We start from the raw sequence: 239,435 nt of genomic DNA, 5'->3' as shown, positions 1-239,435 counted from the left end.
GAATAGAAAGGAGAAGGAGACACTGGGGAAATTCTAAATTCTGTGTATATATATTTATCACATAGCAAAAAAGCTGTTAAAAGAAGAGAGACAAGATGGGTGAGGTGATCTCTTATTGGACCAACTTCTTTTGATGAGAGAGACCAGCTTTGGAATTTGCAAAGAGCAAGGCTAAACACTGGAGAGTTAGGAATACCATTTTTACAGTTGCCTGTGCAGTCTTAATTCCATCCCTTTGTGCATCTATTCTGTGCACGTAATGAGGCAGGAGTACCTTGAAAAAACCATGATCATCTAATTAAAGACTAGCATTGCATATGCACAAGTGACAGAGTTAGGCTAGATCTACACTAGGGGACGGGATTGATTTAAGATACGCAAATTCAGCTATGCAAACAGCGTAGCTGAATTCGACGTATCCGAGCCGACTTGCCCCGCTGTGAGGACGGCGGCAAATCGACCGCCGCAGCTCCCCCGTCAACTGCGCTTACTCCTACCTGCGCTGGTTGAGTACACGCGTCGATTCGGGGATCGATTGTCGCGTTCCGATGAGACGCAATAATTCAATTCCCGAGAGATTGATTTCTACCCGCCGATCCAGGCGGGTAGTGAAGACAAGCCCATAAAGTAACAGTCATACATTTAAAGTTTATTAATTTTCCAGTGCTTGAATTTGAAATCTAAATAACATTTCTAACAGGATTGTGTTTTTGTAATTTCCTAGGGTTTTTTGGAGGGAAAAGGGTAAAACCAAATTCTATTATGTAACTGTAACTCTACTTCCGAGGATTCATGCATCAACAGTAGTATTTGAACTTTGAGCCCCGTAGCACAGACTGCTATTATTTGAGCTACAGGACAAACAACAGTAGCTAGAAGCATGAGATGTCGTTTTTTGTTTGTTTGTTTTTTCTTAACCCTAGAGAGAATAGACCACTGGGTCCAGGAATGGTTGACAGGGACCCAGCTTGGGTCTCTTTCTCCTTCACCTCCCTGGGAATTGAGAGTGCTCATGCTTCATGTGGTTCCTCCAAAGGTGTGGATGGGCCATGCGGACACTGTGTTGCCACTGCATTGGCACTTTAGAGTGTCTATGCTTAATTATTTTTTGGCCATGCTGCCAAAAACTACTAGAGGCATGTGAGTAAGAAAAAGCAAATGGTGACTTTATATCTCAGCAAAACCTGAACAGAATTTCAAGGAACAAAGAAAAGGCGCTTCTCTAGCCTGAGTGCTTTCCTCCTACCTCGTTTCTATGGCCTGCTATAAATAATGGAAGTGGTAGAGCAATTTGAAAAAAGTCTTAAGTCAAATACCAGCTCCCCATATAACATATCATAGCAACTACTCAGTGCTAGATGGAAAACATATTCCCAGCTATACGTACCAAATAATGGGGTCTCAATTAGCTGTTACCACTCAAGAAAGAGATCTTGGCGTCATCATGGACCTGATCCACCTGACCCGAAAATGGCTGCGCCCTGAGGCCCTCAGCTCTGAGAAGATGATGGAGCTCCTGGTACTGGACTGGTATATGAGGGGGCTACCACCACTCCACCAGGCCTCCGGGCTTGGGTTGGCCAGAATGACCCTGCCACCTATGATGAGTTGGTCTCCCTCGTGGGAAGACAGCTGGCAGCCCATGAACTGTTCCAGACCCCAGGCGGGGAGACAAGGCAATCCAGGAAGCCAACCCCAAACCCAAGGCCCCGGACTGTCGAGAACTACAGGAGAACCGTAACGGGGAGGAAAGACACCGAGGAATGGCCTGAGGCCAAGAAGGGACCTGGGGGTTTGGGAAGAGAGGGCTGGGGGGCCGGCCAAATAGCCCCGGTCAGAGGGTGACAACCGGAATAAGGGGGCAGTGTTAGGTGTATGGGGAATTGGGGCACATAGCAGCCCAATGCCCCAACAGGGAAGAGCCTATGCAGTGTAATCTGGGGGATCACGGGGAGCAATGTGGCCTAATCGGCCTGGTAGGGGTCACAATGACCTCACATGGGTATACAAGATCAGTAAAAATGAATGGTATTAAGACCATAGCATTAATAGATTCCGGGAGTGCTGTCACGCTGGTCTCGGGGAAGTTGGTGGGGCAAGACCAACTAACCCGGGCCAAAAACACAGGGGTAACGTGCGTTCATGGCACCGTGAATTTCTACCCCACAATCCCGGTATGGATTGAGATCCAGGGGAATACTACCAGGGTGACTGCAGGGGTGGTCCCCAAGCTCCCTACCCTGTCTTAATTGGTAGGGACTTCCCTGGGTTTGAGAGCTTACTCCCCCCAACAGAGCCAGGGAAGGGTAGCAACTCCCAGGCTGAGACGGAGGCACCTACAGATAGCCTCACCCCAATGTTTGCCGAATTTGCCCCAGAGTTATTGTTATCTCCCAGGAAACCCCAAAAGTCTAGGCAGGAAAGGAGGGCAGATAAAAGATTAGGGACCAGCATTCTAGCAGAGAACCAAAAAACCTCCCTTGTGGGTAGGCGAACCCGTTCAGGAGGCCAGGAGATAATTTAGGCCAGTGAGGACTCGGAGGTGGTTCCTAGCCCAAGTAGGAGCAACCCAGGGAGCGGAGTAGAAATAGGCCCCCTAGAATTATGTCAGATCGGTACCGCATGTGAGAATTTCGGGCAGGACCAAGCCAATGACCCACTATATGCGAATGTGAGGGAGGAGATAGTGGAAGTAAATGGCGTACCCGTGGAAGGAAAGATCAAAGGCCCAAGGCCATATTATGTGCTCAAACGCAATCTGTTGTACAGGATAGAGCAAATATGAGGGGAAGAAGTAGAGCAACTCTTAGTCCCATGGAAACACACAAGGGCAGTACTAGAGTTAGCTCACAGTCATCTATTTGGGGGACATCTAGGAGTAGACAAGACACTGGATAGAGTCCTAAGAAGGTTTTATTGGCCAGGAATAAGCACAGAAGTCCAGCCTCCTGCCCTGAATGCCAGTTGCATAGCCCCCGACCTTACTTGCAGGCCCCATTAGTACCTTTGCCTATTATTGAAGTCCCTTTTGAGAGGATAGCTATGGACATAGTGGGCCCACTGGAAAGATCGGCACGGGCCACCGAAGTGTACTAGTCATCCTTAACTATGCCACGCGGTATCCAGAAGCCATTCCTTTAAGAAACCCCACATCCAAGGCAATAGCAAAAGAACTACTCCAGGTTTTTGCCAGAGTGGGCATCCCTAAGGAGATCCTGACAGACCAAGGAACCCCTTTCATGTCAAAATTAATGAAGGACTTATGTGCCCTACTCTGCATCCAGGCCATACGGACCTCAGTCTACCATCCACAAACAGATGGACTGGTTGAGCGGTTTAACCGTATCCTTAAAAGTATGATCCGGAAGGTGGTAGCACAGGACGGAAAAGACTGGGATGCCCTTCTACCGTATCTAATGTTTGCTATACGGGAAGTCCCCCAGGTGTCCACTGGCTTCTCTCCCTTTGAACTACTATACGGACGCCACCCACGCGGAATATTAGATATCACCAAGGAAGATTGGGAAGAACAACCCAACCCAGGAAAGAATGTCATTGAGCACGTGACACAGATGAGAAAGCGAATAACTCGAGTAACCCCTATAGTACGAAAACATCTGGAAAAAGCACAAGAGGCCTAGCGGACATATTACAACCGTCGAGCGAAAGTACGGAGATTTCAGCCGGGGGAATGGGTGATGGTGCTAGTGCCAACAGCAGAAAGCAAACTCCTAGCCAGCTGGCATGGACCATATGAGATAGTGGAAGCCATTGGGGAGGTGGACTTTAAGGTCAGACAACCAGACCGCCGAAAGCCAGAGCAAATCTACCACATCAACTTACTGAAGCCCTGGCGTGACCGAGAGATGTGCCTGGTCATTTGGGGAGCTCCACCTCAGACAGACGACCCACAGGGGCAGGTAAAGATATCTCCTGAGTTAACCCCAGAACAACGAACAGAGGTCATTGATATGATCCAACAGAACCAGGATGTGTTCTGTACACAGCCAGGCTGTAAGACACTGGTCCAACATCATATTGTCACCAGCCCCGGAGTAAGGGTGACGATAATACCGTACCGAATACTGGAAGCTAAAAGGGAAGAAATTAGGATGGAAGTGAAGAAGATGCTGGAACTCGGGGTTATTGAAAAGTTTCAGAGTAACAGCCGTGTTAGTCTGTATCCGCAAAAAGAAGTACTTGTGGCACCTTAGAGACTAACAAATTTATTAGAGCATCCGAAGAAGTGGGCTGTAGTCCACGAAAGCTTATGCTCTAATAAATTTGTTAGTCTCTAAGGTGCCACAAGTACTCCTGTTCTTCTTTTTGGGGTTATTGAAGAATCCCACAGTCAGTGGTCCAGCCCTATCGTCCTAGTCCCCAAGCCTGACGGCACCCTGAGGTTTTGCAACGACTTCCGGAAATTGAATGAAGTATCCCAATTCGATGCCTATCCGATACCATGCATTGACGAGCTAGTTGATCAGTTAGGCAAGGCCTGATACCTGACCACTCTGGATCTGACCAAAGGATATTGGCAAATTCCCCTGGCCGAGAATGCCAAGGAAAAGACTGCCTTCTCTACACCCGATGGCCTGTTCCAATACATAGTCATGCATAGCCCTGACTGGGAAACGCACCTAGGAAAAGTAGAAGCAGTGCTAGATGCCCTGCGGAAGGCCGGCCTCACTTCTAACCCTCTCAAGTGCGTGATAGGACTAGCTGAGGCCAGATACCTCGGATATGTAGTAGGGAGAGGTTTGGTGAAACCCCAATGGAACAAAGTGGAGGCGATACAAGGTTGGCCTCGACCAGTCCGCAAAAAGCAGGTCAGAGCATTTCTAGGGATAGTAGGATACTATCGGAGATTCATCCCTCATTTCTCCACGAGCAGGGCCATTGACGGATCTGATAAAGGCTTGGGGCCCCGAGATAGTAAAGTGGACTGATACGACAGAAGAAGCATTTGCACATTTAAGGATAGCTCTATGCTGCCATCCAGTACTCATAGCCCCAGACTTCGAGAAGGAATTCATCCTACAAACAGATACCTCGGAGGTAGGGCTAGGAGCCGTCCTTTTGCAGATGGTAGGGGAGGAGGAACACCCAATATTGTACCTCAGCTGGAAACTCCTCCCCAGGGAACAAAAGTATGCTGTCATTGAAAAGGAATGTCTGGTGGTAAAATGGGCTATGGAGACTCTCTGCTACTACCTACTGGAGCGGCGGTTTACCCTCGTGACAGACCACCCCCCCACTCCAGTGGATGCATAGAAACAAGGAGAGGAATGCAAGAGTGACTAGATGGTTCCTATCCCTTCAGCCCTTCCATTTCCGGGTACAGCATAGGGCCGGAAGCCAACACGGCAATGCTGATGGCCTATCACGACAACACTGCCTCTCGTCCCAAGTAACCCAACCCCATGGTGTTGAGCGGGGGGGGGAGGGGAGGAGATATGTGATACACCATGGCCAGAGGGCAGCAGGAGAGGGTTAGAAGGGAGCCTTATTCCCTGAAGAAAGTTTGCTATAGATTAATTAGAGCACCTGAAGTCAGTCACCTGATAAAAAAAACCCTGCTTCAATCAGACAGGGGAAGGAGTTGGAGCAGAGTGGATTGGTGTTGGAGCAGAGAGCAGTTTGGAGGGAAGCAGAGGAAAGTTTGGAGAAGTGCTGCGGTGGGCTAAGAAGACCAAGACCCTAGGTAAAGGGGCACCTGGCTTGTGTAGAGGGAGGGCAGGAAGCCCCCCCCCCCCCTCCACCACAAGTTGAAGGGCAGGAGAGGGAAGTAGCCCAGGGGAAGGAACCACTAGTTCAAGTGGTTTACCACTATCCCTAGGGCCCCTGGGCTGGGATCCGGAGTAGAGGGCGGGCCCGGGTCCCTCCCTCTCCATTCCCCTCCTCTAGGACACTAGTGGAGCAGTTAATATTCCAGTTCAGGGGCAAGAAATGGCGCTCTGAACCTCGCCCCCTCCCCCCAAGAAGAGAAAGTGTAAGACCCATCATAGTAGTGCCAGCAATTTGCCACACTACTGAAGTAGTATCTATGGGCCCCAGTAAAGAATCAGAGCTCCATTGTGCTAAGCACTGTGTACAGGTAATAAAAAGTATCAGGGAGTAGCCGTGTTAGTCTGTATCTACAAAAACAACAAGGAGTCTGGTGGCACCTTAAAGACTAACAGATTTATTTGGGCATAAGCTTTCGTGGGCAGAAACAGACTTCAAAGAGAAACAGCAGAACTAAAATTCATTTGCAAATTCAACACCATTAATCTGGGCTTGAATAGGGACTGGGAGTGTCTGGCTCATTACAGAAGCAGCTTTTCCTCTCCTGGAATTGACATCTCCTCATCCATTATTGGGAGTGGACTACATCCACCCTGATTGAATTGGCCCTGTCAACACTGGTTCTCCACTTGCGAAGTAACTCCCTGCTCTCCATGTGTCAGTATATAATGCCTGCATCTGTAACGTTCAGTCTATGCATCTGAAGAAGTGAGGTTTTTACCCACGAAAGCTTATGCCCAAATAAATCTGTTAGTCTTTAAGGTGCCACCAGACTCCTTGTTGTTTTAGGTAATAAAAAAGATAGTTCATATCCCAAAGAGCTTACAAATTAAGTACAAAACAAGAATCAATATGTAGATACAACAAACAATTGGGGAGAAGCATTATTAGATAACAGTGAGAAGATTAAGTGTAATAAATAGTGTTCACAATACACCAAGTGTAATATTTTGTAATAATCACAGCAGAGATGAGATTTGAAGGAGCTTTATGGACATATATGGGGAGCACCTCCTAGGCATAAGAGTAGCCTGGGAGAAAGTGTGAAGGAGCTCGTGGAGAAAATGACTAACAGGCAAATCAGAATTAAGATCCTGAATATCAGGTCAATAAATATTCTTAATTGACAAATGGGGAAACTTGAGTTGAGGTGAATTGCCCAAAGATATTCAAAACAATGTGGCAATATTGGGAATACAATCTTGATTTAACCACATGATCATCCTTTCATTCAAAACCACACTTTCAAATAGGTGTATTACTCAAGATTTTACATATTCTATACCTTGTGCACCATCTAAAGAATGTTTTCCTATGAAAGGCAACACTGTCAGAACAAAAGCCCTTCTCAGTTACCCCCACTGCTTAATGCTTTACATTGTCAAAGTGCTGTACAGTTGGTAATTAGACCACCAAAACCAACAAGTTTCCTTGGTTTCTATCTGCTTTATTAAAGAAAAATACAGAGAAGGGCTGTGCATTTTTTGTGTGAGTAACCTAGTTCAATATTCAGTATATTGGGTTTTGTCATGCTTTGTTCACTGTCAATTTTATGATTTTGTGCCATTTGTGTTGCTATTTGTTAATATAATATGTTCTGCAGTAATTTTCTTTCATGACTGGCCACAGACTATAAGCTAACTTTTTATATTAAAAAGCCAGCTCTACAGGTTTCAAGTGGCTCTGTATTCGAAGGGCTCCCTTTATACATCAATGGCTCCCCACCTAATATGACTCTTCCCCATCTTAAAGGATGAACTAAGAGAATCAACTTTCATAAAACATGCCACATGAGTGCAAACTGTCATCACCAATAGAGTCTGCTGTTCTGATAACATTCAGTGCCAATTCACTGTGGTCTTGGACCATCGGACCAAAAGACCCCAGGAAAGAAAAGTATGGACAGTCTGCTCAGGGCCGAACAGATGTGCACCACACTGCCCCCAAAAAAGGATAGCTTGATACCCTACAAGCATGCTTCTCTACAATGGAAATCAGATTTTTTTTCTTTTGGCTGATCTTCCATCATCACATCTTGGGTATCTAAAAACAAATTGTCATAAAATGACTGTCTTCAAAAAACCATGAGCCCAGACAAGACCCCTCTATTCATTTCCTCTTTAATGTCACTTTCACGGTTGGGGCATTGGTGACCATGAAAGTCGTGACAGCCACAGTGCCACTGAAAGTTCAGAGAACATAAAGATGGAATGAAGGACATGAGAAATCCAGGGGCAGGAGGTATACCCTAGAGATCACAAAATAAATTCTTAGGTATAGCTGTTGTTTCTGGTGTCTGAGTTATTAAAGCCGCCCAACAATATATGTAGCCAAAAATGTAGAGACTATCAGACAGCAGGCCAGAGGCATGATCACATTAACAAAAATACCACAGAAACTGACAACTTCATTGGGTTTCAAATGAAATCACAGGAAAGGTAACACATGCTTTCCAAAAGTCATGAGACAGGTACAGTTATTGCATGTGTTCCCAATGTAAAATGACATAATCATGAAAATATCAGAGACCCTGTAACATATTCCAATAACCTCACTAAAGTCCAAATGATAAAGTCATGGATCGCCAATAGCAATGTTTTACACATATATACACACCCCCATGACACAAGCATCAGCGCATATAAAGGCAATAGAATAGAATAGAAACATACACCACCGCTTATTCCACTGTAATAGAAGGGAACAAAAAGACTACTGTTGAGGAAAAGTAAGTAGAGGTAGGAAAAAGGTGTGACAGATGCTGTGGAATCAGGAATATTATATTGTCTTTATAAATGTCATATGTAGCTGTATGGCCTTGCTAGTGATTTAATTCCTGGCTAGATGGGTAAAACAAAGAAGGGTTCCTGCAGGAATTAAAGACAAAAGGAGATGATTAAGGCAAATCTGCAATATTGAAACAAGGTAACAAGTATTCTGAAGTATCATGGGGTAGCCGTGTTAGTCTGTATCTACAAAAACAACAAGGAGTCTGGTGGCACCTTAAAGTCTAACAGATTTATTTGGGCATAAGCTTTCTGAAGAAGTGAGGTTTTTACTCACGAAAGCTTATGCCCAAGTATTCTGAAGTTTCACACACACACACACACCCCGCCCCGCCCCTTAGGAAAAAGCATACAGATTAGTTTGACCTGATTCAAAAACCAGAGCAGACAAATAACTTGAAACTGCATGAAAATAACAGCCCTGACCTGGGAAGAAATGGATGCAGATATCATGCAAGAACTGACAAGCATGAAACTGTGACCATCAGAAACAAGCTTTCTGAGAGGACCTCAAATATTTTAGATCTAGCAGAGTCTCCAGGTGGAAGATAGGTGACCATCTGGTAAGTTAGGCATGTATATAAGCTGTTCATTTTTAAGATATGTTTTCTCTTAAATGCTTTTGTCCTGAATAAATTAGTAGTTTGTTGTAGGAAAGCTGGCTGATCGCTGGTTAACCATGTCAGTGTCCTTGAGAGAACCAAACTTCAGGTGCAGAACTGAAGTCAAATCTACTGAGGCGATAATAGTGAATTGCTAGGGTCTGCAACCTAAGGGCCTGGTCTGGAGGGAGACAACTGTGGGATTCCAGCCTCAGAAACATCTTAGGCCTCCAGTTGTCATCTAAGTAGGGTGCCTTTGAGGAGACTGAGAGATCAGAGGTGCAGTTAACTCAGAAACTGAGACTAACTGTTCAAATACTTGCATGCCAGAATGAACAAAAAGGGAAACAGTAGTGTAAGTGGCTGGGTAAAATCTCTTGCAATACATATTGGAGGGAAATCCCATTAGCACTCAGAAGCAAAGATGCATTCTGTTCCAAGCACAGATACATAGCATAAAGAGCATGATATGTCAGAACTTCAAAGTATGCTCTGGTATAGGTCAAAGGCTAGTTATATGCAACATTAGAGAAAGAATGGCCAACCACAAGCTGCCTCTGCAGAGCAGATGCTGAACCATTAGATGTGTAGCATGTGGGCCAGAAAGGCTGATGGAATGCAAGATGGGAATCAATTAATTAGGTGTCTGTGTACATAGAAGTAAATGACTCTTACGTTATCCTCATGGAAAATCCCTAATTTGCTTCTTATAGATCGAGCACCATCCCAACTGATCTCCTTAGGACAGTCTGGGTGCATGTTTAGTCTATATCTGTCACTGGCAATCTTATGATCACTGACAGTGTAGCAGTATTCCTCGGTAAACATGCTTTATAGTTCATTGGGCTTCCATCTTAATATATCAATATCAAAAAAGCCACCAAATATGAACCAGTGTTGCTGAAGGCACTTGCTGATCTTGTCCTGCCACGTAATATGGAACAGTTGGTTCAATAAGAGATGGTATAACCATAGGTCTGTAGATCCACAACTTCGTAGTAAACTTGATGTCCTAATGGCTCCACAGAGATTGCTGAAAAGCCTGGAATATGACTGTGGCTGCTATTTGAGCATCCACATCTTTCAAATATTCTCCAGCATTATCTATGGGGCTTCACAAATATTTGAGTGTTGCCACTTGCTCAATATTCCATCCAGACCAGGGACTTCTTTTTGTCCAGATTAACGACCAGACCAATAAGAGCTGCCTCTTGCCCAACCAGACCAGCCATCAGCTGCAGCGATTCACCAAACTGTGCCAAAAAGACAATGGCATCTTATTCAAGACACATAGAAGATCTTGAAGCAAAATGGTGTTCAGCTCGGTGCCACTGAGAGCCGCCATCTAAATGACTCTTATAATAGCTTACACTTTAAGTTGTCACGTGATACCAAATGTATTGTTCAGTAATTTTTGCTACCTTCTGTTTACATCTTTGATTTAAGGTTGTATTTTCAGTCATCACAAATTTTAAGGAAGACGTTAAAGGAACCATTTGCGTGAAAAACAAAATCTCAGGAGGGAAGGGAGTCTCAGACAGGGTGATATGTTTGATCTTAGTGAGATGGGCCTGAGAATGCAGGGAGGCAAGTGGGAGCTAGCTGGTCTGCTGTTGAAGTATGTTTTACTTTTTACTGCTAAAAAGTTGTGTTTTTACCTCCATGATAACTAACTGGTGTGAGCCCTATCCCCCCCCTTGTCCCCTGAATTTGCTGTGTTCTTTATCTCCTTTCAGTTGTGCTCTGTAGTTCTCAGCATAGGCTCCTTCTTTAAACTTCTTTGAAGGGGGAGGAAAAAAGAAAGTAACGCATTCAGAGATGGGAGAGAAAGAAACAGTCCAAGATTTATAGCACTGTTTTCCCAGGGACATGCTTATGCTCCTAATTTCTAGTTTTTTCCTTTCCTCTGCAGACTTGTTTGATTCCCCACAGATCACGCAGGCTTTGATGATCCTAGCGCAGCTGTGTCTGTAGACAGGACAAAATGGGGCCCGCTGAAAAGCATAATAGGCAACCTGTTGCAAAGTAGTGCAGTGTTTTTAGTGTAGTTTTCTGTTTTGGCTTTAATGTGAAAGTTACTATACATGGACGATAAATGTCAAGGTAGGCAAAAGCTGATTCTGAAGTAAAATATTTTGGTAGCAAAAAGGCAAGCGGAGTGTTTTGTATGTCTAGCTGTATGTTTTGCACTAAATGCAGTTTTCCAGATGAGCAAAAAAGAAAAGATACACATGATCACCATCTAGGAACTCAAGCACATATTTAGAAGCAGAAAAAGAGTTGCCACAACCTGCTTTTGGGAGGGGAGGGGGAAACAGATTATTGTGAAGAGTTTAGCAGAAAAATAATCCAACAAGAAACTTGGCCCTTTTTTATATGGAAAAAGTATGTTCCCTACGCAAACATAGGCCTTTGTTGCTCTGGAAGCAATATTACTAAAATCTACTTTTCTATGGCAAGCATTCCTAAATATTTCTTACACACACATTTCCCTTGGATTCTTTCGAATTAGAATTCTAATAATCTTGTTCATGGACTACTGTAACTTTTCTAGCAATGTATAAAGAATTTAATTGATGATCACTATCTTATTCTTACATAAATAAATACATATTCTTTTGAAATTTACGGTTGCCTTGAAACATTTGCAGTTTTTTCTAGAACAAATTATGCCTTTTCTGGGATGGAATACAGCCTCAATTATTATTTGAAGGATTTTATAGCCACAAAATAAAATTAATCCATATTATAAGTTTTCTGTATAAATAATGGAATATGTCTGCTCTCCACACCACTTACTTTGCCCTTCTGGAAGGAAAATCATAGTAATTGTCTATTGTTACTGCAAATCAGAAGGTCTTACTATAATGCTTTTAAATATGGCAGCTATCCAGCATCAGATGGTTATTTGCTTAAAGTTAGGCATGTGTTTAGATTGTTTGCTGGATGGTGGCCTGTATGTGGATCCTTGTTATAACAAAACAACTATAATTGCTGTAAACTTACATGGTGTTTAACATGCATGGAAATAAGTATATTCCTTGCACAAACAGTTACACCCTGTCCTATGGGGGAACTCTCAGTTATTAAATGAAAATACAGGTGAAGCCTACAATCAAAGAATTTCATTGCATTCTTGCCAGGGATAATTCAAAGAAGTGATTAATTAGATAGGCCTTGACAAATGCAGATACCTAGCTACTTGGCATGTAAGATGCATTTAGTGCTGCTCCTGAAAAACTTAAGTATTTTATTTAAGATGTATTACTATGGTAACCTTGGTATTTGAAGTATTGGACTTTACTTTCTTAAACTTACACTAGGAAATACCTTTCATAGTGAATAAACCCTAGTTACCTAAATTAACTGGTGGCTTGCTAAGGGGCATTGCTATAATTAAATATATGTGTACATAATTTATTACTTCATTAACCTGCTGCCATTTGTTTCTGAAGTGGCCTGTACTTTTCATTTTCATACCACACAGGTGATTGTAGTTACAAGTAATTAACAAATAAATACCAGATGTGTTTATAGTAGCAAACAGTGCCATAAAATAATAGCTGACACTGCATAAGTGACATCCTATGAAACTTATTGGGCTGCAGAAAGTAAGATAAAACTAGAGCATTATCAGAAAGATGCCACAGTAACATGGCAGCAGATGGCCTGTAATGATACATTGTCCATACCAATCAATACTGTGATGCCTTTCTCAATAATACTTAATACTTTTTACATTTTCAAAGGTATGGACAATGCATGTTTGAACTACAGCAGATCTTTTAGAAAAATATACAATCTTGATTTTAAAATTACCAGTGATGGAGAATCCTCAACCACCTTTGGTAAATTGTTCCAATGGCTAATTACCCTTTCTGTCAAAAATGTACATCTTGTTTCTAGTCTGAATATGGACTCCAGGGAGATTACTGATGAACCCGGCAAGCTGAGTAACACACACTGCCTCCTCAGCCGCTCCAGAACATGCATGGGGCATATCAAAATCTCAGGTTCTTCTTCCAGAAGAGAGGCGCTTTTGACTTTCCCCTGGGGCGGCTTGGGGTCTGTGGAGGGGCTCCTCCAAGCAGGTTGGGCAGGGGGGGTTCAGAGCTCTGGCTGGCCTGGGACTCCTGTGGCTGCAGAGGGGGGATAGGAGGTCTCGGGGATCCAGCCACGGAGGGGGGGCATCAGGGCAGGGGGCATCTCAGGGCTCTGGTCGTGGGGGGGGGAGGGGTCTTGGGGCTCTGGCCGCAGGGGGCACAGGGGATCTCAGGGCTCTGGCCGTGGGGGGGGCAGGGGTTTCGGGGCTCCAGCCATGGGGAGGGGCCGGGCAGAAGGGGTGGAGCTGGGGACTAGCCTTCCACTGCCCTCACCAGTTCCAAATAAAGTTGTAAAATAACCTCTCTACTTCTACTTGAGATTCCCCTATTTATGTATCCAAGAATAGCATTGGCCCATTTGGCCACAGCATTACACTGGGAGCTCATGTTCAGCTGATTATCCCACACAACCTCCAAATCTTTCTTAGAGTCACAGCTTCCCAGGATAGAGTCCCCCAGGATAGGTAAGTATGGTGCATTTTTTGTTCCTTGATATATACATTTAATCATATTAAAACATGTTGTTTGTTTTTTGCCATCTTACCGAGCAATCTGGTTTGCTCTGTATCAGCGACCTGTCCTCTGCTCAATTTCTGGCTGTACTGAAGGTTTCCTATGGAACTTAGGTTAAATGACTTGCCTATCAGTGCCTCATTTCCACATTCCTTTCTCCCACTCTTGTATGTCTTGTCAGTTTGGACTGTAAGTTGTGCGGAGGCCATTTTACTATGTGAATGTACAGTGCCTGGCTTTGGGACCCTGGTCTCAGGTGGGGCTTGTAGGCATTACTGAGTTACAAAGAATTCAGTTCCTAAGTGCATATTTAGATACCTAATATAAATAAATAAATAAAATAAGTGGCCTTATTTTTCCAAGATTACCTGAACACTCAGCAATTCTTTGTCAGTGGTAGCTGTTGGTGGGATTTAAGAACCTGATATTAGGCACCCAATTTTGAAAATCATGTCAATACATGTGTAGCTAGGTGTATCAACACTTGTCCATGGACCAAGATGTGGTATTGCGAGAATATTCACACAGATTATTGTTAAACACCCAATTAGCCTACCAATAATAATTACCGTACGTTGAAGCTGATAGTCATGTATATATGAAGATCACATGTATGCAGTTGTATATTGCTCAGAGACCATGGTGAGGATGAGGGCCACATAAACACCTAGACAGACATAAAACCTAACCATGCTCAGTTACCACGATGCCCTGTTCTGTAGTATTAATTGCATGAATGTGTTTGCACCCTATGTACTATTGCAGGTAACTAATGATTCTTGAGCATTTTTCTAAGGTTGGGCACATCTCTTCAGAAGCTGGCAGCAAGAAGCAACACACAAGCAGTAGAGTGTATGACAACATTTTTGACAGATACGGCAGTATTGGTGAGATACTGATAATTGCTACAACACAAGCATGTTTGTCTAGTTTTATCTTGAATATAAGATGGTTGTAATTTTGTGCTGGAAGTGGGAAGCCATGTCTGATGAAAGCTTTAGTACAGGCCAGTAGAATGCAAGGAGAGGAAAATGGTTTTCAAAAATAGCCGATAATACTGAACCTTGGTGTGTGGACTAAGCACTCACGTGAAAGAAATAATGGTGTTAGTTTGTTGTGTGGTACTTGTAATAGGCATCCTATAAGATTATTAATAAATGAGAGGCTGGTTAAAACTGCATGCAAGGCCCTGCCTATACTATTACTTTGAATTGAATTTGTAACTGGTTTCTGGGGTGGCTGACTCTAACTATGGTAGTTGTCGTCTTATACAACTGTTAATACTTGGTTAGTAACTATGGCAGCTAATCGTGTGTTGCCCTTGCCAGCAGGCTACACTCGCACTTAGTTGTCTTCTGTAAGCAGATTCTAATGCTATTTTGCAGGATAGATTGCACCATAGCAATGCCTGTCTGAGCTGGCTGGCTGATCTTCCTTCCAGCTCTCTCTGTGGTAGCACTGGTGTTCTGTGTGCCTGTCCTTTGGCCGCTCTATAACTTGCTGAGGCAGTATGAATAGGTTTCCAGATTTTCCCAGAATGTATTGATACAATTAAGATTGGGAAGTGTGGACACACACACACACACACAGTTCATACATAGTGTTATGAAAAAATCTGTTGAGAAGTCATGAATCAACCATTTTTGCTGTAATCCAATCACCAATTGCCAGAGAGGGGGACACATAATGTATATAGGATCTAAGAGAAGTGGCAGTGTCCACTGGTGAGAGCAATGGACAAGTAGCCTGGAACTTTTCCACATGTGGCCTTAAGATCTCAAAATTTTCAAACCCGGTTTCTTAAAGTTGGGCACCTACATCCATATGTAGGCACCTAAACAAAAATGGCTTGATTTTCAAAGACACTAAACACCCACTAATTCTATCTGAATCAATAATCAGTAGCAGCAAGTTCTCAGCACCTTTGAAAGTCAGACCCTTTTTATTTAGGGGTTTATAGCTTTAGGAGCTTTGCTTTGCACACAGGTATGTATATTTTAGCCATATAGAGATTCATTGATTTTTATCACTAAACCAACTGCTGCTGTCAATATATTTTACATTATAACTGTAGGCACCCAAGGATACAAAACTAGACAAGAGTCCATAGACAATCTGCCTACCTACCTTAATTTTAATAGTAAGAAAGAAATATAAAAAATGCATAACTGTTGTTATCAAGGGTGTTTATTATATTCAAGTAAAGGGACTCAGTCATGGTAGAATATAGAGATATTAGTACCATATTAGCTGAATCTAAAGCAATTCTACCTGACCTAAAATAATTGTTCATCACAGTACTTGCTGTACAGCCATCAACTTGAAAATATCTGGTGCTCACAGCTGTCATGTGTAGTGGCAGCATGTGACTTATTATTACAGACATCCTGATTAAAGAATCTTTTCAGACTGATTAGGGATCTGTCACTATATGTCTCAAAAATATTTATTATTTTGTCTAAAATGCTGGGACAACTTCTTATTTCTGTTAATGTTTAATTAAACTCTCTAGACAATCACCTGAACATTTTAACTGGTGCATAGAAAGTAAACATAAAACAATTCTCCTTACTCATTGTAGGTGTGGCTGTTCTTGTTTTTAGCCAAGGCCCTGTGTGTTCTTTAATAAACTTGGCCTAAATTCTGCAGCAAGGCTCCAATTTATTCTGGGACTCCAGGGCAGCAGACTGGAAAATCAGCAGCAGCGTCTGCTAAATTTTAAAAAAATGAGGGTTTTATTGAACTAAATATGAAAATCAATACTGTGATCACTATAGTATTCCCTGTATTAAATTTTATGTTCAGTTCAATTTTAGACTTCCCATACATTGTCAGTCTTCAGTGGATTAGGACAATTTGCATTGAAAATGTGTATCTGTTTTGTAGAAGTTATCTGAAGGGAAGCTAGATGTGTTGGTAGCCAGGTAGAGGACTTTGTTGTTGTTGTTTTTGTGTAGCTTTTGCACCTGGGAAGACTTGAAAGTGGTTCGGAATTGTCGCAAAGCACATTTCCTGTATGTTTCACTAAAATTACATAACATTAGTCAATTATGCTGATATTTAAAATTTGTAGTAATTTAGTCTTCAGAATTAACATCCCATTGAGATAAACGGGGCAGGCCATATCACTCACACCTATTGTTTCAGGCTGCCTACTGACCCAGGAAACTTTTAAACCAGGAGAAAAACAACTGACCAATAGTTCACACTCAAATAATTAGGAAGCTTTTCATTTGTAACCACAAGGGTTAAATGAAAGCTTAGATTGTGCCGCACAGTTCTGCAACAAAGGGTGAATTTCATGACAAATATCACAACCTCAGATCAGTTAAATATACTGCACCTGAGTTATAGGTAATACCACAAATAATGATGTGCAGAGACATACACAATGTCTGGCCACTGCTGATTGAATACCTATGCATTGTGTTCCCAATGGGATTATCATTGTAGCTAATCATTCACTACATGATGAAATAGTGTCAATCACAATCACTGTGTAGCTCATCAGTGTCCTAAATGATGATATACTAGACGTCATTTTCAGTATTAACCCCATCCCATGTTCACTGTGATTTTATATGGAATTACATCCCAAAAAAATATGTTAAAAGAAGTTTAAGTTTGCAAAGTCAAGCACTCCATTGTTATGAAATACTAGAATTCAAGTTGCCTGTGCAATCTTAATTCAGCCCCCTTGTGCATATGCATTGTGATAGTCTTTAACTGCATGATCACATACAATTTTTTCACAATTCCTATGATCTCCCGCATTCAGCTCCTGCCCCTATCTCTCCCTGCCTCACATTGAGAGCACAGGAAAGAGAGGTTCCCAGTTCTCGATTATGGATTTCCATAGATTCCAAAGCCAGAAGGGACAATTGTGATAATCTAATTTGACCATCAGCAAATTGGCTCCTGCACCACACTGACCCCCAGCAGGTGGGAAAAAGTTCTGCTCAGCCCCTGCAATCCTAGGATGCACCATGCTCACTGCAGACAGATTCTCTGGAGAGTTTAGTTGCCAAACCCTAATGTGCTTCTACTGAGCATGTGTGAACTGCTGTTTTTTCAGAGACTCATAACTTAGGCATTCTTTCACGGAGACAACAAAAAGCCATATTTCTGGCACCAAGGCAACATCCTTGCCTAATTTCAAGTTCTTGCTTGAAACAACTGAAAACAGGTGCTTATAATGGGAAATTTAAGTCAACCTTAACTATAGGCATTGCTATCTCTCCATGTATCCGAACATCAGCTGAGTGTCCCTGGAGCTGGTAGAATACTACAATGGCAGTTCAATCCAACTGTGTTTGTGTCCCTTTTTATTCACTATTCCTGAGCATTTGTGAGAATGGGGTTTTGTAGGCATGAACATTCCATAGACTGAATATTTTTCACATAAACTGTTCAAATGATTATTGTGAACAAAGTAATAAAAAAATCAAATTTGGTTTGTGAATGATTCACAGACAGAAATAAGAACTAAATTTCATCAGATAGTTAATAATTCACTAGCTCTACTTATCTTCTGAGTTGTCTGTTTTTTACTGTGTCAAATTGACATTTTGTGTTTGGATATATGTACTATTGTTATCCTCCATCCCCCATGTACTTGTTGGTGAAAAATGTCTTGACTTCCTCACTGTATGCCAACTTCTGGAGCCTTTTTACCATATTCTCCCTAGACTTTTGTTCATGCTGCTGCTGCTCGTCATCATTGTAGCCAACAAATGTTCACCAAGGGGCACATATTGCTTGAATATAATTGCCATATATACTAGAATAGGTACTAACTAGAGATAGGCACAAAATTCAAATCTGGATTTCAACCCATTCTATAACATCCATCAGCTGTTCATCTTTGAGTGCCTTTCTCACTCAGTTTCATCATCTTGTCAGTGTCTGCTGGCCCCAGACCTCATGATCCTGGCACAAGTCCACGCAAGCCTCTTCTGTCTGAATCATGTGGCTTATCTTTATATGTTTTTTGTAGGATTCATTGGCTGTTTGGAAACAGGGAAAGAAAGAAAGGGTTTAAGTGCAGCCATTTAAGTGTCAGAGACAGAGCAACTGTTCTGTCAAGTCTTAGCCTAATATCGTGAGACCTGTAGAAACAGGGCTCACGTCAGAAGGGAGTGGAAAAGAGCAGAATAGTCAGTGTGACCTAGCCTTGAGATAATGATGTTTGAGAAGAGAAATTGAGAAAATACTGGAATAGATAGCCTAAATAAAATGCAGATGTTTTTAATTAATGCATGTCACAAAGAGGTATAAATGCTTGTGTGATTTTGCTTGTACTTTGGAGAAACTGAGGCAGAGATGCTCTCTGTCAGCTGTGTTCTTCCCTTGCAATTGCATGTCCTGAATAAAGCTGTCTCTGATTTTGTTGCTTCCAACCTGAGAGTGGAGTTTGTTTCTTCCACAGCTGGCACCTGCCACAGACTGGAAAGTCTTTCTTCACATTAACCTGCTCTGTGATACATCCATTACTTCCAATGTGTCACTAGTTATGCCTGCTGCCTCGTCAACAATGTGGGTGACAGGAAAGGGATTGTGTAATTCTCTACCCATCACTTGTCCACAGTGCTTTATTCTCAGTGGCAGTTGCATCTTGGCCTGTATCAATGGTTTACTTATTGAAAGAAATATCAGTGGATAGCATATCAAGAAGCTTAATATCATGACCAGAAATCAGAACATTCAAAGGATAGGCATGGCTAGTAATGCTGCATTGACCAGATGCATTGACCTGACCTCATAATATCAATCAACATCCCATTTAGGTGTGGATATGTTTATATAAGCTGACCTATCACAATGAGATCAGCATTGGAAACTGGAGAAGTCATGGGTGTAGCTTATTGTGTCCTTTATCCAGGCTGGGCATTTCAGGGGATAGTGCTAGTTGTCTTGGAAGAATTTATGTTGTTATCATACAGTGGCAGAGTATATAGAGGAGCGCACATTAACCATTTAACTTTGAACAGCAGAAATGGAGATACCAGAACCTTGCTAATTTGGATTAATGACTGGGAACAAACATAAAATAAAAAGTAAAGCTAATGCATCACAAAATGTACTTTGTTCATTTATTTTGCCACTTCATTACTAAGGATGATACTTCATAGTATACTAGCTAATGTGCTGTAGTATATTAAGAAAGCAAGAAATCCCAATAATAAAGACCTTACTACAGCACCAGCTGTTAAACCTTTGTTGAGAGGTAGAGAAACACAAATTTTCATGTGTATTATATAAGTGCAGATAAGTAAGGGTTGACACCATACAAAAATGTTGTGGAAAAACAATAATTAAATTAATTCCTGTGATGTTAATCAAAGCCCTTGTGAAAGTAATAGCAGGATCATTGTATACTAGATTTTTATATTTCTTTTTCCCACCTGTATGACTGTAAACCAGTTATTGGTATTCTTGTTTGACATTATACTCAGAGCAGTTTTTCTATATGTTGCCGTGGCCATCTGACCAACATCTAATTTAGTGATTCCTAAGAATATTATCACCAACTATAGCATGATGCTTCATTACCACATTAAGTAGCCTATCATTCTTATCATGTGCTTTGGTCTGCATGGTCTCAGGCCTATACACCTATACATTCTCCATGAATACTTTAAGCTCCCTAATTGAAAAACTGTATACATACACCAATTATCAGATAGAAAGAATGTGAAAACATGTTTATAATATACAATCTATTTGAACCCTTGTAACCTATTACAGTTACAAACTTGTAATTCCCAATAGCCTACCATTTATTCTATTTAAGCCAATGTAAATTTTGGGTGTGTATCCCGTGACACAATCTGGCTCTAGATGAATTGAAACAAGTTCTATTACTCATATTTCCAAACCAAAAAAAAAGTCTGTCTGTTTTTAAATTGTTTGATACTGACACCCATCCACTATTAATTAAGTGAGGAATGAGAATATTTGCTTCGTAAAGAACTGGCTGATCCTGTTTCCTGTACATCCAAACTCCCACATAGGTCAGGTGAATTTTAATGTAAACGAGGAATGCTGGATTTAGCTCAGTGTGCTGTTAAACTTATGTATTATGGCCACTGTTTCACATTTTTCGTCTTATTTATTTTAACTTCATTGGTAATTGTGGGCGTATGTCCCCTGTAGCAGAATTGGGCCCTTCACATTTATGTGAAAATGTTAAATTTCAAATTTAGATTAGTGTTTATAATCTGAGATCCAATTACTATATGGCTGTGGCATATAGTATATAGTGAATTTTAGACTGTTAAATTTTTGTTTATTGATTGATTGCTCTGATAGTGCTATAGCAGTGCTGCTAACTCTTGTGATTTTATTGCAAGTCCTCAATATTTGGTATTTTCTTAAAGCCTCAGTTCCTTCTCAGCTTTCAAATAAAAGTTTCTAGCCCTCATGACTCAAAAACCTAAAAGGCAAACAAAAACAGCGCAATATTTAGTACTTTGAAGAAACTAATAATTTTAAGCTAAACATGATTTTTGTGGGCCTGATTCCTGATTTTTGAATGCATGGGGTTGGCAAAACTATATTAGCCAGGACACAAATTATGTTCTTTGTTGGGCCTGTCCTGTAGTAGGTGACTTCTGGGTACCCTTCTGGCTCTGTCAATCTGTTTCTTCACTTCACCAGGTGGGTATTGTAGTTTTAAGAACTCTTGATAGAGATCCTGTAGGTGTTTGTCTTTGTCTGAGGGACTGGAGGAAATGCGGTTGTATCTTAGAGCTTGGCTGTAGACAACGGATCATGTGATGTGGTCTGGATGAAAGCTGGAGGCATGTAGATAAGTATAGCAGTAAGTAGGTTTCCGGTATAGGGTGGTGTTTATTTGACCATTGCTTATTTGCACTGTAGTGTCCAGGAAGTGGATCTCTTGTGTGGACTGATCTCATGATCCAGGCTGAGGTTGATGGTGGGGTGGAAATTGTTGAAATCCTGGTGGAATTCCTCAAGGGCCTCTTTCCCATGGGCCCAGATTATGAAGATGTCATCAGTGTAGCGCAAGTAGAGTAGGGGCATTAGGGGATGAGAGCTGAGGAAGCGTTGTTCTAAGTCAGCCATAAAAATGTTGGCATACTGTGGGGCCATGCGGGTACCCATAGCAATGCCGCTGACTTAAAGGTATAAATTGTCCCCAAATCTGAAATAGTTGTGGGTGAGGACAAAGTCACAAAGTTCAGACACCAGGTTTGCGATGACATTATCGGGGATACTGTTCCTGACAGCTTGTAGTCCATCTTTGTGTGGAATGTTGGTGTAGAGGGCTTCTACATCCATAGTGGCTAGGATGGTGTTTTCTGGAAGACCACCAATGGATTGTAGTTTCCTCAGGAAGTCAGTGGTGTCTCAAAGATAGCTGGGAGTGCTGGTAGCGTAGGCCTTGAGGAGAGAGTCTACATAGCCAGACAATCCTGCTGTCAGGGTGCCAATGCCTGAGATGATGGGGTGTTCAGGATTCCCAGGTTTATGGATCTTGGGTAGCAGATAGAATACCCCTGGTCGGGGTTCCAGGGGTGTGTCTGTGTAGATTTGTTCCTGTGCTTCTTCAGCAGATGGTGTAGTTTCTTTTGGTAACCCTCAGTGGGATCAGAGGGTAATGGCTTGTAGAATGTGGTGTCAGAGAGTTGCCTAGCAGCCTCTTGTTCATATTCTGACCTATTCATGATGACTACAGCATCTCCTTTGTCAGCCTTTTGATTATGATGTCAGAATTGCTTCTGAGGCTGTGGATGGCGTTGTGTTCTGTATGGCTGAGGTTATGGGGCAAGTGATGCTGCTTTTCCACAATTTCAGCCCGTGCACCTTGGTGGAAGCACTCTATGTAGAAGTCCAATCTGTTGTTTCAACCTTCAGGAGGAGTCTACACAGAATCCTTCTTTTTGTAGAGTTGATAGGAAGGTTTCTGTTGGTTAGTATGCTGTTCAGTGGTGTGTTGGAAATATTCCTTGAGTCGGAGACATCAAAAGTAGGATTTTAGGTCACTGCAGAACTGTATCATGTTTGTGGTAGTGGTGGGGCAGAAGGAGAGGTCCCGAGATAGGACAGACTCGTCTGCTGGGTTAAGAGTATAGCTGGATAGATTAACAATATTGTTGGGTAAGTTAAGGGAACCACTTTTGTGGCCCCTTGTGGCATGTAGGAGTTTAGATAGTTTAGTGTCCTTTTTCCTCTGAGACAAGCAAAGTGTGTGTTGTAAATGGCTTGTCTAGTTTTTGTAAAGTCCAGCCACGGGGAAGTTTGTATGGAAGGTTGTTTTTTTATGAGAGTCTCCAGTTTTGAGAGCTCATTCTTGATCTTCACCTGTTTGCTGTATAGGATTGTTACCTCAAGGGGAATAAGGCAACGCTTCAGAAAGGAAAGCTTTAGAAATGGTAGAGGGGAGATAAAAGGAAAGCCCCTTTTACCAGAAGGACAGACTTGACTCCCTTCTGTATCTGTTACCGGTGGATTTAGCTTACAATAAGAGTGTCCCTCCCTCCCTGTGTGATGTAATAAAATGAAGAAAAGACAAGGTACTATGGTGCAAACAAAGGTAAGTGTATAAAGGGTAAAGGTACAAAAAACTGGGAAAAATGGGGGGAAGAAACACAGACAAACATACAGTGATTAGGTGACTGGCTTTAGGAGCTTGAAGCTCAGACCCACAAAATCTCCCTTGGTATTCAGAAAAACAAGAAAGAAACCCCAATACAGAAACCTTTCCTACGATTTAGGAGCAGTGGACACAGTGTACAGATGCGAAGCCCAGGACCTTCTACTCTCCGGCTGATTTAGAGCCTTCGAGGAGGACTACTGGGGAGTCCCGATGACAGTTGGACTTTGTCGCAGACTGGGAGACCCTCTGGGATGATGGACACCAGGAAAGCAGGACCCTCCACAGGTAAGATGGATTCGGTTTGCTGTGACGGGGATAGTGATGACAGGCCCTCTCCTTCCTCAGCCTCGCTGCGGGATAGATAGTACTCTACTCTCTCGCTCTGGAGCATTAGGAAGACCTGACCATGCACGCGCTGCTGCTGGAATTGATAGCTCTGCACAGGTGCTGAACAAGATCTTATATAATCTCTAAGGTGGGAAAAGTTTTGGGGGAATAGAATGTTGGGGGTTAGCTTTGGCAGGAAAAGCTGGTTCAGTCTGGTTTGAGCCAGAGGACTCCAGTGTCCAAGTTGTCAACAAGTCCGCTTACAAAGATAGAGTCCAAGGGTCATAGTTCATATACTCCATATTAGATTCTATTAAAGCCAGTGATTTACTTAACCTTACTTCATTACATTTAATTAACAATACATTATTAAAACAACTAATCAAACATATTAAATATTACCAACATTTCTTACTTTTTCATACCTAACAGGATGTTGATCAGGTGGTTCCGCAGTTTCTTTGAGAGTGTGTGGCACAATCTCGCAGCATAGTCTGCGTGGCATGTTGATTGTAATGGATTTTTTACCTTCAGTCCTTTTGGTATGATGTCCATATGTTTGCATTTGGAAAGAAAGATGATGTCTGTCTGTATCTGCACGAGTTTTTTCATTAAGTTGATGGATTTCCACTTCATATGGTTAAATTCAGGGCCTTGAATGGTGACAGGTTTCAAAGTGGTAGCCGTGTTAGTCTGTATCAGCAAAAACAACGAGGAGTCCTTGTGGCACCTTACACTGGCCTGGTCTACACTGGGGACTCTGCCTGAGCCTCTCGTGGCGGTGGAGTACAGGAGTCGACAGTAGAGCGCTTGGGTGTTGATTTATCGTGTCTACACTAGACGCAATAAATCAACCGCCCCTGGATCGATCACTGCCCACTGATCCAGCAGGTAGTGTAGACATACCCACAGAGACTAACAAATTTATTTGGGCATAAGTTTCGTGGGCTAAAACCCACTTCTTGTGAACTGGTTGAAATGGGCTACCCTGATTATATGGGCCTTATTACCATTATAAAAGTGATTTTTCCTCCCTTGGTATTCTACTGTTGAGAATAGCCCACTTCCACCTTAATTGAATTGTCTCATTAGCATTGACCCCCCACTTGGTAAGGCAACTCCCATCTTTTCATGTACTGTGTATTTATACGTGCCCACTGTATTTTCCACTCCATGCATCTGATGAAGTGGGTTTTAGCCCACAAAAGCTTATGTCCAAATAAATTTGTTAGTCTCTAAGGTGCCACAAGTACTCCTCATTGTTTGTTTGTTTGTTTTTAAATGAATTGTAAGTTGCCGGAAGGGTGATGCACAGTATTATTAAACATGTTTATTGATTGTCTAAAGCATCAACAAGCATGCTGCAATTCCAGATTATGTACATAGTGATTGCATATGGGCAAGATAAGCCAGGCAAGGTTTGGAGGTGTGAGGAAACAATTTAATGGACTTGAGCCAGTGAATGTCCTATGAGTCAGCAGTGGTTAGCCAGGGAAGACCTCCAGGGAGCCCAACACAAAAAGAACAACCATCCAGCATGTGTGCAGCATCCTCTATGGCCCCAAAGCTGCACCCTGAGCTGTTCTGGATGCCCCAGGCATAATCAGTCTTGGCACAGCGAACCGCTCCACACCTGAACATGTTAAACTGGCTCCAGTGGCAGAGTGGGAGCCTAAAGCCAGATAGCCATTATTCCAGCCTTGTGATGATGTAGGCATTCCCTGGTAGTGGCAAAAGTTCTCTCCTGTTCTGTCCACCACAATGAGCTGATAATGTTATCAGCTGGATGGAGACAGTGCAGCACTATCCAGTCGGATTTCTGCTACTCAGTTGGTGGTGAGGTGCATCCCATATACTCCTGAACAGTGGCAAATGTGCTAGTTGCTGTCCTTGATGATCTGTTTGTTGTCTGCATTCTGATGCTGGATGTTAGGAGGAGGAATATTGGCTAGGACTGGTAACCAAACAAGTTTTGTTGGTTTCAGTGTGCCTGGGATAACTCTCACGGAATGATTAAGCTGTGTGTCTGCTAGTCTAGTGTGGGGAGATGTAGCGGGGTGAGCACCCGCTACTGTCCTGATGTGGTTGGAAAAGCCCTGCAGAGCGCTGTGGCAGGGGAAAAGCTGGGCTGATTGGGGGAAAACAGCCTCAGCTGTGGCCATGCCCCAAACAGACCCAGCTGGCCCTATAAAGGCCAGGGAAGCCAGGAGTAAATACTCTCTCTTTACTTTTAGAGGGAGAAGGGCTTGGCTGCTAGGGAGCGTACCTGGGTACCTAAGGTGGAGCAGGGCTGGGGGAAGGCAAGAGGAGCTGGGGAGCTCTGGCCTGGAAACCCCCCAGGCTGCAGGCCTAGGGTAAGGCCAACTGGGTACTGGTATTGCGAAGGGGCAGCCCACGGGTAGGCAGAGGCAGCAGGTCCAAACCCCTTTGCCTGTGATGAGTGGCTGATACACTGCAGTCTGCCCCAGTGAATGGGGGCTAAGTGATGACTGGCAGTAGCCAAGACTGAGGTGAAATGGGGATAGTGGGTGGGGGTTCCCCTGGGAGGGGGAGACCCAGAACTGGGGGGGGTACTGCCAGGGGGCAGCACCCAGGGAAAGGGGCACCGGGTCCTGGGAGGGACACGGGGCCAGAGTGAGGTAAGGTGGATCACCGGCCTGCAGAGGGCACTCCAAGGTTGGAAACGAGCTAATTCCCATGGACGACCAGCAGGAAGCGCCTCAGGGGTGAGTCTGTGCTGTGTTACAGAAGAGTTTGATCAAACTAGAGCACAGTATTCATCAAATAAGTAACAGAGTGAGCTCTGAACTAAGTAGTGTTTGTGCATTGGCTCCCAAGGTGGACCTTACTAGTTTGTTCAGAAGACAATTTCTGCTCTTGATCTTTTGAGCTACTTTAGTGAGATGGTATTTGTATGTGTGTGAGCACAATCTAGGGTGACCTTGGTTTTGAATCATGTACCAACTACTGGCCATTGCCCAAGATGTTAAGCTCAAGTTGGCTCTGAGCAACTATAAGTGGAAGCATGTTGACACAGTCTTTGATGTACTTGTTTTCAGTCTCCATTTCTTGCAATAGTCACCTATGGCAGCCATATCGCTTTTCGGGTCCTCTTCAATGTTTTGGAAGCCACAGTTCATTGAGGCCAAGCAAATATCATTGGCATACATGAACCTCCTGGAGATGGTGTTTGGTAGGTCACTGATGAATACAGTAAATAGAGTTGGTTGCTAGCACTGAGCCTAGTGGGAGTGTGGTGTTCTGGAATCTCCATGTGCTGGTTTTGTGGCCCAGCACCACTTGGAAGCATCTACCTTGGAGCATCAGCTCAGTTGCCCTGACAAGCCATCTAAGGAGAACTTTTGACACCTTGTACAGTAGACTAGAATGCCAGATGCTGTAATATGATCCTGTAAGGTAAAATAAAGACTGCTCCAGTTTCCTTCTTCTCTTGAAATGCATTCTCAATGTACATAAGTGCTAGGGCTTGGTCATAGGTGCTTTGATTTGGTTGGAAACATGCCTGATCATTACTCAAAAGTTGTCCTGTCATAGGTATAATTCTCTGTATGATCATCTGCTCCAGGAGGTCATAGCTACAACTCAGGAGCGATATTGGGTGATAGTTGGCTATTGAGTGGTCTTTACCTGGTTTTGGTAAAGCTACCCCCTTAGCTTTTTGCCATGTTTTGGGTATTATGTTCTCCTGTATGACACAGGACATAGAATCATAAAAGCATAGGACTGGAAGGAACCTGAATGGGTCATCTGGTCAAATCCCCTGCAGTCCAGGCAGAACGAAGCAATAACGAGACCATTCCTGATATGTGTTTGTGACATGAAGATGGACAACTAGTATTGTTTTTTCTTCCCAAGATGATGTAGTTCTGGTGATATATAAACAGGAAGAAATTATGAACACTAGCTAGCACAAAAAATCATGTAGGTAGGTTAGACATAGGGTCTAGGAATGATAAGAGATTCATGTCAAAAAAGCATTTTACTACATATGAGGTGTCAATTCTTTTCAAATGTTAACCATTGAGAAGTTAGATTGTGATGAACTCTCTCCTCTTCAACTGGTTGAAGTGCACCTATAAAGAGCACTGTTTACAGCAGGGGTTGGCAACATTTGGCACGCGGCTCACCAGGGTAAGCACCCTAGTGGGCCGGGCCAGTTTTATTTACCTGCTGACGTGGCAGGTTCGGCTGATCGCGGCCCCCACTGGTCGCGGTTCGCTGTCACGGGCCAATGAGGGCGGCGAGAAGCGGTGTGGGCGAGCGATGTGCTGGCCGTGGCTTCTCGCCGCCCCCATTGGCCTGGGACAGTGAACCGCGGCCAGTGGGGGCCACGATCGGCCAAACCTGCCACGTCAGCAGGTAAATAAAACTGGCCCGGCCTGCCAGGGTGCTTACCCTGGCGAGCCGCGTGCCGAACGTTGCCGACCCCTGGCTTACAGGTAAAAGCCACTGACCACTGTGAGGGAGAAGAATGTAATACACGATATTGAGGCTAATATTTTCAGATGTGGATGCCTAAAGTAATGCACCTACTTCCACACTGAGGCACCCTAATTAAAGTGGCCTGACTTTCATTGGTGCTGAGCACCCCAATTACTCCTGAAGTATTGTATTAAAAAGAAATACAAGATATAAGTCCATCAGACTAGGGTATTATCCACCAAGAAATCTATTGCATCCCCAGCCGGGCTCTCTCATAGACAGTAACCCTGAATGGAGTCACCCAGCATGAGAAGCAGCTCCGTACTGCTCCCTCAGTTCCCTGCTTGCACCTGGCTGCTGGGGGGAAGGGGCTGAGTGAGCTGGAAATGCTGGGGGGGTGGGGGGGGGAGTGCAGCAGGAGAAAGGCAGAGCCTAGGGTTGCCACCTTTCTAATTGCTGGTAATCAGACCCCAAGGTCCCACCTCTTCCCTTGAGACCCCACCCTTTCTCCACCTCTTCCCCCTAAAGCCCCGCCTCCATTACGCACTTCTCTTTCCTTCTCCCACCATCACTGACTGGATCACCTCCCTCCCCTCCCCAGCTGAGCTCCCTCTGCTCCATGGCTGGGACGGGAGCTGCTGTAGCCTGACAAGGAGCCTATCTGCAGGTAGGAGGTGGTCCTGGCTGATCAGGGGCTGGTGCAGGTTAATGACCAGTGCCTTCCTCTGCCCCGCAGTAACTGAATTTTGGGTGTCTGGTCATTACATCTGACCAGACATGCCAGATCCCCTTTTCAACTGGAAAGTCTAGTAAAAAACTGGGCACCTAGCAACCGTAAATAGCACCTAGACATAGAAGTTTAAAAAACTGACTGTCTGCATAAAACCTAGATGGGTGGCAAACCTAGCAGAGCCTCCCTCCCGCACCAGCAGGCTGAGCAGAGCAAGCCCTGCAAGACAACTCAGCACTCACAGAAACTGGGGGGGGGGAATTTAACCCCACATTCCCCCACCAATGCCAGGGACACCATTTCAGATTTTGGTGGGGGGAGGGGCAATTTTAACTGTGATTCCAGGGGCTACTTAGGTACCTGAAAACTCTAGAGGGTTCTCTTCCCCCTCCCCCCCAGATAATAACTTACAAATTAGCTGACAGCCCTGTATCTAATTCCTATATAAATATTAGAGCTGAGTTGGTCTAGTACTAACATGTTCTGACATCTTGTGTCAAGTCACTTAAGTGACACTGGTTACGTTTAAAATTTTAATGTATATTCTTACTTTACTACTAACTCTTGAAGACAACAATTTAAACAATTGTAGAAAAGACTAGATTACTTTCTATCACTTTTTTGCAGTTCACCAAGCTTGGAATAGATAATTTACCTTTTGGAAACATCCTATTAGGGCAAGGCCCCATGAGTTTATACTGCACCTGCCTGGGGCTCTAGGGGTGTTACCCTACTACAAATAATAGACTAGAAACTGACTTTAAACAGGAATGAAACTGACACTTTCAAGTTACTTTAACAGTATTGCCAATCCTAAATGTTCAAAAATCATGAATCAGACTCACCAAAAATCATGAGATTGGCTTTAAAAGTGTGAGAGTATGTAAAAATAATAGATTTGGAGTTCTTTTTAATTGCCTTTTGCTTTTTTAGCCATTAGGGTCACATTTTGAAGCTTTCTCTACAAGCCATGAGGGCTAGAAACTTACTTTTTCTTTAACAACAAAGGCTGAAATCCTCACATATCCACTTGACTCCAGGAGCTGGGCTTTAAGGAAAACAATAATTTATCATGAGACTCATGACAAAATCATTAGAGTTGGCAACACTGCTTACACTTCTGTTTAAAGGCTAGTTACTTTCCAGAAGGCTCTTAAACACAACACTACAGTGACTGAGTTGCAGTTCTCAAAGGAAAATATTTAAAACCAAACACCAAGAAAATTCAACATTTTAAAGTTGAGAAAAAAATTGAGACTTCTGTAGTATATCCGGGCTAGTGCAGGCAAGAAAGGAAAACAAACAGGCACAGGAGCTGGGCAGCTTTTCTTCTTGAAAGGAAGTTGTAGGTTCAAATCTTCCAGTCTTTAAACAGGTAAAACTTCTGTTGCCATCAGCACCAGATATTATTCACTCTCCGATATTAACATGTGCTCAATAACTATACACTTAAATATCTGAGCCATCTTATCCAAGGCTACACATTGGCTCAAATATTTTCTAGCATGTTCAGAACAGTGATGAGCACATAGATGGTGCCTAGGGCATAATACAAATCATGACAATAATTCACCAGACTCCTTGTCAACTTTATGAACTCTCTGGATGCAATTTCTGTTCTTTGTTCTGGAATTGGCCTGGATACAGCTGAAACCCTAAGAATTTGAATCATAAATACATCTGATGCTCATATGATACTTTCTCATTCCTTCCTTTTCTCAAACTCAAAACAAAATGGTTTTCAGTTAACATGTAAAATTGCACAGCAGCATGGGGCAGAATCTGCCACTCCTTGGGAGTTAAGTGATCTCCTCTAGCTGACTCTTATTCTCTATTTTTCTTCATCCTGCCTGACCTCGGCGCTGCTTTTTATGCTATCAACTATGACATCCTTCCCAACCACCTGGGACCATTTCCTGGAGTCTCAGAAAACTGGCTTTCTTGATTTTGCTCCCATCTATCAGAGTCCTCTTTTTTTTGAAAACAACAAAGAGTCTGGTGGCATAAGGTGCCACCAGACTCTTTGTTGTTTTTGTAGATACAGACTAACACGGCTACCCCCTGATACTCTTTTTTTTGCAGCAGAGAGATAGATTAGTTCAGTGGGTAGGGAGCTAGCCCTGAGAGACCTGGGTTCTACTCCCCACATGGACTTCTTGTATGACCTCAGACTAGTGCCTTAGGAACAGAGTTTCAAAGCCTTTTAGGCACCCAAAGATGCAACTAGGCATCTAGTGGTTTCAAAAAGCACCTAACCTTCTAGGCACTTCTGAAAATCCCATACCTTTGAATATCGGGCCTTCAGTCTGTGAGTGCCTCAGTGCCCCATCTCTACAATGGAGATAACAGCACTGTTCTACCTCAGCGAGGTGCTGTGAGGAGAAATAGGTTAGACATTGTGAGGCACTCAGATACTATGGTGACGGGGGCCACATAAGTACCACAAAAAGAAGAACAGGAGTACTTGTGGCACCTTAGAGACTAACAAATTTATTAGAGCATAAGCTTTCGTGGACTACAGCCCACTTCTTCGGATGCATATAGAATGGAACATATATTGAGGAGATATATATACACACATACAGAGAACATAAACAGGTGGGAGTTGTCTTACCAACTCTGAGAGGCCAATTAATTAAGAGAAAAAAAACTAGCCCAGTACAGACAGTTTGATAAGAAGTGTGAGCATACTTACAAGTACTCCTGTTCTTCTTTTTGCGGATACAGACTAACACGGCTGCTACTCTGAAATAAGTACCACAGGTGGAGTGGGAACCTCTCTATACCACTGCTATCCCTTCCCTCGGTTTTGGCTCCTTTTCACCTATGCCCCCAAATCTCCCTGTTTTCTGAATGTAACCTTGGCTAAGAGGGCTTGGCTGTATTTCTTCTGAGTCCCCTGTGTTCTCTCTTCAATAACCTCCACCTCCTGCAGAGGGATTCCTGTTTTACAGGCTCATCTAACTGGCCAGATCCTTAATTTATTTAAAAAGAACAGAAGTACTTGTGGCACCTTAGAGACTAACAAATTTATTAGAGCATAAGCTTCCGTGGACTACAGCCCACTTCTTCGGATGCATACAGAGTGGAATAAATATTGAAGAGATATATATACACACATACAGAGAGCATAAACAGGTGGGAGTTGTCTTACCAATTCTGAGAGACCAATTAAGTAAGAGGAAAAAAAACTTTTGAAGTGATAATCAAGATAGCCCAGTACAGACAGTTTGATAAGAAGTGTGAGAATACTTACAAGGGGAGATAGATTCAATGTTTGTAATGGCTCAGCCATTCCCAGTCCTTATTCAATCCTTTGGTGATTGTGTAATTTATTTACCAGCCCATTCTTATCCTAATCACCCTGCCTCTGTTTGTAAACAAAATACAGACTCCCTGCCCCAGGGGCACCTCTCCTCTGCAGAACTCACATTCCACACTAATGCTGTGCTGTAGTTAAAAGCTCCATCTGGGAGCATGTCAGCCTCAACAGGGGGAGGGGAGGAGAGCATGAGCTCTCCCTGCCCTGTATCACTTCTGAAAACAAGTGTGCTGAAATATGAAGAAAGGAAAGTTGCTACTTTAGCACTGTAAATAGACTCATAGATAGGGTGACCAGATCACCCAGTCACCCAGGTCAAATATCGGGACGCGGGTGGGGGGAGGGGAGGGCGGAGCAAAAAAAAAAAAAAAAAAAACGGCGGCAGAGTAGGGGGGCGGCACGCGGGGCCAGGCGGCAGCTGTTCTCCCCACCTGGGCAGTGGGACTCGGGAGCAGCCACTGCTGCAGCTCCTACTGCTGTGGCTGGAGGAAGCGGCCATGGCGCTCAGCGGCTGCGGCTCTGGTGCCCGGGCCCGAACCCCCCAGGCCTATTGCGGGGACCCAGCAGTGCGCATGCAGCGTGCGCCCAGCCCCTGGCCAGTTGTGTCTGGGTTGGCTGCCCAGCTGGTGCAATCCTGTGGGCGGCCCCAGAGTGGGGGCAGCAGGCTCCAGCCCCCCCGCCTTGCTCACATCCCACAGGAGGGAGGGATAGCTCAGTGGTTTGAGCATTGGCCTGCTAAACCCAGGGTTGTAAGTTCAATCCTTGAGAGGGCTACTTGGGGATCTGGGGCAAAAATCAGTACTTGGTCCTGCTAGTGAAAGCAGGGGGCTGGACTCGATGACCTTTCAAGGTCCCTTCCAGTTCTAGGAGATAGGATATATCCATTTATTTATTTATTTAGCGGCTGCTCCCGAGTCCCACTGCCCAGGGGGGAGAACAGCCGCTGCCTGGCCCCGCGGGCCGCCCCCCTACTCTCCCTCCAGGTACCGCCTGACTGAGTCCTGCGTGTGCTCGGGGCCAGGCCGGACTCTCACTCACCCCGGCCCTGCGCTCCCCCTGTTTCTTGGGGGCCTCCCTCCAGCGCTTGTGGAGGGAGGAGGAATGGCATGCTTGGGGAAGAGGCGGGGATTTGGGGAGGGAGCCAATGAGGGGGAAAGGGGGCAGAGTCGGGGCTGGGGTGGGGGCGCGAGCCCTTCCGGGCTCCGGAGCCTTTGTTTGTTTGTCCAGTGTCCCGACCTAACACTGGTCGGGACGCGGGACAAACAAGCAAATATCGGGACAGTCCCGATAAAATCGGGACATCTGGTCACCCTACTCATAGACTTTAAGGCCAGAAGGGACCATCATGATAATCTAGTCTGACCTCCTGCACATCAAAGGCCACAGAACCTCACCCACCGACTCCTGTAATAGACCCATAACCTCTGGCTGAATTACTGAAGTCCTCAAATCATGATTTAAAGACTTCAAGTTACAGAGAAGTCACCATTTGCAACAGTGACCCGTGCAAGTGACCCGTGCTCCATGTTGCTGATGCTGCCAACGGTGAAACCCTCCCCAGGCGAACCCCCACCTCTGCCAATTTGATCTGGGGGAAAATTCCTTCCTGACCCCAAATATAGTAATTAGACCCTGAGCATATCCGCATAACCCACCACCAAGACCACTGGGAAAGAATTCACTCAGAGCCCTCCCCATCTGGTGTCCCACCTCGGGGACATATTTGCTACTAGCAGTCACAGATGGGCCACATGCCATTGTAGGCAATCTCATCATACCATCCCCTCCATGAACTTATCATGCACAGTCTTGAAACCAACTAGGTTTTTGACCCCCACTGCTCCAAGTGGGAGGTTGTTCCAGAACTTCACTCCTCTGATGGTTAGAAACCTTCACCTAATTTCAAGCCTGAACTGGTCGATGAGCAGCTTATGTCCAGTTGTTCTTGTGCCAACATAGGCACTTAACTTAAATAACTCCTTCTGAATGATGTGTGATATTCAGAGAATGATAAAGGGTGCCATCTACTGAAGATATGCAGAACTGCTGGCTTGTTTGGACTGATTTTCATGCAGCAAAACACAGCTAATAGTTTAAACCAGGGGTAGGCAACTGCGGCCCGTGAGCTGATTTTCAGTGGCACTCACATTGCACAGGTCCTGGCCACCGGTCCAGGAGACTCTGCATTTAATTTAATTTTAAATGAAGCTTCTTAAACATTTTAAAAACCTTATTTACTTTTCACACAACAATAGTTTAGTTATATATTATAGACTTAGAGAAAGAGACCTTCTAAAAACGTTAAAATGTATTAGTGGCATACAAAACCTTAAATTAAAGTGAATAAATGAAGACTCGGCACACTACTTCTGAAAGGTTGCTGATCCCTGGTTTAAACTAAACTAATGACCAAAGTAACTGAAAATTAAAACCTGTGGCAAGAAGTTTTAAATACCAAATATAAATCTGGAGAGAAAGAAGTGGCCACAGAGGTCTTGTGAAATTTACAAATCTGAAGTAAAGAGTTGTGTATTTGAGAGAATAAGACCAATAGTAATGTTTCCATTAAACTAAACAAAAGTGAATTAGAAACAGCACTTTTAAAACAAATAAGCAATAACACAAACAAATTGTTGTAACTCTTGCTAGTGCATAAGGACTAACGACAAACTAATTGTCTACAGATATAAAACAGACTAGCTTATTTTCATTCACTCATCTCTGTTGTTTAGTGCTAATGTTATCAATGCTGTACGATATGCAAAAGATAGATGTTTTTCTTGAAGTTTTTTACAGTCTAGACATAGACATGTATTGTAGTTTTTGGCTGGTATAATGGTTTTGGTTTGTTTACTTTGCAAAAAGCCAGTATATATAATGAGAAATACATTAGAAAGTAAAACCGATGTATACGTCTTTCAGTTTTAAGAATGTGGCAGAGGCAAAGATATTTGTTTTTTAATATATTCTTTTCAACCGGATAGTACCATTTAAAAATTAAAGCCCTGAAAGCTCCTAAATAAGGAAGCTGGCCTGAATTGATTTTCTTACCGGAAGGCGGCGCTGTTGCATCAAGTAAATAGTAAGTGCAACAATTTTATTTTTATATATATATAACAAACTAGAGAGGGAAATAAGACCATTACTTTGGAGTGAGGGAAAGAAACAAACGAGAGATGGTTCAATGTCAGAACCGTGTAAACTACCATACAAAGCCCTCTTTCAGGAGCCGGCATATTGGCTACAGGGTACACGCTTACAATCTACCTATTCATTTTCTATGCCGGGGAGGAGGAGACAGGTAAATGAACCGCCTTTGTTAGTACAGCTGTGTGTATAAATTATGCGTCTGAATGAAATGAGTCTAATCACTGTTTTCAAGGACACGTGTTTGGTCTTTCACTGAGAAACTGGGATCTTTACTTTGGACAGTTTTCATTGTCCAGCAGCGGAGGAAAAAGAAATCTCCAGTGAAAATCAGAGTGAACCCCCTTGTTTCTGATGGTCTCCTGCAGGCAGAGAGTACTCGGGATGGCGTGGGGGGAGGGAGGGGAAAGATGTATTTTCATTGCCTACAGGTGACCGCGTTGTCCTACATCAACAACAAGGAGTCTGGTGGCACCTTAAAGACTAACAGATTTAAGGTGCCACACAGACTAACACGGCTACCCCCTGATACTTGTCCTACATCCACTCCCCCACCCGCTTCATTCCAAGCCTCCCGACTCGTTCATTCGTGCACGGGGCTGAGCGGGCGGAGAGCCCCAGGGCGGTGCACAAGTCCCTCCGTTCGCCTCCCCGGCGTGCAAAGGGAGGCGCCCAAAAGCGGCAACTCGGCGCGGAGTTTTGCAAATTGACACAAACGCGTTGAGTTTAGAAATCCACTGCCCCCCCCGGCTTTCTCCTCCCAGTGGACCCTCTTCCTGCGTCCGTTTTACATACGGGCCGCTCAGCTCGGATTTCACTGGCTGCCTCAGCCCCCCCCCGGAGCCGCTGATTGGTGTTTTTCCCAGGTTATTTGCATGCCGTCTGCACACGGGGTGCCCAACAGAGGAGTTTGCTCAAAGCTTCTGCAAGTGTCCGGAGCGCCGGTAGGAGCAGAGCCTGCAGCTGCTCTTGGGCTCTCCTGCTGCCGCGCTCCCTTGATGGGCTGGAGCTGTGCTCTGGGTAGCGATTTGGAGAAGGATTCTTTGGGCTAGTCTTCTGGATCCGTCCTCTCCCTGCCTGCTTAGCCCTTCGCTGTCTTCAGAACCACCCGGCTCGCCGGAGAGGTGCGGTTGGCCTTGTCTTGGGTCTCTGACGTGACCTGCCCTGCTAGGAGGAGACTCCTTTGGCACGTTGGGGAGTGTTTGATACTGACACTTTCCCCTCCCTCCCCGTACTTTCCATCCTTGCTCCAGACGGAAAATGAATGATCTCAGCCTGCCTGTGGAATGGAGTCAGCTGGCACCCAGCAGAGCCTGAAGGAGCCTCTGAAGCTGAAGTGTGAACTTGCTTCTCCTCTGCAATGTTATAAGCTGCCCAGCGGTTCTCTTTGTGGTGCCAGCCTCTCTGGTCCACTAACTGCTGCAGGGATCTAGTTTCATCTTCACCTTTCTGTGCCTCTAAGGGGCTGGATCACAAGTCTTTCCTATGGCTGGGATATACAGCTCTACTCTGAAGACCCTGGAGGATTTAACCTTGGACTCTGGTTATGGGGCAGGGGATTCCTGCAGATCCCTTAGTCTCTCTTCTTCTAAGTCCAACTCCCAAGCCTTCACATCATCTCAGCACAGGGGCAACTGGTGGTACTATTCAGGCTCCATGAATAGTAGGAATAACAGCTGGGATACAGTGAACACTGTTCTGCCAGAAGACCCTGAAGTTGCAGACATCTTTTCCAAGTGTCCTAAACTGCCAGATCTAGAGGAATTCCCTTGGACCGATGAAGACATTGGGAAAATACTCAGAAAAGGAAAGGGGGAAGGAAATACCAGAAACTTTTCTCAGGAAGCTGTCAGGAGACTCTCTCAGCTACTTAGGAGAGCCCTGATCAGGATCTCCAGGGAGGCCCAACGTCTGAGTGTGATGCATTCCAAATGCACGAGATTTGAGGTCCAAAGTGCCATGAAGCTCATCCAGAGCTGGTCACTGTCAGAAAGCTGTGTCCTGGCTACTGTCAAGGCTCTTTCCCTGTACAGTATGAGTGCAGGAGATGGATTGAGGAAAGGCAAGTCCTCCCGATGTGGCCTCACCTTCTCAGTGGGGAGGTTTTTCAGGTGGATGGTGGACACTAGGATCTCGGTAAGGATTCATGAGTATGCAGCTATCTCTTTGACGTCTTGTATGGAGAATCTGGTGGAAGAAATCAAAGGCAGGGTTCTAGCGAGTCAGAGCCCAGATGGAGGAGGAGTGGGGGAGATCTCCTCTGAAATCCTTGAGATGGTCATCAACAATGATGCTGAACTTTGGGGAGTACTGCAGCCTTACGAGCATCTCATCTGTGGGAAAAATGCTAATGGTAAGTCCAAGTTATGCAACTGTTACTATAAAGATTGTTGTTATGCAGATACTACTGTGATAGATGTAGGCCTGATTTTTGGCTGCTTTGCACCTGTAAAAAGTAGACGCAAAACACTACCAAATCAGAATGTGAGGATATTGCAATCACTGTGCACGGGTGTAAATTACTACACATGGTGCAACAGCAGTGGAAAAACAGGCCCTTTGTTATCAACAAAAATAAAGGCATTTGAGACTGCCATTAACTTCCTACTAGTTGCACTCTCAGCTTATTAGCATTACTAAGAAAGAATGAGTGTATGTGTACCTCAATATTGATAAGGGAAAGTTGCATTAACAAACTTTCTGAACTTTATTTTGATTTTAAAAAAGTACCCTCATACTTTTTTCTGAAGAGCTTGCCAGTATCCTATAAAGGATGATATTGAGAGCTTTGTGGGGCAAACTTTGTGATCTTAAGCATGTTTTTTTCCCAGATACAACCTATAGAAGGAAAACAACTATGAGGTTGTTTGTTTTTTTCAAAAATAACTGTACAACTTCTGAGCAAACAACAATTATTTAGGATCTGTTGGTGTAAAGCTTATAGTGCATGGTATTTATATGTAAATTATACCAATTTTCACTCAGCTCACCAAATTGAGGATTATAGGATAGTTTTTGATTAATTAGAATAACATAGTATTAAGATACTTACCCCTGTAATCTGATTAGGAGAGTTTTTAGGCAGTTAAGTGAATAAGCAGATAGTAGAATACTGGCATTTTCCTGTGATACTGAAAGATACAAGGTTTAAAATAAATTTTGACAGTTCTCTGGGGAAACTTGCAATATTCGTCTTTGAACTGTGTCACTGAATGTTAAAGAGCAACTGATGTCCCATGTAAATGTTTGAGAAGCATTTAGTCCCCGAAGAAAGGTTGTTTAGTTTGTGTTCATCTGTTCAGGTTGCTTAGTCCTCATCTGAAGTCATAAACAATTGTGACATCTATAACTTCATATTGAGGGACAAGCAAAAGGAGCAGATCTACCCTTAAGAAATAAAGATCCTGTTCGCATGTGAATGTTTGTTTAAATGCATGATATTTCATTACTAAGGACCAAATCCTGCTCTGTGCTGCACAGGTGTACTAAGGAAAAGAATTGAGACAGCTCCTCACCTCCTTAGCATTACCCCTTACATTAGCAATAAGGCAGTGTCTCAGAGCACTAGGAAGAAGCCTTAATTTCTGTGGGCACAGCTGAACACAATTTATTTTCTCCCTTCCTTAGCTAGGCTTGATCCAGCCTGTTCAGCACAGCCACCACATGCATGAACCACCATCACTCCATGCCTTCGCCCCGAACATGTGTGTCTATTAGATATGGGCTGGAGTTTTCCAATATGTGGTAGAGAAATGCAGCAAATATGTTATATGTGCAGAGTTGTCTCTAAACAGTGTGGCTTTTTGGAATGTTTCTTTGGCATGGTGGAATACATAACTGCAAATTAGGTCAAGTGAAATACACAAATGAATTCACCTCCTTTTTAAACCTCAGCTCTTTAGTGTCAGGACTGTATCCTCTGTGCTGGGAAAATGCCTAGTACATTTTTGGCTGACACCAAAACAATACTAGATAATCCTGTGCAGGCCATGAGAGCATCTGTAGTTGAGGATCTATGTGAAAGGACAGGAGGACCCTCTTCTCCTGTCCCTGTCATCTGGAGTAAAATATTTCATGTGGTTCTACTTGGAAAGGTTTGTCCTCTAGGTAAACCATATTCTCTGTTCAGTTTTTGCCACACAATTTCTGTCTTTGAGATAACTGAGTGTTAAGCCATAGTAGGGTGACCAGAGAGCAAAGGTGAAAAATCAGGACAGGGGGTGGAGGTGGGGTAATAGGAGCCTATATAAGAAAAAGACCCAAAAATCGGGATTGTCCCTATAAAATTGGGACTTCTGGTCACCCTAATCCCTAGTGTTGCTGACTTATAAAGACTCTTTGCCTGAACAGAAATCTCCTTTTGGAATAATAACAATGAATGAATGGAGGCTGGTGTTTGATGGAAACATAAACAGCTATGCAAGGAAACAGTTCTAAATATTCAAAACGCCAAGTGTTCAGCTCTTGCAATTGAATACTAAGCATTGACTGGCCATGGAAAAGACTGGTTTCTTTAGCCTTTTTTTGTGGTTTCTGTCTTGCTGAACATTTCTTTCAATAAATGAATTTCCTTTTTTATACCTGCAGAGTATAGGGTGTCTTCAGGTGTGTTTAATTCAATGTAATGTGACCATTTATCTAAACTGAAGCATAAGAATCCGTGACTCTTCTAATGTCCATTCTTGCAATTACAAGTCAAAGATGACATACTGCATTGTAGATTTGGCTAAAAATATGAAATGGGTCAAATGAATATGTAACCAACATAGTACAATAGATCCTGCAACAACAGGCTGTGGGTTGAGTCAATGCATTTAATTTCTGTATAAGAAGCTTAGCCACTGAGCCAAATTCTGCTCTTGGTTATATTAGTGGAAATGTGGAGCAACTCAGTGGAATTGCTATTTGATGTTTACACTAATACTGAGAGAAAAACTTGGCCTATTATGCTCAGTAATCTGGAAAACTTAACAAACAAGAGCTAGTATACAAAAGGAGTCACTCCTTCTAGGCATTGATTCCCAATAAGGAAATGTGGAGGGAGCTAATAAGTGCTAATTTAGTTATTTGCCCATTGCTCTATCAATACAAACACCTGTATGGCTCATCAGTAGAGATAGCTGCAGTTTATTATTGCAACTGGGCATCTTCAAAGACCAAACTAAATTAAGTATAGAAACTGGTTAAAGGGAAGCTAAAGCACAGATGAGGAAGATGAAATTAATTAAATTGTAAAAATCTTAAGAAATGCCATCAATAGAAGATTGGTTAAAGCCGTCAATCTTCAGTGTATATAGACCTTTTTTTTTCCAGTTTAGAACTGCTGATACATAGATTTGCTGTGGTCTGGTCCTGCAGTCCTTTCATACTCAAAGTTCTTATTGAAACAAATGTGCAAGAACTTTAGGATCATGTGCTAAAACTATAAACCAGGCTTTTAGGTGGGTGAGATTTTCAGCTATTTTCCAGAAACATTAGCCTGGGACACAGGAGCAAACACTTGATCTTTAGAAAAAGTGAGATGGGATTGTTAATGATGCATGCATAGACAGGATCTCCGTTTAAGTTGTCTTCAGCATAGCTGTACATATTAAGGACCTATTCTAGCATTTCTGGAGTTACTTTGTTTCAGGGTGAAAACCAATCTCTAATTTAGGGGGAAACTTTCCTTGGGGATAGATGACCCCATAGTTACCACCGGAAGGGTTTCTTGTACCTTTCTCTGAAGCAGCTGGTACTGGCCGCTCTTGGTGATAGTTTACTTGAGGAGAAGGACCATGGATTTGATCCAGTATGGCAGTTTTCATGCTGCTGTGTGTGTTCTCCTCTGTTGTAGATGAATTGACTCATTTATAATTCATTATGCTGAGCTGTAAGAACTCCAGAAATGCTTTTGGCATCATCACTCTGTTAAGCACAGCACTTACTGTACTTAACCACCTAATACTCCTGAACGTTCCTGGGATTTCCAAGTAGAATGCACACGCCGTGTCCTAGCATTCCATAGATGGTAATGCTGCAGAATTCAAAAGCAAAAGGGTCATTAACAGTTTGAGTGCTCCCAAACACACCTGGCAGGTGGGGCAGCTGAAGTGATGCTCAGCATAGGAACTTTGTTGCTAATATATTGGTACTTCAAAGCAAAGGGATTAAGGTTCCAGCACAAACTATACTGGTTTCTTTATTAATAATAATTAATAAAAAAAAAAACCCCACCAACCCAGAACTTTTCTTACAGGATATTTTAGAAAAATGTAGCCAAACTGATTGCTGATGTAACTTTAGTGGAGTTACACTAGGGATGAATTTGGTCTAGTATGATATTAAGAACTGAGGCACAAAGCAGCAAGTGTCTGGAAACTAAAAGCCCCATATTCAGTCAGTAACTTACCCCATCTTGCTTTATATTTCTCCACGCTCATAAATTAAGCATGGCCTAACAGCCCTGATTTTAACTTCCTGACTCTTGTAGTAGTGTAGCACTATTCATGTTTGTTAAAGTTTGTTTTTTGAGTTAGTATCAAATATTTAAGATCAGTTTTTGTACTTCAATATGTCATCATGGTGCTAACCCCCTGCCGAGATCCATCGATAGTGCCTAAGCATTGAATAAAGAAAACACCTTGTAATGTGTGCTGTTTATTCAAACTGCTTTCTGGTTATCTGAGCCAAAAAAAATTGGAGTGTTCATAGTGTCTCATTAATTTTAATAAACTAATTATCTCACTACTGCTCAGAAAAGCTGAATGTTATCAGGAAGTGTATATTTGAGAGATAATAGCTGCAAACATGATCAATATGATAAGTGGAGTCGAAAAGTTTTAGGACTGTTACTGCTACTGAACTTTTCTAGTTGTCACCTTTGATGGGCTGTGAATCAATTTAAAAATTGAACTCTTCCCTCTGTTCAACCACTTTGCTGCATGAGGGGCTGCTATCCTTAAACAAAATCTGTGCTGTGGTTTTGGACAGGTGGCTATATGTGTATACCCAGTGACTGCACCTCACCTCTATTCTGGCCTGCCCTAACTCCTTGGTTGTTTCTCAGGCAGGCCACCACCTGCAAGATGTGCAGATTCCTGCTGCCTACAAACCAAACAGCAGGACTTCGGTAGTTCCAGTGCACTGGGACCTTTCACAACCATATGATTATGGGTGAATTTCATCCAGAAGGGTACATTTTTATCCAGAAGGGTACCTAGCCTTCAGTTGTGGACGTGCAACACTTGCATAGTTCTAATACCTGTATACACCTATGTTAGAATTTGTATCCACAGAACCCAGTGGGACAATGTTCTAGGGCTGCAAATGCTAACTCTTACTTGCATGCACATAGGTGTCAATATTTTTAAAGTGTGCATCCACATGTTTGCACCTGCAAAGGGCATGTATACATGCTCACAATTTTGCATACATGCAGGTGGAGTTTGGGTAGAGGCCTAGCTGAAAATGTGGCCCTCAGTGATTGATTTTTCATTTCATTCCATGAAACTGATAGTATGACAATTCTGGGCCAAATTCATCCTTGAACTCATTGGAGTTACACTAAAGATTAGTCTGAACAATAAAATCCTTTGTAATAGAGCTTCTCTGTTTGGTCACCCTAAGATTTGGTGCTGGACCGTTGTAAACTAACAGATTAATTACTAGGGCCACATGCAGGTAGATAGTTTATCACCAACTTGGATGTAATAGGGTTTGGAGCATCCATCCGAAACAAAGGGAACTAGAAACTGAGACAGAGGAGGCCCTGCAGGGAAAACCCTAGGTACAGTCCTACTTAGGATAAAGTTTTTATTGCTTGTTAAATTACCAATAGTCCCAGTGAGTGTGTATATTTGAACTAACTATATGCTGTTCAGAGTGGGATGAGGATTTCATTGGATTACATCCAGCTAATCGTGTTGTAAGTGTGAAATACATGACAGGATTTTTGTATTTTCATAACTGTAGGAGCTCTATCACCTATCATTCCAGCGCACCAGGCATCATACCGGTGTGACACTCTGAAATACCAATCTGATCTCTTGGATGTCAACGCAAAAGAATGTATTTTTATTTTATTAATTTCAATTTTGTTTCAATTGTCAACTTTCTTAGTAGTTGTAATTACATGGAAGATTAGCACTCTACCCAGTGCATAGCTATTGTATTTATACTGTGAATGAATGAATGAATAATAAGATGTGGAGAGATGAGCAAGAGGCACGAAGATTCTAGAGCTCTAGACTGAGAGATAAAAAAGAGTGCTAGACGAGTTAAAAGAGAATATTGATAGAAAATGCCAAGAGGCTAGCCAAAGAGATTACTTTAGAACCTTGTATAAGACAATCAAACAGCTAACAGGAAACTTTAGCAGTAATTGAGGCCTTATTAAAGATGCAAATGGAAAGATTCTTCCTTTGTTCTTCTTCAGTACTAAAAGAGGGGCAGAACATTTTCAGGCTGTTTTAAATAGACCAAGCCCTAGCAAACTACTTGAAATACATGATCAAGACCTACTACTACTAGAGCTTCATACTGATTTGAGATATTACAATGGAAGTTAGAAAAGCCATTGGTAAATTTAAAAAATGGGAAAGCAGCTGGAGAGGATGACGTTACTGGAGAGATGCTTAAAGCAGACTGTGCTTGTTTTTTGGATAGAAAATGGAATGAAGGGGAAGAGAGGCCTTACAATAAAATTGCCACAGAAGGATGACCTTACCAATTGCAGTAACTGGAGAGGAATCACATTATTCTTCATTCCTGGGAAAATCATGTGTAACATCACCCTGTAACGTATCAAGAAACAAATAGACCTTCAATTTAGAAAGGAACAAGCAGGTTTTAAATCACCTAGATCATGTGCAGACTATATTGTTTTCAGCCAGCTTATAGAACTAAGTTTGGAGTGGAAAGCACCTTTTATGATAAATTGTGTAGATTTCCAGAAGGTTTTTGACTGTGTACACAGACACTGTCTTTGGAAAACTATGGCATACTACAGAATACCAGTAAAAATAATTAGAATAATTAAGCATCTATATGATAATGCCGAATGTGGCAGTCGGAGATGGTGACAACATCAGCCAATGGTTTGCATTGACAACTGGAGTAAGACAAGGGTATATTACCGGGGTAGTTAATATGTGGACCGCGAGCCAAATCCACACCACCAGACGCTTTTGAACAGACCTTGTAATCTTTTTATTATTTATTATTTATTTTATTTATTATCATTTTTCTTCTCTGGAGTCTGGACCTTGACTATACCTTAGACAAAAAATAATTGATTACCCATAGTATAGTATGTCTCCACTATTGTTTGCATTGATCATTGACTGTGTCATGAGGAAAATAACCACAGAAAGTAACCAAGGAGTGTTATGGACAAATGATAAAGCGCAATTGGATGACCTCATTTTTGCTGATGGTATTATCCTGCTTAGTTCAACACATCACTTAATGGGGGGGGGGGGGGAAAGACCCAGCTTTTGGCAGGTACATTAAATCAATTTGGTTTGTTTATCAGCAAGAGGAAGACAAAATTTATGGCTTTCAGTGTTCTGGAAGTAACCATTAGAATAGATGAAGAAACATGAGAAGTAAACAATCTATCTAGGGGATGAGATGTGCAATGACGGTGACACCATGCTAGATGTGAAGCAATGAATATCAGAAGCAGCAAACAACTTTCATAAACTTGAAAAGATTTGGCACGGGCACAAAAATATGAATTTTTAACACTGGCATGTCTGTCCTCCTTTGTGGAGCAGAGTCATGGAAATGCACAAGAGAAATGGATAAGAAGATCAAATCATTCCAAAATAAATGTCTGTGGAAGATCTTCGGAATCCATTGGAAGGAGTTTCTTGCATCGTCCGAAATCCTAAGTAGAGCAAACCAATCTAAAGCATCAGATATTGTAAGAAGAAGATGATGGACATATTTAGGACACTCTTTAAGGATGGGACCAGCATGACTTCCAGGGCAAGTAGTAATATGGACACCACCTAGAAAGAGAAAAAGAGGATGACCTAGAGGAACGTTATGTAGAACAATGGGGCGGGGGGGAAACAGATCCATCAACATGACACTCAGAAGCCTGAACACACCAGCGCAAGACTGAAATAAATGGTGGAAACTGTTGAATGCCCTATGCACCTGAAGCTGTGGCAAGATAAAGAAAGACTGTAAATACAGAGCAGCCCTAATCCACATCAGTTTTCTAACATTTCAGAATTAATTTCTACCCAAGCATATTTTGCAAGGCTGTGTGAAATTTGAATAGGTTGTCTTTTCTTTATGAAACACATGCTTTCAACATGGAATTCATATGTGTAAAGAATAAATCTTTGTGTGTATTAATATCACCTTTAATTAAGAGTGAACATTTTAAAAAGTTTAAATTAGTTTATGCATTTCGCTGGGTTTGGGCAATGAAAACAGATTAATCAGCTTCACTCTTGTTTTATAGTCAGTTTCATTTTCTGGTTCTCCTGTACTAGTACAGTGTTGCAGTGCTTAGGTACATAACACTGCTGGGAGAATGTTTCAATACATAAAAATAGTCTGGGTTCATTGAAATATAACAGTGTTACTGAAAATATTTACATTCATGCTAGCTTTTGTAAGATCCCTTTCCTTTCTCTTAGTAACAAAAGGTAACATTTTCAAAAGCATTTGCATCCCTTTTAAAAATAGAACTTTGAACATTTGACCCAAAATCTAAATGTTGGACCTAAAGCTAGTTATCGTTTTTCCTTTAATGTGGGCTCATCTCAGTGGTGTAGGAGAAAGAAAATGGAAAAATGAGATCAAGAATAATAGACATTGCTTAGTTGCTATTTAGTTCTCACTCAGGCTAAATTCCCACTGAAATCAATGGGAGTTTAGCTTGAGGAAGGAGTCAGGGTTTGTCTGACTTTGCATATGGAATTTAAAAGGGAAAAAGTACAGACAATAACTTGAAGTATCAGATACAACAAGAGTTTTCAAAATTGCTCAGCACCCAGCAGCTCCTAATGTTCTCCTGAGCAGCTTTCTAGGCATAGTCCTTTGCACGTGCAGTGTCTTTTTATCTGAAGTCATTGCTGCTTCTTGCAAACCTTAAGAGTATTTCTAGACTTAAACTGCTGCAGCTGCGTCACTGTAGCACTTCAGTGTAGACACTATCTGCGCCCACGGGAATTGGTAGCTAGGGCACTGGAGAATTTTTCTGTTGACCTAGTGCTGTCTACACCAGTTACATCAGAATAACTACGTCTCTCAGGAGTGTGGATTTTTCACACCTCGGAGAGACATAGCTATGCCAATGTAAGTTCCTAGTGTAGACCAGCCCTGAGTCTCACATCATTCCTTTGTGACAGATAAGTAATGTACAGATCTTTTTCAAAGATGGGTAAGGGAGGCACAGAGGACTTGTGGAAAATCTCATAACACATCAATGCTGATCAGGGAATAAAACTTGGGAGTCTGGATTTGCAGCCGTATGCCCTGGCCATTACCAGAAACTCTGACCTCAATATTCCTTCTGTTATAAGAAATAAATGTGAATATGTCCTCATGGCAGAGTTAGCCTAAGCTTGCCTAGGAAGGGCTGGGTTAGCCTAGTTTAGCCTGGGCTAGCTTAGCATGGGGGGAGTGTTTTCACTGCAAAGCACTACGCGTGCCAGACCTGTAGAACTGTGTCCACAATGGAACTGTGTGCTGGCATGGACTTCTGGTGGGATATCCCATGTTTTTTTAACAGTATGTTAAACTGGGCTGCTCTATGAATTCATTGGTAGGGTGCTCTTTGTCTCTACCCTAGCAGGGAGCTGTTGTCTGTGGCAGTGACATGAGAACAATACTTTAACCCCACTTGGAAGCTATGTACATACTATTATTGCAGATAGTTCCAAAGGCAAAAGCAAACTGCATATGGCAGCAAGAACTTTTTAATAAGAATGTCATTAAGAAATTCAGTCTGCAAACTATTGGCTCGACTGACTTTTCTGCCTCTTTGTTTCTCTCCTGTCCATTACAAATGAAAATGTCACTGTGGGTACATCTCCCCAGATTGAGTCTTATTTGTATCACACCATAGCTTTACCAGATGGCTGGGGTCAACTTAATGTTTCTTGGGTGCATCTCTATTCAAATGCAGCAGAAATGGAGCAGGGAAACACGAGGTTAAAATGCAGTGTGGAAGAAGAGAAGTAGACAAGAAAAGAGCCCAGGTGGAATTGTGAGATAGGATTGAAGGACTAACAGCACCAGATTTGATTGACCTGAATTCTCAATGAAAAGTAGGTGGGTTGCCAGCCTGGGCTGAAAAGTAACCCAAGCTCAAGCCTATACCCTTAGGTGTGCTGCTAGCATGATCCAAAGTCCCCTCCTCAAGCCTTGGTTAGAGGTTTTTTCTGTGCATATGGAAGGGGATGTTAGGGGCAACACCTGGACTATAGACTGTGCTAACACTGCAGTGAAGACACATCCCATAAGTTGTTAACATTGTACTATGCTGGATTCTGATGGAGAGAAAAAAGAGGAGCATTTCCCTGCTCTTTTATTTAATAGGATGAATCTGAATGTTTATTTTGAACATCTCAGTGTCTTAACACTTGACATCTGTCTCTAAATCAAAGCAGGCCTGAGGCAGTGGTTAAAACTAGTTCAGCAGTGACTGTTTCCTTACTTTAAAAGTCAGGACTGTAAAATTTCTTACCAGACTTCTGATACTTATAGTACAAGAGCTAGAAACATTATGAAACGTGCTACACCCTTCAAAAACATGTGATGGAGAGAAGCAATGTGAAAAATATTAAGTTGTGGTTATGTCCAAAGGAAAGTTTGTTGTTGCTGGCAGCTTAGGCTTTATAAAAGGGAAAAGAAGAAAATAGAAGGTGTTATAAGAGGGTGAGGCTTAAGGGTGCTCATTACTGGACCAAATTAATATCTGAATCTGTGCATTTTACCTCTAGAGGTCTGAATTCAGATCTTAGCGTAGATCATAAGTAAAAATGGAGTTTGTGATCTTATTCTAGTCGCTAGTGAACACTTGTCCATGTGTCACAACTTCCACATGGTTATGTACAATTAACAACCTCTGATCCGAAGAGGCCCAAGACTGGAATAGAAACTGTGTTGCAGGGCAGGACTAGGGTGTTTTTTGCACAGCTTATGTGGGTTGAGTGCTTGCCCTGCCCAATACCTGGCTGCAGATTTTACTTTCCTGAGTACTAAATTTAGAATAAGTATAAAAAAGTGACTTCTAATGAAGGTAGGATATACTGTAATTACTAACTTTTGTAGCAGTGGAAACTAAGAATCATCCCTTTTAAATCAAGGTACGTGGAATTTTGAACTATAAAATACCCACTTACGAAAGTCTATATGCTTGAGTGTTTTCTTGTATTTGAAATATGACCTTCTTTCAGCCCTTTAAAATTGTGATCTTACTGCACCGGGGATCATAACTGATTATTTAATTAATTACATGACTTAATTCCGTTACATTCCTGCTTGCAGTTTCTTTTGTGGTTCTTTTTCTATTAGGTAGGTGGGCTTAAATTCCACTTTTATATTCTTTACAGGATGATCTCCTCTAGCCTAGTCACGCAACAAATTGTAAAATCAGTCAGTTCCGTCAATCAGTTTAGGGTCTAGTTAGATCAGATTATGCTGATTATTGTGAATATATACAAGCTTTCCCTGGTGGCTAAATGCAAGTGTCTGGGGTGAATACAGGCACACATCAGAAAATCCACAGCCAAAATTGAATGCGTGGGCAGAAGTTGTCCATCTCTGTTCTGGTCTTTCTAAAATGATTGAGAGTCAAGAGTTCAGGGTCTGTTGTTTACTCTGCCGTAGACCTATTGTTTGACCTTCAGCAGGTCCCATTGTCTCTCCTTGCCTCAGTTTCCCCATCTATACAGTGATGATCTTATGGTACCAACTTCTGGGGAAAGATGTAAGACTTAATTTATTCATGTTTGTAAAATGTTTTGAGCCCGTCCCCTATAGAGGACAAAGTATTTTCCTTTATCATTCATGACAGACGTGATGCTTTCTCTCCAAGCTAATTACTGAAGCTATTTTATATAGATGGTACATGGTTCCTAGTTTATTTGGTAACTTCATGAAGCAGATAACCAGCATGGTAGCACAAATGGCAGAAAGCGCTTTAGTTAGAGGATCTGTTCAGTTAATTATTTAGCTAATATATGAAGTTGAAGACTTTGAGTGCTGGGTTTATTGATGTTGGGGAATGCTAGGGGAAGGATTGTGATGTGTCACTTATGAATAACCCAAGGTAATAAAGATTTATCCTTTTTAATTCATGTTTTAGACCCCAAAACTATACAAACACTTACATGAGGGGAGCTGCATTGAGCTCTCTTTGGCCAACAGATGAATTAGTTTCAGAGTAAGCAGGAATAAAAAGAGACCTCCTCACCTCACATTGTTGAATGTTCTGTTAAATACATAGTTGCTTTAGCTATACAATTGTGATACCAGAATAGGCTAGACAAGGAAGGCGAAATGTGGAGTGATTGTGCGATACAACCCCAAGTCTGGACCCAGCCAAATTCTTTACGCCACATCCTCAGTCTATGTAAATTGACTTCCATGGAGACGTATGGATTTACATCCGCTCAGGATCTGGCCCTGCATTTATATTTCAGGGCATGGGTTAAATAAGCTCACAGGAAATGTACAAAGGTTCCTTGTAATATTTTAGAGGAGAAACAGATGGAAAACGTTAGCCATTTGTGACCCCCCCCCCCACCACTTTCGCTGTGTTTACAATATTACAGTCTGCACTGGACGTTTTAATTGTGTAACTTACTTACCCTTTGCATTCTTTGACCTCTTTGCAGTTTCTGTGCTGACTTGAGCCTGAAGATCTTGCAGCCAGAATAAAGCAAGACATTTATTGTGTGTTTAATGTGGGACTTCTTGTGCATTCAAACATCAACAAAAAGTAAAACAAGCAGATAGTTGTCTCTTAAAGTATTTTCCTGGACCTTTACAGCTTTCTCTGGCTTTTGATGAATTCCACGATGATAGTGGTAGGTTTCTGCTTAATCTCTAGATTTATGTAGCTCAGGAATAAGACGTTTCACTCTCTTTCGGCTGAAGGGGCAGAGCTTCGTGGTTAGAGCAGAGAAGCAGGCCAGCTGTTTGTTGTTTTTTTTTTTTTACAAGCTTTTCTCAGATTTGGGAATCTTGATATTTTTTTTATTAGGATTTCAAGTCATTTCCTTTAAAATAGTGACTATCCACTACTCCATGCAGTCCAGGCTGCTGGGAAACCTTATGCTGAGACAGCCTGAAGTAAAAAAGGAACAGTTGCCAGACTAATCCAGGGACTTGAAAAAAGTGTGGCTACAAGTAGTTTAGACACTTTTTTTTTTTTTTAAACTATAGAATAAAAGTCTCTGTGCTGCTCTGGGCCAAATCCTGCAAGATGTTGAGTAACCAGAACACCTACTGAAGTCAACCAGGACACTGCTCAGGATTTGGCTTTGTAACCTAGTTCACTCCAATTGGTAATGATGCAACCTTTCCAAAGCGTTAAACTCCGTTCAAAAGGTTTTCCATATTGCCATGTCAGTTGGCTTAGGTTTTTCCAGTGCAGGTTTGCGCATGTGTACTTGATGCCCTCTGTATTTCAACCCAACCATGTCAGTGCAGAAATTTCTTTTCCCTCAACGTGCGATTGTAATTCTGAATATTAATGGAAGCTGTGCAGTGAGGGGATCTTTATGAGGTTTGGAGACAAAGAACATGTACACAGTGCTTAAAAAAGGTCTTGAGTGATAGTCCTGCAGACGGAAATTTTCTATCCACAGAACAGGTGCAGGCAATGGCAATACAGTCTTCTCCATCCCTAACCTGTGGCTGAGAGGCTATCGATCAGTAGCTTGACACTTCTTCTGAGAGGGCTAAGGAGGATGATAATTAATTCCATCACCGATTGTGATGGTGGTTTTTCTGCTATTCTCCTCACTTCTCTCCTCTCTCCCCTCCCACAGAACTGGACTAAGAACATTACTGTCATACAGTGGTTATGACTTTGGTCATTATTGTCCTGGGGTAAAATTTTCAAAAGTGATTTAGATGCTTCAGCAGCCCTTTTCTAAAGTGATTTAGATGCTTCAGCAGCCCTTTTCTAAAGTGATTTAGGCATTTGTGGAGCCAAAGTCTCATTGAAAGTCCATGGGACTTAGGCTACTAAGTACCCCAGTCAATTTTGAAAAATGTACCTCCATCTGAATGTGATCACTTATCCTGGACATTATCAGTAACCTGTGCCATTCAGTCTCTCCTACAATGTATTACCCCTGTGTAGTCCCTTTTGGAAATCCCCACACTCCTACGTTTACCATTAAGTTTTCCAGCTGTTAGCTGTTTATAAGTACAAACAAAAATAATTGAAATCTAGAAAAGGATAACTCATAATATGCGTTGAAGAAAAGTTTTTCTAAATGTCACTCGACAATTACATCATGCAGGTTTTTAACGGTGATGCTGATATATATATGGTGGGGAAAACCCTATGTATTCCAGATTTCCAAGAAAAGAGAAGGCTGTTTGCCTTCCTGCAAACACTAGCACCAGCAGCATATCCATCTTCATCCTACAGAACCTTTACCCTCTCCTGTACTCTCTTAGGCACCATCCTATTAAACATGGCAAGTACTATCAGGTAATTTCTGCTATTTTATATGTAAGACAAAGTTTATATTAGCGCTGTCACGTGGTTAAAAAAATTAATCGGGCTGTTAAACAATAATAGAAATCCAAAAATATTTAAATAAATGGTAGTTTTTTACATTTTCAATAATATTGATTTCAATTACAACACATCTGAAGAAGTGAGGTTCTTACCCACGAAAGCTTATGCTCCCAATACTTCTGTTAGTCTCAAAGGTGCCACAAGACCCTCTGTTGCTAATTGCAACACAGAATACAAAGTGTACAGTGCTCACTTTATATTTTTTTATTACAAATATTTGCATTGTAAAAAACAAGAGTAGTATTTTTCAATTCATCTCATACAAATACTGTAATGCAATCTCTTTATCATGAAAGTTGAACTTACAAATATAGAATTATGTACAAAAAATAACTGCATTCAAAAATAAAACAATGGAGGCTCTAAAGTTTTACAAGTCTACTCAGTCCTACTTCAACCAATAGCTCAGACAAACAAGTTTGGTAACAATTTGCAGGAGAAAATGCTGCCTGTTTCTTGTTTACAACGTCACATGAAAGTGAGAACTGGCGTTTACATGGCACTGTTGTAGTCGGCATTGCAACATATATTTATGTGCCAGATGCGCTAAAGATTCATATGTCCCTTCATGCTTCAACCACCATTCCCGGGGACATGTGTCCATGCTGATGATCCATAACGATCTGAAGCAGAGTGGACCAATGCATGTTCATTTTCATCATCTGAGTCAGATGCCAGCAGCAGAAAGTTGATTTTCTTTTTCGGTGGCTTGTGTTCTATAGTTTCCGCATCAAAGTGTTGCTCTTTTAAGACTTCTGAAAGCGTGCTCCACACCTCATCCCTCTCAGACTTTGGACAGCACTTCAGATTCTTAAATCTTGGTCGAGTGGTGTACCTATCTTTAGAAATCTCACATTGGTACCTTCTTTGCGTTTTGTCAAATCTGCTGTAAAAGTGTTCTTAAAACGAACATGTGCTGGATCATCATCCGAGACTGCCATAACATGAAATATATGGCAGAATGCGGGTAAAATAGAACTGGAGTCATAAAATCCTCCCCCAAGGAGTTCAGTCACAAATTTAATTAATGTTTTTTTTTTTTTTTTTTTTTTAAATGAATGTCATCAGCATGGAAGCATGTCCTCTGGAATGGTGGCCAAAGCATGAATATTTAGCGTATCTGGCATGTAAATACTTTGCAACACCAGCTACAAAGGTGCCATGCGAATGCCTGTTCTTATTTACAAGGTCCCCTGAAAGTGAGAAGCGGGCAATATTATAATTCTATAAATGTAAACAAACTTGTTTGTTTTAGTGATTGGCTGAATAAGAAGTGGGACTGAGTGAACTTGTAGGCTCTATAAAGCTTTATATTGTTTTGTTTTTTGAGTGCAGTTATGTAACCAAAAAAGTCCACATTTGTAAGTGGAACTTTCATGATAAAGAGATTGCACTTCAGTGCTTGTATGAGGTGAATTGAAAAATATGATTTTTTTTACAGTGCAAATATTTGTAATAAATAATATAAAGTGAGTACTGTACACTTTGTATTCTATGTTTTAATTGAAATCAGTATATTTGAAAATATAGAAAAACATCCATAAATATTTATAATAAATTTCAATTGGTATTCTATTGTTTGAGTTTGATTAAAACTGATTAATCGAGATTAATTTTTTTTAATTGTTTGACAGCCCTCATTTCAAAGACTGCTTTGAGTTTGACTGCCCAGTGAACAAGCTGTGGTTCCTCACAAATCATTCTTCCATAGCACTTTGTTCAACTCACCAGACATGACGTTCAAATTTTCATGTAAATTTCTTTGAGACTGAAGCATGCAAAATTGCACCTGCAAAAGTGAGGTCAAGTAAACGTAAAGTCCAGTATTTTACCAGAAACATATTTCATCACTTTTCTCTAGGTATCTTGGTAACACTACCCCTACTCTTAAGGACCACAGTTTCCTTAGAATACTGTCATTTCAGTGAACCTTTAAGAAATGTTTCTTTACACTAAGTGAAATTTCAATTGGTAGTCTATTGTTTAACAGTGCGATTAATTGCGATTAATTTTTTTGAGTTAATCACGTGAGTTAACTGTGATTAATCGACAACCCTAGTTTATATATACTTATATATACTGGTGATGTTCATTTGCATTTGAAGCACCATGCAGAGTTGGCCCATTATAATATAATCAAAACTGTGTGGAACTATGTTATGTCACATTGTAGTATGATCCTGCAGTCCAATAATTGCAGTCTTGATTGTTGGTGTTAGGGGACTTATTCCTTCACCCTCTCACTTCCCTGATCCTTCTCACATGAACAGAGAGGAACAATACCCGAAGTCCAAAGGTGCAAACAATTCAATGTTTATTGGGGTGAACTTCCAGCAAGCATGATTCCAGTTTCCTTCCTCGGTGTCCCCCTTCCCAGCTTTGACACCACAGAGCCATCCTTGGTCCCATTCCCTGTTCCTATTCCCCGCCCTTAGCAAAACATGATTCCAATTCCCCCACCTCCATTCCCTGTTCCCATTCCCCCCCTCCCGTACTTCCTGATTGACTGCAGACTATATAGTAAAACTTGAGTTCTGCTTAGCTATATCTTAACCAATTATTTTACTGAAATTTAACTAACCAATCCTGACACACTGTAACATGTTTATTTAACCAATTATATCCCACCACCTTAATTGGTTTACACCCAACAAAATTAATTATACAGCAGACAGAAACAATCCCAGAACTAGACAGAGATTATACAGACAAACAATAGGGAAGTGGAGACTACAGTGATAGAACAATACAGAAATGAGGATTTCACATCCCAGCTATTGATAAGAGTTTTTGCCAGACAGGATGCTATCAAACTAAGTTTCCTTTTACATATTCTAGGCTCTTCCGTTTCTCTGGAGGTGATAGGAATATAATCCTGTCCTGATATTCCTAACAGCCCAATAGCACCTTCTTTCAATGTGACTAGTTTGGAATGTGAGGATGTGATCTTTCACTTCGCAGTTTATGGCTGCCTCTGCTGCTTAGCCAAAGGCCTTACTTAGCCTAAGAACAGGGCCTAAGACTGTCACAGTAAGAGAAGGCCCTTACACCGGCAGACAGTGATTTTGATTCTTTCTTTTTATACCTCTATGACTAGCTAAGTGATAAGAATACACCTAAATTCTTAAAATATAGGCCTTTAGAGAGAGGCCTGAATATCTATATCCTAACGGTTGGCATGGCTTAAAGTCATGAAATACTATATTTAAATGTGAAATATGACAATGCCTTCATTTTCCTTGGGCTGATTGTTTACAAAACATAAGTGGTGGTATTGGTGGAGTACTACCCCGGCTCAGATGGAGAGAGATGTAGCTCATTAAGGAGAGAACATAGAAGCTCAGGAAGGGATTGATAGATTAAGGGAGCATCCATGTATGTGTAGATCTGAGCCCTGGGCTGGGAAGAGTCCCTTGGACCCATAGAGTTTGTATGCAGAGACACATGGGAAGTGCTGTGGTGACTCAGGAACAGGCGGCAGTATGGTAGGGCAGGGAGCCAGGAATGCCACAGCACTCTGGTAGGATGGGAGTAGAGAGGTGCTTTGATTTGTGTGGGGTGGGGGAACCCTTTGGATGGATTGAATGCTGAGTTTTCATATAGTATTGGTGCAGCAAAGGGGGATCAGCATGATCCTACAGAAGTATATTGGCCTTTGCATGATTCTTAACTCAGCTTTTGGTTTTCTATAGGTGCTTCCTACAGCACTGGACAATGTTACATATCCTGTATGTGGTTCTTTAAAAACAGTGTACAACAGTATAGTGCTGTTAGTGTTTCCTCAAAATTGCTTGTCTAGTCCCATATTTATCCAAAGTGATTAAAGAGAGATTTCCCATTGCTCAGTCTTGTGGGACTTTCTGATAGACGACCATGTATATTTCAATGTCTAGGCAAAAGTTTAGCAAAGTAAGAGTACTATAGCATCTTAAACACCAAATTTATTTCTTCCTATGGGTGGATTTCATTTCTAGTTATTTATGTACTGAATTTCTTCTCTTTGGCTTGTTGTATAGCAACGTGCTTGGATAGTGATTTTTTTTTTTTTTTTTTTATTCTATTCATTTTGTCTTCTACTTGCACTGACAGGTTTGTTTAGTCTGGAGATTTTAACATCTCCATAGACTTGGACTGACATAATTTTACTATGAACTTAACTTGCATTATCATTGTTTCAAGTTGCTACACCAAATACATACTGATTTCCATGGATATTCTCATTTAGATGTCTGGCTGATTTAGAGCAAGCAAGAACGAGAACTGATGTTAATTGGTAGCCAATTTAAAGCTAAACAACTTGGTTGTTTCTGTTAATCCCTTCCCCTCAAAATACCGGAAGTCTTTTTAAGGACCATCTATGAAATGCCGTATTTTCAAGAGACACTCAGAAGAAGTTCTCTCAATACTGAAGCAATGGTGGTCACAAATGTTGTTACTGATAACTATTGTGGCCCAGAGTTCTGTTTGAACTACAAATAACTAAAGGTGGAGCTGGTAAAATCATAAATAACCAATTAAATTATTTTCTCTGATCCTTAGTAAAAGCAAGCTCAGTGTCTGAATGGAAGTCTCTGCTCACCACAGGCCTGATTCAAAGCCTACTGAAGCCAATGGAAGTTTTTTCATTGACTTCAGTGGGCTTCGGATCAGGCCCCAGAGTAAGAAGTACCGTAGTTCGTTCTTGTCCTCTTGGTACTGGGTTCTGTCTCTTGATACAGCTGTAATCAGGAAAAAATGGTAGGGTTTCATATTTATTTTTGCTTATTTGTTTAGATGTTAATACATGGTTGGTCAAATTCTTAGTTACATCAGTGAAGTCAATGGGGATACTCCAATTTGGCACAGGTGTAATTCAGATATTTGGCTGGACTTCTAGGACTGTCGGCCCCACAAGCTCAAAGCTGATTCTGAAATTAGCCTGATGTCAGTCTCTGCTTCCCACTGCAGCTCATGCACAGTGGTGAAGATTCTCCACAGTTTAAATTACACAACAAAGTGGAATATGGTCCATGCTGGCTCTGCAAGGCTATCAGCAATGAAAATGAATGTAAATAAATACGTGACTTTGAGTCACAGCAAATCTCACTGTTCAGTGACTAGGAGGAGCTGTTTTTGCATAATCATTCTTCTGATCATAACCTGTGGTCTAACCAACTCAATTGCCACATTTTCTGCTTTACTTTGTGAGGAAGAAGAGAAGCCCCGGAAGAAAGCTTTGATTGATTGATCAGTGATTCCTCATCATACCCTTTTAGAAAACACAATGAGAGTATTTGTCAAGTTAAAAATCCTATCTTTTCCTGTTCCAGAATCAAAAGACCTCTTCACTTTAGCTGAAGGAGAATCTGCAGTAGTGGTTAGCAGTATAGAGTCTGTGATACATACTTGAGCAAATCTGATTCAATCCATCAGAATGCAGTACTGGTCATTATAAAATACCAGAGCCTATGTTTTTCCTTCAACTTTTCTTAACTGTTTACACATCTCTTTGGAAAAAACGTTTTATTTTTGGTGATGAAAAGCATTATCCAGAGCTGTTCTGCAGACCCTGCACTTGTGCTCAGGGGTTTGGCTCCCTTTTTTTTTTTTTTTTTTTTTTTTTTTTTAAATAATGCTCCCCATCTTAGGCTATGTCTACACTACACAGCTGCACTGCTGTAGTGCTTCTGGTGAAGATGCTGTGCCAGTGGGAGAGAGCTCTCTCATCAGCTTAATAACTCCCATCTCCACAAGAGGTGCTCTCCACATGGGTCTGTCTAACTTAGGTCGGTCTAACTTACATCGCACCCCCAAGTGTTGTAAATTTCTCGGCTCTCTGTGAGCTGATGGATGAAAACATTGTCTACTAACTTGTAGTGTAGACATAGCCTTAGTTACCTTGGATTTTGAAGGCAGGACAGTGCAATTAATGATGTGTGAAAGCTGAGGCTCTAGAATGTTGTCTGTGTACTAGCACGTCTCATGCGGCACCTCATGGTCTCAGATGCCATCCGATGGTCCAGGGACATCTACATCGAGCACATCACCGGCCACCGACAGTACCAGGAGGCGTGAGCCAGAGTGACATCGTCCTCCTACTACGAGAAAGGGACCAAGTGACCTTCTCCGTTGGATCATATGAACTGGAACCATAAACTCCCTGAACGTTAAATCTCACCAAATGAGGGTCAATCCATCCTCATCATCATATCCACTCATTATAATCCACACCCGAACATAGCCACTTTATGAACTTCATACCCTCATATCTCAATGTCTGTACTTTGACCCATCAACCTTTTACCCCCAATCGGGGATATTGCAGATTATGTATTCCTCATGCCACCTTATCTTAAACCAAACTTTGCACCCTCTATAATCTGTGTTATTCCCTGATAACCAGAAACTTCTGTGCTCAAACTCTGTTCACTATTTTTTTTAACATAATCTTAATAAAATTTTTACATTTGCTCTGAAGGCAAAACCTCCATTTCTGCCTGCGTCAGCGAGAAATGCATTGGCCAAGTGTGTTTATGCTCTCTGGTTGGTCTGGAAAAGCTAATGCTCATCTGAAAATGGTGAGATTCTGTCTTATGATGGCTGCATAGGGCTCCCGTGGAAATCAATGGGACTGAAGCTCATGCATTATCGGAGGAGGCAGAATTAGGCCCAGTATTCGGTATCAAAGTTCTGTACAAGTCTATACTTCATAGTGAGAGAGTCACAGATAATAGGTTAAAATATCCAGGTCCTTTATGGAATGAATTCTGGGTGTGCATTTGTAATATGTACACAATTAGTGTTTTAGGCATCTATCAAAGTTGTTTTGGTGTTGTGAGAGGGAGGTTTGTGGATGCATCAGTGACTGTAGCTGTTATGAACACATGGTCCTTAATGTTAGTCACTGAAAAACACCTAAGGTTTTTCTGTTCTTGCAATGCCAGATGTTTAGTCTTTCATTAAAACGACTCTAGGAAGAGTCGTTTTAACACTACTCCAAAGTTTCTTTCCACTGGGAAATGTAGTTTCTGGCACCTTTTGCCTGCATATAAGCTTGGGTCTCATATTTTTGTTGCTGACACATGGAATTGTGGCTTTCGTCATAGGTTATTCTGCAGGGTGATGTATGTGCTGCACATCTATATCTATATCTAGATGGATAGATAGTTAAAATATATATAAATCAATCAATCTAATTCCCTCAGGTGACATACCGTTGGGACTACAAGTGATAAAACTGTTAAGTTTCCTGATTGCCTTGCAGCGACTCAGAATATCCCCTATCTTGTGTGTGCACACATTGTATTTTTTTAAACTACAAAAGGTCAGAGCTGCCCTAAGGCAAGTGCAGCTTATAAATTAAGATAGATTGAATTTATTAGCAGGACGGTAATTCTTGCCACAGAGCCAAGACATAGATAATGTGTTTGTTATGGAAGAAGATACTAAATTGGCATGAATCAGTTGGCCTAGCACCATCTGCAAAGCCTGTATTCCAATTTTCTGCTGTTGCCATGGGCTGCAGACTCAGACAGGAAATCATGGCAGGATGGGAAAGGATCCAAAATATACACAACTAGTATAAGGTTTGCAGTTAAAAGAGAGCAAGAGAACGGGCTATCTGTTCTACTGAATAAGCAGTGCAAAGTAAATCTAGCTGCTTTTTTTTTTTTTTCTTTTTAAGTCTCTTTATACTTTATGTGCCAGTTTTTAAAGCTTGAATTTTTCCACATTAAGCAATATTTGTGTAATTTCAAGTGATCCGTTTATATATCTGGGGCTTGATTCACAAATGTGTTACTCTAGTTCTGTGCTGGTGTGACTCCATTGAATCCGTAGAGTTACAATCCCCTAAAACCGGAGTAGTATAGATACAGGCCTTGACTCTGCAAGTCCCTACAGGGTCTGAGTGGAGAGCACAATGTTCCTGTGCTTTAGCATAATGTGACCCTAGGCTATGCCTGGGCACAGTGAAGAGTGAGAATTGGGAATAGATGTCCATTGTCTAAGATGGAATAAGTCTCAAGCGCTCTGTCTGGTTTTTTTGTTTTTTTGTTAACTCACCAGTGTGCAGGATAATACAGGGCAGAGAATGGACGTATCTGAGGAGACAAGGGCTTAAATGCAGACTTCATCCTGCTTTTGTGACTCTCTCCTTTAAACTTTGCCCCACACAGCAACACTCCAAAATGGGATTGGGTGCCCCTGCACTCCTAGTTCTGCTTATCACTTCTCATCTTGCATGCTCAGCACCTGCACTGGGCAGCATGAAGCCCAGGATGTTGGTTTACTTTATTACAGAAGAAAGCTCCTCTGTATGCACAGTACTCCCTATTCATAGCGCCTCAGCCTCCAGAAAAAAACACTGAGTTTCCTGAATGCACAGCAGCCATCAATGCAAGTTCATTGAAACTTGCCAGCCAGGTAACCAAAATTTCCCATTCATAAAGAGATACTTTTTTTTAATCTGTCTTGAGAAGTTACTACACACAAATGGAATCCCTGGGGGGAGGGAAAAGGGATGCTGCATGTGCTTTGCAGATGTAGCTTTGGAAATGTCAAAAGACTTCCATACTTTGGTAAAGTTTCCAGTCTGAGACTTCAGCATGGTCCCATTAATCTTTTAACTTGCTGTTCATAAATCCCTCAGTATGCTTGCTAATTATTGAAGATGATGCTATTTTAAGTCACGGTTTTCTGATCTCAGTCATTCTGTTTCTGAAGGGATGTTGCATTACTGAACTTGTGATCTCTCATGACTGTGGGCTTGAGCTGTCACACTGAGGGCCCACAGCCTCAATCTTGAGCAAGTTTGGTATGAATCTAAACTATAAACCAAACCTCCTGATGAGACAGGGTTTCCTGCTGGCTGTATAGTGCAGGCTTCACTATATTAACACCTTCTTTGACCTCAGCACCAGATTTAGGGAGACTTTTATTAAGTTCTCTGATACGACAGGGATGGTTTTAGGAATTTGGGGACCCTGGGTAACATCTGGGATGACCGCTTTTAGAGCACATTTAAGGATCCCAAAATTCCATTTGACAGTTTTTTACTGAGCTCTGGGGGGATCATGTAAGGTCTGTTGCACTGTCTGAAATATTTTGCTTTCATTATGGACCACCAGGGCAGGAAAAAAGAGATTTTCATCTGGACCTTTTTTTTTTTTTTTTTTTTTCCCCCCCCCCCCCCTCAATTGCAGCTTCATTTCTCAACTGGGAAAAACAGACACAGATTTTGTGTGATATCCATTAGTAAACCAAATGCATTACTTCTTATATATGAAATTATTTCTGATTATATGAAGTGATTTGAAGCAAGTCTCAAAGGACAACTAATAACAGAAGAGGATGGGAAGCTGTCTGTGTACTTTTAGATCTCAATGAATTATTAGCTCAGACTTTTTTTGCTGGATACCATGTATTCTTTTTTTTTTTTTTTTTTTTACAAAAGAAAAGCACCCAGTCCAGATTTACGGTCAATATTCTGATGGCATGTTGGTAAAACTGCCTTTTAGAGTCTGAATGGGTCCTGAAGAGGGAATATTGCTATCTTAAGTATAAACTCAAGTAAAGAAGAGAGACTAAAATGCCATTTCCCTTGCGTCTTCCTCTAAATTCCCCTACAAACTACTCGTTTGGTAAATTTAAATCACTAGCATGAGAGTTAGGGCTTGGCTACACTTGTGAGTTAGAGAGCATTAAAGCAGCCCCAGGCGCCTTAACTCACTACTCGTCCACACTGACAAAGCACGTAGAGAGCTCTGACTCCAGGGCTAGAGCGCTCCTGGTACTCCACCTCGGTGAGAAGATTAATGCTTGGTGCGCATTGGCTGAAACGCCCGGGCGTCAGTGTGAAAGAGGTGTTGCATTACTACGCTCTGATCAGCCTCCGGAAACGTCCCATAGTCCCCTTAAATCAAGTGGTCACTCTTGTCATTGTTTTGTAATCACCGCAGGAATACGGATATACCCTTCAAAAGCTCCGTTTCTGACAGCCGGTATGCTTATCGGCTCCGAGAATGCTGTGAGAGAGAGAGAGAGAGAGAGAGAGAGGTGGGAGGAAAGGGGGGGGCTGCTGCTGCCTGAACTTACAAGACAGCATGTTGACATGCTCTTAGCCTCCCAAAAACCCACTCTCTCTCCCTCCCCACATACACACAACACACTCCCTGTCACACTCCTCCCCCCCCATTTGAAAAGCACGTTGCAGCCACTTGCATGCTGGGATACCTACCACAATGCACTGCTCTCTGTGGCCGTTGCAAGAGCTGCTAAAGTGGCAATGCCAGTGCGCTTGCAGCTGTCAGTGTGGACAGATTGCAGCGCTTTCCCTGCTGCACTCTACGAAAGCTGGTTTAACTCAAAGCACTCTACCTCTGCAAGTGTAGCCATGCCCTTAGTTTCGGGGGCCACACTGCACTGACATTTACTCTGTTGTGAATCTAGAGTAATTCCACAGTCATCTTCATTGGGGATTCTCTGGATTTAAAGTAGTGTAACTGAGAGCAGAATTAGACCAGGGTCTGTATCCAATACAATTGCTCATGATAAAATGTCTCTGTGTCGGCATTCAGTGCAAGTGAAAGGTATAGCTAAATGTCATTAGGAGCTGTCATTGATAGTGATGATTCACTTTTGTTGTTCCATACATAGTTTACTTTGTTTTCAAACTGAAACCGAATAGGATCAATGACAGTAGCTATGAGTTAGGCTTGGTCTACACTACCCCCCCTAATTCGAACTAAGGTACGCAACTTCAGCTACGTGAATAACGTAGCTGAAGTCGAAGTACCTTAGTTCGAACTTACCTTGGTCCACACGCGGCAGGCAGGCTCCCCCGTCGACTCCGCGGTACTCCTCTCGCCGAGCTGGAGTACCGCAGTCGACGGCAAGCACTTCCGGGTTCGACTTATCGCGTCCAGACTAGACGCGATAAGTCGAACCCAGAACTTCGATTTCCAGCCGTCGAACTAGCTGGTAAGTGTAGCCAAGGCCTTAGTATTGCTAAAATCCAAAGAAAGGCAGCCAGCGGCTTCCTATGGCCAGAGTTATGAAAGTATGTTCTTGGGAGTCAGAGCCTGGAACCTCAAATGTATGGGTGATTTGCTTCCGAGAGTTCACAGTATCTCTTAACCACTGGTGAGACATGAAGCACAGTCATAGTCAGATAACAAATTATATCATTTGCAAAGTTTCCAGGATGTATAAAAAGTACAACTGTTGAGCTGGATGCTTCCTTTAAAGCTATCCCATGAAGCAGTCTTTGACAGTTCCCTGGAGATAGAATAGAGATTTTTATGTTTATTTTTTGTTCTCTACACAGAAAAAGTGAAATAATAATAAAAGTGGTTTTAGTACAGATGAAGGGCTCTGGATTGATGGCTGTGATTGACGGATAGATGGTCTCCTTCCACAGTACAGATGCAGCATGGTTAGTAGCAAAAAATCCCAAAACCCACAACAATTTTGCCCAGTGTGCTTCAACTCTGCTTGATAGGGACTTCCAGTAAGAATTTGAGGGTTGTTTATTCTCCATGCCCATTACATCCTTGGCCTCTTTGATTGGTAAGGCCCAATTCTTACTTGCCTCATGCAGGCAAATAATCTTTGAAGTCAGTGCAACTACTCACAGCCTCACCAAAATCAGGTATCTTAAGGTGCCAAATATTACCAATTGTGATGGCAGCTTTTGTGATGGGAACTTGACTGCTAGGAACTGGATTGAAACAACTGAGTCATATCAGTTAGGCAGTCATACAGCCTGAGCAGGATTTGACATTGAAGTAGGGGTTAAATGCACCAGATCACATTTGTTCATTGAGCTGGTATTTTTTCCAGGCAGATGCCTCTTTGTCCTGCAAAATCTTGGCTTTTATTTAAAAAAATATATATATCCAGGCTTTATCATTGTAAAAAAATAACCTTTAAAATGTGAACCGTGTGTAAACTTGCACAGCAACATCTGCTGAGTCAGCAGGCAGCCTACCACAATAAATCTGAGAGGTGTGAACTGATCCTATTCATATCAAGAGTGTTGACCAGGAGCTTAATGATGATAGTTTCAGTCTTGGCATTAATTATTTCATTGTTGATGAAAGCTCATAATTATAAGAGCTAAACAATCTGCTGTGAATTGAATCTGATTCTGTCATCATGAGGGTGGGAGTGTATTGTCACTTATATATTTCCAATTTGAGCCCTGCCTAGAGGTGGCAGGTTCTGTAAATTTGCTAGTTTTTTTGAGCCATCCAGTCTTTCTGAGATTTTGTTTTCTGATTTCTTTACTTTTTGGCTCAATCAGCTTGGTCACCTAAAGATCCAATTAAAAATGAACTTGAAATATGAACGATAGTGGGAACTTCAGCATCCCAAAGGCAATCTTTTTAGATAATTGTCAATGTCCGCTAATCAGCAAAAATTAGATTGGACATGAAAATGTTCATGTTAGTAATCATGGGTCAAATGCACCCCAGCGCAACTCCAATGAATTCATTGAGTTTACAGGTGGCATTAATTTGGTCACCTGTCTACAGTTGGAAATGTCGGGGCAAGTTCTCATCTCAGTTACATGGCTGTAAATCTGGAGTAACTGTAACTCATTTAATTTGTTTTGTTGTTTTCTCTATTTTCTTTTCTTTTTCCTAAGATGATTCACTTGATGAACTGATATAAGCATCATTAAAATATGGTACACATTACACAACGCTAGCTTATATGCGGATGATACTTCTCTGTTGATCGGGAATAATGGGATTTTTTTTCTGCTTTTTAATCTGACAAAGGAATAGCAGGAGCATTAGAGGATTTTAAGTGGGAGTGTCTTGTTTTTCTTTTGGGGCTGCTATCAAATAGAAATGTACAAGTTTACATAAAGTAGCTGCCTATTGTGCACCAAAGTCAATATAAAAGAACCCAATAATCATTCAATTTGACCTTCAATTGATAAAGATTTTAAGTAGGATTTACTATTTGAAAGCTTTCCTGCATTTGTTCTGCAGAGCATGATGCTAAATCTTTCATCTAAATATTCAGTCATTGTCTTCTTTCTTACTACACCAATATAACGCTGTCCTCTGGAGCCAAAAAATCTTACTGCATTTTAGGTGAAACCGTGTTGTATCGAACTTGCTTTGATCCACTGGAGCGTGCAGTCCCGCCCCCCTGGAGCGCTGCTTTACCACGTTATATCCGAATTCGTGTTCTATCGGGTCGCGTTATATCGGGGTGGAGGGGTACTTCTCTCTTCAGGGTTGGCAATTTTTATAGCCTTCTTCCAAACTCATGATTGTATTCCAGGTGGTGGTGAGAATTGATCTCTCTAAGGTTCGCCGATATCTGGCCCATATACCTGTTCTTTGGTCTCCCTCTTGGTCATCGTCCGTCTGCAGTCATTGCAGGAGCCATCCTACCGATATAACTCTCCAGTCTCCGCTGGATATGTCCATACCAGCGTAGCCTAGCCTAGCCTCCCTCAACTTGTCTTCAATTGGATAAACCTGCATTAGGTCCCTTGCAACCTCATTTCATTTCCTATTACGAAATATCCAAGCATTCGACCATTTAAACATTTTCACTTTGTGTTGGAGAGAATAGTGATTTCCTTTCCTATGGCTGGTCAAGAGTCCGTTCTGTACATTTAAGGTCAGCCAAATTACAGTTTATATAAACTCAACCTTTTAACTTTACTGGCATCTCTGTGTCACAGAAAACTGGGGTCAGCTCCCACCCTTTGCACCAAGCAGCTTTAGTACAATGCCAGGCATCACTCAGGAGGGCACCATTGTCAGCAACCATTGATCCTAGATATTTAAATTTTTTCACTCTCTGCATGTGATATCCTTTATGGTGAGTCGTCCTCTCTCAATTATCATAGCTTTGGTCTTACAACCTTCATGCTAAATCCAGCCTGCTCAAAACTGTGGTGTTGCCACTGTTCAAAGTTGGCTTTGGTTTCTCAGTCTTCCGTGTGTATCATTAAGTCATCAGCGAACAGCATGTTCCAAGGTGGCTCCATTTGTATTTTCTCACTTATCACATTTGTGATAACCGCAAACAAAAAGTTCCACAAAGACTATGCCCAGTTGCCATCTTTTTTTCCTTTGAACTTCTGCACGAGGACTTGTAGTGCAAATATGACCCTTCCAAATCTCAACAATTCCATGCAGACATTTTGCAATAATCTTCTCCCATACTTACATAGCGTGCAACATCAGTGTAAGTGGGTGATCGTATAGAGTGAAATATCTCCTTTGTGTTTAAACGTGAGCACCCCAAATTTTTTATTCCATTCTTCTGGTATTTTCCCTTTCTTAAGAAGTGTTACAGGTTAAAAGAAAGTTGAATTAAAGCTTCAGTAAAAAGAACCAAAGTGGAATCATGCTGAAAAATTTAGAAGTCCATTCATTCATATTATGAAAAGAATGAGACCTGTCCAAGTGAAAGATTGCTATGAAATTTTGTGCCAAGCTATTCAAATGCTGACATGTTAAATTTTTGTCTTACCCATGCTGATTTGCATCTCCCTACCTCATTGTCTCCCCTACTTCCCCTGCTCCTGATCTCCCCTTAAGACTCATTTATTTCACATTGCCTGCAAGGAATGAATGAATGAATGAGAAATTGTATAAGAAGAAAACATCCCATCTCTAAGTTTCCCAGAGCATCTTGTCTGTCTTTTCAGATCGTAAGTTTCTTGGGGCAGAGACGTTTGTGTTCCTTGTACAGCTCCAGGCATATCATAAGCACTTAATACATAATAATCATGTTATTGCCTCGTGGAGATTTCTGGACCACTTAGAACTATTACTATTTACACTAACATTGAGTTGGGGGAAGCGGATTACAGGTGAGTCTGATGAAGAGACTGTGCTTTCTTTAGGGTCTATTCTGTGCTCCTGCTGGGGCCCATTGCAATCAGCTGTTCCTGCAAATGCAGTTATTGCTTTACCCACTGTCCACCATGTTAGAGCCTTTTGTTCCATTCTAGGGAAAGCCTGGATCAGCATCTTCATTTCTGTTAGGGTACAATCAGATTTGTGGTCTCCAATACACAGTAGTCCACAAACCCAGCAGTCCCAGTTAGACATAGTTGTCAGTAAAAGCATACGAGGTAAACCAAAATGAGATCTCTTGGGGATTGAATCATCTCTTTTCCCTTAGAGAGAGGGTACATGGCTTATACAGCGAATAGCTGAGGTCAATAGAGATATAGTAAGTCTTGAATTGTGGTTTTTCTGTACCTACACTAAGGGTGAATTCTGTTTTGCTACTGTTCCAAGGATTGTGAGCCAGACTCTAATCTTGTTTACACACAAAGTTTTCTGTGTCTTCAGTGGAATGGACTCTGGATTTACACTGGAGTAACAGAGGTCCATTGCTTTTCCACAAAGCCTCATGTACAGCAATAACACAGCTGTTCAGAATTTCCAGTTGGCTGCTTTGGGAACCATTAGTCCTTGGCATCAACTTGCTTTAATGCTGGTAATCAGCCACTAGTTGGAACAACGTTCAGATAGAGCAAGCTTTAGTGTTTGAAGACGTTAAGCATCACTCCAGTATCTGACTGCTCCAAATATTCAGGCTCTTAATATATAAAAGTACATTTTTATGAGCAGTGAGTTTTGTGCTTTGTTTTTCACAGCTTGTAACAAGTAAAGAGACAAAAGGGGCCCTGCAGCGCTTGGGAACACAGGGTTCCCTGCAATTAAACACCCACAGCTGGCTCAGCTGTCCAGCTGCCTTGGACTTGCGGGGCTTGAGCTGGATTCCCAGAGCTTGGCCTACAGTCCAAGTCCAAACAGTTGTACAGCCCCGTAGCCCAAGTCCTGCGAGCCCAAATCAGCTGACATAGACCAGCCACGAGTGTTTAATTGTAGTGTAGACATACCCACCGAGTCTGGAAAGTATGTTTCAGATTTTCTAATGTCCTGGGCACATGGGCCAAGTTCTGCTGTCAGTTAACCCCATGCGATGCCACTGACATCAGTGAGGTTGCACAGGTGTAACCAAAAGCAGAAGTTGGCCCATAGTTCCATGTTTATTTGTTGATTTATTATAAGAGCACAGTAGAGTTGGTAGGAGAGGGGGTTAATTTGAAATAGACCTAAAAGCTTTTGTGAAATGGATATAGAGAGAATGTCTTGTGGCGAGGTGGACTGAGGGCTTGTCTTCACTACCCGCTCGGATCGGCGGGTAGAAATCAATCTCTCGGGGATCAATTTATCGCGTCTCGTCGGGATGCGATAATTGATCCCTGAATCGACGCGCGTGCTCCACTAGCCCAAGTAGGAGTAAGCGCCATCGACGGGGGAGCCGCGGCGATCTAAGTCGGATCAGATACGTCAAATTCAGTTATGCTACTCCTGTAGCTGAATTTGCGTATCTGAAATCGATTCTCCCCCCCCCCCCCCCGTAGTGTAGACGTAGCCTGAGTGTGATAGCTAATCTGTCGCATTTCTTTGCTGAGCATGATTAGTTTCTGTATAGCTATTCTCAATATAGCAGCTATGGTGGAGTTTGTACCTCTCACCCCTCCTCCAACAATGAAAAGATTAATGTGGGTATGAGAGGCCAATTATGCTACCTGGCTGCGCCTGGAGGGTGGGCCAGGCTTCATTAGAGATGAAGCTCAGCTGGAGGACTAGTGGTGAGACTGGGAGGGTCAAGGAGGAAATCCAGGGAGGGAGTTGGTTCTGGGATCCTCTTCTAAGTAGAGAAGTCTGGCAGGAGGCCAGGAGAGAGACAGAGCAGCCACTTGGGGTTGGAGCAACTGCCAGTGGTGAACCCTGGTAACCAGGCAGGATCTGGGCTTCCAGGGAGGGAGGCCTGGGCAATGTTCAGACAAGGGATGAAAGGTCAAGCCTGAGGAGGGCAGAAGGGGGGTTAAGTGGCAAACACTAAAAGCTCCCTGGCAGGCGAAGAATTGTATAAAGTTATGACAGTTTAATTCTAAGAAATTCGAAATAAAAATACAATATAAACGTTTTCTTTTCCGAACACCATCTTCAGTGACGTTAATTTGAGGACTGGCACTGGCCCTAAGGTAAATTGAGTTTGAGACCCCTGGTCTACAGGGACCTACAGGACTTAAGGCCCAGTAATCTGTGAAAGGCAAGAAAGTAGGATTTTTGGGTGTTTTGGTTAGTGATGGGATGAACTAGCTTAAATAAAATAAATAAGAATGATCTTGAATCTCAGACTAGATCAAACCTGTACAACCATCAACAGGCTTCCTACTTTGCTGAGCTCCATCTTGGGTGTCAACAAATCCTGCAGGCTCATTTGGGGGGAGGTATTGCAAGCACCAAGAAGTTTGCTCTCTGCCTTAATTTCTCTAACTAGAGTCAATTTTGGAGGCAGAGTTGTGTCTTGGAAAGCAGGATTTGGTGTTGGCTGAGCTTTCTGAAAGAGGACATTGCCTGCTGTTTGACCACCTCCATTCAGGAACAGGTGTATACAGTATAAATAAAATGAGTTACGCTACCACTTGACAGAGGGGTGACAATAGTATAATTAATCTAAAGTAATATCTAATAGACATTTTGTAATAGTTTGGGTTAATTTAGACAAAAGTACACTTCATAAAACTTTTTAAAAAATCTTTAATGTTTTAAACAGAATATTTAAAATAACTTAAGTGAAATAATTATCTGCAGAGTGTGCGGGTGTTAAGAGATCACACGTCTCTGGGTGCCTTGCTGAAGCAATTGAATGAGATAATATAGTCCTGTTGATAGGAACTTAAACTAGAATCTGGAGTCCTGGTTCTGTTTTCAGATCTGCCAATGACCTGTTGAATGACCTTGGGCAAGTCACTTAACTACTCCTTGCTTTTGTTTTCCTTGTTTATAAAATGAGGCTAAGGATACTTTACCTTTGTAAAGCACTTATTGAGATCTATAGATTTCAAAGAAACTGCACAAGTGTTTATTATTATGTATAATTATCTTACATCCACACACTCTGTCGCATGTTGAATCCAGACTTAGTTTTCAACTTCCAGCCCATTTTATAGGACATCTTCCATTATGTTCTGGTGTCATACGTTCAGTAATTCAATATACTGTTGTTTGTACCACAGTTGTGCCTAGAGGTCCCCACTGGGATTTGAGCCCTTTGTGCATTGACCTCATCTAAAAGAACTTACAGTTTAAGTAGACGAGACAAAGCATGGGAGGAAAAGCAGAGGCACAGAGAGATCAAGTAACTTGTCAACGGACACACAGCAAGTCATTTGCAGATTCAGGAATAGAACCCTGGTCTCTTGCGTCCCAGTCTGGTGCCCTAGTCACTGCCTTTCTTATATAGTAACGTCCCAACACTTTCTAATGCTGCTCGATCTCTAGGTTTGAAAGAAGTATGTTCAGCATTGTGGAAGGAAGACACTTACTCCAATTTTATTAAGCTGAATGTTGTCATGAAAAACTCCAAAGTATCCGTGGTGTCAGCAATACCATAAAGGGAGGGGAGGGCTCTTTGGGTTCTCTCCAATAGTTGGGTGCATCTGTAGATGCTAATGAAATGTTGCTGGTAAACAGGGAATGAACTACATGTTTGTACTAGGCCAGATTGTGACTTTATTCATAGTAAACAAGTGCAGCAAAACATAGGACTTGAAAAGCCGCATTTCCTTTCCCGCCCCAGCATGAGACTGAGACTTCAGCTGCTCTAGAAAGTCTTCTGAGAAATGAAATCATTGCTCAAGAGAGGGTGTGCAGCTTCTACGAGCAGTATTTTGCACCCAGTAGCTTCCTGATACTCTTTTGTATGGTCAGCAGAATATCAATCATATTTAATAAATACATGCTGCATCTCCTTCTGAAATCTAAGCACAGCTGAGCTGGTACTAAACCCAACTGCATGTTTGTTCCTGCACACACTTTTTAACTCTCTCCGCTGAATTCCCCTTCAGGAATGTGGTGTCTTACAACATGGTATTTGTGCAGCTATATTTCATGCAGCATCAGTAGTTTCATTATACTTCTTACAGCATGCCAAGGTTTGTAAACTGCCTATTAAGACAACTCTTAGCTAAGGTCTGGTCTCAGTGTGTTTATTTTTACCAATTTTAAATAAAACCTGGTCACACTTTTAAGATACAGTAGTAGGGAAGTGTGGTCTGTTGGTTAGAGCTCTGGACTGGGAGCTTGGATTCCAGGGATCTATTTCCTTGGGTACATCGACGCAGGAGTCTGAGCTGTGGTTGCAGCTCAGGCAGACATACCCACACTAGCATGGCTAAAAGCATCACTTTAGATGTGGTGATGCGGGCTTCAGCAATGCAAATAGGTACTCAGGGTTCTGGGAGGGTCTCGTACAGCCCATGATGATGCCTGTGCCAACTCCTCGTAGTGATTCTAGCGTGGGTAAAGATGGTGTGGGTATATCTATCTGAGCTGCAGTCCAACCTTGGATTGCAGCATAGACTTACTCGCCTTGATTAAGCCACTAAGGTCTGGTCTATACTACCCGCCTGAATCGGCGGGTAGAAATCGACCTCTCGGGGATCGATTTATCGCGTCCCGTCGGGACGTGACAATCGATCCCCGAATCGGCGCTCTAACTCCACCAGCAGAGGTGGTAGTAAGTGCCGCCGACAAAAAGCCGCAGAAGTCGATTTTGCCGCCGTCCTCACAACGGGGTAAGTCGGCTGCAATACGTCGAATTCAGCTACGCTATTCACGTAGCTGAATTTGCGTATCATAAATCGACTCCCCGCTGTAGTGGAGATGTACCCTTAGGGCCCAATTCTTTCCTTACTTAGTTGGGTGAAACTCCAATTGGATTTGGATTTGCACCCTGATCAGTGAGGGCAGAACTAAATGCTTAATTTTTCTGCATCTCAGTTTCCCCATTTGTAAAAAGATAATTCTTTCCTACTTTACATGGGCTGTGGGGTTGATGCATTCATTAATTGTCTAAAAATCACGTTGAGAGCTTCGATCTCTGCATGTGCAAAAACTGAGATGTACAAAATTGTGCTAGTTTCCAGGGGCCTAGTTGAGATTTCTTTGAAAATGTGGTCCTAAACATCTGCTTTGCCTTCTTTCTCAGGCCTGTAGATGTTGATTGACCTGCTCTCACCTATCAGCCATTAAAAGAGGCACCAGCCTCCACTCCTGCCTTTATTCAAGTAACCCTTAAAACCCACTTGTGCAGCATTACCTACAGAAATTAAGGGACTAATAATGACTAGGTTGGGGAGCAGTCGAAGATAGTTCCAGCATTATTATTATCCTGCATAAACAAACAAGATGGACGGAGTGGAGATATGAGTAGCCACTTGGTATGCATGTTGCATCCCTTTCCCCATCTTTCATCTTGTTGTCCATTTTAGACCCCAAACTTTTGTCTGCAATTATCAGTATTCCCAATGAGTTGGTCCAATACCTCATACACTTTCAGCCCTACTGCAGTTTAAATGAATAAACAATAAGGATTCTAAGTTTATTTCTCTCTCTCTCTCGCAAATTTGGAGACTGGTCCTATAAAGTGCTGAGTGTGCTAAGTACCATCAACACCCAGTGACCTGCACTGGGAGTTGAAGGCACTCCAAACCTTAGAGGACTGGAGAAGAAAAGCGTAAAGTTTGCACTTTCAAGACACTTACTTACAAACTCTGCAAATGTCCATACATATTGTTCTGACTGATTCATTTTATTTAGTAGTGATTTACAGAATGCGAACAGTGATGTGCCCAGGAAAGTAACTGAATCTCTAGGGTGTCTTCCTCTTTCAGTAATAAGTTATAAATCTCATTAGTGTAATTGGATCAAGTGTGTGTTAGCATCAAGAGAAGACTCATTCCCTACATACCAATTTATGTCCATTTATCTCTAATTGGAATGAACTGCCGATGAAATTATTACTCAGAAATAACCTCACAATGGATATTCACAGAAAGTCTTATCAGTCACCTATGAATAACTTAGTCCTTGCCAGCAACCAGAGAGCAGTAATAAAACAATGGCCAAGAGAATAAATGTGGTATTAAAATATATTATCTATTATACCAAAATGCTCTCCAGTACATCCTTGCTTTGATTTAATAAAAATGGTTACTTTTAAAAATAATTCTGGAATTGCTTTTATTAATTACTCTCTGGAACTTAAAATTCAAAGGAACGATTCCACATAAAATGCTAAAAAGCCAAGGGGTTAATCGTGTTTCAGTATTTCATATTAACCCAAGCAACCCTACTGGGCTACTTAAATGCAAACATTTAAAAAAAGAGAAGAAAATCCTGCAGCATTCTGAGTCCATTGCCAATAGGTCTTTAAATTCAGGTAATTTCATGCACGTGGAGGTAGACTTTATTTTTCTTTCATCTGTTAAAATAACAATAAAGCTGAACTTGGTGTATTTATTTAGTGAAACACAGGAACTCTGCCCTGATGGTTTCAATCAGTGCTCCTGCAATGTGGTAATTAGGGGTTCTCTCTGATGGTTCTGTTTTTACTTAAGCTTCAGAATGTGCAGCAAGTTTAAGTTTCCAGAGACATTTGCCACTAATGTTGCCTCATTTACATGCAGATTATCCAGAGGGGACTCTTAAACACACAGACTCCCATTACAGAAACATAGGCACCACATATTAGGTTTTTTTTCAGCACTTTCTTCTTCAAGGAAAAGCATTCTTGAGTAAAATTCTCTCTTTTTGTATGTAACTGAAATCCATTCCCCTCCTAGGTTGTCAGCTCTCTCTCTCCTCTCTCACAAACAGACAAGGATGCTCAAGCTGAAAAGTCAGAGCCAGGACTGTGTGCCAGTTTTAAAATGTTGCACATCTGCATTTTTAACAGGATGAATCCAAGGTTCAAAATTCATGCCAAGACCTTGGTTTTAAATCCACATCCCCACCCAAAAGCCCCACTTATAGTACAACTGAGTCAGAGGCCACAGTTACAATGTGATTAAAAATGGTAGTGTGGACAGGGCTTTAAATGGGCAACTCTTAACTGGATCCATCCAAAGGCTTACTTAAGTCTCATAGACACTACATTTTAACTCTGTTGTAACCTTGTCATAGTTAAATAACTATTTGAGGATTTATCCTCAAAACAGCCGTATAGGGTGATCAGATGTCCCAATTTTATAGGGACAGTCCCGATTTTTCGGTCTTTTTCTTATATAGGTTTCTATTACCCCCCACCCCCGTCTCGATTTTTCACACTTGCTGTCTGGTCACCCTACAGCCGTATGAGGATTGGAAACTAGAATACAGAGAGAGAAGTGATGAGCCTGTGGTCATAAAGGGAGTCTGTGGCAGAGCTAAGAATGAATGCAGAATTCTAGAGTCCCAGACCAGTGCCTTAACCACAGACTTCTGCCTGGGCTACGGTAGGTGCATGGCTCCGTTCACTGGGATGAGGAGTGGGAATAATCAGGTTAGTTGGCTGGTGTCAAATCCATACAGTTGGGGGAGAGGGGAACTTGTTGAGGTAATCAGCTGGTGTGTGTGTGTGTGTGTGTGTGTGATGTGACAGGCTGTTTTGGCTGGGAAGGGGGCATCAGTGGGAGGAGAGATTGCAGGTAGGTTCCTCAACTCGTAGTTAGGTTTCGGAGATTTCAACTTTTATTTTAATTCTTTTTATAATTTCAACAGATTATTTTGTAAGTTTTAACTTTTTTATCAATTTAAATCTTCACAACTGCAAGAATGTATGGGATGGGAGTCAGACAATAATGTAAAGACATGTTGAGGTTCAACAAACTAAAGTTTTACAATCTTCAAAATACAAATGGTCAACATCACACATGTCAAAACATGCAACATAAATATCCTTAATTCAAATTCTCACGGAGCATTTTGCTTACTATCTGCCAATTTTAATTATCCTCCATGGACATATTTTTGTCATTGGTACGTGTATGGTGAAATTGACATTTATCAATAAAAATCTAATCCCTCCAACCCCACTCATATGTAATAGAAAGCTCTCCCTGAAAAGACTCAGCATTTATGCTTGGTACTATTTTTTTCTCTCTCTCTCTCTCTCTGTACAGTTGGTGACATTGGCTTCGGTCACTCATGGCACAGGTGGTGGCGTATGCAAATAGAACCAAAGCAATTCCTTTAAAATGCTCTAAAATAGCCTTTCTGTGTCATATGTGCCATAAAAAAATACTAACTAGTGGTGTGGTGTGATGTAAAGTTTTATTAGCATGAGACTAGGCTGGCCACATTACTCATGAGCAGCAAAGCCACCACACGGTGTGCAAGTCATCCCACTGGGTGCCTGTAAAAATCTCATATTGCACCACACCATCATACAGACTCTGTGGATTGTTGTTTGTTTGTCTCCTGCAGTTTCTCACAGAACTGTGACTTGAGAGGTTTGACTGCTTCTTTGCTCAGGTCTGGTATTTGCAAAATCATGCAGAAAGAGCTTTTTCTAGTCCTTCCTAAACTCTAAAGATGGGACTATGAAGGAACAACCTCCATGCTAATCAGAGCTGTGTATAAACCCCATCAATGTAGAATTGATTCTTAGCGCTGATCCCTTTCATTTCAGTGGAGTTAATACTGGGCATTAATTTGACCCTGTTTGTGATTACACTACCCATATGCACCCTCCACATGTTTGTGACTGTCCTGAGATCAGAAACATGTCACGGCTGTCGGTATTGGCTCAGAAGCTGCTGTTCTGCTGTTTCTTTTTCTTTCCCGTTTTTTTTTTTTTTTTGTACACACACACACAAAACTTTCCAAGAGAAACAGATGTTGAAATGAGAAAGAAGAGTAGTGGTGCTTCATCAGATAACCTATAATTGTGCAAATCTTTGGATTATAAACAAAAATCGATCCCTTGTAGTGTTTGTCCTGGGCACAGCTGTCCCCTTCCACTTCCCTTCCAGTCTTCAGTTCTAGGTTAAGTTACTAGTCTCTAAGGTGCCACAAGTACTCCTGTTCTTCTTTAAACAGTAAAAAATTTCCCAGTTGATGCCCTCTCATCTTTTAATTTTCAGATAGATGTTGGTTTGGAGTGGGAGGTTAGTAGTCTGGAAGATCAGAGTGAGAGCTTTGCCTCCCCAGACAAGGATGTATGCTAAGAAGACTTTAAAATCCCTGAATTAAGAGTGCAGCTGGCATTAGGATGCACTTGATGTTCTACTTGGCTTTCTATAGTTTGCTGCCTCAGTCCACTTTTCAAAAAATTGGGATGGCAGTAGCCATTCATTTTTTTTTTCTCTTTTGTAGAAACTCACATACATTAAGAGAAACGTTTCTTGCTGGCCTGAATCTGGTGCATTTTCTATGTATCCGAGAATCTATTTACCTTCCATACTGGACAGAGCTCTTCAGATTTTTCACCCACTTCCTCAATCAGAGCTGGCATTTTCCACTCTGATTTTCACATCTTTACTGCCTCCTTTCAAATCAGCTGTTCTTGAACAGAAAACACACCATCTGTTCCAATAATTGTTTGCTCCAGGCCTTTGAAAATGAGATGTTTCACCTTTACAGCTTTATTCTAAAAAACAAAATCAAGGCAGCAATAATAAAATATTTTAAGTAGTCTTAATAGGAAAAACATATTGTCCTCTATTTTAAGTGACCTCTTAACAGGTACCTGTGTACAATAGGCAGTTACTAAGAACCATGTGGTCTGATATGTACTAAGGCTTCAAGCAATAAGCATAGGAAGGAGCATATACTATATAACCAGCATAATTTTGTACCTTAAATAAAACATTGAGGGGTGTAATGTTCCTCAAAAATAAGTTTGGTCTTCCATGTTGTGTAAAAGCTGGTAATTGGCTACAAAGTGGGGTTTGGATATGAATAAAACAGCAGAGTGAAGTCAGTAGGGGTGCAGGAAATTGGACCATCTTGCTCAGAATTGCCCCTCAAAAATGAAGAGGACCACCTGCAAAAGAGGCACTGTCGGCAAGACATAAGGAAACTAAAGGGAACCAGGAATAAAGGATAAAGCTTGGATTTATTGACCCAATAGGGGGCAGGCATGAGCTCTTTAGTGGGGTCCGCACTGGAAAAAAGAGGACTAGCGCTAGCTCTGCCAAATCTGAGGTCTCCTAAAGTGAACGGTCACATTGTTCCAGATGTGATGTTTGCTGCTGAACACATGTTGAATAACTCTCAGCCCCTGTGTCAACTTCAGAGGCTTTGCAGACCACCCAATGTTTGCCCATGGTGTTTGGATCTGAAGAGAAGAGTTAGAGGTATACCCAGTTATAGGCACGGCAAACCATGGCCAAGACTTAGAAATTACATGGTGGTCAGGAACTTCTAGATCTGTTGTGCAAGAACAGGATGCTACATTTGGGAACAAATATATTCCCAGGGATATGTGGAAGAAGGAAAGGTAGCATAATAGATATCATCTTTCCCGCTAGCTGGATGGCAGGTGAGGATGTGGTTTGAGAGAGGCTGGGTGTGGGGAAATAAAAAGTGAATATAAAAGTGATTGGGGTGTGGTGCTGCCTGTAGAGGGGAGACGGGCCTTTTTGTGTGAGGGCTCTGGCTGCCGGTTAAAAGACTGCCGGCAGCCAGAGCCCTATCTATTTAATTTGGATAACCCTGATGTTACATTATAATCATACCCATTGTACAGATGTGGTGCAGGGAGTTTAGCTGGCCTGCCCAAGACCACAATTCACACCAGTGGCAGAACCAGGATTAAAATTTGGGAGTCCTGACTTCCAGAAGTTTTTGTTTTTATTATCCTTGTTTTGTGAAAAACAGAATAAGAGATAATAGTTTTACCCATGTTGCCACCTAACAGTAAGGATAGTTGTCCTGTCAAAGATCCTTCTCCTCCTAGATCTCCAGGTCTGGAATAAATACCCCTTTATGTCATATCAGATCTTCAGTATTGTCAAATATAAAAAGCTAATTCACTTAGGGGAGTTCCACTCCATTCACTTCAGGGGAATTCTATCAGAGATGAATTTAGCACAAAATGACTGGGAATATTTCTCACCACCCACTTACCCACATTTGAGCAACATTTCCATGGTAGTAGTATTACAAACCACCACACATACTCATTACACAAAACATGTTCATTCAGTTCACCACAGATCCCATCCAGCCACGACCTACGCATAATCCATCCTGTGACAAATGATTGCTCAGCCCAATGGCAAGCTGTCATCTCTGACTTCTGTTTTGATGGTAAACCAAGGTAACTTCCTTATTGTGAATTTTGGGAAAGTCTCTCTCTCTCTCTATCTCTGATGCAGGGGATATTCTTTATTTATTTTTGGACTTTGTGGTTGGTATCACATTGCGATTACTCTGAATATTGTGAATGCCAAGAAACCTTCCACCCTCTTCTCCTTCTGCTATACAGTAAAGTAGGATTAGGCCACACTACATTTGTAATGATCATTAAAGCTTTGTGGGTGCATAATAAGAGGTGGAGAACTTTCTGTGAATAAGTTGACACACATCCAAAGTTTTTTAGTGCATTGCTTTAATTTCACACCCTGCTTGCACAGTATTCCAGAAAGCACCCAAGCCAGGAATTATAAAGGTGGTTGTTATATAATAATTTGCAATTACAAGGCGTCTTCTGTCTAAGGATCTGAAAGTGCTTTACAAATATAATTAAGCCTCACTATTCCACTGCAAGGAATATAAATATAATTATATCTAGTATACAGATAGGTGAAGTGACTTGTTGAAAGTCACATAATACTTCAATGGCAGAGCTGGGGAAATAAAAAATATAGCTCCTTTGTGCTGCTGCTGAACGGGTAGCTGAGGATTCCCCTAATATCAGGGAATTTTTTCTGGTGTACAGCCACCGTAACTCTATGCCATTCCCCTCCAGTGCCAGCAATCTCTGGCAAGCATAATGGCCTGTAGGGAGCTGTTATAAGCCAGCAAACTATAAGCAGCCTCTAGGCTGCTATAAGTTATGTCAGGGACCAAAGCATCTCCAGCAGCCCTGGAAATTGGGGTAGTGCAATAAGTTAAAGTCATCTTTGACCCTCACTCCTTTCCTTGATTGCACTAAGTAGAGCTCTGACGCAGCTGAGGATCTGGCTGAGTCCTGGCTCAGGAGTCCAGAGTTCTAGTCTTCTGCTTTAACCACTAGACATGCTTCCTACCTTACTGAAGTCTAGTTCTTTTGCTGTGCATTTGAGATTCATGTTCACATTTCTTTTTAAGTTCCTGCCTGTTAGAACTTTCTAAACTTAGAATAAACAGCAAAGAAAAAAAAAGAGCTTTTCTTCAAATCCATTAAAGAAGCATGTTCATGAAATGCGGAAAGCTTTGAACTTTGTCTTCTCCAGGCAGAATTACCTGCTGCTAGATTGCACATTCTATATAAATATCTGACTATCCATAGTATCACCCAGCCACTTAAGAAGTTAATAATAATCTTTGGTGTATGTGGAGTTCTAATGAACAGTGTGTACTTCCCTCACAGTAGTTCTTCATTCCATTGGCTTACACTGGGCATCATATTAGGAGATTTCAGAGGAAATATTGCAGTTCTGAAGGAAAGATGTTCGGTACTGTTATACTCAGGGGCCCAATCAAACACTCATTAAAGACAATGAAAGGACCCCCCTAGGGTGTTGCACTAGGTCCGAAATAATTATGTGCTATTGAGGAGGAGCACCTGATAGTGCTATTGGATATGTATTTTTTTCCTCCCAGACACACGGTAGAGGAGAACAATTTTATGATATTTTTTCAAACTCTCTAGGGCAGGGACTGTGTTTAAACTGTTTGTACAGCCTGTAGCAAAATGGGGCCCTACTCCTCCTGATTGGGGCCTCTGAGTACTAGCCATCCAATCTCGGGAAGCAGAAACAATACCTTGTCAGTTACAGCAGTGGCTCTCAACCTTTCCAGACTACTGTACCTCTTTCAGGAGTCTGATTTGTCTTGCGTACCCCAAGTTTCACCTCACTTAAAAACTCCTTGCTTACAAAATCAGACATAAAAATACAAGTGTCACAGCACACTAGTACTGAAAAACTGCTTGCTTACTTTTCCATATTTACCATATAATTATAAAATAAATCAATTGGAATATAAATATTGTACTTGCATGTCAGTGTGTAGAAGAATATAGAGCAGTATAAACAAGTCGTTGTATGAAATTTTAGTTTGTACTGACTTTGCTAGTGCTTTTTATGTAGCCTGTTTTAAAACTAGCCAAATATCTAGATGAGCTGATGTACCCCCCCGGAAGACCTCTTCATACCCCTAGGGGAACGAGTACCCCTGGTTGAGAGCCACTGATTTACAGGACCACCCACACAATTGCAGATAGTCAAAGTGAGCCATTTACTGGTAGTCCAAAAATGATTAGTTCAAACTATTTGAGGAATACTTACAAATAATGATTATACACGAGGGAAGTCAGGATCATTATCTTTTTTAAGTTAGTAAATAGTTAACAGAGTTTGGCCCATTCTGTAAGGAGGCATCAGTTTTCCAGCTCAGATTGTCTTCCTGAAATCTCTTCAGTTGTGTTAGAAGGGATAGTCTCTGTTGTAAATGCAGTCCACAGATTGAGGTTTGTGCTTTGCTGAACATGTGGGGCATTAACCATGCAGTTCAAATGAATGTTTGTTTGCTGGAGCTACTCTGCTTAAAGCCCCTTGCAATGAACTGAGTAGAAAGGTTTTGGTCCTGCTAGGTGCTGAGCCGAGGAGTGCAGGAGATGCTCGGCACCTTCCAGCCAGGATCAAACCCTATGTTCCCCCCCAGTATTTATATGAATTGGTGGTAAAATTCCTTTCACAGATGAAAGTGGAATCTCAATGACTTTCCATTAAGATTTTCCCAAAATGAAAATTCTCCAAGTTTTACTGCCCCCGTAGTAAATTCTGTACCTTATATCAAGTGTGTAGGGCTGTATCTATTTCCTGTATTCTCTGTGCCGGGGCGGTGGGGGATGCATGTGTGGGGATAGCATAAAGACCTCACTGTTCTCTCACTCTGAAAGCTTTGCCAAAAAAAGAAAGTGTCAAGACATGGAACTGAGTCTTTGCAGCGTTTATGGATCCTTGTAGGGTTGAACACAATTTAGCATTTTGTTAAATTAGAACTGTTTTAGTTGCTGTATATTAAGGTGAAGAAAGACTCAGTCATTAATAGCTGGCTAAAACATGCATTTCACTATTATTTTTTAACCCAAAGAAATGTTTAAGCTTAGCTGATTCTAGCTTTCATATTCATGGTAGTGCTTCTATGTTTAAATCTGCCCAGCTACAGAGCATAGGTGTAAGACAAACAATTGCTTTTCCTCACATTCAGAGAAGAGACAGGCTCAGACTTAATAAAAATGGCCCAGATTTTTATTGGAGTTAACCAGAATCTGGACCAGCATACCTTATTTCCAGTGAAACCTGTTTAAGCAACCACCCCAGAAACCAGTTAAAAAACAGTTGCCTTGCAAAGTTGGCTATTTATCTAACGATCCAGCTAAATTGTATTGGAAACGTTAGGGAGAGGGAAACTGTAATGTGATATAAAAACTATTCCAACCACTGCATCTAATTACAAAGCAAACTTAGTTGTTAGAAGTGTCTGAAATATGATTTTAGAAAGGATAATTAAAAGCAAATGGGAAGCTGCCATCTCTATAGGCCCGTGAGGCGGATAAGGGTAAACAAGAGCAGTTCCTCTTAGGGCACATCTTCACTTAAAACTCTGCACTGGCACAGCTGAACCGATGCAGCTGTGCCACTGTAGCGCTTTATTGAAGATGCTCTACGCTGACAGGAGAGAGCTTCTCTCATTGGTGTAGTTAATCTGCCTTCCCAAGAGGCGGTTGCTATGTCAGTGGGGGAAAGCTCTCCGGTCAACATAACATTGTCTACATGGGGCGGGGGGTGTTTGGTTGATATAAGTATGTCTCTCAGGGATGTGGATTTTGCATATTCCCAGAGTGATGTAGTTATACTGATATATGTTTGTACCAAATCTTAGGAACTATTGGAAATCAGAGTTTACCTTGAAACACCATTTTCTTGCTTTTAAAAAGTTAATTTAGTAGTTGTTTTAGCCAACTTAAGCTAACAAAAACATTTTAAAATACAGAATTTACATTAAAAGTTTTGAAGCTCTCTGAATTCCACTGGTTTCTGATGGGGCCTGAATTTTCAGTCCTAATCTACTGCATGAGACTGCACCTCCTGTAGGGAAGTGTGATGTTGTATCGTGAAAATGGCTGCCTCCAGTAGGAGACCAAAATGAACCCTGTCATAGTGGAGTAGGTATTGTAGGAGGGGCACATAAAACATTTGTTGTCTCTGGATGGGCACAGGTGCAGATTCATGTTTTGGTTTTGGTCATCTGGTGGGTGTACTCAGTCAAACAAACTGTCACTAGCCCATAAGCAATAATAGAGGTTAACTAAAAAGATCAGCTTTATTTGAGTTTCATTTTCACCACTGGGGAGTTGGAAAGCCTGTGGATCAAATTCACACCTGGTATATGTGGCTGCTTGCATAAGTGCTGAATTTGGCCCTGTATCTTGCAAGTGTGGTCCTATTTTGAAAAGTGGCTCTGGGAAAATGACATTATGGGTCTCCCTGATTATGAAGTCCTAACAATGCACATATCCTATATGGTCAATTTATCAATAAAAATGTGTTTTTTGTGTTTTTTCTAACTGGTGTTCCTACAAATACAGTCTTGACTCTGAGAACCAAGCTGGGCTCATTCCTTCCCAAATGTCATCACCGGTAGTCAACGTCCTGCAGTGCAAAATTATGCCTTCAGAAACACCTTCAATGTGTAACCTCTTTGTTTTCCAGTTATACTTTCAATGAAACCTGTGCACTACCAATGCAGTCAGTACATTTGTTCACATGGAACTTGATAAACAGCAATACTATTGATGATGCACAAGGAGAAACAGAATCTAGCTCATTTTTTCTCTTAAGCCTGATATACACTTGAGAGTTTTATTATAACTATTTTGATTAGAGGTGAATCTTTTACTGATATAGTTATACTGGTAAAGCTCTACTTTGTATGCGAGTATATGGAAATAAAGATGATTTATACAAGCATAGCTATTCCTCTTCTCATATAGGAATAGCTATACTGGTATAAAGCGCCTTTTTACTGGTAAAACTGCATATACTGTCTATCAGTATCATTAAAGTAGTGCAACTTTCTAGTGTAAGACCTGCCCTTAACTATGTTGGCTCCTATAGCGTTAACAGGTATGAAAAGCAGGAAAAAGCAATTTTTTTGTCTCTGTGTTCAGCAAATCTGACTCTGAATACACCCAGGGCAGCAGGGAGCAGAGCTGTGGTGTAATAAGTTACCATATTTATCCAGTCAGTTTTCAAAGTAGAAACACACTGTTTAAAAATTGAAACCCAAGAGGTCAGAAACTACTTGAACCAAAACTGACTAAGATGTTTGCAAAATCCCTGGTGAACGGTAACCATTAACTTTCACCAGGGGTGAAAGTAGAAATAGGGACTTACTGGTATGGGGCTGGGTTGGGGCCGGCTCTGGTCCCCGGAAGGAGCGGGAATGGGTGGGGGTCAGAGCCAGCCCCAGCCACTACTGGGAGCCCCAGGCCCTTTAAATTGCTGCTGGGGGAAGCCGGGCTGCCCCAGTACAGGGCACCGGCGCGTACCAGCTTACTTTCACCTCTGACTTTCACACTAGTCCAGTTCTCATCAACTTTTAATTGCTCTTCTTTTGCGTGAAATGTTTATCAAGAGATAGTGGAGCAAATTCATTCCTGCCACAACTCCAAGGGAGTTAAGAGAAATTAATCTGGTCAGAATGTTCTTGATACAGCCACATTAAGAAAACTTTTAAAACAAACAATACAACTTCATTTTTGATTGATTTTTATTCAGTTGATTATTAAAGGCACCTGTTGCTATAGCAGCTCCAGGAGGTGCTTTAATTACAAAATTTGGACAAATATATCAGTTACATAGGCTGCTGACAAAAAGTGGGGCCATGAATGCTAAATCACCACTACCATAAGTACTGCTGGCAAAAATTAATAGACATAATATGAAATTCTTCAAAATCAACAGCAACAAACTCTTGAGGTTCAAGTTGTCAAAAAGCAGTCTCTAATAAATGGGCTCCTTGTGGCTAAAAACAATTGATTTCCCGCCCCCCACAAAGTAATAGTAAGATTGTGGTATTCCAGTTGTCCTTCTTCCCAGACCATACAGACAGCCTTTCCCTTGTAGATCTGAAATGTAATTCCAGTATATCAGAATGGAGCAATTGTGGTAGCACAATAATTAGCAACTTAAAGCACCACTTGCTCCTGGGATAGCTGAGTGCCAGTGTGTGTTGCAGGTACTGGTCCTATCAAAGATCACCTTTAGCAGTACTGAGCACTCCTCAAGTGGTAATTGCATCTAAAATAGATGCTGAATTTCCATTATCATCAGATATGTTTTCAAAATGGATATATACTCCAAACACACTTATTTTTACCAGGAGCATAGGAAGGGAAGGGAAGAGGTTTATCATTTGAGAGATCACTAAATTCTCTCTCTCGACTTTGGAATACACCCAGGGCGTATGTTTGACAGACCTTCTTTAAGAGTCTGGAAGGCATTTTGTTCTCTGACACCACAGGGGAATGTGGATTTGATGACATTTCTGTCGTGAACGCTCCCTTGTCTTGAAAAATGTGGGGGGTTTTCTGTTTTTGTTTTTTAAATAATCACTATTGAGAAAAAAGTTTATTTTTTTTCCCTTTGCTAAATAGTACATGTGGCATTATGCCTTCTTCTTCCTCCTATTCTTTCCTTAAGTACATTGCACATCTGCAGCATCTCCCATCTGAGGATCTTGAGAACTTTACAGACATTAAAGAATTAAGCTTCTCAGCAACCCCATGACATGTGGAAAATGAGGCACTAAGTCTGAGGTTAATTTGATTGTCCAAGGTAATACGGCAAATCCACGATAGACCTAGAAACAGAACCCAGGTCTCCCGTCTCCAAGACATGACATTTAATCACAAAACTATGCTTTCTGTCACGTTGTTTGTTACCCTCCTGGAACCATGGTGGCAGGAAGATAGCAGGTAGGTCTGGCAACTTCAGCTCATCATTTCTCTAGAGGGACTCTTTATTTTCATTTTTTATCTCTTCCTGTGCTGCACTTCTATCTTGGCTAAAAATTCTTAGATGACACCGAGGCATGCATTTTTACAAGGCTTTCTAGATGTTTTGGTATGTATTAATTTTTTAGGCTACAGATGATAACTCTCAATAATTCTCTGTTTGGCACAGAGAAAGCTTCTCTTGTTTTTAATTATATAGCTACAACCAGTTACAAAGGCCATTGGAAGAGCATGCATATGATGGTGATGCTTGACTCACATGAGAGATTACCAGGACTGGTGGCTTAACATGCCTCACTATTCACCAATTCCTAGTGATAAATTTTTTCTTCTTTATTCACTTGCACTGAATGTTGTTTATAGATTTGGGGCTGCTGATTTTTAAATTGATACATTATCCACAGCATTTCTGTGTCTAGAAGGAACCACAAATGGACCCTCTAGTCTATCCACGTGCATAATATCAATGTCATTAGTACATCAGTTTATCCAGGATGGTTTGTCCCAAGTGCAGATGTGTTGAGTCTTTCTTAATCAACACTTGTAAAATCCTTTGCAGTCTTCATCTGAAAAGCACTATGTAAATGCAAAATATTATTATACCACTCATAAATTAAATGTGGTGCATTTTATAATATTATAAACACATGGCCTGTTACCTATTATTCCCCACTGTTTCATTTTTCTTTTAAGATTCAAATATCCTCTGTGTATTGTCTGCTAAACTTCCTAGCAAGAGTTCTGCTTTTGCTGAATCCTATATTTCAAAGGATTAAAACAAGAAGAGAGTATAATGACAAAGTCACATAGTGACTTTCATCCAAAAAACACTTGTTCCTGAAATGTGGCCACCTCTGGGGTGGAACATGACAGTTGTTTCACAGCACAGGGTGACACAACACAACAGCTTAGGAAAGGAAGTAAAGAATAGTGCTATAGCCAATTGAAGTCAAAGGGTAGAGTTTGTAAGTACACTGAATGTAATTACAAAAATTAGCTAATCCTGCAAAAAATGCCATGGAACCTTTAGTGACCACAGATGGTCAAGGCCTGCGTTTGAAACCTCATTTAGAAATAGTTTTTTATTGAACAGGCCTTAGAGTTTCTATAGTAACTCTCATACCTATAAAGGGAAGAGTAACAGCCCTCCTGTGTACAATACTATAAAATCCCTCCTGGCCAGAAACACCAAAATCCTTTTACCTGTAAAGGGTTAAGAAGCTCAGGTAACCTGGCTGACACCTGACCCAAAGGACCAATAAGGGGACAAGATACTTTCAAATCTTGGGAGGGGGGAAGGCTTTTGTTTGTGCTCTTTGTTTTGGGGGGTTGTTCGCTCTTGGGACTAAGAGGGACAGGACATCAATCCATGCTCTCCAAATCTTTCTGAACAAGTCTCTCATATTTCAAACTTGTAAGTAACAGCCAGGCCAGGCATGTTAGGTTTATCTTTGTTTTCTCACCTTGTAAATGTTCCTTTTGCTAGAGGGTTTACCTCTGTTTGCTGTAACTTTGAACCTAAGGCTAGAGGGGGTTCCTCTGGGCTCTTTGAATCTGATTACCCTGTAAAGTTATTTTCATCCTGATTTTACAGAGATGATTTTTATCTTTCTTTCTTTAATTAAAAGCCTTCTTTTTAAGAACCTGATTGATTATTCCTTGTTTTAAGATCCAAGGGGGTTGGATCTGGACTCACCAGGAATTGGTGGGGGGAAAGGAGGGGGAATGGTTAATTTCTCCTTGGTTTAAGATCCAAGGGTTTGGATCAGTGTTCAGCAGGAAATTGGTGAAAAAGTCTCTCAAGGCTACCCAGGGAAGGGTTATAGTACCTGGGAGGGAGATATTCTGAGTTGGGAGGTAGACAGTGTTTCCCAAATGACTCATAAATAATTTGGGTGGTGGCAGCAAAACCAAATCTAAGCTGGTAGTTAAGCTTAGAGGTTCTCATGCAGGTCCCCACATCTGTCCCCTAGAGTTCAGAGTGGGGAAGGAACCTTGACAGTAACCATTGTAGTTCTAACACAGATGAAGGTCACATTTACTAGATAGAAAGTGAGTATGAAATAACAGAGAGGGGTAAATATTTAGGGGCATATTCTTATCTTGATGAGTAGAGATTTACATGCTGAACTCACACTACAAAGAGAGACCATACCGTTTCACAGTTAATCTTCAGCTTTATTTATTTTTTTTTCTATTGGGATCCAGGATGTGGGTGGGCAAAGCCCCCCCACTACTAAAGGATCCCCCCCCAGCCTAAGGGGGGGTCCAGAGGACCTGGAGACCAAAAAATTACGAGGGACAACTAATAAAAGAACAGGGACAGGAGTGCGGTCAAAGGGTCAAACGAAGTGAACCAGACGGGGACACTGAGCAGAGAACCCCGGACAGCACCCACTGCTCCTCAAAGGCGTCAAGGGAGTCAGTGGACGCCGCCCAGAGGAACTCTGCCTGGATACGTGAACGAACGGAGGACCGGAAGTAGGCCCCACAGTCATAGGAGACTCCATCGGCCAACCTCCTCTCCCTGGTTTTATAAATGGCCAGTTTCTCTAGGGCCAGGAGGAGTTTGAACAGGAGGTCCTGTGACTTTGTGGGGCGACAGATAGGGAGTGCATAAATAAAAAGGTGAGGAGAAAAGTGCAACCAAAATCTTAACAAAATATCCCTGAGGAGCGGGAATAGGGGCTGCAGCCTGGCGCACTCCAGGTAAACATGTGCCAGGGTCTCCCTCATGCCGCAGAAGGGGCAGGTGTCTGGGATGGGGTAAACGGGGTAAACCGCGCCAAGTACACATCCGTGCTCATGGCTCCATGAAGGAGCCGCCAACTGATGTCCCTGGTGGGCTTCGGGATCAGAGTAGAATAAAGGCTGGCCCACCGGGGCTCCTCACCCTCCAGAGGTGGCAGAAGGTCCCACCACTTCGTATTGGGGCGGGACACGAGGGTGAGAACATGAAGAACATGGAGCACGAGCGTGTATAGATGTTTCCTTGGCGCGGTCCGAAACAGAACGGGCTGCAGATTGTGCAGCTGGCTCATGGCGAAGGGATGGGGGGGGCGTGCGGTTGGGTCCACGGGGCAGGGGCCCGATGAAAAAAGTCTGGAGGGCTCGGAGTGGAGGGTGGGCAGGGCGTGCCCTCTCACAGGACCCGGTCGAGAGAGTCCCGAGCAGCTTTATTAAGGGGCAGATAGTTAAAACCTAGTGAGCCAAGAAGAAAATGGAAATAGGTTCTTGGTTTGGTGGCTGTGAAGGTCACATTTGAAAGGAAGGAAGAAGAGAGTACCATCCCCTAATGTTTTGAATTAGAATGCAGCTTTGGTGGGGCATTTTTTTTTATCAGTTTTTTCACCAAGGAACATTCCCAACCAAATTCCTGTCTATCAGGGTACAGTTTCCAAAGGACACTACATGTGTGAATATGCTAAGGTTCTTCTGTTTAATCTAATGAATATGTGGGAAGTAAGGCAGGCTTCAGAAGGCCCCCTAGAGTCAGACAATTATGTAAAAGCTTTATTGTTAATAGGTAGACACTTCTGCCAAACGGTCAGGTGGTAACGATTAGCCTGGCTTTACTACCACTTCATGGTTTTGCTATTGCGATGTTGTGAAAGGATTTGTCAGCACTAAGGATAGAATGTAATGTGTCCCCTTCCTCTCAAGCCCTTCCGTTTTCACCTCTTCTCATTTATCCCTAAAAATAACTGAACAAGCAAAACAGATCTTAACAAAACTGATGGAAGAGGTGGTATTAAATAAATTAATGGAGATATCCTATCTCCTTGAACTGGAAGGGACCTTGAAAGGTCATCGAGTCTAGCCCCCTGCCTTCACTAGAAGGACCAAGTACTGATTTTGCCCCAGATCCCTAAAAGTGGCCCCCTCAAGGATTGAGCTCACAACCCTGGGTTTAGCAGGCCAATGCTCAAACCACTGAGCTATCTGAAGTCATTTGAAGACACTGCAGGAAATATCCTCCTTCAATATCAAACTTTGGAATGGGAGGGGCTAAATTCTCTTCTGCATTTCACTGATGTAAATCCACAGTTACTCCTCTGAAAGCAGCGGAGTTACTCTGGATCAGTGGTTCTCAAACCTTTGTACTGGTGACCCCTTTCACATAGTAAGCCTCTGAGTGCGATTTCCCCCCCCCCCTATAAATTAAAAACACCTTTTTTGATATTTAACACCATTATAAATGCTGGAGGCAAAGCGGGGCTTGGGGTTGAGGCTGACAGCTCACGACCCCCCCATGTAATAACCTCGCAACCCCCTGAGGGTCCCGACCCCCAGTTTGAGAACCCCTGCTCTAGATTTATGCCATTGCAATAGGAAACAGAGTTTGGGAGAAATGGGTCCCTTTTTAGCAAAACACTTAAGTCTCATTGAAGTCAATGTGCTTACGTGTTTACTGTACCAGGCCCTTAATAAACACTGCAAGATAGATCAAGATATTCTGGTACAAATGACACCAGAATTCTGAACATGCCCCCAAATCCAGATTTCATCTAGAAATTGGTTTTGTTTCTCTCTAACTCTAATTCATATAACTCCATCTGATTCAATGTTTCATATGACTCCTGAGACATTCAGTTAATTGGGGTTTACCTGTATATTAATATTGAAACTGGACTTCCCCTTGAGAGAGAGAAGAAGGAATATCTTGTGGTATAGCAGCAGACTGGAAGTCAGGGAACCTACAGATTGTTCTCAGCTCAAGCACAGACTAGACTGTGTGACCTTGGCCAAGCACTAACCACCCTCCTCTCCCAAGCTCTCTCTGTACCTCAGTTTACACATCTGTAAAATGGGGATAATAGTACACTCGTAGGCAGGCTAGGAGGCTTACTTTATTAAAATTCGGTCAGTGTTCTGAGATCTTTGAACGGAAGAAGATAATTTGAAAGTGGAAAGCATTACATGGTAGTATGGTCTAGTCTGTGGATAGAGCACTGGGTGTAGGTCAGAAAACTTGTGTTCTAGTCTACACTGGTTTACTGGGTGACCTTGGGCAAATCACTTCCCCTTCCTGGGTCTGTTTTCCCATCTGTCAAATGGGGGTAATAATACTAACTTTCTTTGTGAAGCGCCATGAGATCTATGGATGAAAAGTGCTATATAAGATCTCGGTGTTTTTATTACCTCTGTCTTTGGAAGTTGTATTTTTTTTTTTCCATGAAAGATTTTGGGCCTGACAGCTCCATTTTGGTTTTGTTGGCATGTCCTTGAAAGTTACACTACTGTTGGCAATTACATACAAAAACAGGCAACCAAGGCCCCTGTGATAGCAGGGTAACACAAGTAGTGAGAGCAGCAGTATCAGCTCTTTAGATTCTAGACACTTTCACTGTTTAATGTAGTGGTTGGGAATGTGTCCATGCTGAGTAACTAATAAGTAGGGCTCCATGTCCATCATGGAGGTCATAGAAATCACAAATTCCATGACTTTCTGTGACCTCCGTGACTTCTGCAGCAGCCAGTGTGGCTGATCCCAGCACCGCTCAAGCAGCTGGCCCTGACCACCAGCCACACTGGCCACTGCTGGAGCAGCTTCGCAGCCAGCTGCTCAGGCGGTCCTGGGGCCAGCCACAATGGCCACTGCTCGGGTGACCCCAGATAGCCGGCCCTGGGGACTGCTCGAGCAGCCGCCAGTGCGGCTGTTCCTGGGGGCTGCGAAACCAGCGGTCCTAGGGCTGGTAGGAGCAGCGGCAGGTGAGTGGCCCTGGGGGTGGCGGGAGAAGCTGCTGCTCAGTGGCTCCCGGCAGTTGATGCTGCTGACCCCTGCCCTGCCCTGCCCTCCCCACCCCACCCCACCCCAAGCAGTGCCCCCCCCAGACCCCTCAAAGCAGGGCTTCCCCACCACCTAAGATTTAGTCAGGGGTGTATAGTACAAGTCATGGACAGTCTTGGACCGTGAATTTTTGTTTATTGCCTGTGACCTGTCCATGATTTTTACTAAAAATACCCATGACTAAATCGTAGCCTTACTAATAAGCATTTGTACTATCTGTTCAAAACTACTGTTAAGATGGAGTCTCCCCCAAAAGGATAATACACTCAAGATGCTGATGTGTCTAGTGAAAGAGCTGTATGGAAGGGCTTAAAGGAGCACTCATGTAATCCAAATTGAAAATAGTGCAGCATTAAGCAAGTCCTGCCTGAGTGATATTTTGCAGTCCTTTGAACTTTGCAGAATTTGATGATTGTTGGTTCACAGGTTTTCCTCTAAGAGTGGAGGGGGAAAGTTAATGTTACTTTTCTGTAAAGTGAAAAAATGTATTTTTTAAAAATAATGAACTTGTCTCTCCTTATCTGCACAGGTATAAATCAGGAATAATTCCACTGAATTTAATGGAGCCACACCAATGTAAATGAGAGGAGAATCAGGCCCAGTAGTCTTTAAATAGTAAAATATTTAACCTTTATGTATTGCTTTTAATTTGTAGCTCTCAACAAAGATAATTAAGTATTATTAGTTCCATTTTACACATGGGGAAACTGAGGCAGAGTGAGCAAGAAAAATGACCTCTAAGGGAGCAATTCAGTGGGAAGATAGGAAGTCTCCTGACTCCCATCCATATGCTCTAATCGCTAGACCACAGCTACCCAAAAAAGAGAACAAGAATATTGCTCTCCGACACTAGTGCATTAACCCATCAGTACTTCTCTTTGCTGGGGGTTATTTCTGGAGTATTTAGCCTTCAAACAGACTAAAGGAGCGTTAATGAAATACCCAACTGTTTGTACTTCTCTGTTATCTGGTAACATCCTAGTGAGGGGACACCAGGCACTTGGTATAAACTCTCTTACAGGGTGCTCTCATTGCATAAGACTTCTGCATTCTTCTGTTTGCCAAAAACAAGCACAAACGTGCCACGTGGAATGAAAGTTTGACAGTTGGGCAATCTTGCCCAGAAGTGTTGCACACAATTTAGTAGTCTGCCTTTTAGTAAATGATCAATGACAGTCAAATCCTTACCTGCTCGGTATTAAAAAAAAAAAAAAAAAAAATATGGGGAAAGTCCTTATTTATGAACTTTAAAGGGCAGAAAAGTAATACAATAATAGGAAATATTTGCAACTTGCTATACGTTGATGAGATGCAAATCTATTGAAAAGGAAAAGTAATTTAAAAAACATATCTCAGACTGAGCTGCCCTTTGCAACATTGCTGAAGGCCTATAGTTCTATCTGCTTGGAATTCCCAAAGCTTCCACCAACTTCAGTGGAAGTGGGAGCAGGTCCAGTTTGAGCAACTTTAGTTGAAAGGCTTCAAAATGGAATATCATGGCCTGTGGAAATAATCAAAAGAGAGAGAGAGATGTCAGTGGAAGTATTACCAAGCATTAGTGAATAGCCACCTTCCACTTTCTTAAAATGGAATCTGGATGTTTGCTGTGTTGGTTGATTCATCAAACACCAGATTCTGGATTGGGAAAAACAAACAAATTAAAGGGAATGTGGGGGGAAGCTACTAGAGCTAAGATTTGTGCATCCATCATTCTCTGTTACATTTGACAGTCAGCTGAGTAAAATTAATACACCTCTACCTCAATATAATGCGACTGGATATAACACGGTAAAGCAGTGCTCCGGGGGGGCTGGACTGCGCACTCCGGTGGATCAAAGCAAGTTCAATATAACGCGGTTTCACCTATAACGCGGTAAGATTTTTTGGCTTCCGAGGATAGTGTTATATTGAGGTAGAGGTGTAGTGCCAAATTATTCTTCCATGAACCGTGTGATATTGCCTAGCTAAAGTATTTTACTTTATGTAGCTATTTCAGTACTATAGATTATGAAACAAATTGATAGCATACTAATGTGATCCTTTCAGGGTTCTCATTTATATTTAATGAGTTTTAGTTGTTCAAGGCAAACTGATAACCAATGATTAATACCTCAGGAACCTTCATGCTACCATCAAAGGCTAGTTTCTGCCCTCTTTTTTTTTTTTTTTTTTTTTTTTTTTTAAACTCCTGATGGGTTAGGACAGTTAACAATTAAACTCTGGACTTTATAATTGAAATCTAGTTGTTAAATACTTGATGCACATTCATTTTATTCTGATCACGGCTTTGGCCTTTGGGGCTTCTCCCACTCCCCAAAGCTGAGTTCAGTCTTTTTTTTTTTTTTTTTTTTTAAAGTCACTTTGAACTCAAGAATAGGTTGTGACTTGTTTCTTAATTTTCTAGTATTCACAGTCAGTTGGAGGAGAGGGTTTGCAGAATTAATATTAAACAAAGATTAATTATCACAGGAACATGGATCGCTCCTAGCAAAAGCAATTAAAAAACCCCCGCATGCTTCACTAACTCTGAATAATCTGGAAAGACATCCTGCTTTTCCTAACTCAGCAACCTGTTTTTATTTGCTATATATTTGTATTAAGAGGAGATGCCAAGCTTTATATATTTTCTGCATGATTGCCCAGTGGTGGAGCCTAAGGTAAAAAGCTACAAGCAGTCAGCTCTGTGAAGTGGGGCAGTGGGAATCCCATTATTCTTTATAAAAAAGAAGAAAAGTAAATTTTTTTAAAAAGAGAGAAAATACAAAAAAGTACATTTTTTTCCATAGTGTGGCAAAAAACAAATGAACAACAATCCCCCCACCCTTATATGAACTACCTCAAACTTTCTGTGTCAAGTTTGGCCTGCAGATGAGTGAAATCATTGAGTGGGGATATAGGAATCTAGGGCTTGACCCTTCACAGTCCAAGTCAATGAGACCTTTGCTATTGACTTGAATTGATGGAGGATTAGGACCTAAATTACTAAAATGGGAGAGGTTATGCAAATTAGATAATGTTACTATGGGATGGACTGTGGTGGGGGAGGGATAGCTCAGTGGTTTGAGTGTTGGCCTGCTAAACCCAGGGTTGTGAGTTCAATCCTTGAGGGGGCCACTTAAGGATCTGGGGCAAAATCAGTACTTGGTCCTGCTAGTGAAGGCAGGGGGCTGGACTCGACCTTTCAAGGTCCCTTCCAGAGATAGGATATCTCCAAAACCTATGTTAAACTTCTGAACATGCCCAATGAGAGGTAGAGGCTACCAAAGGCTAAGCAAATGCCAAATCAACTGAGTACTCATGCAGTTGTTACTATAAATTCTGTGAGTTCTCTCCAGACTGCTTACTAAATGTTACAGTTAGCAGATGAAGTTCTGGCTCTGGCACTCAGATGAATCCAAGTCAGCTTCTGCTTTTTCAAACAACTGTCTTCCTGGTTTTCCAGCAGTGTTGCCACAGTTTTCTAAATAAGCAGTTCTTCCAAATAAGGAAACTTAATATGCTGAGAAATCTTGGCCCAGAGATCAGAGGGTCTGTTCACTAAATCTGTATAATTTCAGATTGTACAATAATGTCAAGCACTTCCTTGCTCATCTAGAATTTAAGCTTTAACAGTGTCCCACAAATGGCTCCCTGCATTGATGTGCGTAGTGTTTATAACTAAACCTGTGAAAATTTAAATCAAACACCCCTTTTTCTTCCTCTACTCAGATGATTTTAATTAATCATTTCTGGTCAGTAGATTTTATAATCGCTAGATATTCCAAACAACATCTGCTAGAAAGATATGTCCATTATAATGGGAATTAGATGCCTACTTTAAATTCAGGCAGCTTTACATGCTATTGTCTGTGGTAAAAGGAGAACAGATAAATGTGAAAGTCATTTAACACATTCAAGATTTACTTCTGCTTTTTAAAGGACATTAGAGAGACAAGGTGGGTGAGGTAATAGCTTTTACTGGACCAACTTCTGTTGGTGAAAGAGACTAGCTTTCGAGCTACACAGAGCTCTTCTTCAGGCTTGGCTAGGGCATTGTCAACTTGTTTAGGTCCCAAATCAAGATTGTTTGTTTTTAAATTAAAAAATGTTTCTGTTCAGAGAAGGTTTTGAAAACCCAATTGAAAAACAACATAGAAATGGGATACTTGAAGCATTTCAATATTCCACAACAGAGTTGTGAATCTTAACAAGCTTCTGCTATTGCTTGAGAGGAGGAACATGAAACTGACTAGAACCAGAAAGCAAAACTGACAAGTCAAGTCTAGGTTTGTTTTCCAAACCCAGTGAAGTGCAAAAAATAAAAAGTAATAAATACATAGCATAAGTGGTATAAAATAATTTTAAATGTTTAGAATTCTTTCCGTTTTATAAAAAGATTAGTACAGAGAAAAGGAGTTCTAATATGAGAGGTTTATGTTTTGAGTTGTTTTTTAATGATATAATAGATTTATCAATGAATATTCTCTGATCTGACTGATGTTAGAATGACTTTTATTAACAGAAAATATACAGTTGGTTGGCTTAACTGGAGTGCCTAGATCCTAATGGCAAATCCTAGTAGACTATTACAATTAGATTTACTTTAACTTTTTGGAGCAGATACTTCTATTTTTTCAGTACTGCCAAACGCAGGTATTTAAAAATTATACGTCAGGCCCCCAAAATCATGAGACTGGTTTAAAAGAATGAGATTTTTAAAGTAATAAATTTGGGGGAGGAGGTTGGCTTTATAATTTTTTTAAGTTTTAGGGTTTATATTTTCAAGCTTCTCCCCTCAACCATGAAGAGAAGAAGCCTTTATTTTATTTTTTAGTTAAAGCAGAGGTTCTCCCATAATTAAATGACTCCCAACAGCTGAGGTTTTTAGGAAAACACCAAGTATCCAACACCCACTATCTAATGGGGAGAATTGGCAACACTGCTTTTATTTTTTACAATACTGCTCAGAGCCCTCTGTGTGAAACAGCACGCTTTTGGATGAGTCCTGTTTTTATCCAGTTAGGGCATATGTTGGGGGGGGAGGTTCTCAAAATTTTTACATAGCATGGGCTACATCTTAATCAAGAGATTATTTCATGGACACCCTCCAGTCACAATCCTTTGGACCTCCTCCATGTCTCACCACATACATTTCTGTGTCAACTATGGTAATTGCTGATATGAGAAAAACTATATTAGAAAAGTTTTTTTTTTGTTTTGTTTTGCTTCTTTCTTTAAATGAGATTTAGTGGCTGGAAATAAGGAGGAGGAACTAGCACACTCTGATCAGACATTTTTTCTGTGGACCATGAGTAAGTGCTTTGCGGACCACAGCTAGGGGACCACTGTCATAGAAGCTAAAGAATCTTCCCACTTCTGCTGAAAACAAGCAACCAGAGTCTGTTACTTATAGAGCAATAAGCTATTTCTAAAAGGTGTCAGCTATGTAATAGGATCATCTCTAATAACATAGAACCTGCCCAGTAAATACTCTAGATGGGCATAGGAGCCTTTACGCACATTGTGCCACTGAAACAAATGACATGTGAATAGCTAAATAACATCATTAGCGTCTCTGAATCACTCACTGCCTATGCAATTACCCTGCAGCACAGAGCTGGTCCATCATGCTCCTCTCTTTTTATTCTCTAGCATGAAAACGAAACCTTTCCCACAGCACAGGACAGTTGGCCATAACTTTTTGTCAGTGTGTGTGGACCAAATCATTTAACACCTTCATTCAGCTCAGACCAGCAAGAGGCTGGTGCTGCCTACCCTAAATAGAGAGCTCTCTCTGGCTGAATGCTTCTCTTGTTAAGCTGGCTGCTTTGGTCCCCTGCTGATTATGCCAGTGTCCAGAATGGATACGAATGCTTTGTCTTCTTGACTTCTTCAAACTTTTCTAAATCTGTTGATTTACAAAAATGTGAAACATTTGAATGGACCCCGCATTTAGATTGTATCTCAGCTAGAAGCTTTTTGAGAGACCCAATCTTGTTTTTATTGAAGCCAATGGGCCTGATTCTGCTCTCATTCCAGTGTAGATCAGGAGTAACTCCACTGAAGTCAATGCAGTTATAGTGGCATAAAAACGGTGTGTATGGGATCAAAATCAGGCCACATGCAGTCATAACTAGGATGTTCTTTAACATTTGTTAAGAAATGTTAATAAAAATTGAGGGTGCTCTCTTTCCTCATTAGGCACTTGCTATTTCTGAGCACATAAGGGTGTGCATGCTTGTAACTTCAAGGTTGCTGCTCTGCAGAGATCTATTGGGGAATTTGGCAATGTAAGTACTGGATACATTACAGATTTATCCAGCTGATAAAGCTGTAGTATGTGTTCTTATTTCCCAGCCTAGGAATTTGTATAACTCTATTACATCCCCCACCGCAGTAACTATTAAATGTGCTACATACACAAGATTTAATCTGTCCAATGTGTGAGGTCAGCCAACAGTACTAAAGCTGATCAGTTTGGAGTAAGAACATCAAAGTGTCTTTTGAGCTGGTATGGAAACGATATTATTGTTACCTTAATATGCTGGGTTATATAGACGTTGTCAATGCTAAAACTATTTTCCACTGGGACCTGTGTGGGGGTTGTCTCAGATTAGAAGTTCATTAACATACAAGTTATAATGAGAAATCCTTCTGAGCACAGAAGGTACTGGAAATATTGGCAAAAGCTACATCTGATCTTCAGAATTGGTTTTCAAGGATCATGTTGATTGCTGCTTTCCTGTGTGGACCTTTTAAAAGGGATTTTGCTCTCTTCATCCTTTACATGGCACAAAATACTGTATTGGGAGAATTTTATTACTCTTTCCATTTATAGTTCTTCGGAGAATGAATATGAGAAACTTTAGGATGGTAATTTTAATCATTAGCATTGTTACTTTACATTATATTACATCAGCCCTTTACTTGTCTAGGCTTTAACTCTCCTACAATCAATCTGACTATAGCTATGTACCATCTCCTCCTCTCTCACTCACATCACCTTTTCTAGCTTCTTACATTATTCTTCCTTCCACACTGCTCCCCTCCTTTCATCCTGAGCTCTTCCCTCCCCCAAATCTTTTCCCCAGCTTTTACTATGACCACTCAAGTACTCATGGCTCACACCCGAAGCATTTGCTTGCCAGCACTACAGAATGGTCTTTGGTACAATATTCTTCTATATTTAAAGCCTTTCTAATCTGGGGGTCCACATTCATTCCTGGTGTAAAGTCACTGACATCAACTAAGTTATCCCAAGGATAGATTTGGGTCTGTCTTTCATGTGTCCTGCATCGCAATTTAAAATAGCTTATGCATTGTATCTCTTTTAACAGATTCCAAGAAAACGTTCTAGAAAACGAGGGAAATTCCCTTATTTTAGAGATACTAAATACAGTTTGTATTTTTAGTATTTTTTTGTAGGGTTTCTCACCCACATATTTCAATCAAAGTTCTTGACTCTCTCATTGTACTGATATTACCCATTGGAAAACTGAGGGGGTAGGGCAGCATTAGTGGCAGAGCCTGATACAGAAAACTAAGGTCTCCTGATGCCCTGCGTCACCTCCAAATACCCAAGCTCTCCTTTACCCCCAGTATCTACCATCTCTGAAATTCACAAGTGCCTCCAGTACATTCTTTGTGTTGATCTCTGCATATGCAGGATGTAAAGGATGAAATTTAAACTTCTTGTATTTATATTGATGGTAAAATGGGCACAGCTTTCTCTTTTAATTGCACAATGTCTATGGGGCCTGATTTTGCAGGCCTGGCTCCAGAAAAAAACTCCATAGGCTATGGTAAGGCGGTTTACTGAAGCAAGGGTTGCAGAGAGGTTAGAATTAGTAACAGTTTGTTGGCATAAATTGCATTCATTATTTTATGCTAGTGAGGGATACTGCAAGAAAAGTGCATGGGAACAAGTAAGTTAAACTACTTACGAGCAAGGCCCTGCTATAAATATTACCTGTATTAATCTCACCTTATCCCTTCCCATGAGGAAGCAGACCGGGATAATGCCCACTTAAAATCTAAAAAAGGCTGTCAGGATTTTTTCAAAAACTCCTGCTGTGCATTAGGGCATCATAGCACATTCCAACAATGATCTTGATTACAGAATCCAATAAATAGGACTTTCTTGCATTACCCTGCTTTGTGGCTAGTTCTGACATCTGCCTTTGTTAAACATTCACTCCTTGGCACTGAAGTCACTATCAAACAGGAGTGTGACTGAGTGCAGGGAGTTAACAGGTGACCCTGCACTCTGATCACTGTGACACCCATTAGATCCCCCAGAGATAGCAGATTGGGGTAATTAAAGGTGGTGGCCTGGGTGAGCTAATGAGACAATTAGCCCATCAGTTCAAGACTGATAAAGAGGCACAGGAAGACCGTACTAAGGAGAGAGAGGAATGGGATTAGCTGAGCCCAGTCTCACAGAGGCATCAGGGAAGGGAGACCCCCTACTCCTCTCAGGTCCTGAGGAGAGAGCCAAAAGTACAGGGCATATTGTAAATAGTGCTGTTAAGGTGTTGGTGGAGGGGACTCAAATGGCACAGTGGATACATAGCCAGTGGAGTCTGAGATGGTTTCTGTGGGGCTAGAAGGTAGGAGCGGACCGTGCCCTGCTATATGTGGAAGCTTGTCCTAGACTGTGATTTCCCCTATTCGTGGTGGCTGAGGACAAGACAGGGGAGCTGGTATGAGGATTTGGGCAATGGAGCAGGCTCTACAATGGCTGGTGGAGCAAGAAAAAGAGATGCAGAAGCCTGTGCATTTGTCATAGGAATCCCATCAGATGGAAAGATAGTCCCTCCTTGTGTGGCAGGCTGAGCAGCAGAAGAGCCTGCAAGAGTACGTAAAGGAACAGGCGCAGGGGCAGTAGCAACTGATATGAGGTATGGTGCGTCCTGCAACAGGGAACAGCAGTAGGACATGAGGTGAGCCCGCATAAGCGGGTCCAGCAGATGACCCCGACATATTTTAGTAACTTCTAATGTAGTAATGAGAGCCAAATGGGATAAGGGATTGTGGACCCTATGAGTGGTCCCTTTATTTGTCAGGGGAAGCCCAGGTGGCCTATATGGCCCTGAGTGAAGAGTAGGCCTGGAACTATGATGGAGAGGAGGGTGGGTGGCCTCTTATTTGAAAAATATGGACAGAAATTTCTGGCCGCTAGATGGATGGGAGATGTGCAGCCCAGGGCGTTCACACAAAAATTAACAGATTGGGTGACTTGCTAGCTAAAGCCAGATGCCCAAAATGTGTGGGAAATAACAGATATGATAAAGTGGAGCAATTTCTCCAGAGCTTCCCCAAAAGCACAGTGACCCCACAGGAAGCGGTAAAGCTTGCAGGAGAGTTTGTGGACGTGGACTTTCCCAAGAAAGCAGTCAGTCCATTTCAGGGACCGGACTTAGGGAAGGGGGTGACTTTTGCCACACCAAGGACAACCACAAAGAAAAAGGAGATGAGGGGAACTCCTTCAGGTAACCAGGGCAAGCCTTGCTACCAGTGTGGGCACCGGGTCACATGAAGTGGGACTGACCAATTATGGAATGTGGGTTCACAGAATTTTGTAGGTCGACTACGACTAGCAGAGACAGGTGGAAAAAGAAAATCCTTATCATCCCTGTAAAGGTGGGGAAGAGGTGACTGGTGGACACTGCTTCAGTTCATTGGTCTGAAGTGATTTGGTGAAGTGTGACACTCCATTGGATGTTACCAGGTGGGAGCTTAAAATTAGAATATATCCACAGCAAGGCGAGAGATCCCTAGAGATTAAGGGGAAGTTTAAGTGGAAGCAGGTCAGCATGGTAGATGGGCTGCCTCGTCCAGTTGTTATAGGGACAGATAGGAGCCCCTTCCCTTATAAGAGGAAAATGGGCTTTGGAATCCCCTGCGGCTGGAAGCGGGGTTAACAAGAAATTGGGTCAAAGGGCAAGATATAGGAAAAATCAGGAAACCCGAGACCTAAGGACACATGCCAGGAGGAAAATAGGACCTCCCAAGGTAAAGTGAAGAAGGAAGGAAACATTCAGCCCAGAGCAAGAGGTAGGAGAAAATAGTAACCCCAGCTTGCAGACAAAGATCAGAAAAACATCACCATCAGAACAGTGGGAGGAGGAATCTTGGGACCAGTCTGTGGGGCTGTGGGAGGCAGGGTCCCCAGTGGAGGAACAAAAGGAGGAATTGTAGTGGGCTCTACCCCAAACCAAAGGATGAGAGGGTAAAAGGAGTGGGGGAAAACAGGCTGCCCTTGGTGTGAGGACCTGTGGGCAGAAATGGAGTTAGGGGAGTGAACCCTACCCACAAAATGTGATTTCTTTGGGTGGGTGGAGAACGGACAATCATCCTGTGGGCAAGTGTGAGCAGAAATAGAGCCCCGCACCTCCTCTAAAGAAGGGAGGGCCTGGGGGAAAAATAGCCTCGTGGGTAGGCAAGTGTGGGGGAGGTGTGTGACAGAGTGCAGGGAGTGAACTGGTGAGCCTGCACCCTGACATCTGTTAGTTCACCCAGAGAAAGCTAATTGGGGTAACTAAAAAAAACTATCTAATCAGGCTGGGTGAGCTAACAAGCCAATTAGCCCATCAGCTGGAGACTGGTAAAGAGGCACAGGAAGGAAGTGCCAGGGAGAGAGGAACAGGGCTAGCTGAGCCCAGTGTCACAGTGGCCTTAGGGAAGGGAGACCTCTACCCTTCTTAGGGCTGAAAGCACAGGGGATGTTCTAAATAGTACTGTGGCATGGGACTGTGAAGGTGTTGGTGGAGGGAACTCAAATGAATGGCATAATGGATATACAGCTGGTGGAGTCTGCTCAGTCTGTTTCTGTGGGGCGTCAGGGCAAGACCAGATTGTACCCTGCTACAAGGAGATATAATGCACTAGAAATTAGTCTACAGTGCCTACCTCAGTGTATGCCTAGGGAACCAGAGTGACACTGCCATCTTTGTCAGCTTCGTTATGTGGCATTGGACATGTCAAATCACCTCTGTGCCTCAGTTTCCTCATTTATAAAATGGGGATAATTAACTGCCTCACATGGCTTCATTAATGTTTGCAAGTTGTTTTGGGATCCTGAGATTAAAGATGTCATAGAAAATGTTTTCAATATAGTATTACTGTCTGAAGAGCAGGAGGGAGAGAAGTTTGAGGGCCAGACTCTGCTCATTTACATGAATGTAAATCCGGAGTAACTCCACCTAAATGTGTGGTGTCACAACAATATGAGATCTGAATCTAACCTTGAACAATCTGGAGGGGAATATGAAATTCAGATCTTCCTTGGTCCTTCATTCAGGAGAAAATTGGGAGTGTTCACAAATATGTTGGATTTTTACCAGAACTTGAAAATCTTGCTACAGTATTTGCAAAACGTTGCTAATTATTGTGCCAAACTCTCATTTTCTATGAAAACCAGCTGTCTTTCTATGTTTGTTACTTACAAGCCAGATTTTCTAGTTTCACATTCTGACATCTGAGCAGTGTGGTAGTTAGAAGTTGAAAATGATCATTTTGATTTATCAAAATATAACCTATTGATACAAGTATCAGAGGGGTAGCCGTGTTAGTCTGGATCTTTGCTGCTATAGATACAAAAATATAATGGAGAAAAGCAGAAAAAACTTGGCGAGAAGTGTGAAAGTTGTTGCTGTCAGAAGGCGAGTTTGTGCTCCCCTAAGGATAGTTGTTTCATGTCTGTTTATTTAAGAATGGAGTATTACAGTGTACACTGCAGCAATCACTTTAGTGGGGAGGTGTTTCATTGCCATGCAGAGCCTTTGAGGCAATCGGAGAAAATTAGCCTTGAGCCAACACTGTACAACAATAAACGAGCAATGATACCTAAATAGCTGATGTCTAGGATAAATATAAAAAGAATAATGGAGTTGTACTTTCATTTCATTTCCGTGTACTATACTATAAACAATTGATTCAGGGAACACTATGAAATAATGTCTTTATTTTCTTTTAACACTGTTTCATTGTGTGGTGTTTTCCTGGTATGGTGTGAGGTCTTTTTGTTTTCACTACTGGTGGGCCCAGATTACAAAAACTGGCTGGATAAGAACTTTTCTAGCGTTCAAGATGTTTGGATCCATGGTTTATTAATTTTCCCTATATACTGTAAAGGTCAGTATTGGTGACACTTATGAGTAAATTTTGCCCCCTCCTCTGTAAATGTGTAGGATCCCATGTTAGCAGAACTGGCCTTGTTATATTGGGAGAGGACACAGAGAGGACACTATGTGGTGTGGCCCAGGCTTCTGGCTATTTATACGTCTGTCCTGCTTAGTCCATTCTTTATATTAGTTTTTTATTGATAAGTTAGGTATAATAGTGTTCTTACTTGTGTGGTGACTTCCTGCTTATTGCTCCCTGTTCCTGTTTGTCCTGGTTCCTGCTCCCTGAACTGTGTGTGTGTGTGTGTGTGTGTGTGCGCGCGCACGTGCAGTTACTCTGGGTCTGCTGCTATTTACCTGTGATTTGAACTGTTGTTAACTAGTTCATGGTTGTTACATGCATTGATTGACCTTCTAACTGCATGTGTGGCTTCTGTTTCCTTGTGTTTTGGGATTGTTCTGGGGTGGACCAGAGTATAACAAATAGCACTTAGGGCCAGCTTTTCTACTAGTCTTGGAGAGAGCTTTCTAAAATGTGCAACAGCAACTTACTGTTATGATGCCCTGCTTTTTTTTTTTTTTTTTTTTTTTTATCTACCACTGTATGTTTGTCTGGTGCTTTGTTTGATCTATCTGATGGGACCGCACAACAGAGCTTCCATCTCTTTCCCGTAACTTTTGGAAAAGGTTAATCTCTAGTCTGATTGATCTACAATAAAGTGGAGGTTCTTAATGGGAAATAAAATAACCCAAGAATAGTCCATGCAAAGATCTGTCACTAAATCTCCTCTTCTTAATAAGTCTGAAATACGTTTCCAGTTGTCATCTACTGAATATTTATTTGTATGCCAGGACTCCTAGAAGCCCCAACTGAGATTGGGTGCCCATGTGCTGGGCACTGTACAAGCATGTAATGAGAGACCATCTCTGCGCCAAAGAGATTACAATATAAATAGACAGGTGATCAGGATGGGCAAACGCCTGTTACCACTTCTGAAACCATTAAGTAGCAACATCAGCACAGGCCAGCACTGTAGGAGTAAGTTTTGATCGCACTTCAGCCAAGTGATCTATTACCCGCTGTCAAGTTTATCTCCTCCTTTCATGTGGTTAGTTATTTTTTGCACTGACGCTCTTTGTTTCTGTCCTAATTAGCCAAGTATAGAAGTGTTTTATAGGCCCAATAATGTTGTTGAGAAGGATTCCTTTAGACCAGTAAAATAAAACATTGATCAGTTTGTCCAACTCTCTGTGACATGCTTATTTGTACCACCTGCCTCTCTTAACATTACACTGAGTAGAAAGAGTTTTGAGAGCTTGTTCATGGAACTAATGCTCCAAATCCTGTTAAAGATCTGTGGGTATATTGTGCATATCTGACATTCCCCTCTGACAGACAAGGTGCATAAGGTAGTGTCTTTTATTGGACCAACTTCTGTTGCTTTTGAGCTGCACAGAGAACGTAATAACGACCATATTGGGTCAGACCAAAGATCCATCTAGCCCAGTATTCTTTCTTTCAACAGTGGCCATCAGAGGGAATGAACAGAACAGGTAATCATCAGGAGATCCATCCCCTGTTGCCCATTCCCAGCTTCTGGCAAACAGAGGCTAGGGACACGTCAGAGCATAGTTTTACATCCCTACCCAGCCTGGCTTATAGCCACTGATGGACCTATCCTCCATGAGCTTATCTAGTTCTTTTCTGAACCCTTAACAACATCCTCTGGCAAAGAGTTCCACAGGTTGAAAGGTACCCAGACCAGAAGAATAACTTTGTGTAGCTCAAAATCTCTCACACAACAGAAGTTGGTCCAGTAAAATATATTACTTCACCCACCTTGTCTCTCTGATATCCTGGGACCAACACGGCTACAACAACACTGCATACTCTCCTCATTCACATTTACCTTCTGCACTAATGCCTCTTTCCATTCTCACCTCACTCTATTGCCTGCTTTCTTTCCTTGTAGTGTCATCAGTTCAGTGTGATGCAGGATAGCAGCATGCACTGTGTGGGCTACTTTTTAATATTCTAGGTTACTTAACAGTACTAGTGGCTATGCCAAGGAAAGTTCACTAGATCTTTGAAGTTGCAAGAAGATAACAGTTGCATGTCTATCTGCTGTGTCGATAACCACAATAAACTCTTAATGATCAGGCCACATATATATATATATTTGTTCCTGAAGAGGCGGGTACAAAACAGCATAAAAGTGAACCACCTATTTGATTTGGTCCTTTTAGATTTGCACTTTGGCTTGTATTTTTTGTTGTTGTTGTTGTTGGGGGTGGGGGGAACCAGGGTACAGGGTAGTTTGTACAGTAAGACAAAACATTTGATGTTGGACCTTCATCTGCAAGTGTGGAGGTTCTGAAATCATGCCATTTTGTTTTGATGATCTAGAGAGTACCTGGAGTGGAACATCTTTAGGGTCATATCCTGCCTCCCCGACTACCTTCTTCCCTCTCCACCACACCCCAGTGTGACTCTCCCCAGATACAATGGAACTTCCACAGTTCCATTGCATGGGAAATAGCAGAATTGGAGAAAGATGTACATCCCAGTTCCACAAGTGCTCCTTGTGTGTTTATATAAAGGTGGTGTTGGGAAAGAAGTGGAGATCAGGCTGGTGGATTTACTGTTGGCCACCACTGGAGGCCTAGGACTTGAAGGCGCTTCTAGAGCATCAGAGCTGCAGTAGTGTCCGTGGAGCTGCTCTGTAGTCTGAGGACAAGATTTCTTCCTCTTAGTCCCCTGAAAAGATCTTCAGCACACCACTTGCTCACCTCGTGATCCAGGATTTGTTCCTTACAAATATGCTAAATAGCTGATTGCTTCATGTTAGTTGAGAGTTATCTATCTTGCCCACCTGTTTAGTCAGCATTTTGCTGGATTTGAGCAAATCTGATCAATGGAGCTGGTTTGCACAGATCAGCTGTCTGACTTCTGACTGGTTTGTGTTGTGCAGTGGGTCTGTTGGGGGGAAGAGAGGGATGACTAATCATTCCAGCCTGTAGTTACTGATGCATGACTTCAGCATAAAGACCATCAGGAAGGAATCTCAGTGATAAGATTAAAAAGATACAGTGTGGGCGACTGCATGGGAAGAATCTTCAAAGGGCTGATTTGAAGTGCATCATTGGAGAGTTTAAAATGCCTATGTCAGCTGAGCAAGCGTGAGATCAGTTAGTCTTTATGGCCTTCTGGTGAGCGCACAGTGTCTTTCAGAAGCTGCTGTTTGAATACAAGAGGCCCTTTAGGCTGGTGGTACAGAATCGTCCTGAATAAAACACATTTTATATTTTATTAACAAATCAACAACCGGCGGATAGTAGCGAAACAAACATTGCTGTCTTTAAAAAATGACTTCCTGTTGGAGGATGGCTTCTCTTTGTAGGAATCTGATGGCCCCTGAAAGGTCAGTTAATCTGGATGACTGCAAATGTTCAATCTTGGCCTTCTTGTGTGTTACTGGGAGACTGCCAGCTACCATATAGTGGCAGAATTGTCTCTGGGGCTCAGCGCCCTACCTTATAAGGGTTAATTTTGTCTTCCTTTCTGAACACAAAGGAATAAAATGAGCTTCAATCTCTTGATTCTTTATTTTCCCCCTCTGTTTCCCATGTTAATTCAATTTGACAGCCTGGTAAACAGGATTTGTCAAATACTGTAACCTTAAGCAACACTGATATTAAAAATTGTGCTTTAAATTTATGTAATCCAGATGTGAATGCCAATAAAACAGCACGATGAAATGAAATGTCAGACTTGGGGGGAGGGGAAAGAGTACCTTTTGCCACTTTTCCACGTGGCATAAACTACAGAGTAGGATTTCATAAATTACATTAGCCCCTGAGAATAGAAATATTTTTTTGTAGTATCAATGCAAGTGGGAAGTAGTGAGTTTTTTAGTATTTTGTCGTAACTGATCTTCAGGACATATTTTATTTAATGAGAGATTTAGTTGATATTGAAAAGGCTTCTATTTCTGGAGAGACGAGGTGACTCAAGGGACTGTAATAAGTTAAGGAGCCTTCCACTGCTGGGTTGCTGATTTGGGTACTGTGACGATCCCCTGGTGTTATCTGGACCGGTGATCTGATAGGTCACTCCAATCCTTGACTCTGAGAGCCAGCCTTACCCTGCTCTGCTGTGAGAACCCCCACTCCTAGGCTGTTCACGCACAGCGTCGGGTATGTAAGCTGCTCCTTGGATTGTGCAACTGAATGACACTAGCCAATATCTCCGGTCCAAGACACAACCCTAGGAACCTCCATTTTGCAATGTCCAGTTATGCCTGCTGGACACTGCAAGCTTATGAGTTTTGTCAATTTATTATCCCAAGGGGAGTCGCTGACACACTTCAAACCAAACGCACTGCTTCAGGTAGAATAAACAGAATTAACTACAAAGCTAGATTTTAAGCGTTGATAAGTCAAAGCATAACAAGTCGGGTTTGGCCAAATGAAATAAAAGCAAAACACATTCTAAGCTGATCTTAACACTTTCGGTGTCCTTACAAACTTAGATGCTTCTCACCATAGACTGGCTGCTCTTCAGCCAGGCTCTCCACTTTGATCAGCGCTTCAGTTGCTTGGTGGTGATGTCTGTAGAAGGAGGTGGAAGAGAAAGGAAGAGCATGGCAAACATCTCTCCCTTTTATCAGGTTCTTTCTTCCCTCTTGGTTTTGCCCCCCCAACCCTTTCAGAGTCAGGTGAGCATTACATCATTGCAGTCCCAAACTGACCAAAGGAAGAGGGGGGACTCCCTCAGTCCAACAGATCCTTTGTTTCTGCCTAGGCCAGTGTCCTTTGTTCCTGTGAGGCTGGGCTGGGTTTGTCCCATACATGCCCTGACAAGGTGTAAACTGCCTCTCTGCTCTTGGAAAGTTTTTACCTGGGCTTCTTTAAAGCCATGAGGACATGTTTTCAGCCTCATAACTATATACGTGAACGTACATCCTATAACATTACTGTAACTAACAATGATGCTCAGTGCATCATGAGCCTTCCGAAGACACCCAACATGACAAACTTTCCCTTGGATACTATACAATCATTTTAAAAGGATGAACATGGGGCTGCTGGGTGTTCCCCTGAGGCACAGAGTATCACAATTGAAAAGGCTTCTATTTCTGGAGAGACAAGGTGACTCAAGGGACTGTAATAAGTTAGGGAGCCTTCCGTTGCTGAGTTGGGTCTTCAGTACCGACCTGTGGAGAGTCCCTCTCACCAGTGTCCTGTGTGAAATGAGTTGAGTTGCTAATCCCATTTTTCTCAGCCATACGTTCACATCACACAGCCCGCCACCAAAATGGCCACTGTTTGGCCACCTTGTTGGTAGTCTCAACAGAGAGGCCAAGGACTGAATAAACTTGGTGCCTGAAAAGATTACCCTGCTGGAGTAGGGCTAAGGGACTCTAAAGGAGTAGCACGAGGAAGCTTGCGCTGCTGATGCTGCTATCTGTGCTGTATTTGTCCTGTGGGGGATGTGGATTTCAGTGTCCAGGCTGGGAATGTGACAAAAACGAGGAAGCTAGTTAAATGGAAATTAAAAGGAACAGTCACACGTGTGAAATGTCTGCAGACAGCATGGAAAATATTTTAAAAACACTGTAATGGACTCAGACTAAATGTATACCCCAAATAAAAATAACTATAAAAGGACCAAAAAATGCCATCATGGCTTAAAAACAAGAGAGTAAAAGAGGTGTTTACAGGCAAAAAGACTTCCTGAGAAAAATAGAAAGGGGAGAAACTCTGGCAAGTCAAGAGTAAAAGTATAATTAGGCGGCCAAAAAATGAATTTGAAAACACAAACTAATAACCAACACTTTTTAAGTAAAGCAGAAGCATAAAGCCTATCAAACAGTCAGTGGGGCCACTGGATGATTGAAGTGCAAAAAGCAGCACTGCCGGAAGACAAGGCTGTTACAGAGAAGCAGGAGCGGCCCTGGACAGCGCTGCAGTGGCCTGGTGGCTCCAGCAGGGCCTGAGCTCCTGCCGCTTGGCACGGAACTCGCAGCCCCGCCCCAGCCTTACCACGCGGCTCTCAGCGGGAGGAACTTAAGCCCCGCTGGAGCCACCATGCCGCTGCAGCACTGTCCAGGGCTGCTCCTGGACGTGGCGCGCTGAGGCTCCAGGAGAGGGGGGAGGCGGGGGTAAGCCGCATGGTATGAGGCCGGGTCCGGGGGGGGGTTGGATAAGGGGCAGGGAGTCCTGGGGACAGGGAGCAGGGGAGGGGGTGTTGGGTGGGGCAGAGGTTCTGGGGGGTGGTCAGGGGACAGGGAACGGGGGAGATTGGGTAGGGGGGGAAGGCGGAGGGAGCCTCAGATTCTCGTGGGGGGCCCCTTGAGGCCTGGGGAAAATTGCCCCACTTGCCTCCCCCGGGCGGCCCTGGAGCTCACAGCCCCCCCTACCTTGCCGGTGGCTGCTCAAGGCAGCAGGTCTGGGGAGCTGAGCTGCCGGCAGCTCGGCACGCTGTGGCTCTGGGGGATGGGGGGAAGTGGGGAAGGTCCCAGCTGGGACTTGTGGGGGACAGGACGGTCCCGCGGGCCGGATGTGGCCCATGGACCAGAGTTGTTTGCCCACCCGCCTGGCCCTTTAGCAGCTGGTTCTCCACCGGCATCTAAATTTAGCAACCAGTTCTTGTGAACCAGGGCGAACCGGCTCCAGCTCACCACTGCTCCTAGGCATAGGGGCAGCCAGGGGGCTCCACATGCTGCCCCCACCCCAGGCACTGGCTCTGCAGCTCCTGTTGCAGCTCCCTTTGCGCTCGGGGCAGCGTGCAGAGCTGCCTGGCTGTGCCACTGCTTCCGGGAGCCGCCTGAGGTAAGCGCCTCCCGTAGCTTGCACCGCCTCCCGTGCCCCTGCCCCTGCCCTGATTCCCCCCGCCCTCCAAATCCCTTGATCCCAGCCTGGAACACTCACCTGCACCCCAAGCCCCTCATCCCCATCCCAGAGCCCACACCCCCAACCAGAGCCCTCACCCAGGGCAAGGGTGTTAGGGTTGCCAACTTTCTACTCGCACAAAACCAAAGCAGATATCTGCAGGTTTGCAGGACTCTGCAGATGACTGAAGGGCAGCTAATGTGATGCCATTTAAAAAAAGAAAAAAAAGAGGCTCCAGAGGCAATCCTGGCAATTGCAGGCCAGTAAGCCTAACTTCCATACCAGCCACATTGGTTGAAATTGTAGCGAAAAACAGAATGATCAGACATATTGACTCTTCCCCAACAAATCATGTTCATCTATGTGGCTTTTTAAAAATAGAAATCCTGCCTCACCAATCTATTAGAATTCTCTGAGGGTGTCAACAAGCATGTGGACAAAGGTGGTCCAGTTGATATAGTGTATGTGGACTTTGACAAGGCCCCACACCACAGGCTTGTAAGCAATCAAGGGATAAGAGAAAAAGACAGAAAACAAAGGGTAGGAATAAATGATCAGTTTTCATAGGGGAGAGAGGTAAATAGCCGGTCCCCCAAGGATCTGTTCTGGGGCCAGTGCTATTCGAAATATTTGTAGATTATCTGGCAAAGTTTGCAGATAATACAAAACTAGCTAAGTCTAAAGCAGACTGCAAAGAGTTAAAAAGGGATCTCACAAAAGTGGGTGGCTGGGCAACAAAATGACAGATGAAATTCAATGTACAAAGTAATGCACATTGGAAAACATAATCCCAACTATACATATAAAATGATGGGGTCCAAATTAGGTGTTACCATTCAAAAAAGAGATCTTGGAGTCATTGTGGATAGTTTTCTGAAAACGTCCCCTCAATGTGCAGCAGCAGTCATAAAAAGCTAACAGAATGGTAGGAGCCATTAGTAAAGGGATAGATAATAAGATAGAAAATATCATAATCCCAGTACGTAAATCCATGGTACACCCACACCTTGAATACTGTGTGCAATTCAGGTCACCCCATCTCAAAAAAGGTCTATTAGAATTGGAAAAAGTGCAGAAAAGAGCAACAAAAGTGAGTGGTGATATGGAACAGATTCCATATGAGGAATGATTAAGAAGACTGGGACTGTTCATCGTGGAAAAGAGATAACTAAGGGGGGGTGCATATGATAGAGGTCTATTAAAATCATGAATGGTGTGGAGGAAGTGAATAAGGAAGTGTTATTTTCCTCTTCACATAACACAAGATCCTTGAGTCACTCAATGAAATTAATAGGCAGCAGGTTTAAAACAAACATGAGGAAGTACTTCTTCACCCAATGCACAATTTACCTGTGGAACTCCTTGCCAGGGGATGTTGTTAAGGCCAAAGTATAACTGCATTCAAAAAAGAATTAGATAAGTTCATGGAGGATAGGTCCATCACTGGCAATTAGCCAAGATCATAGAATTGTAGGACTGGAAGGAATCTTGAGAGGTCATTTAATCCAGTCCCCTGCACTCATGGCAGGACTAAGTATTATCTAGACCATCCCTGACAGGTGTTTGTCTAATCTGCTCTTAAAAATCTCCAATGACAGCGATTCCACAACCTCCCTAGGCAATTTATTCCAGTGCTAAACTACCCTGACAGGAATTTTTTCCTAATGTTCAACCTAAACTGCAATTGCTGCAATGTAAGCCTATTTCTTCTTGTCCTATACTCAGAGGTTAATGAGAGAAATTTATATCCCTCCTCCACGTAACAACCTTTTATGTATTTGAAAACTGTTCTCATGTACAGACTAAACAAGCCCTATTTTTTTCAGTCTTCCCTCCCAGGTCATGTTTTCTACACCTTCATTTTTGTTGCTTTTCTCTAGACTTTCTCCAATTTGTCCACATCTTTCCTGAAATGTGGTGCCCAGAACTGGACATAATACTCTAATTGAGGTCTAATAAGTGTGGAGTAGTGTGGAAGAATTACTTCTCATGTCTTGCTTACAACACTCCTGCTAATACATCCCAGAATGATGTTTGCTTTTTTTTTATTAAGCAACAGTGTGACACTGTTGACTTATATTTAGCTTGTGATCCACTATGACCCCCAGATCCCTTTCCACAGTACTCCTTCCTAGTCAGTCATTTCCCATTTTGAATGTGTGCAACTGATTGTTCTTTCCTTAGTGGAGTACTTTACATTTGTCCTTATTGAATTTCATTTTATTTGGTTCAGACCATTTCTCCAGTTTGTCTAGATCATTTTCAATGTTAATCCTATCCTCCAAAGCACTTGCACACACACCCCAGTTTGGTATTGTCCGCAAACTGTATAAGTGTACTCGCTATGCCATTATCTAAATCAATGATGAAGATATTGAACAGAACTGATCCCCATGGGACCCCACTTGATGTGCCCTTCCAGCTTGACTTGGAATCACTGATAACTACTCTCTGGGAACGTTCTGGATCCACTTTATAGTGGCGTCATCTAGTTTGTTTATGAGAAAATCATCTGAGACAATATCAAAAGTATTATTAAAGTCAAGATATACCACATCTACCACTTTCCACCCATCCACAAGTCTTGTTACCCTGTCAAAGAAATCTATTAGGTTGGTTTCACACAATTTGATCTTAACAAATACATGCTGACTGTTACTTATCACTGTATTCTCTTGTAAGTGTTGGCAAATTACCTTTTGGGGTACTGTAGGTAAGCTGACTGGTCTGTAATTCCCTATGTTGTCCTTATTTCCCTCTTCATAGATTGGTGCTATCTTTGCCCCTTTCCAGTTCTCTGGAATCTTTCCAGTCTTCCATGATTTAGATAATCGAAAGATGGTCAGGGACACAATCCCCGTCCTCTGGATGTCTCTAAACATCTGACTGCTGGAAGCTGGAATTGGATGACTGGATGGATCACTCAACAATTGCCCTGTTCTCTTTTTCCCTCTGAAGCTTGTGACACTGGCCATTGTTGTAAGACAGGATAATGGGCTAGATGGGCCATTGGTCTGACCTAACATGGCTGTTCTTATGTTTTACAAACAGAATTAACAAATAAGCAACAACCTCTCTATTTCTTCAACATTAATTCTCTTCAGTGTCAGAGCTTAGAAGATTATAATGGTAACTAAGATTCCAACTTGCAATTAATTCCCTCCACTCCCTTTGGTGTTGTATTAACCTTTCTTCTACAAAAAGGAGAGTATTGAGTAAACACTGGTTTTAGGAACACAAACTGAATAGATCTGGACCAGATGATAGTGATCGAATAAGATGAAGCAGGGCTTGGAATCTTCCTGGTTTTGTTTAAACTGTCCACCACCTTTTGCATTGTAAAAATGTGTCAGAATTGGAACTATTATCAAACCGCCACAGTTTCCAAAAAATTACCTTGGGCATTTGAATAAAATGAGAGCTGGATCTGAATCATCCCTGGGTTTGATTATAGAAAACCAAAACCTGAATCATGGCTCATGGAGCGGCCCGGCCCGGGCGGGGAGGGCAGCCGGGAAGCGAGCCAGGCTGCCCCGGGGATTTAGCGCAGCACATGGGCTTGGCAGCTCCAGGCCGGGACGCACTCAGCTGTTGTGGCCACCATAGAGTCGGGTGGAGACGGGGCTGTGCTGCCTGGCAGGGGCAGGGGGCTTAGGTGGCTTTTTTTCCCCCCTCCACCGGGGGCCCCTCTTCCCTCTCCCCCCCCCCTGATATTTCATCTTTGTCATCTGGTCACCCTAGGTGTTGTAAGGATAATACACAAGAGTCTGAGGTGCTCAGATACTACTATGATGTGGGGGCTTCCCCTTTTAAGTACTGAATAGACACTGGAGTCAAGTATTCATCATAGGTATCCAGGTGGGACTTGAAGACAGGATCCACTCTAGAGTTTCTGCTGCTGTAGGTCAGCTAGGAAATATTAAACCCTTGCCAGCCACAAAGAGCTAATGAACATTTTGCTGACCTAGGCAGCCAGATTGGAAGATCAAGTTACTAATTGAAAAGAGCAGCAGATAGAACCCCAGAATCCAAGAGAGGCTTCTAAATTAAAATGTTAGGTGCCTTAGGAATTTCTAAGATAAACAGAACATTCCCATGGCTCTTCTGTCCAAAGGAGTGTGTGAACCATCACCAAACAGTCACTATATTTTTCTAATTCACTCTGAGACAACTCACTGCTGAAAGATGTTACAGGATGCAGATCTAATTTGAAGTACACTCCTGGTATTAATGGTAATGCAATTTATGTCCAGCTTCAACCTCTTTGAAACTACAGTGTAAGCAACTGTAAAATACATGTAACAGAAGCTCCATTTAAATAACTCTGTCCCATTTAATCAATCATATGATCTGGCCTTTCTTGGTGTGTTTGATTCATTCATTAACTGTGTAATCCATTTGTTTTTGTGGATTCCATAAATCATGCTCTTGCCAGAAGTAGAGAGAGCCATTAGAACAAATGGAAGAGCCATTAAGTAGAAATGAGAGTACCTGTAAAATGGTTGCCCCATATAGCTGCGGGATGAGCACTGGCTTCCGCACTGTATTGAGTGGAAAGGTCAGCTAAACATCAACCATTTCCCCTGTTCCTGATTAAAGCAATAAACGTGGTACTAGAGTATTCCCAATGGGGAGATACTGCTGCTTCCAAAATCAGGGGCAGCTTCCTCCTGTCATGCTCAACTGTGGCTGTGGATGTTTTCCTCCAAATTACAACATGGTTTTAATCTAAACAGACGTCATTTCTGCAAGCCAAGCATATAAAACATGTATCACAAGGATAACAATGAAAGAAAGGACCACAGCTTGCAAAGTGACCATGTGATAGTTACAAGAGTGTGGTGTTGGGGTGGGAGTGAGGGCTGTGCAGAGAATGGATGCTCTAAAGCAAGGCGGCTAATGGCAAAAGCAATGAATGAATAGAGGTATTGTATTCAACTTAGTGAAGCAGATTCCCCAGAGAAAGGTTTGGTTCCAGCGTAAATGAAATCCCCTCAACTGGATTTCCAGCCCTCTCCAGCAACAGACATGATTGCCGCCTGTTGTTTTTTGTTTTTCAATAAAATAAAGCTTGGAGTATTTATTGCTCCTGTTCTAAATTGCACAACTTCAAAAATGTCTTGTTTTGTCTTGATTGCAAGGGGGGGGGCATTGTCAGGGTTCTGTCCATTTATTCCAGTCAGGGTGGCTAAACACTGGAATAAATTGCCTAGGGAGGTTGTGGAATCTCCATCTCTGGAGATATTTAAGAGTAGGTTAGATAAATGTCTATCAGGGATGGTCTAGACAGTATTTGGTCCTGCCATGCGTGCAGGGGACTGGACTCGATGACCTCTTGAGGTCCCTTCCAGACCTTGAATCTATGAATATAGGAGCAGTTGTGTTCTGGAGCCTCTCATCTGACGTAGCATCCCTTATGTATTTTTTATAACTCTTTATTTTTCATTGCATTTATTGTTGGTGCAAAGGGGCAGCTGGAAGCAGTTGCTGAAATTCTCTAGCCACAGAACAGGATCAGCACTGTACAAGGCTCCCCCAGCAATGTGCCTCCTACTGTTCTGGTGGGACTAGTTCTAGGCATAAGAGGATAGGTTGGCCTGTGTGCCCATTCAGTCTTTGGTTTCTCTGTGAGACTGCCAGCATGGGGATCAACTGCAGTCACGGTTCTTGTTACAATGGACACCTGTCCCCTAGGACACCACTTAATTTCACATAGGTCACTGCAGATGATGGTAACTTCTGGTCACTATCCCCCTGGATTCAAACTGGTGAGCTAACAGGATCCTTATCCTATTCACTTCCCTGGAAATCTCTCTCTTGCAGGATGTGCCAGAGTTGTTGGCTTAATGCTCATAGGCCACTTATTCAGCCAACTCCGATAGACTATGGTTTAATGATAACACTATCTTGTTAAAGGAGCAGCCCTGTTACTACTTATCACATCTCCTCACTTCAGAATAGTGCTACTTGTGAGATGCAGGGGTGTATTGTAATGTACAAATGGTAATGACTGGTTAAGGAAAGCTAAAATAGTCTGGGGAGAACAGCTGTTACCGCCTTGACTCCTTCACGGGTGTCCTGTGACACAGCACTGTCACACTGAATGTAGTTTGAATCAGGGCCAAACAGATTTTTTTCTGCCCACCATGGGTTGAACCTGAAGTCAGCAGTTTAGGCAACCCCCACAATTATTATCCTGGGCTGTTTAATGAGTTGATTTTAAGAGGAATAATGGTCAAGCTGTCCTGCAGTGGTTCAAGAGCATGAGTACCCACCTCTGAGCAGACTGTTAAAAAGCAGGGCACAAACTCCAAATTAGCTGTGAGTTCTATAATTAGATTTCAGCAACCAGTTATCAAGTATAAAATCCTCAGGCACTATAACAGCCATGGAGTCACAAACCGTTCCCTTGGGTACTTTGATCTATCTTGCCACCCATTTAAGCTTGCCTTTGTGAACGATGGTCCCTTACACCAAAATCACAGTAATATTCCGGTTACTCCCAGTCCCAAAAGACCAGTCACTTATACCATGTCAATTGTATTTTAGATCTCACACCAAAGACAGCACTTGTAGCCAATCCTATAATAATCTATTTCCTTTTCCTAACTAATAAATCTTTAGATAGGAGTTATTTACAAGGTTAAAGCAGGCAAACTTACATACACAAATGAGTTCCAGTCTTAAGTTTCAAAGGGAAATAGAAGCTGCTATAATAAGCAAGCTCTTTAGATCCCTTTAGGGCTAACCTAGGCTAAATACTGGTGATCTCTTGCTTATGCCTAGAAAACCTTGCCCTTGAGAGTCCAAGCAGCAGAGAGATTCCATTTCTCCTTGTTGGGGCTTTTTATTCTCTCTTCTCTTCTGCTTTGAGTTGCAAATTCAGGCCTGATCTCCACTAGGAAATTACTCCGGGTGTGGGAAAAATCCACATTCCTGAGCGACGCAGTTAAAATGTCCTAATCCCTGGTGCAGACAGCGCTAGTCAATGGGACAATTCTCCCATCAACCTAGCTACTATGTCTCGGGGAGGTGGATTACCTAAACTGATGGGAGAACCCTTCCTGTCAGCATAAGTGTCTACACTGAAACACTACAGATGTGCTGCTGTAGCAATTTGGTAGAGGAGCCCTTAGTTGATGGGAGGAATTCACTTGTACATCTTCTCTTCATGGGGGTTGAGGGAAGGGACAGCAATCAACAAAGCCTTTTGTTCTCTGATGTTCCACAATACCTGTAGTTTGTCTGGTGTTGATGGGACTTCTTTGCTGGGCAGGAGATGACTTTTGTTGTAAACCAGCATTTCACACTAATTCCTCGGTCTCCTCTGGTAATTTACAGTTACAGAGCAAACACTTTAATATTAACCTTGGGATACAGATATTGTAAATGAGACTAATGCATGCCCCAACTTACAAGCGTTTCATAAAGTCTAAACGCATTCTTAAAATTTTAATACCAGTTTTAACAATACTAACAGTGTTCAGTTGAGACCTAGGGTCTTTGGATGAGCTGGTAGTTGGTCTGCCAGCATTACAATAATGATTTCGGGAGCTTTTCGTGATGCATAATTTCAGAGGGACTCTGGTAGATGAATACCTAGCTCCAGATCACACATTTTTCTCTCACTCTATGCACCTGAAGAAGTGAGCTGTAGCCCACGAAAGCTTATGCTGAAATAAATTTGTTAGTCTCTAAGGTGCCACAAGTACTCCTGTTCTTTTTGCGGATACAGACTAACACGGCTGCTACTTTGTAACCTGTCACATGGACAGTGCTTATTGATATACATGGGTTATTTGAAGGTGCCCAGTGTTCGTTTACTGGGGTGACCCAGGACTAGAACAGCACGAGGTTGTAGTTTGGGACTGAGGGGTTCTGGCAGAGCAGCCGCAGCTCCAATTATTTTTATTGGGAGCTGTGGGTGTGCAGTACCTCAGCTGGTCAATTCTTGTTGTCTCAAGTTCAGTCCCCCAAAACTGAAATGTCTGTAGTTCATTTATTAAATACAGGCCTTACAGCTTGTCTACGCGGAGCAGCAATGCTCACTAAAGGGGGGTAATTTCTAAAGTGCACCAATGTGTTGCCCACTGATGGGCATATATAGTGCAAATTCAAAGTTCCTTAGTGCATATTAATGCAGTATTGTGTAGAAACCTCACCTTTCTGGTGTGCATTGCTGCTCCGCGTAGAGAAGCCTTAAATCTCTTTGTATCTCAGTTCTTCACCTGTAAAACTAAGATATTAACTTACCTGCTTTACAAAGGAGTTGTGAAGACTGTTTATAAAACATTTTTAAGATACAACTGTTATATAAACAAGGATTATTGATTCCAATATCATTTGGAAATATGGCCTACAGGAGGTGGTACTTCCAGGAGAGAGGCAGAAAGGTTGTTCAGACTGCTGCAGGCAGATAGCAAAATGCCTGCATTTGTTAGAATCCTTGTAGCTCTATTTGTAGCCTTTACACATGTGAAGAGTTGCATGAAAATCTGTTTTAGTTCACAAGATAAAATGAATTGTCTGGTCTTGTCTCTGCTTACTCTACCAAGTACAGTGTTCCACTAGAGAAGGAGTCGGCAACCTTTCAAAGAGCCAATTTTTTGTTTTTGTCTTTGACCAAAATATTTTGAGAGACACATCACATGCAAAGCTCCTTGCAGAGTTAGAATTCATCAACTAATAATAATTGAACATATGAAAGTTATTACTATTCACCAATATTTTTAATGCGACTTCTGCCGTTTGAATTTGAATATAAACAGGAGGGGGCTCCGGACAGGGGCAGGGGATTGGAGTGTAGGGGAGGTGTGGGGTCTGGAAGGGAGTTTGGGTGCAGGAGGGGATGTGAGGTGCAGGCTCTGGCTGGGAGGCACTTACCACAGGCGGCTCCTGGCCAGCAGCGAAGAAGGGCTCAGGCAGGCTGCCTGCCTGCCCTGGCCGCACGCCTGCCCTGGCCGCACGACACTCCCAGAAGTGGCTGGCTGCTGGCACGTCTCTGCGTGCCTTTGTGGGGGCGGGGAGAAAGGTCAGCAGCTCTGTGTGCTGCCGCGCCCCCAGCACCGTCCTCACAGCTCCCATTGGCCAGGAACCGGACAATGTGAGCTGTGGGGGCGGTGCTTGTGGGCACAGGCAACGCACAGAGACCCGCTGCCCTCCACCCCCCAAGAGGCATGCAGAGACGTGCCAGCAGCCAGCCGCTTCTGGGAGCAGTGTGGGGCCAGAGCCCTGCTGCACCACCAGCCAGGAGCCACCTGTGGTAAGCAGCTCCTGGCCAGAGCCCGCACTTCACACCCCCTCAAAAAATGGCTGCCCACAAGGGGGCAGCCAAAGAGCTGCATGTGGCTCCGGAGCTGCAGGTTGCTGACCCCGTACTAGACAAAATCACTGCACAGGCTGACAGAGTTGGCTGCTCAGCCTAGGAGTGGCTCAGCACTCAAATAGCAGAGCTGTAGGTTAGCGATGAGGTGCTGTTGCAAGTGATGGGGAAGGGAAATAGGGCAAGATCGGTAGTGGGGTGGATGCTGCAGGCTGGTACTGAAGTGCTGGGTTCCAAATGTGTGGGTAAATCTTGTACAGTCCCTGGGTTGCACTATCCTGTGCACAAATCTGCAAATGCCCAAATAATGGGCTGAATCACCCTCGGAGAGGCCATGTATTACCGTGTTCTGAGGAAAAATCCCTTGGGCCATAAATTCAAGTGCTTCTCCAGAAGGAGAGGAAATGACGTAAGCATGTGGCTACCCAGTATGCATAAGATCTTGGCAGGCTTCCTGTTTTTTGTGGGGGACAGATTTTCCCTAGCCGTGTTGAAAATGATAGTGAAAGATGTCCTTTGGTTTCTCAGATAAAGCAGCAGCTTGTCAACTTCCCGCTAAATGAGGCAGACATTAGATGGAGCAGATCCCTTCCCACATTAAACTTAAAACAGTTGACAAATAGTTTCTTCAGCCTCTTCTCCAAACAGATGAATGCTCCTAACCACAGGAATAAAGCAGGCACTTCCCATTCCATATGGTAATGGCTTTGTGAACATTCTCACTTCAAAAACAAGGAGGAGTCCTTGTGGCACCTTAGAGACTTACAAATCAGTCGAGTTTCTGAAGTTGTTTTGTTTCACAAGAGGAACTCAAAGCAGTCCTCAATTCAGACTCCGCCCTAACTTCGGTCATGGCCTTTAGCTTGTCTAAGGCCTTCTGCTTAATCCCAAAGTCCAGAGCTTGGACTTCACCTGCCAGAACTAAATGGAACTCACTTTTGTTTAGTCTGAGCTTCCATCAGGTGCCTAGGCTCGCCCTTACCTACTTGGCAAAATTGCCTTAGCCCAAATATTTCTGTAGTCTCTGCTGCAACTGTTTTCATGACAGGTATGTCAGCTAATATGGTCACTGAGAAACAAAACACTTAAGGAAGTGATGTGGATTTGCACAATGACCTTGAAAATTCCACTTTTTTTTCATGAACGAATGACTCAGAGACACAAGGTGGGTGAGGTAATATCTGTCGGAGAAAAACAGAGTTCTCACTTTTTTGGTTGGGTGCAGCAAATTAGATACTTTTTATTTTCTGTTTTTCTCCGACATATCTTTTATTGGACTAACTTCTGTCTGGTGAGAGAGACAAGCTTTTGAACGTACACAGGGCTCTTCTTCAGGTCACTTCTCTCACCAATTGAAGTTACTACAATAAAAGGTATTACCTCACCCCAACTTGTTTCTCTAATATTTGGGGACCAACACAGCTACACCACTTCCTGGTCTATTTCTCCATAGCTTTGGATCGCTCTGATAATTTTTGATGCAGTTCTATATCTCGAAGATCTGTGTCGAACCTGTGGCCCTCAAAGGCTACTGTGTTAAGAAGAAAACTTGCACTTGGTCGTGAATTGAAAATGTGTTCCCTGAGCTACACCCAAAATTGTTCTTGTGTGGAGGAGGCAGAAGGAGCTTCTCTTGCAGCCTTTGCAGTGGCAGAGCCACTCCTGACTTTTTGTTCTCCCCAGCAGGTTCCTTTCTTGCTATGTGAGTGGTTCCAAAAGAATGGAACAGGGCAGAGAATCCCCTCCTTGCGTCTGACGAAGTGGGCATTCACCCACGAAAGCTTATGCTCCAATACATCTGTTAGTCTTTAAGGTGCCACAGGACTCTTTGTTGCCTCCCTCCAAAGTAGTGACTGTGTCCCTTTGACTTTTTGAAGTAATACAACTTTTTGAAGTTGCATCCGAAGAAGTGAGGTTTTTACTCACGAAAGCTTATGCCCAAATAAATCTGTTAGTCTTTAAGGTGCCACCAGACTCTTTGTTGTTTTTGAAGTAATACAGTCAGCTACCAGGACAGACGGTTGGATGCCACTGATTTTATAATATAGTTAGAAAGATAGATATGAGAGCATTAGTGTGTTTGTACAGAACCTCGCACAATGGAAACCTGATCCCCTGTTTGGCACCCCTGGGTGCTACTTGCAAAACAAATATATATTTATAGCTTTCTGGAGGAATCAAAGAAATAGAGAGAGAAAATACCTATTAGGTCACATCTAGTCAATACTCCTGTCTGTTCAGGATAGTTCCCTACAATAAGTCCCCCCCACCCCCAAGGGGTTTTCTATGTCCCATATGTTGGGGATTTCACTGTTTTCCTGGCAAGTCTCATCCACAGTGTAGCAGATCTCACTGTCAGGATTTTCCCTCACCCACCCCTGAAATTTGGGCTCTTTTTTTGCTTCCTTTTATCTCTCTGCCAATTACCTGGTTACACCCCAGGGGATTACCCTAAGCAAATTCTTTCCTTCAATATTTATGCCTTTTGAATATTCAAACATACTTATCACATCCCCCATTGACTGGCCTTCAACCAAGCCATGCATATTAATTTCCTTTAATATTACTTTTATGAACAATCCCTCCAGCCTCTTACTCAGTTTTGTTGCTCTTCTCTGAACTCTTGCCATTCTGTTAGAATCTTTCTGAAGATTCAGGTTCCCCCAACTGAAGGCAACTTCTAGGTGTGGTCTCTCCTGAGCTATCGAGTAAAATAATCTGTACAATTAGATCCCGTTGTAAACACTTTAGAACAAGAGCACATCAAAGTGCTCCGAGAACATGAACTAATCCCCACAACATCACTGGGAGGGAGGGAAGTAAGTATTACTAGCTCCTATTTTATAGGTTGGGAAATTTAGTATCCTGCCTAAAGCCACAGGGGAGTCAGTGTGAGAGCAGAGATTAGAACTCAGAATTTTCATTGCTGTAAATGTTGTGGTCAGAGCACTAGGCCGTTTCCCTTGCTTATAAAAAGTCTGAAGCCCAAATGTTCAAATGAGAGTGATTTTAGCCCCAGGTGTATCCTAATTCTATCCCTAATCCTACATTCCATTTGACTACTTTGCAAACTGTGTTCCTTATACTGTTATGGAGAGGTAGGAGTGAGGTCTCTCGCAGGCAGGCAGTAGAATTTCATTATTTCCTCACTGGTGTGAGGGTTCAGATGGCTTGTTCAAATACATTTTACAGTGCAGCACCACCCCCTGAAATTTTGTCCAGACCTATGACCCCTCTGGAGCACAGATCACTTTAAGTCATGAAGCAACTATCAACACATGACATGTCCAAGAATGCAATTGAAGAACCTGGGATACCTCTCAGATGCTTAGAAATCCTGGGATGGAAGAAAAATGATTTTTAGAAACTAGTCTTCAGAGGTGCAGATTTGAAAAGAGGTTTGTATATCGATCAGACTTGGTGCAGGACCTTTCTTCACTTTCAATAGAATCTCTGTAGTACTGTAAAGCATCAACATTTGGTTCTAGCTCAATTCATGCTTTGTGTTTTGGAAACAGTGTTGTTTGACGGTCTGGTGATGCCGAATTCATAGGGTGTGTGGCAGTGAGCTTGCTGCATGCCTGACTGGAGGAGCAGCAGCTGTGGAAAGAGGCCAGATGCTGAATAGAACATGCCTGGGCTTGATTATTATATTTTTTTAAAGCCATTTCTTCCTTTTGCACGTTGCTTGCTCATTTCTTCCATGTTCTCACTCACACGCTAAAAAATGTTGCGTCAGCGTGTATGATTCTCACTCACTTATTTGGTCATTTTTCAAGAAGTAAACATTTTTCATGCTGTCCTAAAACCAATAAAAGTACACTGGCTCTTCAAGATCACCACATCAGTGATAGTTGGAGAGAGAGAGGTTTATAGTTTTCAAATCCTTGATCTGCAAAGTAGCTGGCTGACAGTTCAAGGTCATTGTACAACTTAAAGTGCTTTACAAATCCTGGGCAGAGTGTCTGGCCACTGCATGGATGTACAATGGAAAATGAGGGTGCAAGGAGCTAACCAGAGGCCAGGCACAATTGCAGCCAGACAACACAGCAGAAAATGCACATTGCACTCTCCTCAGTGATGGTGTAGTGGACACACTTCCAATACTGCCAACCACAAGCATTCAATATCATGAGTTTGGCTTAAATATAATGTGTGTATGGGCAGGAGAGTGGGGGTAAATAATTTTGGGTTTAAAGTATTTCAAGTTGGGCACCTAAAAACAAGGGTGTCCAAAATTTGGTCAAAGGAATTAATGGATTCCAAATCTGAAGCTTAATGACTTACCCACACCATCCAGCTTACTCAGAGGATGAGAACATATGTTTTGCCTGATGTTCATTAACTTCAGTGGAGTTACTCCCCATTTATGCTGGTGTAATTGAGATCAGACTCTGGTTCTATGTATTTGTGAGGAGGAGTTCAAGCAGAGCTCTCAAGAGTGGAGAATAATGTCCCTTATAGGAGCACAGGGAGCAGCTCCAACAACTTAAAGCCCCTTTTGTAAACTGGAATGTCTAGCAGGCTTTCAGAAAAATCTACTATTGTAACAATGTGACAGTTTTTGAGATAAAGCTATGACTGGTTATGGTTTCATATTGATTGAGTTTTTGTATCCCATCAGCCCTGCAACAAAATTTAGGCATTGGAGAGACCCTGAATAGGTCATAGTCACATCCTGTTGTCTTAGCAAATATGGACTATTTAAACATGACATTTGTTGCATTTAACCTTGCTAGAACCAGCTAATTATCTTTGAGACGGGAACTCCAAATTTACATTTAGTAGGGGAAGAGAAATCTGGGAAGCAGTAATGCTGAAAGTTCTACTGTAGAGGTGAGAGTGGAAAGCAAATTAGACCTGAGTTTTCAGTGTGAGATAGTTGCAAAAAACTCCAGTGCAATTGTCAGTTCTAAATGCAAAGGCATCCTTACATGAAGGAGGTAGTAATTGTGACATTGTGCAGTCTATATGGTTTTATAAAAACATGATAATAAATGAATATAATGTAACTGGAATATCCTTCATGCAAAAGGTCTCTTGTAAGGTATCATTACAAAGCTTATAATCTACTGAGTGTGATCATCCTATTTGTATAAATGTACCACTCTTGTATGTAAAACTAGAAAGATATAACTCCGAGGGCCTATTGTAATTATGCAAAGTGTGAGCCATTAATGGTGGTTTGGAATCTTGCTGACTCCCATTAACCAGGACCATTGTCTGCAGATGGCTGTGTTTTACCTGTGAGTCTTCCTGTATATAAAGCAATAGAGGGTCCTGTGGCACCTTTAAGACTAACAGAAGTATTGGGAGCCTAAGCTTTCGTGGGTAAGAACCTCACTTCTTCAGATATGAGAAGAACCTCACTTCTTCAGATGCATCTGAAGAAGTGAGGTTCTTACCCACGAAAGCTTAGGCTCCCAATACTTCTGTTAGTCTTAAAGGTGCCACAGGACCCTCTGTTGCTTTTTACAGATTCAGGCTAACACGGCTACCCCTCTGATTCCTATATATGTGTGTGCTGGCAAATGGGTAATGAAGTCTTGCAGTGACATGTGATCATGTCACCCAAACTGGAATCCATCTATAACCTGGTGTTTTTCCAGTGGGGGGGGGAGGGGTGGAAACCCAGAGGGACAAAGGGTTCCCGCCTTATGCAAAAGATATATAAAGGGGTGGGAACAGAACAAAGGGAGGAGAGGAGCCATCATGAAGAATCCCCAGCTACCACCTAAGCTGGAACAAGAGCTGTACCAGGGGAAAGAATTGTGCCCAGGCCTGGAAGGTGTCCAGTCTGAGAAAAAAACTTACTGAAGCATCTCTGAGGGTGAGATTATTTGTATTCAGTTTGATTAGACATAGATTTGCGCATTTTATTTTATTTTGCTTGGTAACTTACTTTGTGCTGTTACTACTTGGAACCACTTAAATCCTACTTTCTGTATTTAATAAAATCACTTTTTACTTAGTAATTAACTCAGAGTGTGTATTAATACCTGGGGGAGCAAACAACTGTGCATATTTCTCTATCAGTGTTATAGAGGGCGAACAATTTATGAGTTTACTCTGCATACGCTTTATACAGGGTAAAACGGATTTATTTAGGTTTAGACCCCATTAGGAGTAGGGCATCTGAGTGCTATAGACAAGCACACTTCTGTGAGCTGTTTTCAGGTAAACCTGCAGCTTTGGGGCAGGTAAATCAGACCCTGGGTCTGTGTTGGAGCAGACGGGAGCATCTGGCTCAGCAAGACAGGGTGCTGGAGTCCTGAGCTGGCAGGGAAAGCAGGAATAGAAGTAGTCCTGGTCCATTGCTTGGCAGCTCCAAGGGGGTTTCAGTGATCCAACCCGTCACAGTAATCTTGCTATATATGGCTCCTGGTGTTAGTGCATCTAGAATATTGCATTAATTTCTGGGCACCACATCAATACCAAAAAGATATAGAAAAAATGGAGAGAGTTCAAAGAAAAGCAGCAAAAATTATCAGGACACTGGAGGGGCTGAATGATAAAGAACGATTAAAGAAGCTAAATATTAAAGAAGCCTGGTTAAGAAAAGCCAAAGAAGGCAACGTAATAGCCTGCCAGTATAAATATTCGAAGGGTGTAACACCAATGAAGGGGACGAATTATTGCGGGAGTGGAGGGGGGAAGAGAAGGAAGGTATAACTGAAAAGTAAATAGGATGACGCGAAGAGAAATATGAACAATAGGTAAAACTTCCTGACACTGAGATGCATTAGGTTGGGGAATAGTCGTTTTAGGGATGTGTGGGAGTCTCCATCACTTGGGACTTTTAAGGCAAGACTAGACAAGTCACTCAAATATGCTAGAGGGAACAATCCTGCCTGGAAACTTAGCATTATCTTAAGTTTCTGTAGGTCTATATTTTATTTTCTGTATACCAGTCCCTGCTGGTACTCGAAATCAGGTACTTGGCAAACTTTAGCAAACAGACACAGAAGTCTTCCATTAAATATATAATCCTCTTGGACCAAACGAGGATAACATGGTTTGCACTTTAAAAGCCCCCAATGGCTTGGAACCTGCCTACTTGAGAGAGTATCTGTCTCCCCAGGCTGAAATGCCAATCTCGAGCTGGAGCCACTTCACTTTAAGAGAAAGAGAGGACCCTGCTGGAAAGGCATTCTCTATGAGGAGGCTCCACTTTGGACTGAAATGCCCCAACTTTGTCAAAGTTTAAGGGGCACAGCAAAGTTAATCAATTTTTCTAGGGATCAGGGAGGAAGGGATGCTTTAAAGACTGGTATCTATGGATTGTTTGGCCTTGATTTTAACTTTTTGTTGGCTATTTTCTGATTTGGGGGATGCAGAGAAGTTGCTGGTTTCATTGTTGGTTGTGGTTTTTTTCCATAGAGCTAAAAAGAAGTGGCCACAGCCTCTTCATCCTGTATCTACATTCCAATGGTACATGAATGATAACTGACATTCACTTGCCACCCAAAAGCTGGGATTCATCCTGCATCCTCAGTGTTATAGACATGCTTGTGTCATATTCCAGTACGTGCTCAGGGCAGGTGGAGCTGACAGTATTCTGCTTCAGCTCCTCCCATTGTCGCATAAGAGCAGGATATTGCTGTAGAATGATTATCAGTAAAATAGCTAACCATGCTGACATTTACATTATCATTTTGACAGCTCAGAGCTAACCCTATGAGGCCCTTCCAAATTTTCAGCTTGTGTTTCAAGTTCTTTGTCTGCTGATTCTGGAATTGCATTGCCTTGCATCAGGTCATATTCAAAAGTGTTTTGTTTGTTTAAATCCTGCACAAACCAAAGGACCCCCAGAGAAATGGGGGTACAGAGTGCCATGTCATACTGGCTCAGTCTCATTTCTGCTGCAGATTTATGTCTGTTATCAAGATCTAAGTTCTCTGTCATTGTTTCTGTTTCGCCAAGTACAAATGTACAAAGTATTTGTATGTCTCTCTCATCAGAATTGTTTTTTTTTTTACTAGTACTCTTGTGTTCTGACCATTGATCATAGTTCTCCCCCCACCCCTGCCAAACTTTGAGCTTCAGCAAACAGCTCCTAACTACTAACACATGTCTGAGGATGGGGGAGGAGGCACAGGAAGCAATACTTCAAGGAGTACAGTAGCATTTCTTTATTCAGTAAGTTAGTCATTAGCTATTTTAGTCTGAACCCCAAAAAACTTAGTGAATGGGCTGTGAAGGATTTGTGACTCTGAAACGAGTGTCTAGAAAGTCCACATAATAATAATACTTAGTTCTTTGTATCACTAAATCTCAAAGAGCTTTACAAATGAGGTCAGTATCATCTACATTTTACAGATGGGGCAACTGAGGCACAGAGAAGTGACATGCCCAAGGTCACCTAGCAGCCTAGTGGCAGAGCTGGGAATGGAACCCCACTGTCCTGAATCCCAGCTCCGTTCCCTGTCCACTAGGCCTCAATGCCTCATGAAAGCTTATGCTCAAATAAATTTGTTAGTCTCTAAGGTGCCACAAGTACTCCTGTTCTTTTTGCGGATACAGACTAACACGGCTGCTACTCTGAAAACAGTAATGATACTTTTTTCAGATATTGTATAAAAACTGATGCGGGGGAGGAGAAGAATGGGCTGGAGCAGATGTTCCAGTAGGAGTGACTTACACTTCCTAGCAGCCACAGCAGCAAAAACCCAGGTCATTGGCTGAGCCAAGGCACAAAGATGGAAACCCTAAAAGGTGGCTGGAACCAGAGTGCAGAGACTAGTCAGGACGGGGCTCAATGAAGAGGTCTCAGACACCACCTGACCAAAATACTCTCACAGCAGGGTCGTTATAGATTGTTCATGGACACTACTTTGATTTGGGTTGTTGAAGAGAAGGGGAAGATGATATTGGGGCTTAAATACCAGGCAGAGAGTCAGGAGATCTGGGTTCTATTGTTAGCTCTCCTACAGGCTTCCTGTGTGATCTTGGGCAAGTCACAATGGGTATGTCTCCACTGCAGTTAAAAACCTGTGGCTGGACTCGGGCTCACAGGGCTCAGACTAAGGAGCTGTTTAATTTTGGTGTAGATGTTGGGGCTCAGTCTGAACTCCGGGCTCTCGGACCCTCCCACCTTGTAGGGTCCGATAGCCCAGGCCCCAGCCCGAGCCTAAATGTCTACATGGCAATTAAAAGGCCTGTCAGCCGGCACGGGCCAGCCATGGGTTTTTAATTGCAGTGTAGACATACCCACAGAACCATGTTTTCAAAACAGCCCATCTTCCATTTAGGAAATTAAATGAAGAGGCCAGGTTTTCAAACATGCTCAGCACCCAGCATCTCCCATTGAAAACAATAGGGACTGTTTGGTGCTGAACTCTTTTGAAAATCTGGCCAGGTTATCTCTGTGCCTCAATTGCCTCATGTGTAAAAAAGGAAATAATAATACTTCCCTAAGCCAAATGATTAATATGCAAAATGCATTGATAAGGAGAGCTACGAAACATGCTTTCATAAAGAAATTGCTAGAGGAAAGACAACACTCCTTTTTTCAAAAGTGTTTGTTCAATTCCTGTCATATGTTTATTATCTTTTAATTAAGCTTTTAGTCTACTGTATTGTTGTGACTGAGTGTAATTGCTCACGCAGTACCCAGATTCCCTTGCTGGGGATGGGGGGTACATGCTTTATAAATGAGAATATTATTGTCAGCTGTCTTTGAAACTAAACAACTTCAATGTGCAGTAGGTATGGAGCTTCGGCATGGTGGGACAGAGATAAGTACCTCCCTCTCATGTTTTACAGGGCCAAATACTTTTCAGATGTAAAATCCTGTGTAAGGAGAGCGCTCATTCAGTGTTTTTGTTATCAGTCCTGTCCTTTTTGACTAGTGCAGGGACACCTCTGTGATCATTATGAATGATCTGAGCACCCTGAGAAATGATGGCTCTAAGGAGTAGATAAATAGCTGCAACATTATTTCTTTGAGTCAATTTTAGAGGCTGGCCTGTGATGTGATGCAGAATGTAGATTTCTGTCTGTGTATGCACCCATCAATCACACAGATCTCATTGTGACATTTGGATCTCAATCCTGCTTTCCAGTGCTCCACAGCTCAGGGGTGTTCTGACTGGGCAGTGTTATCTCTAATGTGTTCTGGCTTTATTTTTTCTTCTCAGTCCTAACCATGGGGGGAAAACTCAGATAAATATCAGTGAGGGATTCCCTGGAGGTACACCCTTGTCTCTGGAAGCCCATGTAGTGTAATTATCATGGTGTTAAATGAACTACTGAGCCTCTGCAGGAGGAATGTTAACTGTGGTGGGCTTGAAGCAACAAGTTTTCCATGGGGGCTGGGGGGTGATATAAACACTCTCCTGGTTCAGTTTGAGGTCTCAGAAGTTGCCACCAGCTGATAGGGAAGGTGAGGCAAAGGTGAGGAACAGAGGAATTTGTGTTACAGAATGAGCTTCTTCTACATGCTGTAATGTAAAGGTGAGACAAAGAAAATGCCCCCCACAAACATGCTGATGTGTTGTTGCTGTAATTAAAGCCTCTTTCTTTGCTCCCCCATTGCAGACTCAGTGAATGTTGAAGCAAAGCAGGGCTTGAATGCTGCCTCAAAGGCACCAGCGTGCACTCGATCCTGCTTGGTTTCACTCCTGCTTGTCTAGCTATGGCAGGATTTTTACAAATTAACTTTCAGGCTTTCAGATGCATCCACTTTCCCAAAGGAGATAATGAAATCCAGAATGTAAAAATCAAAACATTCCTGGTTCAGCCAATCCCCTGAATCATTTCACACAAAAGCCACAGTTTGGGAGTGAGCTCAGTTCAAAACAAACCTGGAGTTTATTATCGATTTGGGCTGATTTAATCTCTTAACTCCTTTTTATTATTCCTTTTTGCGGCTCTCTGAGGTAAAGCTTGTTTTGTCTTCCTCCTTAGATTGAAGGCATCACTTGTTGATGGCTCTGATATGAAATTGCCAGTGCTAGTCAGTCTGACAAACCCCATTATTATTTGCAGTGGTGCTGTAGCTGTGTTGGTCCCAGGATATTAGAGAGACAAGGTGGGTGAGATAATCTCTTTTATTGGACCAACTTCTGTTGGTGAGAGAGAGCAGCTTTTGAGCTTGTCCAGACTCCTCTTCAAGTCTGGGAAAGGTACACAGTGTGTCACAGCTAAATACAAGAGTGGAACAGATAGAGTTAAAGAGATCATTCAAGGTGAAGTAGACTGTTTAACACTTCTACAGTCATAGGACAAAGGAGGGTTAGTGGGTTATAGATCATGATTTTTGGTGTCTAGCAAAGTGATAATGTTCCCGGGCTCATCTTTTGAAAGTGGTGTTCAGGCTTGCTTGAGGAAGAGGACTGAGAAGTCACACGCGGAGTGATAATTTTTGTGAAAAATGTTTGCCCACAGGTGAGATGGTGTTTTTGTCTTGTATCATTTTTCTGTGCGAGTTCATTTGAGAGCATAGTGATTGTCTGGTGTCACGCACATCGCTGTTGTTGGGGCATTTAGATGAGGTACACCGCATGTGTGATAGGCATGGATAGGACCCGTGGATCTTGAAAGCTGTGTTGTGGGGGGTATTAATCATTGCTGCCTTCATAGGAATCTGCTTCAATACAGAAAAACAAAAAAACTTGTGACTGCACACCCCTAATTGTCACCTACCATCCCACACTGGAACCCACATAAGCTATCATAAAACAATTACAATCCATACTAGATGGGGACCACATCCTGAAAGAAATCTTTCTTGGACTCCCTCTTCTGGCCTTCAAACAACACCCCCACCTAGCCAAGCTCATCATCAGCCCAGGACACACCAACTCAAAGCAGTACCAGACCTTGCCAGAACAACAGATGCAAATCCTGTAGACACATCACTGCTACAATGATCAATATCTTCCATGACACACCTTTCAAGATTCATGGATCTTACCCAGGCTTCACAACATAAGGTGTACCTCACCCAGTGCACTAAATGCCTCAATAACAACTGTTTGAGTGAAAACAGACAAGTACTATGCTATCAAATGAACTCACACAGAAAAATGACACAAGACAAAAACATCATACCACCAGCAGGCCAACATTTTTCACAAAATGATCACTCCATATTTGACCTCTCAGTCCTCGTCCTCAAAGGAAACCTGCACAATACCGTTAAAAGATGAGCCTGGGAGCTTAAATGTAAAACCATGGTTTAAAGAAACTGGATTTATGGTTTATTACAACAATCTGTAACCCATTAAGCCGTGCCCCCTCCCCTTTTTTTTTTGTCCTATGACTGCAGTGGTGTTAATGGGCCTTGAATTGTCCCTTAGAATATATGTTAGCTACTTATGCTAAACAATCTCTTCTACCTTGTATTTAGCTGTGACACACTGTGTACATTTCCTAGGCCTGAAGAAGAGCTTATGTAGGTCAGAAGCTTCTCTTTCACCAACAGAAGTTGGTCCAATAAAAGATATTACCGCACCCAGCTGGAAAGGAAGCTCATTTTAGAGATAGAGTGGGGTCAAGTAATTAAACCTGGAGACTGGGAGTTTCGAGACTCGTTGGTTAATTCCTGGCTCTGTCATTGATTTGCTTAGTGAACCTGGGAAATAACTTCACTTCTCTGTTCCTGTTTTTCTATCATGATGATTTATATCCATTTTAAGTGCCTCAGGGATCTCTGATGAAACAGAAAAAAAAATTACCTTCCTTGCTCACGTGTATGTAACATGCAATGCCAAGTATTTCTGCCGTTAAAGAGATACTATGCCAATGTAAATTTGACCCAGTATCAAGTGTCTATAAAAGTACCACTCTTTAAAAAAAAAAAAAAAAAAAAAAAAAAAAAAAAAAAACTTGGCCTCGTAAGATTAGAATTGAAAACTAATAGATTTAGAGCTGTTCTGTGGTTTTGCTGCAGCTGGGATTAGAATTGTGGAGTTCCAGGCTCCCAGTCCTGTGTAAAGGCCAAAAGCCTATGCCTCTCCTCAGGCCCTGCTATATGGGGGAGAGAAAAGCATCCTATCTAGAAGCAAATATGACCTAGCTCACATTGGCATTCATAGGGTTAAATCCGTTCCTGTATCTATGCTGACATTTGTAACTATTCAGTCATTTCCCAATCAGCATGATAATTGTGGATTCAAATTCGGCAAAAGCAAAAGCACAGCACAAGCCCTTTTGCTCTTCGAGTTGAAAAAGTAAGTCAGATAACCATGCAGGTTTCCCAAAGGAAATCCAAGGGCGTAATTCAATCTTGGGGTTCTTCTGCCACAGAGTAGCAGTGAAAGTTCAGATCAAATGGCCCTCAGTGTTAGAAGAAATCCATGATTGAATTTCCTTGTTTTCGGGGGGGGGGGGGGGGGAAGGGGGGGAGAAGAAGGGCACCGAGGGAATGGGATTTATTATTCACTATGCCAAACACCATACAGAAAGCAGGTATTCGTGTTTTTTATTCAGGTTAGTTACCGTATTTTCCCCGCCCCACCCCCCCAAAAAAGTTTTCTTCTGCCTCTTCCTCTTTCCTTGCACCTCTTCTTAGCTCTTCTTAATTCCCTGCAGAAATGCTTCTTTGAGCATCAGTTCAGTCAGCTAGTATTGTGCTGCTTGTTGCGTGGGCACAGGCTTTTAAGCAGCTGGTTTGAAGCCATATAAATAATTTCCTTAAATGATATAAATAATTCTGTCTTAAAAAAAAAGGGTTTTTGTTTTTTTGTTTTTTAAATAATTCCCAGTTCAGTGTATGATTTTTGGCATGAATTACAACCTGCTTGTAAGGATGAGTATGGATTAGGTTTGCTGTAAACACACTTGGCCAAATTTTGAGCTAACCTAAAGCCCCTGCAGATCTTTTATGTCAAACAGGTTATGCGGTGCTTATTCTGCAAGCTTCGCATCCACTCCTCTATAACAACTCAATATTCCTAACCCACACCCTGTGTGAGATGAACAAAAGTTCACTGCTTTGCACCAAGCTTTTTTCAGTTGTGATAGATGACTAAGACAGATGAACCTGGGTCATCAAAAGCAAAATGTTGGTGTATTAACCTGCTTGGCCACTTTAGCCAAGGAATGTGGTGGTGGCTGAATGCTGAACTGATGAAAGACTTCTATCTTTCTCTTTTTTTGCACAGTGAGTTAGGAAGATTCCCTGGTTTGAAAGAAAAGAAGGGCACATGTTGAGCCATCTTTATTTTATCTGGCTAGCACTTGATTACCAGGCTGTGAAGCAGATGGATTCTATAGACTCTTTGAGACAAGAGATTTGGAGGCCACTCAAGCTGTATGCGGAGTCTGCTGATAGTAGTGTTTTCCTGTGTAGCTCAAATATTAACCACCTTTTTTGCAAAGCCTCTGCCTGCCTGGGTAGTGTCTGGGCCTGATTCTCTTCTCACAGGTGTAAATAAGGAGTAACTCCACCTAAGTCAATGGAGTTATGCCACTGTAGAATTGGTGTAAACAAGAGGAGAATCTGTTTCTATATTCCTGTAGGGGATCCTTCTCCTCTCGGGCTGTCTCTCCACTTGGAGCTAGGGGTGTGATTTTCAGCTTGCAAACCACGTACCCACTGATTTCAGGTGGGTTTGTACTTTGCACGGCTCAGCTGTGCTACCTACATTGCCATTACCTGTGCTACCACAGCTACACTGCTATTAATGCTAGTGCTAGCTCAATGAGAGCTGGCGTGAGCACGTGAACCCAAGCGGGGGAACCACCCCTGTAGCTCGCAGTGTAGATGTAGCCATACTTGCCTTCGCTCTCATTGATCTAGAATGGTAAAAATAGTAGTGTAAGCACTGTAGCGTGGGCAGTGACAAGCAGCAGCCTGGGTTAGCCGTCCAGAGTATGTACCCATGGGATCCAGGTGGGTTTGTATTTAGGGTGGCTACCCCGTGCCTCTACTCACTGCTGCCCGTGTTACTGTGGCTACACTATTTTTAGTGTGCTAGCTCAATGAAAACTTGCAGGTGTATGTCTATGCGAGCTGGGAATCGCACCCCTAGTTTGTAGTGTAGACAGTCTCAGGATAACAGTGCCAGAGGTAGTAGTTATTGCTGTAGCAGAGCATACGTCCCCAATGCAGCAGCTTGTGGAAATATCACCTCTTGAAAATCAAGTCCTTTGCCACTTGCTGAATATTCTAACCTCCCCTCTGCACTGTCCCAAGTGCAACCACAGACATGGTGTAACTGTCTGCCTTTTTCAATTTGACACTTGTTACATTGTTGGTGGGACCACAGATGAATCAGCTGCAGATGGCAGCACCAAGGTTAAAACACATTTTGGTCTTGCATTAAAGACAGGACCAAACCATGTTTTAGTAGGACCTGGCTGAGTCCGAGGCTCAGTTCTGGACACTGTTAAAATATGATACAGTTCCTTCCTTGCTTGGAAGACCAGACTGTTTTGATTGTGCCCAAAACCTTTCCTGTAAAAGCTATTACAGTTTAGACAGGAACTAACACTCACTCTTCTCTGTTGAACCCTCTTTGTAGACTGTAACTGTCAGCTCCTCTTGTTAGTATTTTTTATTAGTATTATAATAGTCTTAATCTAAATCAGGGCCCCATTTTGGTGGGCACTGTACAAACACAGGTAAAAAGACAACCCCTGTCCCAAAGAGGTTACTGTCTGGGTTTCAGAAGAGATATGATCAGTGTGTGTAACAAACCGAAAGTGAGCAAGGGAGATGATTAGCAGAATGCCTACTATGAGTGTAGTGATGGTGGGAATGCAGAGCTTGTATACCCCTACTCCTTCTACCAGCACCAACTCTGGTCTGCTAGCTGATGTCAGAGGAGAGCAGGCCATGGCCTCACCCTCACCTGGCTGTGCCCCTTTTTGAGTTACTACTACCGGCAGCACTGTGATTTCTCCAGTCACTGAGGGTGCACAAGCACTAGGATGCTAGCTCCCCACTACACAGGAGTGCAAGTTAGGGTGAGGTTTCTTAAAATCTCCTGTAGCAAAGAGGCAGCACTTGCAGTAATGAATATAAAGAGGATTCTTTTATTTGAGCCTTCTGGACACAGGATTTCCTGTAGGTCTCCCTTGTTCTCTACCTCCCAGAGCAACTAATGCAACCTGTGCTATCCACACAGGTAGAGAGGGTTGCACTCAAAATTTCTGTTTCACAGAAAATGTCCATATTTAAAATTTTATTTTCATTCCAAACCAGAGCAAAAACAAATATTTTGAAGTTTCCCCACAGAATGGAATTTCCTGAAAATGTCAGTGTTTGGAAATACTTTGCTTTTGAAATTTTGAAATTTCATTTTGAATTTTATTTTTGATTTTTACATGTTATGACCTGCCATAATGTGATCTAATGCAATAGCTGAAATATTCTCTTATTTGCTCTTATTTTTACAATCATTAAGGGCAGCTGCTATGTAATACTGTGTGATACAGCTTGATACTCTGTCAGACTGTCTGATCACATCACAAACAGGAGACCGTTTGATCTAGGAAAGCAGGTAAGATGTTTCAGTCAGAACTAAGTAGCCGCTGCCCTTAATGATTTTTAAAATAAAATAAGAATAGTGTAACTCAGCAGTTCTCAAAATGTGGATTGGGACCCTAAAGTGGGTTGGGACCCGGTTTGAATGGGGTCCCCAGGTCTGGCATTAGTCTCACTGGGGCAGAGCTAAAGCCGAAGCCTGAGCCCGACCACCCGGGGTTGGGGCTGAAGCCGAAGCCCAAGGGCTTGAGCCCTGGGCAGTGGGGCTCAGGCTTCGGCTTCAGCTCTAGGTTATGGGCCCCTCACCTGGGGCTGAAGCCCTTGGGCTTGGACTTTAGCCCCTCAACCCGGGGCGACTGGGCTTGGGCGGGCTCAGGCCTCGGTCCCCCCTCCTGGGGTCATGTTGTAATTTTTGTTGTCAGAAGGGGAGTCACAGTGCAATGAAGTTTGAGAACCACAATTATTATATTATGTCATGAGTAAGGTAAAACTATAAAAATGCAAAACCCCATAAAATAAAATTAAAAATAAAATTTAAGATTTTTCCAAATGAATTTTTATTTTTCATTTTGGAAATTTTTCCATTTAGGTTTTAACTACGGGAAATTTTTGTAGAAATTAGTCTGCATATTTTTTTTTTCTTTCAAAAACTGCTTTTCTCATCGAAAAAATATTTTGATGAGAAAATTCCAACCAGCTCTATCCATAGGGCCGCTGACTGCACTACACACCTTCCCCCTTGTGCATCTGTCCCTGTATAGTAGAGGGACCAGAATTAGCCCTTTACATTTAGAGTAGCGACATGAGTGGAGTTCCATTTCTGCAGTTAAAAATGACAATAGCAGAAAATTTAGTCCATGTATATTTTAATTTGTAAGAAGAAATGCTTTGGGGAGAATTTTGTTAAGGAGCATATCCTCCACACTGATATGTTGTTACAGGGGAGCTGGAGAAAGCTGCCTGACAAAACTGATTTTGTTTCCTCTCTGGTAACCATAGACTGTGTTATTACCTAAAATCCGGTTCTCACCCACACAAAAAAGAGCCCTTTCTTATAGCTCCACGGTAAGATTTATTCTGTAGGATTCACTGGGGACACCATAGTAGAAAAATAAATGCTGCAGAGCAAACTGGCTGCTACTGACCAGGCTATATTGGGTTTTCTTGTCTGTTTTTTATTATACTCACATTTTTTCACTGAGACTGCTTCAGCTGTGATTTATTTTAATCTGCTGCTGTTGTGTTTACAGTTCAGGCCAGGCATATTCCTTGCAATTTGAGTGTTACCTCCTTTCATTTCATGGGGTGTTAGGATTTCTCTGAGGTGACAGCCCAGACTTGTTTTTCTTTTATCCAAGTACACAGCACCAGCTGTCTAGGAGCCCAATCCTATGACATGCTGAGCCCCCTCCGCTCCCATTGACTTCAGTGCCAATCCCTCTTCTGACTGGGGCTTTTATTTGTTGCAGCTACTCTTCCAAACCTCCAAATTTCCTGAGTTCCAGGTGAGGTCAGATAAGCAACTCCTGTATCTGCATTCTTATCTGAAAAGAGCCTGAGAAATTGAGTTGTTTGGACTTCTGTTTCTAGCTGGGCTGGGTAAGGGAGTAATAATCCCTTCTTTCTATGTCCAGTGGGGAGCCAGAGGGCTCCAAATGGAGTCATGTTGAGCTCCCTCACAAAGCAGCAGGGTGATTAGGTTGGGGTGTGTGTGGGTGTGGGTGTAAAACTGCACTAAACATGGTAAAGATGGACTGATCTGGCCCACTGGAAATTCAGTGTCATATTGCACAAAATAGGTGGGATTTGGTGGCTTTCTGTGTGACTCAAGCATCAACTTCATCTCTGTATGGCCCTTTCCTTCAGAATCTGACACATACTGTCTCTTCTGTCCAGTTAGCTGGCCCCATACCAGTGTTGGCATGCTTGCTGTGGCTGACCACAGGTCCCCTCCAAAGTAGGTCAGATGTGACCCTGCATCCTGGCAGTCACTCACCTGCCCCAAACAGGATGGATGTTTCCCCACTTTGGCTGGTGGTAATGTGTGCACCATGGTTTAAAGTTTAGTGGCTCACAGCCAATGAGAAGGTATGAGGGAGGAAGCCTTGCCAGCCCAAGGAAAGGCATTCCTATCTTCTAGCACAGGGGTGGGCAAACTAGGGCCTGTGGTCCAGATCCGGGCCCTCAGGGCTTTGAATCCGGCCCGCAGGATTGCCACCCCCATGGCACCGCGGGCCCCGTGCCGCTCCCAGAAGCAGCCAGCACCACATCCCTGTGGCCCCTGGGGGAGGTGGGGCAGAGGGCTCCGTGTGCTGCCCTTGTCTGTGGCTACCTCCCTGAAGCTCCCATCAGCTGGGAACAGGGAACCGGAGCCAATGGGAGCTTTGGGGGAGGTAGCCACAGGCGAGGGCAGTGCATGGAGCCCTCTGCCCCCCCACCCAGGGGCTGCAGGGACGTGGTGCCGGCCGCTTCCAGGAGCTGATTGGGGCGAGGGCAGGCAGGCAGGGAGCCTGCCCTGGCCCTGGTGTGCGCCGCTGCCACCCTGGAGCCGCTCCAGGTAAGTGATACCGGGCTGGAGCCTGCACCCCGTACTCTGCCTGCACCCCACCTGCCCTGAGCCCCCTGCCTGCACCCTAACCCCCTGCCCTGAGCCCCCTGCTGCACCTCACACCCCTGCCTTCACCCTAACCCCCTGTCCTGAGCCCCCTGCTGCATCTCGCACCCCCTTCTGCACCCCAACCCCCTGCCCTGAACCCCCTCCCGCACTCTGCACCCCTCCTGCACCCCAACCCCTTTCTGAGCCCCCTTGTACACCCCGCACACCACCTCTGCCCCACCCCCTTGCCCTGAGCCCCTTCCTGCACACTGCACCCCCTCCCATACCCCGCACTCTGTCCTGCACCCCAACCCCCTGCCCCAGCCCTACATTCATGGCCCTGCATGCAGTTTCACCACCCAAATGTGGCCCTTGGGCCAAAAAGTTTGCCTACCCCTGCTCTAGTAGCTCCACATCAGCCAGGCCATTTTTGTATCTGTTCTGCCATCCCTGCACCATTGTGCCTATGGGATTGGGGGAGAATCTGAGTACCAATAATATTTTGCAGCTACGTGGTTGCTTCAGTGCCTCAAATGATATACGCTGCTCAATGTCATTTGACAGCCTTCCAGTACTATTGAAATACAAACTCTTCTGGGGGGAGAAGCAGCAGCCAAATGGCACGCAGTACCCTGTACACTATCAAGGGAATGGTGAACATTGGGTAATGACACCAGGGCAAACCTCTGTCCTGCCACGGAATCGCTAACATCCATGCCTTGCAGCCAGGAGTGTAGCTCTTAAGGTCTTATCTGACAGGACTACATGTAATAAACCACATGGAACTCAATTTGTGCTGAGATTCAAACGTCCGGTTCCAGGGGGTCCAGAAAAAAATATTTCTAACCTAAATATTAGGCCACTAGATGGTTTAGGCACTTAGGGCTGAATCCTTGGCCCCATGCTTCCCAAATGCTTTGCATTGGTCCAGTAGTACAAACTAGCCAGAAACCTGGCAGATGTAGCTATGCTACCTGGGGATGCCCTTGGCATGGGGAAAATCCCTGTTTGATGGCGCGATAGTATAGTGGAGGATCTGGTCCTTTAAATCTTACAAAGTGCACAGCAATGATTTTATATATAATATTTGAGATTTTTGACCAGGTTTTCAGCAGAGGAGCTATGTGTGGTGAGGTCAGAGACTCCAATTTCCTGGTGGGAAATAAAATGATTGAAAGAAAATATATAACCCTATAGTGTCCTGGATTCATTTTTAGTTCGTTCTACTGCATTTGTCTGTGTTTTTGTGTAGGTGTAAAGGACTTCTAGCTCTCATCTGTGAGCTCAGCACTCGTGGCCTACACACAGTCTAACACTGTGTGTATTGTCTGGGCAAGAACTTCTCTTTTTTGTCCTGCATGATTCACAGGCTGCAGCAATACCAGCTTACGTCATAGCTCATACATCCTGATCTCACGCCCACAGAATTCATTTATGGCTCTCCCCATGCTTACGTTGGTTTTGTTTCTGTTGTAGTAAAAACGGATGGCAGGAAGCTTTGGTTGTGGGAAGCAAGAGCGGTCAGCTATGACAAGCTTTTCTGGCTTTCCTCCCTCCCTGTGCATGTGTGTACACACATACCCTCCCCATTGCCTTGTCTTTCCTTTTCAGCCAGGACTCCAATTACATTGCATCGCACCACATCCCCAATACTAACTCAAATCCTGTTATGTGCACTTTTGACAGCATTCCATATTTCCCTATAGGCTTCTCTCCAAAGTGCTCTGCAGGTTCTATGCATGAGATGCTGTCCCTGCTGTCAGCATTGCAGAAACAAGCGCACAGGAGTTTGGCTGGCACTACACTGCCTAAACTGTATGGCTACTGCATTAGTAACATTAACTATAGCAGAGTTAGAGACCCCATGCTACCTGTCTGTTTTAGGAACTTATACGGCTCCTTTTACTATAGTTTCCGAGTACCTCACAATCACTTAATGTGTGGCTTCTCACAGCACCTGGTGAAGTAGGGCAGTACTATTAGCCTCATTAGACAAACAAGGAACTGAGGTACAGGGGGACTAAGTGACTTGCCCAAGGTCACACATGGGAGTCTGTAGCAAAGCAGGAAATTAGCCTAGGAATAAGGAAACCTAGTTTTATCACCTTACCGTTGGACCATCCTCCTTCATCTGTGTGGTGGGTGCTGCTTTAACATGACTACAATGTCCCTTGCTGCTGCTTTTCTGTCCAGTGTCACTGGCAGTACTGTCAACTGAAAGAACTGGCAAACAGCAGCAGGATGCTGCAGCCAGTGTTGGCATTTTCATGATGCCAGCCTAGGGATGCTCATCAGCTCCAGTATCAGACAGGAGACCTAGATATAGTGTAGAGGTATCAGAACTCCAAAGACAGATGTAAAGCACAGCTAGGCTGGGCTTTATCTTAACACTACTCATGTTAATTCCTGGAAGTGGTGTTGGGTGATTGCAGCAAGAAAGTGGGAGTCAGGACTCCTGAGTTCTGTTCCCACTTCTGTTCCTTCTCTCTCATTTTTGAGCAAGTCATTGTAGGCCAGAATTTTCAAACTTAGTCACTAGCTAATATCTTCTACAGTCAGGCGTGAGGTTGATTTTTAATAATGAAACTCTGTATGTCATTTAGTCCATTTCCTTGTTTGTGTGGGCCTTTCCCCCCAGCAAAAGGGCAGAGATGATCATTGTTAAAAATAGAAAATGTGGCTGCAAAATCCACAAAAACTGCAGGGGAATTTGGAACACTGGAAATAGAACATTTTTAAAATTCTTCCTCCTTTTTAAATGGCTTCAAGCCGATGGTCTCTGTTTACTGACAATAAAACAATCTCCTTTGTGGCAAAGAAGGATTTTCTTTTCCTGAGTCTTTATCAGCAATAGCTAGGCCTTTGGCACTGCAGTGCCAGCAGGATTTTTGTTTGTTTCAGCAGTGATCAGAAATTAAAGGACAACCTTTCTCCCACAGCGTTATTTCTCAGGAGGATGTAACAGGATCTCCAAGAGACCACTTCAGTTCCTGTTTCTTTAGGTGATTTCTGTTAACTCCAGGTTCTGCCTGGTGTAGTTAGTAAAAGACATAAGGAATCTGATACAGTGGCCTAAGTGAAATCAGTAAGTCGGGTGTTACTCCACTGAAATTGATGTAAAATAGGGTTACCATTCGTCCGGATTTACCCGGACATGTCCTCCTTTTGTGTGCTAAAAATAGCGTCCGGGGGGAATTTGTAAAGCACTCACAATGTCCGGGATTTCCCCCTCCCCTGGCAGAGCAGAGCGAGCGGCTGGGAGGGCTGCAGGAAAGTCCCGGGCTGGACTCCGGAGCAGCTTCCTCCTCCCACCCCCCCCCTCCCTGCATTCTGAGCCGGCCGGCAGCTCCTCCTCCTGCAGCCCGCTCCGGCAGCCCTGTGTAGGGCCAGGGACCGGGTTTTGTGTTGTGCAGGGGAGCTCAGCCATGTGTCCGGCTGGCACAGAGCCCAACACCCTGTTCTGAGCAGCAGGGTAAGGGGGGGCAGGAGAAGGGACAGGGAGGTTCTGGATGGGGCAGTCAAGAAACGGGTGGGGGCTTTTGGAGGGGAGTGGAGAAAGTTTTGGGCAGTCAGGGTACAGGTAGGGGGTAGGGTCCTGGGGGGCAGTTGGGGGGGGTCTTAGGAGGGGGCAGTTAGGGGACAAGGAACAGGGAGTCTTAGGTAGGGGGTGGGGTTCTGGAGGGCAGTTAGGAGCAGGGGTCCCAGGAGGGGGCAGTCAGGGGACAAGGAGCGGGGGGTAGGGGGCTGGGAGTTCTGGGGGGGAGCTGTCAGGGGGCAGGAGTGGGGAGAGGGATCGGAGCAGTCAGGGGACAGGGAGCAGAGGGGTTTAGATGGGTTGGGAGTTCTGGGGGGGCTGTCAGGGGGCAGGAGTGTGGAGAGGGATCGGAGCAGTCGGGACAGGGAGCAGAGGGGTTTAGATGGGTTGGGAGTTCTGGGGGGGGCTGTCAGGGGGTGGGGAGTGGTTGGATGGGGCGTGGGAGTCCCAGGGGTCTGTCTGGGGGTGGGGGTGTGGATAAGGGTTGGGGCAGTCAGGGGACAAGAGGCAAGGAGGCTTAGATAGGGAGTGGAGTCCCGGGGGGCAGTTAGGGGCAGGGGTCCCAGGAGGGGGCAGTCAGGGGACAAGGAACGGGGGGAGGGTTGGGGGTTCTGGGGGGGCGGGAAGTGGGAGGGGGCGGGGCTAGGGCGGGGCTCCTCCCGTCCTCTTTTTTGCTTGTTGAAATATGGTAACCCTATGTAAAACCCTTTTGAGACTGGGATCAAGCTGCCCGTGTCACTGAGACACCTAAACATTGCTTGCACGTGACAGCCTGGGGAAGTGGCAGGTTAAAAGGGCAGTGCTAGAAAGCAGAGTGAGAAAGAGACTGACATTCCTTGTGCCTAGCAGAAGAAGTTTGACATTTCTACTTAGTGTTCACTTTCCTCTTGAATATTTGTCAAGACAGGGAAACCAATGGTTGTGTGAAACTGCCAGTAAGTCAACCTAACACTTAAAGAAATCCCTCTGATTGTTTGCATGATTTCCCATGGAAACAGTCTTTTCATGCTGCAATGGAGCAAGTGGTGATCTTTTTATTTGGGAGCATTGCAAATATGGAAATAACCTGAGGGAGAATCTTTCTTTCCAGTGTCATGAACTATGATTAGTATATTTCTTTTGCAGATACCTGAACTAACCAGGCTTTATACGTGGCAGGCTATTGTGGTCAGCATGCTTTAAGCTGCTCATGATGATGGGCTGTAAAATAAATTAAAAATAAATAAATTTCAAACTGGTCTATTTGGCTTCAATTATCTGGATCAAAAATTGTTCTGATTCCATATTGCAGGATCAGTCAGATGATGCTGAATAATCAACCAGCAAGGGCTGTTTCTTCTTTTTAAATACTAATAATACAGTATCCAGCAGCAGATATTGCTTTCTAGTTGGACTGGAAAATATGTGACTATTGAAAAGAGATTAAAGAGGCATTAAAGTGGGCCAAGTGGTTATGCTTCTTAAGAGAGAAAAAAATGTTCATCCATTTCACAGCCTGGCTGTGAGCCTGCCAAGCCTTAGTCATGGCTATAGACCATGTGAAAGGGAGCAAAGAAGCTGAATTGACCAGTTTCTTGCCTTTAATGAAGGGTTAGGAAATCGGTGTAGATAAAAATCAGTCACTTTCAGATGAAAAGCCATTTTTCTTTGGCTGTTATCTGAGCAAGGACAGCTCAGGCTGGAACAGGGCTGGGATGCAATTTAGACTTCCAGTCCCAGTCTCTCCCGGAGGGGCTATATGCTCATGGAGCCCAGGGACCCTGAGGTGCTGAGCCATTGGAGTCAGCAATGGGTTAAAGGCATGCAGCACCTTGCAGGATCAGGCTCAGAGTGGGGAAAGAAAAGAAACGGCTTCCACTTAAAGATGACAGCTTACGTCAAAAGCAAATTAAACCAGAGGATAAGTGAGCAGTATTATGTAATTTCACTGTGGATTGGTTCCACATAAGAGGTCACAATGGAGCACATGAGCAGATCTTAGGCAACTGAATAGCTGTTGATAACAATCCAATTAGGGAATGGTGGAGAAAGACCTCTTCCTCCCACAAACCCTCAAGCTGATCACATGCTCCCTGCTGGAAGGCACATGGGCTCATTACTCATTGCAGTGTTGTGGTAAACTAGCCTCTTTGGATGCTGTGTTCTCTCAGCACCCACAGAAACCAGCTCTCCTATCAGACACACACTCCAGCTGCTGGTTCAGCCACGCTTGTTCCTTCTTCCTATTTATCCTTTTGCTCTCTTCACACTCAGTCTGATTCATCTAGTTTTCAAAGTCAAAATAAAAACCAGGCAGTAGACTAGAATGTTGCTTTGATGCAGAAACCAACTTTCAGTGTACTGTAGAGAACATCTTCCCCCATCTCAGATAACTGTTGCTTTAGAAAATATAAATTCTTTAATGGTGAAGGCTCTATTATTGCCCATTTTACAGATGGGGAACCTGAGGCATGGAGAACCTGAGTGACTTACCCAAAGCCACACTGTGAGTGAGTGGCAGGAATGGGATACTGATACTCCTTTGTTTCACCTAAAAGATCATCCTTCCTTTATGTTAATCAGAGACTGGTAAAGCATCTCCCACTCCAGCCTTTGCTGTAAGACCTGAGGTTTGAGCGTGAAGCTCTCTGGGTATCCTTCAGTCAGTAACCACAGTGGATTATTCCAGTCACTCACTGACAATTGGAAGTGCTTCTAATATGTGTGTCTTGTGAGATACAAAATTATGTGCCTGCTCTCCAGCTAGCATGCCTAGGTTTGTATTCCATTTTCACTCAGGCTTCCCAAGGGCTGGAGAGTACTGATGGATTTCAGCCTTATCTCATAATTGTTGTGAAGCTGTTTATTCATTTAACAACTGTGTGTGATAAAATCTTCTATCTGCAAAAAAAGAGGTGAAACTCACATTAGAAATAAACCCTGCCAGCATCTTCCATTATGTGTGCTCCATGGAGGAGCTGCTCTTTTTTGGGGGAGGGTGTGTGTGGAAGGGGGGTTGTTTAAAAAGGGGTTTACTGAATTGTTCAAGACTTCTTTCCTTTTGGGCTGTGAGCAGGCAAAGAGCATATTAGCTTTGAATTCTATCTGTCTCCTTTAGGTGAACAACAAACCTGGCCTTGTAAGGCAGTGACTTTAACACTTCTTGGCCTTTTGGCTAAGATTAAGTGTGCCATGAGTTTAATATGAGCCACGTCCTCATCTAATTACTACCTCCTGCTGACAGCTGAAAATACTGTAGTAGTTTAGACTTCTGGATTGCTTTCCACCCAAGGATCTCAAAGCACTTTCCAAACATGAATGAAACTTCATAATGCCCCCCGTGTGATAAGCATTATTGTTACTTGTTTTATGGATGGAAAACTGAGGCATGTGCCTTACCGAAGATTGCATGGCAAGACAGTGGCAGAAACAGAAATAAATTCCAGAACTCCTGGCTCCCAGTCCTGTGCACTGAGTACTAAACCATACTTCCTCCTACAGTTGCCTTTGCAATCTTTCATGTGCTTTTGGCTCTAATTCCAATGATGGATGGTACAAGTTGTATGATTTATAATATTGCCTCAAGAACGTTTCTTTTTCTTAGAGAATAAAGTCATCTTCATGATTTCCTCCTCCCCTCATTGCCCCAAGTTTTTACCTTAAATTTTCCCCTGCTAGAAAACTCTACAGCAGCCTGACCCAGCCTTGACCATCCAACAGGAGAGGGTTCATATGCCCCCATCCAGATTACAGTAAATCAGCTTCTCTCCGTGGATTATTTAACATACAAACACTATATCTAATCTATGTAGATTTAATTGTTCACTAACTTGGAAGTGAGGGAGCCAAGTTTGGAATGTTTGTTAACTGGGAAAGTCCTCCAGCACACTGCACTGGAAAAGGATTTGAGGGGTGTAGAAAAATCTTTGAAATCATCAGATCAGTACACAGAGGTAATGAAACAAAACAAATGAAACAGTGAGACTGTATTAACAGAGGGAAAGAAAATGAAAGAGATGACATGATTAATGCATAAGGCACTTGTTAGACTCCACCTTTATTACTGAGTGCAGGGCAATATGGTCACTGTCACCCAATAAAGATTTGGACAGGGTGAACTTCAGAGGATGAATCAAAGGGCAGACAAACAAATTTCAAGAATTTAACTTTTGATATATTACATTGCACCTTCCATCTCAATGTACTTCATAATTTAGACATATGTGGTGTCACTGAAATGCAACCAGCTCTGAGGAGGAGAGTGGCAACCAGTTAGCACGCAGCATATTACACAATAGCGTTTGGTGGGATAAATTGTGGCCAACGACATTGAGGACAACCCAACACTTGCTATATGATCACTTATGTTCATACAAAGCAGGAAAGAACATTTGGATTTTAAGGTCCTAACTCAAAGCCTCCCACTTGTTGCCGATCTGTTTCAGAAGGATGAAAGTTGGAGGTGACCCAATTGGTACTTCTGGCCTGATGCTTAGACCACTGGGAGGAAAGGTTATGAAAATTGTGTGTGTTTTTGGTTTTGTTTGTTTTAAAGAGGAGATTTTGAGGGATGTGTGACGGGTTGGATCACAGAAACCCCCTTGGGAGCTGCCACCTGATGTGCCAAGACTACCTCTGCTCCTGTTTTCCCTGCCAGCTCAGGACTCCAGCACCCTGTCTTGCTAAGCCAGACTCTCCCATCTGCTCCAACATGGACCCAGGGTCTGAATCACTTGCCCCAAAGCTGCAAGTTTACCTGAAAACAGCTCACAGAAGTGTGCTTGTCTTTAGCACTCAGATGCCCAGCTCCCAATGGGGTCTAAACCCAGATAAATCCGTTTTACCCTGCATAAAGCTTATGCAAACTCATAACACTGATAGAGAGATATGCACAGTTGTTTGCTCCCCCAGGTATTAATAGATACTCTGAGTAAATTACTGAATAAAAAGTGATTTTATTAAATACAGACAGTAGGATTTAAATGGTTCCAAGTAGTAAAAGACAGAACAAAGTAAGTCACCAAGCAAAATAAAATAAAATGCGCAAATCTGTGCCTAATCAAACTGAATACAGATAATCTCACCCTCAGAGATGCTTCAATAAGTTTTTTCTCAGACTGGACACCTTCCAGGTCTGGGCACAATTCTTTCCCCTGGTACAGCTCTTGTTGCAGCTCAGGTGATAGCTAGGGGATTCTTCATGATGGCTCCTCTCTCTCCCTTTGTTCTCTTCTACCCCTTTATATATCTTTTGCATAAGGCAGGAACCCTTTGTCCCTCTGGGTTTCCACCCCCCCCCCCCCCACTGGAAAACCACCAGGTTAAAGATGGATTCCAGTTCAGGTGACATGATCACATGTCACTGCAAGACTTCATTACTCACTTGCCAGCACACACACATACAGGAAGACTCACAGGTAAACACAGCCATCTGCAGACAATGGGAGTCATCAAGATTCCAAACCATCATTAATGGCCCACACTTTACATAATTACAATAGGCCCTCAGAGTTATATTTTATATTTCTAGTTTTAGATACAAGAGTGGTACATTTATACAAATCGGATGATCACACTCAGTAGATTATAAGCTTTGAAATGATACCTTACAAGAGACCTTTTGCATGAAGCATATCCCAGTTACGTTATATTCACTTCTTATCATGTTTTTATAAAACCATATAGACTGCACAACGTCACAGGATGCTTAACAAATGTTCAAAGTTATGACAGAGATGGAAACTGTTACTAAAGATTCCATCTTGGCTTGAAACCTAAGACTGATCCTTCCCCATATTTAGAGAGGAAGCTGTTTTGAGGTCTGAATCTGAACCTAGATCTGTTCACAAATGGACCGTATCTTTAAAAAGGGGCCAAGTCCTAATGCCCTCCTCTCCCACCTGTTTGGAACCAGAGTTCAACCCACTCCCAGTTTTGCAGCTTGGGTCCGTCTTGACTCAAGATACGTCTTTCCTCTTGGTATTGGAAACAAAAAGCCAACAGTGGGATCTAAAGCACAATTACTTCCATTCCTGCTACAAACGCAGTAAAAACATATGGGAAACAAACAGAGAAAATGATGCAACACACATTAAAAAAAAGGACTAAATTTTGCTTATAGAGAAGACTACGGAGGAGTGTGGTGAGAAATCAAGAAGACGGGGATTGATGTAAACCCCAGAAGCATTGGCTTGTCTGGTAGGGTGACTTATTCTTGTGCCTGAAATGTCCTATGTTCCATTTTACATTAGCTACCCATTTTTTATGATTGAAAGTATTATCTGCATCTTCCCCTTTTCAGTCACCACTTGGGGAAGCTCCTTGGCAAGCACAGAGAATGGAAATTTGCTGATAACTTGGAGTGCCTTTTGTGTCCTAGGGCAGCTTTCTGATGATTTGCCAATTTCTTAAACTCAAACCCAACCTCAAACGCTAAGCGCTTTCAGTCCAGCTTTGCATCCTTGAACTGCACCAAGCCCAAAAGGCTTAAGAGATTATTTCTATTTTTTTCAAAATGTCAGCTCTGATGGGAGATTGCAGGAGCTGTTTTAAGAGGATTCGTGAGAATTAAGTGATCAGGAGCGGAATCTCATTCCAGGACTTCCTGCATCAAATCGCACCCTGGGGGTGGGAGAGTTGCTTTTTGTTTCTTGGGTTTGTTTTTTACAGAAAGGATGCCAGGTTGAAGACTTCTTTGTAAAGAAACAATTTAATCTATAGTAGCATTTATTCCCTCAAGATGGAAGACCTACGCTAACATAAAGGTTCTCATCCAGCCCTCAAATCCAGGCACTCATATTCTGTTATGTTCACCACAGCAGGGCACTGCAGTTGCATGGATGTAGTTTAGAGGAGAATTTGGACCTCTATCTTTGTTCTCAGGGCTTGTTGACATAGCACATTACTGCACGGGGTGTGAAACTACAGCACACTAGCTTGCCATGCAGTAGTGTCCCATGTGACAGCACACAAACAATTCTGCAGTGTAGTGTGACATACTGCTGTTTGAAATGAGTGCATCAGCATGCCTGATGGAACTTTTAGTGCACTGTAGCATTGTCCACACAGGATGTTATCATGTGGCAAACTAGACCTTTACCCTGGCTTGCCACATAATGAAGGCCCTTACCATGTAGACCAGCTTTCTGTTCCATAAAGTATTCTTAATGTAGCAATAATACTTTGCACTTCCATTGCGTTTAATCCAAGCATTGCAAAGTATTTTAAAACGATCAGTTAGTAATTAAGAATCAGCACCTCCCCATTGACTGCCCCTGCAATGCAGCAGCCTTTGGGGTAGAACATGGCAGCTGCTTAACAGCACACGGCAACTCTATATACAGCAGTTTTAGGACAGGAAGTGAACAACACTGTGAACTGCAGCTATTTGGACAGACTAATCGCCCAATTTGGATGTTACATTAACACATCTACTGTCAGAAACAAAGTGCCACAGAAACTTTAATGACCACAGCTGGTTGGGACTGTTTGCAGCCCAGTGCTCCCAAACAGCACTGTTGGTGAGTTAGTTCAAGACAGAGCTGAAGAGAAGAATGCCACCTACAGCATTAACAACCCCAGATACTTAAGCACAGAGGTATCTCCTTCAAGCAAGGCCGGAGTGAGGCATAGGTACTAAAGGCCTGTGCCTAGGGTCCCAGCTCCTGGAGTTACATGTTTACATGAGAATCTCAGTTTTCATTTGGGGGGAAAAGTTTACCCCCTTGTGTCTGGAGACAGAATCACCTTTCACTCTTTCTAAAGAAGTGGCCCCATGAGAGGTCTCCATTAAAAGGCACTATGGGTCAGATTAGGCATTCCATACAGATACATAGTTTAGGGTTAACACCTCTGCAGGATCCATAAAGCGTTAAAAATGAGTTGAAGGCTCAACACCTGCATTATTCCTTAGAACTGCCTTCATAGTTTATTGCACTGATAGTCAGGCTGTGCTGGGCTACAGCTGCTAATGTACATACAGGAATGGGCAACTCACGTGCAGAGAATTAAAACCTAAATTAAATGTATTTTATTTTGCTTTTGAGACAAGAGGTAAAGGATGTGTTTTTATAGTTAAAAAGAAGAATTTACAGGGGGCATTCTCCTTCCCCAAATGTTCTTATTTTTGTCTTCCTGCTACAAAATGAATTTGCCAAGTGTGAAAGGTTGTTCAGAAGGAAAGCAACAGAAAAGGTTATAGGTGGAGCCCATGGTGATGTTTCCAGAAAATGTCTTATGATCCATTTTTTTTTATTGTGGCCAAAATATTACATCAGCCTGGATACCATGAGACATGCAGATGCAGTAAATCCCAAATTAGCAAACTCCTTGGTATAATAGGAGAGGAAGGGTGGTTTTATTGATTAAAGCATTAGACTGGAACTCAGGAGATTTGGCTTATATTCCTGGGTCTGCTAGGGACATCCTGTGTGATTTTGGGGCAAGTCATTTAATTTCTCAGCTCGCCATCTGTAAAATGAGGAGAATAATTGTACTTTTTCTCAGCCTTTGATTGTCTCATCCATTTAGATTGCAAACTCTTCAGGGCAGGGGCTGTCTCTTACCATGTGTTTTCACAGCACCTAACACAAGGGGGCCCTAATCTCAAGTTGAGGACTGTAGCTACTACTGCAATATAAATAAGAAACAGGAGTGTCAATGTGCATGCTCTGCTTTTAAAGAAAATCCATTGATGCTTGGCTATTTCCCCATCATTCTGAAACACTTCAAAGGAATAGTGGTCATTTTTATAAGGAAAGAACAGCTACCAAACATAAACACAGAAGAAACATTGCTCTACTTTGTGACAATTTAGACAAGCTATGACACCTCTTAGAATATGGAGATGAGAAAAGTAGGGCCTGATAATAGAGGAAAGTAAAGATGAGCAGTCAGGCTGTGATGTGTTTGCTACTTGGGAATCCATTGGAATCCCAACACAGCTATTGCACTGGTCAAAAATGGAAATGGATAGCATTGGTTATCTGCAGTTGAACACTAATTAAGTGTACCTGTTGGCACTGCGTATGGCCAAATCCTGAGAGGTCTTCAACATTGGCAACTTCCATTGAAGTCAAGGACTTAGCAAAGCTTCCACTGGCTTCAATGAGAGCAGGCTCCCTGGTGATCAGTCATGCAGATGATGATGCAGTAGGCCTCCATGTTCTCATTTTTGGTACCTGTGGAGGGATTGCTGTCTAACTGAGAGGCCGTTTGGTCTGTAGAGGGGAGCATGGGCCTTGGAATCAGAAGCTCCTGAGTTCTAAATGCTGCCTGTGCCTCTGACACCCATTGTGGCCTGGTGTAACCATCAAACATTTTTCCCATCTATAAAATGGGGTTAATATCTACAGGGGTGCTGTGAGGATAGATTAGGTAATGTTTATGCAGTGATTTGAGGATGCCAAATCTGATTAACTAGGAATATAGATAATGGTATCAGGACAACCTGCTGGCTGACCATTGCACCCAGTACTGCCAGGTGGGAGATCTGTTTGATTCTAAACCTTGTCAACTACTCCTCAGAAAATGTGCTGGGATCACTTTGGAAGGTAGAACATTTCTCTAGGGTCAGCCTATCATTGATCCCTATAGCTAATTGAGATATAACTGCTAGGTACTGAAGAAAGTCTAGTGTCCTGGGCTTGGCCAGGTGCATATTAGTTGTCATTCAGAACCTCAAGGTTTACAGACTAAAGCAGGGGATTTTAGAGAGGACTCTTTCTATGTTGTGAAAGATCTCTCTATGTCCCCTATACTCTTGGACAAAAATATAACCGCAATAGCTAGAACAATATGATGACATGCAGTTCTCAAGGTGAAATGTAAAACTGATTGTTTCCATATGAGCAGAATATCCAAGAACATAACTATACAACTGAAAAACCAAAATTCCTACAGGATGCTCACAGCACAAATATTTGCACATTAATTGCTGTCAGCATAAAGATGGCATGACATGATTAGGTCAAAGGAAAGGTGCTAATCCATCACAGAAAATTGCATTGCAATCAACTTAAATTCATTTCTCTTTGCTCTACACAAATGCTTTGTTCCTTATCCTTCTGTGAATCAGGCCAGCCTAATATATTGGCACCTCAATCATCATTTGGCTCCCGCTGCGATGAAGGAGTAGCAGCTGTGCCTTGAGGGCTGTTATAATAAATCAATGATTTATTAGAAGGAATGGGGTAGAGTGTGTGTATGTGGGGGGGAGTTGAGGAAAGTTGGTAGTAAGAAGAATGTAGCATCTTTTGTCCATGCCTGCCTGACTGTCCTACCCAGAAGGAATGAAGCTCCAAACCTATCCTGACTTCTAGGTTATAGTATTAAATAATGATTCCTTTGCCTGAGTTTCTTTTGGAGTATGGTGATCTCTGAAATGTAGCCACAAGGGCGCACATCAAAAATGCAGGGACTCAAACAAAACTGCTTTGCCCCAAAAGCACACATCAAATACCATCAATGTTAAAATGAAGCATGTCTGAGTTCTGCTGGATTTCCCTCTGTAGGAATAAGGAGAGGCACCATTGCAGGTTAGTGGATGGGGGATGTAACGAGTTCCTCAGAACCTTGCAAACTTTTTCTAAAAGTTGGATGTTTTGAAAATTATTCCCAGGCTTATCTAAAGAGGAGATGTTCTCCCTTGATTGGAGTCTTTCCTAATATCCACTTGCTCTTTGACTGACCTCTCCTTCATGCAACCTTTCCTTCTGCTCCCAATTGTTCTCCTTCTCCTCTACTTCCTGTAGAATAGGGGTTCTCAAACTGGGGGTCAGAACCCCCTCAGGGAGTCGTGAGGTTATTACATGGGGGGCGTGAGCTGTCAACCTCCACCCCAAATCCCGCTTTGCCTCCAGCATTTATAAGAGTGTTAAATATATAAAAAAAGTGTTTTTAATTCATAAGGGGTGTCGCACTCAGAGGCTCGCTATGTAAAAGGGGTCACCAGTAAAAAAGCTTGAGAACCACTGCTGTAGAACCTCTCCCTCTGTTCCATACCCCTCCTATCCTCTCTTTGCTATATCCCCCTTTCCATTGCACATCTTTTTTTTCCCCCCAGAAAAGATGGACCTGAACCAAAACCCCCAATCCAAATATCTCTGAAGTATAAAGAAGTTTAGATCCAATCCTAAACACTGTGTGGTTCATGCCCAATTCAGCTCTTTAGTCATTCCATCTGCACTTCGATTTTCCTTGCATGGCTGCACTGAACTGCCTCCCCCGATGTTCTCTTCTCCCTGTCACTTGCAATTCAGTACTGTGCACAGAAATACTCATCTCTTGCTAACAGGAATGACCTCACAATCAGACCCAAGAAGTGATGAGCAGGTAAAATTTAGTCCTTTCAAGTTAGCCTTGCTTTAGGATTATAATCGGCACCCATAGACTCTCTCATTAAATCTTGGTCTACTGTGAGCAATATCTGGGACTAGGAATAGAGACCGTCCAGTCAGTTGAAATGTGACTTTCACAACACTTAAACCTCTTCAGCCAATCTGCATTCTCGCTTGGTCTAGCTTTTCCTTTTTTCCCATGACGTAGAAGACCCAGTAATCTCCAGTCCTAAGAGTTCTCTTTGGCAGCAGACAGGGCTGTTAATGTCACTAGGAAAAAGCAGTTAGATCCAAAAGGTGATCAGTCACATGCTATTGATATCACCTTCTCATCTAGTAGATTACTGATTGGTTCTGGAGCACTTCCATGGTGTGCTTGTTTATTGCACATCAGTAGTGAGGCTGTGCTGGGTACTATGTAATCACCATTTGGGAGGGGATCACTACCCAAAGCATCATCGCTCGCATTAACTGGGGGGTCAACAAAAGGATACCTGAGTGGGAATCTGTTACTTTTAATTTAAAGTGTAACCTGACTATTTCATAAAGTAGCCTTTTAAAGAGAGAATCTTTTGCGTAAGCATTTACCTAACAGAATAATCTAGTCACGTTAACATCCCTGGCAATAAAAAGATCTTCCTTCGACAGCCTACTTTCCTCTCTTGCCAACTGTAGGGATATCAAGAAGATTCAGTGTCTCTCATTATCTGCTGAAATACTATAAAAGCTATTGCTAGCCAAATGCCTGCATAGTGGTCATGTTGGTGCTTGTGCTCAGCATTGCAGACACTTTGTCTAAAGTGAGAAGCAATGGGGCAGTGCACAGCATTAGTAGCCACCTGGCCTTCTAATGAAGTCCTTTTCTTTCCCTCCTCTCACTCATTTCTTCTGATGGACTGTGGTAGTCCTAGGGCTTGTTTGCACTACAAGTTATGTTGGTATACCTTGTCACTCAGCGGTGTGAATAAGCTACCCCTTTGAGTTACACCGACCTAAGCACCAGTGTGGATGGCACTATTTTGACGGGAGAGTTTCTCCTGCCGACATAGCTACCGCCTCTCAGGGAGGTGATTTTATTATGCCAGTGGGAGAGCTCTCTCCGGTTGGCAAAACACTTTCATCAGATGCACTAGAGCAGCGCAGCTGCCGTAGCGCTTCCAGTGTATTGAACAAGATACAAGGATTTATTTCGGGCCTTGTCACTGACCTGCTGTGACATTGGGCAAGTGGCTCAATTTCTGTACATCTATTGTCTCATTGCAGGGCAAGTTCCAAGGTGTAATTCATGATTATTTGCAAAGATCTCTGAGTTGCTTTTGATGAAAGTTGCTTATCAGACTGGAAAATACTGTAACAAATGTATGACCATGAAAGACTTTGCAATTATCCCTTTGTTGCACCCCAGCAGGTCACCCAGGAATGGGTGTGACGGATTGGATCACAGAAACCTCCCTGGGAGCTGCCACCTGATGTGCCAAGACTACCTCTGCTCCTGTTTTCCCTGCCAGCTCAGGACTCCAGCACCCTGTCTTGCTGAGCCAGACACTCCCGTCTGCTCCAACAAAGACCCAGGGTCTGAATTACTTGCCTCAAAGCTGCAGGTTTACCTGAAAAAAGCTCACAGAAGTGTGCTTGTCTTTAGCACTCAGATGCCCAACTCCCAATGGGGTCTAAACCCAGATAAATCTGTTTTACCTTGTATAAAGCTTATGCAGGGTAAACTCATAAATTGTTCGCCCTCTATAACACTGATAGAGAGATATGCACAGTTGTTTGCTCCCCCAGGTATTAATACATACTCTGGGTTAATTAATAAGTAAAAGTGATTTTATTAAATACAAAAAGTAGGATTTAAGTGGTTCCAAATAGTAACAGACAGAACAAAGTAAGTCACCAAGCAAAATAAAATAAAATGCGCAAATCTATGTCTAATCAAACTGAATACAGATAATCTCACCCTCAGAGATGCTTTAGTAAGTTTTTTCCTCAGACCGGACACCTTCCAGGCCTGGGCATAATTCTTACCCCTGGTACAGCTCTTGTTCCAGCTCAGGTGGTAGCTGGGGATTCTTCATGATGGCTTCTCTCTCTCCCTTTGTTCTGTTCCACCCCTTTATATATCTTTTGCATAAGGCGGGAACCCTTTGTCCCTCTGGGTTTCCACCCCCCCTCACTGGAAAAGCACCAGGTTAAAGATGGATTCCAGTTCAGGTAACATGATCACATGTCACTGCAAGACTTCATTACCCACTTGCCAGCACACACACATACAGGAAGACTTACAGATAAAACACAGCCATCTGCAGACAATGGTCCTGGTTAATGGGAGTCCTCAAGATTCCAAACCACCATTAATGGCCCACACTTTGCTTAATTACAATAGGCTCTCGGAGTTATATCTTTCTAGTTTTAGATACAAGAGTGGTACATTTATAGAAATAAGATGATCACACTCAGTAGATTACAAGCTTTGTAATGATATCTTGCAAGAGACCTTTTGCATGAAGCATATTCCAGTTACATTATATTCACATATCATATTTTTATAAAACCATATAGACTGGACAACGTCACAGTGGGCATGGAACTTAATCTTCCTAGTCCCGAAGGACAAGCCTCAGACACTTCATCTTGTATTAGTAGAGGGCCTATGAGTCAGGATGCAGCAGTTCTGATTCTGTCCACTAGAGATCAGCTTCCAGAGTTGAGGTCAGTAGCCTCTGTGTTTGGAACACTCAATACGCTGCTGCCAAGGCATCTTCTTCTTTTTCTAAAGCTTTTGTCTGAGTGTGAGACACAGAGTGGTAGGTGTGTACGTGTGTGTGTGAATGCCATCCCTTTCCTCAGTGAGGGCTGCTGTCCTCCCTGTGTGCTGTCTGTGCTACAATGTGAACCTGTCCTGCTCTAGCCCTGTAGAGACTTTTTCTTTTTCCTCTGCCATGTGACAGTCTGATTCATTGTGCTCAGTGCCTCAGCCAAAGGAGGTCCTCTCCACAAAGAGCTGAACTTCAAGCGTCAATAAAAGAATTCCTGGCAATGGCATAAATCTCTAATTAGGTCAGGCTCTCTGGATATATTTCCTAGGAAGCACAATCTAATTAGCACCACCCTCCGTTATGAAAGAACTACAGCAGTGGTGGTCAACTTTTTTTCATTTGTGGACCCCTAAAAAATTTCAAATGGAGGTGCAGACCCTTTTGGAAATCTTAGGCATAATCTGCGGACCCCAGGTTGGAAACCACTGAACTACACTGCGGACCCCTGGTTGGAAACCACTGAACTACAGCAAGGTGGTACATTGGCAAAGTATATAAGTAATTGAGTCCAAAATGGGCCGGTGCACAAATACAATGGCTGCAGTAGACTGTATTCTCTCATGTTTTTAAAATTCATGAGATACTAATTCTCAGTCTCTAATATATCTGGCACGTTAGCAACTTGGGATGTGGTAATGATTCTAAGCTCTTTAAATAACTGTCAAATCTGAGGGTTGTTAGCAGTGTTGCTTTTTTCATGTTTTGGAGGTTTTTTGATTTTTTTTTTTAAAGAGGTCTTTGTTCTATAATAAAAACTCAGGCAACCCTTGGTGGAATTTTTTGTTTTGTTTTGTGTGTGTGGTTTTTTTGAAGAACTATTTAGAATATTAAAATAACACTATGAATCTATTAATCTCTGACCAGTTACTTAACCAAGTATTTTGTTCTTAATGTAAATGTCTAGTAATAAAACAGTGTCCAAACATTCTTTTAAAAACAAAACTCAAAGAGGCACTGTTGGAAACTGAATTGCTGCTTGGACGAGTTATATTTAGAGCCCTAATGGATGCTAAGGGTTGCCCGTTGATGATGAAGCACAAGTTATGCTTGTTGTACAAACTATAAATGGCTATGACCAAGGATTTATGGATTAAAAAGTGCCTCTGTTTCAGATGATCTGAGGGCAAGAACAGGGCGTAGTAATGGATGTTTAATGCAGGGCTCTAAAGATATTGCCAAATTCTGATTGTCCCATCATCACTGAAGGGTCTCTAGAGGGAAACGGCACTGTTCAAAAATAGGTAGCGGGCGTTCTTGTGTATACAACATATTGGGCACTGGCGGAAAGGCAGCATTCCTGATTGTGTGGTGTGGATGAGGGGAGAGAGCATAGAAGCAACGAAGGAGAATACAATAGGCCCAGGAAAGCCAGAGAAACTAAGACACATCATGGAGGGAAATAAGATCAAAAGAGAGGAGTGAGCATGGAAGTAGATAAGGGGAGACAGGTCAGGGCAGCACTGAGAGAGTAGGAGAGAGGCCATTGAAGAGCAGAGAGAGGGCCTGAGCCTACGGCTGTTGCATGAGTGGAATTCTCATTGACTCTGGGGTTCTTGTGAGCCTTTTTTGTAATTGCCTTTGTTGATAAAGTTTTCCAAGATTATTGGAAGGGAGGAGATATAGAAGTGCAAAACATTCTTATTAAGAGAATGACATCCCATATTGTAGAAAAAGTGGCCTGCCAAATACTTCCAAGTATTTATTTGAGTAAATCGGAATCAAAAGACAAATGGATTCTTTTTCAATATACAGTTGACACAGACCTTTAGCACTATCCAAATTATTCTGGACCATGTAAATAACCCTGTCAAGAGGCACATGGGTTTTGTTTTCAGACACAAACATTCTTTCCAGAGTGGGAAGTGCTGATGTTTGTTTATTCCAAAACTTGAGCTCACCAAGACATTTTAATGTGAGCTCCAGGCAAGTTCTGTAAAGATGGGGAGGTCTCGTAATTAATGAGCTGTGCATGCAGGTTAATGCTGGTCTGGCCAGTTTACCTCTCCTGATTATATTGTTTATTGTAGTCAGAGTGTCAATAGAGTACAGTACATTGGAGGTTAACTCTGTGTGTGAAACTGCAATGTACTGTATGTGTCATTTATTTCAGTTGCTTTTTTAAAATAAATGGCCCTAGAGATGAACATTCCCTGAGTTTGTCAGCTAGACACAGAGATTAGCTTGAGTCAATGACTGACAATCCCATCCTTTTGTGAGTCATTTGTGTTTACCTATATGACATGCACATGACTATCTAATGGAGACATCAGCCTGACCCTTCACAGTCCACTTTCATAGACTGTACCAGGTGAACTGAGTCAGAGTCAATGGTGCTAGAGCTTACTCATTCATATACAGAGGTCAGCGAGAAACCAATTGTTCAGTTCACTGGCAGTTCCAAAAAAATCAAGAAAAAATGTGGTTCAGGTTAAATTGAATCCAGACATTTTTGGCAAATTGTGAATCTAGCTGCTTCTCCCTCTCCCCCCCCCCCCCCCGTCCCCCAAATCTAGCAAATCTGTGTCAAATTCACAAATAGTTTTGTGAACTGAAACTATTCACCAAAAAATGCAATCTATTTGTCTGAAAAATGTTACCCATTTCTACTCATCTATTGTAATGACAGTATCATGTATTGAGCAGTTCTGATGCTGTCTGGTATTACTGTGCATCATAGGGACTATATTGCGAATGGAGATTATCCTTCGTTCACGTGGTAGTCGCCTGTCTTTTAGGAGCAGGAGGATCTGAATTCTGTCACCATGAAGTTCTTATTTGGTCATGGATTTGATACAATATTAGGTATTAAAATATGTGTAGAGTGAGATACCATTAGTGGCAACCTACAGTGGTTTAAAGCAGCTCATACCTACAGCCTCCTAAATATTGGGAGTTAGTTAGAAGTGCATTCTAAATTGTAAAAAGGGGGGGGGATCCTTTTGTAAAGCTTTGTTTTTTAATTTGAGATGTACAGAATTATTTATTTCTCATGTTTAGAGAATTCCAAATGATTGATGTAATTATGGTTTTGATGTTGATTAACAGATGATCTATTGATCTATTTTTAATGTTACTGTAATGATATATTAAATCCAACCAGGAAAAACCAGAATGAGGATTAGTTTAATCAGATTAAGGTCCTAACTACCCAGGGAAATTAACTAGAATAACTATTGTGGAATACATTAACGCACAGTAGCTATTCCAGAATATTCTTTCATGGACACTCAATAGTCACTTTATTCCAGAAAAATCCCTTCACTTTGGAAGAGCACTAATTATTCTAGAATTATTCCATAATTGTGTCTATACAAGGAGCAATTCTGGAACAGCTATTGTGGAATAGTTTTTATTCTGCAGTAGTTATTCCAGTCAATTTCTCCATGTAGACAGTAAAAGAATTGGAAGTCATAAAAGTTCCAAATTTATCATCCTCTAACTGTCTGGCAGATAATAGGATGTAGAACTAAACCCAAATGAAGTGAGATCATTATAGCATTGTACAAAGATCTTAATGAGACCTCTTCTCTGGGCACAATTCAAGCACCTCTATTTCAGGAAGGAGAGTGAAGAATCAGGAGTGGTTCAGAGGCTAACAAGGATAAAAGACAGTGGGGCTCTAATTGTGCCAGCTTGTACCTTGATCTCCCTCCCACCTCAGCTATCACAAATTAAGATTTTTATTTTTTTTTTTAAATGGAGATATCCTATCTCCTAGAACTGGAAGGGACCTTGAAAGGTCATCGAATCCAGCCCCCTGCCTTCACTATCAGGACCAAATACTGATTTTGCCCTAAATCCCTAAGTGGCCCCCTCAAGGATTGAACTCACAACCCTGGGTTTAGGGGGCCAATGCTCAAACCACTGAGCTATCCCTCATGCTACGCTATGCTACAATTATGCTACACTAGTATTTAGGTGGGAGATTTACCAAAAAAAAAAAAAAAAAAAAAAGTGGATTGCTGGAAGTGGTGTTACAGTGCTCCTTCTGAGCTTACTGGCCTTATGCTTCAATGTGGTGCTAAGGGACATGGAGCTGCCATCTTTCAGATGAGATTAGGGTGACCACCTTTTCAAAAGGCAAAAGCGGGAAACAAGAAGGAGACCCACCCCTCTCCATGGCCCTGCCCCCTGGCCAAGCTGAAAGCTGGAGCCGGGCCATGGGAAGAGATGCCCAGGGAGCCCAGGCCGTTGTATGGAGCCCCGGACCCTCCATCTTCCCTGAGCAAGGGACTAGGGCCCACCTCAGCCTCCCCCACACTGGGAAGAGGTTGGTGCCACCCCTGAGCCTCGGGCAGGCACGGAGCAGTGCTGCAGGGAATCCGGGACAAATGCTGTCCGGGAGTCATTCAGCCTGGAACCGGGACTTGAACTCTGCATTTTGGGACTGTCCCGCCCAAAACAGGATGGGTGGTCACCCTAGGTGACAAGTAAATTTCTTAGGGCATGTTTTGTAAGAGTAACTATGTAATCCCGGAGTCCTAGCCAAAATCTATTTTACCTGCCTAAAATCCATTCGACCTTCCCTCATTCCCCTGTGTAGTTTCAACTGGATAAACCCTGTCTCTTCCTGTCCTAAGCTGTTGTGTTTGTATTGTCGTGCAATGTTAGAGCTACTGTGTTTCACCCCAGAGGTAGCTGCATTTCAGGTGAGGTGGGGTGATCCCTATGCACACTTTGCAAAGCACTTTGGATTCTTTGGGGTAAAACTGAATGAAAGATGTTAATGTTATTAACTAAAAAAGGACCATAAGAAAATTACTGTCGGTACAGGGGACATTACTGAGATGTATATGTATGATTCTGAATGAGGGAAGAAGTTAGATGACAAGGAGATTTAAAAAAGCCGCTTCTGTCAAATCACCCTGGAGGGGAAGGAAGTATTATTCCCATTTTACAGTTAAGTGAACAGAGAAACAGGGAGATCTAGTAAGTTGGCCAAGGTCACACAGCAAGTCAGTGTCAGACCTGGAAATAGAACCTTGGCAGCATAACACCAAGTCTCCTGCTCTACCCATTAGACAGCACTCATTGTTGGCAAATGAGTCTGTTTTCTTCACTTCTTCCAGAAGGCTTGTGGCAAATTATACTGTGCCTCATAAAGCTTCTCTCCATTTGTCGATGTGATATTTACAGCCCTGTAGAGGGTTTGCTCTTTAATGAGTCTAATTGGAATCTGAAAACAGAAGTTTGTAAAAGCACAGAGGGTTTATTCCAAAACCTACTGTTACTGCCGAGCTGCAGGGTCCTATTATACCCTCAAATTCCACATGGAAATTCTGATGCCATGAATGCTGGTGATCTTAGAGAGAATGGCCTTACGCTTGGAGATTGTGTTTGTTAAGGATGGTGTTTTGGCACCCACAGCACATCGGATTCTTTTCAAGTAGCTGCAATGGTTGCACTACAAGGAATTTACATTTCTAGAAACTGAGGGAAAATATTAAAGTTCCTTTGTCTCTTTTTAGTGACATCAAAGACCACATTTTCAAATGACTTCATCATAGCCTGTAAAACAGTAAGCATAGTTTTCCAGACCCAAGTTAAAACACAGCCATGCCACTTATTTAAAATCTGGGCTAGTTGACAATAGAACAATGATTCAATATCAGCAACTTTGGTCTAACCAGGGGTTTTGAATGAGGAGATGTGGGCAATGCAGAGATCTGGCACTAACTTCCTCTGTGAGCTTGGACAATTCACTTCAGCTCTTTTTTGTCTTTGTTTCCCCACCTATGATATTGAGGTAATGATGGTGGCCCGCCTGCCACAGCACTGCGAGCCTCAGGTAAAAGGTGATGTATAATAACAAAAGAATAGCCATACTGGGTCAGACCAATGGTCCATTTAGCCCAGTATCCTGCCTTCCAACAGTGGCCAGAGCCAGATGTTTCAGAGGGAATGAACAGAACAGGGCAGTTATTGAGTGATCCATCTCCTGTCTTCCTGTCCCAGCTTCTGGCAGTCAGAGACTTCAGGACACCCAGAGCATGGGGTTGTGTCCCTGACTGTCTTGGCTAATGAACTTATCTAATTCTTTTTTGAACCCAGTTATACGTTGGCCTTCACAACATCCCTTGGTCATGAGTTCCACAGGGTGACTGTGCGTTGTGTGAAGAAGTACTTCCTTTTGTTTGTTTTAAATCTGCTGCCTATTAATTTCATTGGGTGACCCCTAGTTCTTGTGTTATGTGAAGGGGTAAATAACACCTTCTGTGATGTTGCACCCCATAATGCTTTATAGAAGTATGCTTATGAGTGTAAATATGATATAACTGGAATATGTTTTATGCTAGATATGCCATGTAACACATCTCTGCAAAGGTTAAGATCTACTGAATATATTCATCCTGTTTGTATGCATGTATCATTTTTGTAGTCAAAGTTATGAATATTGGCTAGGTACTTGTTTGATTTTAAGTAGCCTCAGTGAAGCAGTTGGTCAGCTTCTTGAGAAAAGACTATTCTCAGTAAGTGCCCAATCAAGAAACACTTAAGCTAACAATGAACTTTGAGAGATGCCAATCCACATCTGAGCTTTTCTGTGAATGTGGCATCGGCCTGTAAGGAACTGAGTCATGCATGGACATGTATCTTGCCCATGTGACTCCAAGAATCCATCTTGGAGCTGGATCTTGCATAGGAGAGGGGAAGGGGTTTCCACCCACAAAAGAGAAACTATACAGACGCTCCCCGGGTTACGCAAGACCTGACTTACGCAAATCCGCACTTACGGAAAAAGTTCCGTGAGCTAGAAATAGGAGGGTGTTTTTTTTTTTTTTTTTTTTTTTTTAATGGTCAGAGATGCATTTCCAACTTATGCAAAATTTGAGTTTGCGTAAGTCGGGGAGCGTCTATATAAGCCCCTGGGGAAACCCCTCCATTTTGTCTTCAGCTGGCACAAAAGATAGCCTCTCCACCCCTAGGAGATGCCTGAAAGAAACTGGAACAAAGGACAGTAACTACAGGGGTGTGAGTGATTGTTGGACCCAGACTAGGAGGAAGTCGAGTCTGTAAAAGAGGCTTATTGGAACATCTCTGAGGATGAGCTTTACCAGCATTTAGTTTTTTACCATATTAGGCTTAGACTTGCGTGTTTTATTTTATTTTGCTCGGTAATTCACTTTATTCTGTCTGTTATTACTTGGAACCACTTAAATCCTACTTTTTATATTTAATAAAATCACTTTTTACTTATTAATTGAGTAAGTATTAATACCTGGCGGGGGTGGGGAGCAAACAGCTGTGCATATCTCTCTATCAGTGTTATAGAGGGTGGACAATTTATGAGTTTACCCTGTATAAGCTGTATACAGGGTATAAGCTTTATACAGGATAAAACGGATTTATTTGGGGTTTGGATCCCATTGGGAGCTGGGTATCTGACTGCTGGAGACAGGAGCACTTCTTAAGCTGTTTTCAGTTAAGCCTGCAGCTTGTGGGACAGACTTGGATCTGTGTTTGCAGCAGGCAAGTGTGTCTGGCTCAAACAAGACAAGGTACTGAATTCCCAAGCTGTCAGGGAAAATGGGCTCAGAGGTAGTCTAGGCACATTGGGTGGCAGTCCTAAAGGGATTTCTGTGATCCAACCTGTCACATCTTCCCTATTCACTTTCGCCACACTAGTCATGATTTTATAGATTTCTAGCATATCCCCACTTAGCCATCTCTTTTCTAAACTGCACAGTCCCAGTCTTTTTAATCTCTCCACATATGGAAGCTGTTACATACCCCTAATCATTTGTGTTGCCCTTTTCTGTACCTTCTCCAATTCTAATGTGTGTTTTTTGAGCTGGGGATGACTGAAACTGCACACACAGTATTCAAGAAGTGGGCATACTATGGATTTCTATAGAGGCATTATTATATTTTCTGTTTTATTATCTATCCGTTTCCTAGTGGTTCTTAACTTTCCATTAGCCTTTTTGACTGCTCCAGATTGCAAACTATGTTTATGATGAACTTTATGGAAACTTACCTGGTTTTCCAGGATCCTTTAAAATACCAGTTCAAGATATGAGTTCATCAGATTATGTAAAATTCAGCAATTGGGATCAGGTCAGTGGTTGGACAGGAGACCTCCAAGGAAAACTCACCGTGGTGTGGGAAGTAGGACTGGTGATTGAGTAAGTAGCATGCTTCTCTCTGCATCAATAACCAATGCCCTGTTGCTGTGTTTGTTGGTAGTGTGCTGCTCTTCTGCCATCTTCATGTCAACTTTTGAATATGATGTAAAAAAGAGGCTCTATCCATTCTTGATCATCTGGAATGCCATTTGTCCCAGCCACACCAGGGAACTTCCAATATCCTACCTATACCTCCCACCTCCACCCCAACCCCAGCATTTTCAATGGTCACCTCCCTTTCCCAAAACAGTTATTTGTTGCTGATGTAGCATGGCAGCCATGTTCCATCCCAGAGATGATTGTATTTCAAGGATGAGTGAAATAAAAACCTGTTAGTGTTTATGACAGTCCAGTATTAATAGAAAGCATGATTATTTCTGTGAGATTACCCAGGCATTTAAGGATTTGTGCTGACTGACAGTGGCCTTACAGATTTTCTGTACCATAATGTACACCAAAAGTTAATGTAATAGCTCACCTAGAGCTGCAGAATCTGTAAACTCTGATTGTTCCACATATTTATGGAATTTTGGGACTGGTGAACCAGGTTATTGCAGAGGGATAATTGACTTTCAGGGTGTCCTTAAGCCTGCAGTTTTGGGGCATCTTTATGCTTGAGCCATATAATGCCTATTGATATTTTGCAAATAATGACCAGATTGTTTTCTAGAAGACAATGCTGGCTCTTGATAACGTTACTTAAGCCCAGACAAACTTTGGCTGCCAGTATTAGTCTTTGATGCGTGCATTAGGTCACAAAGTATGTTCCACTCATGAGACTGTCAGCTCCGCCTAGAGCTAAATGTAGTACAGATGGGCACTGTAAAAGTTTCCCCACACTCCCCTGCCAAACAGTCATGACCTTCAACACCCATAACTATTCCAATCTTGGCACCAACCCCTCACCCCGGCCATCATCCCTAAATCCTGACCTACACTTCTGCTATTTTAGTCCAGCCCCCAAATCTCTATCCCCTCATCTCTACAAGTGTCCTGACTACAGCACCCCCTACTCTCCCACTCCTGGCTATGCTTGTGCACCACAGTCCTGACTGGTATTGTCACATGGAGCCCTGGCTATCCCTCAGAAGAGGCTGCCAGTTGTGCCAGATTGTGTATGTATGTGAGTGGCTTGGAAAGATGGCCACAAACAATCAGAGTGAGACCACAAAACTCATTTTAATGTGTGGGTGTGTGAAGTGATCTGATCTCTACCCAGCAGTTTCCAGAACTGAACAGCTAAGACAGTGGCTCTTAAACTGTGTACCACTGAGCACTTGTAGATAATTTAGGGACCCTTCTGTCTTAGTGCTTAAGCTTTTCTCTCCCTTCCCCTGTCTCCTTCCCTCCATTTGTTTTAAATTAAGGTATGATTGTTAAATGTGGATGCTCATACATCTGACTGGTTTTGATTTCTCTTACTGCTGACAGAGCCCCACTGAACGATGTGCCCATCTGCTTTGTAATCACTTCATGCAAAACTGTTACTTTCCTATTAGTTAGCACTTATAAGCACTCTTCTCCCATCACAAGCTTCTTTCCCAACTCCTGTCTTCCTAGCAGGGTGATACGTGACTGTACCTGATCTCAGAACATGACATGTTTTCATTTGTATATGTTATGGGAGGAACACTTTAGCTGGCTGGTTTTCTTTGGTGTACTCTGCTGTCAGAAGGAACAGTAGACTATGGCTGTGATGATGTCAGATTTCATAAAACCAAGCAGGCTTGAGCTTTCATAGTACTTGGATGAGAGCCTGCCAAGGAGAAAAATAAGGGGCTCCAGGATATGGCATTGACTTGGTAAGTGGTGCTCTTTGTTCTCAGTTAGTTCTGAATCAGTGTAGCATGGCATTGCGGTGTGAGACAGAAATTAATGGAGTCCCTCACCACTCATGATGTTTAAGATTTATGGCACTTTTTGTAGAAAAAGGACATCTGTCTTTGTGTCCCACCCAAACTCCAGTATGGGTAATTAGAGTTGCAATTGGATTAGAGCAGTGGTGGGCAATCTGCAGCCCGTCAGGGTAATTCGCTGGCGGGCCGCGAGACAGTTTGTTTACATTGACCATCCGCAGGCACGGCTGCCCGCAGCTCCCAGTGGCTGTGGTTCGCCATTCCCAGCCACTGAGAGCTGTGGGAAGTGGTGCGGGCTGGCTGCCTCTTCCCGCAGCTCCCATTGGCCGGGAATGGCAAACGGCAGCCATTGGGAGCTGCGAGTGGCCGTACCTGCGGACAGTCAATGTAAACAAACTGTCTTGCAGCCTGCCAGCGGATTATCCTGACCGGCTGCAGGTTGCCCACCACTGGATTAGAGTCTTCTTGATTTCCTAAGTGAAATCCTGGCCCCATTGAAATCAATGGGAGTCTTGCCACCAACTTCAATGGGGCCAGGATTTCACCCTTCTGTCTCTAAAATGTTACTTCTACAAGCCTATTGGATTCAGGTAACATTTGACCTCTGTAAATGTTCCGTATGGAACTAATCACAATTGCAAAATTGTCTTAATGCCCATGACAGAAGACATTTTTCTTTCTTATTTTTGATCCTCTTGATGGATCCTATGTATTATTTACATTTTTTTGTTTTGATGCGTATGTGACTCATACAAAATGTATCATGATTAAGGATAGGTAAATAGCTAAATATGATCCTGAATCTAGTGAGTGCTCCCAGAGCTGTCAAAAATTCATCTTTAGGTTTAATTTCCTGAAATGGATCTTTATCTCATGTTTGTTTTGTTTGTTGATGTTATGGTAATGTCTAGGAAGTCATGAACCCCACTGTGCTAGGCATTGTACAAACCGAACAAAAAGACAGTCCTTGTTCCAAAGAGGTTATTTTTGTTCTGCCCAGAGGAAAGGTATTTAAAACAATTGTAATTTTATTGGTTTTATCTAAAAACAAGTTCAAGCGCAACACGTAACCCTCTCCTTCTCTCCATACTTCCCAACATATGCCCCGTGGGATAGCAATATCTGTGTTCTGTAACCTAATATATCCTGAACCAAGTTTTTTAGACTTTGTCACATCTTTCATATAGAGTTAGTGCCCTATGCAATCTCCAGAAGAAATCCCAGATGGCAAAATTCCATTGTTTTTCAGACCAGTCTCACTGGCTCTTTACCACTTCTGAGAGGCCACCTCTTAACCTCTAAACATCATGTAACCATTTGGAAGACCTCAAAGAACTGATAAAATAGTCAGGAAGCTGTCCTCCAACGCGAAAGATTTAGATTACAGCAGATTTCTGTACCAACTGCTTTAAAGCGCTATGAAGTCCAGAAAACACAATGAAAATCTTCCCATTGCAGGGTCCTTTTTCCATAAACATCACATGCAAACAACCCGGAGAGCGTAACAACATACAGATAAAATGTCATGGATATGGGTTTTGATCCCTCTAGCCTGAAATCTCCAAACAAAATCTAGTCAAAACCTCCTAGTTCACCTTCTTTTGATGCCAAACCATAATTGTCACATGATTTTTGATGCCAAACAGTAAATTATCCCAGCTTCACTCAAAACTCAGCCCAAGAGTCACTCGCAAAGTTCTCAAACCTTTCTACAAACCTGACTGAGCTTTGAGCTTGAACCAAACCCCACATCAGGTGGAAACTGCAGAGTTGCATGGCCAGCTTGCCTGGGAAGTGCGGCCCAGCAGCTATAACAGCATCCCCACTGCACCACTAAAAGCAACAAGATGTCGAATGGTGTGAACGTTTTTTGTTTTCTGGTCCCTTGAACCAACTCAACTGGAAAAATGCTTCTGCAATCTGCTTTTAAAAAGCATCAGATTACAGACAACCAGGGCCGGCTCTAGCGTTTTTGCCGCCCCAAGCGCGCGCACACACAAAAAAAGCTGCTATCGGCGGCAATTCGGCGGCAGGTCCTTTGCTCCCAGAGAGAGTGACGGCCCCGGCGCCGGACGTGCCGCCCTCCTCTTCATTGGCCTCCCCAGGCACCTGCTTGCTACGTTGGTGCCTGGAGCTGGCCCTGCAGACAACAATTCAAAAACCTTCAGGCTAGCAGAATAGTTTCATTCTGAAGAACTGCTTACTGGAACTCCACCCAGTAACTGCCTTTTAAGAGCCCTGGAACAGATTTCGTATATTAAGTGAGGTAGAATAAATCTTGCTTTATTCCCAGCTGCTATTTCAAAACCTATGGAAATACCAGGAACTAATTACTGTTGTTACACCTTGCCTTGATCACAGAACTATGAAGGTGCTTTCAGTTGGGCTGCTGTGTGTAGTGCTACCTCCCAGGAATGTCAGAAAAGGTTGCTGCTTAAATTGTTGTGATTTTAAGGCCTGATCCATCCCACACTGAAATCAGTAGAAAGACTTATGTTGACATCATTGGGAGTTGGATTAGCTCCTTAATCTCTTTGGCAATAAAAATATATATATATAATTTTGTGGCCAGAATACCAGGGCCTGGCCAGGAATGGATGAGAGTCACACAACCAGGGCCGGCTCCAGGGTTTTGGCCGCCCCAAGCAGCCAAACAAACAAACAAAAAAAAGCCGCGATCGCAATCTGCGGCGGCAATTCGGCGGGACCGTCCGCCGAATTGCCGCCAAACAGCTGGACGTGCCTCCCTTTTCCGAAGTGGCCGCCCCAAGCACCTGCTTGGTAAGCTGGTGCCTGTAGCCGGCCCTGCACACAACATAATCCATACAAGAAAAAAATATTTTCTAGACAACAAAGTGTGCTGTTGATGGATCTTTGCAGCATAGTAATTAAAGGTTGCTTTGAGTTGTTGTTTTGTGGGGGAAATATACCCTTGAAATTCATGTCAACTGTAGTTTTACTCCCAGATTGCAAGTAAAAAGAGAATGTTCAGGCATAAATTAATCTAATTGAGTTATATTTTGCTTATTTAGTTAGCCTTGATCAAAATCAATATAACCATCAATAAAAATATATAAAGCCAAATCTAAATTCATAAACAGGCCCTACAAATTCAATCAGAACAATTTACACTTAATATTTTGCATTTTTATAGTATCTTTTATCTGCAAATCTCAAAACACTTTTACTAATATTAAGATTTATAGCACTACTCTAACATCAGTAAACACAATTAGCCCCATTTTATAGATGAGGAAACTGAGGCACAGAGAGGTGATGCAAGTTGCCCAAGGTTGGCAGTCAGTCAGTGGCACAGCCACTCTTAACTCCTTTTCTAACCACTTAGCATATGCTCCACTTCCACCTTTACAAAGTCACGATACAAAAGTAAGGTGAGTAAGGTGTTCACAGTCTGACCCATTCATAATAACATATCCCAGTGGTATGTAAAAGCATGTGACATTACCAAATCAGAATCACCATCAGCATCTCCAGCTTGGAGTGAGATTTATACATTGTCCACATCTCTGAGAAGTGAAGTGAAGCATCTGTCTGAGTTTCTGCTTTTTTGTCAAATTAACACTATTTCAGAAAATTATTCCACTTCTGGGTGGGACTGTGTTGTTATCTCTGCTACAGAACATTTCTGATATCTGAAGTCAGAATAGCGTGTTGCAGTGCAGTTGACTCTATCCATCATGAAAACCATGTTTGACTCTTGTAGTTAAAAGATACAAGATCAAATTTGGCTCCCAGTAACACGAGTCCAACTCTAATGGACTCAGTTTGGCTACAGATCCATCTGGGACTCTATTCCTCATCTGCAAAGTGGGGCTAACAGTACTTCCCTACCTCCCATGAAGTGATGGGGACTACAGAAGGAGTACCAAAATTAACGCAGTAAAGTAGGGTGTAAAACAAGCTGTGGCGAATATTGTACTCGCTGCCCAGTCAGTCACTCCTGTTAGTCTCTTGAAATGTTGTGAGCAAAAGCGCTCTTCCTCTCCATTACAGGACCCATTCATCTCCAAGAAAGAATGCAGTGAGTGTAAAATGCAGTAATGAGTAAAAATGAGACCCTTATGAAAGACGGGTACATGTGTGCACTGCTCTCTAATGAAGAGAATCAGAATTGCTCACATATGTATCACAGGCCCTATATGGCAACAGATATAGGAGATTCATGTCAATGGATTTTCAGTTGTTTACGTTGAAGTTGGCTTCTGGCCTTTCGCTTCCTTCATCCAGGCCACAAAGTGTTTCAGATGCCAGCAAGCTTGTTGCTTGCTGGGGGAATGGGATGTATTATTCTGGCCAGTTAAGGAAGGGTGCTGATGAGCCACACAGGAAGCTCTTTCAGAAGGATGGCTGTTATGCTATGGAGCCTTGCAGAAAGGGGAGGCTACAACAGGGGGATAGGGGATGGTTCTCAGGACTCTGCCAGGGACTCGGTACCCTTCAATGGTGAAAAACACACACACTGCTAGATTAACAGAAAACACCCTTTATAAATGCTATTGCTGTGTCTTAAGGGCCTGATCCCAAACCCATTTATATCAATGGAATACCCCCACAGACATCAATGGGCTGTGGCTCAGGCCTTAAGGACTTACTTAAGTGGGAGATGAGAATGAAATTAACAGGCATACCTCCCTCCTAGCCAGCAGAAGCACTAGACCCTAAATATTTTACCCTCTAATACTACTATCCTTTGTGGGCAGATATGAAGTACTTTTCCCAGTGAATAAATCACTTTTATTTCAGACTATCCACAACTGCCAAGCCATAACCTGAAAAGCTGAGAAAATTTGCTTGATTTGTCTGCCCAGCTTAAATCATTCTACAAAATCTTTATTTGTAATTAAAACAAACAAACAAACTTTCAGTTGAAACCATTGGGGGGAAAAGCGGGGGCAGGGAGGGGGAGGAAGGGGGGTGATCTGCTCCGAAAGCGTTTTTCCCCCCGCCCGTTTTATTAATGTAAGTGCCCATTTCTGTTTCCACCTTTGTAGAGTTATGTGCTCCATTTGAAACTTTTAACAAATCAGCCCATTTTCCTTCTCCCACTGCTGTAAATTCAATCCATATGCCTTTAAATGTCCTTTCATAGGATTAACATGGAAAAAGGAAATGGGCTCACGCTCTGTATAGGGGTAGTGTAGTGCTGTGTAGGAGTGCAGTGTAGTGGCACTTCCAGTTTGCATATGTTGCTTCTATTAATTCTTAGAACTTGAGCTTCCTAATTAAACACATTAGAGACCATTGGCAGGGTTTTCTGCATTAGTTAACAGTGATGTACAGTGCAGAGACACAGCAGGATAAATCATTCCCTTATCCTCAGAATGTCCAGGAAGTTCTTGATGCAATCGTTGGCTGTGCCACTGAGCAGGATGTGAAGAGGATGTGTCCTGCTGAATGGGAGAGGGAGGAAGAGATCAATTCTGTATAAAATCTCAAAAGAAAACATAAAGACAAAGTAACAAAGCTCTCCCAATGTGGTGCAGGTTAATTGGCAATTATCTGCTTGATGGGGAGGCAGGGGACTGACATGACAGGAGGTGGCTGCAGAATTAGAATGAAGTACTCTCTACACCTCGGACTGGAACAGTAGGGGTATTGCATTAGCAGAGCTGTGTGGGGACAAAAGACTGAATAGCTTAGGGTGCCACAGATCAAGATTGAGGTACGCTGGCAGAGAAGGGTATGCGGACCCAGGTCTGGAATAGCAAGGAATTCAGCAGGTCTGGGTTGAGATACAATGGTGGAGTTGTGTGATAGATTCAGGAGTGGAATTATGGGAGCTGCTGCACATAAGGATTCCAGTGCAATGGTTGAGTTGCCTGCGTAAGCTCGCTCAGTGCCTGCGACATTATGACAGGTTCTAAACAGTACTCACGCCCTTCGCTTCCAGTCGCACCAAACTCTCACCCAATTTGGCTCTGTTTTGTTATAGACAAAGGAAGAACTGTGAAATGATACACAAAGCAGATTGTGGGTTCTGATCACCACTATATAAATTGCTTTTATGTTATTGACCCAACTAGTCATTTTACATCAATGCTCTTGTAAAGAAAGTGAAACGTTTTTAGAAACATGCTTAACAACCAGAAAGAGAGGAGAGAGAGAGGGTGTGTGTGTGTGTGTGTGACAGAGGGAGAGGTGTTTCCAATCAAACTTTCTATTTCGGTCATTTGTAAAAATGTAAATAAATGCTTTTATGGGCAAGTTTTTCAAAATCAGCTTCCAAGAGTAATCTTACATGCCCAAATGTTCACATACACACAAAAAATCTAAACGTGTGCGTTCAAAACTGCCTGCTGTCAGATGCCCAAATGAGATCATTAATGGCCTGGTTTTCAGAGCTGCTGAGAATCTTCAGTTCCCATTCACCTCAGCTTAGGGTTACCATACGTCCGGATTTTCCCGGACATGTCCAGCTTTTTGGGCCTCAAATCCCCGTCCGGGAGGAAATCCCAAAAAGCCGGACATGTCCAGAAAAATAGGGAGGGAGGGCCCGGTGGTGCTCGGCCGGGGGCCAGGGGTGCGGGGCTGGGGGTGCTCGGCTGGGGTCGGTGGTGCTCGGCCAGGGGCCGGCGCCCCAGGGCCCGAGCCGAGCCAGGCGGGAGATGCCGGGGCCAGAGCCTCTTGGTCTGGGCCAGCCGGCCGCCAGAGGGAGCCGCTTGGCCAGGGGGGCCGGACTGGGCCGCGCCGCACCCAGCCCCAGCCTACCTGCTGCCTCCCTGTTTCAGGCTTCCAGCGAACATTTGATTCGCAGGAAGCAGGGGAGGGGGAGGAGCATTCAGGGGAGGGGGCAGAGTTGGGGCGGGGACTTTGGGGAAGGGGCGGTGCCAGGGCCCCGTGGAGTGTCCTCCTCTTTTAAAACTAAAATATGGTAATCCTACCTCAGCTGGACTTGGCAATTATGCTCAGCAATCCTAAAAATCAGGTCATTGCATCCAACAATCTGATTACAGCTATGCAAGTTCAGCCTCTGGGCACACAATCTCATTTTTGCATATACAGTTTTAGGGTATGTCTACACCGCTGAATAAATAAAAGACCCACAGCAGTGAGTATCAGAGCCTGGTTCAACTGACTTGGGCTTGCGCTGCGGGGCTAAACATAGCAGAGTAGATACTCAGGCGAGAGCCCGGGCTCTGAAACCCAGCAAGGGGGGAGGGCTTTGGAGCCCAAGCCCAAACATCTACACTGCTATTTTTGGCCCTGAAATGCAAGCCTGTCAGTTGACCCAAATTTGAAATTCACTGCTGTGGGATTTTTTTTTTACTGTGTAGACATATCTTTAAAGGCTTCTTTAGACTCTCCAAAGCTTTTATTGTAATTTTACAATAAAATAATTTTACAAACTCCTTGTTTCCAGCATTTACAGGCTGCAAACAGTATCTGCATTTGCTCCCTAGAGCCCAGCTGCTCTGCTTCTGCCAATCAACAGCACTAATTGGTTCCAAAGACCTTCTGAGCGCTGTGGCTGAGTGAGCAGCATGCATTGCATTCCCCAGTCACCACTACAAACAGAAATCAGTGCTTTCAGTATTTCCATCCATCCCTGAATGGTGGAGTATTCCCCTGCCCCTGTGATTTCACTTGTAACAGGCCTGTTCTCTGCTCTCCCCAGGTGTGCTGTCTCTGCCTGCCTACTTCAGCCCCTACAATGATGGCTCCATAAGCAGTGATGGACGGGCCGATGCTTATGCCCAGCTGGAGCTCCGAACCTTGGAACAGTCTCTCTTGGCGACTTGTGTTGGAAGCATCTCAGAACTAAGTGAGTTTCAGCTGTAACTGATCGTTTGTTTAAACAAAATATGAGGCCTGCTGCTATTGAAGTCGATGGCAGTTTTGTCATTGGCTTCAGCATGAGCGGCATTGGTTCCATGTTATGTAAAATGTAATTGTTTCAGGGTGCTGTTCGTGGAAATCAGATTATGCCACTAGGATGTTTTATGCTTAATTTATGCATAAAATGTCCTGCTTCCAGCATTTTATTCTTTGTCTTAGTTAGGGTTACCATATTCTGTGCCTCCAAATGGAGGACACTCCACGGCCCACGGCCCCGCCCCCAGCCCCGCCCATACCCCCGCCCCAACCCCGCCCCCTCCCCAAAGTCTCCGCCCCCTCCCCTGCTTCCCGCGAACATTTGATTCGCGGGAAGCCTGAAGCAGGTAAGGGGGGTGTGGGGGGGAGGAGGCGCGGCCCAGGCTGGCCCCCCGGCGGCTCCAGCCTGGGTCGGCTTGGGCCCTGGGGTGCCGGCCCCGGCCGACCACCCCCGGCCCGCCCAGCACTGCCGGCCCCCGGCGGCCCGGCGCACCCCCGGGCTCCCCGCGGGCCCGCCGGCCCGGCTTCCCGCCGGCCCGGCTCCCCGCGGGCCCGCCGGCCCGGCTCCCCGCGGGCCCGGCTCCCCGGCTCCCCGGCTCCCCGCCGGCCCGGCTCCCCGCGGGCCCGGCTGACCAGGTCCCCGCCGGCCCGGCTCCCCGCGGGCCCGGCTGACCGGCTCCCAGCCCGGACCCCGGCCCGGCACCGCGCTCCCGGCTCCCCGTCCGGCCCCGCGCCCAGCACTGCGCCCCTAGTTCCCGGCCCGGCACCATGCCACCGGCCCCGCACCGCCGGCCCCGGCCGAGCACCACCCAGCCCTCCCGATTTTCCCGGACATGCCCGGCTTTTGGGGATTTCCCCCCGGACGGGGATTTGAGCCCCCAAAAGCCGGACATGTCCGGGAAAATCCGGACGTATGGTAACCCTATCTTAGTGAATTCAGTGCTGGTGAAAGATCTGTTTCTAGCTATGTAGGTGCTTAAATGGCTTTCATCAGCCTAATGTCGGAGCACCAGATTGACAGCAGTTAGTCAAATGGCCACAAGTTCACTTTCTAGTTGTACACTAGTTGATGCTTCAGGGGAAAGTTTTTTGCTTAACTGAAAATTATAAAAATGGGGAGAAGGGAAATCCTGAGAATGCTTCTAATATAATCAATTTGGTAAATCTGTTTTTTGTGAACAAACCCCAGAGTTTGGGCCTAAACTACGTGATAGTGCCGCTTTAAAATAAACCAAAATGATTTGTGTTTTCCTGGCCTGCTTTTCCTTGCAAAATTTCTGCTGGCACCACTGTCCCAGTCCCCATCATCTGAAGGCTAATGAATATCAGGGGCTGGCCAGGCCCAGAACTTGTGGTTTCACCATTTATTTTGCAACTTGCCTTAATTTGAGGTTTTTCAAATTCTTTTAACACACCTCTATTTATGCTGGAACACAAGGGAGCATTTGTAGCATGGACCCATGATTGAATGCAGCTTCCTCTCCCTCTTTCCTAGTCCCTGCTTTGGCCAGCTTAGTCATTACGTCTAGTGAATGGATGTCCTGATATAGTCACCTACTGATTTTAAAATATGGTCTGGAGCTTGCCAAAGAAGTAGGGAGTGGGATGTTATTCTTTGCTGAAAATTTGAATTCCAGATGCATTTATTTTCTGATCATGTGGGATTCAGGATTAGCCCCAAAGCTAGAAGATGCATAGGACTCTTGTAAGAATGTTTGGGTCTTAAGGAAAGATTCAGGAGCTGCAGAAATGGAAAGGCAGAGACATTAGGAGGTTTTTTCCTCTCTGGAGTCTACTCGTAAAATGAATTTACTATGCAAAGAATGAGTGCACAGCTTCATGTTGCAAAGTGAGGTTTTAACACCCCATCGATATGACTCACTAATAACTGCATAATGCTCAGACATACAGTAGCCATGTGTTTCCCCAGCATGTGTAATATCAATCCCTAAAGCGTTCCGCTGGAGGCATCGTAGTAAACTTGGTCTTTTTGCTGTTAGACCTAAGTGGATTAGCCTAAGAACATCCTAAGAACTGCACTGGGAGTTGGGGTGGGGATGAATTCACATTTTGTGTGGCTAAGTTCACGGCGCCATCTCAGACCCAGCTTGGTGTTGGTGGCTCTTTCAATTCCATCCTTTCCCAGCATTGTAATCATAGAACACAATGGAGGAACATTTCCTGTGAGGATTCTAGAGGACTGTAGAACATAAAGCAACAGAAGATTCCCAGGGAATAAATAGATCCTGTGCATATATAATATTCTATAGTAGTGGTTCAGACTAGTGCTACAGGAATACCACTACTGTAAATTGTAACAGTAGTGGTGTTCTGTCAGGCGACTGTAGTGTTTGTAACGTGGTGTGTGCTATGTTTAAAGCAAGTGTCAAATGAAGAACACTTGGGATTTATATAGCCAAAGGTGCTCTCTGCAGGTGCTAACCCATGGCAGCTTCCTGTTCTGAGGGGGAAGGGTTAGTATCTTCTAAATAGCAGCTGTGTAACATAGACTTTCCCTCTCCCAGTTGCCTGGTCAGGGAGTCTTCCAATGTATTGACACAGGAAGGTTGACAAGGGTTCAGAATCCCCAAGGACTGAGCAGCTCGGATGGATGCTTTCTCCTTGGGTTTAGACCTCTATCCGCATCAGAGAGAGACTTCCAGCAAGATCTGTGAAAATCAGAGAGATAGAAATATAAGGACTGACCCTTTAATAAGGGAGATGGATGTTGTTACTCCTTGGAAGCAATCCTCAGCTATAGAACAGTGAGGAGGATAAGAGAAGCAGACACCAACAAGAAGGGACTTCCAGCTAGGACAGAGGCTTTCCCTCTCTCTGTCATAAGAACCTGGGCATAAAGTTGGGACTTGAGGGCTAGTTAGGTGGCATCAGATGGCTCCAATGTAGGGAACTGGTCTGGCCTCATAACATGTAGAGGACAGGGAGAACCAAAACACGCAACCTACCTGGACGCTGCCTCTGTCCCCTTGCATAAATTATGTTCCCAACCCAGTGCTGACATAGGATCTTACAAAATGTATTTCATTAGCCAAAGGCAGGTAAGAACCCATGGATGTGGCTTCAGAAGAAAAGAAACAGCATTAAAATAGCAAAGAAAAAAAATAATGCAAAGTCATCACACCTATCCCTGATGACGGGCAAGTTTAGCAACTTAAATAGTAGTTTAATTCTACCATTGTCTAATGGCTAGGAATTTAAAAGGAAATTAAATTTCCATTGCAATAAATGAGTTGTTCTCAACCTATTTACCATTGTGGGTCACATATGTGGCCCACAATGTGTTATGTGGGCTGCATCCAATACTACCGGTGTGGCCCTGAGGATGTCGCATGGGCCGCAGCTCTGTGCTAATTGGGCCACAGGTTGAGAACCACTGCAATAAACTATAAAATGGCAGCTCCAGGACCTGCCTATTGGCTTAGTGGGTAAATAATAATTACCCACAAAGAAGGCTTTCTCAGTTGCCAGTGAGTTTATTTGGCTGAGAAAATAAGCATACGGGTTTGGATGAACGTTCAGAAATGCTTTTCCTGTCCCCTTTTGTGCAGGTGACTTGGTATCGCGAGCAATGCACCACATGCAATGTTTGACCACCCTCCGCCCCGGCATGAGCCCTATCCGGCAAACCAGGCAACAGCAGCCCATTACTTGGTCCCCTGATGCCCTCCATACCCTCTACTACTTCCTACGCTGTCCTCAGATGGAGTCCATGGAGAACCCCAACCTGGATCCGCCAAGGATGACCCTGAACAATGAACGGTAGGGAAGTCTGTTAACTGTTAGCAGTAAAGAAGTCAGGCCAACAAGGCCTCCTTTTGCAGAATAGCTCAGGGCTTATGTGCAGTGCAGTTTGTTTGCAGGAGGCTATCTATCAGGCATCAGTTATTCCTGCTGCCCAGCCAGCATGTGTCATTAGCCTTGCCAAGTTTACAGAGTGTTAGAATTGGAGCTGGGAAGCAAGCTGCTTTCTCAGACAGTCTTTTCCGAGCAAGACATATACTGTAGATCGCCAGCAAGGCTTGTCTAGGGCCATTGCCAGGAGTGCATGTGGCTGCCTAAAGCAGTAAAGACCTTACCAAAGAAAACGTTACCTTCTCAATACCACTGATTAATGATTGTCATCATTCTTGGGAATAGGAAGATTGATTGCAGTGGAGAGCCTGAGAGGGATTTATGACCACCCTTCCGGGGACTTATTTCAGTTGCTGCTACGTGTCTAGTACATGGGAAACTTGCACAAGAAGCCAATACCCAAATAAAAACAAAAGGGCCACCCTAACTCGTGCCAAGCAGTACCTGACTCTGCAAGTAGTCTTATTATTAGACCTGGTTGGAAATTTTCCAATGGAATATTTTTTAATTAGAAAAGGTTGATTTGTCTAAATTGGAACGTTCTGTGGGCACGTATTGATTTTTGACTAAATTCTGACACAAACCACACAGGTTTCTGACTCAGCCCTGCCTGGCAGCCAGGTTTCAAAACCTGCCTGGGTTCCTGCTGACTCACCCACCCAGCTCCTCAGCAGCCCACCTAGCAGGCTGATGGGGAGCCTGGGAGTCCAGCTCCTAGACTTGCAGCTCTTTGCCAGCCTGGACCTCTAGGGCTTCCTGTGTTCCTGGTTCCCAGGGTCCCTGGTTTCGGGGCAGCCCACCAGATGGATTGCTCCCGAGCTAGGGCTTCCAGTCTCCCAGCTCTTCAGCAAAACAAAACTTTGGTATTCACATTCCACAAACAATGTTGAAATTTCATTTTTGTTCCGTTTTGGAATTATTATTTTTTAAAATTTCTGAATGTCCCATGGAACGGGAATTCCAGTTTCTGGCCAGCTGTACCCAGGACATGTTAATGTGGCTTCTACTGTGTGGTGCATTGTCAGCCTGGCAAAAAGTCAGGCACACAGCATCTCCCTTTGCCCCCTTTGAGAGCAATCTCTGGCTGAGAAGCATCCTAGGCTTGCAACATGTTAGATTCCAACTCCCATGCTAGGTGGCCACATTCTCAGAATGAAAACGCAGGTCATCTGTCCGGCACAGGAGCAGGGGAAGGGATGATACCTGCCACAGATTCATTAATACTGCGGTCCCTTATTCCAACACCAATGTCCTCCACTGACCCCAGTGTCCCCCTTGTGCTGAGTGGCAGCAGACGTCCAGGGCCTTATAGGTCAGTTCTCCAGTGGAAGAGAAATCGGTGATATGGAATCCGGATATACTCTAAGTGTAAATTTGCTTTATTTGCACACATTCGCCAGTCCTGGGATGAGATGGTCAAACAGCATGCAGGGCAGTCCCTTCTTTTAGGCATCTCAGCCCAAGGATGTTCCCAGGGAGCAACTCTGCCTCAAGAATGTATTCTTATCAGAGCCCAAGGCAGACAGCAAATTCTTCACCTGCTCACACGGTTCCCTGTCTACCCAAGCTGCCTCTATATCCAACCTTGCATAATCCAAACTAATAACAACCCAGCACAGCTTCCCAAGACTTACGTGTCAGCCTGTCCAAAATTTGCTTGCAGGCTAAGAACTTGGAAGACTGTGTGTAACAGCACCACCAAGTGACACCTGCCATAACGATATGATAAAAACAGTTTCTACTGTCACTCTCAAGCTCCCATTAATTTAAAAAGAGATGTTTTTAACTTACAATTTTTTTCTCACTTAAAAATAATAAAATAACAAATTTAACATCTAATGTCATTTTTAAAAGTTAGCTGAATGTCACTTTAATAACACTAACAGAGAAAATAATTTATAAATCACAACAAATTGGCCTTTCCTCACACCCGCAGACAGGGTCCTTCATGACTTTCTCTCCCTCCCCCTCCCCCCTTTCCCAGTGTGGACACGAAGCAGCCCATTTCATGCATTCACTCCTTCTCATCACCTTCTGGGCTAGTGCCACTGTCAGGCCCCACTTTTGCAAGCCTGAGTGTTGCTGCCAGCCAGGCCTCACTCCTCCAGGCCTGATGGTGGTCCCAGTGCCACTGGCCAAGCCCCGGTGGTGATGGGTGGTGCCTCCAAGCCTGCTGCAGCTGCTCTCCCCAGGCACTGGTGATAACAGCTTCTGAGCAGAGCCCACAGCAGGACCCATGGGTGAGGGAGAAGCTGAACATAAAAATGGGTGTCCCATTTCCTGGTTCCAGGTTTCCAGGACAGAATGAAGAAGTCTTGGAGGGGAAAAAGGACATCTGGTCACTTTATCCAAACCTCAACTGCTATAATTTCAGCCTGGGTGTCTTTATTGTAGATTTTAAAAAACGGCAAATGAAGAGAGCACAATTATAAATTATAAATCTCTCTGATGGGGAAAGCAGAGTGCACATCTCAGTCTGAAAGATGTTCCCTCTTGAATCCCCTCACAACCCTACCGCTTAGAAGACTGTCAGGAAGGTTCCTTTGCTCATCTGGGCAGACTGTCTGTTACTACGTTCTTGTGTGGCACCAACTGCAATGGGGTCTCAGTTTGATTGGCGTGCTATGCTACTCTATTCCAAAATAATAATTCTCCCTGTACTGATGACTGATCCTCTTCTGAAAGAAACTACAACCTTAAAAAGATCTGTCTGGTGGGAATAGAAGCAACTGGAGAACCAGTGTGAGCTTGTGATAGAAATAAGAGGAAATAAGGAATGCAGCAGGTTTCATTTTAAGTTGTTTTATCTAGAAAGATAAAGAAAAAAGTTACATGGTTAAAATAGGGAAGGGGATGCAAATGTAATAACTGCAAAGTTGGCTACATTGTTTGTTCTACCAATCTGAAAAGGTCACGCAGAGTACGTCTACACTACAGTAGACATACCCAGTCAGAGTAGTTGATCAGAGTTTGATGTGGGTTAAAACATGAATGCCGTCCCAGTTTTCCACTTTTCCTCCACGCCTACATCCCTTCTATGATCCCCAGAGCTGGGTTAAAGAATGCAATATCAAAATTTCAATGCAAGCTGTATGTCTAGTTTATGTTTAAATCAATACTAGATGCTGCATCAGCAGCAGGTTTTTGGAATATTTCCACCACTTACTTTGGATCGAGACTTAGGTGTACAGGAAATTAAAAGTGATAATTTTTAAAAAATCAAAAGTTTGGCATTAGGAAAAAAAAACCATGAGCCTCAATACACCAGATTAAATGGCTTCAAACTTTGATGGAACCTGTCTGTGTAAATCAAACGGCCAGATATACCAACAGCAACTAACTTCCAACCCCACATGGAATCTGTTCCAGGATATGTTTGTATGTGTCGTACCCCATTAACTCCAATCCCTGTTATTTAACATGGCTAGTGGGGTAAATATTGCTGGGGACACTTAGTACATGAGTCTGTTAATTCATTCCCAACTAAAGGGAAAAGACAGTCGAGGTTGCATGTGAGTGTGCCAGGGCGCAGTGTGATAGATGAAGGCATTGATTCATCTACTCTGGCTTGGCAAAGCTGTGTAGCCAGCCCTTTTATTCTTTACTGAGCTGTGCTAAATCAGCTTCAAACTCTGCATTGCTCTATTGTGCATTTATGGTCGCTCTGGAATATGCTTTTAATGTGTACTGCAAATCTGGGCTATTTTCTAATGAAAAATCTCAGTCATGAACCTGGACAATAATGCTGAAATGCTTTGCAATTGCTTGTGCTGTGGTTCCTGGGCTGCCATGCAAAATCTATCAATGTTTTTAAAAAGCCCTAAATTTAGCAAGGAGGGAGACGATTATTAGAGTTACAGGTCTAGTCCTGTAAACTCAGGACTGATTTTGAGAAGCTCTGAGCACCTACAACTCCTATTTACTTCAGTGGGAATTGTTGTTGCCCATTCAAAGCTCACAACCTATTAGCCATTTGCTTTATCAGATGAGTGCTTTGTCAATCCGTTTTATGCCACCCGTTACACTTATGAAGGGGCATGCTATGAAAATCATTGCAAAATCAGGGTTGGAAAGGACTTTTTAGTGCTTCCCTCTGACGTTGGGGGGAATATATAATTCACTATCCTAAAAACCATCCCTGATGGCTGCTGTCATGTCAAGGCTGTCAAAATGGTGCTAAAAACATATTGCCAAACTACAGAGCTGCTCATACATGCAGACTCAGCACTACGGTGACCAGATGTCCCGATTTTATAGGGACAGTCCTGATATTTGGAGCTTTTTTTATATATATATATATATGGGCTCCTATGACACCCCTCCCCCCCATCCCCTGTCCTAATTTTTCACACTTGCTATCTGGTCACCCTACTCAGCACCCTACAACCAACTCATTCTGAGTGCAATTCATGTGTATGTGAAGGGTTGCGAGAATGCACATATAAAGGGGAAGTGCAAACTGCGTGTGAGAATCCCCATGCAAGTGGCCTGCACACTTAGGCCACCTCCATTCACAAGAACATACAAACTGCACCTCCTTGTCCATGGTAAGTAAGTCCCTTAGCAGCCAAATTGATGAGACCAAAAGTGGTGGCAGTAAATGAAGGGGTAGAGATAGTGAGAGCCATGTGGGAGTGAGAGAAGCCTGGGAGCCTCTCTGCAGGTTGGCAAGTGGAAGGAGCCTCTTATTTAGGACTCCAGTGTATATTTTCACATTGAAACCTGGGGAAGCTTGTTGGCTGGTGATGAGGCTCTGTGATGTTCTGATTCCTGTCCAAAGGCAGAAGGCAGCAGTGAAGAGGTTGAGTAGGAGAGTGAAAACAGGCATCAGTAAGTAAAAAGCCTTGAAACACTGTCCCTGTTGAAAACATCATGTTTGTTACATGACTGACTTTGAACCCCATCTTGGCCTCATCCTCTGCACATGCAGAATACTGTCTGCTGCATTGTGCCAAATGAGACACCTGGGGAGGTGTTTTGCAATTTGCAAAGTGCCACACCTGTGAAATATGGCAAACCCACTAGACAAGGATCTGAGATGTGAGTAAACGTCTTTGCATAGCAACAAATCCCAGATTGCCTGAGGGCGTCAGAGCTCACGCGTGTCATATCAGAACACATCTGCCTTAGTCACTGGCAAAAATGAGTATGCACTGGGCACTCATATCTCTTGGGTTTCACAAAGATCACACAGCAGTCAACATATTTTCGTTGTGTGAAGAACAAACAGAGGTGTGGCTCACTCCCCAAGCTCCTGCCCTGTTTTTTCCCCTTGCTGATGTCAGTATGGCTCAGAGCAGTGGTTCCTAAACTTGTTACTAAGGCGACCAACTGCATTTTGTCTCTTTTGGGGGGAGACCCACCATTACCCCTGTTCCCCTTCTCAGCCCTCTGCTTTCCCTCTCCCCCCACGCCCTGCCCCCTCCTTCAGCCCCAGCCAGCCCTTCTCTCTCGACAGCCAGGCCACCATGGCTACCAGACTGCTGACTGTCCACTTGCTGGCTCTGGCCACTTCCTGCCTGGGTCCTGCTCCCCGTGCCGCTGCCTGCTGGGGAAGTGAGAGCAGGGGGCAGCAGCAGCATATAGGAAGTGACTGGCGCCGGGGAGCAGACAGCTAGCAGCCTGTCCCCACTGTTTGCACCCCGGAGGCGCTTCCTCCATGCTGCTGCTGTCTGGATCACGCTCCCCAGGCCTCTGCTTGCTGCCCAGGGGAAGTGAGAACACAAGGCAGGGAGCACCTCTGGGGCATGTGCAACCCACTTAGACCTTTCCCAGGACCCATTGTTTGAGAAACACTGGCTCGGAGGGTAGCATTCTACATTCTGTGATCATGTCCCATGCTAATAGTTGGACTATGGGGCACTGTACTTTGAGGAGGACTATCCCATGTTAAACCAAGAGCCCTTTTCCCACTTCTGCTAGCTTTCCAGGTGGAATTTAAAGATAGTGTGGTGTTTTTCAAAGGAGTAGAAGATAACTTTGGTATCTGGCCAAGATTCCTCTGTCAATACAATAATAATACTTATCTCTTAGATGATAGATCTTATGGTATACTTATCTCTTCATCCATAGATCTCAAAGTGCTTTACAAATAAAGGTGTCATCATCCCCATGTTACAAATGGAGAAACTGATTCACAGAGAGGTGAAGTGACTTGGCCAAGTTTGCAGAGCAGGGTCATACCAGAGCCAGGAATAGAAACCATGGGCCCCATGTAGCTCCCAGGCCAGTCTGTTCACCACTGGACCATGCTGCCTCCAAAAGAGGATGGGGTGTCCCAGGCTGTGGGCGTTTTATCACATGCCTTCAATGGTTGCTGCAGGGGAGAGAGCATGATCTTCTAGGACTTAGAGCAAAGAAGTAGAATGCAAGAAACTTGAGTTTTATTCCCTATTGTGCTGCTGATTTGTTATGTGACTTTGGGCAAGTCAGTTAACAACTTCTATATGAGGAGAGATTAAAAAGACTGAGACTTTTCAGCTTGGAAAAGAGACAACTGGGATATGAGAGAGGACTATAAAATCGTGAATGGTGTGGAGAAAGTGAATGAGGACGTGTTATTTACTCCTTCATGTTACAGAAGAACTAGGAGTCACCCAGTGAAATTAATAGGCAGCAGGTTTAAGCAAACAAAAAGAAGTATTTCTTCACACAACACACAGTGAACCTGTGGAACATGTGGCCAGGGGATGTTGTAAAGGCCAAAACTATAACTGGGTTCAAAAAAGAACTAGATACTTTCCTGGAGAATAGGTCCATCAATGGCTATTAGCCAACTGAGTGTCCCGAGCCTCTGATTGTCAGAAACTGGGAGTAGACAATAAGGGACGGATAACTCAGTGATTGCCTGTTCTGTTCATCCCTCTGAAACACCTGGCATTGGCCACTGTCAGAAGACAGGATATTGGACTGAATGCATCATTGGTCTGACCCAGTGTGGTGGTTCTTATGTTCTTCCTGTGCTTCAACTTCCCTATTTGTAAAAAGGGAATATGATACCTTCCCCACCTTAGTAAAATGCTTTGAGATCCTCAGGTGGAATGTAAACCCATAAGCCCAAGATACCAATTTTCTGCAGTGATTGTCTCTTGATAGCACTGCTTTGTAAAGCACTTTGGAATACTTAAAAATAAAGTCGAATCATGTCTATTATCACTGTCAGTGGAGCCAGTATTGTCAGGGCTTTATGAACTGTCCAGGTCGCACTTGTGTCATGATTTACACACTCTCTGCAGTGTGTTATTTTATTCTGAATGACAGAGAGTATAAAACACTCTGTGTCGGCAGAGGCTCACAGTCTCTGCATGCATTTGAATCTCTCAGTAAAAATTTTATTCCAGAGCTGATGGAGAAGGCCCCATTCAGCCAGCAGTACAAATTCAGGACTTGCCAGCTTCATGGAAACTGACTGTTTCTCGGCTGGAAAAGCTGCGAGCACTGCAAAAAGCCATCCATGACTACACAGGGGCCCAGCTCATAGGAACAAGAGAAACTGGTTCTGACTGCTGGCCACTGGAGGTGTTCAGAATGCTTATGTCAGATTTTGCTGTTCACTCAGAGGGGGCTGTTTGTGAAGCGACTGCCAACCAGGCTGCTATCAGTCAAACAATCTCCCCCACCCCCAGTTGCATTGAAATGCCTCAGAATGGCTGATGCTCTTTCTGCTTTCAGCTGGGCAGCTGCTCTATGTACCAGGTTCAAAAGTGACCTAAGAATTTCCTACTTCAGAGAGGAGCCCCTCCCATCTGTTACCTCATTGGCACCAACGGCCATGAATAACATTCAAGCCTCAGTTGCCAAAAGGGCCAAACTGGAGAAATGTATAGACGTTATTGCCATCATCTGTTGCCTCTCAGTGCACACTGTGATTTGCTGGGCAGCAGAAGAAAGGATGACCGGTTGAGACTAGCTGTTTTCCTTCTGTGCCTTCTGCTGTATGGAGTATGTGCAGCAATGCCTGCTCTGCAATGCGGTTCAGTGGGGAAATGCAGCAGTGCTGATGCTCCCAGAACCCAGAGGAAAGACACCAGCACTTTATGGTGCTAACTTCTCTCAGGATTAAATGTCCCTTAAATATTGAGATGAATGGCTTAGCTTGTTACTAAAGAATTGGACATTTATTTGACAAAGTGCCGGAGCCAAGGTTTCACTAGCTAGGAGAGAAACCAGAGATGGGCACAAGTCATTAAGTCCAGATCCACAATCTAACCACAGTCCAGACATGCCTAAAGTTGATGTTTGCTCAGATTTGGTGGTCCGCCAATTGTATACACAGTAGTTTGTGTATGTCTATCTTTAATCTAGGTAGCACAGGTAACAATGCAGTGGCATGGACTTCAGAGGGGGGCCAGCAACTCTGGTAGGTACCCAGTGTCCCCAGTGGGCTTGTACTGGGGTGACTATCCAGTGCTGAAGCCCATGCCACCACATCTTCACTACTATTGTTAACCTGTGCTAGCAAAAGGGAGAAGTCTTCCCCCACTGGATAGTATTGCATCTTGAAGTGCTTAATATGGAATTTACACCTTCCTATGAAGCATCCAGCATTACACAGAACAGGATACACAGTGTTCCAGCATGGCTACTCCTGTAGTCTTAGGACACCCACCTGGAAAAGCTTCTCATTTTGCTTTTTGAAACAAAAAAAAATAAAAATACTTTTGTCCTTATACACCCCTTTCACCTCATTGGTGAAGTGCTTAGGGATAATGTCAATTAAGCCTCTCAATCTCTTACCTGATTGGCAGATGTTCTCTTCCTCTGTGTATAGAAGACATCTAGCCAATAAGAGCGTGACTGCATTCTAAATATTTATGTTTTAGGCTTGATGCAGGTGAAGTTTTATGGCCCATTATACAGGTCAGGCTGGGTAATCACAGAGAGGTCCCATCTGGCCTTAAAAATCTATGAATCTGTGTTATTAATTGAACATCATCACTTATTAATGTAGCTTGCCTCAAGGAGGTCCTGTCATTTGCCATTGTTGCATGGCAATCCACTATCAGAACCAGAAAGAGAACCCAGGAGTCGTGAATAACCACTAGAGAACACTCCCCTACCTTGATGACAGTTACTGGGGTGAATTTTCTGAGCTTGCTGCTCTGACCAGTGTTTGTTTGGTTTTGGGAGATGCATTTTCAAGGCCCCTGAGAAGTGTCACTAACTATCAAGCTAGCAGAGGCTTTTTCAGGAGAACCTTATTTCTCAGGTAGATGTTTACAGGTTCTCAACTGACTACCAAAAGGCTTCTCTCCCTCCCTCCCCCGCCCCTCCTCCCGGGTAGGTCTACACTTAAAACACTGCAATCGTGCAGCTGTGCTGCTGTAGCACTTCAGTGAAGACACTACTGTGCTGACATGAGAGTTTCTCCCATTGCCATAGTTAAATCACCTCTGCGAAAGGCAGCAGCTGCGTCAACAGGAAAAGCCCTCCCATTGGCATAGCATTGTTTTAGGCTTAGATTGATATATCTTTGCGAGGGAGAGGGGATTTTTCATTCCCCTGAGTGATGTAGTTATACTGATGTAAGTTCATAGACCTGACCTCAGTAGCAGTACTTTTACAGAAGTACTCTGGTCTCATGAAGTGTCATGTAGTGCAATAGTGGAACCACAAGCTGTCTCTTGGATCTCCTTGGAAGAATCCTCCCTAATGCAGGTAGAAGAGGGGATTGGACTAAATGACCTTCTGAGGTCTCTTCCAACCCTAATATTCTATGAAGATATTTGTGTCCAAATTCTTTTTTACAGCCCTGTCTCGTTGCTCACTGTGCCCATCTAGAACACAGTCTGATACATTCAGCTCAATGAGCCATGTTTCTGAGATTGCTGGCAATAAAATTACATTTGGAAAGCTCTTGTCTGATGGGGCTGTTCTCTCTAGGCCTGCCTCATCAAGCACTTGAGAAACTGGCTTTATGGGTGTGTCATCCCATAGTTCACTCTGAAGTTTAGTCTTTCTCTTTCTGATTGGGAAACTGCATCTTGTTTTATGCCTTATTTTGATTTATGTCCAAATCTAGTTTCAGTTTAAGGGTAGCTGTAGCCATGTATTTTTCAGGCATGTGGAACTACTTGGATATGCCCAATAAATATACAATATTGTAAAAAAGAGCTTCTATATTTCAACTTGGACTTCAAGAGTTGATTTCATTCAAGTTCTAGAAGCTGATAAATATTAGATTTTTTTTTTTTTAATTTATGGGAGATATTTTTTTATAAGCTTAGCTGTTTATTTGCACAATGAATTTAGAGGCATGGTTACCATGACACTGCATGGTAAATCAGTGAATTGTCTCTGGAAATTATTACATATGATTATATATGTGAGGCATAACATAAGTAGGTAGAGAATTGCTTGGGCCCTGATTGAGCCACGTGCCTTGAGTAGTATTGTACTATCGACCAGACTGATATTCTTAATCATGTTGAATAGTTCCTTAAGCCATCAGCAGTCTCACTGAAGTCAGTGTATGTAAGGGTATCGCAGTCTGGCCCTATCCAAGTAGTTCCACTGATAACTCCAGAATGACTTGTACAGTACTACTCAAGGTAAGAATGGGTGACAAAAATCGAGCCCTCGATTTGACCATGGACCTTGGGCACCCAATTACAGAAATCTGAGACAGAGAGGTAAGTGATTTGCCACAGGTGACATACAAGTCTGCATCAGAGCTAGAAATAAGAACTTGTATCTCCTACCTCCCAGTCCTGGCCTCTAACCACTAAGCTATGCTTCCTAATGTAGATAAGGAGAATTTAAGAAAGAATTTGAGTTGCAGAGATATCACTGGATCACTTCCTGCTGTAATTTGCAGCCACGCAACACCATTAATTTCAGTGATGTGACTCCAGATTTAGACTGGGGGGGATTGAAAGCAGAACGTGGCTCACTCTCTTTCCCCTTTCAGCAAATATGTTAGACTAGAATATATTCCATCAACGGAACGTGGTTTCTCCCCAGTGTAATCCACAAACAGGAGATTTGAATCAACTCAGACATGTAACTCATTTGAGTGGGATTTGTCTTGCAGAGCAGATATCCTTTTTTAAACCGTCAACCTGGCATTTACAGTAAGTATTTGATGAAAGCAGTATATTTGGGTTTAATAATCCACTATCAGATCACAGAGGCACACAGTCATGAATAAGGAACTGTGAAGCACAAATTGCTAGGGCCTCCTTTCAAAGATATTCCTGTGAAAATCTAGGATTACCCCAGTGGGAGTTTAGTTTCTAATCTCTGCAGGGCCAAAGAGTGAGGTGATGGTGGCTATTGTCATAAAATATACCAAGTCACGTTCACTCTTCAGAACAGCTTAGCTGTTAGCTTCCTTCTTTGTTATGAAGATGTTCTTAACAATAAAAGAGGAAGCCAAGGCAACCTGCTAGCCACTACTGCTGAGGGGCACTTGGCCGCAGACTGTCCTTTATTTAGTACTGACATTGTTTAAGCACTGACCAACTCCTTCCTCAGGAAACAGGCAAGTTCTGCAACTTGAGGTCTGTAATATACTCCAATAGGAAATATTAACCTCAATTAGGAATAGCAATTGTGGGGGTGGCCCAGAGAAGAAACTTGGCTCCATCATCATTCTTTACATTTAGTGTGCATTCAACCAAAGCGCTCTATGCCCTTCACCCACATTAGTTAATAGAGCTTTGCAAAACTCTTATATTATCTTTCATGACACACGCCTATAGAATAATTGAAGCAGATGGAGGTTAAATGACATGCCAGCAAATCAGTAACATAGGAAGAGAACCTTTGAGTCAAGACTAACTCCAGTCAGTCCCCTGTGCTGTTCACTACACACATTCTCCCTCCCAGAGCTGGGAAGAGAAGCCAGGGGTCCTAAACCTCACTCACCTTCTGCCATCCCTAAAATGTCTTTGCAGTAAAATAACCCCCTAACAATTTTAAAAAGTTTCCTTGGGTTTCCTCCCCTCCCTTTGTGATGTGTACTGGTTAGGCTGATCTTTGTATTGTAGAATAATAAACAATGAACAATAAAGGGAACCTGGTATTGGAGACTTCTGGTTGTACCAGCCCTGGGAATACATTCCAAATGTGCCCTTTAGTCACCAAGGCACTCCCTCATTGTCACACACTTTCATTTTCATCTGAACAGCTGGAAACTTAATCCACAAATAGCAAAGAGTTTAAGATTGACAATCTTGAAATTGTAGTTACAAGAACTGCAAATGGGTAACTTGCAGACACTAGCTATTTCTTACTTGCTAAGAAGCAGAGCTGAAAAGTATTTCTTCAGTTTTAAAACACCTTAATACATGTAGGGGACCTGCTCCAAAGCCCATTGCAATCAGTGGGAGTCTTTCCATTGATTTTAATGGGCATTGAATCAGGTTTGGGGGTGGAGGGGGTTAAAAATAATATTGTACAAGAGAATGTTCTGTGAATTTCTTTATTTTGCAAGTACAACAATTACTGCCAACATTGTCTAATAAGCGAGAAATCATAAGGCAAACTGCTATCTAATGGTAAACAGAAAATACTGATCTGACCTGTGTCAAACTTTTGGGGGCTACCAAACATGAGCTAACAAGTGTTGCAAGTTTGAAGCGCCAAATGCTGTAATTCCTCACGCCCCCCCTGAAATTCGTGGGAATTGGCAGTCTGAAAATCACACAAAGGCGGCTGCTGCATCTTGAGTCATGGTGAGCCTGCCTGCAGCAGGGGCCAAAAATCTCATTACTGGTGACATCAGAATTATAGGAGCTGGCAACACTGTGTTTCTAAGTGACTAGTGCACAGGCGAATGCTCACAGCGCACTCAGCATAGCTTGTGGTTTGTGTGCAGGAGTCCTTTTTAACAGGCTGTGATCAAAGTGCTTCATTCTGAATCCCCATCAAGCTATGCAAACTGATCAGTGCACCTCATCACCAGCTGTAACACATACAAAGAACCAAGCAAGGGTGGAACCTAAGGCTTCTGGAAAGAAGAGACCATGTGACCATCCATGCCAGTGACCCCACCCCTATAGGAATGGGGTAGCTATTGTGAGATTCCCCCTTCCCTTTGGATCTAATGACTGGAGAGGGGGGCTGGAAGGGCAGTTTTCCCCCACATTGTTACCACCCCAATAGTAGGTGGGTATGTTTGCAGAGAAAGAGCCAGCCAATGAGTTGCAGAAACTGGCAGGCTTCCCCTATTTAAGGGGTCCCCAAATGATTACGGTCTGAAGCGGCTGCTTTCTTTTCTTGTACCCATGACTGACTTCGGACACACGCAACTCAATGCCCTCAGAAAGAACTGGCTGTGAAGAGCAGTGTGTGAATCTAGCCTGAACTTGTCTGATGGCACCAAGTCAGCACGATCTTCTGATAGAAGTTCTGTCAAGCCTCCAGATTCCCATGCATGCAGGCAGAGGCTGCCAGTGCCAAAAAGATGTTGGGTGCAGCAGTTAGCCATTGGCAAAGGCTGAGTAATTCCCCTCTGCTAAGCAATCGGCAGAGTAAACTTTGGAGACCGCCCTCTTACCTTCCCAGTCAGAGCTAGGATGCCTGGGAGAAAGTGAACATTAAATGAACCGGAAGAGTGTAGAAGAAGCAGGGAAACTACAGCTGAGAAATGGAAAAGAAAAATAGCATTTCTGATGGGTCAGCTGGCAGGGGTGGAATTCACAGTCAGCAGCCAAGGAGCCTAGCTAGGATCAGTCTCAAAAGAAATGAACTAAATTATTTCCCAGACAGGTCACTCAGGAACACTGGCACATCAGCCTATGATTCCTTCACTAATATGTCTGGGGCTATCAGTCTCAGGTACTTCCTCTGCCCAGGTCCTTTTCCCGCACATTGGAGGCTCTACACTCAGACCCCCATGTGCACTCTGCATTAACGTCTATGACCCACAAATGGGATTTTATATTTTCTAATAATATTTTGACTATGGAAATTGTTGCGGCTGCACCAAATTTCCCTCCGGGGTTAAACATCATTCCTGCGCAACTGAATGTACAGACCAGTTAGTAAGATTTGATCATATGACAAATACAATACAACTTTCTATTGTATTCTTCTACTGAGTCCATCACTATGATATCTCACAAAGGAGAAAAGGAGCAACATGAAGAATACTCTATTCTTATTCTCTCTCTCTCTCTCTCTCTGTCGGATGTGGTCTGAGTACATTTTCTTCTTTGTCTTTTGTTCCCCACATTTTGTTCATTATCATGGACAGGCCAAGTAAAACAGCAGGTGGGATTTACATTAAGATAGGAAGGCAGTTACATTTGTGGTCAGGCTCAACTCTTCTTGAAAGGACTTTCAGAGCTGTGGGCATTCTGGTGAGAAAGCTTGATCCCTGGTTCTTACAAATCTTTTATAATTGATAGCTTCAGAGTACCTGACGAGTGTAGCTGTTGTGGCTGGTCCTGGTCCTGGATGGAGAGGCACCCAACACATTTAGAAATTCAGTGTAATCAAGTAATTCTAGGGACTGATCCTGCCACCCATGTTCATGCAACTCAGTAGTGGACTCAGAAAGGACCATTCATAAGGGTTACCGGATCAGGCTCTTATTTTGTATAGCAGCTTTCATTCGCCCTATAAAACGCCCTCCTCAGCAATTTGTCGAGAAAATCCTGGTTTATGTGGCTCACCCAGATTTCTCAGCTAAATCCCAATTGAAGTTCTTTTTATTTTGCACACACATTGTGTCAAATCTATTGGCACGCCTATGTGATTCACAAGGGCGTAATTTGCAGCTTGCTGTAACTCAGCTCAGAGGTGATGTGGGTTAGCAATACGAAGTGATTAGAGAAATTAGTTGGAGTTGGGCCTGCTTCAGCTATTGCTGCTGTACCACTATATCAACGCCTTGTTTACACTCTCAGGCTACTTGAGGACTCACTGGCAGAAGTCCTATCTCATACCACTATTTTCCAACTGTGTTTAGCTACAACATTGCAGCACTTCTTGCCACAGTCATTAATGGTCACCACCAAGTCGGGCTACCACAGCTGGATGTGATGTATGGGGTTAGGAGGAGGGTGAATTTATTTTATTTTAGTTTTCTCACTTTTCTGAGTGTCAGAACCAACACTGGAAAGAGGGATTCCTCGTCCCCATCTCCCACACACATTGGATTGCTTACTCTTTCTTTGTGTCTGGAACACAAACACCTGGATGATGACTAGAGCAGCTTATTCAAACAGATGGTGCAGAGAAGTGCAGAGAAGTACAGAGTTTTTGAATGGTAAAACAGAATTGTTAAATTTAAAAAATTAAGAAAAAGAAATCACCTGTATTATGTTTAGCGGCAGGATTGGTACAGGTTTCACTTCATGCCATTCAATCTCTCACTGTTGCCTCATTGGTTTTAAATGTGCTTTCTGACAATTGAGATTGAACAGGACATAATGGGAAAAAATATCCTTGTCATTTGGCAACAAGGGAAACCAACATCTTCATCTCACCACAGGCAGACCTCAGCCCATCTATTAGCCAGAGGTTGGAAGGCCTCTTGCGTTGCTGGAGCTGCCATTTTGCTGTGCTCTTAGAACACTTGAGAATGAAGAGCATTGATCAGTTAGGACCTTCTGGAGGTGAAGATAGCGGAGGACGACGTAAGGATCATTCGTCCGTTTTAGTTGTGTATAAGAAATTCCCCACGGGAAGCATGAGAATGGTGGTTCACTTGGCCTATACAAATAAAGCAAATTAATAGAGCCCTGCAAATCCGCAGGTATCCACTTTCTATCCATGGACCATTTCCACAGATGAAATTGCGGATGTGGATACAAATTTTGTATCCATGCAGGGCTCTGACGGTAAGAGTCGGCGGGCAGCTGTGAGGAACCGTGGTGTGGATCCTCCACCTGCCCTGGGCAGAGGGTGTGGGGGCAGGGACGGGGGCTGGGGGCTGCTCGGGCCCCATGCCCAGGGCAAGTGGAGGGTCCTCCCTGGCTCCCCACAGCAGCCCTCCCAGCTCTTACTGTGGACGGGCTGCAGCTCTGAGCCGCCCACCGGAGCCGGGTCGGGGAAAGCCGCGTTGGCAGCTGGAGTCTGGGTCCCTGCACCTGCCCTGGGCGGGGGACTGGGATAGGGGCCGGGGGCTGCTCGGGCCCCCTGCCCAGGGCAGGTGGCGGGTCCACTGCAGCTCGCCTCAGCTGCCAGCGCATCTCTCCCGACCAGGTTCTGGAGGGGGGGTGCCTCAGAGCCTCAGTCTGGCCCCTGGTGTAGAGCCCTGCAAATCCGCGGATATGCACAGATAATTTTTGTGAATTGAATGTAGATACACATTTGTGTATCCATGCAGGGCTCTACAAATTAAATATACATTTAAAAAAATCAGAGGTACAGATAGCTTATGGATATAGAGAGGTGCCTGGAAAGTTGTTTTACACTCCTATGAGCAGCTTGTACTACAAGTGCTATGCTCACTCAATTTGCTCTTCATGATATCTGCATACCTATAACACAGAGTACCAGAAGTACAAAGCGATGGCAGTTTCATTAGTTGGTATGCAGGAGGAGCACATGCAATTATTGCTTATGCATCTGAGTGCACAAATACCTCATTTGCACTAGAAGTCATGGTAACGGTGCACACAATTGCATGTTCATGTTTGAAGATCAGGGCCTATATGTCATTTATTTATTTGCAAGATTCAGTTCATAAAGAGTCCCCATATCATTAGTGCCAGCTAGTGAGATTGGCTTGTAGTCTTCAGTGCCCTAGAAATACGTGTGTTGTTGAGTAGGAGTGAGGAGAGGGAGCTATTTACAGTTTCTCCAGCAGGTTGATGGTTTTTAGTAATATACTGGCTTTGTGTGAATGAGTGAGGGATGTTGCCCTCTTGGTGCTGGCCCACAGAGAGGTTAAGGGACCTGCTACTGTTAGCAGCTAAAGGAGTTTTCCTTAAACTCAAATGGTAAAAGGTTGTGTTTAAGAAGCTGGAGGAGAACCCAAGTGTGTGATTTATCTAATAATTGGGGCTATTGCCTGAAGCACATAGATTTCATTACAACAGGAGCTTGGCAACCTCATGCTATGAACCTGAGGAGTACGACTGTTTGATGCTATTTATCCAAAAGAAAAAAAGCATCATGATAATTCATTTGAGATGGTGGCAGATTCATATTATCCAATAGGTGCCAAAAACTGCACAGCATAGCTTTGAAGGTCTCCTGCCTAAATTCTTCATAAGGCCAAACTGTTATCTGCTGAAAAGCTCCCACGAGAATGTGTGGTAAAACATCCAAGTATAAAACCAGCATTTGACATTTACCAGCATTTTCTGTTTATGGACATTCTTATGGCATAGTAGCCAAAAGACTCTGTCCAAAGACAGTGTGTAACATACAATTTTTTATTATACACTTAAAGGTGGCTGAGACAGAAAGTAATCATATGCATCCGAAGAAGTGGGCTGTAGTCCACGAAAGCTTATGCTCTAATAAATTTGTTAGTCTCTAAGGTGCCACAAGTACTCCTGTTCTTTTTATCTGAAATCTGTGGCTATGACTCAGGGTGCCACTTTCTGATTGTCTGAGGCTTAAAGGATGCATAGTACAAATTTACTATGTTTGAAATTGTAGCGCTGGAATCCCTCCAGTTATGTCTGTCAAAACTGTCACTAACTTTCTATCTGTGACTGGCCTTCATAGAGATACTGGAGGTATGTTGCACAATGAAACAAACATAATGGGTTTGAAATTGTGAGATTTCCTTTCTGCCTTAAATGTAGCGAAGAGAAGGGGTTCATTAATCCATCACTACGTTTTCAAGCTTGGCTCAGAATGATCAGTAGCTAAGTATAGCAAGATGGCACCTAGCTTTTGTCCTCTTTAAATTCAGAGCCCTTCTTACTACTAATAATAGTAATCATACCTCTTAATCTCAGTCTCTACCATTTATTTAATTATCTCTATGCATTAGGCAAACATTAGTTAATTAAGTTCCATAACAAAAGGGGGCGTGTATAAGACGGTTACTCACCGTTGTAACTGTTGTTCTTCGAGATGTGTTGCTCATATCCATTCCATTAGGTGTGTGCGCGCTGCGTGCACGATCGTCGGAAGATTTTCTACCCTAGCAACACCGGCGGGTCGGCTGTGGAGCCCCCTAGAGTGGCGCCTTCATGGCGCTGAATATATACCCCAGCCGACCCGGCGCCCCCTCAGTTCCTTCTTGCCGGCTACTCCGACAGTGGGGACGGGGGGCGGCTTTGGAATGGATATGAGCAACACATCTCGAAGAACAACAGTTACAACGGTGAGTAACCGTCTTTTCTTCTTCGAGTGCTTGCTCATATCCATTCCATTAGGTGACTCCCAAGCCCAACTTAGGTGGTGGGGTCGGAGTGAGACATTGCTGTGTGCAAAACCGCTGATCCGAATGCAGCATCGTCCCTGGACTGCTGCACTAGTGCATAGTGAGCTGTAAACGTGTGGACTGATGACCAAACCGCCGCTCTACAAATGTCCTGGATCGGAACATGTGCCAGGAAAGCAGTCGAGGAAGCTTGGGCCCTCGTGGAGTGAGCGGTGAGGTGCGGTGCTGAGACACCTGCCAGGTCATAGCAAGTCCGGATGCAAGACGTAATCCAGGAGGATAGGCGTTGTGAGGAGACCGGTGAGCCTTTCATTCGGTCGGCCACTGCAACGAAGAGTTGCGTCGTCTTTCTAAAGTGCTTTGTGCGGTCAATATAGAAGGCCAGGGCCCTGCGTACGTCCAGAGAATGCAAACGTTGATCCTGGCGAGTAGCATGTGGTTTAGGGTGAAAAACCGGAAGAAATATGTCCTGGTTGATGTGAAATGGAGAAACCACCTTAGGGAGAAAGGCAGGATGTGGACGAAGCTGCACTTTATCCTTATGGAAAACTGTATAAGGGGGCTCGGATGTAAGTGCCCTGAGTTCAGAAACGCGCCTTGCTGAGGTGATGGCTACGAGGAAGGCTGTCTTCCAGGATAGGTACTGCAAATAACTAACTAAGCTAGGGAGAGTGGAGGACAGCTATGCCGCGCTCCACAGTTCCAACGACCGTCAGGGGCGGTAAGAAGGAACTGAGGGGGCGCCGGGTCGGCTGGGGTATATATTCAGCGCCATGAAGGCGCCACTCTAGGGGGCTCCACAGCCGACCCGCCGGTGTTGCTAGGGTAGAAAATCTTCCGACGATCGTGCACGCGGCGCGCACACACCTAATGGAATGGATATGAGCAAGCACTCGAAGAAGAAATATAGGGATCATTTCGCTCCCCACTTACATGCAGACACCTCTGGATGAAGCTGAATAGCTAGATGTTCAAGAGTGCACAGCAACTCTGCACAACAGTTGAGGACAGGAACTGAAGAATAATATGGAATCTATTTGAAACTGGCATTTGGCTAGGAGACCAACATTAACATTTGTGCTTTTTGCAAAAAGTGCCATAGTAACTCATGACCACAAATGATCAGACTCTTCCTCTTGTTTTTCATTTAAAAAGATGCCATGTGTAACATTAATAACCTCACACATGGGCATTGATTCATCACTTTAAAAGAAGAGCATCCCCTACTGATTCATAACCACCACTTCTTGCAGCAGCTTGGTGGTCTCCTGTCCAAGTAAAGGCCTGCTTGGATTCTGCTTGCTTGATGAGACCACAGCACAGTACTGCCAGAGCCTGAGTAAAGTAGTAGCAGGCCTGGGTGGAGTGAGTATATGATTTAGTCCACATATTCTATTGCAGTACCTCAGCACTGAGCAGCACACACTGTTCACTTCATCTGCGTGTGTTAAATGGTTGCTCACACCTCCAGGCTAAGTCAGTTTCTGGAACTCTTTCTCTCAGACTCCAGCTAATTATCGACAACCGAAAAATTAACTTTTCATTAGGAAAACGCTGGCATCAACATCAAATGGGAATTGTGTTACACAAAGGCCACGCTTGCAGCAACAGCACATTGCACACAAATGCAACATCAATCAAATGCTTAAAAAAAAAAAAAAAAAGTAGTTTCATTTCAGGAATAAGCATTGCTGGTATCAGCCTTTCCTCTTTCTTTAAATTAAAGAGTCTCCTGTTAGTCTCAGACAGTCTAGTGCTCCATACAATGTTGTTTTGTGTTGGAAAATTCTCTTTTGAAATATTAATTATGTTCTGGCTGGTGCTGTAGGCTAACTGGAAATGATTTCCTATTTATTGCCAGAACCATTTGTCTAAATCAGGACTGTCTTTGTTTGTTTTACAGTTAAAACTAATGAAATGGCTTTATATATTTCAGTATTGCAAAAAAAAATTGCATCTTACTGATACTTTGTTCACACTGTTGTAATTTAGGGGCTGTCAGCAGTTTCCATTAAGAAGGACAATCGCCCATCTTCAGGGTTTTGCAACTGGGCCCTGAAAATCTGTTCTGGAATTGAATTGGCAAACAGGTCCTTGGCTCCAGAAGCAACATGTGTTTTAAAATACACAATGGGCAAAATTCTGAGTCACAACTGAAAGGCTTGTTGTCTCTGTTGATCCCTTTGGTGCTCCTGGGAATTATAGTGAACGATATCATGACACTGGGCAAAAATCAGGAAGGGGAAGTCACATGCTGAAAAACCACACCATCCCCCAATAGATGCGGCCCTGACCATCTCAGAATCCGTTTGCAGGCAGTGTGGTCTTCACATAGTCCTCTACTGCAGCTTCTGGAGTGGACTATAGGAGTCAGCTCTTGGTTTTCCTGGCCACAGGATCTATGCTAGTGTGGGAGCAACAGACCACCCCATTTTAGGCCTTCCACCCTCCTGCATATATGGCAACCATGTAGCATGCCGGTGCAGCACCATCCCTCTTCTAAGGCATCTCTTTGCATGCATGCTAGGATCAATAATGTATACATGGTTTTCTTTCTATGCATTTTTTTGTACCTGTAACACTTGGCAGTATTTCTTAAGGGAACTCAACAGTTAGTCTGTTAGTTCTCAAAGGTGCCACAGGACCCTCTGTTGCTTTTTACAGATTCAGACTAACACGGCTACCCCTCTGAAACTTAAGTGAACTCAGTTAGGGTATGTCTACACTGCAGTGGGACTGAGCCATCCAGCCCTGGTAAACACTTGGGCTCGCATGCCTAGAGAGTTGGGTGGACTTGAGAGCCCAAGCTGCAGCAGCCGTAACATCTCCACTGCTATTTTTAGGGTGCTAACACGAGCTCCACTACAGCAAGTCTGTTTTCTTGGGCTATGAGGCTCGCTCCCAGCTGCTATACAGACAAACTCTTTGGCATGGGACCACCAAGGGCTAGGTTGGTCTGAACAAGAACAAAAAGTTGGAAGCTTTTTGGACCTTAATCCAAACTTCCCAAGAGCTTTTAGGCTGAAGAACCAGCCTGGAAATCTCACAAAAAATGGACTTTCTCATGAGACTTCCAAGGCTTCTCATTTCCAGTTGGTGCATGAAATGGGGGGAAATGGAGGTGGGTGGCAGAAGATGAAGGGAGTGTTTACAGATTCTTGGTTTGAATTGGCTTGAGGGACAGGTGAAGAAGGTTCAGGTCAGCTTGCCCATCCTTAGTTAATTGTGGGTTTTGAAAAGAGAATAAATCTACAAGAGAAGGGGATGCAGGCTAGCTTTTTGGTTAAGGCACAGGGCTGAGAGCCAGGAGTTGTAGTCCCCACTATGACAGTGACCTCCTGTGTAACCTTAGGCAAGTCACTTAGACCTAGGACTTTTAGAGCTGTAATAACAAAATGCCAAAGTAGTAGTGTCTGGAAGGCATGGAGATTATGCCTCTTCATGAACACTGCTCAGGCATATAAAGCCTGGGGGTAAGGGGGAAACAGAGGGAGGAGTTCCCCTTGCTTCACCTGTTCAGCAGATGCAGCCATTGCTTCCCTCAGTGCAACCATCCCTGAGGGTAGGGCCTGCCTAGGCTCCACCCAGAAAGAGGAAACTTACCCTTGCACTCACCAGTACTGGAAACATGGCTATAGACTGTGATATCACTATAGGAGTTGGGACAGTTGGTCAGGTCATGATGCACAGAACTGGTTTAAGGAGATCCTGACCTGGTGAGAGACATTAATCTGTCCTGTGAAGAACCTGCATTTTAATAACAATCTGATGACGCACTTGCCCAATCTGAGGCAGGATTAGGGAGTGCATCTTGCAGTCCTTTAGAAGGAGGCCAGCAGGATTGGGCTGTAAGTGTTCATTGGATAGCACAGATTGTCAGGGCAGTAGATAGCTGGCAAAGCTTTTCCTCGGTGTGTACAAGTGGAACTTTAACACACACAAGATGCACAGTTCAGCCACACGAGTTGCACTTGCCTCTTGCTAAGGTGAATTAAATATGTAAATGAATGTTAATTTTAGGTTAAGGCTGGAGATCTGGTCCAACACTTCTATCCAAAGTCACACAAAAGAATTCCTTTGTTTCCAGAATTATCATCTGTACAGGATCAGCATTACAATTTGCAGAAAAGCCTCAAGTTGCCATAGGGGTGGGGCCTGGGGGTAAGTGGGATCAGGAGGAAGAAATGAATTGGGTACAATCCCCCTCTGCTTCCACTGTTAGGGGACAGAGCTCTGGACTCATGGTAGTTTACCAGTCCCAGTGCTAGTGGGGAGATCAAAGGGGCCCAGGAGTCAGCACAGGACTGCGTGTGCATGTGGAAGGGTGGGTGGAAGTAGGCCATGCCAATAACCTGCAGTGTTTATGCTTAAGGCCTCTGCTTATGTTTACCAGAAACTGAACACAGTTTTAGCTACAGTTTGCTTTGTAATGTTCTCTGTTTAGAGAGCTAGAGCCCTCTCTCTGGTGGCATACAGATGTTGTAGACTTGGTTTTCTAATTAGAAGCATGGCACATTCCAGAGCAGAAAGAGTGCTTGCTTTCAGCCTGGAAAGGGGGAGCTTTTTCGAGTTAAGGTGCAGTGTATAAAAATGTGATTATAGTAAATTGCAAGTGGGCTGCACACTCAAGGATTTTTTTATCCATAACCAGTTCCTCACAAACCCAGCAACTTTGTCATGTTTTCTAGTCAACTTTGGTTTAGTTTTAATATTGGTTTAATAAGATCAGAGCTGAACTTTTAGGTTGAAGATATTCTAGGACTAGCTTGTTTGTGTTGCATATTCAAGGGGAAAACTGCAAGAACAGCTACATTACAGAAAAAAATCCTGCTGGGGTCATTCTGACAACTTCTGATAAAAAGATATTCTTTACACAATTCATGGCTAACCTGTGGAACTCACTGCTTCTGATCTCAACATCAAGAGCTTCGTGGTATTTAAAAAAAAATTTAGACATTGATATGCATAATAAGAACACCCACTGAATATTAAACCCTCCTCATGCTTTTATATATGAGCCAACCAGAAACTCACGGGGTTTAGGAAGAAGCTTCCCTGGTGGTCAGTCTATTCCACAATTGTCCATTAAGCAACTCCTTTTCCCTTCCTTAGAAACATCTGGTGCTGGCCAATGTCAGAGACATGACACTGGTTGAGACAGATCTCTGGTCTGATCCAGTATAGCAGTTCCTATCTTCCTGTCCCAGCACACTTGCTAGGTCTCCTGGAGAGAAAAATATCTGGACTTTGAAAGAAATATGAGTCCTTTGGAGCCAGGAACATGTCTTAGCCTGCATTTTCTAAATCACTGTGCATATTATTGTGTGTTCATACACAACTATATATTAAAAGAAGCAGTTTTTTTCTGCTGACTAAAGCAAGGGGCTGGGAGTTGAGTCTGAGGTTCTAATCTGCCACTGATTTGTTGGGTGACTGTAGCAGAGCTTACCTGGTCTGGTTGCTGCTTCATGTTCCCTTCTTCCCTAGTTAATAAAACTCACAATCTGAGTGTTTCTCTCCCAGGCCTTCTGCCTAAGCACCTTAGAGAGTTACTTAGCCTGGGCCCCTTCTCTGGTCTTTTCCTGGCTATTCCCTGCTCTTGACTAGAGCACTCATGCTCAGGTCTGCTCTAACTGGAGTCTCTCCTCTGACTGACCCACAGACTGCCCTCCCAGCAGGCCTGGGTCTTAGTCACATGCTCCCCATTAAATGACACTTATACTCATTTGCTCCTCCTGGGGGCCGGGGCTGGGGCTGGCGGGACCTGGGCCGGGGTCTGGGCCGGGGGTGCTTGTCCGGGGCCGGTGGTGCGGGGCCGGGGGCCGGCGCCCCGGGGCCTGAGCCGAGCCGGGTGGGAGACGCCGGGGCCAGAGCCTCTTGGCCTGGGCCAGCCTGCCGCCAGAGGGAGCCACTCGGCCGGACTGGGCCACACCGCGCCCCAGCCTACCTGCTGCCTCCCTGTTTCAGGCTTCCCGCGAACATTTGATTCGCGGGAAGCAGGGGAGGGGGAGGAGCAGGGGGTGGAGCATTCAGGGGAGGGGACAGAGTTGGGGCGGGGACTTTGGGAAAGGGGCGGGGGCAGGAAAGGGGCGGAGTTGGGGCGGGGCCCCGTGGAGTGTCCTCCTTTTTTTAAATTAAATTACCTACCAAGTAGGTAAGTGGGACAAGAGCAAAGCAACTAAAATTAGAAGAGCAGCCAGCAAGCCAGCAAACCCTTTACTAGATCAGCTTTTTTACAATCTGAAGTCATTCCTTCTTGGTCACTAGGTGACCTACCTCCTGCTCAGGAGTGAGATTTAAAGCCTTTGAAAATTCTGCTCAGATCAGGAAACTTTTTTATCCCACAAGCCCTTCAAATTCAAGGTCTGCTGGTGACTTTGTGACTGACCTTGGCGTCACATCACCAAAGGAGCGAATCCCACACATTCTGGAATGAGACAGAAGCCTAGTGAGTGTTTGCTGTTTGTCTGTGGAAAAACATACCTGCCACATAGCTCTAACAGTTCTGTAGAGACCTAGAGGGCCAAATGTGTAGAAATGGAGACCTCATCTCTGTGTGCAAGAAATGTAGAGTGAGAAAAGCCACTGATATTAACAGCACAAACCATGGATTAACTGAATGTCAAGGGAGAGCCTTGAGTAAGTTTGGTTAATTGAATAATCAAGGATATTTTCAATGTCATAATGGATGGTCAGATCATTGTAACAAAGCCCATGTGCTAGAGACAACAGAGTTATTATAGCCATGTCGATCCCAGGCTTTTAGAGAGACAAGGTAGGCAGGGCTGTCCCTAGCTATTCTGGGGCCCTACGCAGGCCTCTGAGGGGGGAGTGGGCCCCAGTCCTCCGTGGGGGAGGGGCTGGCTTGGGGGGTAAGGGGGAACCACGCCCCAGCACTCACCGGCGGCACGGCTGGGACCAGGTCTGCAATTCCTGCCGCCGGTGAGTGCAGGCCTGGCCATGCTGCCGAGCTCAGGGGGGTGGTGGTGGGCTGGGGCGGAGCAGGGGCGGGAAGAGGCGGGGAAGGGACAGGGCGGGGCAGAGGAGGACGGGGGCTTGGGGAAGAGCCGGAGCAGGGGCTGGAGCAGCACGGAGCTGCACAGGGCACCAGGAAATTTGGTGCCCCAAATTTCCTGGTGCCCTACACAGTTGCGTAATTTGCATATGGGTAAGGACGGCCCTGAAGGTAGGTGAGGTAATATCTCTCTCACCAACAGAAGTTGGTCCAATAAAAGATATTACCTCACCCACCTTGTCTCTCTAGAGGCAACAGTGCATTTATTATATAAATCACTCACACATGAGGAGCTAGGACAAACCCTTCAGCTCCAAAACCACAAGCCTCAACCACTTGAGCTAAAAGAGCCCATCAGTAGCTAGGAGCAGTAGCAGGCCCCTTAACCTTCTGCGGCCCAGTTACCAGGAGGCAACATTCTTTGTTCACTCAGTCTCACGCACTGTCACATATCTCAACATGACTCCGTCTGGGGTAAACTGAAGTTCAGATAATCAGGGCTGAGCTGTCAAAACTCTCATCCCAAATCCAGTTTTTTTTACCTGTTGAACTATCAGTCAGCTGCACTCGGCTAAAGAGGCAGACTTTGCTTTTGCAGGAGGAGTTTTATCAAGAGATAAAACAGGGAGCCTTCTGGCCCGCATCCCAACAGTCATGTCTAGGAAACTGTGGAGTACATTTTATCTCACCGTACAAGATAACAAACCAGCATTGACTGTAACGGGTCTCTTCACTCTCTGCACAGGCCCTTCATGCTTCTGCCCCCGCTGATGGAGTGGATGCGAGTGGCTATCACCTACGCTGAGCATCGGCGCAGTTTAACTGTGGACAGCGATGATATCAGGCAGACGGCCAGGCTGCTCTTACCGGGACTGGACTGCGAACCACGGCAGCTGAAGTATGTGGGCTTATCTTTACAGTCAGTTATGATAATCAAAGCACTTTGCCCTTCTGTATCACCTTCCATGGGAGGATGATCTCAAAACACTTTATAAACATCACTGAATTTAGCCTCACAGCACTCCTGTGGGCTAAGGAAGTTTTAGCCTGATCTTACAGATCAGACACAGAGAGATTGTGACTTGCCCTTTGTCATGCATACCGTCTGTGGCAGAGACAGGCTGAGAATATAGGGAGACTGATTCCCAGGCCCCAGTGTTAACCACAAGATCATTCTTTGCCTCTTTAAATACCCTGGTGAAGAGCCTAAATCTAAAGTCTCAGACTTAAAGAGAGCCTTCCTCTACACAGATTGCTCATAATTTTACAGTAAGCTGGTGCTGCTAGTACTCATTTGTGTTTCATTCATTGTCTATGTTCTGCTAAGTTTACTGGTGTTAGCACTGATTTTGGTATTGTGCAACTGTTTTGTGGTTCCCCAGCCAGAAATGTACACATTAGTGCAAAGTGAATTTTTCCTCCTTAAATTAATCCCATTGCATTTAATTAATGATGACTTTGCAGTGGACACATAAATAATAATAAATGATATTTGTAACATACTTTGTAAGGAAAAAATGTACCGTTACTTTTAGGTCTTTTGTGTGAAGGAGGGAGGTTGATCTAATGGTTGCAGCAAGGGGTTTTTAGTCAGGATTTCTGAGTTCTATTCTTAGCTTTTCTACTGATTTTCTGTGTGGTATAGGAGAAATTACTTAACTTTCCTGTGCCTCAATATTTACCACCCTCAAAAGGTGTTGCAAAGCTGAAATAAACAATGTAAAAGGCTCTGAGGTTCTCACATGGCACTGCAGAAGGGCAAGCTATCAGCATGCTCTCTTGCTAGTTTCAGGAATTCTCCTTTCAATCTTAGTTTCATAGTTCTTTTTTCAATCTTTCCTCTAGATTGAATGAACTGTTCAAAACACAGTCTGAGACTTCCCACTTCAAAGGTATCCTGTGCTGTTTTAATCTCCACAGGCTTTTGTAAATCCAATAGAGAGAGATTGTGTATAAAATACAAATGGCTCCTTAATTTCTAGGTTACATGTAGAAAAAAGAGGAAAGGGTTTTTCAGGTTCTATTTCAGAAGTGTATTGATATAAATTAAAGGGAAATTCCTAGACAAAAACTTTGCTAAGGTAGAATTAAGGCTGAGAGTACATACCGATAAACTTCAGGTTAAAAGCCTTACAGGGCCACTGTCATTACCAAACAAAGCCACCTTTAGAAACCCAGGCAATCTAGATACTCATATGAATGAATGGGGTGAGGGAGAGGAAAGAGGACAGGGATTCAGCCACAACATGTGGAATATACAGGAATTCAATTCTGTATTCTGATTGTTGAGAGGGGAGTTTCATAACTGGCTCTTGGAAGGAGTCTGATGAAGGTTTCTATCCATGTTGTTCTGATTACAGGGGAAAAGAAAAAATCTGTAAGAAAAAACAGGTGCTTTTCCTTCCCACAACCATATATTTTCTCGCACCTTTCACCAAACCTCTCCAAGGACATACATGACATACATAAATCTTTCTATGCAACCAGTCAGCCTTTGCATCAAATATGCACATCATGTTTGCAGCAGAGGGCAGAAATCGTAAGTCAGAATTGAGCTTCATAAGCTGTTTGTTCTGACCCTTCTTTTATAAGCTGTTATCCCAAAGGCCCTAAGTATTCCCCATGATGGGGTTTTTGGAGCTGGGAACATTGTCTATGCTGCATGGAAAAAAATGTTGAAAAGAGGGAGGTGTCACTATTCTAAGGCACGTGACATGACCTTCTCACTTACAGGAAGCAATTGTGTAGTGATTAGAGCAAGTGGCAGGGAGTCAGGACTCTTGGGTTCTATTCCCAGCTGTACCTCTGGCTCAATGCGTGACCTTAGGCAAATCACAACTGCTCTGTCCCTCAAAGTACGATGATAATTCCCACCTCGCAGAAGGATTCTGTCACTTGGAGGGGATTTGTGGATGAAAGGCAGTGAAGGGCAAAGTGCTGTTGTTATAATGACCTCTATCCTGAAACTGTATATCTATCTATCTTCTGATAAATATTCCTTAGACAAATAGTTCTCTACACCTGTTTGTTTGTGAGACAGTGACTATAAGATTTTCAATCCAATGCTCTCCATGTATTATTTCAAAGTGATCTATAAACATCGTCACTCCTCACTTTGACTGTATCTGCTTAAATGGACACCATCAACTTAAAAACCACCCGGCTGTCTGAGATATTGTCACCTATTGTTTCAAGTCATAGCTAAAATCACTGTAACAGAGAGATGAGAGCCAAAGGTATTTCTCTATTTTTCTAGATGGCTCACTTGGTGTATTTGACAGCACTCTGTGTGTAGTCAGTTTCACTATTTCTCTGGTGTTGGTTAATGAGTTTCTCCTTGTTTTGCAAACAGCACTTACTTTGAAACTAGGACAATGTGATTGTAGAGCCAAACAAATTAGCAGAGTAAGGTCACAGCTCAAAGGCCAGTACGGCACTTGAAAATACATTTCATTCATTTTCTGAAATCCACTAGACTTCAAGTTGACAGAAGCTAATTGTTCTCAGGGAAACATAGGAATATAGTATCATAAAAACATTTATCATAGAAGCTTGGTCTGCTTGTCCATCTAATCACTTACCCTACCTCCAGGATTGACTGTTTATCCACTTGTGGCCTCTAGCAGTGGTCATTGGTCCTTCGCCTGTTACCTTACCTCTGGCAGTAGCTATTGGCCTGTCTACTGCGCTCATCTTTGTCCAGTGACTGATGATTCAGAGAGCCCACTCCTCCATACATACCTTTTCACTGAACTGCTGTAATAACTACAAGCTCTAATATATGAAAAATCTCTCACAATAACAAAATCCCAAGATTATATAATGTTACCTTCCTACTGAATTTTTCCTAGGAAATACTTAGACATTAACTCCTTTCTGAAGGATGGTATTCTGCCCTGGGCATAGTTGCCACCTCTCTGGATAGCCCGTGGACACTTGCATAACCTGTGAAGCACCTGTCCCACTTGCTAGGGTCAGGAGATTTGAGGTGATTTTCAAGTGTAAGTCTCTGCATTGTGGGGTGAAGTTAAGACCCACTGAACCCATCTAGTCATAGCTGCAGTGTGGTTTTCTGTCCACAATGGGGAGAAACACCATTGTAGGTGGCACCTGTTCATCTGGGCCTGAGCTGAAGGCCTTGTCCCAGGCACTGCAAACGAACACTTGTAAAATGACAGGGGTCACTGAAAAATGCTGTTGCAAGGCTTTGTACAGGCAATACAAGCACAAGTTGTTCCAACCAAGTGGGTGTTGTAACACGTTTTCACCTAAGAACTAAACGGGCAACCTCTTGCAGTGTATTAGCCCAAGAAGCCATTCTGTGTGGCCTTGGGCAACTTCTTGAAGGTATCTAGTCTTAAACCAAAACAATCTTCCTACTTAGCTCCACTGGATAGAGGCTCACATTGGACTCTCACCTAGTGTTCCTCGTGCTTGTAGATCACCAAAGTCCTCATTTGAGTTTTGGCTGTGGTGTTGTGCTGGACTCCCATGTACAGTCAGGCCAGCCACTAGACAGGTGAAGGACTTTGCTAACTGGACAAGTCTGTTGTGGCATCTGGCTGCCATTTGTCATCCACCTGCAAAGACAAGAGCATGAAAAGTTACCAGATAAGTTTGAGGCCCTGAGTAAGTTTCATGCACAGCCTTCTCAGTAAAACCATAAATGCATTACTTCTCTGGCAGCCCACGCAAACTTTCAAAAGAGGTTAAAATATGTTGAGGTTGTCTAATTTTTCAAAGGAAGTTGGCAGCCAAATACTGCAGTAGCTGGAAGTTTGCGCAAGAGCCCGTGTCAGGACACGCTGCCAGTGAAAAGGCAGCAAATGAAATCACACAATGTGGGTGACCATGTCAAGGTCCAGTTGAGATAGGAAATGCCTACAACCTGGCGATGTTTCTTCAGTGCACAACAGAGGCTCCCAGGCTCGGAATTCAGATGTCTCTCAAAAGATAAGTTTGGAGACTTGCAATAATCTCCAGACTCCTTTATCTTGTTTAGAAGCAGATAGCTTGGTAGCTGTCAAGAGGATGAGAATGGGAGGATCGGAGCCTAATATAAATATAGGTCCCAGGAATAAGATTGATTTTATTGGGGTGGATCTGAGAATGGTCTGCCACCCAAAAGAGGATATGGACAATCTTCATTATAATGCAGGGATGAAAAAATGTGGGAGTAAGGTGATAAAAGGCAAAATCTTGATAAGCAAAATCTTATTTGGGAATAATAGCCAGGCTCTTATGTAGAGCCATAATGATTATTTATCATGGAACTATATTTGTAATTTTTATTTCAACAGAGTTCTTCTCCCTCTTGTTCTCTGAATACGATTTCATATACATTTGATGCATTACAGTTATATAACAAATAAACATTTCTGCAGGCAAAATAGAAAAACCCAAGAATGGAGCGTAAAGCCATGTGGAGAAGCAGTACTATAACTAATTGCTAATTTAAAACACAAACCCTCCTGAAATGATTGCTGCACTTTTTGGCCTTTGTCCTCAACAGGCCTGAATGCTGTTTTAGCTCCTTCCGAAGACTGGACGCTAAGGCTGCTACTGAAAAATTCCAGCAGGACCTGGGTTTCCGAATGTTAAATTGTGGAAGGACTGATCTGATCAACCAAGCTATAGAGGCGCTGGGACCTGATGGGGTTAACACAATGGATGATCAGGTATATGGGAAGACCCTGAGACAGTTTCCTGCATGAGCAAATTAAATATTTTCTATAGAGGCAAATCAATGCATGATGATTCAGGTATTTTTATGTAGCTGAGCTTTTCTCAAGTTCTAGCTTGGGTTAGCCTGTGAACTCTTTAAGAGAATTGTTTCTACATTGCTTGCTGAGCCCCTTCATTCCCTGGAATACTTTATGGCATGTCTCTGGCAGAAATGGGGGATAGTTTAGTATTCAGGATATAGAATATGAAAGCTAGATTTTGTCTTGCACCTAACTGTTTGCAAAATTAAGATCCCTACATGCTTGCTGCCAGTGGCTGTCACCTCTAGTTCTTCAGTTGAAATTCAGGCCAGGTGAGTGAGTGACCAAAAGGTGTTACTATCTGATGGCTTTTGGGTGACCTGTATGAAGTGAGTTAGATGCTGCTGTTAGCTAGGGTGACCAGATAGCAAGTGTGAAAAATTGGGACAGGGTGTGGGAGGTAATAGGAGCCTATGTAAGAAAATATCGGGACTGTCCCAATAAAATCGGGACATCTGGTCACCCTACTCTTAGCCCAGTTCCCAGTGGACATGCAAAAAGCTCCAGTTTGAACTCTCTACAGAGAACTCAACAGGCAGATGACTTCTCTACCCTTTCACTTCTGAAGTGGTCTCTTCAGATCTGAGTTGAGGCACATGAGCCAAATAGCCTGGAATTGCCCATGCTGACTCTGTCCCAATGATTAACCGTGGATTTCCGTACAGGATACCTTTCCTTGCACTGAATTTACTTTGAATTAAAATATCACTTTGAGATATCTATAGGGTTGCACATTATTGCAGGCTTGTAGACTATATTTAAAAAGACCCACCTTCACAAATGCACATACACCTATTGCTTCTGCAAAAAAAATAAAATTACTTGTTTACAGTCATTGTACATGCAAGCTGGTTGTGCACAGGTGAGTTATTAGATGATTTACATAGGGGCAACAGCACACATTTGTGGGGCAGCTTGGAGGAAGACTAGCACCACTTTTAAAACAATACAGATGGCTCCAGTCTGTTTTATTTCATGAAAATCTGACATTTGGGATTTTTTTTCCCCCTCACATTTTTGTGGTTTCAGGATATAAAGCCCAGAGGACTTTTGTTCTTTCAAAACAGATCTTTGATATTTTTTGCCTCTGATGCTTTGTTCGGTGACCTGCTGATTTATTTATCCTCACACCAAAGAAATCACAGCCCAGAGCCCATTGCTCTTGACTGAGGGTTTTTTTCCCTTCAGCCAGAGAGAAGGTGGGGGGTTGTTTTTCAGCCAAACTCTGCACTTTGATGGGTTTTGCTGACAGCACAAGTTAAGAGGTTTAAGACTTTGTAAACAGTTGATAGCATAGTCTCGTTATCACCCAATTGATGTCCTATTGTAGCCAATCCTATTGGAGGATTTCATTGAACTAGTGTTAAGTATCGCTGTACTGGTGCTTACTTCCTGCGTACGCTCCCAAATTTACAGCCCAGCATCCTGGCATCTTATTGACTAACCAGGCTTGGAGGAGGATGTCTAGGGAGACATTGCTGTTCTGTGATTAGCCACTTGTATCACTGTGAAACAATGCGAGACCCTTCTTCTCTTCTCTCAGAGTCCTAGGGGCTGAGCATGCTTCCTCTGCTGCATTACCAACTAAGGATGGGATTAAATCAAAACCCTAGATGTCAAGTCTACCATATGTGGGATCTGGATCCAGATCTGAACTTTGCAGCTGGCACCTGTTTCTGTAATGGGATGTAACAGAGCCAGCCTGCCTACGGAAAACTGACTTTAAGGCCTGGAAACAGAACCCAGGTCTATTGGACAGCAGGGTGGAGTACTAACCAGAGAGACATCAGCTGGGCTGGCTAGCTATATTCATATTAGACTTACCCTGGCTAAAGGGAATCATTCTTAAAATGCTACACAGTAGGCAGGAATCGGAGACATTACAGGCAGGTGTGACTGCCCCACTCGTGGCAAGCAGAGCTGGACAAAACTTTCCTGGTAAAGGCCACCCAATCAGATGGAAGTGAGACAGGCGCTGACTCCACCATTCAGAACCAGGTTCAGATTTTGAAATTGTTTGCTCAGACCCAGCTCTAGTAATAGCCCCAATACTCAGAGTAGGGTTACGGAGGTTTGAGCTTGGGGCAAGGTCTTGGGCTGATTTATGGTTTCCAATGGATGCCATTCGTTACTCATTGGTTTCATATGGTTTTGTGGGGAAAAAATAAAACTCGGAGATTTGGGGTGAGTTTCCTTTTGAGTTCTTGGTTTTTATCTGAACCTGAAATACAGATTAAAAATTGTGGGGAGGGGAGTGCAAAACCCCCATGAATCAACTGGAAAGATGGGGTTGTACAAACTCCTTAGAATTGAACCCCTGAGTTTGGCAGGGCTCTAGTTACAAATAGAGATGGCCCAGAACTTAAACCACAGCTCTAACTCTGAATCCACAGCTGAATTTCCTACCCTTGTAATGGGCCTGCGTCAAAGCCAAACCCAAGCTCCAAGCATTCCCAGAGAAGGCAGTTCCAGCTCCAGATCAGAACTGTCCCAGATTTGGGGGCATTCAGATTCTGGCCTTTTCCGAGAGAAGCTTGAGCAGCGTGTGTGGGATCCAAACTCCGCACCTGTCATTTGGACCCAGGGTTTGATTCAGGCCCCTTTGTGTGGGGATGAGGCTGGATTATTGTTTGATTAGTACAGAGATGCCCCCTGTGAAAAATTCTGTCAAATAAAATTTAAAAAGCCCAGAGAATGAAAAGTGAAAAAACCTGAGATGTGAGCTTTAATTTATTTCATCATGAAAGCATTTTGGCCATTAGCATCCTGGGCTTGGCTATTTTTGGAGTGATTTGTTTGTAAATAGGGCCAGTCTAGCTCATGAGTAATCTCTGGCTGGTCATTGTTTAAACAGAGAGAAAGCAAGAGAGAGAGATTTATGGGTAGAAATGTTCTGTCAGTGCTGAAATGCTTTAACAAATATTGTTTTACCAATGGAGATCGTGTTTGCCAAGTAAACACCTCTGTGTTTGTTTCTTCTAATTTCTGCTTAAGTTCCCCTGGCCAAGGAGGATGCAAGGAGCTCTGTTCCTTTTCTGCAGCCTTAGGAAAGGGGCTGCCTCTAAAACATGACTCAATGCAAAGATTAGGATTTTAAATAACCCATTTAAAATTATTGCTAACTCATCTGCTATTTATTCGATGTAGGACACGTCACATTCCTATTTTAATGTCTTGATTTCCCCCACAGCACACAGAAATCACAAACACATATACATCCCCCGTGCACATGCGCACACGTTGTACATCACACACTGCTCATATACATATATACATACAGTGCAGACCCAGTCCCATTGGCCCCTTTGGCAGATGGATTCTCTGTTGTTAGACATGTAGATAAAGGCTAACTGTTGCTGACTTTTCTTCCTGAAGGGTATGACCCCACTAATGTACGCCTGTGCTGCTGGAGACGAAGCCATGGTCCAGATGCTGATTGATGCCGGAGCAAATTTGGATATACCAGTAAGTAAGAGCCAAACCCAGGAAAACTGCTCATCTTTGACTTGTAAATAAGCAGGATCGGTTATGAAATCTCTCCTGGCAACCAAAAGCTCCAGCTTGTGGAGTTTGTACACCAGACCCACGGAAGGGCCTTCCTTTCAGAGCTCATTGTTTCAAGGTTTTGGGAGAAATAAAGTCCAAAGCCCCTTGGAGCACTTGGTGGCTGAAATAATGGTTGACATAGGGAGCAAATAAGGTCTCCTTTTGGAAAGAGCAGCCACTAAGGGAAATCAACAGGCACATTAGAGAAGCCTAGAAGATAGATCACAAGGATTAGCACTGGCAGCACTCTCTGAATGGTGTCAGTCTGTCACTACCAGGGGTTGTTATTCCCCAGGGAAATGCCAGTTACAGTAGAGTCCGAAGAATATGGGAGAGAGACAGAGACTGCAATGGTCAATAACTGAGCTTTTCATGTTCCCAGGTTCCTGGCAGCAATCCCCGATACCCCTCAGTCCATCCCGACAGCCGGCACTGGACTGCGCTCACCTTTGCTGTTCTACATGGACACATCTCCGTAGTTCAGGTAAGCAAAGGGGAGGGAGACACAGTTGTCACGAATCCTTAAAATAGGAGAGCCTAAAAAGAGAGCCAGGACCTCCTAGCTTTTAAAACCAGCTCAGACCCAGGTTCCCTTTGTGGCTGTGGTCTACAGGTTTTTTTAAAATCACTGATTATCCATGTACCTGTAAAATGAGGGGAATCTGACTTGCCTTTTCAGAGTGCTTTGGGGGTTGATTCGTTACGCTCTGGAAAGGCTTTGACAATGAAACATCCTACAAATTCTGATTCTTTTTTCTAATTACTATTTCTATATTAATTTCTTATGTTTTTCTGGACTCAGAACAATGTGGATCATCCACTAACTATGGTGTCTGATGAACTGGTGCTTTCAGGGGAGTGTGTGAAAGTATGGGCAGAGTGCTTGGGCAGCATGTTTCTTGAAAATATTAGCTATGGCCCGAATGCAAAAATCGAGTTGCCAGTCCATTCCTTCTTAAAAGCCTGCTCCTAGAGAAGCAGAGCACCCTGTGCTCCCTTTGCATGCCCTGCAAGTTGCATGTTCCAGCCCTAAAAGCTGGGACTCTCCTAGAATAGGTTCTGAATGTATCATCAGTGGGAGTGCTGCTACTTCCAGCCACTCCTTTGCTCACTAGGTACATTTGGATTCCCTTCCTGCAAGCTCTGTGCATGCTCATTGCTGGCCTTTGCTGAATTCACACAGAGTAAATGCAGAATTGGATGCCATGGGTGCCTTGTGGAGCCCTCCAATGTACCCACCCTCTCTCTCTAACTTCAGGGTGAGTTCAAAAGTGATCCACAGGAGGTTTTCCGCTGCTGGTGAGGCAATAAGCAATTTCTATTCAGCTCTCAAGGAAGACACAACTATAAGCTAATGTGGGGGGGTTTCGTATTTGGTTTTACAAATGTATGCAAATGTTAATGCAAATTAGATCCATCCTTCATGTCCTTGGCAAGTTGCCAGTGCACTCTTTGGCATTTCAAAGGTTGTACAATTTTAATTTACATGTGAGATAATACATGTGATGCTCTCAGGAGACAGTGCTGAGAATTACATCAACAAGGCTCCTTAGACTGAACTTAGCCTTCTGCTCCTCTGGGCCGTATTATGTTGCCTGCAGTGAGTGTTTATTCACTTAGATGTTTTAAGTATTTAAACTTCTCAATCTAATGTCAAAACCTTCCCTACAATGATCATCACTGAAAGAGTCCTATCTCCGCTTTCTCTGAACGTAGTGAAGCCCAGTGGAATTGCCTCTTTCTTGATATCCATGACTGGATTTGCCAGATCTAGCTTCTCCATCAAGGGAGAAATAAATTAGTTAGTAGAAAAAAATCATTGTCCTCCACCAGCAATATTATGCTGAAAATGTAAATGTGAAATTACCAGGCACAATCATGCTTCCAGTCTGTGCTGAGGCAAGTGACGTAATAAATTGGTGACCACCTAGGGCTCAATGATTGTCATTGTGCTGCGTACTATGGCTGCTCAGAAATGCATGCTGTAGCACCAGCTTGAATAGAACCCAGATCCTCCTGCCCCCAAAACACAGATCCTCCTGCCATATGAATTAAAAGGAGACTCTCCATCAACTACCAGCAGTATAAGGCTTATGATTCTGACTCTGTCCAGTAGAGGAACAGTGCTTGTCCCAGAAGGAAGAATCCCAACTAGCTGCCTTCTGTGGCTATGCATGGTCAGTGTGGTGTCTGCCCCTGCCTGGAAATACGAATGTTCAAATCTGTTTTGTTATTCTTCTAAATGAAGGGTGGTTCTTCAAGTGCCGCTCCCTATATGTATTTCCCATGTGGGTCTGCATGTGCACCACGTGCCCGAGTCTGGCAATTCTAACAAGTAGTGTCCATTGGCCTGCACTTCCACAGTAGTTCACCTCATACTTAAAACCAGCGGCATAAGAGCCATGTGCAGGCCATCACCTCTCCAGTTCCTTCTTACCGCCACATGGCCTGTGTCAGAATCCCTGTGTCCACAGATTTCTCCAGCTTTTATCCTTCTTCTCTAAGTACATTTGTAAATAGTTTATATTAGCATAGTTAGAGCTTTTGGTATAGTTAGGCTTTCCCTCCCTATAATGGGGACACCCTCTCCATGGTCTGGCACTATGCCCAGAATCCCAGCATTCAAGAACTGTGTCTCCTGCCCTCACTCCTTCACCATGAGTGATGATCACCAACACTGTCTCTACTGTTTGGGTGAGATGCATGTTGCTGCAAAGTGCAGCATCTGTTGCTCTTTTCTGCCATGAACCCGTAAAGCTCGTGAGCATCCTAAATTCCTCCCCAAGGTTATTTCAGATTTTCATGTCAACCAAGCTATCCACCTATCTGTTTTTTTTCCCCCAAAACCCCATACCTCAGTTGAGGAGAGGAAGCTGCCTTCCCCTCAACGTCAGATGCACCTTGGCGTTCTATCTGCCGAGGACTAAATCTATCAGAAAGTCTCCTAGGCTGTTTCTTGCCATAGCTTAGAGTTTGTAAGGACAAGCTACACCATCTCACAGGATCTTTAAATGGACTTCTGGGTGCATCATCACGTGCTACCAATTAGTGCACATCTCTCCACCTGACGGGGTAAGGGCATACTCCACCAGAGCACAAACTGCCTCTACAGCATCAGTGCACAAAATATCATTACTGGACATATGCAGGCTGCTATCTGGAATTCCATTTACACCTTCACTAAACACTACACGCTAGTTTAAGCCTCCAGTGCAGACCCAGTAGTGGGAACTGCAATAATTCAAGCATCTGTCTTGCACCCCCACTCCAGTCTGAGTACTGCTTGTCAGTCACCCACATGTGGAATACAGATAGGGACCAGCACTCGAAAAAGAAATGGAGGTTACTTACCAGCGACTGGAAATTCTTTGAGATGCGTGGTTCCTTTCTGCCCTCCATCCCCTCTGCTTTGGATCTTACTAGATTTGCGGTACGAGGAGGAACTGGAGAGGCATCGGACCACACTGCCTCCTATGTCCTCAGTCTGGAGCCCAAGGTGAATGACTGCGCCTGTGCAGGCCAATGCTTGTTAGAATTTACACACATGTGCACCACGTGTCAAATGCAGCTAGGGGCCACACATCTCAAAGAACTTCCAGTTACAGCTAAGTAACCTCCATTTCCTGCCAGTTGACCCCGCTCTGCATGATGGTGTCAATGTGACTTTGATACTTTTTGCTACTTCAAATGTTTGAAAAGGATATTGTCCCCACTCCTTCATGGCCAGTTACTGCTGGGTTAGCGCCAGTCCGCCTGCAAAGAGTTCCCCCAGGGTTTGGGCTGGTGAACTCCTGGCCAAAGTAAAGACACAGTCTCCTCATCCAAAATCTGCAGTGCCTGAGGTTCTGGCAGAGCAGTTCGGCCTATTGTGGCAAATTCTGTTAGGCATCTTGTCTGCTTCCTGCACAGCATGCAACCAAATGGCAGGGACTTCCCACACTGCAGAAGCATCTAACCCTTTTGAATCTGGAGAGCAGATGAAAATGTGCCCATTGGGATACAATAAATAGCAGCCTTTAGTCTCCTGTCCACCTGATACCTTCCACCAGAACTAGACTGATAATAACAAAACAAAAGTACAGTAAAGAGAGAAGAAATTATTAAATCTCTAAAGAGATGTTAGCCATGAGTCCCTAGGCTTCAGTCCCAGACTCAAGCACCAAACAGATGCATGTGAGAGGTGAGTGTGCCTTGCGATGGATATTTTTCCTTTAGTTTTTGCTGAGCTCCCTTTGTGTTTTTCACCCTTTGCTATGGACCTAATGGGTTTCCCTTCCAACACACAGGCTCTTCTGTTGTGTCTTTCTGAATTGCTCTGTTCTGAACTTCTTGTCTCTGATTGGTCTTTTGCAGCTGCTCTTGGATGCTGGTGCCCATGTTGAGGGCTCCGCTGTTAACAGCGGTGAGGACAACTATGCTGAGACCCCACTTCAACTGGCTTCAGCAGCAGGTCAGTCAAAGATGCTTACGTTCTTGCTCCCAAGATCACGGGAAAACTATGGCAGAAGTATAGCTATGGTCAGATGTTTAGATTTTAGTTACATGAGTTGGGATTTACTTTGCATTGTACTTTAAGCCAATTAACAATGAAAGATATAATGAAAATTTCAAACTGGTGGAGGACTAGGTAGCTTCAGGGGTTAGATAATGGGATATCGTACTTTTTTTATGCCTAAATCACTAGTGGAAGCCTAGCCCAGGTTAGCAGTATCTGAGAGCTGTTACCATCTGCTGTTTGGTGCCCAACCTGAAATGTGCTGCTGTGAATCAGCTCAGTCCACATTTACCACTGCCACTAATTATCACTTCCTGCCAACAGCCTCAGCAGGGAAGCCAAGTGCTGAGTGGGACTGCAGTGTGCTTTCACTCTTAGAGCATGCATGGGGCAGCGTTGGGAAAGTTAGGCTGCCACTGTCCATCCTCTGCCTCTCCTGGAGCTGAACAGCCTCCATGGCTGTCAGACTAGCACCTTTCATCAGCCTGAGTCACACTGGGGAAAAAACATCTGAGGTTGTACAAAGATCTGTGTTTTATCTCATTTGTTTAAAAAAGAAACAAAATTTTGGGCCTATTCTCCAAGCAGGTGCCACATCAGGGGTTTACATGGCATGTAAGGACTTACCTGTGCCAGCCCAAAGATCATTATTCTTCTCCATCACCTGCAGCCTACTATTTTGGTTTCCCTCTGTTCTTTCTCCATCAATTGAAGCTTGATTATTACGGGATGGATTCTCTGGTTTGTTCTTTTTGTGCCAGTGGCATAAAGGGAGCAGGTCGTCCCCAAAGCTGTTGTAGCTGGCTCTCCCACCACTACTCCCTGCAGCCTCTGGCAGTGGGGTGGAGGGTGGCTGGAATGCATGTTGTTCCAGTTATCCACGGCTGCAGGATGACCCCTTCGAGGGGGGGGGGCATAGCCAGCTAGCACAGTTTAGAGCAGCCCCCAGATTCTCTTTTGGACCCCCTTTTAGCTACACTCAGCAGGAGCTGACAGCTGAGAATCTGGCCATATTGAAGCCAGATACATGTACATCTGCTTGTAGTGTAGTTTGACTTCAAGATGTTGAAACACATGAGGGAAATGTAACTTTTTAAAAAAATAGTAAAATATACCTCTTTCTCCCCTCCCCCGCATTTATATATAAAGATGTGCCTGTGCTTTAAATAGAATACAGAACTGGGTGCCAGAACTCCTGGGTTCTCTTCTGAGCTGTGCCTCTAACTAGTTGTGTGGCACTGGGCAACTTAGCCTCTTTGTGTCTGTTTCCTCCATCTGTAAAATGGGGGTGGTAATATTTGTCTCTCTCTCAGGGGTGGTGTGAGGCCTAATTAACGCTTGTGGGGTGTTATAGAAGTGCCCAGGACAAGTACTCTATGCCTTTTAAAGGATGCTGGAAAATGGAATTATTGTTACTTTTCTGCCAATTCTTAGGGAACTACGAGCTGGTCAGTTTGTTACTGAGCAGGGGCGCAGACCCCCTCCTGAGTATGCTGGAAGTCAATGGGATGTCCTCATCGCTTCACGAAGACATGAACTGCTTTAGTCACTCAGCCGCACATGGGCACAGGTAAACCTCTGTTCAAGCTCAGCCTTAAAATGAAGACCCTCTCAGTGCGGGGATTCACATACAATTGTTGTACAGGTTCACTGAGGTCTCTTGCCTGAGAACAATGTTTTAGGCTACCCCCGTCGCACACAGGCTGTAGCGTGGCTTTACAGTACAGTTCCCAGACCAAAAATCCCTATCCACACCGGTCTAGGAAGTGTTGCTAGAACCCTCCCAGCTATAGCCATGTTTTAATGCAGTAGAGTAGCTAGCATTATTCTGACTCTAGTGTGGCCAGACCCTGCATTTACTTTTGAAGGGCTGCATTGGAAAGTAATTATCACTTTAAGTGGTTCTATTCCCAAAATAGCTGTGTAAAACTGGCACCTTCTTATTCAACAGATGCAATCCCTCTGGGTTTGCAGATCTATATTTTAGTCACTGAAGTCAGCAAATAAGTTTCTCCTGCTTTTTTCACACCTGTTAGTAGCACTACAGAGCCACCACAGCTAGGAGAGAAGGAGCTGGATTTGTTTCTGGGTCAGGAAGCAACATCAGAATTGTTAAGTTCCAACCGCAGGGCACGATTCCGAAGATGTGGGTTGCATGTGTATACTGGAGGCAGAATTTAATGGAAATGGGGTTGCCAAGGTGTAACCTGAGGCAGAATTAGGTCTGCAGAAACTTTAATACTGATGATGTGTGAATCAAAAAAAAAAAAAAAAAAACAGCTTGGCTCTTCCATCCCAGGCGGTGTTTGCAGGGTTGGTATTTAGAAATAACATTATTATCTGTAAACTGATCCAGAAATCATTCTAGCCCAGTCTCCATCAGAGAAATTAGCATTGGTGTAACCACATTGATATAGTTATACCCATTCCAAACCCTTAACCTAGATGTACTGCAGCAGTGTACAACTGGGCTTAGATCAATGCAGCACATGCTGGTAATTTACCAGACTGAATCACAACAATGTAAACCCCACTTTATATTGGTGCAGCACGTCTGCATTAAGGCTTGGCTCCCCAGGAACTATAGTGATGTAGATATGCTGGCAAACATTTTCCTAGTGCTACTTTCCATGACCCAAGAGCATGTGAAATGTTGCACCTTATCTTTTCAGTGTTAACATCCTTGATTGTGCAATGTCATATGGTAAAGCATCTGATGGGTTAATTGTGCCACGGTAAGAGTCCTCTTTCTATAACAAGTTCTGACTGTGCAAATAATGAAGTTAAGCCTCCTATTTCTGGATGATTTTTGTGGGAGGGTGATCAGAAGGCATGAGATTATGTAGTATCAATTCATGCAGAAAGGGTAAAATCCAGTTCTTTATGCACTGAGAGCGCCAGCTAGTGGCAATTCAGCACAACATCTTATGTTGGCTTGATTGTCTTGGATAGTCAACATCTGTCCCTTAAGGCTTCTCACATCTGTAGGAAAACCAAGGACGCAGGCATTCTAAAGGGGACCCTCGGGTGTTAGACAGAGGCAAGCCATTGCTAGTGATTGCTGGTCTGCCAGCCACACAAAGTAAACACTCGTGCGATTTGATGAAACCAGTCCTGACTAACCTGCCATAATAATGTTTAAAGACCCAATCATTAGAGGAACCAACTCCATTTCTGAGGGGAGGAGGAAGGCATAGGTAATAAAAATAATAATAATATATGGAGATATACCTATCTCATAGAACTGGAAGGGACCCCGAAAGCTCATCGAGTCCAGCCCCCTCCTTCACTAGCAGGACCAAATACTGATTTTTGCCCCAGATCCCTATGTGGTCCCCTCAAGGATTGAACTCACAACCCTGGGTTTAGCAGACCAATGCTCAAACCACTGAGCTATCCCTCCCCCTGTGCTGAAACTAGGGGGGCAGGGGGTGCTGCAGCATGCCCTGGCTTGAAGTGGTTTCCATTATATACAGTTTGGTTCACTGGCTCTCAGCACCCCCACTATAAAAATTGTTCCAGCACCGCTGGAGGAAGGGTTCATCTCTGGAAAGAAATGAGTCACTAAGTCAGGCTTCCAGGACTTCTGGGCCCAAATCACCCTGCCTGGCCTGTCTGCTTTGTGGGCCTTTCATTTATTAAAGAGCAATTCCTCTTCTTTTTCCTCTGCAGAAACGTGCTACGCAAGCTCCTGACCCAGCCCCAGCAGTCGAAGGGAGATGTTCTCTCGCTGGAGGAGATTTTAGCTGAGGGAGTAGAGAGTGACACCTCCAGCCAGGACAGCTCCAACGAGGGGCAGGTCAGGCTGTGTAAAACCAGGATGAAGGCCCTGCAGGAGGCTATGTATTACAGTGCTGAGCATGGCTACGTGGACATCACCATGGAGCTCAGGGTACTCGGTAAGGCAGGTTCGAAGTAGCTAGAACCTAATAACCTATCTCTGTGAGAGCGGGGATTACAGGTCACTAAGAGAAGGGCCTGCACCATCAAATTCAGACCTGACACACATTGATGGGAGCTTAGGGTAGTCTCTAATTTAAATAGAAAATGACATCAAACTGTTTACTGATCACTCAGCTGAATATTCTAAAGGACCCACTGATTTAGGATGCCCCAATTTCTGGAACAGCCTGGGACCTGAGGATCAGAGCAGCTGAGCCCGTCACTCCACTGCATTTGAAGTCAGTCTGAGTTGTGAGTGCTCAGCACATCTGAAAACTCAGGCCCCTCTGAAGTGTTTTAAGTTGAGCTCTCAAAACCAGAGACAGCCAATGCCCAGGCATAGGATTTGAGGACCCAGAGTGCACCTATTCTTACACCTGTAAGTAATCGACTGAAGACTTTGAAATGTGCATGTCTAGATAAGATAGCTCATCAGAACAAGCGACCCGCAATACTGAATTATAGCAATCACAGTGGGTTTATATAAGATTAGCTGCACCATTACAGGATAGGGAATAGCCAATCTGCAGAATTTAGATTGCTTCGCTATGCTTGAGGAGAAAAACAGTGCATGAAATGAAGGTTAAAAGGATAGCGGGCTTGGCAAGAACCAGGAACTCCTGAGTTCTAATCTTTAGTCCGGACACTAATTTTCTCTGTGACCATGGGCAAGTCACTTCACTTTCCTGTGACTCAGTTTTCTCACTTTTAAAATGAGGAGAGTGGTACAGTTGCATAAAGTGTAGAGCACTTTCAAAATAAAAAGAGCCACTTAAATGCTGCTGCTGGTGGTTACAACAAGATCGGAAATACCCTCTTGCCTGCTATTTCAGCCCCTCACTTTCCCTTGTGTCTGGTTACAGGAATCCCGTGGAAGCTTCATGTGTGGATTGAGTCATTACGGACAACCTTCTACCAGTCTCGCTATTCCGTCGTGCAGAACCTCTTAAGGGAGTTTGTGACTATTAAGGAAGAGGACTATAACGAAGAGCTGGTTAACGAAGGGCTGCAGCTAATGTTTGATATCCTCAAGACCAGCAAAGTAATCATTCATTTTTTAACAATATGAAGTTCAAATCCTTTCAGGCAGGAGTTTCACAATTTTGGTTAGTTTTTGTACTAGAAGCAATGTAAACCTGTGTCAGAGTCCCAATGAATTATGGATGTACAGACAGCCATGGCTGAGTTTACCCAAGCTCATGTAATATTGCACTACCAGGGATCAAGACAGAACAGATCAAATACTTGCTTCCTCCATGTCAAAGATGCTCCATTTAATGTAAATGGAAATCCTTGTATAAACCCCACTGTCGTGATTGGCTTCTGGAACTGAGTGCGTTTACAGTAGTGAAAGGGATTACCTGCAATGTACTGGGGAACTCAGGCTGTCAGTAGCATGTCATCTACCTTCGTGGAATTTTCTGAGCAATATTATTAGCTGTTAGTGAATAGCAATCTTTTTTCTTTCTTTTGAAAGTTGGCGTGACCACGCTTCCACTGAATTCAATGGTAGTTTTTGCATTGATTTCAGTGGGAGTAAGATCAAGTCCTATATCGTTGTAGACTCTCCCTGGAGATAGCAGGGAGAGGGAGTGGCTGCTTAAAAACTAATGCAAAATTTGAACTTTAAAATAGTGCAGTACTGAGCAACAAACGGATACCTTAGGAACAGAGTTTCCTGATGATAAGCTATGCTGTGGACTTTGTTGTGTAGAAGTTGGGGGAGCTTTGCTGTGTAAGGATTGAGCTCTTTTAAATTAATTATTTTTCTTTGACAGATGTGTGCCATAAACTCGCTGAGAATATTGGTGTGGTGAAATTCACCCCTCTGCACCGAGCCCTTATAAACAGAGTCGTCCTTAAAAACAGTAAAAGCAGCAAAGGAAGATTCTTATTATAAAGCAGCAAGCAAATTATTACAGCCCGTGGAGCCTACTTTTAAGCACTAATGATATAAATTCCTTCTTCCTTACAGAATGATTCTATCAACCAGCAGCTTGCAGCCATCTTCACCCACTGCTATGGCAGCAGTCCTATACCCAACATTCCTGAAATACAAAAGACGTTGCCGGCCCGGCTTGGTGAGATACTCAGCTTTATCTCAGTTTCCACAGTGGTTTTGCTTTTTCTCTTTGCCGTGCTGCAGCATTTTAACCCCCCCATCTTTTTTTCCAACAGATCCTCACTTTCTAAACAATAAAGAAATGTCTGACGTAACTTTTCTAGTGGAAGGAAAGCTGTTTTATGCACACAAAGTCCTGCTGGTTACTGCTTCCAACAGGTGAGTCCGCCTCCATGTACTACACTGAGTAACTGCAGCTGTGTTATTTATGTTAAATGAAGATTAGTAATGGAGGACAGGGGCCCATAATCCCTTACTCAGATGAGCAGCCCTTAATCACCAATAGTCTCAATGGGGATACTGGCATGGTTAAGGCTACTCACTTGAGCCCAAGCCACAAAACTTTTAGAGCCAGATTCTTTGCCTACGCTCAGACCATTAGAGAGTGGGGTAAGGCCTGATTTTCTACCCAGTCCCAGAGCAGGTTAGAACAACAAGGAGGCTGCTCTGATATGCACTAGCGGTTAATGTTTTCTAAGGAACTGTTCAACAGCTGAGCGTAGCTTGCTCTGGCCACTTCTTTCCACCCCTCCATGCCTCTCACCCCCCACTCCATTCAAGGCTGAGGGAAGGACAGTGTAGGAGCCAGCTATTATAGCTCTGTACTTACTGGAGCCTGCCTCACCCCAGGGAAGTCCTCAGCAAAAGTGTTAAGGCCAGATTCTGTCCTCTTTTGCACCCCAGGAGCAAAGGGGAGTGAGGGAGGTAAAGAATGTGGCTCCTTAGCACTGTGTACCTTGGTGTGGTTTTTTTTGTTTTTTTTAAACAAAATACTCTGAATCCCCAATATATTTTGTCCTTGCTCCTCACATGGAGATATTGTTCAGTTGATTCTATTATAGGATCAGTTATTTGCTTTTTAAATTAATATTAATGCAGTTTACAATTCTCGGGATTTGATTCAGCTCTGTGTCACTCCAGTTTTATGTGACTCTAATGCCACTGATTTCAGTGCAAATAGAGCACCTTTAAAGCTGCAGTAACATGGGAGTGAATTCAGTCCTGGGGAGTTTACAGTTTAGTTCCTGTTAAAGATGATGGAAACATATTGATGGATTGTTTTGGAAAATATAAAGTATAAATGCAAATACACTAGGACCAAGATTCTCCAGTTCCCCCCCTTTGCTTACTGACGACTAATCCAAGCAAAGATGATGCAGAGTGGCAAAAATGCAGGAATCTATTAAGCAAACTTCTATCTCCATTTTCTCAGGTTTAAGACCCTGATGACCAATAAAACAGAACTAGACAGCCAAGGCAGTAAGACTGTTGAAATTAGTGATATGAAATACAATATTTTCAAGGTATGTAAATTATGTGCATCCTTACCATTAGCACTGCTTGTCTCCTCCTGTACTTGCTGTGAAGCAAAGGCTACAAGTTTTAATGCCAGAGATAAACGATAACAGCAGCACTTGGTCTAATTCAAGTATCTCTGCATTTTTAGGTGTGTTCTGATCTGCATCCAAACTTGTCAGCTTGGGCCTAGCTCTGAAAAGAATACGATTGGATTTTTTTTTTTTTTTTTTTAAATGCAGCTGATCTCCTTCATAAAGGAGGACAAATGAGGTCTTTTATTGAGTACTTTTTTGTAGTTCTGGAAGTTCCCAGGCACAATTTTCATGCTGTGTTAAGCAAAAAAATAAGCCTGGTTAGAGCCAGAGAACTGCCAGGCTTCACATTAATTCAAATCAGACTATCAGAAGTCTGTGGGGCTCTCTTTAAAGACTTGATGTTGAGAATTCCACTTTTACTTTTGTTGATGTTTCCATATTTAAGTGACCTGAGGGAGGTTCATTCATGATGAAAAGAGGGTAGGTTTAAAAAAAATAATAAAAAAAAGGCAGGTCAGTGAAATCCAATAGTCAGGCATTGTTCCAGCTTTCCAGATCTGCATTTCATATTAGGAAGGAAATGTGCAGAATAGAGAAATCTGAAAGTGCAGAACTGCTGAAAGTCTGTAACTGTTTCACTAAAGTGTTTAGGACTCATCTTGGCTTTCTCCCTCACAATTTCTCTATATGGTCATCACCACATAGTATCTCTGCATCCAATGGGAATAATTTGAGCACAAAAACATCCCTACTGCTCTATCCCAAGAGGGTTTCCTATGTTTTGTATTTGAATTGAAAAGCAATTGCAATGTCTGTATCCAAGCTGTGCAGCTCAGGCCCATGACCTGAAGAGAATAAAGTTGAGTGTATTAAGGCAGGTCTCCTTAACATAGCACGAAGAAGATCTTTGATCAATGGGCTTTTGTGATTCGGGAAGCTCCAAGGCATGATTTTCAGGCTGTGGTGTTTGCAGTGTCACAGAACCAAAGGGGGCAGGGAGAGGATTTTGCCTCTCTGGACAATGTGGTAGATTGAAAAGTAATACACTGAAAGCCGTAAGAAATGACCACTAAAGGTGGCCTTCTAACGAAGTAGAGAGGGAGCAGATGTGTGGGGAGACTTTGGGGCACATTTAGAGGACACGAGATTACCTACTAAAAGTGGTATCATTTTCACTGTTTAGGGGAGAGAATTTTGCCTAGTGGATAAAGCACTAGACAGATTCAAGAGACCTGGGTTCTGTTCAGCAGCAGGCACAGGGATCAGGTTTTGCTAGAACGATGGGACCCTGACTGCAGCTGCTTGGCACTACTGCAATATAAATAGTAGTAAACGGGATGACCTTGGTTTTCAAGTGAAAAATCAGTTCCCTGATAATGGGCATGGGGAAGGGGCAGGAGAGGGGTTTTGGAACAGTAGGGAGGGTGAGAAGAGGAAAGGCTGACCAGGCCTGTCTCCTCAGCCAAACCACCCCTCTATTTCCCAGCCCCAAACCTCCCGTCTGAAAGACTTGTGGCATGGGGAGGCTTATTGGAAGCTCTAGGGGAGGGCAGTGTGTCACCATCTGGCAGGCCCTACTGTGCACATGCACTAAGCTAGCCTACCACCAATTTCACTGCCTGGCAGCTCCTGAGTGCGGCTAGCCTGCAAAGCGTTACAAAAAACAGGACCCCTGCGGAGTTTTTACAGGGGCCTTGCAGTTGCTCAGAGACACATTGTCACCCTTGGCTGAAATTCCTTGATGTGGCCCCCTTCAAAGCCAGAGAAAGAAAAGAACATTGGAAAGCAGCACAGCCAGGCCATTAGAAAATGTCAAAGCTGTTATCAAGACACACGGGAAGCTGGAGCTGCAATTTCTGTTTGCTTCCTAAGGGCAGCATGGGTGTTCAAATTCCTCTGTGTCCTGACTGACAACAGCTTCAGGCCTGGCCCTTTTCCCATTTCAGATGCTGATGCAGTATTTATATTATGGAGGAACAGAATCTATGGAAATTCCCACAGCTGATATCCTAGAGGTGAGAACGTTTTCTTCCAAATGCAGTCAGGGATGATGGGGCGTAGAAGCCAGAAGAAGCTAGAGCTTTGAAAGGAGGAGATGCTTTCAAAGCACATAGTCAATACTGCTTGACAAGTGACTGCTGGGAAAGATGAGCAGCTACCAGTGTTTTTACGGGACGTGTCATGTGGCTGGTTTATGCACACAGAAAAGTGTTAAAACACCCAGTATTCTTTTAGGAGAAAATAAGGAATTGTGGAAGGTGAGATGTGGTTTTGGGTCATCTGAAATAGGAAGCAATTACTACTTCAGATGGCTTATGCAGAACAAGGGGATCTGCATGTAGATGTGGTCGCCCCATCTCAAAAAAGATATATTGGAATTGGAAACGGTTCAGAAAAAGGCAACAAAAATGATTAGGGGTATGGAATAGCTGCCGTATGAGGAGAGATTTAATAAGACTGGGACTTTCCAGCTTGGAAAAGAGATGACTAAGGGGGGGAAATAGAGGTCTATACAATCATGATGGGTGTGGAGAAAGTAAATAAGTGTTATTTACTCCTTCTCATAACACAAGACCTAAGGGCCACTAAATTAAATTAACAGCAGGTTTAAAACAAACAAAAGGAAGTATTCCTTCATACAATACACAGTCAACTTGTGGAGCTCTTTGCCAGAGGAGGTTGTGAAGGCCAAGACTATATCAGGGTTCAAAAAAGAACTAGATAGATTCATGGAGGATAGGTCCATCAATGGCTATTTGCCAGGATGGGCAGGGATGGTGTCCCTAGCCTCTGTTTGCCAGAAGCTGGGAATGGGCAACAGGGGATGGATCACTTAATGATTACCTGTTCTGTTCATTCCCTTTGGAAACCAGGAGGCGCACAAATTTAAGAATGCAGGAAGACGCTTGCTACCTTCATTCAGTGCTATACTCTGAATAATGAAAAGAGGATGCTCTGCGTATTCTTCCTTATTGGCCTTTCTGCTCTCACAGGAGGGCTAGCCCTCAAGAGAAGGAGTTAGAAGATCCTTTGAGGAAGGAATGTAGTTTGATTTTGAAAAACATCTCTCTTGTCCCAATAGCTGCTGTCCGCCGCCAGCCTGTTTCAACTGGATGGCCTCCAAAGACACTGTGAAATCTTATGTGCCCAGACCATCAGCATGGAGAGCTCTGTTAACATCTATAAATATGCAAAGGTAAAGGCCGAACTGTCTTGTTTAGACCCCACAAACGCCTAGGAACACAGGCACTTCACATGCTTGTTGCTGTGTGGTATTTTGGACAAGAGTCATGGTGCACGATGATGCAGGCATGCTCTGGCTGGGCCAATTCTGCACTAAATTTGCTTGCAAAATGAGAGTTTGTATCCAATCTGTAATTTAATATAAATGACCCAACATGTGTTACCAGTAGGAACATAGAGGAGCAGTTCAGCATTCCTGGAAGTCAGCAGGAGTATGGGATGTAGTAGAGAGGCAGGAGCACGCTGCTAAAGATTACATCAGAAAATATTTAAACATGCTATTTTAATTTTACTTCCTGTTAACTTTTTTGTATTATGGCAGTCTAGAGTCACTACACAGTTTCAATGTTGGAATCTCCTGCACTTGCCCATGGCTGCTATGTTTGGGTTCCCAACAGCCAAGGGGAAACTATTCCATTTTGGGGTGGGGGGGTGGGGGGGTTGATTTTTCTAATGTAAATTGAGTTCCTTATGTAACTTTCATAAAAAATTCTCTTCCTGTTAAGAACCCCAAAACCTTTGGGAGTTTCTAAATGTTGGGCATAAAATTCATTGCTTTTCCCCCCATTGTAGTTGTCTTCTCCGATGATGCTGAAGTGGATGTAACTAGGTAAATAATTACTGGGAGAACCAAAGGAGACTATTTAGGAACTATAGAGCCAATGGGACAATCTGAGGCACGGTATTAGAGTGCCTCTTCCCCATCTCATTCTGCGCTTTGGTCTAGGAGTGAGCATTCGATCATATACACCATATTTTCATGGCTACTCATATTACATACCAGCTGGCAAGATTCCTTTCTTGTGTCATGATGCGACACACGGACTCCAGGCTCACACAAAACAGGTATCTTGGCCATTTCATCAGCCAGCTGCTCTTTTCCTTTAAGAGCAACTGGACTGTGGCTCAGGTAACAGCAGGAGATCAGAGGATTAGAAATAAAAAAATTACTTTATCGCCTGCAAAATATCCCAGTAGGATGAACCTCTCCGGCTGTATGCATGCACACAGGGAGAGGAAAAAGAGAGTCATTCATAGCACGAGTGTCCTTTCCATTAGCATTTTCCAACTACATAATTACGTACATACCCCCTCCCTTAACAGTCCTTTGTTTTGCAGGCATCCTGCCCAATGAAGCTGTTAGAGGGAAAGGGCTTTGCAGTGGCAGCTGTGAAAATGTGCTTTAATCTGTAGGGCCCACAGAGAAGGTCACTGACTCCTGTTCTATTTTACAGATTCACAGTGCACCTGAACTGGCCTCGTTCTGCGAGGGCTTCTTCCTCAAACACATGAACTCTCTGCTGGAACAGGACTCGTTCCGACAGCTCATCTATGGCAGGAACAGCAAGGTGCAGGGTCTGGACCCTCTGCGGGACCTGCAGACAGCACTGGCCAGTCGACTGCATTCTACTTACATCACCTCAAGAGTGTGAGGAGGGGCAAAGCAGCAGCAGGAACACTAGGGCATCTAGGTTGGTCTTATGGAACCACCGGCTCATGCTGAAAGTCCCCACAAGCTGACGCCCTTACAGTAGTGATTTCTCTGGGGAGCGTGTTAGGGTGCTGCAACAAATCTAATGACAAAGGCGAGGAGGTGGCTTTTTTCTTCTGTGCTGCACAGCATCAGAGCGATACCAGGACAGCACCAACAGGAAAAACTGAGGCAGCAACTGAAGAACCTGGCCCGAAAAGCGGATCTACGCTGCCATTTTCATGAGCACAAGGTGAAAGCTGCTAGGGAAACAGAGTGCAGATGCAGGGGAGTGAGGCCTAACATTGGGGGTGTTTCTAACATGCTAATCTAAACCATCTATCTACAAGCACCACTGGTGTACATACAAGGGTGTGTTGATAGTCCTCTAATCTCATGAACTTCTGAGCATTCAGTCACCTGACTAAAGGCGTATAGTACACTCAGACTACTGCTGTAGCTATAAACACCAGTTTTACACATGACAAAAAACTCTAGCATTATTTCCCATAAATTCTTTGCACCTTAAGACATACCTTCTCTCAGCCTTATGGGTTACAAAGCGTGAGAGACTAAAATAGGCCTCAACACTTACCTTTTTTCAGTAGCACCTACGTTGGAGAGTTTAGCCAAGTTTTGATCTACTTGTCTGTGTTCAGTGGTGGCCAATTGGAAAGAAAATAGGATAGGCTATTTACACTGTAAAGGTTTGATCAAATGTCTTGTAGTGTCCAAGTCATCCCATCTTTAATAGTCTGGGAATGGCACATGGCGCACTCCTGCATGATTAATGCAATGAGAGGCGGTTTTCAAAAATGCTGTGGCAGGAGGTACAGTAAAACCTATTGCTGTGTTGAGGGGCCTACGTCTTAGTATTGTGTGTAGCACCTAGACTCCCTTAAAGCCAAGCAGAAATGTACAACTCATTATTCCTTGATGCTGTACTCTCTCATGCTGGAGGTGGCATGGTGTAGAGAAACATGCATGAGAGGAAGGTCTGACTCCTATGCTGGCTGACACAAACTTGTGGCCTTAGGCAAGTCCATTCTCTCTACAGCTGTGGAGATGGAAGTAATGGGGATACTTTCTCATCTACACTACTTCCCGGCAGGGGGAAGGGTATACTGCATAATACTTGCACACCTTTGCTCTCTCTGTCTAGGAAACATTGAGGTTGCAATACTTAAAACTAGATACTTCAACCCTAGCACCTAAGATTCACCATGTTTTCTTAGACGTTTCTGCCCTTTGCAAGCTATCAAACTTTAAAAAAAAAAAAAAAAAAAAAATACAAGCACAGGCCTTAGAAACAGATGTAAGGTGATAGCAGGATGAGTGGACATCAGTCACCATTAGCTATAAAACACCCCCTACAACCATTCCCCCTGGTCTGTGTTAACACATACTGAAAGCATTAGCTAAAATGCTTCATTTTAGGCTGGGGGGTGGGGGGGAGAGAAAAAGCTTTCATTGTCCAGTTAGCATTTCTTAGAAATCTGAATAATGAAATGCTAAACACGCTGAGGGGAGAAGGCTCGGGCTCAGCTGAAAAGAAGAGTCAAGGTTTGATGGAGGAGGGGAAAAGGGCAGCTTGCAGCATCTCCAGTTAATTGGTCAAAACCCGAGGCCCCCACAGGATTGCAAGTCGCAGGCGGATTGCATGACACAAGTGTGCTTAGCTAGTCAGGGACCCATAAGCCTATAGACTATCAGTTGGAAATTGGCTGGGAGCATGAGTTGGTCTGACTTGTGTTATAAATACACAGTTTTGAAGAGCACCAGCTTCATTAACCCTATTTATTCTTAGGGAGCCAGAGGCGCTTCCAGCTTTATCACTGAAAGAAACCCCCAAAAGGCCATAGACTGGAAAATATTTCAAAGAGCTGCTCCAGCTATCTGTACAAAAGCATAGGTCCAGTTTTATTGCTGTAATATTGTCTTAACTGTACATTGTCATTTATGTAAATGTACCAGGATTTTGCTAACAATGTAACATTTATGCTTTGTGTTTTGACTCAGTTATGAGGGGCTGTAAGGGGGTGGGATGAGCGGTGTGTGTGTGTGAACATGCATGTTTGGGGAGCACACTATAGGACAAAAGGGCAAAGTATAGGCCTTGCCCAGACTAGGATTTTAGCATATTAGATTGGGGGGTGAGGGGGAGCATTTACCACATGGTAACATTTTTCCACTCATGAAGACAAGGCGGGGTGGGTGGGTGGGTGGGTGTGTGTGTGTGTGCCATTTACCTTTCATAAATTGGAATAGGTCTGAAAATGGGGTGTAGGAAGCATGTTTTCCCTGCCACTGTCCAAGAAGGTACAAGGGGAGTCGAGGGAAGGGGTTTGGGTTTCTACCTCAGGCAACATGAGGGGATTTGTCTTTCCTCCCTAAGAATCACTTAGTTTTAGAGCACTTAAGTTATTGTCAAACAGGGAGAAGGGGATTTAGAAAGTAAAAAGAAAAATGCAAATAAAAACTTTCTTCAGGAAGCAATAGAGAGTCCTGTGGCACCTTTAAGATAACAGATGTATTAGAGCATAAGCTTTCGTGGGTGAATGCCCACTTCATCTATTAGTCTTAAAGGTGCCAAAGGACTCTGTTGCTTTTTACGGATCCAGACTAAGACAGCTACCCCTCTGATACTTTCTTCAGGCAGAAAGTGAGGTAGGGCCTTCTTTCATAGCAGCTATTTCTTTCCTCTTTCAGCTCTTTAGAGCCCTCTTAAGTGTCTCAGGGCAGGGAGTGATGCTGTGGAAATCCTCAGCAGAAGCCAGGCTGTAAGGAAAATGGTTTGATGACATAGCCAACTTGGCTAGAAGCCCAAATGTATGTAATTACTGTAGTAGCCTAGCAGAGGAGATAGTGGGCAAGTCTCAGCTGAAGATGGACAGATTTTCCTGGGGGCCCATTTTACTCAAGGAAATGGAATAAGTAAATTCAAGTATTTCCCTCAGGATGTTGCCTGGCTACCTGTTCTAGTCTATGCAAATCAAGGACTGTCCACAGGCTGTCTGGAGAAGCACAAATCTTCAAAGGAAATACACAGAACATACATCTCACGGGGTGTCCTTTGTTGAGTTTCAGGGGCTTAGAGACACTCAAGGGCTGCTTTCTCTAGACTACAGTAAAGCTTGTGCTAAATTTCAGAGTAAACTTTTGCACAACAAAGGTGAAACACCCCAGTTGCCATGGTGCTTTAGCGCTAACAAAATGGAATATGCCTAGTTCAGGCTCCTTGTGTGCTTTCCTCATTTGCACATGTGGAACAGCTGGACAGCTCTCTAGAGAGGCTCCTGTTATGCAATAGAATCAAGGTGATTTGCCCGGTGGGTTGGAAGCTTTGTTTAAATCTGGAATCTACCTTAGACATGGTGACTTAAGGAAAAATTCCTGACAGATGCACTGCAGTACTGTGACAAACCTAGAATCAGTTGTCCCAGTGAAGCGAAGACCCAGCTAGCCAAGAGTCTGATTGGGTGAGGAAGCACTATGTTTTCCCCCATAGAGAGCAGAGGGAGAAGTTGCCTTATGTTGGGGGTACATCCATGCTCCATTTAGTCATAACAATATAAACCCCTTTGCATAAGACTGGCTAATGATATATTACAGGGCCAAAGCTCACATGATCCTCTGGGACTCTGTTGGCTCTCAAGCACTCCCTTCAATGCCCATCTCCTACACTAGAGCAGCCATGGAAGACAAAACGTTTGGAGACAGGGCCAGTCCATAGTGTCTGGTCTGACATTTCACAGATGGGGTGCTCATACAGCTTGTCAGAGACAGGGATTATTTCCAAAACTGGACTGCAAATGCAGAATTCAGAACAAAACTCCTCCCACCCCCACTGTAGTCAGTGTCATTCAGGCCACCTTGGGGCTGCTATTGACCCCAACCATTAAGCCCCTTTAGAGCCTCTCCACTAGATTGCTGGCCTGGTTTACAGAGCAGTCACAGCCCATTGCCTCCGCAGCTGCACTCAGCAGGAGTGGCAGGTTATTAGACCAAGTGAAATTCTCACCTCGCTTTGCTCCCTTTCCCAGGGGGTCCCACAGCCCAGAGAGGGGAAAAGACTTTACATCTCAACTGTCACCTCACTTTCAGCTCAGCTTTGCTCTGAGCCAGGGGAGGCCCTTTTTTGTTGACTGCCAGCCTCTGGCCCCTGCCTCCACAACTCTGCTCTCACCTCAGCGTAGGTTCCGGCTACACACACCTTGTGGAAAACGAGTCTAGGTGCGTCACCAATACAGACGCAGCCCTATGATCATGGGGTCTAAGGATACACTATCACAAAACCTAGATGGAGGAGAGGTTTAAGGACCAACAAATCTCACCACTTTTACCTTGCCTTCTCCAATACCAACACATGGCAACAGGTAAACTTACATCAAACAACCCCCCGCCCCCCATATACTATCAAATCAATGCACTCCGATGCACATGCGTCTCCCTCTGGTGGGAGGAGATAGGCCTGCAAGCTGTCACTGTCTGGTCAGCTGACCCCCTATTTGCCCACAGTCAAATAACTATTCCAGCAAGAACATGCTGGTGCAGGCAGCAGCCCACCATTCAGTGTAGCATGGGGCGGTTTTCATTTTTTAGAACTTGTTTCATTGTTTTGCATTTTACCTAACTTAGTTAAGTCATTTTTTTTTTTTTTTTTAAGCAATTAGACACCAGTGTGTATCTAAGGCTACACTTATTCGAGGTCATAAAATAGTGCTCTTTTTATTACTGTTCTAAGAAGTTAATGCTCTAAGTATTTAACCATATAATTGACTAATTATTTTTGGTCCAGTCAAATGCCCAACCCTAGGATGAGACACCAAGCGACGTGACACAGATCTGCAGCCATGCTGCTTAACGCCCTACTGAAAGGCACTCAGATACTATAGGAATGAGTGTGGTATAAAAACAGCTATAGAGGAGAATAAAGATGCTTTCCCCTCCTTCCCGCCCTTACTGTGTGCATTGCTATTTGAGCCAGAGGGGCTCCCTACTCTAGCACCTTGCTCACATTCAGGCCTCAGGGCCATGGGGACTCACCTCCTGTAGCTGGAGAACAGGCCAAAGGAGCACCCTGGCAGATCCTCAGCTCCCCCCTCACCCACCACCCGCATTCACAACAGCAGCACCAGTTCTGTTTTCTCTCCACCCAAGCTACCTCTCCTAGAGGACAGGTAGGTCACTCCAGCTGTCAAAATAGCTCATAGGTCTCCAAGAAGGCAGGCTGATTCCACTGACAACTAGGTCATGCCTATCCACCTCCTGCTGAGAGAGCTGCTCAGTTCATACATGGCTTTGCCATTTCCTTCCAATTAGAGCATTCGCTCATCGCAGGCTGACAGGGTCACTCCTGCACACAGGGGAGAGAAATCTACAGCAACAGCTCAGCTCCTGCCTTGACATGCTGGGCCAAGGCACCAGGAAATGGCTTTGAACCATAGGAGGACTGGCCTTGAGGCTTTAACTGTGTTAGAGAGACATGGTCTGACAGCCCTCACACCAAATGCATTACAGGAACTGTCAGAACTAAAGGGGAGGGAGGGCTACTGGAGAAGCATGTGCAGTTCAGCTGGCATGGCCCTCTGCTATAAAACATGCAGAAAAGGGACTGAATGTCTGATTCTTCTGGGTGTCCATAACGCCCTCCACTGGTGAACACATGCACAGAAAGAGTAACAGGAAAGCACTCTGCTCCTGGATATGAATGTTAAGGGCTTTTTTGAGGGGGTGGGGAGAGAGAACCTTTACTTTTGTCAGTAAGAAAAACAGATCCCATTCTATTGTGCACTCAGAGATGAGTTGGGGGGGATGGGTGAAGGGTCAGAGAATAGGCCAGGGTACAATGGCCAGGTGCTGGCAAGGAAGAGGGCGCATTAAAGTCAGAGTTTAAAGGGAAACGCATAAGCCAAAGAGAGGAATTGTGTTTCTGAAGCCACTAGGTAAATGGAAAGAAGTTCCTTTATAAATGTCACACCAAGAGTGTGAGCTAGGGACTAGAGAGACTGTAACGGGAGGCGATTTAGAAGCGCAGAGAGATCGTGGTGAAGCAACAGATTTCTGACCAAAGAGGCCCTGGGCTCTAATTTTGGAGGAGACATTGTAGCAGGGCCGGCTATCCAGGTGACCACCCGGGACACCGTGGTCAAGAGGGAGGTGCACACTGTCTGTGGAGTCAGAAGCTGCTCCTGACTAACAAGGTACTGTGTAGGGGGTGCCTAGATTTCTCCCTTCTCCCTCACAATGGAGGAACACTGCGGGGAGAGGGGGAGCAGTGACTCTCAGATGCTGCTCACCCCCCAATATTCCTCCATGCTCCTCCAAGGGCCTGGGGGGGAGAAGGGGGCGTGAGAAGAGGAGCAACACCAAGCACTCACTGCATCCAGGTCAATTTCCCCACCTGGGCTGGGCAGCGAGCATCAGAAGCTGCTGCTCTGCTGCCTTCCTCTTATGCAGCCCAGGTAGTGAAAGTGACCCAGGGAGCCCTGACATGGCTCCTCCCTTCACTGCCCCCTAGGGGTGTGTGGTGGAGCAGCATGGGGGAGGGGGAGAGTGCGACTGAATAACAATGCCTGCTGCTCCATGCATTCAGGTCAGTTTCCCCACATGAGCACAGACAGCAAAGCTCAGGATGGGGGTGCAGGGGTTAGGGGCAAAGGGGGCAGAGTGCAGGGGTTGGGGAACCTGCGGAGCCCACAGAGGCCAGGTGTAATGGGGGGGGGGGAGCTGGGGGCACCACACACAAAAAGGGGACAGGGGCACCAAAATGCACGTTTGCCCAGGCCTGCACAGATTGCAGGGAGATTGCTACAACTAGCACAGACCAGCCATGGACATTTAAACCACTGGCAAGGAGAGCAGCTAACAGGAGAGCTGCACTAGTGACAGAACAACAATGGAAGTGCTTAAGATTGATTCTTACGGAAAAGGGGAACATTGGCACTCGGTGGCTAGGAGAACAATGAAACCTTGGCTCTGCCTAGGAGATACAAACAGGGCAGCAAAGAAACCCTCACAAAGGTGCTATTGTAGCCTCAGTAGCCAAGAAAGTTGCCCCAGTCTGAACTGGGGGAAATGTCTGAGAAGTAAAACACTAGACTAACTCTCCAGAGGAGTATCTGCCCTTATTTTAGCTTCTCATGAAGCTAACTGGATGGATTTCAACAAGCCCTTATTCTAAGCGCAATTTAATCTACTTGACTGACCGAAAGCACAGACAGGGAAAATGTGGTTCAACTAAGCTTGTAAAAATCTGGTGCCACTTATTGTAGCACTTGAGGTTTTTTGTTTTCCAGTTTTCCACAAGTGACTGATGAACAGAAGGAGGGATCCAAAGGAAGTTAGTGATCATGAAGTTTAAATACTCCAAACAACTGGAAAACAGCTCAACTGTGGATACACTCCCTTTCTTGCAAAACAGTCAATATTCTGCTTAGATAAAATAGTATCTATCCCATGAGCTGATTAGAGCAGTTAGTTACTCGTTAACATCTCATAAGTGAGCCTCTTACCAATTTCAGAGAAATTAGGTTGTATCCAATGCACATTCAATAGAGCAAGAATCTATAACCAGAGAAGACTAGAGAGAGCTTAAGAAAGAAGTTGGATGAAGAGTAGTTAACAGGTCCACTCTCTTACAATTTGCTGGTTTGCTTAAAGAATCCAGCTGAATCTTACCCACTCAGGATACAACAGATTTAAAACCCACTTTAGGGTCTCCCCAGAAATAGGCATTTCCACAACCATGTCCTGAACAGCACAGGCAGTAATAGTTGTTACAGTAAGAGTATGTCACTCATATATTCAAAAAAATGTCACCTGACCAACGATATTTTCATATATTGTGACTATGTAGTCTGAATTAAAGAATATTTGAAAACTAGGTAGGGGAACCTACCAATGTAATACATTACTCCTGCAATGCCTGGCTATTAAAGCAAAATGAAGCATGTTTGAAAAAACATGACAATGTGATTTAGCAAGCTACATCATTTAATTTCCACTGAATAATATTTTACATCTCCCACCAGAGGCTCACAAAGCATTTTACAAACATTAATTAAGCCCATCAATGTGTTCAGGCTATGTATTATCCCCACCTGAACAGATAGAGGTACAGAGAATTTGTGTGACTTGCCCAAAGACACAAAGGAAGTCCAGGGTAGGTAGGAGTGATGATAAAACCCAGGATTCCTGACTTCCAGTCTATTGCGCTGTGTATGAGACCATGATGCTACCGGTAACATTTACAATAGGGGAGCAGCCAGAGGCCCCAAGCAGGCTAAAGGGTTAGCCATGGGAGGTTCTTTACAAACTCAGGTAGACCATGTCCCTGAGCTTGCAATCTAAGACAAGCAACAACAAATAGCTGGAAGAGACAGGGATAAAGATACAGTTTATAATACACATCTGAGGTATTTTTAGTCTTGGAAATAAATATCAACTTCCCTAGTTACCCCACAACCCTCTGCCCATTAGCCTTACCTTTAACACAAGCTGCTTCTGATAAACATCACAGCCAAATGGGCCCCTATAACAGATTTCCTCTTAAACTGTACAGCTCTGAACCCTTTAGGACCATCGTTTAAGGATTCCTACAACAGGCTCAGTGGTTTTCACCAGTTCTACATTTTAAGAGGAAAGGTTTCAGTTAAAGTTTCCTGGTCTTGAGCAGGGATGTGCAATAGGAAAACCCCCCCATTACTCTGGTATAACGGCCAGCAAGACATTCAATGGGTATGCCACAGGGTCCACTCACCACAAGGGCATCTCCTCCTGGCTGCTCTGGGGATTAGCTCCTTCCCAGTCCAATGCCCCGTCTGCCACTCATTTGCACACCCTGCCATGCTTCTATCGGTCTCTCTGCATGACTCAGGGTGTTCTCTCCTCATGTCTTGGCCTTCTAGCCAGATCACTGTAGTCCCCTTCCAGACATAGGGAAGTCCCATTGAACAACTGCCCCAGGCAGTCTTCGGCTCCACTGCTCAGCCTGTGCCACTTTCCATGGGGCTGGTAGGGAACCCCAGGCCTGTCCTCTACTCCAGGTTCCAGTCCAGGGACCCTATATCTAGCACTGTGGCCTGCTTTCTCCCTGATCCTGTTACTCAATTCCTGGACTACTTCCTACATCTTCTGGCTCCCAGATTTACCAGCCCAAACTCCCTCTTCCCAGGGAGTCACTGTAGACTATTTAACTCTGCAGCCCCAAACACATCTCCCTTGGAGTGACTGCAGCCTGCTTCCCAGCTTTCTACCAGCCCCACCCATTCCTTCTCAGCTGGGCTCCATCATCAATCAGCCTCTCAAGCTCTGGCTCTCCCTCAGGTGCAGCCTTTCAGGTTAATTAACTAATGTAACCTGCTCTGTCTGAGGTGAACACCCCACCACAGGGTAAACACCAACTTCTCTGTGAATGAGTCCTAATAATCTGCACACTGCTCAAAGGGCTCAGCCTGAAATAATTTAAAACTGCTGCTTAAGTCTCCCATAAGGGCCTCACACAGGTACCTCGAGCACCTTTTGCTGTTATTTGTGGCCAATCAGATCACACTTCCGGAGGAGCAAGCAAAACAAGCAGAGGCATCAATTAAATCATTCTCAATTCCACACCAATCAATTAAGACTAACTCTAGGTGCACAGGTCAATTCCTTTCCCACTCCTCCTGGCCCCACCCAAAGCCTAAAGGATGCAATTTATCTGTGACACACCTTGCAAAGTCTTGCACTGCAGTAACCATCTCTCAGACCAATGAGATCCAGCGCCCTCTGGAGTCAACAATCCTGAGTCAGCCACAGGGGAACCCTGGAGCACAACACAGCACACTCCAGCCCCTGCTACCCAGAAGCAGATAACCAAGGTCCAGCACCCAACTCCTAGATGGTAGCACCTTGTTCTGCCAGTTGATGGAGCAATTTTTCTATGTATTTGGGGTGGGGTATAAGTGAAATTTTCCAGGCACCCAGCTCCCTGATATATTGGAAAGGAAATTTTGTTGCAAAGCATTCTTTCGAATTGATTTGTTAATGAAAGGGAGACACAAGCACTGTTGTTATAGCCCTTCCTTCTGGTTAACAGGCCTCTCAAATCCAAATAGCTTATTGGGGAGGAAACTGATGCATGCCCAGGTGGAGAAAACCATTTTTTAAGAATTTCATAGGGAGGTAGGAGGGACTCGAGGGTTAGTGAGGTTTTCCAGCAGCAGAGGGAGGGGCAGGTCAGGATTTATAGCCATTTGTAACTCTCACCCATCTGTAGCATAGGGCTCTCAATACAGCCTACCATTAGCAGCTCCCAGTCCTCTTGGGCTGGGAAGCAGGGGTAAAGAAGGTGGGCGACAGAAAAATACATGCAGGGGAGGGAATGAGCATGAGATGCAAAGTGGGGAGCAGGCTGTGGGACGGGGTCAGTGGAATAGGAACCCTTATTCTGTGGAAGGAAGGGAAGAGGAAGTGGAACTTCAGCTGCTGCATTTGTCTGCAGTTCCCCAAGAGCTAAGATCTGCCTCACTCAAGGGAG

The 239,435-nt window shown here is 43.5% G+C and overlaps 1 protein-coding gene across 1 annotated transcript; it reads left to right on the top strand.

The window, feature by feature from the left end:
* Window positions 1–36,322: 36,322 nt before the first annotated feature.
* ABTB2 (ankyrin repeat and BTB domain containing 2) lies at window positions 36,323–228,967 on the top strand. The gene is made up of 17 exons (XM_054028399.1): window positions 36,323–37,735; window positions 173,616–173,762; window positions 177,382–177,592; window positions 203,744–203,896; window positions 208,511–208,676; window positions 212,139–212,228; window positions 212,692–212,793; window positions 216,663–216,759; window positions 218,239–218,374; window positions 220,477–220,703; window positions 221,610–221,788; window positions 222,722–222,827; window positions 222,925–223,027; window positions 224,082–224,172; window positions 226,149–226,217; window positions 227,285–227,398; window positions 228,681–228,967. Exons 1-17 carry the CDS (start codon window positions 36,868–36,870, stop codon window positions 228,876–228,878), a joined length of 3,057 nt encoding a protein of 1,018 aa, XP_053884374.1. The 5' UTR covers window positions 36,323–36,867; the 3' UTR covers window positions 228,879–228,967.
* Window positions 228,968–239,435: the final 10,468 nt, after the last annotated feature.

Source organism: Malaclemys terrapin, chromosome 4, assembly GCF_027887155.1.
Source record: "Malaclemys terrapin pileata isolate rMalTer1 chromosome 4, rMalTer1.hap1, whole genome shotgun sequence".
Taxonomy (NCBI): domain Eukaryota; kingdom Metazoa; phylum Chordata; order Testudines; family Emydidae; genus Malaclemys; species Malaclemys terrapin.
Note: the sequence above shows the minus strand (reverse complement) of the source record. Positions and strands in the feature narration are given on the sequence as shown.

What these genes read in the sequence shown, in the direction of transcription:
- ABTB2 (XM_054028399.1), top strand. Translation starts at nt 36,868, where the DNA reads ATGGCTGGGATATACAGCTCTACTCTGAAGACCCTGGAGGATTTAACC. An exon ending in GACACATCTCCGTAGTTCAG is followed by an intron (nt 212,794 to 216,662) that starts GTAAGCAAAGGG and finishes GGTCTTTTGCAG; the next exon opens with CTGCTCTTGGATGCTGGTGC. An exon ending in TGAAATACAATATTTTCAAG is followed by an intron (nt 224,173 to 226,148) that starts GTATGTAAATTA and finishes TTCCCATTTCAG; the next exon opens with ATGCTGATGCAGTATTTATA.